Here is a 288,358-nt window from a genome sequence, read left to right as displayed (position 1 = left end):
AATCTAAACTTACTCACACACTTGTTGCTAGCAGCTAACCTCATGATCCCTATCCATTGGAAAAAGGCTGAGGCCCCATCAATCAGAGAATGGATCCACAAAGTGGAATGCATTAGGCAGATGGAGGAAATTTCGGCTGCTTATCGCAGAAACATGATGACACACATGCAGATATGGGAAAAATGGGTCACATTCTTAGCTGAAGGACCTACTTCTCAGTTGGTACTACCCTAAGGAAATCCCGAGAACCTAAACTCATATCCAAAATCTGTTAAATAACTAATACAGGATGTCTTTTACACTCTTGAAAACACTTTCTACTCTAGGGCTTGGTTAGATTGAGTTAGATTAAATTAACTTAATTGATATATTTATATATTAATCTATAACCTTGTAATCTATAGTCTCACAATCTAACACTAAACCACTCGCAAGCTATTGACCAATACGACAGTAAATCTAATTTTTCAGAAGTCTGCACAACTTAACTATGTTTGAGGCAAATTGGTGGATATATTTTATTATTTTATTATGTTAAACTTTTATACTTTTATAATTTTATATTTTTATATTCTTTAATACGGTCATTTATATATCTGGTCTTTTACTCCTTGTTATGCAATGTATATTTAACAACACAATGTAATTGTAAAAAATTTTGTGACACGTCTTCACATCTTTGACTAGACTTGCCAAATGTATCTTTTCATATGTGATCTTGTAATTGGTAATGTACAACATTTATTTACTTAATAAAGATAATTTTGAAACTTAAAAAAAAAAATAAAAAAATATATGTATATTGACACTCCAGTGAAAATAGAAATAACTATGAATCTAAAATTCTTGCTCCAAAGATATTTCTGAAAACTCCTCTCCAATTTTTGTCGGCTCTATCTATCCCGATAGCCATACAATTCTCCCATGAAAAAGACGGACAAGTATTACAGTGTTTAGGAACACTGTGTTCCGTTTTGTTGGTGCGGATATTATAAAAATGTTCCGCCAATCTAGTATGTAGTTTACGTGTTGTTCGTCCCACGTATTGTGCACCACAACCACATTGTAAAAGATAAATAGCAAACGTAGTGGAACATTGAATAAACTTTTTTATCTCATATTTTTTATTGGTGTAGGTGCCAGTAAAATTATGTGTGGTTCTTTTTTGGAATTTGCAGGTGGAACATTTCCCTCAACTGTAGAAGCCTTTTAAATCGAATAGATGGGTGTCAACTTTTTTTGTACGTAGTAAACTAGGTGCTAACTGATTTTTTAGATTTTCCGCCTTTTTATATATCACCATTGGCTTTTCTGGGATCACTTTTCCTAATATATCATCTTTCCTCAGTATGTGCCAATGCCTTTTCAGATTTTTTTCCATTTTTTTGGCCTGGGAATTAAACCTGGTAATGAAAGCATATTCGAATCTATTATTAATTTTGTTTTTATTTTTTTGAAAAATACCTTGATTTCTCTATAGAGATTGTCTTTCTATACTTTTTATTTGTTCCTCATCCTGATTCATTTTTTTCAAAGCATAACCTTTTTCCTGGTATCTCTTTTTAATAATCTGGTTTTGTTCCTCAAATGTTGATAAATCTGTACAGTTGCGTCTTAGACGCATCATCTGGCCCTTAGGGACATTCGTAAGCCACGGACCGTAATGTAAACTAGACTTATTGATTGCTGTATTGCAGTCTGTGCTTTTAAAGAAGGTTTTGCTCTTTAATTGTTCTCCTTCAACATAAAGGGTAAGATCCAGAAAATCAATAAGTGTAGGATGTATGACTGATGTGAAATGTAAATTGTAATCATTATTATTGATGTTATTTATAAAGGATACCAGTCCATCTGTCTGACCTTCCCATATAATCAGGACATCGTCTATGTAGCGTCACCATAGGACAAGACTGCCCCCGGCCGCCTCATCCATCGTGATAGCCCTGGACTCCCAATGGGACACGTAAAGATTGGCAAAGCTTGGGGCGAATCTTGTCCCCATGGTGACGCCACATAGCTGCAAAAAGAAAGTAGAATTGAACCAAAAATAGTTCTTGGTTAATACAAAATGAATACAGTCAATCAGAAAGTCTATCTGGTGTATATTCAATAACTGTTTGGAAACTAGAATCTCTTTTATGGCTCCTAGCCCCCTACAATGAGGGATACTGGTATATAAAGAGGATACGTCTACTGTAGCCATAATGTAAGTAGATTTCCACTTTATTTTTTGAAGATCATGTAATATGTGTCTAGTATCCTTAATGTATAATGGAATCATTAATACATATGGCTGGAGAAAAAAAATCAACATATCCGGATAACCTAGAAGATAAAGAATCAATCCCACTGATAATTGGACAGCCCGGGGGATTAATCTGATCCTTATGAATTTTAGGAAGGAAATAAAATATTGCCGTTTTGCACTCTGTATTAAACAAATAATCAAATTCTTCCTTTGTGATTATTTATTTTTCCATCCCGGCTACTAAAAGATTTTTAAGATCTTGTGAAAATGCTTGTGTAGGATCTTTGGATAAGATTTTATATGTGATGGAATCTCCTAGGATCCTATTTGCCTCTGTCATATAGAATTGTCTGCTCATTACGACTATCCCCCCCTTTGTCAGCTTCTTTTATAATCAAATCAAAGTTATCAGTTAGTTGTTTTATTGCTTCCTTCTCTTTTTTGGACAAATTTGGGGTATATTTGTTATGAGAATTTTTTTCCAAATCATCCTGAACAAGTTCATTGAACAGTTCCAGATATTTGTTTTTTTCCATATGGGGATAGAAATTGGACTTATTTTTTAGTTTGGAATGTACTATCGGTATTAGAGATAATTCACAATTTTCAGAAGCATCATTCCTATTAGGTAATGGTTCTTCTATTTTTTCTTTTTGTCTTTTCTCAAAAAAATCTTTTTCTGGTTAGTTTTTTTTTTAAAAATATTTGATTATCCTGAAAGAGAGAAAAAGGTTGTGGGTTAGTGGCTGGAGCAAATGTTAAACTTTTTTGTAAAAGGGATAATTGATGTGGAGTAAGGTCAATATTGGAAATATTAAAAATACCTTCAACTTTATTCACAGGAATTATTTCCTGGATTGAGATGGAAGTGGGTAATCTTCTGTTTCTATGTAAGGTCCTTTTTTGTTTGGGGATCTTACATTGTGCAGTCGGTTGAGAGTGGGTAAGAAATTTGTGTTTCAGTTTTGCGCCTTGTCTAAAAAAACTTCTTGATTTATAGCCTGTTCTGCTGGCTGAGACATGATAGTCTTTTTAGCTGGAAAGGAACGGAGAGATCCTGTTTTTGGAGTATAAGGTCTCTGATGAGATATAGAATCTCTTATTGCTCTATTTGGATTAGATCTATATATTAGGAAAAGAACCATTACCCCGTGATCTAGTTGATCTTGATTGATTATATGTATTAAACCTGGGCAAAATCCTATGGTTCCCCACCTTGAAATCTTCCTGGTCCCTTTTAAATTTTGAAGCTTTGTTTTTAGAAATGTTGTCATCTATTGTTTTGATAGTTTCTTTTAATTTCTGATATTTTTGTTCTGTAGTATTAGTCTTATAGTTAGTGATAATTTCAGTTTCTAAGGAATTAATTTCCATTTCTAAAAGACTTAAAGATCTTTTTTGGAATTCTACAAGGCTTTTCATATATTTTCTAGAACACTCATCACTGGCTAGGTTCCATTCTTCCATGAGTTGTGAGTCATCTGTGCCAAAAGCTGGCATCTTAGTGACCCTTAAACCTTGTGGCAGATGTTATAAGAAAGGTATTGTTCCAAAGAGGTGATTTCCCAGAGGTGATTTTTGTTTCTTTAACCAATAGCCGTTCTAATTGAATACATTTGTTATTAAGATTAAGATTAAGATTATCATAATTACTGGTGGTATTGTTATGAAATAAGATACCTATTCTGGTATTTCTTTCTTTTCTAAGTTCTTGATAAAACAAATTAGAAGCCATATAGAGTGTAAATTAGTGGAGGGACAGAGGGACTAAAACAAAGATAAGGTAATAAAAGTACCCAAGCCACTAAAGCACAAAGGGCAGCAAACCTACTAAATAGTGTTCCCCCTTACAACACCAAAATAATAATATAATAAAATAGATAAGTAGGGATGCAGAGCAAGAAATAAACACTTCTAAGGTGCAGATATAAAAATATATACAACCTTATAATGATGAAGTGGGCGATATCTATATCAAAATAAATAAATCGCACATAGTGTAATACAGAACAAAAAATATCAAGACACGCAGGATGACTATGTGGAACTCACAAGATAACAGTGAATGTCAAGCCGTGGGACGAACAACACGTAAACTACATACTAGATTGGCGGAACATTTTTATAATATCCGCACCAACAAAACGGAACACAGTGTTCCTAAACACTGTAATACTTGTCCGTCTTTTTCATGGGAGAATTGTATGGCTATCGGGATAGATAGAGCCGACAAAAATGTTAGAGGAGGTAATAGATCTATACTATTGAATAAAAAAGAAGCACAATGGTTTTACAACTTAGGCACCCTCAAACAGGGCCTAAATATGGATATAGATCTCACAGGACTAATTTGACTCTTCCTGATAGACAGATCTGTAGTCTTTTTTTCCCCTTTTTTCCTTCTCCTCCTCTTTTTTGCAGGTTTTTCTTATCTATAATATATTTTGGCTTATTATTTATCTATTTTTATTTATTTTTTTATTATATTATGTACATTCTGGATTTCTAATTTCTGTTTTTTTGAGTTTTCAGAAATATCTTTGGAGCAAGAATTTTAGATTCATAGTTATTTCTATTTTCACTGGAGTGTCAATATACATATATTTTTATACATTGGTTTTATATCTGTATCTGATTGTTTGTTTTCAAACAGCATTATGATTTGTAGTTACACATTATAGATGTAAAAGGTGTCCCATGATTACTGGATATATACATATTTTTTTTCCCTATTTTTTTCATATATTTTTTCGGTCTTACAGTCATTTTTACATGTTTTCGGTTTCACAGTCTTTTTTACGTCTTTTTTACGTTTGTTATTTATCAGAAGTAGTCATATGTCTTTTCATTATGGGACATCTTATTGTAACTATGTAGTGTTCTTTTTTATGTTTTCTTTTTTATGTTCTGGGTTTTCGCTTATGCGTTCCAGTATGGAACGCATAGAAGGGTTTCATCGTTAAACCGGAACCGGAAGTGACACCGGACGTATGTAGTGCGTTCCAAGCTGAAACGCACACAATGGAGGAATTACACAGGTGAAGCACATTCCAGTTTTCTGGCGGTACATTTAAATGGCGACCCATGGAACAGAAAATCATAATCCCTGAGGAAGTCACTTAGACGAAATGCGTCGGATTACACCACTTGGGGGACTTACTTTGTATGCTGTCGATACCACCTTGGAGTGGATTACATGTTTTTTTATTTGGACCCTGTTGTAAGTGCATCGAATAATACATTTTGTCAAGTTTTATTTCCATCTGCACTATTATTTGGTCTCCTTTACTTTACAAGGATATATAGAAGATTGTGTTTCATACATTCTGAAGATCGCTGGTGACTGAGGATGATGGGCTTGACATTCACTGTTATCTTGTGAGTTCCACATAGTCATCCTGCGTGTCTTGATATTTTTTGTTCTGTATTACACTATGTGCGATTTATTTATTTTGATATAGATATTGCCCACTTCATCATTATAAGGTTGTATATATTTTTATATCTGCACCTTAGAAGTGTTTATTTCTTGCTCTGCATCCCTACTTATCTATTTTATTATATTATTATTTTGGTGTTGTAAGGGGGAACACTATTTAGTAGGTTTGCTGCCTTTTGTGCTTTAGTGGCTTGGGTACTTGTATTGCCTTATCCCTGGTTACCGTAATGTCAAAGCTGATGCTATCTCCCGACAGTACGCACCTTTGGAGTCTATTGCCCCCACTCCCGAACCCATTGTACCTGCGTCTCAGATAATAGCTGCTACTCGTTTGGTTATTTATTATATAAAATTACTGTCTGTCCATCAGAGGAAAAAAGATCCACAATAAAATCCATGGATAAGTGGGTCCAGGGTTTCTTGGGTACAGATAGGTGCATCAGGAGTCCCCGGGGTTTAACATTCACCATTCAACATTCACCATTCATTTAATAATCCACCACATCTTGTTTAAGTGAAGGCCACCAAAACTGTTGAAGGAGACCCTTGATAGTATCAAGACATACCAAACCCAAGCACCCTCTGAGACACCTGTTGGTAGACTATACGTGAAAGTAAAAGACAGAAAAAAGATGTTAGCTTTATTTCACAACGCCAAAACTGCTGGTCATCCGGGGATTACCAAGACGTACAAGGGTCTCCTTCAACAGTTTTGATGGCCTTCACTTAAACAAGACGTGGTGGATTATTAAATGAATGTTGAATGTTGAATGTTAAACCCCGGGGACTCCTGATGCCCCTATCTGTACCCAAGAAACCCTGGACCCACTTATCCATGGATTTTATTGTGGATCTTCCTTCCTCTGATGGACAGACAGTAATTTTGACTGTGACAGATAGGTTCTCTAAAATGGCGCACTTTATTCTGCTTAAGAAACTTCTGCGGTTCAGTTGGCTCAGGTGTTCGCCAAAGAGGTGTTCCGGTTGCGTGGTATACCACTGGATATCGTATCCGACAGGGGTTCTCAATTTGTCTCTCGGTTTTGGAAGGGCTTTTGTGCTGAGATGGGGATTTCCTTGTCGTTTACATCCTCCTATCATCCACAATCTAATGGAGCTGTTGAACGGGCTAATCAGTCTGTGGAGTTGTATTTACGCTGCTTCACGAATGCACACCAAGACAACTGGTCTCATCTTCTTCCCTGGGCTGAATTCGCCAGGAATACTGTGACACATTCGTCTACTGGCTTAAGTCCTTTTATGGTTGCTTATTGGTTCCAACCCTCTGTCCTTCCCGTTGTATTCTCCGACAAGGGAATGCCCGCTTTGGACGAGCACCTCGCCTCCTTACGGAAGATGTGGGATCAGGTCCATTTTGCTCTCTCTCGTGCAGCGGTTACTCAGAAGAGATTCGCTGATCGCCGTAGGTGTGCGGCTCCTTCTTATGCTCCGGGTGATAAGGTTTGGTTGTCCTCTAGGAATCTCCGCCTCAGGGTTCCCTCGATGAAATTTGCGCCCAGGTTCCTTGGCCCCTATAGGGTATTGCGGAGGGTGAATCCCGTGTCTTACTCCCTGGCCTTGCCTCCTTGCACGCACCCTCTTTGGTCCGCTTCTTTCATGCGCGATTTCCTTTGAAGCCTTTGGCTTCCCGCCCTCCGGGCGTTCCTCGAGGGGGGGTAATGTCAGGGTCCCGCGGGCGGCTGTGAGGAGAGGCTGCAATCCTCTCGCAGCACTCACCCTCGGTCCGTCGCCGCCCGCGGTCCCCTCTCCCCTCACCTGTCAGCCAGCGGTGTCCTCTCGTCTTGACACGCCGCTCGCGCCGTCCTCCCCCCTCCCAGCAGCAGCATGTATAACGCTGCACGCTGGGAGCTGGCACAATTATCTGAACGCCGGGGTCACTCACGTGACCCGGCGTTAAAGCTACAGCACAGTAATCACAGTGGGAGATATAGATATCCCCACGTGTGATTGTGATTGTTAATTCTGATTGGAAGTTATCCAATCAGAATTAAGCACAGGATTTAAATACTTACATTTCCTGTCTCTCAGTGCCCTGTTGTGGTCTTTGATACCTGTATTGCAATTTGCTTGTGTGTCTCTCTGGTTACCGTATATTTGGCTTGTTATTCCGATTCTCCTGCTTTCTCAATTCCTTTGACCTCGGCTTGTTTCTCGTTCTCCTGTTTTCTGGCTCCCATTCCTTGGCTTGTCTCCTGACTATTCTTAGTGTGCTTAGCCCGGCCATTCTAAGGACCGGTACTGCAACCTTTACTATCTGTGACCTGTTAGCGTGTTAGGTTCCCCGAATTGTGACAATATGTAAATATGTAAACAAAATTAAATAAAAAAATAATTAAAAAGAAATAATATATATATATATATATATATATATATATGTGTGTGTGTGTGTGTGTGTAATTTTGTTCTAACTGTTCTAACTGTATTTTAAAATTAATATATATATATTGATATCAAAATACACGTAGAACAATATATATATATATATATATACATATATATATATATATATATATATATATATATATATATATATATATACATAAGTCTATACGTATATATCACTATATCTATACCTATATATAAATAAAAATAATTTTTTAAAATGAAATACATATATACATATATATATATATATATATATGTATTTCATTTTTTAAATTATTTTTATTTATATATAGGTATAGATATAGTGATGTATACGTATATACTCACTCGGATAAACAGTTACCTTCCATTTTCAACAAGAAACCTACCATCAGTTACAGAAGAAACAAGAATTTAAGAGACATCCTTATCCGTAATGATCCCATTCAAAGTTACCAGAAAAAAGCAACACATAGGAAACTTGGATGCTTTAGATGCAGTGGCTGCGTTACGTGCAGCCACATGATCCCTGGGAACTCGTTCTCCCATTCCCACAGTGGGAAAAGAATTACAATTTCACATCACATTACATGCACCACGGCTCACGTCATCTATCTTATTACTTGCCCATGTGGGTTATCTTATGTAGGGAAAACGGACCTCACCCTTCGTGATCGCATCCGAGGACATAGATTGGGCATCATAACAGCCTTCAGAGATTTAAAAACAGACAAACCAGTAGCCAAACACTATCTTGCGGCCTCACACAGACTTCCTACATTTAAATTTATGGCCATAGATCATGTCCCCCCGTTATCCCGCGGGGGTGACAGATCTAGAACATTGCTTCAAAGGGAAGCATATTGGATTTTCACTCTGGACACAGTTACTCCCAGAGGTTTGAATGAATACAATACTTACTCGATGTTTTTGTGAAATGTCCATGCATAAGGTTTTAATGCAGTTAATTTACTATTGATCTGGAGTGGATGTAGGAGTGCATCCAAACATGGCCCAACTACATGATTCCATAGATCAGTAGCTATTTTTTCATGTATTTTTTCATATGTCTTAATATGGTGACCATCACTCATAGATTATAGCTTCAATTCTGGTCATAGATTTGGTTTAATTGTATGCTTAGTCAGGCAGCATTATAAACTTGATGTCAGTTCCCAGCCCCCAGATACAATATTTCGTTGTTTAGCGAAGTACATTTATACCGTCACTGTACAATCACTTAGCAGTGAATTAGATAATGTTCTGCAATCAGTTAAATAATATCACAAGTCTTGAGGTACTTTGTGTATAATATTCTAAGTTTACTTGGAGTCTGTTTAATATTCACAGTAACTTGTATTTATTTATTCATTTTTATACAGACTAGTTAGTATGTGAGTAGATTGAATATTTGTCTGACAGTCAAAGGCATTGCTGGAGTTATTTGGTCATTGGGGTTGTTTCACTATAACTATGTGCATATTAGTGGCACTTGATTCACGGTTTTGGTTTATTTTCCAGCTGTCCTAGGCTGACAGATGATATCTAGATCTTCATAATTCACATAATCCTCCTTATGATAATATTCATAAAAAATTATGGGTTTCCTACTATTGTAGGATTGATTTTAATTACACTATGCACTTAATTCACATTTTTTTGATCCCCCTAGAGCTGTCTTTGAGCTTGCGGTAAAATAAATATCCACGGAGGATTTGTTTACAACGTTGCTTAGCAACGTCACACAGTATATGCGTCATCACGCCCAATCACGTCGTTGCACTGGCGCACTTCTGGGTTTCGGATGGTCGGGCGGGAGTTTGTTTCCACACACCTGTTGGGTAAGTGATTATTCCATTTACCTACCTATATATGTATGTTTATTTCACTGTTAGATTGATCTTGAAAAAGACCCTTTAGGGGTCGAAACGTTGATTGAGGATTTGACTACACATGTAATGCAAAGAATAAAATATCTTATGGATGAAGTCCTGTGAGTGCACCTTTTGCCTATTGTATATATATATATATATATATATATATATATATATATATATACACACACACACATGTATATATATATATAATAATAATTCTGCGTATATATTTATGTAATAATCTTACATAATTAGGTCATTTTATTAATTACAATTTGCGGGACCTGCCTGACAACCCAGGCCGAAAGTCCAGGGAATTTAATTTGCTAGCACTATATTGAACCCTGTAACTTTCCAAGACACCATAAAACCTGTGCATGGGGCGGGGGGGGGGGGGGTACTGTTTTACTCAGAAGACTTCTCTGAACACAAATATTAGTGTTTCAAAACAGTAAAATGTATTACAACAATGATATCGTCAGCGATAGTGAAATTTTTTGCATTTTTCACACACAAATGGAACTTACACGGACAATATAAGTGATGTGATATGTTTTACTGTTTTGAAACACTCATATTTGTTTTCAGCGAAGTCTCCTGAGTATAACAGTACCCATCATGTACAGGTTTTATGGTGTTTTAAAAGTTACAGAGTCAAATATAAGGCTTGCGTTTCAGTATTTTCACATTGAAATTCGCCAGATTGGTTACCTTGCCTTTGAGAATTACCCACATGATGGCATACCATTTGCAAAAGTAGACAACCCAAGGTATTGCAAATGGGGTATGTCCAGTATTTTTTTAGTAGCCACTTGGTCACAAACACTGGCCAAAACTGGCATTCAAATTAGTTTTTTGCATTTTTCACACACAAACAAATATAAACACTAAATTTGGCCAGTGTTTGTGACCAAGTGGCTACTAAAAAAAAGACTGGACTTACCCCATTTGCAATACCTTGGGTTGTCTACTTTTGCAAATGGTATGCCATCAAGGGGGTAATTCTGATTCCTGGGCTACCATACAGTCTCAAAAGCAATGTAACCAATCTGGCGAATTTCAATGTGAAAAAACTGAAAAATGTAACGTGCTATATTTGACCATGTAACTTCCCACAACACCATAAAACCTGTACATAGGGAGTACTGTTTTACACGTGAGACATTGCTGAATACAAATATGTGTATTTTATTGCAGTAAAAGCAAACAGGGTTATGACATTCACAGTTAGAATGTCACGTAGAACTAAATATTTTTTTTACAATTCTTATTTTCTCCCATTTTTTATATTTTATTCATATTAAATTATGTTTCATACCTAAATATTTGATGTTGAATGAAAGCCCTGTTTCCCCTGAATAAAATGATATATAATAAGTGTGGGTGCGCATAATATGAAAGAGGCGAATTATGCCTGAACAAACATATAGCACAAATTCAAGTTTTTGTTAACGTTTTGTTTTGATCACAACATGTACATTTGGCTCAGTCCTTAAGGCGTTAAAGGCTTTAATGGGCTTGTGAAATTTCTGTATGGGAATTCTTTAAGTTGTGCAACTTACCTACTTTCAGAGGTTACAATTTTAAATATCCTGTTTTGTCATATGTTTATTACCCTTGTTAGATAGATGTGTGCTGTGTGTTTGTATGTGTGTGTGTGTGTGTGTGTAAATAACCTATAAAAAACAATATGAGGTTGATCTTTGTTTATTTGTCGTTTTACCCTGATTGTTAAATATATGAATCAGTTTATGAATCAGTTTTGAATCTCCTATGTACTGTTGCCATAGTAACAAGGGCATATCATTACTACTGTCTCTTCTGTGTCCTTCATTTCTGTGCTAACATACACATAACAGTTAATTGCTGCATTCTGCTTCTGTTGTAAGAAATCACAGTGCTTCATGCTTACTAATCCACACATGATTACATTTAGTCATTATATTTTTTCCAGGGATGCAGGTTCAACAACTTTTGCCCTGCTAACTGATATTTCATTGTGCTATTTGTTTTGTTTGTGTGAATGTTGTGATTACACCCTATGTATGTGTAAATGAATACCAATCTTTGCATAATGTAATAGTTGTATTTCTTCTTCTTTCTTCATATTATTATTCATACAGGGAAATAAAAGGAAATGTTCAATTCTATCTTTATTCCATAAGTTACTTGGTAAATATATTTAATTAAATATTTAACCTGGTTTATCAACATTTTGTGTTCGCCACATCATTATCATTACACAAAGAAAGAACATGATAACGGCAAAGACATAAATGATGTGTTATAAATAACAGTTCTAGAAGTCACCAGGATTACATTTTACTAATGAAAGCTTTTGCACATTCAAGATGTGTTTTTCACTTATAATATTCCAAATGCCATTTGAAAACAATGAAGCACTATTCAAAATTTGTAGATTGCCATGTGATCAACATCTTTCATTGATACAAAGGTCATGTCAAATTGATGTCCAAATAGGCATCACTATCAGGGCCTTGTTGTACAAAATTGTGATGATATATTATAACTACTTTATATATTCTCAGTTATCAAAGCTAGTTGATAATTCTTTCGTTTTCAAATAACATTAGTTAAGTCTCTAAATTTGAGTGAATTGAGTTAAGTTTATATTTTTTTCCTTTGCAAGATGGTTTTAATAATGCCTCAACTGACTACTTATGATTAGACCTCCATTGCTGGTACATAAAAGGTTAACTCTTAGTTTAACATCAAACTCCAGATGTAACTGGTTATTATTTTTTAAACGTACTATACATAATATATGTATTTATATAAATATTACATTATGTAATATACTTTCAATATGTATCTTGACTCTACTCCAAAACTAAGCAGATACTGTATAATTAATAAGTTCAAGTCAGTACTAAAGCAGTTGTAAAGGACTGAGGAGAAAAAACTATGCAATTGGTAAAAAATATAAAAATGTGTGTATGTATATATATATATATATATATATATATATATATATATATATATATATATATACATATATATATAAACACACTCTCCCTGCCCAATTATGATTCTAACAAACAATTTACCACATTACAATTACATTGAGTGTTTTTCTTTAAAAGAAAGCTCCCACTCCATGACAATTTAACCTTTTTAAGTTGTTGCAAAAATGGGGCAAATGTGTCAGGGCACCTTTTTACCTTCAAATGTTAAACCCCAAAGTTGTGGCAATGCTGCCTGTCACTTTTCCCTTCCTCTCTGCAGTGCAGCATGAGGAAAGGTTAGTTAGGTTGTCAATGATAGACTGAGAGTATCATCTCATTGTGAGAAATATAGCATACAACTTAAATAAACTCAATTAGTTATGGGGTGGGAGATTTCCTTTAAACAACGTAAGTGTCACAGCTCTCACCGTGACATCCAGACAGCCAGACATGGTCGCCCCAGAAATGCCCAACAGGGGATTTGACCTGTGGTTCTTCTGTGCTGTAGTCCAGCTGTTTTGCTTCAGAGCCACTCTCCAGTTTTTGCTTAAGTCTATGTTTATTCCTGCCTTATCTCCAGCACCGGGGGCTGGTCATTATTACCTGTGGCTGCTCCTATTATCTCAGCCCACCTGAAGCTGATGATCCAGTTAGCCAGGTATAAGACACTGCCTCTCCCTGAGGGCAGTGTCAGTTCATTGACTCATGTTCCTGTGTTTGCGATCCAGTTGGCTCCTGACCTTGGCTTTCTCATCGTGACGATTATCCTGCTTTTGTTCTTACCTGTACTGCGACTTGGAGCAATATCCTGCACAACCCCCGTGCACAGACTCACAGGCCAGGTGAATTCTTACCTAAATGATCACCTTGGCCTGTGCTTAATTGCAAGGTGGAACATAAATTTCTTTACAAACATAAAATTACAGGAAAAACTCTACTTAAAAATGGGTAATAAGTGTGTGGTTTATAAGGTACAAGGTGCTCTTAAAGGAAGATAATATTTTCCCATTAGTGATGTCGCGAACATAACATTTTCGTTTCGCGCACGCGAATTTCCGCAAATGTTCGCTAACCGGGCGAACCGCCATAGACTTCAATAGGCAGGCGAATTTTAAAACCCACAGGGACTCTTTCTGGCCACAATAGTGATTGAAGGGGGGGGTGCGGAGACCTACTCTCCTTCCCCCCCCGGCCCCCACCCCTGGGCGGTGGGTGGGGGCCATAAAGATAATGAGGGGGGGGACATACTGTCCTCCCCCCAGGCCCCCACCCCTGTGCGGCGGGTGGGGGCCATAAAGATAATGAGGGGGGGACCTACTGTCCTTCCCCCCAGGCCCCCACCCCTGTGCGGCAGGTGGGGGCCATAATGATAATGAGGGGGGAACCTACTGTCCTCCCCCCCGGCCACCACCCCTAGGCGGTGGGTGGGGGCCACAAAGATAATGAGGGGGGGACCTACTGTCCTCCCCCTCTCCAGCCCCCACCCCTGGGCGGTGGGTGGGGGCCATAACGATAATGAGGGGGGACCTACTGTCCTCCCCCTCTCCGGCCCCCACCCCTGGGCGGCAGGTGGGGGCCATAATGATAATGAGGTGGGGACCTACTGTCCTCCCCCCGGCACTCACCCCTGGGCGGCGGGTGGGGGCCATAAAGATAATGAGGGGGGGACCTACTGTCCTACCCCTCTCCGGCCCCCAGTCCTGTGCGGCGGGTGGGGGCCCTAAAAAAAACAATAAGGGGGGACCTACTGTCCCCCCCCCCGGTCCCCACCCCTGAGCGGTGGGTGGGGGCCCTAAATACTAATAAGGGGGGACCTAATGTCCTCCCCCTGGCCCCCACCCCTGTGCGGCTGGTGGGGGCCCTAAATACAAATGGGGGGGACCCTAGTTGTTATATAGGGGAATATTCACTAAATGCAAAACATTGTCATATGGGGGAATATTCACTAAATGCCAAACATTGTTATATAGGGGAATATTCGCTAAATGCAAAACATTGTTATATAGGAGAATATTCACTAAATGCCAAACATTGTTATACAGGGGAATATTCACTAAATACCAAACATTGTAATATATGGGAATATTCCCTTAAATGCAAAACATTGTTATATAGGGGAATATTCACTAAATGCCAAACATTGTTATACAGGGGAATATTCACTAAATGCAAAACATTGTTATATAGGGGAATATTCACTAAATGCCAAACATTGTTATATTCCCCTATATAACAACATCTGGCATTTAGTGAATATTCCCCTATATAACAATGTTTGGCATTTAGTGAACATTCACCTATATAACAATGTTTGGCATTTAGTGAATATTCCCCTATGTAACAATGTTTTGCATTTAGAATAAAAAAAAGAAAAAATAAAATTAATAATAATAAAGAAAAAAAAATGATTGCAGCTTTCGAATGAATCTAAATTGTATGCTGTCCAATAGGTGGGAGGATCTGCTAGGGAGGGTCTGCTGCTGATTGGCTGTAATGTGTCTGCTGACTGTGAGGTACAGAGTAAAAGTTTACTCAATGATGACGAATAAGGGGCGGACCGAACATCGCATGTGTTCGCCCTCGGAACTAGTTCGGGACATCACTAGTTCCCATACCAGATATATACATGTAATAAATAAATATGAAATTACCCCAAGGCACACCACGGTTTTGCAAATAAAAAGAATATTTATTCATGCATAGAAAATACAACAAGGCATCATTATAGCAGAGAGAAAGTGCATAGTATAGTGCTAAGCCATAAAGATAATGAGGGGGGACATACTGTCCTCCCCCCAGGCCCCCACCCCTGTGCGGCGGGTGGGGGCCATAAAGCTAATGAGGGGGGGACCTACTGTCCTTAACCCCAGGCCCCCACCATTGTGCGACAGGTGGGGGCCATTATGATAATGAGGGGGGAACCTACTGTCCTCCCCCTCCCCCCCGGCCCCAACCCCTAGGCGGCAGGTGGGGGCCATAAAGATAATGAGGGGGGGACCTACTGTCCTCCCCCTCTCCGGCCCCCACCCTGGGCGGGGGCCATAAAGATAATGAGGGGGGACCTACTGTCCTCCCCCTCTCCGGCCCCCACCCCTGGGCGGCAGGTGGGGGCCATAATGCTAATGAGGGGGGACCTACTGTCCTCCCCCCCTGCCCCTACCCCTGGGCGGTGTGTGGGGGCCATAAAGATAATGAGGGGGGGACCTACTGTCCTACCCCTCTCCGGCCCCCACTCCTGTGCGGCGGGTGGGGGCCCTAAAAAAAACAATAAGGGGGGACCTACTGTCCCCCCCTGGCCCCAACCCCTGAGCGGTGGGTGGGGGCCCTAAATACTAATAAGGGGGGGACCTAATGTCCTCCCCCTGGCCCCCACCCCTGAGCGGCGGGTGTGGGCCCTAAATACAAATGGGGGGGACCCTAGTTGTTATATAGGGGAATATTCACTAAATGCAAAACATTGTCATATAGGGGAATATTCACTAAATGCCAAACATTGTTATATAGGGGAATATTCACTAAATGCAAAACATTGTTATATAGGAGAATATTCACTAAATGCCAAACATTGTTATGCAGGGGAATATTCACTAAATACCAAACATTGTTATATAGGGAATATTCACTAAATGCAAAACATTGTCATATAGGGGAATATTCACTAAATGCCAAACATTGTTATACAGGGGAATATTCACTAAATGCAAAACATTGTTATATAGGGGAATATTCACTAAATGCCAAACATTGTTATATTCCCCTATATAACAATATTTGGCATTTAGTGAATATTCCCCTATATAACAATGTTTGACATTTAGTGAATATTTCCCTATGTAACAATGTTTGGCATTTAGTGAATATTCCCCTATATAACAATGTTTTGCATTTAGAATAAAAATAAATAAAAAATAAAATAATAATAATAAAGAAAAAAATGATTGCAGCTTTTGAATGAATCTAAATTGTATGCTGTCCAATAGGTGGGAGGGTCTGCTAGGGAGGGTCTGCTGCTGATTGGCTGTAATGTGTCTGCTGACTGTGAGGTTCAGGGTCAAAGTTTACTCAATGATGACGAATAAGGGGCGGACCGAACATCGCATGTGTTCGCCCTCTGAACTATTCGCCAGCGAATAGTTCGGGACATCACTAGTTCCCATACCAGATATATACATGTAATAAATAAATAAGAAATTTTCCCAAAGCACACCACGGTTTTGCAAATAAAAAGAGTATTTATTCATGCATAGAAAATACAACAAGGCATCATTATAGCAGAGAGAAAGTGCATAGTATAGTGCTAAACCAGTATTTAGTACCAAAACCACAATGTAAGTAAAGTGCTAAATGCAACAACCCATTAAAAAAGGTATACTGACCAAGAGCAGGAGAAATGAAACCCCAACGTTTCGGCTGTGAAGCCTTCATTTCTCCCTGCTGTTGGTCAGTATACCTTTTTTTTTATGGGTTTTATCTATAATGATGCCTTGTTGTATTTTCTATGCATGAATTAATACTCTTTTTATGTGCAAAACCGTGGTGTGCCTTGGGATCATTTCTTATTTTTTTTTATTATGAGCATAAATCTCTACCTACAGGACTCCCAACTAAGATAAGCCGTGACAGTAAGGTCTGTAATGCAAGGCTGAAGTTGTCATGAATTTATTTGCACCGACATGGATATTTATTTAAAAACAATAAAAAATGTGACGGCAAAAAACTAAACATTGTAATAAATCAATTTATATGCAATTAAGATGCACCGTAGACAGAATATAACATGTAAAAGTTAAATCTATAAATGATTCAAACTGCAATATTTGCTAGGTAGGACAATACATATAGGCAAAATGTCAGAAAAGAAACAGTGTATAATACACAACATTGAGTAATGACATAAAATATACATGTAAACGTCCAAAATGAAACTGACTAGCCCAACAAAATCCATTCATATGATAATCCTCAATAGTTAATCTAAATAACTACCAGGTCCAGTCGAGACACTTAAAAGGTGTTGATACCTGCAATGACAGAGCTCAAAGACTAAGTGTAAAGAGAAGTGTTGGTGATCAGTGTGCCCTATAAAACTCTTAGATGTACAGATATAGTTGTGGTATGATACCCAAGAATGGTTGAAGTGTCCATTAGTGTTATGAAAATGTACTTAAAGTTTGTGTATTGGAGGATTAACATATGACTGCACTTTGTTGGGCTTGTCAATTTCTTTTCAATGTCATTATTCCTTATTTTGTGCAGAGAGTGGTTTGATTTAGTTATTGTATTTTTATCTTGTGCATATTTATGCACTGTCACTAGTGCTTCTTAACCCCTTAAGGACTGAGTAATTGTGAATTGCATTCTGATCAAAACAAAATGTAAATAAACTCTAAAATTTGCACTATATGTCTGTTCAACCATAATTTACCTCTTTCATATTAAGTGCACCAACACTTATTATCCCCTTGGTGACCAGACCGCTTTTCAATCTTCTTACTGTTTGGGACCTGGGGCTGCTTTTACATTTCTGTGGTGTTTGTGTTTAGCTATAATTTTCCTCTTACTCATTTACTGTACTGGCACATATTATATACCGTTTTTCTCGCCATTAAATGGTCTTTCTTAAAATACCATTATTTTCATCATATCATATAATTTACTACAAAAAAATATAAAATATGATGAAAAAAAACACTTTGACCCCCAAAATCTGTTGCGCATCTACAATTGCCAAAAAACACCCATGCTAAATTGTTTCTAAATTTTGTCCTGAGTTTAGAAATACCCAATGTTAACATGTTCTTAACTATTTTTTGCAAGTTATAGGGCAATAAGTACAAGTAGCACCTTGCTATTTCCAAACCATTTTTTTTTTAATTTTACAAATTACAAGTTACATTGTAACACTGATATCTGTCTGGAATCCCTGAACAACCCTTCACATGTATGTATATATATGTATATATATGTATGTGAAGAGGACAACCTAAGGTATTAAACATGGGGTATTTTGCCTCTTTTCAAGCAACCATTTTACAACCAATCTATGTCAAATTTAAAAAATAATAAATTGGTGATATTTTTGACACACACAGCAATTTAAGAATACATGTACGGAGAACTTTAAGGGTTACTGCCAAAGAACACCCCAATATGTGTTCAGCAACATCTCCCGAGTACAGTCATACCCCTCATGTATAGGTGTGTAGGGTTCTCTGGGGGCTAAAAGACCTTATTTGGAGGGTGCGCATTCCAGTTTTCCAAACTAGGAAAAAAATTCCTTCTTGACCCCAGAATGGCAGTCAGATTTATCCTTGGATCAAGCAGCTATTACCCTACATTGAAAAATTATATTCTTGAATATTCTGTTTTTGCAAGTATGCATCTAGTTGCTGTTTGAACATCTGGATGGACTGTGATAAAACCACTTCTTCAGGCAGAGAATTCCACATCTTTATTGTTCTTACAGTAAAAAAAAAAACTAACTGTTAACTGGTTAGATACAGTATGTTTAAAAATAGGCTGCCTATGAATTTGGGTTTCTGGTATTCAACATACATTCCATTCACTTTCATATCAATTCAAGACCTCACTCTGTTTTCCTTTACGTCTTGTAAATACATTCAAACTCTGACTTTTACAAGGGGCTGTCTCCTTATGCTGACCTTTGCAGGGTCCTCCATATGCATTCGAGCATACGTTACATATCTCAGTATTCAGTGCATGTTTTTTTTTACGTTCGGAATATTGACGATCTGTCTCCATCATAAGTAAATAAGGATTCAGATTACATGCATTCTACACAGATAGATGGGATATATCTTATTAGGATAATATTTAGGTTGAACCATTTTCCTCCTCATACATAGAAGCAGCTATGTTCATTCAGGGCAATTTTCACTACTAGTATAATTCAGCTTCTCATCTAGACATAGCATCACAGTATGCCCCCTTTAGCTTATGGTATTAAGCCTCTTACTAAGACATATCGGTTTCTATACTGTCATTAACCTTAGCTCCTCTCAATGGCAGGTGTCGCTACTGACCTGTTCAGTTTTATGCCTGACTCACAAACTATAGATAACCACCATATACATCATACATATCTTAATAGGTGTCCTGAAGAAAGTTCACAACGGTGGACTGAAACGTCGACCCTGTTTTTTGACACACTGGAATAAAAGGTTTTTACTTTTTACCTACTGAAGTCCTTGAGTGCTAGCTTTTTTCATATATTGTATACTTGTGCAGCTGAGCACCGGGCAAAACATTGAGGGAAAGCTGGAGTACAACTCCCATCATTTTTGTATGTATCTTAATAGGTAGATATATACTTAGGTATATAGTGGGTGGGGTGTGTGTGCGCAAATATAAGTATATACATGTACTTGCATGTATTCACTCACGCTCTGCTTCATTATTTAAAACTATTGTACTCACTGTTATGTTGGTAATATGCGATTAAGTTATCCTCGATTCCTATGTCATAACTCTAGGGTGGTATAATTATTTTGACTCACCAATGGCACGTCTCACAGATCTACATGTGCCTTGAGCACATTTTGTCATATGCGCTTTGTGAGTATACTGACTTGGTCAGCTGCTAATTACTACTTTATCTATATGTCACCATATCCCAGGAATTGACAACTTTGTTACTGATCACTTATCTTTTTCTGCAATACAGGCTTTCCGCTGAAGGTCTACTGTTTAACTGATTATGGCTAGATTTTTATGTTGTAATCAAGCTTCATGAGCACACTTGTCTATTTTACTTCTTTTGTCACTTTTTACTTAAATAATTACACACTACTAATGATATTTTAGAATTCTGTCAGTAATAATTCTGGATAATGACCCAAACTCTGTTCAAGGAACCCCTGATCTGCGCCTGCCAGCTTGACAATACTCTAACGGCAAGTAAATTAAGACTTTATCTCAGGGTTTTACTGCATGGTCAGATGAGGTCTTAATTCCCATAATTAAGCAGGTCACTCCTTCCACATCAGTGCTGACAACTATACCTCCAGGAATATTCGGTACATTTTAATGGGAGTTTGAGACAATGGAGGCCTCCGCTTACTCCAAATATATACATCAACCTAGTTTTAAATACCCCACAAATTCCGTAACATGTATATGTAATGTATTGTAATATGCTTGATTTGTAGGCTGTATAATTCTGTATGGTATACTCTTTTTGCCTTCTTTTTATTACAGGCCCACTGCATCATCGGTTCTGGCACGCCACAATCTACTTTTTCATATTACTATAGGTCTTATACAGGGACCTTACATACCTACTTCTAATATGCTCATTACGGCTTTTGATGTATATATACATATATATATAAACCATAAATATTGGCTGCACTCATGGTCTTCAATAGAAAGAGTTCCTTTATTCAAACATGTAAATCCATAAATCGATGCTTCAGTCCTCTCAGGGACTTTCCTCAGGATCAAGTTATACAATACAAATAAAACATTGCCCAAATATATAGCAATAATAATTAGAAAAAGACACTTACCCCAGGTGAATAGTGTTGCTCCCGACATCCCTATGTGCAAACTGCGCACGCTCACATTTGGCCATGCCCCCACCATGAGGTTGCGGCAATCACGTGATGACGTCACATGCCACCATAGACATGGCAACACAGCAATCATTTCCATGGTGCAAACGCATACGTGGACACCGTTCAAGCATCAGAACTGCTTACAGAAATGGAACTACTGATAAACCAGTAGCCAAGCATTTCCTAGAAAAAGGACATCCTTTGGCAACATTAAAGTTACATATTTACATAGTTACATAGCTGAAAAGAGACTTGTGTCCATCAAGTTCAGTCTTCCACACAAACCTAGTCTCAAGCGCTTCCAATTTAGCAACAAACTAGGAAAAAAATCCTTCTTGACCCTCAAATAGAAGTCAGATGTCTCCTTCGATTAAGCAGCTATTACCCCACTAATTAGAAATTATATCCCTGTATGTTATGTTTTTGCAAATTTTTATCCAATTGAAATTTAAACATCTGTATGGGCTCTGATAAAACCAACTCTTCAAGCAGAGAATTCCATATCCATATTGCTCTTACTGTAAAAAAACCTTTTATTAGCCTTAGATGAAATCTCCTTTCTTCCAGCCTAAATGTGTGACCTCGGTCCTGTGTATAGCCCTGTTTATGAATAGATTTCCAGATAATGGTTTGTACTGGCCCCGAATACATTTGTATAATGTTATCATATCCCTTCTCAGGCACCGTTTTACCAAACTAAAGAGAGATTTTCTTTATCTTTCTTCATAACTAAAATGCTCCATTCCTTTTATCAATTTTGTACCTCTTCTCTGCACTGTTTTTAGTGCTGGGATATCTTTCTTTAGAACAGGTGCCCAAAATTGCACAGCATATTAAAGGTGAGGTCTTACCAGCAATTTATAAAGAGGCAAAATTATATTTTCATCCCGAGAATTTATGCCCCTATTTATACATGACAAAACCTTACTGGCCTTAGCCACTGCAGATTGACATTGCATACATCTGCCTAATTTGTTGTCTATAACAATTTCCAAATCCTTCTCGTGTATGGTTATCCCTAATTCACTACCATTTAGGGTGTAAGTTGCTTGTGCATTCTTGACACTGAAGTGCATAACTTTGTTTTTCCCTACATTAAATTTCATGTCATTTTAGTGTCTAGTCCCCCAATCTATCCAAATCCCTCTACAGTAAAGCAATATCCTGGTCACATTTTATTACTTTACAAAGTTTTGTGTCATCTACAAACACTGATGCATGGTGTTCAATGCCTATTTCAAGACCATTTAGAAATATGTTAAATAGACGTGGTCCTAAAACAGAACCCTAAAGGACACCACTTACCACTGTTATTCAGCATGAAAATTTACCATTAATGACAATCCGTTGTACTCAATCCATAAGCCAATGTTCTACCCAAGAACAAGAATATTCATCTAAAAAATCCAAGTAGATCACATCCACTGCAACACCGTGATCCAGGGCTGCCACCAGAAATTTTGGGGCCCCTGACACAGCCCACGGTCTGGGCCCCCTGGGGCCCGCCGCCAAGTCAGTCCACATGACCTGCCCAAAGTCCGCCCACATGACCCGCCCGCAAATCCACCCACAGGGCCCATCTTAAGTCCACCCACAAGGATGAAGTGTGTGTGTACTGAATTTGTTTGTGTGTGTATAGTGGCTATAGAATGTGTGTAGTGGATACAAAGTGCGTGAGTAAAGTGGACATGCTGTTTATAGTGGATTCAGATTGTATGTTTGTGTAGTGGACAGAGTGTGTGGATAGTGGATGTATTGTGTGTATAGTGAATGCAGAGTGTGTGTTTGTGTACTGGATGTAGTATGTGAATAGTGAATGCAGAGTGTGTTTGTGTAGTGGATGCTGTGTGTGTAGTGGATTATGTGTGTAGTGAATGCAGTGTGTGTTTGTGTAGTGGATGCTGTGTGTGTGTGTGTGTGTGTGTAGTGGATTATGTGTGTATTGAATGCAGTGTTTTTGAGTAGTGGATGATGTGTGTGGTTGTGTAGTGGATGCAGTTAGTGTGGTTGTGTAGTGGATGATGTGATGTGTGTGGTTGTGTAGTGTGTGTGTTTATGTGGTGGATGATGTGTATGGTTGTGCAGTGGATGATGTGTATGGTTGTGTAGTGGATGCAGTTTGTGTGTTTATGTGGTGGATGATGTGTGTGGTTGTGTAGTGGATGCAGTGTGTGTATTTGTGTAGTGGATGATGTGTATGGTTGTGTAGTGGATGATGTGTATGGTTGTGTAGTGGATGATGTGTATGGTTGTGTAGTTGATGCAATTTGTGTGTTTATGTGGTGGATGATGTGTATGGTTGTGTAGTGGATGATGTGTATGGTTGTGTAGTGGATGCAGTGTGTGTGTTTATGTAATGGATGATGTGTATGGTTGTGTAGTGGATGATGTGTGTGGTTGTGTAGTGGATGATGTGTATGGTTGTGTAGTGGATGATGTGTGTGGTTGTGTAGTGGATGATGTGTGTGGTTGTGTAGTGGATGCAGTTTGTCTGTTTGATGTGTGTGTGTGTGTGTGTGTGGTGGATGTGTGACAAATGCTGCTGGGAGGTATTTTTTTGTTTATGTAGAATTTGTATAATAAAAAAAAAAAAAGATGTATTCCCCCCTCTCTGCCCCTTACCTGTAGCCAGGGAGGGGGGACACTGGATTCCCTGGTGGTCCGGCGGCTCCGCTTGTTGGGGCAGCAAAGAGGAGACCAGCAGACTCCCTCCACGTTCTCCCTCCTACCAGCCACTGCTCTATGCGAGCCCAGCATGCATTGCGTGCCGCGGAGCGTTGTCATGACAACCCGCGGCAACGCTTTACTGCTGTGACTCGCGAGAGTGCTGGAGGGGAGGTAAGTATATCCTGGGCCCGCAGAGGCATATATACATAGCAGTACTCGCTATATATATATGCAGATTGAAGGGCTGGGGGCCCGGGCATGCAGAGGATTACCTGTGCAGTCCGGGCCCCCCAGGACCGCCGGGCCCGTGACAACCGTCACGGTTGTCACCCCCTGATGGCGGCCCTGCCGTGATCCATACTTTTACTTACTTCTTCGTAGAATGCAAAAGTTCTTCCCAAAAAGTTATTTCCCAAACAAAGTTCTTCCCAATGAATTCCTGGATATTATCCCTTAATAGCCCTTCGAATATTTCCCCAGTCACAGAAGTTAAGCTCACAGGTCTATAATTTCCAGGCAAGGATTTTCCAATTGCAATTGATCATATACCGGACAAAAAGAAGGGGTGGTGATTGTGAGACAATGCTCCTTAACAGAGAAATGTATTGGCTTTTCTTATTGGATACTCTTTTCCCTAAAGGTTTAAATGAAACACTATCTTATCATTCTTTTCTTTAAATACCTGCTTGTCATTTTTGTTTTAATAATGTGATATATGTAGATTATGGAGCATTCATAACACCTGCCAATATTATAAAATTGGGCTATACATACGATTAAGGTAATAATATGAGGCCAAATAAAGCCTTGCAACCTTTGGAAATAATAGTATGGTTGCACAAGATGTATAATAACTTGCAAAGCATATGATGTTTCAGATGTTATGCATTAGCTTATCATTTTCACAATAATTTGTATATGTATATAGTATAGAATCTTAGTATTTTATAACACAAATGTTAAGCATGTGTTACTTATTGTGTACACTTCTTACATTTATTTGCCTAATAATATAGGTACTCTATGCATGTATATATTAGCATATAACTAGATACACTTTAAATATAGGATTAATGCACTTTACTAAGTTTTGTGCACTTTGGAATACTTTAGACACTTTAAAAATATGTACACTTTACAATTTATGCACTTTAAAAAAAGAGTGCACTTTAATAATAGTATGCACTTTCTGTTTTTGTTTTTAAAATATTCGGTGGATTTTAACATTTTTGGCACTTTAAAATAATATGCACTTTACTATTAAGTACACTGAATGCTCTTTTATATTATATCTAGTTATTGGCCATCAAATCCCTATGTTTACACAATATATCGCTTTCTTCACTTGTTTATATAATATATAAGCTCAATTAGAAACTAATTCACTATAGTTAATGTACTTAGTCACTTTCTAGCTTTCGGCTTTAGAATTGCACCTGGGTCAGTATGTGAAAGATTATAGAGGCGGTAAGCACCGAGATGATTGCCGCATTGCCATGACTACAGCGGCATGTGGCGTCAACACGTGATTGCCTTGACATTACGGTGGAGGCGTGGCCCACGTGAGCATACACGGTTTGCACATAGGGACGCCGGGAGCAACACCGTTCACCTGGGGTAAGTCACTTTTTTCTAATTATTAATGCGATATATTCTGACAATGTTTTATTTGTATTGTATAATTTGATCCTGAGTAAAATCCCTGAGAGGACGGAAACGTTGATTTATGGATTTACATGTTTGAATAAAGGATTTTTTTCTATTGAAGACCGTGAGTGCAGCCTATATTTATGTTTTTTTCTTGGATACAAAAGCCCCAAGGTTAGGCACCCAGCACTTTAAGTAATATTTCAGCCTGAGTGCAAGGACATTCTGTTTTTTGTTTGTTTGTGTGTGTGTGTGTGTGTATATATATAAAAAAAAAAAACGAACAAGCAATATAGGCGCTAAAGTGTAAAATATTAGTGCAAAATTTACAAATAAAGGTAGAGCAGCACCTAAAAGTGTGCAAGCTCAAAAAACACCGTACAAAGAATATAAATAGTATAAATAGAAAGGTGCGCTGTACCTTTAAAAATTTAAAGTGCAAATAAGTGCATCAAAGTAGTGCAAATAGGGAGTGTCTGTCCAATGTAATCACACTCTATATAACAATTGTGCAAAATTGCAAGTGAAAAGTGAACACAAAATAAAAATAATAACTTACAATAAATAATATTCGGTTATTCCAATTTGGCGATATGGTACATAAAAGGAAAAAATATAAAATCACATAGCATAATACTGTATAAGACTGGTATAAAACAGCAAAAAAGAGAATAAAAACTCACAAGGGAGGAGCAGTAAAAGTCTGCTCCAACTTCTTCAGCATATAGTCCACACCATGGGACTTTAATAATAGTGAAACAGCAGGACGCCAGCTAGATAAAACAAACTTTATTTCTTCCAAATAAAAGGCTCCCTCTCCCACATAGAAGGCCAGTGTCCAGTAGAATATAATGCAGAGATGAACACTCCAAATATTTTTCGGCACTTCGCAAGGCACTTCCGAGTTCGGAGCTCCGTACAGTCACGTGATAGCGTGATGACGTCGTGAACGTGATCGCCGGCGAACAGTTCGGTACATCACTATTGATCATGTGCCACGGAAGGGCTGGGCTCAATACAGGGAAACTGCCAGGGATTACCTGTGTAAATAAGTGTGATTGGCTGGAAGGCCTGGAAACCATTAGGTTTTTAAAGGGTTATTAATGAATTGTTACATTTTAATATCTTTCACTCCCATTCTTTATTGTTGTTCACCCATTTATATATATTTTTTTATATATATACCAAACCTATTTATATTTTGGGTATTTTTATACATATAGTTATTTTTAAGGTCTAAATCTATAAATGTCAGACTTTAGGATGAACAGATTTTAGTATGCACAGATAAATTTATAGTGCAAGCTCGTACATTTAGGATTTAGGCAATCAAATCCTGCAAATAATTGTATTGCTGTTTATTTTATATATGAAATGGAACATACATTTCATAACGTGTTCTAAAAACATTCAGAACACTTATTGTTTATTAAAATGTCAGTAATGCATTAATGCATAATGTCATTACATAACATAGCATATTTGAATGATCTCATACATATATGTATTGTCATTTCTGCTGCAAGAACCATTGCACTTTAGAGAAAACAAGCATGAAGGATACTGGGAGATATAAGAGAAAAATATAACCTAAAAATATAAGTTTTCTAGTCTACATTTATATTTTAGATATCATTAACCATCAATCTAAATTCAGAACGGTAATTTTAATCTGTTTTTTATACTAATAGTGAATCATGTCTATGATTGTCTCAGACTAGCCTGTAAGATTGCTAAAAATATATTTTCTACCAACTATCATCTCATTATATGTCGATTTTAAAGTCTGAATTTGATATTTATATCTCACAAATACACTGTGCCAGGAGTACTGGTTATTTCTTTTAGTGACCTCTAGAACAATCTCATATGCCTTTTCTTATTCATATGACCTAGATCATCCATTTATCATTGAACTAAAAAACAAACCAGAATGTCAGACAAAATTGAAGACACTATGTGTAAGCAGAAAGATGCCACCAACACACAGGTTTGAGCTTATTTCATGTACAAATATTCCAAAGCATAAGAATTACTCAGATGCTTTGAATAGAGAATATGCTGCTTTTCATTGTGTTCTGCAGTATTGACTTTACCATGAGTGCCCTCTTATTATATATACACCCACGTTCGAATCTCAGTCAGACCACGTGACTACATAACATGTACATGGGAACTGTGGATGAACATCAAGTAGCACAATGTTTGAATATTGTCAAGAGGAAGCTAGTGTCACAACTGGAATTAGATTGACTACACAAAACATAATACATATACTTACAGATGCACAAAAGCAGATATAAGAAAGATGATCATACCAGACACTAGGCACTGTCCACAATCCCAACCAAAACCAGTACAGAGACCAATAAGCTCACATAAGAAACAGTATTAGTGGTCCTCTAAATGCTTGGCTACAAGATCAGGCTGCAGGAGAAACAATGCCTACCATGGAGAGTAAGACTGAAAGTCAAGATAGAAAAACACATTAGTAAGTTAGTAAGCTGTATCAACTTCATAGAGGTGGAAAGAGCAAGGATAGATCCTGCCTACTGAGTAAATAAAAGGATATACCAGGGGCACTGAATACAGCTAATCAAAGGCTGACAGTACTGGCAGCCAGACTCAGAAGATACACCAGAGAAGCAGAGACTAAAAGAATAAATGCTTTGTTTACCAAAGAACCATCCAAGGTGTGCACAGCTACAGAGTAACAACATACCAGAGACAAAAACAACAAATTGATCAGCGCTGAGTGATCAACCAGAAAATGATTTTAATAAGTAAAGGCAGCATACCTAAAATATATGGGGCTCCCTCACAAACCCCCCCTAAAAGAATGTGTAAACCGAAACAAGGATAGTTTTCCCCTTAAATTAATAATTTGTGAATTGATAAATAGTAATGCCAAGCAATAAAAAGTAATAAAAAGACCTGATAAAAACAATAAAAAGGCAATAGAAGTCCAATAACTGAAATCATTTTTTTTAAAAAAGGTAAAATTGCAAACTTTCAGGTGCAGCTCTTGCAATAATCAAGACCGTTTTGTGATTGTTTTCTTGTGGGAATCAGGTAGTTACAGCTTCTTCAGTCCATAAGGAGAAGCATAACAGAATTCAATTAACCCATTGGACAAAGTGGTAGTTGGAATTTGTAATGAGGAATTATTGTGATGTTAAAATGCCATCAATATCTATAAGACAATCAGTCTTATTGGTCACTTTAAATTATTGACATATAGAAATTCAATATAAGGAATGCTTTAAAAGAAAAAAAGGAAAATAAAGATCCAGTGGGTTGGATGCAAGATTCAGGAGAGACCAGACAAAGAAACACACTCTAGACACAACTAACACACTACTACTTTCCAACTGAATCCTGGGACTTTGAAAAACTTTCTCCATTCCTTTCCAACTGGATTTTATTGATAGCCAATTCTGAGTTAGAAATTTTGCAGAACTATCTCTATATTTATACTCAATCTATTTCTCTAAACATACTCGCAATTACCATTCACGGAATTATATCTTCAAGCCTAAAGAATTTTCTACCAAGAAAGCTGATAAATATGCTGGTTTAATTGAATTTAAATGAATACATTTTTACTGAAAGCAGAAATATACCAGGATAATGCTGATCAGATTTCAATCTAATTGCCAGTATGTTTAGAGAGAGAGATTGAGCATTAGAGATGTCGCGAACATAAAATTTTCCGTTCGCAAATGGCGAACGCGAATTTCCTCAAATGTTTGCGAACGGGCGAACCGGGCGAACCGCCATAGACTTCAATTGGCAGGCGAATTTTAAAACCCACAGGGACTCTTTCTGGCCACAATAGTGATGGAAAATTTGTTTCAAGGGGACTAACACCTGGACTGTGGCATGCTGGAGGGGGATCCATGGCAAAACTCCCATGGAAAATTACATAGTTGATGCAGAGTCTGGTTTTAATCCATAAAGGGCATAAATCACCTGACATTCCTAAATTGTTTGGAATAACGTGCTTTAAAACATCAGGTATGATGTTGTATCGATCAGGTAGTGTAAGGGTTACGCCCGCTTCACAGTGACAGACCGAACACCCCGTTTAACGCACCACAAACAGTCCATTTGCACAACCGCAAACTCCCCATTTGCACAAGGTTGGATACCAAGCTAGCCATGTCCCGTTCCTTGTCCTCACTGATGTCATTGAAGGTCTGAAAAGTGCGCCATGGACGTATAGGAACGCCTGAAATGGCCACAAACCTTCCTGGCCTGCTTCAGGACGTCCTGTAAGCCTGGATACTTATGCACAAAGCGTAGTACGATCAGATTACACACATGTGCCATGCACGGCACATGTGTCAACTTGCCCAAATTCAATGCCGCCAACAAATTTCTTCCGTTGTCACAAACCACTTTGCCGATCTCCAGTTGGTGCGGAGTCAGCCACTGATCCACCTGTGCGTTCAGGGAGGACAGGAGTGCTGGTCCGGTGTGACTCTCTGCTATCAGTCAAGTCAACCCTAAGACGGCGTGACACTGCCGTATCCGGGATGTGGAATAGTACCTGGGGAGCTGGGGGGGTGCCATTGATGTGGAGCAAGACGCAGCAGCAGAAGAGGACTCAGCCGAGGAGGTTGTGGAAGAGGATGGAGTAGGAGGAGTAGAGGAGGTGGCAGCAGGCCTGCCTGCAAGTCGTGGCGGTGTCACCAACTCCTCTGCAGAGCCACGCATTCCATGTTTGGCAGCCGTCAGCAGGTTTACCCAATGCGCAGTGTAGGTGATATACCTGCCCTGACCATGCTTTGCAGACCAGGTATCAGTGGTCAGATGGACCCTTGCCCCAACACTGTGTGCCAGACATGCCATTACTTCCTTTTGCACAATCGAGTACAGGTTGGGGATTGCCTTTTGTGCAACGAAATTTCGGCCAGATACCTTCCACTGCGGTGTCCCAATAGCTACAAATTTTTGGAACGCCTCAGACTCCACCAGCTTGTATGGTAAAAGCTGGCGGGCTAAGAGTTCAGACAAGCCAGCTGTCAGATGCCGGGCAAGGGGGTGACTTTGTGACATTGGTTTCTTACGCTCAAACATGTCCTTGACAGACACCTGACTGTGGGCAGATGAGCAGGAACTGTTCAAGGCGAGAGACGGAGTGGCGAATGGTTGAGAGGGGGCAAAGAGGACAGCAGTGGTTGACGTGGCTGGAGATGCTGGACCAGGAGGAGGATGGCGGCTTTGAGTTTGTGATCTGCTTGTACTCATGTGTTGATCCCACAGGTGTTTGTGATGTGCAATCATGTGCCTTCGCAAAGCAGTTGTACCTAGGTGGGTGTTGGACTTCCCATGACTCAGTTTCTTTTGGCACAGGTTGCAAATGGCATCGCTGTTGTCAGAGGCAGACACTCAAAAAATTGCCACACTGCTGATCTCTGCAATGACGGCATTCTGGTGGTGGCAACAGCATGCGTTGATTGGCGTGCTTTCTGGCTGACCCCGGGTGCCGATGCATGGTGTCTGACTGTGCCACTAGCTCCTTGCGACGACCTTCCCCTGCTTCCAACTCGTCTCCTCCTCCTCTCTGTCTCCCCATCTGAACTTTCCCCCTGTTCTTCTTCTCTTCTAGCGGGCACCCACGTGACATCCACGGACGCATCCTCATCATCAACCGCTTAACTTGTATCTGACAACTCAGCAAAGGAAGCAGCAGCGCGTACAACATCATCATCATATATATATATGGAGACTTATATTTGTGCATCTCAATATGTTGTGAAATATTGTAACATTTTATGTTTGTGATGTAGTATGTTATCTTTTCAAAATAAAAGAAAAATTGAATATGAAAAAATATATGTTGCCCTCCCTCCCCATAACAGAAGTGTCAAACAGAAGCGTCAAATACTGTGGTTACAGCGCAATTGTAAACATTCTTATTTTCTGGGTGCTAATCTGCTAAATAGTACATTTGGGGCATGCTCTTCATATCTGAGAGTCAAATAGAAGCGTCAAATACTGCACTTACAGCACAGTTTGAAACATTCTTATTTTCTGGGTGCTAATCTGCTAAATAGTAAATTTGGGGCCTGCTCTTCATATATGAGAGTCAAATAGAAGTGCCAAATACTGCTGTTACATCAGAGTTTTAAGAAGTCAATGTTTTTGGTGCTAAATAGTACATTAGTGGGGTGCACTTCATATCTGAGAGTCAAATAGAAGCGTCAACTAGTGCGGTTACAGCGCAATTGTAAACATTCTTATTTTCAGGGTGCTAATCTGCTAAATAGTAAATTTGGGCCCTGCACTTCATATCTGAGAGTCAAATAGAAGCGTAAAATACTGCTATCACATTGCAGTTTTAAAACTTTGGGTGCTAAAATGTACATTAGTGGGGTGCACTTCATATCTGAGAGTCAAATAGAAGCGTCAAATACTGCGGTTTACAGCGCAGTTGTGAAAATTCTAATTGTTTTGGTGCTAAACAGCTAAATAGTAAATTTGAGGCGTGCTCTTCATATCTGAGAGTCAAATAGAACCGTCAAATACTGTGGTTACATCGCACTTTGAAAAATTCTAATTTTTTTGGTGCTAAATAGTTCATTTGCGGCCTGCGATGCATTTCTCGCAGTCCAATAAACAAAAAAATAAAAATAAAATTGTTGACTATTGGCGGTTACATTGTTGCCTGACATAAAACAGCTGTTTGTTTGGTGGGTGAATGCAAAGAATGAGGAGAGCGTCAAATAAGGGATGTGGCCCTGATCGTGGTGCTGCTGGTGTTGGTGGAATCCCTGTTGCAAGGAGAGGACGTGGTTGATCTGTGCCAGCTACACGCACAAGTGAAACACCTTCCTCATGTTCGAGTACGAGACAGAACCTTCAGTGTTATTTGGTAGGCCCGAATGCTGCTCTACGAATGGTGAGGCCAGAACAATTACAGGCGATAGTAGATTGGATGGCTGACAGTGCCTCCAGTTCCTGCACATTGTCTCCCACCTGGTCCCCTGCTGAAAGCTCAGAGTTGGCACCTGCAGCCCATGGCCATCTGTCTTTCACCTCACCCCCTTGCAAATCAGCCAAGCAGTCTAAGCCACAAGTCATGATGCAGTCTCTTATGCTTTTTGATGATCCTGCTTGCGGGGTTTCCATGCTCAGATGAGAGATGTACAGATCAGAATCCACCTAGCCCTGCCCCAGAAGTGGAAGAGATTAAGTGCACTGATGCACAACCACTTATGTGTCAGGATGTGGACATGCAAGGACAACCGCAGCACGTCTCTGATGATAACGAAACACAGGTGCCAACTGCTGTGGCTTTTGGCAGTGTGCAGACCAGCAAGGAGGGCATGGTTGAGGAGTGGGCGGAAGATGATGTGGAGGATGATGAGGTCCTAGACCCCACATGGAATGAAGGTCATGCGAGTGACGTGTCCAGTTTGGAGGAAAAGGCAGTGGTCGCACAGAGGCACCAGAACAGCATAAGAGGGAGCAGGGTGCAAAAGCGGAGCAGTCGTCCCTTAGACGGTACGCCTGCTACTGCCCACCCCACCCAGGGACCGAGCACACCAAAGCCAGCTTCAAGGAGTTCCCAGGTGTGGCAGTTCTTCAGACAATGTGCTGACGACAAGACACGAGTGGTTTGCACGCTGTGCAATTAGAGCCTGAAGCAAAGCATAAACGTGCTAAACCTGAGCACAACCTGCATGACCAGGCATCTACATGCAAAGCATGAGCTGCAGTGGAGTAAGCACCTCAAAAACCAAGAAAGGTCTCAGGCTCCTCCTGCTTCCTCTTCTGCTACTGTCTCGGCCTCTTCCTCCACCTCTGGAATCACAGTGGCACCAGCCACCCTGCAAACAGAGGATGTAGCAGCAACGCCACCACGTCCGCCACCGTCCCCAAGCATCTCAACACTGTTCCATGGAAGCGTTCAGCTGTCCATCTCCAAAACACTGGAGAGAAAGAGGAAGTACCCCCCTAGCCACCCGTGATCTCTGGCCCTGAATGTCAGCATTTCAAAATTCATGGCCTTCGAAATGCTGTCATTCCGTCTGGTGGAGACGGACAGTTTTAAAACTTGATGGCGGTGGCTGTCCCACAGTACATGGTTCCCAGCCACCACTACTTTTCCAGGCGAGCCATCCCTTCCCTGCATAACCAATTGGTGGACAAAATCAGGTGTGCACTGTGCAACTCCATCTGTGGCAAAGCTACGTGGACCAGTAAGCATGGGCAGGGATGCTATTTCTCCCTAACTGCACACTGGGCAAATGTAGTGGTGGCTGGGCCTGAGGCAGATAGCAGTTTGGCGCATGTCCTTCCGCCACCGAGGATTTCAGGGCATTTCTCTTTGACTCCTGTTGCCTCCTCCTCCTATTCTGCTTCCTCCTCCTCTACCACCACCTCATCCAGGCAGCGTAACACCTTCACCACCAACTTCAGCACAGCCAGGGGGAAATGACAGCAGGCTGTTTTGAAACTCATTTGTTTGGGGGAAAAAACCCACACCGCGCAGGAGCAGTGGACGGGCATGGAACTACAGACTGATGAGTGGTTGTTGCCACTGAGCCTCAAGCCCGGCCTGGTGGTGTTCGATAACGGGCGAAATCTCGTAGCAGCTCTGGGCCTAGCCGGCCCAGAGCTGGGCCACAGCTACGTGGACCAGTAAGCATGGGCAGGGATGCTATTTCTCCCTAACTGCACACTGGGCAAATGTAGTGGTGGCTGGGCCTGAGGCAGATAGCAGTTTGGCGCATGTCCTTCCGCCACCGAGGATTTCAGGGCATTTCTCTTTGACTCCTGTTGCCTCCTCCTCCTATTCTGCTTCCTCCTCCTCTACCACCACCTCATCCAGGCAGCGTAACACCTTCACCACCAACTTCAGCACAGCCAGGGGGAAATGACAGCAGGCTGTTTTGAAACTCATTTGTTTGGGGGAAAAAACCCACACCGCGCAGGAGCAGTGGACGGGCATGGAACTACAGACTGATGAGTGGTTGTTGCCACTGAGCCTCAAGCCCGGCCTGGTGGTGTTCGATAACGGGCGAAATCTCGTAGCAGCTCTGGGCCTAGCCGGTTTGACCCACATCCCTTGCCTGGCGCATGTGCTGAATTTGGTGGTGCAGAAATTCCTGAAAAACTACCCAGATATCAAAACTGCTGCAGAAAGTGCGGGCCGTCTGTGCGTGCTTTCGGCGTTCTCACCCTGCTGCTGCTTGCCTGTCTGTGCTGCAGCGTTACTTCGGCCATCCCGCTCACCGCCTCATATTCGACGTGCCCACAAGCTGGAACTCCACCTTGCACATGCGAGCAGCAGCAGGCGATAGTGGAGTTTCAGATGCAGCACGCACGGGTCAGTCGCTCTGCGGAACAGCACCACTTCACCACCAATGAGTGGGCCTCCATGCGAGACCTGTGTGCCATTTTGCACTGTTTCGAGTACTCCACCAACATGGCCAGTGCAGATGACGCCGTTCTCAGAATTACTATCCCGCTTCTATGTCTCCTTGAAAAAATGCTTCAGGCGATGATGGAAGAGGATGTGGCACAGGAGGAAGAGGATGAGGCAGAGGGGCAATTTCCATGGTTGTCAGGCCAGTGAATTACTTGGAGGGTTGGTTCCTGCACCAATATAGGCCAGGTACACAATTGTCCAGCCAGGGCACAGTTCTGGAGGATGAGAAGGAAGATGATGAGGATAAGGAGGAGGAGGAGGAACCGTGTTCACAGCAAGGTGGCACCCAATGCAGCTTGTGTGCATCACTGGAGTGTGGCTAAGGGGATACGGAGAACACAGACGATATACCTCCCACAGAGTACAGCTTGTCCTTGCCTCTGGGCAGCCTGGCACACATGAGCAACTACATGCTGCAGTGCCTGCGCAACGAATGCCGAGTTACCCACATTCTTTTTTTTTTATTTATTTTATTTTTATTTTGTTTTTGCGCAATGAGCATATTGAATTACAAACTTTGGTTAGACAATAGTCTATAAAGAAAAAATAACATTACACATAATACATAATACATAATGCTTACATACAAATCGTTAGCAATACAATTGTGGTTACATTTGTTACAATACAGATGCATATGGTATTTCTTTGTTGTCGAAGGAATAATATCGTCCTCCAGCCTATATTTCTTAAGTTTAAGTTGTAAAGTTGTGTAGGTGTTTTAGTTTTACCTGTTCGTTATATGGTGGGTGTACCAGTGTGTTGTCCTGGCCTAGTATTGGTCCTGTTGTGTTTCTAGGTTATTTTAAGCCCAACATAAAGGAGTTCCATGTGTACCAGATTGATTTATGTATATTAGACTTGCCTAAGGAGGACATCCTCAGTTCCTCCATTCTGCGGATTGTTTCAATTTTCTGAAACCATTCTCTCCTTGATGGTCTTGTGTTAGTTTTCCAGAGTCCTGCAACAACTAGTTTAGCTGCAGTCAGCAGGTAAAAAATCAGAGAGTTTTTGAATTTAGAAATAGATATGGGAGTGTGGTAGAATAGGAGTGTCTCAGGGGTATAAGGTAAACGGATACCACTAGTCAGTTCTGTGACTCTCTGCACTTCTCTCCAGAATCCCTCCACCTTACTGCATTCCCACCAGATGTGTTTGTAGGTGCCCTGTGCTTTTGTGCATCTCCAGCAGCTAGGGGACGCGTTTGGGTCGAATTTGTTGATATCTACAGGAGTGGTGTGCCATTGGGACAAGAATTTGTAATTTATTTCTTGTAGTGTTATGCTAGAGTGGGACTTCATCATTTTATTGAAGATCAGTGTCCATTGAGACTCTTCCAATGGGGAAGGGAACCATTTGTTATTTCGTATTGTGTACCATGGGAGATTACCATTGGTGTTTCTCTGTACTATGTGGTAGCATGTGGAGATTGTTTTCGTTTTTGGTGGAGAGGAGCAGAGATTTTCAAATCGTGTAAGCTCTCTAGGTTGCCATGTGAGGAGCCCTTCTTTGGATAGGAAGTGTTTTATCTGACTGTATTGGAGGGTTTGCGTCAACGTGGGGTGTTTCAATTCTTGGAAAGTTTTTAGTGGTAAGATGCCATTTGAAGACACTAGGTCTTGTAGCGTCAGGCCTCTATCCCTGGAGCTGGGTTTTATATTGGCCAGGCATGTAATTTCTTTTCCCAGGGGGAATCTGGGATTTTGTGATATTGGGTAAAACGGGGAAGGTGTTGGTGAAAAGTCTGGATATGTATATATCTTTTTCCAAGTTTGTAGGGTAGTAGATACGGTGGGCAAATCTCTTGCCAGCCCTTCCTCGCCCACAGATACAATCCAGGGAAGGGATTTCAGAGGAGTTTGTATTTGAGATTGTTCTAAGTTTACCCATGCTTTTGTATTATGCTCTTTAGACCATTCCAGGATCCTTCCTAGGTGTATAGCTTTATGGTAATTTTGTATGTTGGGGCAGCCCAGGCCTCCTCCCGTCTTAGGTTTGGTCAATAGACTAAAGGCAATTCTTGGTCGTTTATGAGCCCAAATAAATGAGGTGAGCATAGATTGGACGGTTCTGAAGAAAATATTGGGGATGTGTATTGGAATAGTGTTTAAAAGATATAAAATTCGCGGGAGGATGTTCATGGAAATGATGTTTATTCTCCCCATCCACCTAAAGTGGGGTCTGTCCCACCTATCCAGATCTTTCCGGATTGTTGTTATTAGATCTGGGAAGTTTTCTTTGTAGAGTGTTTTGTGTGTTTTGGTGATTTTGATCCCTAGATATCTGATATAATGAGGGGCCCACTGAAACGGATAATTTTGTTTTAGTTTCTTAATTTGATTTAGGGGAGTGTTAATGTTAAGAATTTCGCACTTGTCCGTATTAATTTTGAAGTTGGAGAGTATGCTGTATTCCTCCATTGTTTTTGTTAGGTGAGGTAGGCTAAGTATGGGACGCTCAATCGTGAAAAGTAAGTCGTCAGCAAAGGCCGAGACTTTATATTCGTGCTGTTGCACTTTAATACCTCTAATATCTGGTAGGCGTCTGACTGCTTGAAGTAGGGGTTCTAGTGTCAATATAAATAGCAGTGGGGAGAGAGGACACCCTTGCCGGGTCCCATTGCTTATGGTGAAGGGTTTGGAAAGTTGCCCATTCACTTTAAGTCTGGCTGTGGGTTTTGAGTAAATCGCTCTTATCCATTGAATCCATCTCTTGCCGAATCCTAGTGCCTCTAGAGTGTTGAAAATGTCCAGTCTACCCTGTCAAATGCCTTTTCGGCGTCGATTGACAGGAGTAGCGTTGGATTAGGAGTGTTTCTTGTGGCGTAAATTAAATTTATGATTTTAGATGTGTTGTCTTTTGCCTCTCTAGCTGGAACAAAGCCTGCTTGGTCTGGGTGTATTAGGTCCTGGAGAAATGGCTTAAGTCTGGTCGCTAACATTTTAGTGAATATTTTTATATCCACATTTATTAGGGATATTGGCCTGTAACTTGCACATTTTTCTGTATCCTTTCCTGGCTTGGGCAGTAGTGTAATGGTTGCCTCTAGAGCTTGGCTCGGGATGTGGTCATGGTGAGGGATAGAATTTAATGCTTCAAGTAGGTGGGGGGTGAGTTCCTGTCTGAACATTTTGTAGTAAGAAGCCGAGAAACCATCAGGTCCTGGGCTTTTGTTTTGCGGTGTTTGTTTGATTGCCATATTAAGTTCTTCAGTAGTGAAGGGCTCTTCTAAAGATCTTGTTGCTGCTAGAGGGAGGATTTTGTCAAATTTGTTTTCTAGGTATTGTTTGATATCGTTGGTGTTGTTCTTTTGTTCCTTTAAATTATATAGTGAGGTGTAGTATTCATGGAAGGTGTCAGCTATGTCTTCTGTAGTGTGGGCGTATGAGTCGTCTGATCGCTTGATTTTAGGGATGTACGTGAGTGTTTGTTTTTGTTTCAAGGCATGTGCCAGTAATTTTCCACATCTATCTCCCTGAGCATAGTGTAATTGTTTAGTCCAGAGGATCGATCTTTTCGCATTATCTTGTAGAAGAGATTTAAGATCAGATCTCAGGGCTAGTAGTGTGCAGTAAACAGCGTCTGTCATATCTGTTTTATGGGAGCTTTCTAGTTGTGAGATTTTGTCTTGTAAGTCATCAATTTGTTTGTGTTTTTCCCGTTTGATTTGGGATCCCCATTTGATCAGTTCCCCCCTGACTACCGCTTTATGTGCTTCCCATTGTGTGTATGCGGTAGTATCTGCAGTTTTGTTTTCTTTGAAATATAACTTTAGCACTTCGTTGATTGAGTCTTTAACCTTTTTCGTTTGTAGTAGAGTGGGGTTAAGCTTCCAGGTCCCTTTGGGGCGGGGGAGAGATGGTATGGTCAATGTGAGGTATATTGGTGAGTGATCAGACCACGTCATCGGTCCGATGGACGTGTCAGAGACTAAGCTCAGATCTCTGTGCCCTACAAGAAAGAAATCGATTCTAGAATACGCTTTGTTAGGAATGGAATAGTGTGTATAATCCTTAGTTGTTGGGTGGAAGACCCTCCAACAGTCAGATAGTTGGTGGTTTCTAATAATATGCTGCATTTGAATTCTGGAGGCATTGAGATGTGTACTATGGGCAGAGGTACTGTCTTTTTTGGCGTCTAGGGAGACATTGAAGTCTCCCCCTATTATTAGTATACCATTGGTATGTTGTTTGATTTTGGCCATGATTTTTCTGAGCGCCCCGCATTGATGTTTATTTGGGAGGTAAATGGCTACTAGTGTGACATGCTCTGTCCCTATTGTACCTTGTACTATAATGAATCTTCCTGATTCGTCTGTTACGTGAGAGGAGTAAGCGAAGGGGACGTGTTTGCCTATTAATATTGCCACCCCTCGTGATTTACTTAGATTATAGTTATTATAGTATATATGGGGGAAGTTTGGATGTTTAAGTTTAGGAGCGTCAGGACCTCTTAGATGTGTTTCTTCAAGAAATGCTATGTCTGTTTTATTTTTCGTTAAGTCACTTAATACCATTTTTCTTTTCTCAGGGGTATTGAGCCCTCTGACATTTATGGAGCATATGCGGAGGGTGCCCATGATTGGGTGGATTCCTCAACTCAACTTTAGATGGCGGATTTGTTTGTGTTGGGGAACCAGGTGTGTTTGTGCTACGTGTATTGAACCCACGTATCTGGGAGGTTCTCGTATGCGTGTGTAAGTAAGCAAAAAGAAGCCAAGATATGGCTGAACAAAACAGAGTATTATAAACAAGACAAACAAATATCATTAACTATATACAAATCAATTTCCTAAGAGTGTAGAGTCTAATGTACTACGAGAAGATGTTCAACAAAAAGATTGAACCCTCTCGTGTGGTTATAGAGGTTTACCTTTTTCTTGCTACCGAAGCAGACGGGGGGTCAGTCTTGTGGTAGGCCTCTATAAAGGAGACGGTACAAAGCCTGGGTATTACCAGCGATTATAGCTGGTACAGGAAATGATTAATTTTATGATGTGATTATTGTTAATTCAGTGTGTACCGCTCACTGCCCTAGTGGGCACTTAGCTGTGTCCTGTGGGGACGCGGACACTTTCTAGTATTTATTGGTGCGTTTTCTAGTGAGTTTGCGTTTCTTATGATGCCTCAACTGCTAAGTAGCATCCCTGGAGGCGATCTGATGACGCATTACATTCACAACTGGTCTAAATAAATTTTTAGGGCTAAATTATCATTTAGATGGGTAGTTTTGTGAAGGATGGGCAGCCGGTTTTATGCCGGTAGCAATATAGAATACGCAGCCTGGTGGGGTTTCGTGTGGTTTCTAATACATCGATTAAAAACACAATATTTAAGCAGTCATTACATCAATACAATTAAACAATATTTGCTGTTCGTAATCCCCCCTTCCTATAGCGGAGTTTAGAGCTTGTGAATTAATAAAGTTTTACTAACTCTAGCTTCCATAGTATAGAGTCTATCATCTTTATCCTTATACGCTCTCGTTCTTTCTAAATGGGTAGTATTGTAAAGGATGAGCTATAAATGTTGTGCCGCTAGCCGTATGAAGTGTACAGCCTAGTGGGATTATGTGTGGATTCCAATATATTAGCTACCATCACATTATTTATATTTTTGTAGGTTAGTACAGTCATGTAATAGTCGCTTTTCATAGTTACCCTTTCCCAAGACTGAGGGTAAGGCTTGTGGGTTAATAAAGTTCTACCGTATCTCTCTTTTATAGTGTAAAGTCTTTTGTCCCTTTCCTTGTGCAGTTTTATCAGTTTATTTTCCTCGGGGTCATCTGGTATTTCCTTGATCGTAGAAAAGGCGAATCTGGTGGTGTCTTCCATGAGGTTCTCTTCCGTGTGTCTGTAGCTAAGTTAGTTTGTTTTGGGTTTTGTGGCCTCGTCTTTTCTGGTTCGGACAATTCATACCAGTCTGGTATATCTATATTAGGCAATCCTAGTCGGTGTGTGAAGGCTTCCACATCTGCAGCCGACGTTAATGTAGCTTGGACGCCCTGGTGAGATGCTGTTAGGGAGAAGGGGAATCCCCAACGGTATTTGATATTTGCCTGTTGCATGGCCATGGTGAGTGGCCTCAGGGTTCTCCTACCCCTTAGAGTCAGCCATGCCAGGTCTGGTAAAATCAATATTTTCGATTTATTGAAAGTTATGTCAGCAGTGTCTCTGGCATTTCTCATTATAGCTTCTTTTTCTGTGTAGTAGTGTACTCTGCAGATTATGTCTCTGGGGGAGTCCTGTGGCAGGCCTTTGGGCCTTAGCGCCCTGTGGGCTCTGTCCAGTAGAATTGGTGTGTCTTCAGGTCTTTGTAAGATTTTATTAAACAGGGATTGGAGTATTTGAGACAGGGTTTCAGGGTTGCCCTGTGATTCTGGGAGCCCTCTGATTCTAATGTTATTCCTCCTCCCCCTGTTATCTAAATCTTCTGTGTTTTTCATGGCAAACATAATTTTTGAGTCACCTTTTGTTTGGCTTTGTTCTAGCTGAAGGAGTCTGATTAGCATCTGGTCTCTATCTTCCTCCAGGTCCCCTACCCTCGTGTTCACTTGCCTGATATCTGCCGTCAGCGTGGAGACTTGGTCCTGAACGGAGGATTCCAGCTTAGATATCATTCCAGCAAGTTCTTCTCTTGATGGTAAGTGTTTGAGGGTTTCTCTGATGCTTGCTAGTCCATCTGATATTTCGTTAGCTGGAGAGGGAGCCCCCGCGGCTGTGCATTGTCGAGATGCCTCGTGTGTGGAAGCGGGCGCCGCCATCTTGTCAGCTAGGCCTTCTCCGAGAATTTTTACCGTGTCTCGGAAGTATTTATCGAGGCCGCCGGAATTTTTTGGATTATCGGAGTTGTGGGTACTCGTGGACGGGTCGGTCTTCTTTTTGTTGCCCATTTAGTGCCTGGATGTGTGTTTATTAGCCAGTTCTGTAATCGCCGGTCGGGAGCTCCGAGCAAGTGCGGCCGCTCACATCGGGTATCAGGCCACGCCCCCCGAGTTACCCACATTCTAACTTGTGCTGATTACTGGGTGGCCACCCTGCTGGATCCCCGTTACAAGGACAATGTGCCATCCTTAATTCCCTCACTGGAGCGTGATCGGAAGATGCGTGACTACAAGCGCACGCTGGTAGACGCGCTGCTGAGGGCATTCCCAACTGACACCGGGGGCTCAGTGGAAGCACAAGGCTAAGACAGAGGAGGAGTAAGAGGTTGCCAATGCAGCTGGGGCACCGCCAGCACCTCAGAAGGCAGGGTTAGCATGGCCGAAATGTGGAAAAGCTTTGTCAGCACGCCACAACAACCAGTTCCACCATCTGATATGGAACGTCTTAGAAGGAGGCAACATTTCAGCAACATGGTGGAACAGTATGTGTGCACACGCCTACATGTACTGACTAATGGGTCTGCCCCATTCAAATTCTGGGTCTCCAAATTGGGCACATGGCCTGAACTTGCCCTTTATGCATTGGAGGTGCTGGCCTACCCTGCAGCCAGTGTTTGGTCTGAATGTGTGTTTAGCATGGCAGGGGGCATTATCACAGACAAGCGCAGCCGCCTGTCCACAGCCAATGTGGACAAGCTCACGTTTATTAAAATGAACCCGGCATGGATCCCACCAGACTTGTCTGTACCTTGTGCAGAATAGACATTTATACCAGCCTCGCCCAGCCATTGTTATACTCAAGTGCACTTATTCTTTGTTTTCTTGTTTTATATGTCCCAATATTTTGGGGGCTACCCCAATTTAAAAAAAAAAACAAATAAAAAACAGTGTTGGCTACCTCCCCCTCCATCGCCACTTCCACCTACACCGCCACGGTCACCGCCTCCTCAACATACGGGTCACGTAGTATAAACTATGTACACAATAGCAGAGGCTTGTGAAGGCCTTTTCTCCATGCATCAGGACTGCAAGAAATGCACCACAGGCCGCAAATGTTTTTTTTTTATATGTCCCAATATTTTGGGGGCTACCCCAATTGCTTCCACCTACAACGCCACGGTCACCGTCTCCTCAACCTATGGGTCACTTAGTATAAACTATGTACACAAAAGCAGAGGCTTGTGAAGGCCTTTTCTCCAGGCATCAGGAATTGAGCGTTTCTCCATGCATCAGGACTGCAAGAAATGCACCGCAGGACACAAATGTTTCTTTTTTTATATATCCCAATATTTTGGGGGCTACCCCAATTAAAATAAAAAAATATATATAAAAAACAGTGTTGGCTACCTCATTCTCCTCCACCGCTGCTTCTAACTACACCGCCACGGTCACCGCCTCCTCATCCTATGGGTCACTTAGTATCAACTATGTACACAATACCAGAGAGGCCTTGTCTCCATGCATCAGAAGTTGAGCTCAGTTTAAACAATGAAAGAGAATACCCTGCATTCCAACCCTCTCTCAAATGGATAATTTTAGTGATCCTCCTGACAGCCATGCTTTAGATTTAGATTTATGTTCTTCCAAAGCTAAAATCAAAGATTCCATCTAGTGATATTTTATGGCTCAGCTGTATTTTAATTTTTATGTATTTTATGTTATTTTAAGTAATTTCCCTATCCACATTTGTTTGCAGGGCACTTGTCCTACTCTTACCCCCATTTGACTTCCTTTTGCAGCCCTCTAGCCCTTTCCAGGACTTTTTAGAGGCATTTTGGGGCCCAAAATGTTACCTCATTTGGATTACAATGCCATCTGTACACTGATGACATTCAGATATACCTCTCCTCCCTAGACCTCTCCCCTGCCGTTCTGCAACGAGTCACTGCTTGCTTTTCTTCCATCTCTGATTGGATATTCTCCTGCTTTTTGAAACTCAATCTCTCTAAAACTGAACTTCTTGTCTTTCCTCCTATCAATAATGATACTCCACTCTCTCTCTCCCTTCAAGCTGGTGGTACCCATATCAACCCATCCTTAAAAAAGCATGCTGTCTTGGAGAAATATTTGAATCGGGCCTCACATTTAACCCCTTAAGGACCAAAGTTCTGGAATAAAAGGGAATCATGACATGTCACACATGTCATGTGTCCTTAAGGGGTTAAGCCTCACATCCAGTCTGTTACCACATCTTGTAGATTCCACCTTAAAAACATAGCCCGCATCCGCCCCTTTCTTACGCAAGATGCTACTAAGGAGCTTGTCCATGCTCTAGTAATCCCTCTCATTGATTATTGTAACTCTCTCCTAATAAGTCTTCCAACAAGTCATATTGTCCCGCTACAGTCTGTAATGAATGCTGCAGCTAGACTGGTTTTCCTCTCCTGTCACTCCTCTCACACCTCTCCCCTCTGTCAGTCCTTACATTGGCTTCCTGTATCTTATATATCCAATCAAAGGTACTTATTCACACCTATAAAGCACTGACCAATTCTAGCCTCTCCTATATCTCTTCACTGATCCACAGGTATGCCCCTACTCGGTCTCTCCGCTCTGCCTATGACCTTCTCCTATCCGCTGCTCGCACCCTTATGGCCAACTCACCCTTGCAGACTTCTCGTGGGTAGCACCTTTCTTTTGGAATAGCCTGCCTATCACCATCAAGCTCTACCATAGTATTCAATCATTTCTTTAGGAAAGCTTATGGCCTCCACGAGTAACCTCTACCTCACATTCCTGTCCCTTGCTCTCTCCTAAAGGGCAGCACTCTATTCTATCCTCTGCCTCTGCTCCACTCCACCTTGCTTGAATGCTACCTCATGTCTTATTGTGTTTTACACCCCACCTCCTGTAGACTGTAAGCTCATTTGAGCAGGGTCCCCTTCAACCTATTGTTTCTGTAAATGTTTGTAATTGTCTCATTTATTGTTAAATATCCCCCTTTGATAATATTGTAAAGCACTACGGAATATGCTGGAGCTATATAAATACCAGTAATAATAATAATAATAATAATATATTATGCTCCGAATAAGCCATGCTATAATACATGGTCCAAGTACTGGTCATCTTTTGGATTCTTATTAAAATAGCTCTCTGCCCTGCAGAGGAGAAGCAACTTGCCGGGCCTCTCTTTTTTATTTCTGAGAGACCCAATTAGCTCTCAGTTTAGTCAGTGGAGCTCCAATAAAATTATCGGTTGTTGTATCGGTCTGTTATTATTGTATTGTCTTTTTCCCAATTGTACAGCACTGCAGAATATGTTGGTGCTTTATAAATACCTGTAATAAATAAAATAAAATACATCTCTGCTCATGGGTTAAGAACAATTGGTCTAGACCATATACTAGTAAGACCAGATAATCAATTTATACTAAATATGTTTCACTGTCCTTCAGACTCTGTAAATACTGTATTAAATAATTATACAAACACAAGTATCAAAAAGTATGCGTTATTTCATATGACTATCTGTTGCAACAAGCAATATAGCTTTCTTAATTAAGCTGACTTGTACACATCTACAAAACTATACTCTGAGCTTTCTCATATCACATTGAGAAATACTCAAAGAAAAATAAATCTTCCCATACCACATGTTTTATATCAGTGAAATTAGTGACTTGTGCATTTAGACCCAGACATGAAACCAGCAGATCGCAGTACCTCTGTTACTATAATGTGCATTGTGGACCTAGTAAGTGACATTAAGGTGAATATTTCATTGGTTAACGAAGAGCTTCAAACTTTGACGAAGAGCATAAGAGTTGTGGAAGAAGATACTTCAGCACTGTGGAGTACGATACAGTCCCATGAAATGAGTGGGTGCTGTTTTTTAACTAAATTTAAAAATTCAGTTGCCTAAAGGTTAATTTAAACAATCCTACCTCCGCAGAGGGAACCTTTGAATCTCCAAGTCTCCACATGCCCCTCAAGATTCTCTGTCTTCAGGCACAATGTAATTTGCTTTTGAGGATGACCTTACTTTCTATCAAGACTTATGTCATGCTACTCTTCAAAGGAGATCATCTCTGGGACATGTCACTAAGCGGCTATGTGATCTGGGCATAGCCTACAGGTGCACCAGGTGCATTGTTGATTTTAATCATTATAACTTGACATCTACTTCTGCATTTCCTTTGCCCCTGGACCTCTCTCATTTGCCTACTACAGAATCTGACCTTCCACAACTTCGACATTTGCTGTGCCCCATAAGTAGGAAATAACTGGGGTCTCTCCATTTATTTTACATCCTCTGGGTGGCATTTTGATGGACCTCTGCATGTTTTCTCACTTTTGCAGTGGGTTCTGGTGTTCTGCCTTTAGATTTTATTTTGTTTTTTGTTTATTATTGTTATATTTTGCTTGGTTAATGCACAGAACAATGGGATCGTCTATCTAATATTCTTAAAATGTTTATCTTATCTCTGCTTTCCCTGTCTTAAGGTCACAGGTTAGTGGCTGTCATTTTAGAGGCATCTATAGAGGTAGGCCCATTTATCCCTTCAGTTTGATTTGAAGAGAGGTGACCTTATTTCAAATCATAGTTTCTAAACCTTGATACATGTCCTCAGTGGGCTTTCGCTGCTTTTTGGACTTCTGTTATTACTCTCCATCTCTTTTAGTATATACCAGTTAGCTCAATTATGTGTACAGTTATGTATGGAAATATTTGATCACTGACAGAAGTTTTATAATTTTGGCTCTGTATGCCACCACAATTGATTTGAAATGAAATAATCGAGATGCATTTTAAGTGCACACTGCATGTTCATACACAGTCTTATTTCAGGGGCTCAAAAGTAATTGAACAAATTAACACAATCAAAAATAAAATGTTATTTTTTAATAATTTGTTAAGAAACCTTTGCAGACAATGATTTCTGGAAGTCTGGAACAGATGGATATCGCCAAACGCTGGTTTCCTGCTTTGTGATGCCTTGCCAGGCCATTACTGCAGCTGCCTTTGGTTGTTGTTTGTGGGTCTTTTGCCTTAAGTTTTGTCATCAGCAAGTAAAAGGCATACTCGATCAGGTTAAGATCAGGTGATTGACTCAGCCATTGAAGAATATTCTGCTTATTTGTCTTAAATACTCCTGGGTTGCTTCCACAGTATGTAAAGCGAAGTGCCCAACAAATCAACTTCAAGTAATTTGACTGAATCTGAGCAGACAATATATCCCTTTACACTTTACAATGCATATAATTCTGACTTCTGTTACATCATCAATAAAATAGTGTTTATTTCAGGGCACTTTGCTTTGATTCAGCTAAATTAATGGGCATACATGACTTCCAGTGCCATTGGAAGTCATGCATGCCCATGCTATCACACTGCATCCACCGTGTTTTACAGATGATGTAATATGCTTTGGATCATGAGCTGTTCCAAACCTTCTCCATACTTTGGCTTTCCATCATTCTGGTAAGGTTGATATTAGTTTAGTCTGTCCAAAGAATGCTGCTCCTGTACTGAGTTGGCTTTTTTAAATGTTTTTTGGCAAATTCTAATTTGTCTTTTCTGTTCTTGAGGCTTATAAATGGTTTGCACCTTGTGATGAACCCTCTGTATTTGCTCCTGTAAAATCTTCTCTTGAAATCCTTCCTCATGGAGAGTGTCCTTAACCCCTTAAGGACACATGACGTGTGTGACATGTCATGATTCCCTTTTATTCCAGAAGTTTGGTCCTTAAGGGGTTAAAGGGATATTCCAGGCACCCAGACCACTTCTGCCGATTGGAGTGGTCTGGGTGCAAACTTCCACTACCCTTAACCCTGCAAGTGTAATTATTCCAGTTTTTTATAAACTGCAATAATTACCTTGCAGGATTAACTCCTCCTCTAGTGGCTGTCTACTAGACAGCCACTAGAGGGCACTTCCTGGTCCATAGCACAGAAAACCTGTGCTATAGCATCGCTGGACGTCCTCACGCTGTGTGAGGACCTCCAGCGTCGCTAAAATCCCCATAGGAAAGCATCCTATTGAAAGCTCTAATGCTCGTGCACGGCATTGCCGCGCATGTGCATTAGGTCTTCTCAGCCAGCGGGCGGAATCAGTCTCGCCCACCGGCTGACATAAGGAAGAGGAGGAGCGGAGGCGACCTGAAACCACCACCGAGGGACATCCGCAGTGGTCTCAGGTAAGTGACTGAAGGGGTTTTCACCCCTTCAGCAACCGGGAATGGGGGGTGGGAGGGAGAGGGGACCGGCAGTGCCAGGAAAACGGATTGTTTTCCTGGCACTGGAGTGTCCTTTAACTTGGCTGAATGTTGTGAAGGGATTTTTCTTTACCATGGAAAGGATCCTACATATAATCCACCACTGTTGTTTTCTGTGGATGTGCAGAGCTGAGTACTTGATGATCTGAATTGTTCTTGATGATCTGTATTATTTTTGAGAAAATACCTTGTATTTTGCAAATAATACCAAAAACAATATTGTATACAAAGAAAACATCTGGGTGTGCATGTAGGTTTGTTATAAGTTCTATATATATTTAAATTCAATATAAATTCCAAAAATCAACTAAAAATAAATGTGCAGTGTTTTCAAAATTAGACTGGCTAATAGTTTTCAATACATTTTAGTGTCACATCATAAATTTCTTAAATTAGGGATTTTATTCACATTAGGTATCATTAGGATGAGCTCATCCTGAAATGCACATGAAATAAAATACGGTTTTCAGACTACCTAAATTCATCTGTATGAAAAATGTAAACTGTACTGACTTTCCAACCACAAAATGTAATTGAGGTAGAAGAACTGAGATTCTATAATAATATGTAATGTGAAATGTAATTTTACTGGAAGTGAAACTATGGGTAATATGCGTTGATAGGCTTGACCTTTTTTCCTCATCCTTATATTTCATGCATTTTATGTATTGCCATCTTTACGCACATTTTCAAACCTGTCAACAAATCTTGATGGATGGCTTTATTTTCTTCAACAAATATCTATTAGAAATGAAGGTGAACTGAATGTATAGTATCTGAGTTTTTATAAGAAAAGGTGAGCTTAGGTTCTTGAATAGTCGCAAAACTGGAAGATAAAGTTGTGATTGTGTCATTTGTGATGGATTTAGCACTATTTTAGACTGATGGAAATAGAGATGGTTAGATTGGCAGTGCATTACCCATATTATATTTTGACATTCACTGGAAAGTATTAAAATAAAGTAGAAATGTTTTAATAACTTAGATTTTTTATTCTGGTTCTGAAGATGATTTAAGTATATTGAAGAATTGCACTAATATAACCATACTAATCTTAGCCAAGTACAGTAATAAGTGGGCTCCATTGGTAACATGAAGAGATATACAAGGAAGAACTAGAGTCAGATATGAAAAGAGAAACAGGGTGTACATGAAAGAAAAAGTCTAATTCCATAATTGTGAAAATTATTAGTATCCTTACAGGTAACTAGGTGGGAGAGGAATGCACATAATTCCATTAATTTTGTGTGAGAAAGAGAAAAACATGGATATTAATGTTGTCAGGGCAAATCAGACAATTTAGTGTGGCTGCAGGAATATTTACACATACAGTATACTGGAGTTAAAACTCATCAGCACTCATGAAAAATAATTAAGGCAGTATTACAAAGCATTTGCTTTCATTATTTTGACATAAGAAACATATATAGTCACCTGATCTCCTTGGATTTGTTATATTTCTAATCATTCCTCTCAAGACCCTAGGCCAGGCTTCCCCAAACTCCGGCCCTACAGATGTTGCTAATCTACAAATCCCATGATTCTCAGCCTATTTCATTCATAGAATTATGGGAGTTGTAGTTCAGCAACATCTGGAGGGCTGGAGTTTAGGGGAGCCTGTTGGAAATGTGTATTAATGATATGTTCAACCCTTGTTTTTTTTTTTTTTATCTTTCCCATCTCCCCCCTCCCTTGTGGTGTATTACCAAACTCTATAAATTATTATGTATGCATACACATATAAACTCTGGTCCGTCTACTTTAACAAATATTTATTCAGAGACGAAACAACAACAACATACAAATAATGACACACAATCTAACTAACTATACCAACAACAACAACAACAGCAACAACAACCTAACTAACAATAACAACTACATCTTATAAAATCACCAGATCCCACTCACAGTTCACCATGATAAAAATTAGCCCATGTCTGCTTAAGGGTCTGCTCAGTAGCACAGCCAACAAGGAACAGGGAGGAATGGAGATAGGGGGAAGTGGTTATCTCTTTCCTGACTTGTAAAGGTATTGAATTACCCAATTGCCATATCAAAGGCTAAGCAAATAGTTGTTTTAGCCCCTTCTCCCCAGTAGTCAATCAGGCAACCCCAAGAAGTGGTCCTTGCTTGTTGAGAGCCACCTAGAAACCCTTCAAAGAAAATGTCCCTATGCAAATAAGTACCAGTATTAGAAAAAGGGTCCAGGCACTCCAATATCTTCAGGCACCTTTATTAGAATATGTGGAACACTGCAACGTTTCAAATCCCAACGGAGTGTTTCTCAAGCCAACGCAAATAAGTGACCAAAAAACCCCAGGAAAGTGGCCCATGCTTGATAATAAATGCCCTAGGTTCTCCAGGAAAGTGATTCTTGCTAGCTAAAGGTGCTTGTCAACAGATGCCCAGGCTCTACAGGAAATCAGGTACATCAGTAAAGTGATCACCGTTTGACAATACTTTATTATTATTATTACCAACAGATTCAGTAGCACTTTACAATATTATGAGAGGGGGGATTTAACTATAAATAGGACAATTACAAGAAAATTGAGGCTTTACTGCAGAGGCCACTTCTGGTTTTGCCTTAGTGGCTACTAGTGAGAAGTGACCATGTTCCTAGATTGCCTGATTTTCCTGAATACTTGTTAGGCTTTTGTTAATGCTTTAATTCATTGTCATGTTTTGTTAGCTTGACTGTTCCAAGTTTTCTTTATGCATTTTATCAAACCTAGAGTGTTCAGGAAAAAAAAAAAAGTGATTTAGACACAGGGAGAGACAAAAACAAAGTAGATAACATACATATTTGGTGACAGGGCTGCTTTGAACATGTTTGGCTTTTAGAACATTAGAAACATCAGGAACATTAGGAAACAAATCTTCAAACATCTTGTGTGAGCAATAATTAATTGAATGCAATTGTACAAACTGTAATTTTATAGGTGTACTTATTAAAACAAAAGTTCGGTTTTGCTAGCCTAGATTTAAAAATATGATACTGCATACATTATCTTTTAGATAGTGACGTTTTTTTTTTTTTACAAGTTGTTGTGTACTAATTGTAATGTCTAAGCTATTGTATAATTTAGTGCATATTTAAAAGAATGGCAGTTTTGTAACATCTTTGTGTATAGCCTACAGAAGCATAACCATGAACCATCAAGGTTTTTTTTTTTTTATATATATATAACAGTGCAATTTGAAACTTGAATAATTTTACCCTTCAGATCAAATAATATAACGCAACATTCTGCTTGCAATGAAATAATGGCATGTAAAAGTTATGTTATACCATTTTGGACACATAACTTAGTTCAACATTTGATACAATACATTAGTCAGACAGACTCTTGGTTCATACTTGGTGAACTATGCTTTTCAGATACATATAATCACAGCTAATATAAAAAAAAGTAATCTAAAAAAATTGCTATTTTTTCCAGGTCATGTGCATTGTCTTCAAATCTGCATTTATTAGTTCCTGTTTGTTTATCTAGATAATGAAAACATGGATCAATTGACGGGGGAAGTTCTGCATAATTTGGAACCTTACTTTTGTAAATACTTGTTTTTCTGTTCTGTTCCATGTTGCTCCATGTGTGAGACGGAAGTCCCATATATCATAATTCATAGAAAAAAAGCTCTGTTCTATGAGTGGTAGACTCACAATTCCTGTCAAGACATTTACTGTAGAGCCTGTTTTATGGATGGAAAAAAGGTAGATCTCCATCTGTTGCACAACTCCCACAATGCTTTGCAAACTGGGGCTCTACTATTTCCCCACCCTTGCAGGGTTGTATTTAACATTGAGCAGTGTTTGAATGTAAATGGAGAAACAAAAGTATAGCGCTAAGTTGAGGGTAGGGATGGCAGCACACCTAAATGGGTAAGTCTCTCCTAAAAACCACCCCCAAAAAAAAACAATACTAAAGAGCAATAGGGTGCGCCTGGGGGTTAGGGATCAAGGTGTTACTCAATAAGACAAATGAAAAACAGATAATACACTGTCAATAAGATGATATAAAATCGGATATACGTAAAAAGGACATGCAAAAAGTCCAGGGTGAGATATAAAAGTGTGAGTAAGTCTATAAAAGTTATCCTTTATCTTTAGGTTAATATACCTTCCAGCTAATCGAAGTCCAGGAACATAAAAAGAGTACCAATAGTGCAATATGTATAAAATATAATAAAAACTCCAATAAAAGGAAATCCAAAATGGCCTACTCACATGCAGTAGAGCTAAAACCAGCTCTATTGTGAAGCGCTTGCCGTGGATTTATTCCCCCACTTCAGGGATATGGTGGAAGGTATTGACCGGTACGTTTCTTGTTGGCAGGTAATATGTGGAAATAAAAGCAAGGAGTGCAGAACTAGTGCTCTCTGTATAAAATGTATATAACCAGGGGTAAGAATAAATGAATAATACTCACATTTATCTGAGCAGATAACGCGCTCAGTATAATCAGCGTGGTTGTTATAATCCCTACCAGGGATTCTTTGTGAGGTCCTCACTGGAAAGGTAAAAACTGGATGCCAGGTAAATAAGATAAAAAAAAGGTATATGGTACTAATAGTGGTAGTAAAAGTTACCAAAAATCTTTATTTGAACAATAAAAATGATACAATTAGTCCACAATGAGTTTCACCCACAATGGGCTTTTTAAAGTAGTAATCAAATATACATCAAAAGGGGGACGTGCGAACGTGATGGCGTTGCGTATGTCATGAGGTGGGGTGCGAGTCAGCGGTTTCGAGATGAGAGACAGGATGTGAAACCTCTCCCTGTCCGACTATTAAGTTTCCTCTGCGCTGATCTGAGACACTGACTACTAGACCCACAAACACCTATACAGCGTCATTTCCATGTGTAGCGTTACTTACCTTATCCGGGGGCCGGCCGCGGTCCTCTCTTCAAGCCGCGCGCGGTCCTGCGGCTGCACGAGCCGCGCGCGGCTCATCCGACTCTCCTAACAGGAAGACGGGCAGTGACCGCGAGATGCGGTCACGTGTCCCGCCTGCAGCTAAGAGCGCGCTGCGAGTCTCGGGCGCGCTCTTAAAGAGACAGTGGGAGCCTAAATTGCAAAAAGGCTCCTGTCATGCCAATCACCCCATACACTTACCTGTTGGGGGTGTGGAAGTGACAGGAGCCAATCACATTAGTTTCAAGGCTACTTATACTCACCCTTTTCCCTTAGTTCCTTGCCCTATCGTGGTTTCTGCTACAGTTCCCTTTAGTGCTTGTTGTGTTCAGTTGTGTTTCTCCGTATTTGACCTTGGCTTTGTATTCTGACTTCGTTTTCGCTTTATCCTTGTCTGTACTGTTTGCCGGCTTGCTGATTCCTGTGTACCAGACACCGGCTAGTTCTCGTTTACGCTGTCTCTTTGTGCCCTTGACCTCGGATCGTTCCTGACTCTGTACTTCTCCTATTACGTCGAGTCCGGCCACTCTAAGGTCTAAGGTCTCTGCTCTGTGCTGTCTTCTGTTTGGCTGGATCCTGCGTGTAGGGGTATATACTCGTTACACCATGCTGCCGCAAGCATATTTTGCATTACTCAATCTGGAAAAGTACAGAGGATTTGTGGATGCAAACTATTCCTCCATGATATACAGAACACAGCTGAAGAACTCAAGTTTTAACCACGACGTCTGTTGGGGTGAATAAGAAAAAAAAAGGATAAGAAAAAAAAAAGAAATGCAAGTCTCAACTCTAACTGAATCACAGAAGACAGATAAGATCCTTTTCCTTTTGCTTTTTTTTTATATTTGCTGTTGTAAATACATATTAAGCTGGTGCAGTGTTTAAATTAAATGGCACAATGGACTCACAGGTGTAAACCATCCTCTTGCTACACAGAGTTACATAACTGAAACCTCTAAACTTTAATTACGATTCCTATATCTGCTGGGGTGAATGTCCGATGGATCCAGCGGCTCAGTAATAAAAAAAGTAAAAAAAATAAAAAAAGGCAAATAAGGAAGAAGAAATGGAGGTGAAGAGAATAAATGGAGGTGAAGAGAAGAATGTGAAAGAAAGTAGGAAAGAAAAATAGGTGAAAAAAAGGCGAAAAAATATAATACGAATTAAACGCAAGTCTTCAATTTGCATTACAGAAGATAGAAAATACTTTTTTCTCTTTCTGCTTTTGATATACTAGTGGCTGTATATATTTATTAAGTACCCTTTGTAGCTAAATATTATCACATAGGAGTTTATTATTTTAATTAATTAGCAAAAATAAAAACTGCACTCAAATTGATATTAACTACACATTTAAAATTGACAACTAACAATGGCAACTAAAAAAGCATCTCGAGAACTAAAACTAACATCAAAAAATACAAGAGAGACAGCAAACAAGATTAAAATCTCTCCACTTATTTTTCTCCTCACTCCAAAGAAGTAATAAATCATACATCTAGAGACTCACTTTCCAACTCAGGTCTTTCCATAATGGAAACGTGCAAAGGAAATGAAGAAGTAACGATCAAAGTCTTGAACACAAGCTTACAAGCTATGCTGGAATAAACTAAAAGATAAATTTTATTAAATTCAACAGAAATGAAACAAGAAATCAAAAGTGATAATGCTAAATTGGCCAACAAATTCCAAATTTTAGAAGACTAAATTGGAAATATGGACTTCCAGATAAAAACATTAAACAAAGATGTAGCACAAATGACTATGAAAATCAATTATCTTGAAAACAAAATTGAAGATCTTAAAGACCGCTCCCGCAGATTTTTTTTTTTTTCGGAATTTTAAAGATACAGACAATCAAGAAGACCTGCGCCAAATATTGCACGACTATTTCAAAGCACTGGGTCTTACCTTTAATGAATATGATGAAAAAAATCGACAGGAGCCATAGGCTGAATAAACCTTCCAATGTAGCCTTTGAGGCACCTAGAGATATAATAGTGTATTTTCATTCTTATGAATTTAAAGAAAAAGTTCTAAAAGCTACTCAAGGGAAAGTCATAAAAGAAGGCTTATACTCCAATGTAATGGCCCTCCCTGACCTATCCTATAACACGAGAATTAAAAGGAAAAGGTTTGCATCAGAAATCAACATTTTTAACACGCATAACATAAGATACAGATTGAGTTTTCCAGCTAAAATGATGATTGCAATTGACGGCATAGTCGAGATGTTTGACCAGCCAGATAAAATCAAGAACTGATTAAAAAATAAAGCACTAAATTGAGAAGCGTGATATTAAGCAGAAAAAGAAGGGAAAGGGGAGATGAGAAAGAAAGCAAGAGAGAAGGAAGAAAGAAATGAATCAAAGGGCGAGGGAAGGGATAAAATAGGAAAAAGATAAGAGGGATGAAAGATCTGAAGAGAGGGAGGAGAAACAAGTTTAATCAAAAGGAAATTCAAGGGTAGATTCACAAGATAAAAGAAAAAATAAAGATGGGAGAAAATAAGAATATCAGAAGGAACAAGAAGTTGAATATACAGAAGGGAAAGGAAAGAAAAAAAATGGAAGCCAACACAAAGTAAAAGGGATAGAAGATTGCGTGTAAAAGCACATTATCATAAACAAATATATTAAATTTAAATTTCCACATTCACGAACTGGCACACTATTAATTCCAGGAAATAACTATAAATTTCACATTAATGTTATAATTTTATTTTAAAACTCATCTATAATATCACTGTAAATTGTCAAACAGCAAGGTTTTGAATTGAATACGGCATTAGTTAACTCATATAATGAGCCAAATCACTTGATTGTTAGAATTTAAGAAAAAAAAAACATGAATGGGTAGTAGAGTAGAAGTAGTGAGAGTGGGTGAGATGAAAATAGGGAAACAGGTTGTAAAAGATAAATATCATTATCTATAGCAATATTATAATGTAAGATAATCACTAGTATTTAAGAATAAAATATTCACTAAGAAAGAATTATAGAAAAGCACATGAGCCACCAATTGGATATGTTATGCTGGAAAATTATAGGCTGCAGGATATACTGAATCTCCCAGATGTACATGTTTTTTTTTCATTCCCTCTTCTCTCTCCCCCCTGCTTAACAAACTGCGGGTGATATCGATCTCCTGACTCCTGACTCAACCCCCTCCTTCTGTGAAAATTTCACAGGTATTCCTAAATCTTCTAATTTGTGTAATGATTTGGGAAGCCACTGTTTTAGGACCTTGGACAGTTTTTATGTTTAATGTAGGGGAAATGTATATATTATGTGTTATGTCCAAGTTTGTTAATTATGGAATATGTATTGGCATGGGCATCCGCAGGGGTGGGGCAAGGGGGGGGGGCACTTACCGCCCCCCCCCTGGATTTTTCAGCTTGTGCTGCTATTTTTTGTTTGTGTGATAATAAACTGCAATACCGGCGCTGGCCAGTAGGTGGTGCTGTGAATGGAGAAAGGCAGGGATAGGAAGCTACACATTATCCCTGCTTCTTTCTCCTGACTGCATCCACAGGGGAACAGCACAGAGCGTAGCCAACAAGCATGGGGGGGGAGCAACCTACAGATCAGGTAAGTGAGGGATGATGGGGCAGCCTACAGATCAGGTAAGTGAGGGATGGGGGGGAGCCTACAGGAAGGTAAAGTAGAAGGAGCAGAAATGAGCAGAAAGGTTCTGCAAGGGGCAGCGGGGATCAGCAAGGAATAGGAAGAGCGGAAGGGGCAGCAAGAAGCAGGAAGGGGTAGGGAAGGTTTGTAAGGAGCAGGATGGTGAAGTAGAAGGAGCAGAAATGAGCAGGAAGGGTCAGCAAGGAGCAGGAAGGGTCAGCAAGGAGTAGCAAGGAGCAGAAAGGGTCTGCAAGGAGTAGGAAGGGGCAGCAAGGAGCAGGAGGGGTCAGCAAGGAGTAAGAAGGGTCTGCAAGGAGCAGAAAGGGGCAGCAAGGAGCAGAAAGAATTAGAAGGAGCATAAAGGTAAAGTAGGAGAAGGAACAGAAAGGGACTACATGGAACAGAAAGGGACTACATGGAACAGAAATGGTCAGCAAGGAGCTGGAAGGGGCTGGAAGGGGCAGAAAGAAGCAGGAAGGGGCAGAAAGAAGCAGGAAGGGGAAGCAATGAGCAGAAATGAGCAGAGAGGGAAATCAAGGAGCAGAAATGGTCAACAATTATCTGGAAGGGGCAGAAGGAGCACAAAGGTAAAGTAGGAAAAGGAACATAAATTAACAGGAAGGAGCAGCAAGGAGCAGGAAGGGTCTGCAAGGAGCAGGGAGGGCCTGCAAAGAGCAGGAAGGGGGCAGCAAGAAGCAGGAAGGGCCTGCAAAGAGAAGGAAGGGTCTGAAAGGATCAGAAAGAGAAAGGAGCAGAAGGGCGCAAAATAAGCAGAAAGTAGCAGAAAGGTAAAGGAGCAGAAGGAGCCAAGGAGGAGAGAAGACAGTGTCAGAAGAAAAAGAAGACTGTGTCAAATGGAGAAGAAATGAGATTGGAGCAAGAAGTACAAGTTAAGTGATCCCTCCACTTCATTTTGGACACCACATCATAAGGCTTTGTTACCTGGGCCTGGCAGGAAACTTTGGACCTTCTTATCTCCCCAGATAAAAAACATATCAGTGTTAAAAATTCCTGCGGACGCCCATGTGTATTGGTATGATCAGCTCAAGTTCATCTACTATAAACGGTTTAATGGAGAGATATAAGAATTGAATCAGCCCTTACCAATTTATAAGGGAATGCTGAGATATATGTCTGTTAATGTACAAGGTTTGAACTTATGTTGGAAAAAAAATATTCTATGATATTTTAGTAAACAATGGGATCCAAATAGGTTTTATCCAGTTCAAGTTTATCTACTATAAATGGTTTAGAGGGGAGTATAAAATTGGAATCAGTCCATATTAATTTATAAGGGTATGCTGCGATTTATGTCTGTAAATGTACAAGATTTGAATTCACGCTGGAAAAAACAGATATTTTACAATACTTTAATAAATAATAGGATCCAAATAGGTTTACTTCAGAAATTCAAAAATGGGGGGTAACAAATATAAGCATATCTTTCAGTCATCATTTAGTAAAAAAAATAAAATGTGGGGTTGCGATTATCTTTGATTCTAACTTAAAACATAATATATTATTTCAAGATAGTGACTCATTGGGCAGATATTTAATAATAGTCTGCAATATGGAAGATATGTTATACACCCTTGTTAATGTTTATATACCAAACATTAATCCGACGCATTACTCAAATCGCAAAAGGCACTTTATTAATTGCTGGTGACTTTTGATTATAAATTGGATAAAAGAGCACAGGTTCAGTTGAAGTCTGAAAAATGAATAAATAAACAATCTAGAATTTTAACCCCTTAAAGACTGAGCCAAATGTACATGTTGTGAACAGAACAAAACGTAAACAAAACCTGGCATTTGCGCTAAATGTCTGTCCAACCGTAATTCACCTCTTTCATATTAAATGCACCCCCCCTTATTATATATCATTTTATTCAGGGGAAACAGGGCTTTCATTTAATATCAAATATTTAGCTATGAATCATAATTTAATATGAAAAAGAAATGGGAGAAAATAAGAAATTTTGTTATTTTTTTTAGTTCTACATGACATTTTAACTGTCAATGTCATAATACTGTTTGCTTTTACTGCAATAAAATACACATTTGTATTCAGAAAAGTCTCACGTGTAAAACAGTACCCCCTATGTACAGGTTTTTTGGTGTTTTGGGAAGTTACAGGGTCAAATATAGCGTGTTACATTTGAAATTGAAATTCGCCAGATTGGTTACGTTGCCTTTGAGACTGTATAGTAGCCCAGGAAATAAATGTACACCCATAATGGCATACCATTTGCAATAGTAGACAACCCATGGTATTGCAAATGGGGTATATTAGGTCTTTTTTAGTAGCCATTTGGTCACAAACACTGGCCAAATTTAGCGTTAGTATTTATTTGTGTGCGCAAAATGCAAAAAACGCCAATTTTGGCCAGTGTTTGTGACTAAGTGGCTACTAAAAAAAAGACTGGACATACCCCATTTGCAATACCTTGGGTTGTCTACTATTGCAAATGGTATGCCATCATAGGGGTAATTTTCATTCTTGGGCTACCATAGAGTCACAAAGGCAACGTAACCAATCTGGCGAATTTTAATGTGAAAAAAAATAAACACAAGCCTTATAGTTGACGCTGTAGCTTTTGAAAACACCATAAAACCTGTACATGAGGGGTACTGTTGTACTCGGGAGACTTCGCTGAACACAAATATTTGTGTTTCAAAACAGTAAAAAGTATCACAGCAATAATATCGTCCGTGTAAGTGCTGTTTGTGCGTGAAAAATGCAAAAAAATTCACTTTTACTGGCGATATCATCGTTGTAATACATTTTACTGTTTTGAAACAATATTTGTGTTCAGCGAAGTCTCCCGAGTAAAACAGTACCCATGTACAGGTTTTGTGGTGTCTTGGAAAAGTTATAGGGTTAAATATAGTGCTAGCAAATTCAATTCCCTATACTTTCGGCATGGGTTGTCATGCAGGTCCCGCTAATTGTAATTAATTAAGATACCTAATTATGTAAAAATATTACATAAATATATGTTTAGAATTAATATATGTATATATATATATATATATATGTATGTGTATATATATATATATATATATATATATATATATATATATATATACATTTTTAAAACTATTTTTATTTACATATAGGTAAATATAGTGATATATACGTATATATTTATGTATATATATATATATATATATAACAATAAGAAAGCACGGCACTCCTCCTCTATTTATCTATAGATCAAAACAATGCCTAGGTGCAATCCCGCGTCCAGATATAGAATACAAAAATAAAGGGAGCACTCTGGGTCTTCTCTTCAGTGAAAAAAAGTATTTACTGTATCAAATAGAATACATTACATGTGCAGAACAAATCGATGTTTCGACCCTGCTGGGGTCTTGATAAAGACCCCAGCAGGGTCGAAACGTCGATTTGTTCTGCACATGTAATGTATTCTATTTGATACAGTAAATACTTTTTTTCACTGAAGAGAAGACCCAGAGTGCTCCCTTTATTTTTGTATTCTATATATATATATATATATATATATATATATATATATATATATATATATATATATATATGTATATATATAGATATATATATATATATATATATATATATATTATTTCGTTCTATGTGTATCTTGATATAAATATATATATATAGTAATATCACAATACAGTTAGAAGGAAATAACACACATCTATATATTTTTAATTATTTATTTTTAATTATTTTTTTAATTTTATTTTTTAACGTATTAACATATTTTTTTATATTATATATAAATATATATATATAAATAATTATATAATAAACAATACACAAGATCCAGCAGCACCCCATTTAAGCATGTTTAGGTGAGTGCAACCATCCCCCCATGTTTCCTATATATATTTGGGAGTCTAGCCAACTCCTTGGTTTTGCACCCCTCCCTGTTACAGGTGCCTCATCTCAGGTCCCTATTTAGCCTTGTACTGCAGAGAGCCTCAGATGGAATTTTTCCCCAAGTAAGTGGTTAATCTCATAAGAGCAGACATTAGACTGTGAGAGTAGGACCTGCCAAAGATGGGGTACATTGACGTTGTGGCAGGCTTATGCAATGTATGATCATATAATGTAACTAAATCCCCATTTTTTTGCCTAGATTAGGTGTTTTTAAAAAAAACTTTTTTACAAACTAATAAAATCTATCTTGAAGTTGCTGTTTAGTGGATAGGAGAGGATCTTGTGTATTGTTTATTGTATAAAATGGCCCCCAGCAGCACCCCATTTAAGCATGTTTAGGTGAGTGCAACCATCCCCCCATGTTTCCTATAAATAAGTATATATCTATTTAATCAGTATCAGTCTACATGTAATTTGATATGAATATATATATATATATATATATATATATATAATTATATATAATTATATATATATTAATAGTAAAATACACCTAGACAGTGTATGTTTGTGTATGTATATGTGTATATATATACACTTAGATCATATATATATAATATATATATATATATATATATATATATATATATATATGATCTAAGTATATAATAATTTTTTTTTTACACTGATTTAATTAGTTTTATTTTATTTCCAGCCAGCAGGGGGACTAACTGTTAGTGTTGTCGCGAACCGGAAATTTTCGGTTTGCGAACGGCGAACGCGAACTTCCGCAAATGTTCGCGAACCGGCATTGACTTCAATGGGCAGGCGAATTTTAAAACCAACAGGGACTCTTTCTGGCCACAAAAGTGATGGAAAAGTTGTTTCAAGGGGACTAACACCTGGACTGTGGCATGCCGGAGGGGGATCCATGGCAAAACTCCCATGGAAAATTGCACAGTTGATGCAGAGTCTGCTTTTAATCCATAAAGGGCAGAAATCACCTAACATTGACACCTGTCCTCAAATCCCTGCCCTGATACACACTGACACAGAGCAGAATAGAGACTGTTCACCGTCCACAGAGACCATGATACACACTGACACAGAGCAGAATAGGGACTGTTCCCCCTACATAGCGTCACTTGGCAGATATGGATTGACACCTGTCCTCAAAACCCCTGATACACACTGACACAGAGCAGAATAGGGACTGTTCCCCCTACATAGGGTCACTTGGCAGATATGGATTGACACCTGTCCTCAAAACCCCTGATACACACTGACACAGAGCAGAATAGGGACTGTTCCCCCTACATAGGGTCACTTGGCAGATATGGATTGACACCTGTCCTCAAAACCCCTGATACACACTGACACAGAGCAGAATAGAGACTGTTCCCTGTCCACAGAGTCCATGATACACACTGACACAGAGTAGAATAGAGACTGTTCCCCGTCCACAGAGACCATGATACACACTGACACAGAGCAGAATAGGGACTGTTCCCCCTACATAGGGTCACTTGGCAGATATGGATTGACACCTGTCCTCAAAACCCCTGATACACACTGACACAGAGCAGAATAGGGACTGTTCCCTGTCCACAGAGTCCATGATACACACTGACACAGAGCAGAATAGAGACTGTTCCCCGTCCACAGAGACCATGATACACACTGACACAGAGCAGAATAGGGACTGTTACCCCTACATAGGGTCACTTGGCAGGTATGGATTGACACCTGTCCTCAAAGCCCATGATACACACTGGGGGGAGCTAATGTCCTCCCCAACCCCTGCGCGTGGGTGGGGGCCATAAATCACAATGGGGGGGCCTACTTTCCTCCCCCCCGGCCCCCATCCCTGCGCGGTGGGTGGGGGGCATAAATCACAATGGGACGGACCTACTGATAGGAGTGGAGTATTGTTCATATCAGTTTAATACCTTCCGCGTCTCCTATCAGTGGACGTGTAAATGGCAGAGATTTTTAATTGTTGAATCACCTCCCCTTTTTAGGCCAAGGTGGGAAGATGCTTAGACCACTGGTATATTGGTGCCATCTTGGAGGATTTTTTTATGGTTTGGTTTTTGAAGCCACAGTGCTGCACCAGTGGGCCTAAAAATTAGGCATGTACACATGCCTGAAAAATTTGGTATTGTTGCAGCCGCTGCTGTAGCAGCGGCCAGAAAAATTTATGTTTGTTTCACAGGCAGAAAGTGCCCTAAAACATGGCGGCTTGAACCCTAGTTGGTGGCGGATAAGTCACGCAAGTCAAATGTCATTCAGAGCTAAAATACAGCAGCATGTGGACCATTTTTAGCCCAAGGCAGCTCATCTCATCAGGCCTTTTTTAAGCGAATGTATCGCCCAGTGTCAGTCCCTTCGGGATCCATCCCTCATTCATCTTAATAAAGGTGAGGTAATCTAGACTTTTTTGTCCTAGGCGACTTCTCTTCTCAGTGACAATACCTCCTGCTGCACTGAAGGTCCTTTCTGACAGGACACTTGAAGCGGGGCAGGCCAGAAGTTCTATCGCAAATTGGGATAGCTCGGGCCACAGGTCAAGCCTGCACACCCAGTAGTCAAGGGGTTCATCGCTCCTCAGAGTGTCGATATCTGCAGTTAAGGCGAGGTAGTCTGCTACCTGTCGGTCGAGTCGCTCTCTGAGGGTGGATCCCGAAGGGCTGTGGCGATGCATAGGACTTAAAAAGGTCCGCATGTCCTCCATCAACAACACGTCTTTAAAGCGTCCTGTCCTTGCCGGCGTGGTCGTGGGAGGAGGAGGAGGAGGATGACTTCCACCTCTCCCCCTGTTATATTCCCGTTGTGCTGTGACATCACCCTTATACGCTGTTTAAAGCATACTTTTTAATTTATTTTGGAACTGCTGCATCCTTTCCGACTTGTTGTAATTCGGTAAAATTTCCGCCACTTTCTGCTTATACCGGGGGTCTAGTAGCGTGGACACCCAGTACAGGTCATTCTCCTTCAGCCTTTTTATACGAGGGTCCCTCAACAGGCAGGACAGCATGAAAGACCCCATTTGCACAAGGTTGGATGCCGAGCTACTCATTTCCCGTTCCTCCTCCTCACTGATGTCATTGAAGGTATGTTCTTCCCCCCAGCCACGTACAACACCACGGGTACCAGATAGGTGACAACGAGCACCCTGGGATGCATGTTGTGTTTGGTCTTGCTCCTCCTCCTCCTCCTCAAAGCTACAATCCTCTTCCTCACAATCCTCTTCCAGCGTTGCCGCAGGTCCAGCAAGCGATGCTGATAAGGCTGTTTCTGGTGGTGATGGTGACCACAACTCTTCCTCTTCCTCTTCACGCTCATCTACAGCCTGATCCAGCACTCTTCGCAGGGCACGCTCCAGGAAGAAAACAAATGGTATGATGTCGCTGATGGTGCCTTCGTTGCGACTGACTAGGTTTGTCACCTCCTCAAAAGGACGCATGAGCCTACAGGCATTGTGCATGAGCGTCCAGTAACGTGGCAAAAAAAATCCCAGCTCCCCAGAGGCTGTCCTAGCACCCCGGTCATACAAATATTCATTAACAGCTTTTTCTTGTTGGAGCAGGCGGTCGAACATTAGGAGTGTTGAATTCCAACGTGTAGGGCTGTCGCAAATCAAGCGCCTCACTGGCATGTTGTTTCACTGCTGGATATCGGCAAAGTGAGCCATGGCCGTGTAGGAACGCCTGAAATGGCCACACACCTTCCTGGCCTGGACGTCCTGTAAGCCTGTGTACTTATGCACAAAGCGTTGTACGATCAGATTACACACATGTGCCATGCACGGCACATGTGTCAACTTGCCCAACTTCAATGCCGCTATCAAATTTTTTCCGTTGTCACACACCACTTTGCCGATATCCAGTTGCTGCGGAGTCAGCCACTTTTCCACCTGTGCGTTCAGGGCGGACAGGAGTGCTTGTCCGGTGTGACTCTCTGCTTTCAAGCAAGTCAAACCCAAGACGGCGTGACACTGCCGTATCCGGGATGTGGAATAGTACCTGGGGAGCTGGGGGGGTGCCGTTGATGTGGAGCAAGAAGCAGCGGCACAAGAGGACTCAGCCGAGGAGGTTATGGAAGAGGATGGAGAAGGAGGAGTAGAGGAGGTGGCAGCAGGACTGCCTGCAATTCGTGGCGGTGTCACCAACTCCTCTGCAATGCCACGCATTCCTTGCTTGTCAGCCGTCAGCAGGTTTACCCAATGCGCAGTGTAGGTGATATACCTGCCCTGACCATGCTTTGCAGACCAGGTATCAGTGGTCAGATGGACCCTTGCCCCAACACTGTGTGCCAGACATGCCATGACTTCCTTTTGCACAATCGAGTACAAGTTGGGGATTGCCTTTTGTGAAAAGAAATTCCGGCCGGGTACCTTCCACTGCGGTGTCCCAATAGCTACAACTTTTTTGAACGCCTCAGACTCAACCAGATTGTATGGTAAAAGCTGGCGGGCTAATAGTTCGGACAAGCCAGCTGTCAGACGCTGGGCAAGGGGGTGACTTGGTGACATTGGCTTCTTACGCTCAAACATGTCCTTGACAGACACATGACTGTGGGCAGATGAGCGGGAACTGCTCAAGGCGGGAGACGGAGTGGCGGATAGTTGAGAGGGGGCAAGAAGGACAGCAGTGGTTGACGTGGCTGAAGATGCTGGACCAGGAGGAGGATGGCGGCTTAGAGTAGGCGTGCTGCTTGTACTCATGTGTTGATCCCATAGGCGTTTGTGATGTGAGATCATGTGCCTACGCAAAGCAGTTGTACCTAGGTGGGTGTTGGACCTCCCACGACTCAGTTTCCTTTGGCACAGGTTGCAAATGGCATCGCTGTTGTCAGAGGCGACACACAAAAAAAATGCCACACTGCTGAGCTCTGCAATGACGGCATTCTGGTGGTGGACACAGCATGCGTTGATTGGCGTGCTGTCGGGCTGACCCCGGGTGCCGATGCATGCTGTCTGACTGTGCCACTAGCTCCTTGCGACGACCACCCCCTGCTTCCAACTCGTCTCCTCCTCCTCTCTGTCTCCCCATTGAACTTTCGCCCTGTTCTTCTTCTTGCCGAGCGGGCACCCACGTGACATCCATGGACGCATCGTCATCATCAACCGCTTCGCTTGTATCTGACAACTCAGAAAAGGAAGCAGCAGCGGGTACAACATCATCATCATCACACCGTACCTCCATGTGTTTAATGCTGCCTGCCTGAGACATATCCCTGTTATCTACATCCTCTAGCAATAATGGTTGCGCATCACTCATTTCTTCAAACGGGTGTGTGAATAACTCCTCTGACATACCAAGTAAAGTGGCTGTGGTGCTAGTTTGGTGGTGGCGGCAGGCGGGTGAGTGGTATCTTGAGAGGTGCCTGAAGCTAAGCTGGAGGAGGATGGTGCGTCAAGGTTCCGAGCGGAGGCTGTACAAGATTTGGTGTCCTGTGTTAGCCAGTCAACTATGTCCTCAGAACTTTTCAAGTTCAGGGTACGTGGCTTCTGAAAACTGGGCATTATTCTAGGGCAAAAGGGAATCACAGCACCATGACCACGACGGCCCCTGCGGGGTGGCCTGCCTCTGCCTGTCATTTTTTTGGGGATTAGTGGTACTATGCGTGCAAGCTACTGTGAGACCAGATATGATTGGCAATGTGAACTGTAACAGTTCTGCAGAGCACACACTGTAGGCCTGACACACCCGCTTGAAGACAAGTAACTGCTATTCAATCTATAACAGTGAAAAATAAATTTTGGTTTTAAAAGCACGCTATAGAGACACCAGATATGATTGGCAATGTGCACTGGAACAGTTCTGCAGAGCACACGCTGAAGGAAGGACTGACAGAGCCGCTTGAAGGACACTGACTGGCTGCTATTAGCTTACATTAGAAACCTTTTTTCTTTGTAAAAGCACGCTAAAGAGACACCAAATATGATTGGCAACTGTCAAAGCACGCTGGAACAGGTCTACAGAGCACACGCTGAAGTAGGCCTTACACCCAGACGCTTGCAGACAACTAACTGCTCTTCTATTACAGTGAAAAAAAAATTATTTCTTTTAAATCTAAAGCTTAAGCTATTGTAAAAACAGATATGAGTGGTGGCACTGGGCAAGAGGGCACAGTATCCACTGTGAACCTCACACAGAAGCTGGCAGGCAGTCAACTGCTCTTCTATTACAGTGGAAACAAAATTTTGGTTGTAAAAGCACGCTATAGAGACACCAGATATGAGTGGCAACTGTCAAAGTACGCTGGCAGGGTTGTGCAGGGCACACGCTGAAGGAAGGCCTGACAGAGCCGCTTGAAGGACACTGACTGGCTGCTATTAGCTTACACTGGAAACCTTTTTTCTTTGTAAAAGCACGCTAAAGAGACACCAGATATGATTGGAAACTGTCAAAGCACGCTGGCACAGGTCTGCAGAGCACACGCTGAAGTAGGCCTGACACCCAGACGCTTGCAGACAACTAACTGATCTTCTATTACAGTGAAAAAAAATGATTTTTTTAAAATCTAAAGCTTAAGCTATTGTTAAAACAGATATGAGTGGTGGCACTGACTGTGCAAATGGGCAAGGCATCCAACCTGACACAGAAGCTGGCAGGCAGGCAACTGCTCTTCTATTACAGTGAAAAAAAATGATTTCTTTAAAATCTAAAGCTTAAGCTATTGTTAAAACAGATATGAGTGGTGGCACTGGGCAAGTAGGCACAGTATCCAATGTGAACCTCACACAGAAGCTGGCAGGCAGGCAACTGCTCTTCTATTACAGTGAAAACAAATTATTTATTTTAAATCTAAAGCTTAACCAATTGTTAAAACAGATATGAGTGGTGGCACTGACTGTGCAAATGGGCAAGGCATCCAACCTGACACAGAAGCTGGCAGGCAGGCAACTGCTCTTCTATTACAGTGAAAACAAATTATTTATTTTAAATCTAAAGCTTAACCAATTGTTAAAACAGATATGAGTGGTGGCACTGGGCAAGTAGGCACAGTATCCAATGTGAACATCACACAGAAGCTGGCAGGCAGGCAACTGCTCTTCTATTACAGTGGAAACAAAATTTTGGTTGTAAAAGCACGCTATAGAGACACCAGATATGAGTGGCAACTGTCAAAGTACGCTGGCAGGGTTGTGCAGGGCACACGCTGAAGGAAGGCCTGACAGAGCCGCTTGAAGGACACTGACTGGCTGCTATTAGCTTACACTGGAAACCTTTTTTCTTTGTAAAAGCACGCTAAAGAGACACCAGATATGATTGGCAACTGTCAAAGCACGCTGGCACAGGTCTGCAGAGCACACGCTGAAGTAGGCCTGACACCCAGACGCTTGCAGACAACTAACTGATCTTCTATTACAGTGAAAAAAAAATGATTTCTTTAAAATCTAAAGCTTAAGCTATTGTTAAAACAGATATGAGTGGTGGCACTGACTGTGCAAATGGGCAAGGCATCCAACCTGACACAGAAGCTGGCAGGCAGGCAACTGCTCTTCTATTACAGTGAAAAAAAATGATTTCTTTAAAATCTAATGCTTAAGCTATTGTTAAAACAGATATGAGTGATGGCACTGACTGTGCAAATGGGCAAGGCATCCAACCTGACACAGAAGCTGGCAGGCAGGCAACTGCTCTTCTATTACAGTGAAAAAAAATGATTTCTTTAAAATCTAATGCTTAAGCTATTGTTAAAACAGATATGAGTGGTGGCACTGACTGTGCAAATGGGCAAGGCATCCAACCTGACACAGAACCTGGCAGGCAGGCAACTGCTCTTCTATTACAGTGAAAACAAATTATTTATTTTAAATCTAAAGCTTAACCAATTGTTAAAACAGATATGAGTGGTGGCACTGGGCAAGTAGGCACAGTATCCAATGTGAACCTCACACAGAAGCTGGCAGGCAGGCACCTGCAATTACATTACACAGGAAAAAAAAAAAAAAAAGCAGCCTGATGTTATAGCCCTAAAAAGGGCTTTTTGGGGTGCTGTCCTTACAGCAGAGATCAGATGAGTCCTTCAGGATTGTAGTGGACACTGAATACCCTAGCCTAGCTTTCAATTTCCCTATCTAATCAGCAGCAGCTAAACTTTCCCTCCTCTCACTAAGCATGTAGCTTTAGAATGAATCGAAAATGGATGCTGGGAGGGAGGTTGGAGGGTGTGGAATGGAGGGAGTGCTGCTGATTGGCTGGAATGTGTCTGCTGACCGAGAGGCACAGGGTCAAAGTTTGCCCAATGATGACGAATAGGGGGCGGTCGAACTGCGCATGTGTCCGCCCGCCACGGCGAACGCGAACACGCTAAGTTCGCCGGGAACTGTTCGCCGGCGGACATTTCCGTACATTACTACTAACTGTCATTACAGTTAATCCCCCTGTTGGCAATGCCTAAGCCAGCTAACCCGGCCATGTGATTGTGAGGTCCTCACAAGGACCTCACTCTCACATGGCTGGGGGGGGGGTCGGAAGAGGACGGATGTAGTCCCCCCAACTGCGATCGCCGGCGTGGGATCGCCGGCGTGGGATCGCCGGCGACCGGGTAAGTAAGAAAAGACCGGAGGGTATACAATTATGCCCGGCGGCGTTTAGAGCCGCTTAAAATAGGGCGTAATAGTACGCCCTCTGGTCTTAAAGGGTTAACTAATATTTGTAATGCACTCGGTTTATATGACGCTTGGCGGATTATGAATTCTGAGACTTGCGATTTTACCCATTTATATAAAGTCCATAACTCTTACCCAAGAATTGACTGATGTTTAGTTAAAGCCAATACATTAGATATCATTAGTAAAATTCAAATCAAAAATAATACCTGGTCCGACCATAGTTCTTTAATAATAGATCTAGGGAAACCTCTGCTAAAGGGTAAAAGTACTTGGAGACTGGATGACTCTACCTTTAAAATTAAGGAAAACCAAGAGAAACTATTAGAGCTATCAAGGTTTTTTTTTTGTCAGAAAATTCAACTCCCGATATTAACAATTCAACACTATTGGCCACTTATAAAGTAGTAATGAGGGGTTATCTTATTAAAATTGAAAAGCAATAAAAATAAAAGCGAGAGATATAGATCTTGTTGATCTAAACATCGAATACCTTAATATGGATAAAATGAATAAAAATCAACCATCTTGACAACTTATGATAAAATTATCAGACCTACAACTTAAAATCAACTTAAAAACGGAGGAAAAAGATTAAAAGAACTATTAATACATTAAGATTAAATACCTACTCTCAGGGTAATAGGGCTAATAAAAAGCTAACTAAAAAATTAGAGAAACATAACACGAAAAATAGGGTAAACAAATTATTGGATGGTCAAACGATTTATTCTTCTCCAGATAAAATTGGTCAGATATTTAATACATTTGACAGCAATTTATATAATTTAGTAATAATGTTGGATACTACAAAAATCAATAACTATCTATCCAAAACTATTATTCCAAAAATTTCAACTACCGATCTTAATATTTTAAATGTTGAGTTTACACCCAACGAAGTAGAAAGAGGGATTGACAGACTAGAATTATATAAGACTCCTGGCCCAGATGGTTATTTCTATAATATTATGAAAAAAAGAAATAACGTGTCCTCTAACTGATCTTTATAATGAAATGTCTTTTTTGATTAAAACTCTGAAAGATCTATTACAAGCTAACATCCTACCAATACTAAAACCTAATAAAAACAAAAGTGATGTTAGTAACTACAGACCAATTTCGTTAATAAATATAGAAAACAAAATATATGCCTCAATTTTAGCTTCTAGACTAAAGTTAGTTATTGAAAAAGTTATTCATCCGGACCAGGTTGGTAGTTGTACAAGAGGAATTCTGGATATAATGGATAGAGCTGAACGAATGACTGATAAAATGCTTCCAAACATTCAGTATCTCCTCCCTCTGCATGCAGACACTGAACTTTCCTCATAGAGATTCATTGATTCAATTTATCTCTATGAGGAGATGCTGATTGGCCAGGGCTGTGTTTGAATCATGCTGGCTCTGCCCCTGATCTGCCTCCTTGTCAGTCTCAACCAATACTATGGGGAAGCACTGTGATTGGATCAGGCTACCACATGTCAGCAGACTGCTTGTTTTTCTGAGTCTAACAGCATGCAGAGTTACAGCTTCTGGCTTGAATACAGTACAATTTTTACTATATTTATGGAGGCATTAGGGTCCCAGGGGGGCTAGATGGTGGTGTTAATGCTATAGGGTCAGGAATACATGTTTGTGTTCCTGACCCTATAGTGATCCTTTGAAAATAAATACAACTTGATATGGTCAAAGAATGATTTCAGCTATCTGGGAGTTATAATTCCAAATCAGATCCAAAACACTATGGAAATAAACATCTTAAATCTCTTAAAATATACCAACATAAAGCTAAAAGAATGGCGATCAATAGAATCGTCTTGGTCTGGAAGAATCAATACAATTAATGCTTACATTATACAAAAATGGTCTTATTTGTTTAGAATGCTACACCTTCATATACCTGACATTTGGTTAACTATGATTCAATCTAGTTTCCAATCATTTATATGAAAAAGTTAAAAAACGAGAATAAGTACCAAAGTTCTTGCGATGAAATACCATCAAAGGGGTTTAATTATCCTGATATAACAAACTGTTATTTTTCTAATATTATAGGTCATGTTTATAAGTTACAAGTTGATATTTATAAAGAAGAGATGTGGTATATAATAGAATCCGACGCAGTTAGAAACGATAGACTTGAACAATATCTCTGGCTTAACATTGGTAAGACATTTACAGATTACTTAATTACTAAATCCTTAATATTAGCACAAACTATTCGAGCTTGGGATACATTGAAAAAAAGATTAAAACTTTATCATAAAGTATTAAAATCATGTCATTTGGTTGTTTTGCAAAGATAATATGCAAGATATATCCTTGATTAATTGGCCCAAAGACGTATTGAGTATTAATGGCATTTTACAATCAGACCTACTGCTTCCCTTTGTTGAAATCAAGGCTAAATTACATTTATCAAATAACAAAATCTTTTCGTATTTGAGAATTTTTTTTTTTAAATAAGGCCTGTGGCGAAACTAACCTCGCCCCTGGGTTATGGAGAAGCCTGATTGCCAGCCTCCTGCCTCATGACTATGGACCCTCTCATCAGCCCGTGCTAGACTTAAACCCTGTGGCGATTTGACTGTGTTTGTGGGATCTGAGCGCTGTTTAGATATATTGAGCGCTCAGATCCAAGCCATCTGGGCGGGTTCTTTTCAGTATGATAGGAATTATGTATTTTTCTGTATTTTTGCTGTTGTTGTGAATAGAGACATTTTCTGTACCTGGAGATAGTTGGCTTACCACACCCAGTTAAGCCAATTATCTCCAGGATAGAGGACTCTGTGGAACTGGTTTTGGCTGGAAAGCCATGCTTCAGTGGTCACAAAGGACTTCAACCTAACATTTAAACCAATGGAAGGAATTGTCTGATTTTTGAGTATGTTTGTATTTGGAGTATGCTGATTCTGAAAAGTGTTATGTCAATGTGATGTATACATTTAAAGTTATGACATTTTGTAAAACTGTGTATTTTCCTGCCTGTGATAATTACGTTAGTCCATTGTGTTCAGTAATTGTATCACAGGCAGAGGGGAGGATTTCTGCTTGTATGAATGGGAGTGTTTAGCTGTGTTGTAATGTATTGATTGGTTTGTTCTTCAAAACCCTGTGGGCGGTACTATGTTTGTAAAATGGGCATAAAAGCAGAGTGTTTGATTAAAAGCCTCATTTCTACTTCACCCTCAATTTGGAGTGCTGTCTCTTATTGGGGGAATCTGCTACAAGGGATTGCTATGCTCTCCATATTCCCTTGCTATAATCACTCCTAAGCTCTTTTAAGAGCTTGTTCCTGTCGTGCTCTCTGAAGGAGTCTACGGTGGTTATGGTGTCGGCTGCAGTGCTTGGAGACCTCAGGAAGCGCTAGGAGCATCCTTCAATGGAGGTACCTAGTCTGGGTGCCAGGTGATCCGTTACAAGGCCTTACTAAGAAATCCTTCTATAGTGGCAAATCTAACTCAATCAATTTTCAACCACACTAAAGTAAAAAAAGAACTTTTAAAGCAATTCACTTAATATTGATAGCTGATTAAAAGCCTTTAAACATTATTGATAATTGGGGAAAAGATTTAGAAGTGGAAATAAATTAAATTGAATGGTGCTGCACTTTTTATTTGCATTTTATTACATCAACAAACATATGCATACAGGGTGTCACAAGGAATGTTGCACGTGGCGACAAAGTTCACTTTAGTTGCATAATACAGAATGCATGTCATTGTTCTTAATATTTAGTTGATGTGTTTAACAATGTAACTTTGAAGGGGGGGGGAGTGGGGGGGGAGGTAAAGGATGGGAGGGTAAAGGGGTACAAGAGAGGCAAAGTCATTCCACTGAGCAATAACAGGTGTGTTATTTAAGTTTTATGATGTGGGTAGGTATAGAGAGTGATTTCCCCGCACAGATACTCATCTAATGTACAATTTTTCAGCCCTGTTCGTGGTTGTGCTCCATGCCCTGTTAGGATTACATACAGTGTTTGTCATTTTGATGGTCTCAGCTGTCGGAGTGGATCTCTCGCCTTGTTTGTTTTTGAGGCTTTACCACAGTATGGAGGTCTGGGGGATCTGCTTATGTGGTTGCCATATACTTCTCCCAGAGTACCCAGGCTGCCTTTATAAATGATTTTAGTGGTGCGCTTCTTCGCGCCATTGTTTCATAACTTTTAGTCGTCTGGATTGCTGTGATGCATTTTTGGTGGCTTCGGGTCGCGCCAATGCCTGCTTATTGTTTGGAGGGCCGCTACTATTATGTGGTAAATAAGGTATGTTTGGGTTTTAAGCAGATCGTTTGGCAGTAATTGTAGTAGGTAGATTTCGGGGGATTGTTGGAGATTAACTCCCGTGCTCTTCCGTATGAGAGTTGCTATACTTGACCAGTATTCCTGTAGTACTGAGCATGACCACCAGATGTGTAGCATAGATCCTTTGGCGCTTGAGCATCGCCAGCATGTGTCTGATACTTTCGGGTTACCTTTCCTAAGCCGTACCGGTACCATGTACCATCTGTATAATATCTTTCGCGTGGTCTCCATATGGGAGGCGCACAATGAGAGGTTTTTATGTGCCCTAAACACTGTAGCCCATTGACTTTCGGTGAGTGAGTAGCCTACGTCCCGGTCCCAAGCTTTTGTAAATGTGTGGGTTGGGGCTCCTGCAGTAGCGTCATAGCTGGCATAGGCCAGAGATATCAATTTCCTGCGAGGCTTTAGGTTCAGGCTTATTTTTTCCACCTCCGTCAGCTGTAGACCATTTACAGAGTTATAAGAGCAAATCTTTTGCGTTTTAAACCATGACATAATTTGCATATACGAGAAGAATGCCTTGCTAGGTACCCCAAACTGTATTTGGAGGTCAGCAAATGATTTCAGTGCTGGGCCTTGGCATAAGTGTAAGAGGTGTGTGGCGCCGTGGGTGCCCCATGACTGGAAGTTGAATCCTGGGATGATTAGTGCTAGTGTTTCCAGGGGCATTGCTAGTGAGGTACCCCCTTTGGTAATATATGCATCCGCGAATTGGTCCCAGATATGTAGTGTGAGTTTTGTTGTGGGGAGGACATCCTTGAATTTTGGGCGTAATTTCCTAGACATCCAGGCCAGGGTCGCTATAGTAAAGTCATTTGTGTAGAACGCTTCTAGGCGCACCCATTGTGGGGGATTGGGGTTGCCACCTACCGCCAGCATTTGTCCTAGGATGGGCTCTTTATAATAGTTGGCAATATTCGGTAGACCCATGCCTCCCAGTGGGAATGATTTATAGAGGGTAGCTTTTGCAATCCTAGGTCTAGCATTGTTCCATGTGAACGTATTGATTACTTTCTGTAGGTCGCGGAGAAAGCTTTTGGGGACTCCTAGGGGGATGGTCCTAAACAGGTATTGTATTCTCGGGAGGAGTAACATTTTCGCTGCTGCGATCCTGCCCACCCACGAGATGATTTTCCCCTTCCAGCTGTGTATGAGAGTTTTGAGTTCTGTTAGAAGTGGCGTGTAATTTGCTTTGTGGATACTTGCTAGAGTCTTTGTCAGGGCTATTCCTAGGAATTTGAGATGGTCTGTGCGCCATTCATATGCAAACAATGCTTTAAGGTGAACCATCTCTGATTGTGGGATGTGAATTCCCATAGCCTGAGTCTTAGATATGTTTAATTTGTAATATGAACAATTTCCATATTGGAGGATCAGCTGGTGTAATCTGGTTAAGGAGCTCTGGGGGTGTTGTAGCGTAAGGAGAATGTCATCTGCGAATAGTGTGAGTTTGTATTCTTTGTTTTTTACTTTGATGCCCTGTATCCTAGAATCATTCCTAATTAATTGTGTGAGGGGTTCTAGAGCGAGTATGTACAATATCGGGGATAGGGGGCAGCCCTGACGGGAACCATTGGTTATACGGAAGCCGTCTGAGGAAAAACCCCCATTCACCACCTGTGCCGAGGGGCAGGAGTACAGCGCGTGTATGAGCGCAGTAAATTGTGAGGGGAATCCAAATCTCCCGAGGACTGCGTGGAGGAAGGGCCAGTGGAGGCGATCAAAAGCTTTTTCAGCGTCTAGTGATACTAATACGCTTGGCTCACTTCCCCCCCGCAGCCCATCCAGCAAATCCAGCACCTTCCGCACCCCATCCGCCCCCTGGCGCATGCTCACAAACCCCACCTGGTCTGCGTGGACGAGTGATTGGAGCCAACCTGTTGGCGAATATTTTAGCTATTATTTTAGTGTCCGTATTGAGGAGTGAGATCGGGCGCAGGTTTTGGCTTTTGTTGGGTGGTTTCCCTGGTTTGGGAAGTGTCACTACTGCCATAAGCATTTCTTTTGGCATTGTCCCGGTTGAGATGATGTGGTTGTATACTGGGGGTCATGTGGGGTGCTAGAATCTTAGAGAATGTTTTGTAGTAGTGGTTCGTTAGGCCATCTGGACCCGGGGATTTCCCGGCAGGCAAGGATGCTATTGTTTGTATTATTTCTTTGGTAGTTATGGGTGTTTGTATTATGTCTTTTTGTTGCTGTGTCAGTGATGGCAGGTTCGCAAGATTTAGGAACTTATCAATGTCCGAATCTTTGGGCTGGTGGGTTTTACTGTCTTGTTGTAAATTATATAGATTGTGATAGAACTTGGCCATTTCGTCTTGTATGTCTTGGGGGTTGTAAATTTTATCTCCCTTGGTGGAAAAGAGGAAGGGAATCTTAGATTGGGCTTGTTTCTTCCTTAGCAATGCAGCTAGAACCTTCCCCACTTTGTTAACTTGGGAGTATTGTCTCAGTTTTAGGCGTTGCATTGTATAGGACGTTTTGGCTAAATGGATGTCGTTCAGGCGTTGTGTGGCAGTCGTGATCGTCGTGATGTGGGATGCATCCGGGCTGATCGCGTGTGCTGCTGTAGCATCTCTAACTGTACGCAGCAGAGTCAGATATTCTTTGTTCGTTGTACGTTTAATATATGAGGCCCTGCTTATTATGAGTCCCCTTATGGTCGGTTTGTGTGCTTGCCATAATGTGGTGGGTGGGAGGCCTGGGGTATTGTTAGTCTGGAAGTATTGTTCTAGGTGTTGTGTGACTTGTGTGAGGAAGGCAGGGTCATGCAGGAGGGAGTCATTAAGGCGCCAAGGCGCCCGCCCCCTGTGTGAGAAGGTGCCTTTTATTGTGATTGTAAGTGGCGCGTGGTCAGACCACACTATATCGCCTATTTCGCAGTGAGTGATTTTCGGTGTCAGTGGTCCTGATACTAGTATGTGATCTATTCTAGAGAATGACTTGTGGACTTGTGAATAATATGTAAACTCTTTTCCAACTGGATGAAGTATGCGCCATGCGTCGTGCATGTTGTGTTCCGTCATTAACTTGAGTATGGCCTTGCTCTGTGAACCGGTCGTGGTGTGTCGTGGGGAGAGGTCGGGGAGTGTTGTGTCCATGCGGGAGTCCAGCACATGGTTTAGGTCTCCACAGACTATTGTCATTCCGGTTGTCTGGTCAGGGAGTTTGTTCAGGATTTTTTGTAGGAATTGTCTTTGATTCGTGTTGGGACTTTATATACCAGCCAACACGTATTCAGTGTTGTTTATCATACAGGGCAGTATTAAGAATCTCCCTTGTGTGTCTTTTTTTATGTGCAATAGTTCAAACGTCACAGATTTGTGTATTAGGAGCGACACTCCCTTTGATTTGGAGGAGTGTGTGGCGTGGAATTGAGTCGGGTAGTCCTGATGTCCAAATTTGGGGACTCTGTTGGTCACAAAATGTGTTTCCTGGATGCATAGGATATCTATTTTATCTTGTTTTGCCTCTTCTAAGAGGATGCAGCGTTTATGTGGATGGTTCAGCCCACGTGTGTTGTGGGTCCTTAGTGTTATAGACATTTGTTGGGGTTGTGATGCTGGGCCAAGGTGTATTGTACCTCTTGTGTGGGGTTCCTTTCTAGTAGTTGCCGGGGGGCAAGTGGAGAGCGGACATAAGAGTAATTCGATTCTGACTTCTCCTGAGGAGGGTTAAGGAGGGGGGGGGGGTGTAACCAGGGTAAGAGAACTTGGTTGGGGTGAACATAGATCTCTCCAGAGAGATTTTGGTGTGGGTTGCCCACACCTCGGGGATGGGAGTTGGTTGGTTCTCCCATGTGTGGCTGTTGAGCTCTATGGTAAGTGTAATGTAGTGTAAAGGCATTGCAGGTGGAATTCTCTGTTTGCGCCTATGAGGAGCTACCGTCACCTGGGTCACTTAGGTCTCTTGTTTCCCATTTCATAATGTTTTGCCCAGTGATACGGCAAGTGACCTCTGCCCAGCCCATGGCCGATATGCACGATTCAGTCCCATCGTGCATAGGGGCGATGCTAGCCTGCTTCGTCAGTCGCGCATCGGTTTGACCCCAGCGGCAGAGAGCATTCTCAGGCCCGCGCCCTGTGCATCTCCTACCATTGCGGGTTTCTCCTATTTCAGTGTACCCTTCCCGCTCATTCAGTATTCATGACTATTATTAGTGATGGCCTAACTGGCCCGTCTATCTACGTCCTGCCCTGGGTGCACACCCAGCGTGTAGTTACCGCAGGATAGCGGTTTTGTGTACCATGACCCGCAGGTTCGCATACCATCTATCCGCTGTGCAGGGGGAGTTTATCTGTGATACCTCTATGTGTGTTTCTCGTGTGGCATGTTTACAGACATTTACCGTATGTGACGAAACCAATCTCGCCACATTGGATTGGAGGAGCCTGGTTGCCCGCCTGCTGCCTTTGGACTACGGCCCCTGGACATATTGCTCTATAAAAACTATATTTGGGCATGTAATAATGTATATGGCTGCTACTGGCCCTTTAAAATCATCTATGAACAGATTGGGACTTTTGGGACTACTGTCCCTTTAAGAATGTGAAGCATATTCTAGTGTACTGCCTGTAATATTGTATATGTATTCATGTGTTAAGTTTAACCTGGGTGATATGTATGCAGCATTCATCTGATTGTTCGGTATAATCACTCCATTCATTATATTGAGTGAAACTACCGAACAACCAGACCACCCAGGAATAAGTGTGCCTCCAATTACAGTTTGCAACAATGTTGCAAACGGGTAATTGGCAATCTATGCAATGTATTCTTTGTCCTCTGGGTGGCCGCCATTCAGGAAACAAACACGTGGCGGCGGCCATCTTAAACTACCGAACAGCGGTGTTTTGCCGTCGAGTGTCTGGAACTAAAATCGGACACTTGACTAGGCAAACACCGCTGAGACCTCCATACTTCCAGAAATTCGTATGGAAACTACCGAATGACCCGCCGTTCGGTAGAAAGAACCCCACAAACAAGGGAATTCATTCAAACCCTCTCCAGGCTCTATAACACAGGCAATTCGTCTGTTTTCATTCCCTTGTTTGTGACCGACCGCAGGGCCAAAATGCATGGAACTGTTTTCGGATACTTTACCCATGCGGTCGGTCAAATCTTTGGAAACCCATATCTACCGAACTGTTCATCCGAATGACTTGAATTTTGGATATGTTTCCCCCCTGAATAAGGGCTATCCAGCGATGCTGGATTTAAAGGTGTACCCCCTGTTTTTGGGGTACATCCAGAACTTGGCTGGAAAAGTGTACCGGATAATTGGGTTTAATGTTATCTGAGGGGAGGGGATGTGTGGGCTGAACCATGTATGTGATTGGTTATTTTATGCCTCCCCCTGGGTGTGGCCTGTATGTGTACTCATGTAATAAAAACCAGGCTGGGTGCCCAGCACCTCAGACCACTGCTTGACCCTCAACACGGAGCCTTGTCTCGTTCTTGGGGGGATTCACTGTATGCTGTTGGAGATTGATTGCTAAGGAGTGTAAGCTGATGTCTGCTTTTCCTATTCATCTGCTAGCAGCTATTTGTGAGGTTCCAGCTGGAGTGCTACCTTATTCACCTACATCCAGTTCGTGAGTTTTGATGTTCTGCAGGAGCTGTGCCTTTCTGGGAAAAGGGGATTATCGCCAAAACGGATTTTTCCCCTTCTATGCTGAAACGGTCCGTTACACCGTATTGTACAGCTCGTGTTTTGCTCTCGTGAGCAGAGCATCAGATACATTGCTGTTCCGGCATGATAGTACTAGTCCCTGTCCCTACATGGGACCTAATTAGCTAGGTACAACTTTTAACATTTTCATCTTAATATGGTGTGACACAGATATAACCCAAAGTGTATGTCATTTCTTGTAAGTTCAATGCACGGTAACCAGTCCCTTTAGTCACCGTCTCTGAGGCAGCCTCTGCAGTTGAGCGATGTGGATTTGCCCGTACTGCTCGGCCCAGGTGTTATAGCCTTTGTTGCGTTTCTGTGCGTGTTTAATGTCTGTGGGAATGTGTACGTATGAAGGTGTGTGTGAAGGTAACAATCAAGTGCACAATGAGTTGTAAGGGTATGATAGTGTGGTGTCGTGTGTGTGTGATACTTGCGGCTTGTGTCTCCGGGTGCTAGGTGAGTTTCTTTCGGGCCTCGCTCCACTCCCGGGCTGTTTTCTTAATCGGGGTTGCAGTGGTTTCAGTTGGTTTGATAGGGATGTCCCATTCCTTTAGGAGCTTGATGCCCTCCTCCGGAGTAGAGATGGGTTTAAATGCTCCTCCATGCTGGACCAGCATTTTTGTCGGGTAGCCCCACCGGTACCTGGTTCCGTGTGATCGTAAAGCCTCTGCCACTTGTTGGAAACTGCGTTGTCTTTTCAGCGTTGCCGCCGACAAATCACTGAAGAGTTTTACCGTGGGGTAATCGTCGTGCGGTTGCTCTCGGATGCAGCTTGCTTTTAGGACCAGCTCCTTAATGTGAAAGTAGTGGGCTCGGAGCAGCACATCTCACGGTGTGGAGTCTGGTAGGTAAGTGGGTTTGGGGATGCGATGTATCCGGTCAATCAGCATCATGTCTGCTGGGATATCTTGCGCATAGGCCTTCAGTAGGCCTCGTGCGTAGGTTTGGAGGTCCGCTTGTTGGACCGACTCCGGTACCCCTCTGAGCCGAATGTTGTTCCTTCGTGACCTGTCTTCAGCATCAGCCATCTGTACTTCCAGTCGTTCTATTTTTTCCTCCAGGTGCTGGACATGATCTGCCATATCATTGTGGGCAGAAGCAAAGTCCTCCATTTGCGATGTACGGGATCCTATGTCCTGCATCTCCTTTCCCAAGGTGTCAGCCGTTAGTTGCCATGAGGCTATTAGTTTACTGGATTGTGCTTCCAGCTCTTGTTCCAGAAAGCTTTTAGTTATGTGGTCAGCCTGTGGTTGTTCCGCCATAGAGAGGCTCGTGTCGGAGTCTCTGTCACCATCTTGGGCGTCTTGTAGTGAGGCGGACTGTGGAGTCTGGCCTTTGTGGCCGAAAAAGTTTAATTTGTCGGCTTTTAGAGCCGTTTTCTTGGTTCTTTGATGAGACATCACCTCGGCAGCCGTAGATCTGTTTGTGTTTATGCTTTTTTATGCCTTTGAATGCTATATTGCTTGAGCTCGATGCCGGAGCAAGTCCTTATGCGGCCATCTTGCTTGGCGGTCAGCCACGCCCCTGGTGCTGCACTTTTAAAGTATACATAAACATATTCACTGTCTGAATCTAATAGAATGCCAATACAAGATTTATTTATTTATTTATTTATTATTGCCATTTATATAGCACCAACAGATTCCGTAGCGCTTTACAATATTATGAGAGGGGGATTTAACTATAAATAGGACAATTACAAATAAACTTACAGGAACAATAGGTTGAAGAGGACCCTGCTCAAACGAGCTTACATTCTATAGGAGGTGGGGTGTAAAACACATTAGGACAGGAATTTACAATCAAATAAGGTGGGCTGCCCTTTAGGAGAGGGCAGATAATGATAATGTACAAATGGCATGTGACACCATATAAGATCTCTAAGATGTACCCAAATCAAAATCCTCATTGTTGGCGGTGCGGATGTTTAGATGGATCTTTTTGGCACATATGGTGGTACTTTAAACTGGTAACAACATTATGGATATGGGCTTTTGAACTATTTAATTTTTTATCTGATTCAAATCTAAAAAGAGAACCTGTTGTGGCCCTATTACATCTAAATTGGTCTCTTCCTTCCACATCATTAAAAATGTCTTGATATGCATTGTTTTTAGCTACTAAAATCATCATAGCTATACACTGGAAATCAAACCTCCCATTCCAAAAGAAACATTTGACAGATCAATTTATGTATCAAATCCACATGGAAAGAGATCTACATAGCTCTTCCTTGTAATCTCTAAATAAACAAGAACTGTATGATAAGTGGCTGAATAAATTGATATTAACCAACTAAATATCAATAAGTATCCAAACTTTGACTCATGTCCATAGTTTTTATAAAACCATACTGATATGTACTGTATATGTCCTTTGTCATTGGGGATAATAAATAACAAGAATATTTTTTTTTCAATTTAACAATTTTTATTGGTCAGTACATGTGCGTTTCACTTCAAATTACATTTCCTTACAACAAACTTTTATCATGACACAGTATATGCATACATTCTCAATTATATTTGCAGTTATGCAGGTAATTGGATGCGTAAGATTTATCATGGAACATCATATGGTACCTATCAGGTTATACAGAGAACGTTAGCAGAGCCTAAGGATTTTCTGATAGTTGTCTGCACTGTGCCTTTGTAAGCTGAGATTCAGGGTGAGAGGGGAGGATAGAGTCAGGGGGATGGAGGAAGGGGGGGTAAAACTTGGTGAGAGAGGTCTGTTTGGTTCGTAGGGTTACTTGTGTTCACTTTGTTTGTATTAGGCATGCGGACTACATAGGCATTCCACATTTCGTGTGCTGATCTCATGTGTTTCTTCGTACCATATTGGTTTGCATAGGCCATTTCGTAGGCCCAGTTAAGTTTTATTTGATTGAGTAGGGCTTCCCTCGTGGGGGCTGTTGTCTTTTTCCAACATATGGCTATATTTATGGCCGCTGAGATTAGTATGTGGTAGATTCCTGCCCACATGTCTTTGCGGAGAGGTTCTGGTGGGATAAATAGAATGCATAGCTCTAAGGTTAGTGTTATCTGCGTTCGTGTGACTTTGGTTATTACATCGTGTACTACCTTCCAGTACTGTGTTAGAACAGGGCAAGTCCACCAGATGTGCAGCATGTTGCCTGGGGTGTGCCCACATCTACAGCACCTGTCTGGGGATTGTGGCCAAATCTGGTGAATCCTGGATGGGACTAGATACCAGCGGTATATTAATTTGCATTGCATTTCAATATGTGTGGCGCATGAAGTTACCCCGCTGTATGAAGAGTATGCCTGGGACCATTTGTTTGGTGGTATGGCTCTCCCCAATTCCCTGTGCCATGATTTGACATGTGTGTCTTTCTCTTGGTCCTGAGCTAACCCCAGGATCAGCGTCTTGTAGGTTATAGATAATAGTTTTTTTGGGTGGTTTCCTGTGTGAGCATATCAGCTCAAACTTGGACATTCGTGGGGTTGTGACGTTAACTCTCGTGCTGGGTAAATTTTTCATTAGGTAGGACTTGATTTTTAGGTATGCAAATGTCAGTCTATGCGGCAGGTTGAATTCTTGTTGTATATTTGCAAAGGTTTTTAAGCCCTCATCGAAGTACAATTGTTCTATCTCTTGGATCCCTCCCTGCAGCCATGGTTGTCAATTCAGGGTCGGTATTATAGATGCTAGCGCTGCTATGCTAGCCGCTCTCGGAAGTGGGAGATAGTGTACCATTGGGCGTTTTGTGAAGACCCAATGTTGTAATATGTGTTGTGTGGTGGGTAGAAGTTGTGTTGTGTCTTTTCTGTATGATTTGGGGTTCCAGAAGAGTGTGTGCAGCGTCATAGGTTGTGCCCAGCTGTTTTCCATTTCCAGCCACTGGGGTGATGAGGGGTGCATCTTCAGTTGTGGAACTACTGTTAATGCCGAAGCTCTGTAGTATGCAGTCAAGTCTGGGAGACCCAGTCCCCCTCCTGCAATGGTTTTTGTAGTAATCTAGTTGCTACTCTGGGTTTTTTGTTTTGCCATATAAAATTGGTTAGTATTTTAGTTAGGGTTTTAAGGAATGTCTCCGGTAGGGGGATGTGCAGTGTTTTGTACAGGTATTGTAATTTTGGTAGTAGGGACATTTTTATGGCTGCTATGCGTCCCACCCATGACATGTATGTCCCTTCCCACGACTCTAGTGTTGCTTTAAAAGCTGTCAGTATGGGCAGGTAGTTCGTTTTGAAGAGGGAGGCCGGGTTTTTTGTCATTTTGATGCTTAAATAGGTTAGATAGTCCTCTCTCCAGTCTCGGGGAAATGAGCCTTTAAGGTTATCCAGTTGGGTTTTGTTTATATTTATGCTTAACGCTTGCGTTTTAGTGATGTTCAATTTGTAATATGAGACATGGACATATGATGTAATTTGGTGCATGAGGTTGGGCAGGGAGATGTGTGGTTGCATTAGGGTTAGGAATATATCATCCGCAAAAATACTTAGCTTGTATTCTTTTTGGTTTAGCTGTATCCCGTGGATTGCAGGTTCTGCCCTGATTCTTGCTGCCAGAGGCTCCAAGGCCAGGACATACAGCAGTGGGGACAGGGGGCATCCCTGACAGGAGCCATTGGATAATGTGAATCTATCCGAGCAGAATCCTGCATTAATGACTTGAGCTGTCGGATGACTGTACAGGGCCGCTACTGTGTCAATAAATTGGGAGGGGAAGCCAAATTTCTTTAGGACAGCCTGTAGGAAGTGCCAATTAAGTCTGTCAAAGGCCTTCTCCGCATCTAGAGACCTGAGAAGGCCACTTGATCCCTTTCTCCGTATGCTGTGTATTAAGTCCAGGACCTTCCTGGTATTGTCTGCTCCCTGCCGTCCCGCTACAAATCCCACTTGATCGTCATGTATTAGTGTTGGTAGTATGGAGCTGAGTCTGCTGGCATGGATTTTTGCGTATAATTTAGTGTCTGTGTTTAGGAGTGAGATAGGTCTAAAGTTGGGGCAGTGAGTTGGTGGTTTACCCGGCTTAGGGAGTGTGATGATGTGTGCTAGTAACAGTTCTTTTGGTAGTGTTTTTTCTTTGGTGGCTGTGTTGAATAAGGACGCTAGAGGGGGGGCAAGGTAACTGGCGTATTTTTTATAGTATAGATTTGTAAAGCCATCAGGGCCTGGTGATTTATTTTTTGGCAGAGTGTTTATGGCATCCACTACTTCCTTGGGCGTGACTGGTAGTTGTAATAGAGTGGTTTGGTCTTGGGTGAGCGTGGGGAGGGAGGTCTCGTTTAGGCAAGTTGTTATGTCATGGTCCGTTGGTGTGTGTATTTGTTTGGAATGTGCTAAATTGTATAAGTTGTCATAGTAGTTTGCAAACGCGTTGCTAATTTCTACATGCAATATTACTTTCGTGTTGGTGTTGGAGTATCTATATGGAATTTTGTTTTTTGTTGCAACTTGTTTCAATCTTGCTGCTAATATTTTGCTGGCTCTGTTCCCCTGTGTGTAGTATGTTGCTTTGAGTTTGTGGAGATTGAATCCCACTCTCTGTAATGTGTGTAGTTTTATTTTGTTCACTATATCATTGATGCTGTTCTGCGTCGTTGTTGTGGAGTTTGCTTTATTCTCCTGTGTTAGGTCTGCTAATTGTTTATTCCAGGCTAGCCATTGTGCTCGGTTATTTTGTTTTATGTGTGCTGCTTGTTTGATTAGGAGTCCTCTAATAACTGCCTTATGTGCCTACCATAAGGTACTCGTTGGCATGTCATCAGATTCGTTTAGCATAAAAAATTCCTTAATGGCCTCCTCTACTTGTGTTGCAAAGGTTATGTTCGATAATATGTGTTTTTATGTTTGTAATCGTGTCTCTCAGGGTTAACATTAGCGGAGCGTTATCTGACCAGGTCAGCTGTCCTATCGTACAGTCTATCACCTGGTCTAAGTGTTGGTTTTGAACATGGAATCTGTCTATTCATGTATGTGTGGAGGAATAGTATGTATAGTCCCTTTCCTGTGGGTGAAGGACCCTCCACGCGTCGTACAGGTTGTGAGTGTTGAGCAGGTTAAGATAGGTAGTGCATGCTTTTTGTTGTTTGTTGTTTGTTTTTTTGTTTGGTCTGGTGGTGGTGTTTTCTCTGGGGTCCAGAATTTGGTTGAAGTCTCCACTTGGAATTAGCATCCCTTCCTGGAGTGGGAGTAGCAGCGTTAAAATCTTGTGTAAGAAATTTCTCTGGTTAGAGTTGGGGGCGTATACGTTGGCTAGTGTGTATATGGTGTTGTTTATTGCGCATATTACTATGGTGCATCTGCCTTCTGGATCTGTCTGAATTGAATGTTGCTGGAATGAAACTGAATTACTGATCAGTATCGATGTTCCCCTTGTTTTTTTCCCTGAAGCGGCATGATATTGGTGCGGGTATAGGGCTGGTTTTAACACGGGGGTTGATTTGAAGTGTGTTTCTTGGAGGAATATTACGTCTGGTCAGTCCCTCTTGAGGTCTCTGAAGAGGCAGTGCCTCTTATATGGGGCGTTCAACCTTCTGACATTATAGCTTTGTATTTTCATATTTTGGTGTTGTAAGTCGGGGAGCTAATTTAATTCCATATATTATTTGGGTATGGTGCAGTAACAAAAGATGGGAATAGTGGCAGATATAGAGGGGATACAATGTATTTTTGAGTAATGACTAGTTGAGAGAAATAAGCTGCTTGAAAGTGTTTTATTAGACACATAAAGTCTACCCTTTCTCCATGGCAGCTGCAGCATGTACATTCATGGAACCATCGGAAAGTTCTTGCTAAGAGTTTTCATTTACTTCCTAGTATTGAAAAGAAAAGATTCAAATCCTGGACATCTGCACAATATTTTGTAATCTCAAAGATGAATTTATGGCTATGCTATACATTATTGCATATTTAATGCATTTTCTAGGTCAACACCTGACTGCAATGCCCCTTCTAGAACAGACACAGATTAAGTGCTGGTAAATTGTTAAACCATGGGAAAGAGAGATAATGAAGTATTAGATAGACAAACAATACTGAAATTACAGCTCAAATTACCTAAGAATGTCAAGATATTTAAAAATGTAACTTAAAATATAAAATTCGTGAAGATTCTCTTATCGAAAAAATGACATGAGAGTGAAAAACAATTATCTCAAGTTAGATGTGTTTGACACCACTGCTAGTGTTTATTTATCTTAATATAACATGCTTATGAAATTCAATTAAATTACAATACAGTCTTTATGAGTTTTTCATTAAGGTGTTATCTAAATGAAAATTCAAAAGTGACAGCACAACTTTTACCGTCTTCAAGAGCAGTTAGCAAAAATGAATACGATTTCATCACTCATTTCTTTTATTGAAACTCTAAGACGTACAAGTGCAACATAAAGTGTTCTGAAGCCAGGCTATGGACTGATTTTTTAGCTTCCTCTGTATACTTAAAGGAAATATCTGTCAATAGATGTCACATATATAAAATAACACATTTCACCAAAGTCAAAAGGTTTCTGAAATCTCTTTGCCTGAAATATGAAAGAACCTAGGTCATTTTGAATTATAATCCTTTGTGTATTGTTTCTCTTCCAAGAGAATATAAAATACAATGCTATATTTGTTCTTTTTCAGCAAAAAAAAAAGCTACTATGAATTGCTTTGACATATCCAACTGTCTTTCACACGTTAGGAAGAAAATCTAGCATTCCATTGAGCTTGAAAATGTGGTTTGGTTGAACAGTTTTTTTTTTCCGGTAAAATACAAAATAAAATTGTGATGCACAAATTTTGACCAGACAGTGTTTTAGCTCTACAGAAATGGGCAAATCATTCTACTGCAAAATATATACATAAGATAATGTAATTTATTTTACAGTACACTGATAGGAGCATTTTCCTGTCATTTAGTTCACATATCAAGTGAGAAAAAGTAACAAATGGAGGGAATAAGAGGAGAAACCGAAAACAAATTCTATATTAATATATTTGACTGCCATATTTTGATGATTTTGTGTTTTTTCAGGCACAGAGCCTTCCTACATCCCAACAGGACATCTAGGAGCCATAGCACACATAGGGCATGAGAGCAGGCAGGGTATCATGCTATGACTGTGTATGTCAGACTCACTCATAGCATGGTAATGTTGCAAACACTGCCTATGTTATTTTAGTACATGCAGAACATTGTATGATCCCCATGCAGTCTATGGAAATTGGAACATGTGTCATGAAGCTGGTAGGGATGCTCTACCCTGTCTCTCCCTAGCACAGTGAGGTGGTGTGTGCACTCTTTCTCTCCCTGGCACAGTGAAGTGTTGTGCATGCCCTAACTCTCCCTGGCACATTGAGCTCTAATGCTCTAATTGCCCGGTTTTGGGCAATTTGTCAAGTGTTTGTGGCTAAGTGGCTATTACAAAAGACTGGGCATACTCCATTTTGAATACCGTGGGTTGTCTACTTTTACAAATGATATGCCATGATGGGGTTAATTTTCATTCTTGGACTGCTATACAGTCTCAAATGCAACATAGGCCCAGAAAACCAATCTGGCAAATTTCAATGTGCAAAAAGGAAATAGTGGAAAGCCCTACATTTGACCCCTGCAAGTTTGCAAAAACCAATAAAACCTGTACATTGGGGGCACTGTTGTAGTCAAGAGATGTTGCTGAACACATATTGGGATGTTCTTTTTCAGCAACACATAACAGGAACTGAGAATCCATGCCTAAAGTTCAATGTGAGAGAAAAATAAAACAAAAAAATGACTACCCAAAAGTTTGACAAAGACTGGTGGTAAAATTAGTGCATGGAAAGTTTGACGAGGGTAAATTACATTGGCTGGCTTCAAAAATTCCCAAGTAGGACATGGGTGCATGATGACTGTCAGGGTGGCGATCCGGTGCCCGGGACCAAGACACTGTCCGGGCGGCGGTGCAGGACCCAGTATGCCTGATGTTCAGAGTAGGAGTCACAGTGTGGAGGTGGATCAGCAGGGTCTGGTGCAGGGTAACTGCACGCCCCCTGGTGTTGAGCACCAGCGTTTGTGCAGCCACATACCAAGACCCTGAATCAGCTTCAGCGGATACCAGGAACTAGGAGCTTGGAAATTAAGCAGACCTCCCAGGAGCTGAAAAGGGAGGCTCTGCAGCAAGATTGTATCCAGTACTAGAAACAAGGCAAGACTAGAGATAGGCACCAAACATGAAAACAAGACAGAACTAATAGAACCCAGAACCAGAGAAAGATAGTAAGCTAAGCCCAGAACAAGACATGAGGAAAACATGAACATAACATGGGCATGGCTGGACAGGACTGTACATGGACTGGGTATACAAACTAAAACAAGACAAGATAACATAGGCAAAACAAGAGGAGAAATAACTAAGTACTACATATGGAAATCATGGGGATTTAGTCACACTATATGATCATACATTGCATAAGCCTGCCAACAACGCCAATGTAACCCAAATCTGGCAGGTCCTACACTGCCTAATGTATGCTAAAACAACCAAAGAATACATATATAGCACTTACCTGCAAGAAAGGGCAGAAGCCTTGAGGAGCTGCCTGCAGGAACTCTGAAACAAAGGGAATGATGGAAAACAAACGGGTGTGGCAACATAAAACAAATATTTAAATGAATCCAAGAGACAGGGAAATCCAGGGATGGACTATAGGAATGAACCCAGAAATCTCAGCATAAAGAAAACCAGACATAGAATAGAAAACCAAAAAAACAAGAAAAACTAAACAAGAATTGTAACAAGAGCACTGGACACCAGAAGCCATTGCCAGGCATCTCCACAGAACAGAGCAGGACGTGACAATGACCAGCTGAGAAAATTCCAAGTTGGAAAACTGGAATGCGCACCCTCCAAATAAGGTATTTTAGCCCCCAGAGAACCCAACACACCTATACATGGATGGCATCACTGTACTCAAGAGATGTTGCTGAACACAGATGTGGCAGTATCCCTTAACGTTCTCTGTACATGTATTCTTAAAGTGCTATGTGTGTAAAAAAATAAATCACCAAGGGGCATGGCTAACTGCCAAGCTTAATGGTCGCCTGATCCTGAGCTCCAGCACCTAAGGCCTACAATCCACTACAATCCGAGCATATAGGACCCACAAAACATCCCTAAATCGAGATGGCACAACAAAAATCGAAAAAAGGATCTGCTAAAATGGAGAAATTAAACTTCTTCAGCCACAAACAGCAACCGTAGACAACAGACACAAAACGGGCCTTGCAATGGCGATGTCAGCCCTGAATGCCAGGACTCATCTCAAGACGCAGAAAAAGCTCTGAACTCGGAGCAACTTACCAAGAATTACTTGCAAGAATCGCTCGATCAACTTTCACAAAAACGTATTATGTCCTGGCAGCACTCCATGGATGCGCTGAGAGGAGATATGCAAGAAATCAGTGAAAGGACGTCTCAGGTGGAGGCAAAATGGACGACTTTGCGTCAGCTCACAATGATCTTGCTACACATGTGGAGCAACTTGAACAAAAACTAAACACGAATGAAACAAAACTAGCTGATCTCGAGGATCGTTCTAGGAATAATAGCCTAAGGCTAAGGGAGATACCTGAAACAATCCCACCCGAAGAACTACAAACGTATGTCAGAGGTAGTGATGTACCGTACTGTTCGCCGGCGAATAGTTCCCGGTGAACATAGCGTGTTCACGTTCGCCACGGCGGGCGAACACATGCGCGGTTCGAGCCGCCCCCTATTCGTCATCATTGAGTAAACTTTGACCCTGTGCCTCACGGTCAGCAGACACATTCCAGCAAATTAGCAGCAGACCCTCCCTTCCAGACCCTCCCACCTCCTGTACAGCATCCATTTTAGATTCATTCTGAAGCTGCATTCTTAGATAGAGGAGGGAAAGTGTAGCTGCTGCTCATTTGATAGGGAAATTTATAGCTGGGCTAGGGTATTCAGTGTTCACTACAGTCCTGAAGGACTCATCTGATCTCTGCTGTAAGGACAGCACCCCAAAAAGCCCTTTTTAGGGATAGAACATCAGTCTGCTTTTTTTTTTTTTTTTTCTGTGTAATGTAATTGCAGTTGCCTGCCTGCCAGCTTCTGTGTCAGGCTCACAGTGGATACTGTGCCCACTTGCCCAGTGCCACCACTCATATCTGGTGTCACAATAGCTTAAGCTTGCATTTAAAAACATTTTTTTTCTCACTGTAACAGATTGAATAGCAGTTAGTTGTCTGCCAGCTTCTGTGTCAGGTTTACAGTGGATACTGTGCCCACTTGCCCAGTGCCACCACTCATATCTGGTGTCACAATAGCTTAAGCTTGCATTTAAAAACAAAAAAAATGTTTTCACTGTAATAGATTGAATAGCAGTTAGTTGTCTGCCAGCTTCTGTGTCGGGCTCACAGTGGATACTGTGCCCACTTGCCCAGTGCCACCACTCATATCTGGTGTCACAATAGCTTAAGCTTGCATTTAAAAACATTTTTGTTCACTGTAATAGATTGAATAGCGGTTAGTTGTCTGCAAGCATCTGGGTGTCAGGCCTTCAGCGTGTACTCTGCCAACCTCTGCCAGTCCACTTTGCCACTCATTTCTGGTGTGACAATAGCGTGCCTTTAAAAAGAAAAAAAGTTTTTCACTGTAAGCTAATAGCAGTCAGTGTCCTTAAAGTGGGTGTCAGGCCTTCAGCGTGTGCTCTGCCAACCTCTGCAAGTGCACTTTGCCACTCATATCTGGTGTCACTATAGCGTGCCTTTAAAAAGAAAAAAAAGTTTTTCACTGTAAGCTAATAGCAGTCAGTGTCCTTAAAGCGGGTGTCAGGCCTTCAGCGTGTACTCTGCCAACCTCTGCAATTGCACTTTGCCACTTATATCTGGTGTCACTATAGCGCGCCTTTAAACATAAAAAAAGTATTTCACTGTAAGCTAATAGCAGTCAGTGTCCTTAAAGCGGGTGTCAGGCCTTCAGCGTGTGCTCTGCCAACCTCTGCAAGTGCACTTTGCCACTCATATCTGGTGTCACTATAGCATGCCTTTAAAAAGAAAAAAAGTTTTTCACTGTAAGCTAATAGCAGTCAGTGTCCTTAAAGCGGGTGTCAGGCCTTCATAGTGTACTCTGCCAACTTCTGCAAGTGCACATTGCCACTCATATCTGGTGTCACAATAGCGTGCATTTAAAACCCAAAAACTTTTTTCACTGTTATAGATTGAATAGCAGTTACTTGTCTGCAAGCGGGTGTCAGGCCTACAGCGTGTACTCTGCCAACCTCTGCCAGTGCACATTGCCACACATATCTGGTGTCACAATATCGTGCATTTAAAAACCCAAAAACTTTTTTCACTGTTATAGATTGAATAGCAGCTACTTGTCTGCAAGCGGGTGTCAGGCCTACAGCGTGTACCACTAATCCAAAAAAAATATGACAGGCAGAGGCAGGCCACCTCGCAGGGGTGATGATGATGATGTTGTACCCGCTGCTGCTTTCTTTGCTGAGTTGTCAGATACAAGTGAAGCGGTTGATGATGACGATGCGTCCATGGATGTCCCGTGGGTGCCCGCTCGGCAAGAAGAAGAACAGGACGAAAGTTGAGATGGGGAGACAGAGAGGAGGCGGAGATGAGTTGGAAGCAGGGGGAGGTCGTCGCAAGGAGCTAGTGGCACAGTCAGACAGCATGCATCGGCACCCGGGGTCAGCCCGACAGCACGCCAATCAACGCATGCTGTGTCCACCACCAGAATGCCGTCATTGCAGAGCTCAGCAGTGTGGCATTTTTTTGTGTGTCTGCCTCTGACAACAGCGATTCCATTTGCAACCTGTGCCAAAAGAAACTGAGTCGTGGGAAGTCCAACACCCACCTAGGTACAACTGCTTTGCGTAGCCACATGATCGCACATCACAAACGCCTATGGGATCAACACATGAGTACAAGCAGCACACAAACTCAAAGCCGCCATCCTCCTCCTGGCAGGGCCAGATTAAGAGCCCAGTGGGCCTGGAGCTGACAATTATGATGGGCCTAATTACAGAATCTTATTGACCAAAAACACTGAAACAACCATACCTCCCAAGCGTCATGTATCTGATGGAGATGGTGTTGGAGGGAAAGGATGCAGCTATACGAAAACACATACTCTATGCTGTAGATGCGTAACAGATTTTTGGGGTCAAATTTTGAAAAAAGTGTGTTTTTTTGTTTTTTTCATATTTTAGAATTTTTGTTTTAGTAAAGTATATGATATAATGAAAATAATGGTATCTTTAGAAAGACCATTTAATGGTGAGAACAATGGCATATAAAATGTGTGGGTACAGTAAATGAGTAAGAGGAAAATTACAGCTAAACACAAACACCACAGAAATGTAACCCCTTAAGGACACATGACATGTCTGACATGTCACGATTCCCTTTTATTCCAGAAGTTTGGTCCTTAAGGGGTTAAAAAGAGCCCTGGTCCTTAAAGTGACACTCCAGGCACCCAGACCACTTCTGCTCATTGGAGTGGTCTGGGTGCCAACTCCCACTACCCTTAACCCTGCAAGTGTAATTATTGCAGTTTTTCATGAACTGCAATATTTACATTGCAGGGTTAACTCCACCTCTAGTGGCTGTCTATTAGACAGCCACTAGAGGTCACTTCCTGGGTTCTAGCACAGGTTTCCTGTGCTAGAGCGTCGCTGGACGTCCTCACGCTGTGTGAGGACCTCCAGCGTCACTCAAAACCCCATAGGAAAGCATTGAAATGATTTTTCAATGCTTTCCTATGGGGAGACGTAATGCGCATGCGCGGAATTTCCGCGCATGCGCATTAGGTCTCCTCGGCCGGTGAGCGAGATTAGTCTCGGCCACCGGCCGACGTAATCACTAGGAGGAGCGTCGCGGAGGCGGAGACAGCGGCGAGGGACATCGCCGCTGTCCCAGGTAAGTGACTGAAGGGGTTTTCACCCCTTCAGTAACCGGGGATTGGTGGGTGGGAGGGAGAGGGACCCTCCAGTGCTAGAAAAACGGATTGTTTTTCTGGCACTGGAGTTTCCCTTTAACTTTGAAAAACGGTCTGGTCACTAAGTGGTTAGTAGGCATCAGACATTTTCTACACTGACTCCTTTGTATATCTATCAAGAATGTCTCAGAGTACTTGAAAGGGTGTGACTCTGTCTGGATTGAACTGTAAGACAATGGCAGATAATTCATCATGCTCCTGCAGTCTCATTGCTCAATTCTCTGCCATCTAGAAGTTAAATCGTTTTGTTTATGTAGCCCACTTTAATGTTTATGGTGACAGATTTGCTCTGGCATCCTTTGTGGGTAGGTAGTCAAATCATTTGAAAAAGGAGTGACAACTGGTAGCGGAGCTTCATGCTCGAATTTTCAACTCCGGAGAACTCCGGAGAAGGTGATGTTGTCAAATCATTCATAAATAGTTTGACTGCTTCCTCTAGGATGATATCAGGGCACTCCTATTACTATAACCACTACAGAATGTTATGATGCTTGCATTTTCATAAATATATCAAACACCTCTAACATTGAATGCACTATTCCACCTTCTTACTTAGCTTCTCATTTACATATCATGCATACCTTTACCAATTTACCAGTTGATTGAGAAAAGCAAAAAATCCAGGCTTACCATACGAGTTAAAATCTACAGACAGGTGTTATAAGTTTTTAAGATGCAGGCAACAAAATTGATAGGCACTATGTATTTATTACAACAAAAAAGACAGAATCCCAACTGCTCAACCGCCGAAATCAGAGTGTGGGTACGCACTAGCCTTATGCAGTGCCGAGGTACATAGGGACAGATACTAGCCCATGTATTTGATGCTCCCTTTCTGTTTTATTTTTTGATTTTTGGGCCTTAGTGGATATGGGAAATAGACATGTCATCCATGTGCCCCCCTTTTTCTGCTGTATTTAGGCTTTTGATTTAGCTTATGCTTGCATGGGGGGGAGCAAGGACCACTTGACTCCCATTCTTTTTACTTATATTAAGGTCGTTTATATAGGGATTCGGCCTTCCTTGATACGTTAGTTCTGGCTTTGTACCAATCTGATTGGTGGATACAATCTACCTGTTTTTTTTGTTTGTTTATTTTCAGTATTTTGTGATCTAGATACTAATTATGTATAAAGTTTATACATCTTCTCTCTTAGATTTTAGAGTCTGAGCTCTCTTTCCCACTACCTACCCTCTGATTTCAGCGGGTGAGCAGTTGGGATTTAGTAATTTTTGTTGTTGTATTATTCTAGGGTTAGCCCCTAGTTGAGTGCACAGCTTAGGTGACCTTCCCAGATCCAGGAGGTGTGGATTCTCTCACAGCCTGTGACTTGTGTCCGGGATCTGGGACCATCTTGTTTCCTCTCCTGTGGTCTTATATAACTTTTTATGTATCAATTACTTCTAACGATAAAAATGGAGTTAGTGGAACAACTATAGCTACATACAATTCTCACCTAGCTAGTAGCTCTATTGCATATCAAAAAGCATCTTAAAGTGCTCTGATATTATTGAAAAAAAAATATAATTAACTAATATATGTTACATATAAGCACTTGTATAGTAATGCAGCATATATGTGAATTTATATATATATATATATATATATATATATATATATATATATATATATATATATATATATATACCAACTACTGTTGGTTTATTTTTCCATGTGTGTGTGTTATGATGCTTATCCAGACAACTACATTCAATCTTTTTTTTTTTTTTTTTAGTTAATACAATAAATAACCTTGGTTACAGTCCTTCCATTGTCTTTCCCCATTTGTTTTATATAGCATTTTTTTTTAAATAGTTTTGCCTAGCAATGGTTTCTGAATAGTTAGTTAGCTTAATTGAAGATTATACTTTGATTCCTTGATAATTCAAGCTTTAAAGAGCTATTCATTTTCCCATACTCATAGTTAGCATATATCTCCTTAATTTGGTACCTTTACGATAAAATAATATTCACTAAAATCATTCCTGACCATTTAGAAGTGGAGTGGGCTAACTATATATTCTAACTATATATTTTGTTTCAGTTTATATGTGGATAAGATAATTAACACAGTGTTGTGTATCTAGATGACTCAATAGGTTGCATTAACATAAATCAGAACAAAACAAAAGCATTTCGGAACATTTAAGTGTAAAATAAAAAACACATTGATCTCATGTCTAGGAAATAATTGAAGATTATGCTAGCTTTAGTGTACGAATAATCTTAATTTTCGTAATGACGGGAGGCGAGTATTTTGCATCTTTATTTACTGAGCTCCATAGCAGCAAAGAAACACATAAAAAAAAAACACAGAGAACTAATCAGAAACAAGTAATGTGCATATGAGATACAAAGAAGCCAAACACCTCCTCTTTCATCAAGTGACATATCAAACAAAAAGAAAACAATAGAAAAACTGAAGAAAGATACTTGCCTCATGTCATTATTAAGATTACTGGTACACTAAAGCTAGCATCATTTTCAATTTTACAACATGATAGGAGGCTTCATATTTTGCAATTTTAATGCTGAGAGAGAAGAGCAAATGTGGCATTGGAAGACAGGCAGAAATAGAAAGTGCAAAACGTATCCTCATGAGAAAAATCCTCCATATGTAAATATACGTAAGCAAGGCTCCTGCCAAAAAAATTGGAGGATGCCTCCGCTCCCCTAATGGAGAGCTCATCAAACAAAAAGTCAATAATTGCCAGGGACAAAAGCCATCAAATCCACCGAGCGAGAGTAGTGGCCGTGAGGACAAACATATTAGATAAGAAGCTGTCTCAAGGAAGAGGATTGCAGAGGCCTGGTAACCTCTACATAGCTACGCAAAGCCAACACCACTCACAGCTAAGGATCCAAAACAAAAAAGAGACAGCAGACCAGTGATGAATCTGACTATGTACAGTGAGTGATCTGAAAGGTAACCCCATCCGGAGAAAAGAGAAAGCGTCTATATCCGAGATCCAATGAGAAGAAACCAAACAGAGGAGGAACATAAACTTGGCCATCAATTTATACAGAGAGAGTCTGTCATAGGTTGTACAATCCTGTAAAAACCGCAGAACAATATCGACACACCACAAATGAGAATACTTGGGAACTGGGGGATGTTGAAATTGAATGCCCCGAAGCAGTCAGCGAACAAGGGGATCCTTGCCCATAGGTATCCCTTGCACCGCAATATAAGCTTCAGAGATATACAAACAGAACACATTAGAAGACCGATAAGGCCAGCCTGAGGAAAAAAGAAAAAAGAGAAAGCTCAGGACTGGGGAAATAGGGGCTGTATGTGGGTTGAGACACCGTAGAATCAAACAAGACCTTCATGGTAGCTAGGTAGTCTGAGAGTAAATGGTGAATTGATCTTGAACCCCAAGAACTTAACTGTCTGCGAGGGGACCGGTGTGCATTTAGACCGATTCACTACGAGAGATTCTATCAACTCTATAGTATATTGGGTGTGGCACTATAGCCTCGTCCTGTCCAAACAGAAGATCTGAATGCTGTCCTCATAAATTATGCACTGGATCTTGTGAGCCCAAAGAGGGGTGACCACCAGTATAAGAATTTTTGTAAAGCACCAAGGGATCGAGCTGAGTCCGAATGGGAGCCAAGTAAGCAGCCATGGCCTTACCTGCTAGAGAAACCGCAATATAAGTATGGACGACTGCCTGGAACAAAGAGGTAGGCAACCTTTGAGTCCAGGTGCTTAAACCAGTCGCCATCCTGGTGGTGTATACCCTCCTTCTTGTAGTGGTGATGTAAACTACGTGAGCATTGAGGTCCCCTGGAGTAGAGGAAACCCTGTCTGCCCCCTACTTCCAGTTGGAAGAGCTGTGGTTGGGAAGTCCAGGGACTTTACCGCTAGAAATGGCTGGCAGCACAGCCCCGGTGTTGGCCATCCCTTCCAAAAAAAAATCTGGTGGATTGCACCTTAAGACTTTCTTCATGGAAGATTGCGCCTTATGCAGGTAAGTGAAAACATTAATGAAGGCTTCTTTCATAAAGGCTTCTGCGTAGAGTTTGCTCTGTCCCTGTGGACCAAGTTCTTTAGCTCCTATATCTGCAAACTTTCTGTTGGTGCGGAAGTGCGGTTTTGCTTCTCTCAAAAGAGAGAACAAATTTTTTTTTTCCATGAAAAGATGGCCGCCGCGAACGAGAAACACAGAGTAATGAGGAACACAGAGCAGAGATTTGGTCGGTGCCGGAAAGAACAAAAGTGGAAAGCTGGAAGCACTCGTAAAGGGGTTAATCCTAAGGAAACTACAAAAGTAGTGAAAAGAAAGAGGAGAAAAAATGAGTGCCCTAGAATGATTAATATATAACCTTTAATAGTATAGTTAAAAAAATGAATGGATATTCACAACAAAGTGGTATAAAATAAATTATATATATACATGACTTATAAAATAAGTGCTATGTACATAAAGAAACAGAAAAAACCTAATAAGTGAATTACCCTAATAGGTAAACGTGCTATATCACAGCAGATACCTATAAAACTGGCAATGATGTCAAGCTGTTAGAAACTAGTATCAAAATAGGGAGATTGAAACAAGTATCAATATAGGGAGACTGTTGCAGCTTCCAAACGATCTATAACTGGAAGTATGTTTGCTAGATGATCAAGCCTCAAGGTTACTAAAGTAAATCATATATTATATTGTATATAATAAGGGTAGTTGTCATTAGCTTGGCTAATAGAGCTTGGTTGCTTCATCTAAGTGTTGCTTCTAAGTGTGTGTGTGGTTGGAGATATTCTGGAGAGTTTTACAGAAGCTTCAACTGTCTAAGAGCTGTGCTAAGAGTTCTTTTTTACTGTTACAGGTAAGATTCATCTGTAGGAAAAGGTTACTGACTGCACAAGGTTTGATTTCCTGTTGGTAATTATAAGGCATTTGATTGGATTAGGTAGCTACTTGCTATTGATTGCTATTTAAATTAGCTATTGTTTGCTAATAAGCAGAGGCCTACCCAGGTGTTAAACATTCCTAGTGGGAGGTGATTTTAGGAGTATATAAGGGTAGTTGTCATTAGCTTGGCTAATAGAGCTTGGTTGCTTCATCTAAGTGTTGCTTCTAAGTGTGTGTGTGGTTGGAGATATTCTGGAGAGTTTTACAGAAGCTTCAACTGTCTAAGAGCTGTGCTAAGAGTTCTTTTTTACTGTTACAGGTAAGATTCATCTGTAGGAAAAGGTTACTGACTGCACAAGGTTTGATTTCCTGTTGGTAATTATAAGGCATTTGATTGGATTAGGTAGCTACTTGCTATTGATTGCTATTTAAATTAGCTATTGTTTGCTAATAAGCAGAGGCCTACCCAGGTGTTAAACATTCCTAGTGGGAGGTGATTTTAGGAGTATATAAGGGTAGTTGTCATTAGCTTGGCTAATAGAGCTTGGTTGCTTCATCTAAGTGTTGCTTCTAAGTGTGTGTGTGGTTGGAGATATTCTGGAGAGTTTTACAGAAGCTTCAACTGTCTAAGAGCTGTGCTAAGAGTTCTTTTTTACTGTTACAGGTAAGATTCGTCTGTAGGAAAAGGTTACTGACTGCACAAGGTTTGATTTCCTGTTGGTAATTATAAGGCATTTGATTGGATTAGGTAGCTACTTGCTATTGATTGCTATTTAAATTAGCTATTGTTTGCTAATAAGCAGAGGCCTACCCAGGTGTTAAACATTCCTAGTGGGAGGTGATTTTAGGAGTATATAAGGGTAGTTGTCATTAGCTTGGCTAATAGAGCTTGGTTGCTTCATCTAAGTGTTGCTTTTAAGTGTGTGTGTGGTTGGAGATATTCTGGAGAGTGTTGCTTCTAAGTGTGTGTGTGGTTGGAGATATTCTGGAGATAAGCTGGAGGTAATCCGAGGTATTCAGGAGGATAAATAAAAAGTTAAGGGTTGTTTGATTTCAATTATTCACCTGGCAGGAATGGCAGACTTAGTTCAGTGTAATAGTTGCTTTGCATTTGTTTCACGTTCCACTTTTTGGAGATTTGGTTGTTGTCTAATCTGTAGACAGTTCTCTATTTTGCGGCAGGAGATTGTATTTTTGAAGTCTGAGATTTGTAAATTATCTGGTAAACAAACTCAGGCTGGAACTGCTGCAAAGCCACTGCCGCAGAGTAATACTAGGAATGGCAGATGGATTACTGTAGGATCTGGTAGACTTGGAGTTGTGGATAAAAGGCATATTGCACAGTCTGTTGCTCTACATAATTCATTTTCTGCACTTTCAGAGTGTAGTGGTGTTGTGCAGAGAGGCACTGAGGCTAGTGGTGTTGTGCAGAGAGGCACTGAGGCTAGTGGTGTTGTGCAGAGAGGCACTGAGGCTAGTGGTGTTGTGCAGAGAGGCACTGAGGCTAGTGGTGTTGTGCAGAGAGGCACTGAGGCTAGTGGTGTTGTGCAGAGAGGCACTGAGGCTAGTGGTGTTGCGCAGAGAGGCACTGAGGCTAGTGGTGTTGTGCAGAGAGGCACTGAGGCTAGTGGTGTTGTGCAGAGAGGCACTGAGGCTAGTGGTGTTGTGCAGAGAGGCACTGAGGCTAGTGGTGTTGTGCAGAGAGGCACTGAGGCTAGTGGTGTTGCGCAGAGAGGCACTGAGGCTAGTGGTGTTGTGCAGAGAGGCACTGAGGCTAGTGGTGTTGTGCAGAGAGGCACTGAGGCTAGTGGTGTTGTGCAGAGAGGCACTGAGGCTAGTGGTGTTGTGCAGAGAGGCACTGAGGCTAGTGGTGTTGTGCAGAGAGGCACTGAGGCTAGTGGTGTTGTGCAGAGAGGCACTGAGGCTAGTGGTGTTGTGCAGAGAGGCACTGAGGCTAGTGGTGTTGTGAAGAGAGGCACTGAGGCTAGTGGTGTTGTGAAGAGAGGCACTGAGGCTAGTGGTGTTGTGAAGAGAGGCATTGAGGCTAGTGGTGTTGTGCAGAGAGGCACTGAGGCTAGTGGTGTTGTGCAGAGAGGCTTGGTGAGGCCTAATAGAAAGCAGTTGTTGGTGGGGGATTCCATCATAAGAGGTGTGGAGATGGACAATGGTGGTCTTGTGAGGTGTCTTCCCGGAGCTACTGCTCACAGAGACAGGAGACGTATCGGTAATATTGTTAAGCAAGCAAAGCAGGAAGGGGAATTGGATGTACTTGTCCATTTAGGGACAAATGACTTGGCTTGCAATGAGGTTTCAGAGGTTAAGGAAGTTTTTAGTGTTTTTGCCAATGATATACGGCAGGTTGCTTCCACATTGTCATTCTCTGAAGTTCTGCCTGTGCATAACACTCAGAATGACAGGCGGATGCGTATTAGGGACTTTAACTTGTGGCTTGGTGAATGGTGTCGGGAGCAAGGATTTGGCTTTATTGCTCATGGTAGCTCTGTTTGGAATGGAAATAAACTGTACAAAAAAGATGGTTTGCATCTTTCTCAAAAGGGAACAAATGTTCTCAGTGAGCAGTTCAGAGGTTTTGCTAGGATGTATTTAAACTAGGAGGGGGGGGCAAAAGGGTGATAAAACATCAATCCAATTGTCCCCCAAAACAAGGACAGAAGGTGCCTGTAGCAAGTGTGTTAAAAAATGATAAGCTTAGAGTCATGTCTACAAATGCTCGCAGTTTAGGGAATAAGATCCATGAACTTGTGGCAATAATGGCAACTGATAGTGTAGATTTAGTCGCTGTTACTGAGACATGGTATAATGAGAAAAATGACTGGGACATAGCAATACCAGGGTACTCTTTATATAGAAAAGACAGGGAAGGCAAGAAAGGGGGAGGGGTGGCCCTGTATGTAAAGAATAGCATAAAATCTAGTCTAATAAAGGTTAGTGAGGCGAACATAGAGTCAGTTTGGGTTACGTTAGAATTTGGTAATCACACAGTAACTCGTGTAGGTGTGATTTATAGGCCCCCAGGACAAATTGAAGAGTTAGATAATCTACTAGTTGAAGAAATAGCTAAAATGACAATGAAGGGGGAAGTTATCATCATGGGTGACTTTAATCTTCCTGATATAAATTGGAAAACAAAAATAGCTACTTGTGCCAGGAGCACACATATTCTAAACTCCCTACTGGGATTGTCTCTAAAACAAGTCGTTGAGGAGCCAACTCGTAAAGAGGCCATACTAGATTTAGTGTTAACAAATGGAGATTTGGTATCAGATATTACTGTAGGTGAAAGTTTAGGATCCAGTGATCATCAGTCAGTGTGGTTTAATATAAGAACAGTGACTGAGTCACACCACACAAAAACAAAAGTTTTAGACTTTAGAAAAACAGACTTTTCCAAAATTAGAATATGTGTAAAGGAGTCATTATCAGACTGGAGCAATTTAAATGGAGTCCAAAAGAAATGGGATTATTTAAAAGTTGCACTACTGAAGGCAACAGAAAATTGCATTAGGCTTGTCAGTAAAAGCAAAAAATTCAAGAAACCACTGTGGTACTCCACAGATGTAGCCAAGATAGTAAAAAACAAAAAGTTAGCATTTAGTAATTATAAAAAAACCCAGAGTGAGGAAGACAGAATGACCTATAAGATTAGGCAGAAAGAGGCTAAGCAAGTTATAAGAGCTTCCAAATCACACACAGAAGAGAAAATAGCACAGTCAGTAAAAAAGGGGGACAAAACCTTTTTTAGATACATAAATGAGAAAAGAAAAGTAAAACAAGGATTAGTTAGATTAAAAACAAAAGAAGGAAGGTATGTAGATGAGGATAAAGGTCTAGCTGACTGCCTCAATGAATATTTTTGTTCGGTATTTACAGATGAAAATGAAGGAAAGGGACCTCAGTTAAGAAAAAGGATAAATGAGTCATTTATTACACGTGAGTTTACAGAGGAAGAGGTTCTATTTCAACTGTCAAAAGTAAAGACAAATAAGTCAATGGGACCTGATGGAATACACCCAAAGCTATTAAAAGAGCTTAGTGGTGTACTAGCAAAACCATTAACAGATTTATTTAACCAATCATTGATAACAGGAGTAGTCCCAGAAGATTGGAAGTTAGCGAATGTTGTGCCCATTCACAAGAAAGGTAATAGGGAGGAGTCGGGCAACTATAGGCCAGTAAGCCTAACTTCAGTAGTGGGGAAAGTGATGGAAACCATGTTAAAGGATAGGATTGTTGAACATCTAAAAACACACGGATTTCAAGATCAGAGACAACATGGGTTTACTTCAGGGAGATCATGCCAAACTAATCTTATTGATTTTTTTGATTGGGTAACTAAAATTATAGATCAGGGTGGTGCAGTAGACATTGCTTACCTCGATTTCAGTAAGGCTTTTGACACTGTTGCACATAGAAGGCTTATCAACAAACTACAATCTTTGAGTTTGGATTCCAATATTGTTGAATGGGTAAGGCAGTGGCTGAGTGACAGGAAACAGAGGGTTGTAGTCAATGGAGTATATTCAAAGCTTGGGCTTGTCACCAGTGGGGTACCTCAGGGATCTGTACTTGGACCCATTCTCTTTAATATTTTTATTAGTGATATTGCAGAAGGTCTTGATGGTAAGGTGTGTCTTTTTGCGGATGATACTAAGATATGTAACAGGGTTGATGTTCCAGGAGGGATAAGCCAAATGGAAAATGATTTAGGTAGACTAGAAAAATGGTCAGAGTTGTGGCAACTGACATTTAATGTGGATAAGTGCAAGATAATGCATCTTGGACGTAAAAACCCAAGGGCAGAGTACAGAATATTTGATAGAGTCCTAACCTCAACATCTGAGGAAAGGGATTTAGGGGTGATTATTTCTGATGACTTAAAGGTAGGCAGACAATGTAATAGAGCAGCAGGAAATGCTAGCAGAATGCTTGGTTGTATAGGGAGAGGTATTAGCAGTAGAAAGAGGGAAGTGCTCATGCCATTGTACAGAACACTGGTGAGACCTCACTTGGAGTACTGTACACAGTACTGGAGACCCTATCTTCAGAAGGATATTGATACCTTAGAGAGAGTTCAAAGAAGGGCTACTAAACTGGTTCATGGATTGCAGGATAAAACTTACCAAGAAAGGTTAAAGGATCTTAACATGTATAGCATGGAGGAAAGACGAGACAGGGGGGATATGATAGAAACATTTAAATACATAAAGGGAATCAACACAGTAAAGGAGGAGACTATATTTAAAAGAAGAAAAACTACCACAACAAGAGGACATAGTCTTAAATTAGAGGGACAAAGGTTTAAAAATAATATCAGGAAGTATTACTTTACTGAGAGGGTAGTGGATGCATGGAATAGCCTTCCAGCTGAAGTGGTAGAGGTTAACACAGTAAAGGAGTTTAAGCATGCGTGGGATAGGCATAAGGCTATCCTAACTATAAGATAAGGCCAGGGACTAATGAAAGTATTTAGAAAACTGGGCAGACTAGATGGGCCGAATGGTTCTTATCTGCCGTCACATTCTATGTTTCTATGTTTCTATGTAAATCACAGCCTAATATTGTAAACGAGGAGGACCTGTTCATTTTTTTTTAGTATCCTCCATGGGGAGTTCTATGCAAAATGTAATTTTGCACCAACACTATACAAACAAATAAATGTGCAAATGTATAGTGTAGACAGAGTCCCCAATAATGGTTGCGCATAAACAGCAATTCTCCAATTGTCAGTATAACATTCCTTGTGCAAAGTTATAATAAACTAAGCACCACATGATGTATATGGATTGTGCAGAGGAAGGTATGACTGCACAGTCAATTGTGTGCATATACAGTGCCTCCTGATGAGAAAAGAGGCACTGGAATGTACACAGGTAGTGCAGATAAAATTAATGTTGCAGCACAGAAAAAAAGAAGTCTCAATGTGTATATATAACGGCATAAAATGGTGGTGCCAATATTTGAAGTAAAAAAAGTATGATACTTGCCTGCAGAACTAGCAAAACATAGCATTACATGAGAATAATATTGTTTTTCAGGCAGAATTCAGAATGCGAATGCACGTATATAGAGAAACGGCTAGACTGACATAATCATACGATATTAAAGTTGTAGATGTAAAAGCATGGTATATGCTAATTGCTATTGGTTAAAATATATCTGAGTAGGTCATTGCAGAACACGTCAAATAAGTGTAAAACCACTGGATTTGTGTCTATCAGCAATAGAGTATATAAGAGAAAAACATAAAAGAAAATGGTAAGCTCAGGCAAGGATCTGAAGTCCTCTAATCCTACTCTTGATAGTTGTAAGGCATGTCTTGGGAAGTCTATATAGATTATAGTAGAGCAGTATCAGGATGAGGCATCCCTCCAGCCCCAGGCCTGTACAAGGGCCTGCATCTTCATACCACAGACTCTTATTTTCAGATGTCTCTCCCTCTCAGGGGGTGTCTGCTGGATTGTGATGGTAATTTTCACTTTCTTTTGGGTGATCTTCCATCTGAGTGGAGGCCATAACTTAAACAGCCCTCAGCCCAAGTTGTTTGGTAGCAGGGTGAGTGTGATGAACTAAGCCTCATTGCATGTTCTTGGAGGGGCTTGCTGGCCATCCTCTTACCAAAAGACTATGGGCCCTTTAAAACTATGTTAACAGGCTTGGTTTGTGGGAATTTATATGTGGTTCGGAAACCGAACAGCCACACGAACCAGAGACCACCCTGGAGCTTGTTAAGCCTAATTGCTACTTTGTAGCAATTTCCACCGCTGTGTTCTAAGTGTTTGTCTGGGTGGCCGCAATTCCTATGGACAACCACGAGGTGGCGGCCAGCTTGTTCCTGTGAACGCAAGCAGTGGTGTTTGGGCATGAATCTTATGGGATTGAAAACGGACACAGAAACTCCCGAACACCACTGGACTTCAAGCATCAGCTGTGTTTGGTTGTCGAACACTTAGAAAGGCGCTGTTCTGTGAAAACATTACCACGAACCAGGGGATCAAGTTCCAGGATAAGACTATTGACTCTGTAGATTGTTCGTTTTTTAAACTACCGAACTAGACCGACCGCAAGCCCTGATTCTCTGGAACTTTTTTGGGGCATGGGACCATTCGAGCAGTCGGTCAAATTATGACTTCAAGGAAATTCCTGAGCCCCTGAACTGATCTGGGTGATTTTTGGATATGTTGGTCACACAAATCAGGGCTATCAGGGGATGTAATGTTTGTGGGGATTTAGTGTGTTTTAAGGTATTTTGGGGGTTTTGTAAAAATTTATTTTCTGTGCCTGGAGATAATTGAGTTTAATATAGTGCTGACCTAATTATCTCCCAGGCATAAGGGAGGGATTTACCTAATTTGTATGGGAGTGTCCTGGATATGAGAGCCAATGTAATTGTGTATATGTTTTTACTGTAGTCTACTCTCAGGTGATGATCACGTGAGCCGGCGAAAGAGGCATCTGCCATCTTGTATATTTGGAGCTCTACAAGAGAGCAGCTTGTGTTGCAAGTGTTATGTGCTGCTGAGACAGCTTGATTATGTCCAGTAGGGACTGAGATATCCCCCAACAGTCTGGGTCAGGGTAGGAGTAGAGCAGGTCTGTTCTGTAAATGAAAGAGCGAAGAGATTGGCCACCTCTTCTCTATTATATCCCCAGCAAGCTGCAATATAGTTACAAGAGATCCCGGTGGCATAGAGCTTTGTGTAAAGTGGCAGGATACTTGCTAGACAACCCCTGACTCAGGCTGTGCATAGATTGTGGCTGTATGACCCAATAGCTGGGCTTAGTGCCACAAATCGGTCAAATCAGCAAATCTTTTGTCTATCTTTTTCTAAAATTTGTATCTGCACCTCAAGGATAGTGATGTACCAAACTGTTAGCAGGCGAATAGTTCCCGGCGAACATAGCATGTTCGCGTTCGCCACGGCGGGCGAACACATGCGCGGTTCGATCCGCCCCCTATTTGTCATCATTGAGTAAACGTTGACCCTGTGCCTCACAGTCAGCAGACAAATTCCAGCCAATCAGCAGCAGACTCTCCCTTCCAGACCCTCCCACTGAGGAGGGAAAGTGTAGCTGCTGCTCATTTGATAGGGAAATGGATAGCTAGGCTAGTGTATTCAGTGTCCACTACAGTCCTGAAGGACTTATCTGATCTCTGCTGTAAGGACAGCACCCCAAACTTTTTAGGGCTAGAACATGTCTGCTTTTTTTTTCTGTAATCTAATTGCAGTTGCCTGCCTGCCTGCCAGCTTCTGTGTCAGGCTCACAGTGGATACTGTGCCCACTTTCCCAGTGCCACCACTCATATCTCATAAAAAAAAATTCACTGTAATAGATTGAATAGCAGTTAGTTGTCTGCAAGCGTCTGTGTGTCAGGCCTACAGCGTGTACTCTGCCAACCTCTGCCAGTGCACAGTGCCACTCATATCTGGTGTCACAATAGCGTGCATTTAAAAACAAATATTTTTTTTCACTGTTATAAATTGAATAGCAGTTGGTTGTCTGCAAGCGTCTGTGTGTCAGGCCAACAGCGTGTACTCTGCCAGTGCACAGTGCCACTCATATCTGGTGGCACAATAGCGTGCATTTAAAACCAAAAAACTTTTTTCACTGTTATAGATTGAATAGAAGTTACTTGTCTGCAAGCGGGTGTGTCAGGCCTACAGCATGTACTCTGCCAACCTATGCAAGTGCACATTGCCACTAATATCTGGTGTCACAATAGCGTGCATTTAAAATCAAAAATTTTTTTTCACTGTTATAGATTGAATAGCAGTTAGTTGTCTTCAAGCGGATGTGTCAGGCCTACAGCATGTACTCTGACAACCTCTGCATTGCACATTGCCACTAATATCTGGTGTCACAATAGCATGCATTTAAAACCCAAAAACTTTTTGCACTGTTATAGATTGAAGAGCAGTTATTTGTCTTCAAGTGGGTGTGTCAGGCCTACAGCGTGTACACTGCCAACCTCTGCAAGTGCACATTGCCACTCATATCTGGTGTCACAATAGCGTGCATTTAAAACCAAAAAACTTTTTTCACTGTTAAAGATTGAATAGCAGTTACTTGTCTTCAAGCTGGTGTGTCAGGCCTACGGCGTGTACTCTGCCAACCTCTGCAAGTGCACATTGCCACTCATATCTGGTGTCACAATAGCGTGCATTTAAAACCAAAAAACTTTTTTCACTGTTATAGATTGAAGAGCAGTTATTTGTCTTCAAGTGGGTGTGTCAGGCCTACAGCGTGTACTCTGCCAACCTCTGCAAGTAAACATTGCCACTCATATCTGGTGTCACAATAGCGTGCATTTAAAACCCAAAAACTTTTTTCACTGTTATAGATTGAATAGCAGTTATTTGTCTTCAAGTGGGTGTGTCAGGCCTACAGTGTGTACTTCACCAACCTCTGCAAGCGCACATTGCCACTCATATCTGGTGTCACAATAGCGTGCATTTAAAACCAAAAAACTTTTTTCACTGTTATAGATTGAATAGCAGTTACTTGTCTTCAAGCGGGTGTGTCAGGCCTACGGCGTGTACTCTGCCAACCTCTGCAAGTGCACATTGCCACTCATATCTGGTGTCACAATAGCGTGCATTTAAAACCAAAAAACTTTTTTCACTGTTATAGATTGAATAGCAGTTACTTGTCTTCAAGCGGGTGTGTCAGGCCTACAGCGTGCACTCTGCCAACCTCTGCCAGTGCACATTGCCACTCATATCTGGTGTCACAATAGCGTGCATTTAAAACTCAAAAACTTTTTCCACTGTTATAGATTGAATAGCAGTTACTTGTCTTCAAGCGGGTGTGTCAGGCCTACAGCATGTACTCTGCCAACCTCTGCAAGTGCACATTGCCACTCCTATCTGGTGTCACAATAGCGTGCATTTAAAACCAAAAAACTTTTTTCACTGTTATAGATTGAATAGCAGTTACTTGTCTTCAAGTGGGTGTGTCATGCCTACAGCGTGTACTCTGCCAACCTTTGCCATTGCACATTTCCACTCATATCTGGTCTCACAGTAGCTTGCACGCATAGTACCACTAATCCAAAAAAAATGACAGGCAGACGTAGGCCACCTCGCAGAGGTGATGATGATGATGTTGTACCCACTGCTGCTTCCTTTGCTGAGTTGTCAGATACAAGTGAAGCGGTTGATGATGACGATGCGTCCATGGATGTCACGTGGGTGCCCCCTCGGCAAGAAGAAGAACAGGGCGAAAGTTCAGATGGGGAGACAGAGAGGAGGAGGAGACGAGTTGGAAGCAGGGGGAGGTCATCGCAAGGAGCTAGTGGCACAGTCAGACAGCATGCATCGGCACCCGGGGTCAACACGACAGCACGCCAATCAACGCATGCTGTGTCCATCACCAGAATGTCGTCATTGCAGAGCTCAGCAGTGTGCCATTTTTTTTGTGTGTCTGCCTCTGACAACAGCGATGCCATTTGCAACCTGTGCCAAAAGAAACTGAGTCGTGGGAAGTCCAACACCCACCTAGGTACAACTGCTTTGCGTAGGCACATGATCGCACATCACAAATGCCTATGGGATCAACACATGAGTACAAGCAGCACACAAACTCAAAGCCGCCATCCTCCTCCTGGTCCAGCATCTTCAGCCACATCAACCACTGCTGTCCTCCTTGCCCCCTCTCAACCATCCGCCACTCCGTCTCTCGTCTTGATCAGTTCCCACTCATCTGCCCACAGTCAGGTGTCTGTCAAGGACATGTTTGAGCGTAAGAAGCCAATGTCACCAAGTCACCCCCTTGCCCAGCGTCTGACAGCTGTCTTGTCTGAACTATTAGCCCGCCAGCTTTTACCATACAAGCTGGTGGAGTCTGAGGCGTTCAATTTTTTTTTAGCTATTTGGACACCGCAGTGGAAGGTACCCGGACGAAATTTCTTTTCACAAAAGGCAATCCCCAACCTGTACTCGATTGTACAAAAGGAAGTAATGGCATGTCTGGCACACAGTGTTGGGGCAAGGGTCCATCTGACCACTGATAACTGGTCTGCAAAGCATAGTCAGGGCAGGTATATCACCTACACTGCGCATTGGGTAAACATGCTGACGGCTGCCAAGCATGGAATGCATGGCTCTGCAGAGGAGTTGGTGACACCGCCACAACTTGCAGGCAGGCCTGCTGCCACCTCCTCCTACTCCATCCTCTTCCATAACCACCTTGGCTGAGTCCTCTTCTGCTGCTGCGTCTTGCTCCACATTAACAGCACCCCCCCAGCTCCCTATTCCACATCCCGGATACGGCAGTGTCATGCTGTCTTGGGTTTGACTTGCTTGAAAGCAGAGAGTCACACCGGACAAGCACTCCTGTCCACCCTGAACGCACAGGTGGAAAAGTGGCTGACTCCGCAGCAACTGGATATCAGCAAAGTGGTTTGTGACAACGGAACAAATTTGTTGGCGGCATTGAAGTTGTGCAAGTTGACACATGTCCCGTGTATGGCACATGTGTGTAATCTGATCGTACAACGCTTTGTGCATAAGTACACAGGCTTACAGGATGTCCTGAAGCAGGCCAGTAAGGTGTGTGGCCATTTCAGGCATTCCTACACAGCCATGGCGCACTTTGCAGATATCCAACAGCAAAACAACATGCCAGTGAGGCGCTTGATTTGCGACAGCCCAACATGTTGGAATTCAACACTCCTAATGTTCAACCGCCTGCTCCAACAAGAAAAAGCCGTTAATGAATATTTGTATGACCGGGATGCTAGGACAGCCTCTGGGGAGCTGGGAATTTTTTTGCCATGTTACTGGATGCTCATGCGCAATGCCTGTAAGCTCATGCGTCCTTTTGAGGAGGTGACAAACCTAGTCAGTCGCACCGAAGGCACCATCAGCGACATCATGCCATTTGTTTTCTTCCTGGAGCATGCCCTGCAAAGAGTGCTGGATCAGGCCGTAGATGAGCGTGAAGAGGAAGAGGAAGAGTTGTGGTCACCATCACCACCAGAAACAACCTTATCAGCATCGCTTGCTGGACCTGCGGCAATGCTGGAAGAGGATTGTGAGGAAGAGGAGTCATAGGAGGAATGTGGCTTTGAGGAGGAGGAAGACCAACCACAACAGGCATCCCAGGGTGCTCGTTGTCACCTATCTGGTACCCGTGGTGTTGTACGTGGCTGGGGGGAAGAACATACCTTCATTGAGATCACTGAAGAGGAGGAACGGGAAATGAGTAGCTCGGCATCCAACCTTGTGCAAATGGGGTCTTTCATGCTGTCGTGCCTGTTGAGGGACCCTCGTATAAAAAGGCTGAAGGAGAACGACCTGTACTGGGTGTCCACGCTACTAGACCCCCGGTATATAAGAAAGTGGCTGAAATGTTACCAAATTACAACAAGTCGGAAAGGATGCAGCATTTGCAAAATAAATTAAAAAGTATGCTTTACACAGCGTATAAGGGTGATGTCACAGCACAACGAGAATCTAACAGGGGAAGAGGTGAAAGTAATCCTACTCCTCCCACGACCACGCCGGCAAGGACAGGATGCTTTAAAGACATGTTGTTGATGGAGGACATGCGGAGCTTTTTAAGTCCTACGCATCGCCACAGCCCTTCGGGATCCACCCTCAGAGAATGACTCAACCGACAGGTAGCAGACTACCTCGCCTTAACTGCAGATATCGACACTCTGAGGAGCGATGAACCCCTTCACTACTGGGTGTGCAGGGTCTCTGAGGACAGGTGTCAATCCATATCTGCCAAGTGACCCTATGTAGGAGGAACAGTCCCTATTCTGCTCTGTGTCAGTGTGTATCAGGGTCCCTGAGGACAGGTGTCAATCCATATCTGCCAAGTGACCATATGTAGGGGAACAGTCCCTATTCTGCTCTGTCAGTGTGTATCAGGGTCTCTGAGGACAGGTGTCAATATATATCTGCCAAGTGACCCTATGTAGGGGGAACAGTCCCTATTCTGCTCTGTGTCAGTGTGTATCAGGGTCCCTGAGGACAGGTGTCAATCCATATCTGCCAAGTGACCCTATGTAGGGGGAACAGTCCCTATTCTGCTCTGTGTCAGTGTGTATCAGGGATCATTAGGATAGGTGTCAATCCATATCTGCCAAGTGACCCTATGTAGGGGGAACAGTCCCTATTCTGCTCTGTTTCAGTGTGTGTCAGGGTCTCTGAGGACAGGTGTCAATCCATATGTCAAGGTGTCAATATGTCATATGTTAGGTGTCAATCCATATCCATTGTGATTTAGGAATGTTAGGTGATTTATGCCCTTTATGGATTAAAACCAGACTCTGCATCAACTGTGTAATTTTCCATGGGAGTTTTGCCATGGATCCCCCTCCGGCATGCCACAGTCCAGGTGTTAGTCCCCTTAAACAACTTTTCCATCACTATTGTGGCCAGAAAGAGTCCCTGTGGGTTTTAAAATTTGGCTGCCCATTGAAGTCTATAGCGGTTCGCCCGGTTCGCCGGTTCGCGAACATTTGCGGAAGTTCGCGTTCACCGTTCGCGAACCGGAAATTTTATGTTCGCGACATCACTACTCAAGGATTTTGCCTAACCATAAACCTCCAAACTTTTATTAGAAAACCTTGTTTCTAATATATGTATGCTATCCCCTGCATGGGGAATTTCTTTTGACAGTGTCATAATATACTTTTTGTTTATTTTAAAAATAAACTTGTTAAATATAGATTGCAAAAAAAGGTACACTGCTCAAAAATAAATAAATAAAGGGAACACTTAAACAACACAATGTAACTCCAAGTCAATCACACTTCTGTGAAATTAAACTGTCAACTTAGGAAGCAACACTGAGTGACAATCAATTTCACATTCTGTTGTGCAAATGGGATAGACAACAGGTGGGAATTATAGGCAATTAGCAAGACACCCCCAATAAAGGAGTGGTTCTGCAGGTGGTGATCACAGACCACTTCTCAGTTCCTATGCTTCCTGGATGATGTTTTGGTCACTTTTGAATGCTGGTGGTGCTTTCACTCTAGTGGTAGCATGAGACGGAATCTACAACCCACACAAGTGGTTCTGGTAGTGCAGCTCATCCAGGATGGCACATCAATGCGATCTGTGGCAAGAAGGTTTGCTGTGTCTGTCAGCATAGTGTCCAGAGCAAGGAGGAGCTACCAGGAGACAGGCCAGTACATCAGGAGATGTGGAGGAGGTCGTAGGAGGGCAACAACCCAGCAGCAGGACTGCTACCTCTGCCTTTGTGCAAGGAGGAACAGGAGGAGCACTGCCAGAGCCCTGCAAAATGACCTCCAGCAGGCCACAAATGTGCATGTGTCTGCTCAAATGGTCAGAAACAGACTCCATGAGGGTGGTATGAGGGCCCGACGTCCACAGGTGAGGGTTGTGCTTACAGCCCAACATCGTGCAGGACGTTTGGCATTTGCCAGAGAATACCAAGATTGTCAAATTCGCCACTGGTGCCCTGTGCTCTTTACAGATGAAAGCAGGTTCACACTGATCACATGTGACAGACGTGACAGAGTCTGGAGACGCCGTGGAGAACGTTCTGCTGCCTGCAAAATCCTCCAGCATGACCGGTTTGGCAGTGGGTCAGTAATGGTGTGGGGTGGCATTTGTTTGGGGGGCCGCAGAGCCCTCCATGTGCTAGCCAGAGGTAGCCTGACTGCCATTAGGTATTGAGATGAGATTCTCAGACCCATTGTGAAACCATATGCTGGTGCGGTTGGCCCTGTGTTCCTCCGAATGCAAGACAGTGCTAGACCTCATGTGGCTGGAGTGTGTCAGCAGTTCCTGCAAGACGAAGGCATTGATGTTATGGACTGGACCGCCCGTTCCCCAGACCTGAATCCAATTGAGCACATCTGGGACATCATGTATCGCTCCATCCACCAACGTAACGTTGCACCACAGACTGTCCTGCAGTTGGCAGATGCTTTAGTCCAGGTCTGGAAGGAGATCCCTCAGGAGACCATCCGCCACCTCATCAGGAGCATGAACAGGTATTGTAGGGAGGTCATACAGGCACGTGGAGACCACACACACTACTGACCCTCAAAGTTGGATCAGCCTGTAGTGTGTTTTTCCACTGTAATTTTGAGTGTGACTCCAAATCCAGACCTCCATGAGTTGAAAAATTTGATTTCCATTTTTTTTTGTGTGTGTGATTTTGTTGTCAGCACATTAAACTATGTAAAGAACAAAGTATTTCAGAAGAATATTTAATTCATTCAGATCTAGGATGTGTTATTTTTGTGTTCCCTTTATTTTTTGAGCAGTGTATATAATCTGTAGGTACTTCTGCTTCATATAAGTTATATAAAGATTTTTATTTGGTTTGGGAAATTGGGAACCTATTACCATTTACAATAACTTTCCAAGTTAAGCTTAGGGGAATATTAATTAAAATTCATCAGATATTCTGCAGGATCAAAATGCATACATAACTATTTTTTTTTTTTTTTTTTACAAATTATTTTAGATCTAATACTTTTAAATAATCTAATAATTTGATTAAGGTTACTTGAGATTGTTTCATGCATATGCATCTGCATATTATCTCTTAGTCTATGTGCATTAATTATTTTAGCATATTAGACAGTCTGTACCTCTAGCATGTTGTACAGAATCTTTATATAAACAGTGCTGTTAGAGAATATGCTTGAATGTTATTCAGGGGACTTTTTCTGTATAAAACTGAATTTTTCACTAAAGATAGAAAAGGAATTTCAGATGGAAAGTGCTGTAACTAGTAATTACAGTAGCTCAGGGATAATCATTGAACAGAGGCTAATAATTAAATGACTGATTCAACAGGAACATTTTAACCTGCAATTTAACTCACTTAAGACATATAGGAAGATTTAACTTGTGTATGTGTGTCTGTATATGGTTTTGTTTGTGTCTCTGTGTGTATATATTAACAAAATACTGTAATTGTTCTCTACAAAATAACTCCACAAAATCAAACAAATTGATGCAATTCATAAGCTTAGGTTAGATGAAATTCTCAAAAATTTAGATGGAATCTGGAGAAACTTAAACTAAACACTGAATTTACATAAAATTGCACTAATATGAATTAATTAATGGACTTAAATTACAGATATGGGAATGGCTAGCTAGGACTGAAACGTTGATCGTTTTTTAAAGATGTTCTAATACATTTTGGACTTTTAACAAGTGAGAGCTCCTGCCTATTTTGGATATATATATATATATATATATATATATATATATATATATATATATATATATATATATATGGCACAAGCTGTAACTAGTAATTACAGTAGCACCGGGAGAATCTTTGAACAGATGCTAATATTTAAATGACTGATTAAACAGGAACATTGTCTGTATGTATATATTAACAAAATACTGTGATTGTTCTCTACAATACTTCCACACACAAAAAAAATATATATATTTTTATACACATTGAAGTAATATGGCCCCCAGCAGCACCCCATTTAAGCATGTTTAGGTGAGTGCAACCATCCCCCCATGTTTCCTATATATATTTGGGAGTCTAGCCAACTCCTTGGTTCTGCACCCCTCCCTGTTACAGGTGCCTCATCTCAGGTCCCTATTTAGCCTTGTACTGCAGAGAGCCTCAGATGGAATTTTTTCCCAAGTAAGTGGTTAATCTCATAAGAGCAGACCTTAGACTGTGAGAGTAGGACCTGCCAAAGATGGGGTACATTGACGTTGTGGCAGGCTTATGCAATGTATGATCATATAATGTAACTAAATCCCCATTTTTTTCCTAGATTAGGTGTTTTAAAAAAAACAAAAAAAAAAAACTTTTACAAACTAATAAAATCTGTCAACATTGAAGTTGCTGTTTAGTAGATAGGAGAGTGCGCTGGATCTTGTGTATTTATTGTGTGTGTGTGTGTGTGTATATATATATATATATATATATATATATATATATATATATATAATTAGTGTTTGCAAACCTATTAACTAAATAAGTTAAGTGCAATAGTTTTGGGCTCACAACTCAGATGTGGCAGGAGTTATAGTTAGTATAAAGGAGAAAAGGGGCATTTGGTTTTCCCTTATTTTGTTTAACCCCTTAAGGACACATGACATGTGTGACATGTCATGATTCCCTTTTATTCCAGAAGTTTGGTCCTTAAGGGGTTAAACTAAAGAGTGTGCCAACTCCAATCAAGGCAATGCTCATGCTGGTAAAATGAAATAGCTTGCATAGTCATCCAATTTATTGGAGGTTTTTATTTCTAGTAGACAGCCCATTTTGTAGGTTGGACTGCTTGAATTCTGTTGGACATTAAATCTAATTTGGCATAAAAAGTAGCTATTGACTGTTATCAGCCGATATAATTAAATCAAGGTAAAAGGTTAAAATTTTGCACTACATTTTCTTTTGAGTTCAGAAATTTCTGAATGTAATAAACTCATTTTACTTTGTCCCATCAAGGTTATATTTCTTATATACGTCATGTGTAAACACCTACTGTTACTTTCAATGTATTTTGTATTTAAAAAAAAAAAAATATAACATCATCACACTTTATGTATTTCATACATTCCGTTCTAGGGCTTCATAAACAACTTTATATTGGAACTACTTGGCATTCCAACTATTCAAGCAACATTGACCCCATTTCAGAATTACATTTCCAACACATATCTAGCAGTGAATATTGCCTTCAACTTTACTGGTATATCACACCACCAATAAACAAGTTTAAAATGTAATATGTAACAAGCTATTTTGTGGTCCTGACCCCTAAAACGGATTTATCCCCATTCTGGTGTTCTGGATTCTTTTTTTAATCTTTTTCATTTTTTTTTTTTATTTTTTTTTTATTTAGACTATTTAATCACATTTTCCTCTTTTTGCAAAGCCATAATACACATGCCACTGCCTCTCAATTTTTATTTTTGCACAGAGAAATATACTTTTTATTCCTCTTCTTGGTTTTCCTTGTTAGTGTTTATTTTATGAAATTATTACATCTGTTATATGTCTATAGTATTAATTTTGTAATTTATTATATTCAATTACCATCTTGTTGTTTATCCCTTTAGATTTCAATATCCCTAGGTATACATCACAGTCCAATATGATGATGACTTGCCAATTAACTTCAGGCCAAATAAGTTGCCAGCTTGAGATGGAAGTGAGGGGCGGCTCAAAGGTGGGTGTAACGGCGTCTTCAATAAGTATTGTACTGGAGAGATTGTGGATAGGGCCATGGTGCTCTATGGTAAAGAGGGGCAGAACGTTGCTTCTCAACATGCCTCTAGAGATGCTTTTAAGGTTTCCCTGGCTTGTGCCGCTTGGGCAAACTCAAAGTAGGTGCCTTCATGTGTGCATCACCACCTTGTATGGGAGGCGTGTAGGGCTAAGTGGTCAGAGACACGGTAGGTGCCAATGGAACCTCAGCAGAAGTACCCAAACAACCTGTGAGTGCAGTCTAGAACAATTCTGTGAACAATTTATCTAGTATATCCAGAATATAGGGTGTGAGGCTACACGTGGCATTCACCATTGTGTAAGAGAGTTTTGTTGCAACTGTAGAAGTACGGCTGATGGCTCTTGTATAGTCACTGCATCACAGTCTGTAGGGAGGAGGGAGAGCATGGAGAAGACCTCAAGAGTGTTGGTATGCAGAAGATGGAGGGATCGTCCATCTACCTCCAGCTGTCTGTGTGTAGGCCTCTTACAGGCTGCAGGTCAATGCCTGCACAAGCCCATTCTGGTTTGCAGCTATTTCAGCCTGCATGGAATCCTCCCTGTTGTTGGATAGCATTGGCTGCTGGAAATCTGACCACAAGGCAGGTAATCAGCTAATTACCTAGAGTTTCTCCAGAGCTCTGAGGAGATATATCTGCTCAGCACAGCTGTCAGGCTCCACCCCTACATAAATTTTTCTTACAAACAAAAACATTAATCTTGATATTATAGGACATGTCCAAAGCACACACTAGAAACAAACAATCCAATTCAGCAGACACCAGTAGCAAATATTATATGGAGAAATGTCACCCGTAGATTTTTCAAATGGAGCTCTTTGCCCAGTAAATGGTGACATACATTAATGTTTCACACAGACACACATACTCACTGATAGAAAAACTCACTGACAGACACACTGACACACACTCTCAATGACAAGACACAACCTCACTGATATGATACACGCACTGACATACACACTCATTGACAGACATACTTACTGACAAAGACACTCACTGACAGATACACTCAGGCGCATCCAGCTTCCCTACATTTAGGAGAGCTGGTGTGGGTTCTCTCCTTGGGGTCCAATGGGGATCTTCTCCATGGGGTCCTGTGGGAATCTTCTCCATTAGGTCCAGTGGGGATCTTCCCCCTGGGATCCAGTGGATATTTTCTCCTTGGAGTCCAGAGGATATTTCCTGAGGTCGACCGGGAAATTGATTTTCTCCCTGGGATCTTCTCAGGTAACACTTCAGTAGTGATGTCGCGAACATGACATTTTCCGTTCGCGAACGTGAACGCGAACTTCCGCAAATGTTCGCGAACGGGCGAGAACCCGGCGAACCGCCATAGACTTCAATAGGCAGGCGAATTGTAAAACCCACAGGGACTCTTTCTGGCCACAATAGTGATGGGCCCCCACCCACCTGAGCGGTGGGTGGCGGCCCTAAACAAGAATAAGGGGGGACAACTAATGTCCTCCCCCTGGCCTCCACCCCTGAGCAGTGGGTGGGGGCCCTAAACACAAATTGGGGGGGGGGACCTAATGTCCTCCCCCTGGCCCCCACCCCTGAGTGGCGGGTGGGGGCCCTAAATACCAATGGGGGACCTTTTGTCCTCCCCCGGCCCCCACCCCTGAGCAGCGGTGGGGGCCCTAAATACCAATAGGGGGGACCTATTGTCCTCCCCCCAGCCCCCACCCTTGAGCGGCGTGTGGGGGCCCTAAATACCAATAGGGGGGACCTAATTTCCTTCCCCCGGTCCACACCCCTGAGCGGTGGGTGGGGCCCCTAAATACCAATAGGGGGGGACCTATTGTCCTAGCCCCCGGCCCCCACCCCTGAGCGGCGGGTGGGGGCCCTAAATACCAATAGGGGGGACCTATTGTCCTCCCCCCCCGGCCCCCACCCCTGAGCAGTGGGTGGGGGCCCTAAAAAAAATGTGTCCCCCACAGGTGACTAGGGGTCCCCAAACCCCTAGTCACCACCTCCCCCCCAAAAAAAATGATCCCCCTACCTACCCCCCTCACCCTAAAAATAATGAGGGGGGAGTCAATAAAGCTAAAAACCTGTAAATAAATAAAAATAAACTTACCATTAGATGTCTTCTTTTTTCTAAAATCTTCTTTCTTCAGCCCCCAAAAAGACCAAATAAAAAGCCAATATAACTGTCGCACTTTGAAAAAAAAAAAAAAACGAGCGCAAAAAAAATAATCCTTGTTCACCCTTCGAGGGCACGCCGCTTACTGAGCTCCGCAGGGCGGGTCAAGGCTTATAAAGCCTTGCCACACCCTGCAATTAGGCTTAGAACACTCTGATTGGTTGGTGTCAGGCCCTACCTGCCGGCATCCGCTACCCTGAGACTTCCGGGTAGACGGAGCTCGGCCACACACCCTTCTCTGACACGGTCTCCCCCACGCTACATAGGGAGACCGCGCCAACGTCAAAACGCTGGATTATTGAAAGCCTCCCCGCGAAAGTTTGAATCTACAAAACAATTTCTAATTACCTTCTCTGTGTACCAGAACCGGACTGGAAAACGCTGACCTACCTTCTCCTCTCCTCGACCACGGAATTGACTAAGGACTTCTCTCTTACCTGCAAAAGCTTCATTCTCTCTGGGAACAAAACATCACAGACCCTGGACTGCCACCCCTACAAAGCTAAGTAGTACTCATCATCCTAAATTGGATTCTGACTGCTCTGAGGGTAAAAATAGAACTCTCTGGCTGCTAGCTTGCAGCCCTTTTTATTAGGTGCTCCCATGAAGGGGAGGGACACACAGTAACATACATTAACCAATCACACAATAGTTACATCCCACACATAGCCCTCCCCTCTACCTGTAAACTAATTATCTGTACACACAGGAAATACAATTATCCTAGGTAGGGAAAATACAGTTTTTACACAACATTCATAACTCCCAAAATATACATCACATTCTCATAAAAATACATATACACAATCAATCCATTCGGGGGAACAACATACTCAAAAATCATACGAATTGGACCAGGGGTTCAAAAGTTAGTACAAATGTGCATTTGACCTTCTGGCATGGTTTTTAGAAGCTCAAACTAGTTCCCCAGAATCCTCTATCCTGGAGACAATGGAGAAGCTGATTTAATTATATCCAGGGACAAACACAGCCTCCATTAAGCACATGTTACCAGCAACCACCAAAAGACATAAAAATACATAACTCCTGTTATACTAAACAGAACCCCCACATTCAACCCATCCCCAGATGGCTTGGATCTGAGCGCTCAACATATCCAAACAGCGTTTAGATGCCACAAACACAGTTCAAACGCCATGGGGTTTAAGTTACGTATGGGCTGATGAGAGGGCCCATAATCCTGGGGCAGCCCAATAACCCACAGTATGCCCAAATACCGTGCATAAAGGGCCAAATCGCCTAGGGACCGTAGTCACAGGGTAAGAGGCGGGCAAGCAGCCCCCTCCAAACCACAGTGGCGAAGTGGCTTTCGCTACAATATTCATTCCGAATTTCTTGTATTTGATGTTATCACATCTCCTCTTTATCCAATTATACTAGGAATCGACTGGTTAAGGACTCACAACCCCCAAATTACATGGTCTCCCTTCTCTCTCACCTTTGGCTCTGCATATTGTAAGGGAACATGTTTACAACACATCCCCATTTTTCAAGTTACTGAAGAACCAATTATACCTTCCGTCTATTCTGAGTTCACTGATGTATTTAGTAAAAAGGAAGCTGAGACACTTCCACCTCATCGACCCTATGATTGTCCAATTGACCTCGTTCCTGGTGCTCCTGTCCCTTTTGGGCACATTTATCCTCTCTCCGAATCAGAGTTAAAAACCCTCAAGGAATACCTGGATGAAAACCTCCGTAAGGGGTTCATTAGACCTTCCAGCTCACCGGCTGCTTCCAGCATGTTTTTTGTAAGAAACAAGGACCAGACTATACGTCCCATCATAGATTACAGATCTTTAAACAAAATAACCGTCAAAAATCGTTATCATCTTCCCCTGATAAACGAGTTGATCGAAAGGTTAAGAACAGCTACCATCTACACTAAACTTGACCTTCGTGGGGCATATAACCTTGTTAGAATCAAAGCCAATGATGAATGGAAAACTGCGTTCAGGACCCGATATGGGCTTTACGAGTATCTTGTTATGCCCTTCGGGCTCTGTAACGCCCCCGCAACCTTTCAGCATTGCATAAACGACATCTTCAGGGATCTTCTAGATGTATGTGTTATCATTTACTTAGATGATATACTTATATACTCTAACAGTCTCGAGGAACACAGGAAACACGTGAGATGGGTGTTATCCAGACTAAGAACTCACAAGTTATACGCTAAACTAGAAAAATGTATTTTCGATGTTAATGAAATTACCTTCTTAGGGTACGTTATCTCACCTCATACAATAAGAATGGATACTTCCAAAATAGATTGTATTCTCAATTGGTCTACTCCTACTAATGTAAAGGACTTGCAACGTTTTCTTGGGTTTGCCAACTTCTATAGGAAATTCATTAAAAATTACTCCGATGTTGCTCATCCACTTAATCTGCTTAACAGCAATAAACATCCCTTTGCTTGGAACGAAAAGGCTCAAGCAGCCTTCGATGAACTAAAGAGAAGATTTACAACTGCTCCTATTCTTCAACTTCCGAATCCTGCATTTCTCTACGTCCTGGAAACGGATGCTTCAGAAACAGCTATCGGAGCGGTCCTCTCTCAACACCAAACACCTCAAGATCCTCTCCATCCAGTTGCCTTTTTCTCACGATCCATGTCTCCTGCTGAAAAAAATTACCCTATAGGAGAAAAAGAATTATTAAGTATTAAAGCAGCCTTCGGAAACCTGGCGGCATATTCTTGAAGGGACACAAACTCCTGTAATAGTATATACTGACCACAGAAACCTTGAATATCTTCATTCTAACAAAACTCTTTCGGCCAGACAAGTCAGATGGAATCTTTTCTTTGCTCGGTTTAATTTTCAAATTATTTATAGACCCGGATCCAGAAACAAAAAGGCGGATGCCCTGTCCAGAATCCACCAAGGTCCTCCTTTAATTGGAACTCCTCCATCTAAAGTTATTGGTATCATATCATCATTAATAGATGACATTACAAATCTCAAAGAAGAAGCTCTTGAACTTCCCAAAACAAACAAACTAACAAAGAAAGACGGTATCTACTATTTCAAGAACAGAATTTATATTCCTCCCATATTTAGGAATAAAATACTCGACTTAATTCACGATTCTCCTTTGGCGGGTCATCCTGGTATAAAAAAGACACTAGAGTTATCTACAAGATATTATTGGTGGCCTCGCCAGGACAAAACCATCGAATCCTATGTCAAAACCTGTTCAACCTGTCAGAGATCCAAGTCTGAACATCATCAACCATTTGGTCAATTATTGAACCTACCTATCCCTGAAACACATTGGCAGTCCATTTCGATGGACTTCTTGGTAGAACTCCCTCCTTCTCAACATCATACCACCATTTTAGTAGTGGTAGACCGCTTCACAAAAATGTCCCATTTTATTCCCTTGAAGAAGTTGCCCTCTTCATCTGAACTTGCTAAAGTATTCATCGACAATATAGTGAAACTTCATGGACTTCCTGATGAAATCATATCAGACAGAGGAACACAGTTCACCTCCAAATTCTGGAACGAGATGTGTTCCTCCCTCCATATTCAACGCAAATTATCTTCAGCCTATCATCCCCAAACCAATGGGCAAACAGAAAGAGTCAACCAATGCGTTGAACAATACTTACGATGTTATTGCTCTTACTTACAAGATGATTGGATCACATGGTTGCCGATGGCAGAATTTTCGTACAACAACTCTATTCACGCCAGTAGTAAAATGACTCCTTTCTTCTCAAACTTTGGGTTCCATCCCTCTTCATTTCCTAACCTAAAACTTCCTTCTTCTAACCCCACTGTCTCAAATCAGAACGCTTTCATGTCTTCCCTTTTCCTCAGATTACGTGAAAATCTTAAACTCGCGTCGTTAACTCAAAAGAAGTTTTTCGATGCTAAAAGACAACCTCCTCCTGCTTATCAAATAGGTGATCTTGTATGGCTCTCCTCAAAAAACATTGTCACCAACCGTCCCTCGAAGAAACGGAGTTCCCTCTTCCTTGGTCCTTTCCAAATATTGTCAATCATCAACAAAAACGTGGTTAAATTGAAGCTTCCACCTAATTCAAAACTTCATCCTGTCTTCCATGTTTCCTTGCTTAAACCTCACCTCTCCGACCCTTTCCTAAGGGATCCTATTACTACTCCCGATCCTATTTTGGTACAAGGTGAAAAGGAATACGAGATCCAAAGGATCCTAGATTTGCGGATCCATCGTGGCTCCCTACAATATCTCGTTAGGTGGAAGGGTTACGGAATTGATGAGGATACTTGGGTTAACTCCACCGTAGTCCATGCAAACAGGCTAATTACCGCGTTTCATAAACGCTACCCATCTAAACCTTGTTGATAGCACCCTGTGGGGTACTGTCAGGCCCTACCTGCCGGCATCCGCTACCCTGAGACTTCCGGGTAGACGGAGCTCGGCCACACCCCCTTCTCTGACGCGGTCTCCCCCACGCTACATAGGGAGACCGCGCCAACGTCAAAACGCTGGATTATTGAAAGCCTCCCCGCGAAAGTTTGAATCTACAAAACAATTTCTAATTACCTTCTCTGTGTACCGGAACCGGACTGGAAAACGCTGACCTACCTTCTCCTCTCCTCGACCACGGAATTGACTAAGGACTTCTCTCTTACCTGCAAAAACTTCATTCTCTCTGGGAACAAAACATCACAGACCCTGGACTGCCACCCCTACAAAGCTAAGTAGTACTCATCATCCTAAATTGGATTCTGACTGCTCTGCAATTCTGCCTACTCTCTATTGCTTCAATCTAACTAATTATCCTGAAGCCTATTGACTAATTCTGCCTTGGAAGTCCCTCTCTGCTATGGACTAACTATTGCCTTCACCTAATTTAACTGCAAGTTCTGCTGCTGCTTATCTTCTGCCAAATATTTAAAGATACGGAACACGTACTAAGTAATTCTTTATTTCATTTTTCTCCATTAAATCAAATAATCAGTTATCTGCAGTTGTGTTCCATATTGTTACGAAGCAAGCATTACAGTTGGTTTAAGCCAATCAGAGTGCTCTGTGTCATTTTACACAGCGTGGGAAAATTCCAAAGAACTTTCCCACACTGTGTAAAATGACACAGAGCACTCTGGGTGGATTTCAAGCCACCCAATCAGAGTGCTCTGTGTCATTTTACACAGCGTGGGAAAGTTCTGTGGAATTTTCCCACGCTGTGTAATTTGACTCATAACTCTCTGATTGGTTACTTAATCCACCAATCAGAGCTGCTCACTGTTTAATAGACATGCCCCTACTCGTGGTATTGCGAGTAGGGGCACAATTTACTAATACTAAGTAATTTTTACTTAGTATTAGTAAATTTGGCTGAAAGACCACAAAAAAAATAGGGGGCGGACCGAACATCGCATATGTTTGCCGTCCATGGCGAATGCGAACACGCTATGTTCACCGGGAACTATTCGCCAGCGAACCGTTCGGGACATCACTACACTTCAGCACTCTCTCACTGGCACTGCCACCTGCTTCCTCTCTTACTCTTACTTAGGGGGTGCCACCTCCTGAATCCTCGATCTAAATTGACCTACTCCTTGGCGCTGCAAGGAGCTGTGTGCAGATCCATACCTTCTGTGTACTCACATGCACACCTTAGAGGGAACAGAGCCAGGAAGCCTGGTAGCCTGTATAATGCCACTGGACCACCAGGGAGTGTAATGTCTCTCCCTGGCCATAGGTAAGAGGCAGGGTGGAAGAAATAAAAAAAATAAAATATAGAATTCAGCCCCTACCCTACCCTACCCTACCCTACAATTATACACACACAAATGCATCTACTACACAAATACAAACACTGCATCCACTACACACACACTGCATCAAATACACAAACACTTGCTGCACACACACTGTAGCCATCACCTGAGGTGAATTGATAACTTACTGCTTACTGAGCAGAGGTAAGTGGGGGGAGATGAGTCAGCTATGGAACAGGCAAGTAGTTGGGTCACAGGTGGCAGGGAGGGATTAAAGAGGAAGGTTGTGCCAGTCCTGATTTTTTACACCCCACCAGATTTGCCACTTGAGTGAAGATGTTTTTGAGAGGCTGTGCTTTAGGATGCTAATTTTGTGCTTGGATATAATCTTTATAGCCATGATGGATTGCACTTAAATGGAAGAGGGTCTTTTGTGCTAGGGGAAGTAATGGCTAGTAGGTCGAAGGTGGCTTTAACCAAGAAATAGTTTGAGAGCACTTGGAACATAGTGAATATGATATCTTATCATTTAAGATTAACTAAACAAAAAACAAATTTTTATGGGTTGTTCAAAAATGTTTAAAAAGGCTAAATTCAATTGGTTAAGAACATGTTTACAACTAACTGACTGGTAGGGATGATTCACTGGCTTACACAGCCTTCATAAACACTTCCTGTAACGATTCATCTAATGTTTGCATTTCTTTTATTGCAAATTTAGTTAAATTTAGAATTCCTTATAGACTGCTCTGTTAATAGCCTACTAGATCTGCAGGAACCTCCTGTATGTAATGTAAATTAAATTTACAGAGCTGGAGATAAAAACTTTTAAAGTAAGTTGCATCTGATTAAAAGTGAAACATTTTTTTCATGCAGACTGTGTCAGTCACAACCACAGCCAGGGGAAGACATAGAAGACATAAACAGAAACAAACATTTAAGATTGAACTCCTATTCGGCAGTGAATTGAGCAGTGAAAATTCAGAGGCATGGTCTATACTAAAAACTGCTTAATTAAGCTAAAGTTGTTTTGCTTACTATAGTGTTCCTTTAATGTAAATACAAGATGGTATTCACCCACACATGCTTAGGGAACTTAGTGTTCCATACCACTGTTTTTTACACTTTCAGGATTCTCTTCTTTCAGAAATTGTACCAGAGGATTGAAGAAAAGCAGATGTAGAGCCTATATCTAAAAACGGTTCAAAAGTCCAACCATGATAATACATACCCGTGAGCTTAACATCTGTGGTTGGAAAATTATTTGAAGGGCTGCTAAGGTATACTATTTTAAGGATTCATTTTGAACAATAAGATCATTTGCAGTAATCAACATGGTTTTATGAAATTTAGGTAATTCCAAACTAACTTAAAGGACCACTATAGTGCCAGGAAAACATACTTGTTTTCCTGGCACTATATTGCCCTGAGGGTGCCCCCACCCTCAGGGACCCCCTCCCGCCGGGCTGGATGGAGAGTAAAGGGTTAAAACTTACCTTTATTCCAGCGCCGGGTGGGGAGCTCTCCTCCTCCGATCCTCCTCCTCTCCTCCCATTCGGCTGAATGCGCACGCGCGGCAAGAGCAGCGCGCGCATTCAGCCGGTCGCATAGGAAAGCATTTACAATGCTTTCCTATGGACGCTTGCGCGCTCTCACTGTGATTTTCACAGTGAGAATCACGCAAGCGCCTCTAGCGGCTGTCAGTGAGACAGCCACTAGAGGATTTGGAGGCTGGATTAACCCATTTATAAACATAGCAGTTTCTGTGAAACTGCTATGTTTAAAAAAAAAATAATCCTAATCCTAGAGGGACCTGGCACCCAGACCACTTCATTAAGCTGAAGTGGTCTGGGTGCCTATAGTGGTCCTTTAATTGCATTCTATGAATAAATTAGTGGAACTATAGATGAGGGTGATCTACTAGATGTGATCTTCTTGCTTTTTGCTAAGGCATTTGATACAGCTCCACTCAAAAGGTTACTAGTAAAACTGAAATCAGTTGGTTTAGGTAAAAATTCCTATTTTCCTATTCCTATCTTTAACACTGGCTTAAAGATAGAGTGCAGAGAGTAGTTCAAGGAAAATGTTCAAATTGGACAAACATTGTTAAGTGGAGTGCCTGAGGGTTCCGTCCTGGGTCCACTTCTCTTTACATTGTTTATAAATTATCTTTACGTGGGCATTGAAAGTAATTTGTTGGATTTGCAGATTACACAAAACTAGGTAAGAAAATACAATATGAACATAATACATCTTCACTACAGAGGGATTTGGATACATTGGTGGACAGGGCAGGTGAGATTTTATACAGATAAATGTAAAGTCATGTATTGTGGAATAAGGAACCCACAAGCCACTTATACATTAAATGGGGCTGATTTAGGGATAACATTAAAGGAAAGTACTTTTATAGAAAAATGATTAATCACAAACTAGGCAACAAAATGCAATGTCAGTCTGCCATTGCAAAAGCTAGTAAGGTGCTACTGTGAATAATAAACAAGGAAAAGGTATATATACACACTACTGAAAAAATTAGAGAATACACACTGAAGGGAAAAAAGTGTGATATAAAGAACTGGATGTTACCCAGGTGTACCTCACAAACACCAGAGCATATATAGAAACAAACAAAAAGACGGGAAAAACACCCAGTATATATAATACATTTGATACAATCTGGAAGGATAAACCAGGATAAATCTAGTGATTAGCGAAATCTGCAATAATAAATATCACATAACGTAATACAGTACAATCAAAAGAGTTATGTCGTATAGGAGATGCACTCCTTAAAGGAGATGGCTCTCCTTTTCCTTCATACATTTAAGGAATTACTGTTTGCTACTGTGAATAAAAATTAGTATTATTTTGAGTGAACAAAATTAAAATTTATTCTTTATAAATCAATGATAACACTCCACCTTAAATATTCTATGCAATTTCGAGCACCAGTTTTAAAGAAGTTAAAGAACTAGAAAAAGTGCACAGTTGAGCTACAAAATTAGTAAACTAGATGGAAAACATTAGTTATAAAAACAGGCTAGGAACATTGGATTTGTTTTGTTTAGGAAAAAAGGCACCTCAGAGGGGATATGATATAGACATATAACAATATATGCAGACTCAGTAAAAACTGCTATGTGCTAGCCTGTTCATTTTCAGGAATATACAACAGAAAAGAGGTCACCCACTGAGACTGGAAGAAAGACATTTTCACTTCCAGCAGAGGAAAGGTTTCTTTATGGTAAGAACAATAAACATGTGGAATTCTCTACATAAAGTGGCTGTCTTATCCAATGCTATAGTTAATTTTAAAAATGACTTGAATGCTTTATTGCATAAACAGAATATTCAAGGATACAATTTATGTGTATATAAACAGGTTTTTGATCTAAGGAGAGAACTAATTGCCATTACAGAGTCAAGTAGGAATCATTTCCCTTTTTGTGACAATTGGAAATGGCTACAATTCTTTTGTTTCTGTTTTTTTTTTGCATTCTTTTGGATTAAGAGCATAAAAGAATGGGCGCAGGGTTGAACTTGATAGACTTTACTCCTTTTTAAACCTAGAAAATTATGTAACCAAATGTGTTTTAACAAATGTATCAATTGAAAACTATCTTTATTGAATGCAAATATCCATTACATTACAATTGATGTGTATAAATAATCTGCTCACTCCAGTGCTCTGCTTAAAACCCTTCTGTATTGTCTGTTCCCTTTTTTGCCTTGTCTTTATCATATTGTTTATTGTATATCACCACTCATTTCTATCATAGGCTGACATGTAATTGCTAGCTCTGCACCACACAGGTTGCAGTTACAGTCTCAGATACCACAGATTTACTATCTACCTGCAGCTTGTGAATTCCTCCACCAACAGGGCAAGGATAGAAGACACACTGCACTTGAATGACCTGTGTGGCACTGTATATGGTGAAATCATGTGGGCTGTTCAACATTGATCTGTCCACTCCTCATTCTCCCAGTATGATAATTGACAAGTAAACAGAGGGGCCTTAGTGTCATTCCATGGTCAGTGGCTGGGGACATAAAATAAAGTGTGACCCTAACAAAGAAATATCTCCCCAGGACCACCCATAGGTGGCAGATGGGGGCTATACATATTATTACCAGAAAGGGAGCTAATGTCTCCCCATCCCCCAGGTGGGGACTATAATTAAATATACAAGGGGGAGAACATGCACCAATATTGTCATGACGTGCCTCCCTCAATCTGGGTGGCTAGGGTTCGTCAAGCCCCTAGCCAACCCCCCAATATATTTTATTTACTCCTTTTTTATTACAAATATTATTTGTCAGTAAAAAAGGCCAATACATATCCTTTTGAAGCACTGATTTTATGGAGCAGAAGGCCTGTTTACTGGATTAAGCTGCTACAATTTCAGCTGTCATTATGAAATTTTGGTCAAAACTAGTCGATATCGATAACTGTTTTCTGCCAATAGAATGGAAATGAGGCCTATAAATTGGACTAGTGTCTTTAAAGGAAGAAACGTTCAATAATCTATACCTTTAATCCTGTTAATAGTTTATATTATTTTTTATTTTTTTAAACAATTACCTAATGGGGTGTTGTCACAAGTGTCCCTACAGATGATTCTTTAGGTAGGTTTATACTACAAGTGTGAAATCTAGTGGTCGTCAGATGTTTTGTTATATGTAAAGGTGTTTTGTGGGTAGTATAGAATGTAAAATTGCAGATCATTTAATTGCTGTTTTTCTCTGCATTCCTGCATTAAATCTCTCATCAGGTATCCCGTTTCTGTTGCTTAAATCTTGCTTCAATCCAGTGAGAACAAATATATTAAATGGCAGTTTTTTAAAAAAATTACTCTATTTTCTTCAAAAATACTCCAACTCTCCTGAACTGTATTTGTTGTAATAATGGTTATTTTCCATTTTGACTGTTGTAATGCAAAGTTAGCTCTCTGCTTACCAACACTCTCTGTGTAGTGAATAAAATAGATCAATATTCAGCTGCAATGCATCCCAAACAACTGTGAAGGCACTGAGATTATTAGTCATTGTATAGGGAAAAGAAGCAAAATTCAATATTAAAAAATCCAGAGACGGCTCATAGTACCCAACTGTAATTCCTGTACTTGCTGAACTGAATTATGCCTTATTGATTTTTATAAACATCAGTGTTATGGTTCAGGGAAAATAGCTATCCATTGGCTCTTAATGTGCTCCACAATAAATAAATATTGCATAACCTATATTTGTTAATCTTGAATTTTATCTAATGTTATTTTGGAAGAATGACATTTATATTGTTATGATTGATGGGTATAAAATCAATAGAATTTTCAGTGGCTTATAAGAATTATGAGTAATACAATAAAATATACAACATGTTGGTGCAGGGTAAGTAAGTAAGTACCTTGGGACTAATAATAGTTATAATTCACATCAGTTGGCCCTGCATGGGGACATCGGTTTATACCAGTGGTTCCCAAACTTTTAGATTCAAGGTACCCTTAATATTTCAATATTTTTCCAAGGCATGCCAAGTCAAAATGTTTAGGTTGTATACAGCGCTGCAGCATTTACTGGCGCTATAGTGTAATGTACAGTGTTGGTGTTTGAAGAGGTGCTTGTATATAGTTTTAGTGTTTTAATATAGGGGTGTGTTTGTATGTAATGTTCGCTTTTGATTGCAGGGGTGTATTTGAATGTTATGTGTGTTTGTACATCCTTTTGGAGTTTGTATGCAGGGGTGTGTTTGTATGTAATATTTGTGTTAGATTACAGGAGTGTGTTTCTATGTTGTGCTCGTGTATGACTGCTTGGATGTATGCACATACACTACCACAGATATACATACTTACACAGATATACATACACACAAATTCATATAGACACCGACACATACACACACATAGATACACACCGACACATACACACAAACGCATACACCCAGGGGAGTATTTACCGCGAAGCTGACAAGACATTTGCCATGGGCGGCACTTTCTAGGGGGCGGCAAAAATAGCCGCCCAATCGCCCTGGCAAATGCCTTGCCATCCTCTTGTCCTGGGGAGCCTAGGAGCTGGCCGGCTGGCCACATCAGGACCCCCCAACGCTGGCAGTGGTGGCACTTTCCGGACGGGCGGCGAGGGAGCACCGATCCTACTATTCAGCTCCGCAGTGATGCCGGAGCTGGAATATGTGGTCACTCAGGCCCCGGCATCACTACACGGCCCGCGAGGGAGCTGAACAGGAGGATCAGTGCTCCCTTGCCAACTGCAGTGACCGACCGAATGGCCAGCAGCCCCACTGGACCCCAGGGAAAGCAAGAATCCACCCCAGCACCAAAAGTAGGGAGGCTGGGGGGATTGAATTTAAAAAATGTGTGTGTGTGTGTGTCTGTTAGGGAGTGTGTTACTATGTGTGCATGTCTGTTAGTGAGTGTGTTATGTGTGTGTGTGTGTGTGTGCCTGTTAGTGTGTGTGTGTGTTTGTCTGTTACTGAATGTGTTAGTATGTGTGTGTCTGTTAGAGAGTGTGTTAGTGTGTGTGTGTGTGTCTGTTAGTGTGTATGCATGTCTGTTAGTGAGAGTGTATGTGTGTCTGTTAGTGAGAGTGTGTCAGTCTGTTGGTGAATGTGTTACTATGTGTGTGTCTGTTAGTGGGTGTGTCTGTTAGTGAGCATGTGAGCATGTGAGTGTGTTAGCATGTGTGTCTGTTAGTGAGTGTGTTATTCTGCATGTCTGTTAGTGAGTGTGTATGCATGTCTGTTAGTGAGTGTGTATGCATGTCTGTTAGTGAGAGTGTATGCATGTCTGTTAGTGAGAGTGTATGCATGTCTGTTAGTGAGTGTGTGTCTGTTAGTAAGTGTATATCTGTGTCTGTTAGTGAGAGTGTATGCATGTCTGTTAGTGAGAGTGTATGCATGTCTGTTAGTGAGTGTGTGTCTGTTAGTGAGTGTATATCTGTGTCTGTCAGTGAGTGTGTATGTTGGTTAGCTAGTGTATGTGTGTGTCTGATTGAGTGTATATGTGTGTCAGTGAATGTGTATTTAGAAGGTGGGGTGGGGTGGGGAGGGGGGTGTCTGAGTTTTGTCATGACTAAAGCAGTACAAAACCAGGATACACCACTGCATAAACCAACATATACACATGCACTCTGACACACACAGACATTGATACATGCACACACTATGATACACATACACACACTGACACAAAAACAAACACAATGACAGATGTACATACACATACGCATATCCTGAAACACGGATGTGGGTGCACACACAGACACACACTGGCATATACACACACACACACACACACACACACAGATGCACAACCTGACACACACACAAAGATGCATAACCTGACACACACACACACACACACACATGCACAACCTGACACACAGATGCACACCTGGACAAACACACACAGATGCACAGCCTGGCACACACACACACACACACACACACACAGATGCACACCCGGACACCTGAACACACACGACTCATACACACACACACACTCATACAGACATACATACACACACACACACATACACACACACACTCATACATACACACTCATACATACACACACAAGTGATATTTTTAATATCTCCAACCACCCTCTTGTTAGCTTACCTTGTGTGTCCAGGAGGGTGGCTTGGAGTCCTGCTGTTGCTGGTGGGAGTGATGGGTCTGGAGCTCCTTGTGCTCCTCTTCCTTCATGCTGCGGCTGCCTCCTCTCCCTCCCACACTGTTTCCCTGCATGACGCTGTGAGAAAGTGAAGGCTGTCCCTTTTTCCCAGCTGGCCGACATTGCAGGTGCCTGGTCCTTTAAGACCGTGGCACACGATTGGCACCCTGTGCATCAGTAATGTTTCCCCAGTGCTATAATCATAGGAAAACATTCCACGGCACCCCTGTGTGCCTGTTGTGGTGCCCCAGGGCGCTGCGGCACACAGTTTGGGAACTGCTGGTTTATACTATTTTACAGGAGAAGGAATTGCCCAAAATTGACATGGGAATTAAAGATTTTAGAAAGAAACTGCCAAATTTGAACATTCTCAACTTGTATCCATGGTGATTATGAATTATGTTAGCAAGCTCATGATGATTTGTGTGATGTACTATGTGATACTTCTACATTTGACTGAACTATGTGATTTTTAATATGCTTAAAATGTCCTTTCAGCGCTTAGATATCACTTCTTCATGTTTCTGCATTTGTTAGGATTCTCCTGATTTTGGACCTTTAGTACTCTTTTTACCATGGCGTAATTCCTATATGATGACATTTCTATTAACTTTACTGTTTGCGATAACTCAGAATATTCCTGATCTACAACTGTTTAAACTATTTTTTCCATTCTAGCATTTTACTATTGGAATGGAAAGAAATAATCTGACAATGGGGACTAGTGTCCGCCGGCGGACAGTTCGCGGCGAAATTAGCTTGTTCGCGTTCGCCGCGGCGGGCGGACACATGCGCAGTTCGATCCACCCCCTATTCGTCATCATTGGGCAAACTTTGACCCTGTGCCTCTCGGTCAGCAGACACATTACAGCCAATCAGCAGCACTCCCTCCCTTCCACACCCTCCAACCTCCCTCCCAGCATCCATTTTCAATTCATTCGGAAGATGCATGCTTAGTGAGAGGAGGGAAAGTTTAGCTGCTGCTGATTACATAGGGAAATTGATAGCTAGGCTAGGGTATTCAGTGTCCACTACAATCCTGAAGGACTCATCTGATCTCTGCTGTAAGGACAGCACCCCAAAAAGCCCTTTTTAGGGCTAGAACATCAGGCTGCTTTTTTTTTTCCTCTGTAATGTAATTGCAGGTGCCTGCCTGCCAGCCTGTGTGTCAGGCTCACAGCATATACTGTGTCCACTTGCCCAGTGCCACCACTCATATCTGTTTTAACAATCGGTTAAGCTTTACATTTAAATATTTTTTTTTCACTGTAATAGAAGAGCAGTTAGTTGTCTGCAAGCATCTGGGTGTCAGGCCTACTTCAGCGTGTGCTCTGCAGACCTGTGCCAGCGTGCTTTGACAGTTGCCAATCATATCTGGTGTCTCTTTAGCGTGCTTTTACAAAGAAAAAAGGTTTCCAGTGTAAGCTAATAGCAGCCAGTCAGTGTCCTTCAAGCGGCTCTTTCAGGCCTTCCTTCAGAGTGTGCCCTGCACAACCCTGCCAGCGTACTTTGACAGTTGCCAATCATATCTGGTGTCTCTATAGCGTGCTTTTTACAAAGAAAAAAGGTTTCCAGTGTAAGCTAATAGCAGCCAGTCAGTGTCCTTCAAGCGGCTCTGTCAGGTCTTCCTTCAGCGTGTGCCCTGCACAACCCTGCCAGCATGCTTTGACAGTTGCCAATCATATCTGGTGTCTCTTTAGCGTGCTTTTACAAAGAAAAAAGGTTTCCAGTGTAAGCTAATAGCAGCCAGTCAGTGTCCTTCAAGCGGCTCTGTCAGGCCTTCCTTCAGCGTGTGCCCTGCACAACCCTGCCAGCGTGCTTTGACAGTTGCCAATCATATCTGGTGTCTCTTTAGCGTGCTTTTACAAAGAAAAAAGGTTTCCAGTGTAAGCTAATAGCAGCCAGTCAGTGTCCTTCAAGCGGCTCTGTCAGGCCTTCCTTCAGCGTGTGCCCTGCACAACCCTGCCAGCGTGCTTTGACAGTTGCCAATCATATCTGGTGTCTCTTTAGGGTGCTTTTACAAAGAAAAAAGGTTTCCAGTGTAAGCTAATAGCAGCCAGTCAGTGTCCTTCAAGCGGCTCTGTCAGGCCTTCCTTCAGCGTGTGCCCTGCACAACCCTGCCAGCGTACTTTGACAGTTGCCAATCATATCTGGTGTCTCTATAGCGTGCTTTTACAAAGAAAAAAGGTTTCCAGTGTAAGCTAATAGCAGCCAGTCAGTGTCCTTCAAGCGGCTCTGTCAGGCCTTCCTTCAGCGTGTGCCCTGCACAACACTGCCAGCGTGCTTTGACAGTTGCCAATCATATCTGGTGTCTCTTTAGCGTGCTTTTTCAAAGAAAAAAGGTTTCCAGTGTAAGCTAATAGCAGCCAGTCAGTGTCCTTCAAGCGGCTCTGTCAGGCCTTCCTTCAGCGTGTGCCCTGCACAACACTGCCAGCGTGCTTTGACAGTTGCCAATCATATCTGGTGTCTCTTTAGCGTGCTTTTACAAAGAAAAAAGGTTTCCAGTGTAAGCTAATAGCAGCCAGTCAGTGTCCTTCAAGCGGCTCTTTCAGGCCTTCCTTCAGTGTGTGCCCTGCACAACCCTGCCAGCGTGCTTTGACAGTTGCCAATCATATCTGCTGTCTCTTTAGGGTGCTTTTACAAAGAAAAAAGGTTTCCAGTGTAAGCTAATAGCAGCCAGTCAGTGTCCTTTAAGCGGCTCTGTCAGGCCTTCCTTCAGCGTGTGCCCTGCACAACCCTGCCAGCGTACTTTGACAGTTGCCAATCATATCTGGTGTCTCTATAGCGTGCTTTTACAAAGAAAAAAGGTTTCCAGTGTAAGCTAATAGCAGCCAGTCAGTGTCCTTCAAGTGGCTCTGTCAGGCCTTCCTTCAGCGTGTGCCCTGCACAACACTGCCAGCGTGCTTTGACAGTTGCCAATCATATCTGGTGTCTCTTTAGCGTGCTTTTACAAAGAAAAAAGGTTTCCAGTGTAAGCTAATAAACCAAAACTTTGTAAGCTTTTAAAACCAAAACTTTGTTTCCACTGTAATAGAAGAGCAGTTGCCTGCCTGCCAGCTTCTGTGTGAGTTTCCCAGTGGATACTGTGCCCTCTTGCCCAGTGCCACCACTCATATCTGTTTTTACAATAGCTTAAGCTTTAGATTTAAAATAAATATTTTTTTTCACTGTAATAGAAGAGCAGTTAGTTGTCTGCAAGCGTATGGGTGTCAGGCCTACTTCAGCGTGTGCTCTGCAGACCTGTGCCAGTGTGCTTTGACAGTTGCCACTCATATCTTGTGTCTCTATAGCGTGCTTTTACAACCAAAATTAGTTTTTCACTGTTATAGATTGAATAGCAGTTACTTGTCTTCAAGCGGGTGTCTCAGGCCTACTTCAGCGTGTGCTCTGCAGCACTGTTCCAGTGCACATTGCCAATCATATCTGGTGTCTCTATAGCGTGCTTTTAAAAACAAAATTTGTTTTTCACTGTTATAGATTGAATAGCAGTTACTTGTCTTCAAGCGGGTGTCTCAGGCCTACTTCAGCGTGTGCTCTGCAGACCTGTGCCAGTGTGCTTTGACAGTTGCCACTCATATCTTGTGTCTCTATAGCGTGCTTTTACAACCAAAATTTGTTTTTCACTGTTATAGATTGAATAGCAGTTACTTGTCTTCAAGCGGGTGTCTCAGGCCTACAGTGTTTGCTCTGCAGAACTGTTACAGTTCACATTGCCAATCATATCTGGTCTCACAGTAGCTTGCACGCATAGTACCACTAATCCCCAAAAAAATGACAGGCAGAGGCAGGCCACCCCGCAGGGGCCGTCGTGGTCGTGGTGCTGTGATTCCCTTTTGCCCTAGAATAATGCCCAGTTTTCAGAAGCCACGTACCCTGAACTTGAAAAGTTCTGAGGACATAGTTGACTGGCTAACACAGGACACCCAATCTTGTACAGCCTCCGCTCGGAACCTTGAAGCACCATCCTCCTCCAGCTTAGCTTCAGGCACCTCTCAAGATAGCACTCACCCGCCTGCCGCCGCCACCAAAACTAGCACCACAGCCGCTTTACTTGGTATGTCAGAGGAGTTATTCACACACCCGTTTGAAGAAATGAGTGATGCGCAACCATTATTGCTAGAGGATGTAGATAACAGGGATATGTCTCAGGCAGGCAGCATTAAACACATGGAGGGACGGTGTGATGATGATGATGTTGTACCCGCTGCTGCTTCCTTTTCTGAATTGTCAGATACAAGCGAAGCGGTTGATGATGACGATGCGTCCATGGATGTCACGTGGGTGCCCGCTAGAAGAGAAGAAGAACAGGGCGAAAGTTCAGATGGGGAGACAGAGAGGAGGAGGAGGAGACCAGTTGGAAGCAGGGGGGGGTCGTCACAAGGAGCTAGTGGCACAGTCAGACAGCATGCATCGGCACCCGGGGTCAGCCCGACAGCACGCCAATCAACGCATGCTGTGTCCACCACCAGAATGCTGTCATTGCAGAGCTCAGCAGTGTGGCATTTTTTGTGTGTGTCTGCCTCTGACAACAGCGATGCCATTTGCAACCTGTGCCAAAGGAAACTGAGTCGTGGGAGGTCCAACACCCACCTAGGTACAACTGCTTTGCGTAGGCACATGATCTCACATCACAAACGCCTATGGGATCAACACATGAGTACAAGCAGCACGCCTACTCTAAGCCGCCATCCTCCTCCTGGTCCAGCATCTTCAGCCACGTCAACCACTGCTGTCCTTCTTGCCCCCTCTCAACCATCCGCCACTCCGTCTCCCGCCTTGAGCAGTTCCCGCTCATCTGCCCACAGTCATGTGTCTGTCAAGGACATGTTTGAGCGTAAGAAGCCAATGTCACCAAGTCACCCCCTTGCCCAGCGTCTGACAGCTGGCTTGTCCAAACTATTAGCCCGCCAGCTTTTACCATACAAGCTGGTTTAGTCTGAGGCGTTCAAAAAAATTGTAGCTATTGGGACACCGCAGTGGAAGGTACCCGGCCGGAATTTCTTTTCACAAAAGGCAATCCCCAACTTGTACTCGATTGTGCAAAAGGAAGTCATGGCATGTCTGGCACACAGTGTTGGGGCAAGGGTCCATCTGACCACTGATACCTGGTCTGCAAAGCATGGTCAGGGCAGGTATATCACCTACACTGCGCATTGGGTAAACCTGCTGACGGCTGACAAGCAAGGAATGCGTGGCATTGCAGAGGAGTTGGTGACACCGCCACGAATTGCAGGCAGTCCTGCTGCCACCTCCTCTACTCCTCCTACTCCATCCTCTTCCATAACCTCCTCGGCTGAGTCCTCTTGTGCCGCTGCTTCTTGCTCCACATCAACGGCACCCCCCCAGCTCCCCAGGTACTATTCCACATCCCGGATACGGCAGTGTCACGCCGTCTTGGGTTTGACTTGCTTGAAAGCAGAGAGTCACACCGGACAAGCACTCCTGTCCGCCCTGAATGCACAGGTGGAAAAGTGTCTGACTCCGCAGCAACTGGATATCGGCAAAGTGGTGTGTGACAACGGAAAAAATTTGATGGCGGCATTGAAGTTGGACAAGTTGACACATGTGCCGTGTATGGCACATGTGTGTAATCTGATCGTACAACGCTTTGTGCATAAGTACACAGTCTTACAGGATGTCCTGAAGCAGGCCAGGAAGGTGTGTGGCCATTTTAGGCGTTCCTACATGGCCATGGCTCACTTTGCCGATATCCAGCGGCGAAACAACATGCCAGTGAGGCGCTTGATTTGCGACAGCCCTACACGTTGGAATTCAACACTCCTAATGTTCGACCGCCTGCTCCAACAAGAAAAAGCTGTTAATGAATATTTGTATGACTGGGGTGCTAGGACAGCCTCTGGGGAGCTGGGAATTTTTTTGCCACGTTACTGGACGCTCATGCGCAATGCCTGTAGGCTCATGCGTCCTTTTGAGGAGGTGACAAACCTAGTCAGTCGCACCGAAGGCACCATCAGCGACATCATACCATTTGTTTTCTTCCTGGAGCGTGCCCTGCGAAGAGTGCTGGATCAGGCTGTAGATGAGCGTGAAGAGGAAGAGGAAGAGTTGTGGTCACCATCACCACCAGAAACAGCCTTATCAGCATCGCTTGCTGGACCTGCGGCAACGCTGGAAGAGGATTGTGAGGAAGAGGAGTCAGAGGAGGATTGTAGCTTTGAGGAGGAGGAGGAGCAGCAAGACCAAACACAACAGGCATCTCAGGGTGCTCGTTGTCACCTATCTGGTACCCGTGGTGTTGTACGTGGCTGGGGGGAAGAACATACCTTCAATGACATCAGTGAGGAGGAGGAACGGGAAATGAGTAGCTCGGCATCCAACCTTGTGCAAATGGGGTCTTTCATGCTGTCCTGCCTGTTGAGGGACCCTCGTATAAAAAGGCTGAAGGAGAACGACCTGTACTGGGTGTCCACGCTACTAGACCCCCGGTATAAGCAGAAAGTGGCGGAAATGTTACCGAATTACAACAAGTCGGAAAGGATGCAGCATTTGCAAAATAAATTAAAAAGTATGCTTTACACAGCGTATAAGGGTGATGTCACAGCACAACGGGAATCTAACAGGGGGAGAGGTGGAAGTCATCCTCCTCCTCCTCCCACGACCACGCCGGCAAGGACAGGACGCTTTAAAGACGTGTTGTTGATGGAGGACATGCGGACCTTTTTAAGTCCTATGCATCGCCACAGCCCTTCGGGATCCACCCTCAGAGAGCGACTCGAACGACAGGTAGCAGACTACCTCGCCTTAACTGCAGATATCGACACTCTGAGGAGCGATGAACCACTTGACTCCTGGGTGTGCAGGCTTGACCTGTGGCCTGAGCTATCCCAATTTGCGATAGAACTTCTGGCCTGCCCCGCTTCAAGTGTCCTGTCAGAAAGGACCTTCAGTGCAGCAGGAGGTATTGTCACTGAGAAGAGAAGTCGCCTAGGTCAAAAAAGTCTAGATTATCTCACCTTTATTAAAATATTTCTTGTTCTACGTTCTCTGCAACTCCACGCACCGACTCATCCAATACGTGAAGATCTGGGGTTTCTCTGACTCTCCTCAGTAGTGTATCAAACAGAGTCTGCACTGTGGTAACACGGACATCTTCAGGACATAACTCAACTATTTGCAGATAGGTAGTCTGCAGCTTCTCTTTTTCACTTGTTCTCTTCTTTCTCTTATGCGTATTCTTGTCTATATGCAGGTGGTCTCTTGCCTTTCTTTTAACCAATTCGTTCCTTCCATATGGTTTCAAAAGATCTCTGGCATCATTACTTTCAACGCAAATAACGTCATCATAGTTAGTCTCCTCATTATTCACCGGGAAGAGAGTGTTTGCACTGACTACCCACAGCATGCTCTTGCCATTGCCTACTCCACCTTCAACGACAGGGTGCAAGTCCCAAGGAGAAGGATCATTCACTTTATTATCTGTCTTTATTTCACAAGTAGTGCCTGGAACATCCTCATGGGTCACAAGATGTAAATCTGGACTAATGTCAACCCCAGGGTCTGGAAAATCTAAAGAGTCCTGTATTGTTATTTGTCGTCACTACCTTCCCGCGTCGGGAAGATTTCTTGCACAGGGCACCCAAAGGCCTAAGGCTGGCCCTGTGCATGGGTCAGTGGCTCTGCACCAGACTTCCCTCCAATTGATCAAAGTTAAAGGATTTCAAGTGGACTGATTACAATCACAGGGCCTCTAAAGAGTCCTGTATTGTTATTTGTCGTCACTACCTTCCCGCGTCGGGAGTGGGTCATTTGCGCCCCTGCTGCCTTCCTTGCATGTGGTAGCTGTTTGTCAGGGATTTGTCAATCCATATCTGCCAAGTGACCCTATGTAGGGGGAACAGTCCCTATTCTGCTCTGTGTCAGTGTGTATCATGGTATCTGTGGACAAGGAACAGTCTCTATTCTGCTCTGTGTCAGTGTGTATCAGGGGTTTTGAGGACAGGTGTCAATCCATATCTGCCAAGTGACCCTATGTAGGGGGAACAGTCTCTATTCTGCTCTGTGTCAGTGTGTATCAGGGATCATTAGGACAGGTGTCAATCCATATCTGCCAAGTGACCCTATGTAGGAGGAACAGTCTCTATTCTGCTCTGTGTCAGTGTGTATCAGGGATCATTAGGACAGGTGTCAATCCATATCTGCCAAGTGACCCTATGTAGGAGGAACAGTCTCTATTCTGCTCTGTGTCAGTGTGTATCAGGGATCATTAGGATAGGTGTCAATCCATATCTGCCAAGTGACCCTATGTAGGAGGAACAGTCTCTATTCTGCTCTGTGTCAGTGTGTATCAGGGATCATTAGGACAGGTGTCAATCCATATCTGCCAAGTGACCCTATGTAGGAGGAACAGTCCCTATTCTGCTCTGTGTCAGTGTGTATCAGGGATCATTAGGATAGGTGTCAATCCATATCTGCCAAGTGACCCTATGTAGGGGGAACAGTCTCTATTCTGCTCTGTGTCAGTGTGTATCAGGGATCATTAGGACAGGTGTCAATCCATATCTGCCAAGTGACCCTATGTAGGAGGAACAGTCTCTATTCTGCTCTGTGTCAGTGTGTATCAGGGATCATTAGGATAGGTGTCAATCCATATCTGCCAAGTGACCCTATGTAGGAGGAACAGTCCCTATTCTGCTCTGTGTCAGTGTGTATCAGGGATCATTAGGACAGGTGTCAATCCATATCTGCCAAGTGACCCTATGTAGGAGGAACAGTCCCTATTCTGCTCTGTGTCAGTGTGTATCAGGGATCATTAGGATAGGTGTCAATCCATATCTGCCAAGTGACCCTATGTAGGGGGAACAGTCTCTATTCTGCTCTGTGTCAGTGTGTATCAGGGATCATTAGGATAGGTGTCAATCCATATCTGCCAAGTGACCCTATGTAGGAGGAACAGTCCCTATTCTGCTCTGTGTCAGTGTGTATCAGGGATCATTAGGATAGGTGTCAATCCATATCTGCCAAGTGACCCTATGTAGGGGGAACAGTCTCTATTCTGCTCTGTGTCAGTGTGTATCAGGGATCATTAGGATTGGTGTCAATCCATATCTGCCAAGTGACCCTATGTAGGGGGAACAGTCCCTATTCTGCTCTGTGTCAGTGTGTATCATGGTCTCTGTGGACAAGGAACAGTCTCTATTCTGCTCTGTGTCAGTGTGTATCAGGGGTTTTGAGGACAGGTGTCAATCCATATCTGCCAAGTGACCCTATGTAGGGGGAACAGTCTCTATTCTGCTCTGTGTCAGTGTGTATCAGGGCTGGGCTTTGAGGACAGGTGTCAATGTTGGGTGATGTCTGCCCTTTATGGATTAAAAGCAGACTCTGCATCAACTGTGCAATTTTCCATGGGAGTTTTGCCATGGATCCCCCTCTGGCATGCCACAGTCCAGGTGTTAGTCCCCTTGAAACAACTTTTCCATCACTATTGTGGCCAGAAAGAGTCCCTGTTGTTTTTAAAATTCACCTGCCCATTGAAGTCAATGGCGGTTCGCGCGGTTCGCGAACATTTGCGGAAGTTCGCGTTCGCCGTTCGCGAACCGAAAATTCCGGGTTTGCGACAACACTAATGGGGACTAATGTACTGTCTTGGAGAAGCTGTGAAGACATAATTATGAACAGGTTTGATGTTGACTTTTCTGACTGGAGAAACAGAGTATTATAGAATAACACATTGGTACATTATAGCAGTTTGTGACAACTCAGACTCCATTTATTGTTATGGTTGTATTATTAAATTAAACTCTTAATGTTCTTATTTTATTATTTTGTTAAGCGTAGTTTTAAAGCGAGAGAGGGACTTGTGTTCTTTGGTAAGTGTGCTGGGTGCTTGTGTGAGCAGGACATGCACATGTGTAAGGCTTCTAACTGTTCCAGCTGTTCTCTCTCTGAAATTGCTGTGCAGTTTCTCTCTGGTTGCGAGCTTACTGATAATATCCAAATTAACCAGAAAGTTATAGTAAAAAAGGGGTTTAGGCTCTGTTATTGGAAAGATAACATTTAATATCCAATAACCGTGACACCGTTATATTGCATAATATATTTAATTGCACTTGAGAAGAACATTACCACAGGGGGAGATGGATAAAAAAAATGGGACAAACAATAAAAGGAGCATAAGAAAAAAGTAGACAGTGATACATGTATGAATATTTAAGAAACCAAACACATATTAAACCACTTTCTCATATAAGAAAATGAAGAAAGCTAAAAAGCAGTCTTAAAACATCAAATTAGTAAGATCAATGAAAATACTATTCCCAGGTGAGTAGTATAGGAGGCATATTTCAGCTAATGCCCTATTTTTTTTTAACTTGATTTAATTGCTGTGAGAACCATGGTGGATATGGATTCTTCTAGCATATGGATATTAATTCTGTTGTTGCATTAAGATAAAGAGTCGGTGATGTTTTATATTTAGCCAGGGGAAACCGCATAAGCAGAACAGAATAGTGGCTTGGTAGTTGGATCGAGATTTCTTGGTAATAGATAATAGATTATCAATAACTATGGTCCAGTTTATGGAGAACATTGGGCACAACCATCATAACTGTGCAGACTTAAAGGAGCATTATGGTGTTAGGAATATAAACCTGTATAGTGTCATATTTCTAAATTAGTTGTAGGAATTCCCTCCTCCCCAGTTGCTCTAAAAATATGGTCCAATGTTCCTAATAGAGGAGCATTGAGGACCGATGCACAAGCGTGGGGAGCATTGCTTGCATCCAAATGCTTCTCATTGCAAAGCATGGATTTAATGTTTTCTGATGAGCTGCATTTGGTTACATGACTGAGTTCAACTCTGTTATTGTAGAGGTGTCTCTAGTGTGTGTCAGGTGTGCTTACGTTGTCTACTTTTTACATTTTAATAATGTTTAGAAAGCAGCCTGTGTAAATAAGATACATTGTTCTGGTTCTAAATTATATTTTGCTTACATAAATTGTTATTAGTAAGTTATCTAAAATATTCTAGAATATCCATGGCGTTGGCCACAACCCCAACTACACCATTAAAGTAAAAATGGAGAGAAAAAGGGATGAAGGATAAGACCACCCTGTAAAAAACAGGCTAATCACCTTCAAGCCACCCCAAAAAAGGCGTCTCACAAAAAATAATAAATAACTTTAATGGAAAAAGGAGTAAAAACTCAAACGGCAAACAAATGCCTAAACCAGGGAGAGGTGCCTGTTAAATAACTGCAGAATGTATCCTAATTGCACTCCCAAGAGTATGAAGCAAAATGTAACACTGGTGTGGAGTATGGATACAATTTGAGCAATATAGTTTCCTTACAACGGTCACCTGGTCCCACATAGTTAGTAATTAAAATACAGAAATCGAAAGGATAGAGGAGGGCTTAGTTTAAGAGTGAAAATAAAGTATGATCAAATCGGTAACCTGATATAGGTAATAGATACAAACAATATCAATATCACTGTAAAACCAAAAACAAATGTAGCCCAACCTCCCTTTGAAACAGGTATCAGAGTTTCAAAGCAACTCCAAAGTTGAGGAGTATAATATCCTGTTAGAAAAATACTGTCAGTGCAAAGTACCAATCACCATGGTAGCCCATGGGTAGCCCAACGCGCGTTTCGGCGGTCCAAACCGCCTTTCTCAAGGGCACAGAGTAAATGTGAATAGAGTGAAAATTAACCGCACTCGGGTTCCCCCCCCCGGGACTCAATTTAAATGTCCCCTCGTACCTCCCATCCATCGTGATTGGTCACTAACGGCCAATCGAGTGGTACCTTTCAATAGGAGGGGTAGGGAGGACTGCGCATGTCACCAGACACCCAGTGTCGTGTGTGCGCATGTAAAAAAAGGGACTCAAATGCGCATGTCAAAATCTCCGTGTTCGCGCATGCGCAAGAACTTTAACATTGCCGGTGCATATATATCGGCAAACCGTAAACACGCATGCGCTGGAATTTTAAAAATGCGTGCGCATATCTATTGTCAAAACCTTAAGGGACTAAACCGTAGGAAATGAGTCGTTAATTTCTCACTGCAATATTAGTGAGCGGTTTAAGACGGCCCAGCGGTTAAGACCCTAAGGTCCTATACGAGTCAGGGGAGAGAAAAAAGTAACAAAGATAAATGATGTTTAATAATTCAAGTGTAAATACATGGTATAATGAGACTGAAGAAAGGATTTCATGGTAAATTTGCTCAAAATAACTCACACAGGGCTGGAATAAATTAATCAAGTAGATAAATACATACACACATAAATAAGTAAATAAACAAATTAATAGATGAATAACCAAATAACCAAATAAACAAGAGGGCATGTTTGTGCAGCCACCACATATATATATATATATATATATATATATATATATATATATATATATATGTGTGTGTGTGTATACATATATATAATATATAGTGTAAATAAAAATGTAGAAAATGGTACTGTAAAAAATAATAAATGATAATAATAATACGTGCAACCACACTAGACATGTGTATATACAGATATCTATTAATGAGTAATAGGTGTGTGCAGAATGTGGATGTATATACATATATATATATATATATATATATATATATATTAACAAATAGCTGTTGGAAAAAATTCTGTTAAAGAATCTTCACGATCCGTATACCAAGGGAATGAGTATATGTACCCATTTATATGTCGGTAGGGTGCAATTCAAGTGTATATACGTGTGCCGGCGTATACATATACACACGTGTACATTCTTGCGCCCACACCCGGTCTTCATCTAGAGGTGGTTAAATAAACGGGGCAAAGGAGAACCCCTCATTCAAGCCTGCAGGTTGAAGGGTCTTTAATTCGTAAATCCATCTGGACTCTCTCTGTCTCAGGGTCTTATCAGAATCTCCCCGTCTAGGGGTCCTTTTGACTAGCTCTAGATCACAGAACCTCAGGTTATTGGGGTCCCCTTGGTGGTATTCCTTCAGGTGTCTCGAGATGGGAGTCTCGAGGCGATTTCTTGGAGACCTAACATGCTCCATTATTCTATCTTTAAATGCCCTGAAGGTTTTCCCTACATATTTCTGGCCACACGTACAGGACAGTAAATATACAAGGCCCTTTGTATTGCAGTTAAAGAAGTTTCTGATTTTAAAGGAGCCATGTCCCTTGCTATCGCTGACGGTTTTGGAGCCTCTCTGGATGAACTTACAGGCTACACACCTACCGCAGGCGTAGGACCCTATTGGAGGGGTGCCCAACCAAGTAGCACGTGGTGGTGACTTAATTGCAAAGTGGCTAGGGACCAGAAGGTCACGAATATTCCGTCCGCGTCTAGCCGTGATATTGGCATGTGGACTTAGGGAGTCTTTAAGATGTGCATCATTCAAGAGGATGGGCCAGAATCTCTCTAGAGATTTTCGTACTTCTGGCCATCCCGAATCAAATGTTGCAACCATGTGGATAGTACCGGCATCCTGACTCTTTGGTTTGTCACACAACAGATCACTCCTGTCTGTTTGGAGCGCTCGTTTATAGGCTCTTTTTAAACAGCGATTCGGATACCCCTTCTCTTTGAAGTATTGCCGAAGTTGTTTAGCCTGTGCTGTAAAATCCTGGATGTCACTACAGTTTCTCCGAAGACGGAGATACTGGCCTATCGGTATACCCTCTTTAAGTGGCCTGGGGTGGTAGCTAGTCCAGTGTAGGAGAGAATTTGTTGCTGTAGGTTTCCTGAACAGCGTAGAATGAAAGGTACCGTTTTCACTGATAGTGATAGTGACATCGAGGAAGTTTATAGAGCGTCCTCCAAATTCAGACGTGAAGAGAAGGTTTTCCTCGTTTTGGTTCAAAAGTGTAACCATATCTGAGAATTCCTTGGGGGTGCCTTGCCAGATAATCAAAATATCGTCGATATATCGACCCCACCAAAGGACCTTAGATAGGTGTTCACTTAGTACGTCTGAATGACGGACCTGTTGTTCCCACCAGCCCAGGTGAAGGTTTGCGTATGAGGGGGCTCAAGCCGTCCCCATCGCAGTTCCCCTCACCTGGTGGTAGATATGGTTGTTAAAAAGAAAAAAAAAAAGAAAATAATTATGTGACAAAATAAACTTCAAGAGACGTAAAAGAAATGCCGTATGTAGATCATCCCTAGGGTCCAAGAAAAAGCCCACATGATCAATTCCTCTATCGTGAGGTATAGAGGAATATAGGGACTCAACGTCCAGACTACAGAGTTGGACAGTGGGAGGGAATTTCAAGTTAGCTAGTTTATTCAGTGCCTGCTTTGTATCCCTGATGTATGAGGGCAAAGTCTCCACAAAAGGTCTTAGGATTTTATCGATATACAGGCTACCATTTTGTGTAAGGTTATCCATCCCAGACACAATGGGGCGTCCAGGCGGTGTCTCCAAATTTTTATGAACTTTTGGTAAGCAGTAGAAGGTTGCTATCTTCGGGTGGCGAGTGAAAATAAAATTAAACTCGTCACCTGATAGCAACCCCCCACTGCGACCCTCGTCCAGGATCTCCTTGTATACAGAAAGATAAACGTCAGTAGGATCCTGTTTGAGGATATTATAGGTCTCAGTGTCTCTAAGAACATGTTCAGCCATTTCGAGATATTTACCCACATCCATCACTACGATGTTGCCCCCCTTATCAGCGGGTTTGATGATGATATCACTATCATCCTGTAGGGTTTTCAAAGCCCGTTGTTCCCGTTTGAGGAGGTTATCGCGTGAATGGATGCGGAGAGATTTTAGGTTAATTTTATCAATCTCAGTTCTGGCTGCTTCTAGGAAGAGCTCAATATTCCTATAGCCTGAGAAGTTGGGCGTAAAGCGACTCTTGGATTTCAGACCTGTACGATTTGGTATAATATTAGAGTCATTTTCATCCAACAAAGCCAGTAGGTTAGTGAGACACTGAGAATCCTTCAAAGTAAGTCCTAGATCTTTAGCTCTACGTTCGTTCTGAATAGAGTGAAATTTATGTAGAGCCAGTTTTCTGACAAAGAGATGGAGATCCCTAGTCCAACCAAACTTGTCAAAGGGTGGTGTGGGTACAAATGATAAACCTTTCCCCAAAACAGCTTCTTGATCCAATGTTAGTGAATGGGAAGACAAATTAATAATCTGAGACTTATGTTTAAATACCCGGGTATTAGCTAGAACCTCTTCCTCCTCCCCCCTCCCCTTGGATTGCGAGTCTGGTATCTTGTTCGTAGACTTGGGAACTCCTCCTGGTAACCTGAAATTAACCCCTTTCTTGAGGATCCCTCTAGGGTTAGGGCTAGTCGTGGATGAGGTAGGCTGTGGTTGGGATTCTACTGTATTACCTGAGGTCTGACTCCCAGAGTCTGTGTCCGAAGAGTCATACTCCGAGGTCAGACCATTGTCGGAAGTCCGTCGTACCCTACGGTTAAAGAACTTATAGACATTTCCAGACTGGTAATCATGAGAGTCTCTGAGAAATTTATCATGTTTCTGAAATTTCACTGACTCCTGGTATTTATCCAGATTTTGTTTCAATCTAGATTCGAGAAAAGTGAAATTCGGATCGTTTTGGAATTGTTTGATTCCCTTGATCTCTTCATCTAAGTCTATATTGACCGTCTGGAGTTGTTCTGTTTCAAACTTACAAATAATCTGCATAAACGTTTTGGAGCAAAAGCCAGCTGCTAGCTCCCATTCCCTCATCAGCTCAGCATTATCAGAATATGACGACGGAAAATTCCGTACTCTAAGTCCCCTTGGTATCATTTCCTTACTCATGTACTTCTCAAGGGATGAAATTTCCCAACAGGTTCGGATCTGTTTTTTATATAGATTATGAAGTTTATTAAATGATTTGTTAATATCAGGGGTGGTTGCATTAAAGTCCAATTTAGTATCAGAAAATACACTTTCTGCATCTTTGCACCAAATGCTACTTTCTACTTTTTCTGATAAAAAACCAGCCATAGTGAAAAGAAAAGAGAAAATATTTACATAAACCAAACTATAAACCCATTAAAGTGTTTCTCTTTGCCGATGTAAAATGCTGGGAGTTATGTATATACATTTGTATGTTTTGGCTATTTGGGTTTGCATGTTTATGTGTGTATATGTTGTTTGGCTTTGCTCCATTAATGCTCCAGAAATGTTCCAGAACTGCTAAACGCTGTTGGAGAAAGTCTCACTCTGCACCTGACTTCATCCACTGTAAATTTATGCTGCACTATAACACTCTGGGTCTTTCCTCTGCAAAAGTAAATTACTTCAACACCCTCATAAGCACACTGTCCCGCCAACCCAAATGACTATTTAACACTTTTAATGCTCTCCTTCGCCCTGTTGCTCCCCCTCCTCCTACCACCCTCTCTGCTTCAAACTTTACTACTGACTTCACTGACAAGATTTCTACAATCAGGGAAGAGATCTCTAATCTCTCTTCTTCCCCTTCCAATACATCTTCCAATACATCACCCAACTACACTCCCTCCACTGTTCTATGCTCATTCACACCTTCTACAACAGAAGAGATTTCTGCTCTGCTCCTGTCCTCTCGCCCTACCACCCTCAATCCTATTCCCTCATATCTCACCCTCACTCTGTCTCCCTCTCCTGCTCTTCCTCTCACTAAAGTTTTCAATCTTCCCCTTTCCTCCGGCACATTTCCTTCACCCTTCAAGCATGCAACCATAATCTTGGTCTATGAGATACTGCTCTCTTCTTGTGCTCCTCCTACCTCTCCCAGCGCTTTTTCAGTGTTTCTTTCTCTGGCTCTTCCTCTTCTCCCCAACCTGTCTCTGTTGGTGTCCCTCAAGGTTCAGTCCTTGGTACCCTACTGTTCTCCATCTATACTGGCTCCCTTGGAAAACCCATCAGCTCCTTGGCTTCCATTATCATTTATATGCAGATGACATGCAAATCTACCTGTCCTCTCCTGATCTCTCTCCGCCCATCTTGACTAGTGTCTCTGACTGCCTCTCCGTGAAAATTGGATGGCTGCTCACTTCCTTAAACTCAACCTGTCCAAAATAGAACTTCTGGTCTTTCCTCCCTCAATTGGTGCTATTTCTGTGTTTGTCTCCCTCCAAGTCAACAGCACCACCATCACCTCTTCCTCACAGGCTCGCTGCCTAGGTGTTCTCTTTGACTCTGACCTCTCCTTCACCCCTCATGTCCAGTCGATCGCCAAATCCTGCCGCTTCCATCTCAAAAACATAGCTCGCATCCGCCATTATTTAACACCAGACATGGCTAAGGTGCTGGTTAATGTCCTTGTTATTTCTTGTCTTGACTACTGCAATCCCCTTTCCCAGTGGTCTTATGTGTTCCCAGATTGCACCGCTGCAATCTATTATGAACACTCATTTTCCTGTCTGCCCGCACCTCCCATGGCTCCCCCCTCTGTTAGTCCCTACATATGCATCCAGTTAGATATAGAGCTCAATTTAATATTCTGGTGCTTGGCTACAAGCCCTTACAGAATGCTGCTCAATCCTACCTATCCTCCCTAATACACAAGTATATCCCGTCTAGGCCCCTGCTCTCTGCCGAAGACCTATATCTATCCTCTGTCCGTACTCCCACATCTTATGCTCGCCTCCAAGACTTCTCCAGGGCTGCACCTTTTCTGTGGAACTCCCTTCCCTTCTCCATTAGACTTTCACCCAGTCTCCACTCTTTCCTGCAACTGTCAAAAATAACCTACTAAGTTCCCAGTGAATACTTTTCTAGCAACCTATTTTATTACCACTACTTATACCCTTTGTGTTACTATAACCCCCTCCCTCTAGCATGTAAGCTAATTGAGCAGGGCCCTCAACCCCTCTGTTCCTGTGTGTCCATTTGTATGGTTACAATTACATGTCTGTTAGTACACTGATGGAATTTTGCTGGCACTATATAAATAATAAAATAATAATTAACGGTGAAGTGATGCCCAGAGGAGAGTCTTGGGGGAGTTGTATGTCTTTTTCTTTGGTCTCTGTTCCCAGGTGTATTTGGGACTTAGCATTGCCCCTACTGACAGCTTTACTTTAATTTATTCTACCAAATTCAATTCATATTTCAGTTTTAGTAATGCATTTTAATATATGCAAAATGATGCAAATGGCATGACTGTAAAATTATGAGAGTCCCTTATTATTTTGGTAATGCATTTTTGCATACTTTATTTTATTTTGTATGTAATATGCGCACATTCATGCCTATAATTTGATTATTTATTATAGAGCAACTTAATTACTGGTTAGTTTTGCTTTCTCTACACTGCAGTTAAAGCAACACTATAGAGTGAGGAATACAAGTGTGTATTGCTAATACTAGAGTGTCCTAATGATATGTAGCTATTTAAGACTATACCCATGCTTGAAACCTTTAATTGGTGGATAGTTATGTCCCGAACTGTTCACTGGCGAATAGTTCCTGGCGAACATCGCTTGTTCGCGTTTGCCACGGACGGCGAACACATGCGCTGTTCGGTCCGCCCCCTATTCGTCATCATTGAGTAAACTTTGACCCTGGCCTGTACCTCACAGTCAGCAGACACATTCCAGCCATTCAGCAGCAGACCCTCCCTCCCAGACCCTCCCACCTCCTGGACAGCATCCATTTTACATTCATTGTGAAGCTGCATTCTTAGAGAGAGTAGGGACAGTGTAGCTGCTGCTGATTTGATAGGGAAATTGATAGCTAGGCTAGTGTATTCAGTGTCTACTACAGTCCTGAAGGACTCATCTGATCTCTGCTGTAAGGACAGCACCTCAAAAAGCCCTTTTTAGGGCTAGAACATCAGGCTGCTTTTTTTTTTCTTTTTTTTCTCTGTGTAATGTAATTGCAGTTGCCTGCCTGCAGACTGTAATAGATTGAATAGCAGTTAGTTGTCTGCCAGCGTGTGTCAGGCTCACAGCGTATACTGTGCCCACTTGCCCAGTGCCACCACTCACTCACTGGTGTCCCAATAGCTTGCATTTAACAAAACTAAACTTTTTTGTCTGTAATATAATAGCAGTCCGTTTCCTTCACTAGTGTGCATTTCAGGGCCTGCCCAGTGCCACCACTCACTCACTGGTGTCACAATAGCTTGCATTTAAAAAAAAAAAAAAACACCTTTTTGGACGGTAATATAATAGCAGTCCGTTTCCTTCACGAGTGTGCGTTTCAGGGCCTGCTAGGGCACAGTGTCACACCAGTGCCACTCATATCTGTTGTCACAGTAGCTTGCACGCATAGTACCACTAATCTAAAAAAAAATGACAGACAGAGGCAGGCCACCCCACAGGGGCCGTCGTGGTCGTGGTTCTGTGATTCCCTTTGGCCCTAGAATAATGCCCAGAGTTCAGAGGCCACGTACCCTGAACTTGAAAAGTTCTGAGGACATAGTTGACTGGCTAACACAGGACACCCAATCTTCTACAGCTTCCGCTCGGAACCTCGACGCACCATCCTCCTCCAGCTTAGTTTCGGGCACCTCTCAAGTTGCCACTCGCCCGCCTGCCGCCACCACCCACACCAGCACCACAGCTGCTTCACTTGGTATGTCAGAGGAGTTATTTACACATCAGTTGGAAGAAATGAGTGATGCGCAACCATTATTGCCAGAGGATGTAGATAACAGGGATATGTCTCAGTCAGGCAGCATTACACACGTACGGTGTGATGATGATGATGTTGTACCCACTGCTGCTTCCTTTGCTGAGTTGTCAGATACAAGTGAAGTGGTTGATGATGACGATGTGTCCGTGGATGTCACGTGGGTGCCCGCTAGAAGAGAAGAAGAACAGGGGGAAAGTTCAGATTGGGAGACAGAGAGGAGGAGAAGGATACGAGTTGGAAGCAGGGGGAGGTCGTCGCAAGGAGCTAGTGGCACAGTCAGACAGCATGCATCGGCACCCGGGGTCAGCCCGACAGCACGCCAATCAACGCATGCTGTTGCCACCACCAGAATGGCGTCATTGCAGAGCTCAGCAGTGTGGCATTTTTTTTGTGTGTCTGCCTCTGACAACAGCGATGCCATTTAAAACCTGTGCCAAAAGAAACATAGTCATGGGAAGTCCAACACGCACCTAGGTACAACTGCTTTGCGAAGGCACATGATCGCACATCACAAACGCCTATGGGATCAACACATGAGTGCAAGCATCCGCCCCTCCGTCTCTCGCCTTGAGCAGTTCCTGCTCATCTGCCAACAGTCAGGTGTCTGTCAAGGACATGTTTGAGCATAAGCAGCCAATGTCAGAAAGTCACCCCCTTGCCCGACAGCTGGCTTGACTGAACTCTTAGCCCGCCAGCTTTTACTATACAAGCTGGTGGAGTCTGAGGCGTTCAAAACATTTGTAGCTATTGGGACATCGCAGTGGAAGGTATCCGGCTGAAATTTCTTTGCCCAAAAGGCAATCCCCAACCTGTACTCGATTGTGAAAAAGGAAGTAATGGCATGTCGGGCACACAGTGTTGGGGCAAGGGTCCATTTGACCACTGATACCTGGTCTGCAAAGCATGGTCAGGGCAGGTATATCACCTACACTGCACATTGGGTAAACCTGCTGATGGCTGCCAAGCATGGAATGTGTGGCTCTGCAGAGGAGTTGGTGACACCGCCACGACTTGCAGGCAGGCCTGCTGCCACCTCCTCTACTCCTCCTACTCCATCCTCTTCCATAACCTCCTCGGCTGAGTCCTTTCTGCTGCTGCGTCTTGCTCCACATCAACGGCACCCCCCAGCTCCCCAGGTACTGTTCCACATCCCGGATACGGCAGTGTCACTCCGTCTTGGGATTGACTTGCCTGGAAGCAGAGAGTCACACCGGACCAGCACTCCTGTCCGCCCTGAATGCACAGGTGGATCAGTGGCTGACTCCGCACCAACTGGAGATCGGCAAAGTGGTTTGTGATAACGGAAGAAATTTGTTGGCGGCATTGCGTTTGGGCACGTTGACACATGTGCCGTGCATGGCACATGTGTGTAATCTGATCGTACAACGCTTTGTGCATAAGTACCCAGGCTTACAGGACGTCCTTAAGCAGGCCAGGAAGGTGTGTGGCCATTTCAGGCGTTCCTACACGGCCATGGCGCCCTTTTCCGATATCCAGTGGTGAAACAACATGCCAGTGAGGCGCTTGATTTGCGACAGCCCGACACGTTGGAATTCAACACTCCTAATGTTCCACCGCCTTCTCCAACAAGAAAAAGCCGTTAATGAGTATTTGTATGACCGGGGTGCTAGGACAGCCTCTGCGGAGCTGGGAATTTTTTTGCCATGTTACCTGATGCTCATGCGCAATGCCTGTAGGCTCATGCGTCCTTTTGAGGAGGTGACAAACCTAGTCAGTCACACCAAAGGCACCATCACCGACATCATACCATTTGTTTTCTTCCTGGAGTGTGCCCTGTGAAGAGTGCTGGATCAGGCCGTAGATGAGCGTGAGAGGAAGAGTTGTGGTCACCATCACCACCAGAAACAGCCTTATCAGCATCGCTTGCTGGACCTGCGGCAACGCTGGAAGAGGATTGTGAGGAAGAGGAGTCAGAGGAGCAATGTGGCTTTGAGGAGGAGGAGGAAGACCAACCACAACGGGCATCCCAGGGTGCTCGTTGTCACCTATCTGGTACCCGTGGTGTTGTATGTGGCTGGTGGCTGAGATCACTGAGGATGAGGAACGGGACATGAGTAGCTCGGCATCCAACCTTGTGCAAATGGGGTCTTTCATGCTGTCGTGCCTGTTGAGGGACCCTCGTATAAAAAGACTGAAGGAGAATGATCTGTACTGGGTGTCCACGCTACTAGACCCCCGGTATAAGCAGAAAGTGCCTGAAATGTTACCGAATTACCGCAAGTTGGAAAGGATGCAGCAGTTCAAAAATAAATTAAAACGTATGCTTTACACAGCGTATAAGGGTGATGTCACAGCACAACGGGAATCTAAGAGGGGAAGAGGTGAAAGTCATCCTCATCCTCCCATGACCACGCCGGCAAGGACAGGACGCTTTACAGACGTGTTGTTGATGGAGGATATGCAGAGCTTTTTAAGTCCTACGTATCACCACAGCCCTTCGGGGTCCACCCTCATCGACCGACAGGTAGCAGACTATCTCGCCTTAACTGCAGATATCGACACTCTGAGGAGCGATGAACCCCTTGACTTCTGGGTGTGCAGGCCTGACCTGTGGCCTGAGCTATCCCAATTTGCGATAGAGCTTCAAGTGTCCTGTCAGAAAGGACCTTCAGTGCAGCAGGAGGTATTGTCACTGAGAAGAGAAGTCGCCTAGGTCAAAAAAGTCTAGATTACCTCACCTTTATTAAGATGAATGAGTGGGCGATACATTTGACTAAAAAAGGCCTGATGAGGGGGACTACTTAACACACCACTCCTATCTGGTGGCACATTAGATTGCACGCGCAGTGCCCAAAATTTGAAGTAGGAGGACCGACCAGGCATGTTTTTCCATCTCCCGCTTCCTAAAATCGATGCCTTATATACACGTCCCCTGATAGGGGACGTAACAGGGATTAAACTGATAGGAATAGTACTACTTAACACACCACTCCTACCTGGTGGCACATTAGATTGCACGCGCAGTGCCCCAAATTTGAAGTAGGAGGGCTGACCAACCATGTTTTTCCATCTCCCGCTTCCTAGAAATCGATGCCTTATATACACGTCCCCTGATAGGGGACGTAACAGGGATTAAACTGGTAAGAATAGTACTACTTAACACACCACTCCTATCTGGTGGCACATTATATGTGACATGGCTCGCTTGGTATCCAACCTTGTGCAAATGGGAAGTTTGCGGTTGTGCAAATGGACTGTTTGTGGTTGTTTGCGGTGCGTTAAACGGGGAGTTTGGTCTGTCACTGTGAAGCGGGCGTAACCCTTACACTACCTGATCGATACAACATCATACCTGATGTTTTACAGCAGGTTATTCCAAACAATTTAGGAATGTTAGGTGATTTATGCCCTTTATGGATTAAAACCAGACTCTGCATCAACTATGTAATTTTCCATGGGAGTTTTGCCATGGATCCCCCTCTGGCATGCCACAGTCCAGGTGTTAGTCCCCTTGAAACAACTTTTCCATCACTATTGTGGCCAGAAAGAGTCCCTGTGGGTTTTAAAATTTGCCTAAAATTTTCATTCGCGAACTGAATTTTTTTTTTTTTTTTTTTGCGTGCAAAAGTTTTACAGACATGCAGGTAATGCCACAATAGCAGGTACCGACAACTTGTATTTGACATATAAATGGCATAGGTTGGATCAGCACAATTTTTTAAATTAACACATTCAGGCTTAAAGAAATGAAAAACTATTGGCTTGTCATCAGGTAGGTAATATCAAGTTAGAAGACAGCAATATAAGTCAACAATAGGATTAAATCTGCGGCGTGTATACTAGCATAGTAATAAGGCAGCGGCATGTAAATTTGCACTTTACCATGCACAAACAGGCTTAGACTTTTCGGCATGGCACATAGTATAGAAAGCCTGTTGCAAGAGTATTGAGGCATGCGTGTGTGCAAGTATAAATGATAATAGCTAGTGTTGGTGTGTGACTCGTTTGCTATAGCTTACACATCTTTCATAATACTACTGGGTACTTGTTATTGGTTACAGTGCTGAAAATAACGTGTTAAGACAGTGATAAACCAGTATTTTTGCGTTTGCATGTGAGAGCACAAGATTAGAGTTGAGAGTAAAGTAGAAGATAACTTTAGATTAATAAGCATGTTAAACAGGAGTCTTATATATGCAAATATATTGTGAGTAAGACCATCAGGTCCAGGCAGGTCATTGGTGACAGAGCATGTGTCCTTGTGGACCTCGGCATGGGCGTTGGGAAGTGTCTTTATCCCACTCCGCAGGGCAAGACAGCGCGATGGTCTCGGGGTGCCTGGTTGTCAGGCTGCGATGGGAGAACCTGGGTATCCCACTCACGATTAAGAGTCAGCAGTGCTGCACCCGGTAATCCTTCCTTGGCAGGGATTCTTACGGCTGACTTGGTTGCAGGTTGCTTCCAGCGGTTCCTGGACTTGCGGAGTCTGCTTGCCACTTGTCTTCGGCCTGAGGCCTTAAAAGGAACTCGTGCCATCTTGCCATGGATCCCGTTTTGAGGATCGTGGGCCCAGGGTATCTCTGAGTCTCCCCGGGTGTTTAGCTGGCATAGGAGAGGTGCCTCCAGGTGAGTACCCAGCCCAGAAGAAGGGTAAGCGGCTGAGACTGCAGCTTCGTCCATGCGGGTGGCTGGGCTTTCTGGTTTGGTGGGACCAGTCGCCAAGAGCTGCTGTCTGGATCTGTGAGGCATGGGTAATAGGCAGGAGCGTATGCTCTGCTCGGGCTGTGATCCGGCACCAGAACGCTTCGCAGATCTTGGTTCTCATCTGTCTTTGTGTCCCCAGCAGAGACCAGGATGACCCCCACGGGCTGCTTGCTTGAGCTCGGTGGCCCCAGGGCGGAGGATCAGCCGTTTCCTCCCCCCATGAGTGCCTCCACGAGAGTAGGCCTCAGAAGCGGCGCTCGGCCGTAAGTCGGCTGGCGAGTCTCCGGAGTCGTCTGGGAATGTTTCCCATCGGTCAGGCACAGTATGCACACTCGTTGGTTGCTTTTTGGGGGTTAACATCCCATTTTGTGGCTGGATTAGTGTAGTTTGTGTGAGGAGCTCACCACACACACGTCTGTCGGCCATGTTGGTCAGGCCCCGCCCCCTTGAACTGAAAATTTTATGTTCACAACATCACTATTTTAGGATTTGTTAATAAATCACTACATTATATTATTATATATATTTTTTTTCTTTCCCCATTTACACCACCCCAGTGGTACAACATGTTTTTTTTGCGGTATTCATTGCACTTTATATAATATTTTACACAACACTTTTTTATATATATACCGTATATACTCGAGTATAAGCCGACCCGAATATAAGCCGAGGCCCCTAATTTTACCCAAAAAAACTGGGAAAACTTATTGACTCGAGTATAAAACTAGGGTGAGAAATGCAGCAGCTACTGGTAAATTTCTAAATAAAATTAGATCCTAAAAAAAATATATTAATTGAATATTTATTTACAGTGTGTGTATAATGAATGCAGTGTGTGTGTGTATGAATGCAGTGTGTGTGTGTGAGTGCAGTGTGTGTGTATGAGTGCAGTGTGTGTGTATGAGTGCAGTGTGCTTATGAGTGCAGTGTGTGTGTGTGTGTGTTGCAGAGCCTTGGTGGGGGGTGGGCAATGCTTTTTTTATTTTTTTTATTATTTTAATTTTTTTTTATTATTATTTTTTTATTTAATTTAATTATTATTATTTTAGTATTATTATTTATTATTTTTTTTTTAATTTAATTATTATTTTAGTATTATTATTTATTTAATTATTATTATTTTTTTTTTATTATTATTAATTATTATTTTTTTCGTCCCCCCTCCCTGCTTGATACATAGCAGGGAGGGGGGCTCCTTCCCTGGTGGTCTAGTGGCATTGGCAGTTCAGTGGGGGGGAGAGGGGGGCTGGCAGAGCTGTACTTACCTCTCCTGCAGCTCCTGTCAGCTCTCTCCTCCTCCGCGCCGTCCGTGCAGCTCCCTCTGTCAGCAACCAGTGTAAGTCTCGCGAGAGCCGCGGCTCTCGCGAGACTTACACTGGGAGCTGACCGAGGTGCTGAACGGACGGCGCGGAGGAGGAGAGAGCTGACAGGAGCTGCAGGAGAGGTAAGTACAGCTCTGCCAGCCCCCCTCTCTCCCAGTCTGTATTATGGCAATGCAAATTGCCATAATACAGACAATTGACTCAAGTATAAGCCGAGTTGGGGTTTTTTAGCACAAAAAAAGTGCTAAAAAACTCGGCTTATACTCGAGTATATACGGTATGTTTAAATACATTACTACACTAAATTATGATATATTTTTTTCTTTTCCCATTTACACTACCCCAGTGTTAGAACATGTTCTGTGTATTATATTCTAGTACCTACATATAAGCAATATGGGAAACCGGCAAATTTCATTTTCTTTGGTCAGAAGCATAGCTTATCTGAGCAAAAAACTATTTTGGAAACTAGAGGCATTGCGGAAGAGGGGTGGGGATTTTTTTTAGCCCTGGATAATTACAGGTGATGATAGGGCTGCAGGATACGGGTGTTTTTTTGTTTTTTTTTAAACTTAATGCTGCCTTCTGATTAACAAAATATGCAATTTTTTCTGGCTTCATTTTTTATTGTAGAGAGGCAAGCATATGACTCCTAGAGTGGAGCCTTAGAATTAGTATCATCAAGTTATCTCCAAGCTCAATCTAGCAACATCTCTGATGATATTTAAGATCTAGAGTGTGTTTTAACCCCTTAGTGACCATACCGCTTTTCCATTTTCTTACTTTTAAGGAACAGGGCTGTTTTTACATTTCTGCTGTGTTTGGGTTTAGCTGTAATGTTCCTCTTACTCATTTACTGTACCCACACATATTATATACCATTTTTCTCGCCCTTATATGGTCTTTCTAAAGATACAATTATTTTCATCATATCGTATAATATACTATAAAAAAATATAAAATATGATGAAAAATGTAAAAAACACACTTTTTCTAACTTTGACCCCCAAAATCTGTCACGTGTCTACAACCGCCAAAAAAAAACCCATTCTAACTAGTTTTAAAATGTTGTCCTGAGTTTAGAAATACCCAATGTTAACATGTCCTTAGCTTCTTTTTGCAAGTAATAGGGCTATAAGTACAAGTAGGACATTGCTGTTTCAAAATATATATATTATCAGTAGTGATATTGTAACACTGTTATCTGTCATAAATCTCTGAATCACACCTTACATGTACATCTTTTTTAAAGTAGACAACCCAGTATTTAATATGGGGTATGCCTGGTCATTTTTAGTAGCCACTTAGTCACAAACACTGGCCAAAGTTAGCGTTCATGTTTGTTTGAGTGTGAAAAATGCACAAAACGAATTTGAATGCTAATTTTAGACAGTGTTTGTGACTAAGTGGCTACTGAAAAATACTGGACATACCCCATTTGCAATACCTTGGGTTATCTACTTTTGCAAATGGTATGCCATTATGGTTGTAATTCTCCTTCCTGGGCTACCATACAGTCTCAAAGGCAACATTACCAATCTAGCAAATTTCATTTGAAAAAAAGAAAATGCAAGCCTTATATTTGACTCTCTAACTTTGGAAAACACCATCCGACTTGTACATGGGGGGTTCAGTTTTTCTCGGGGGACTCCTGTGGAAAAATGGCTCTTTCACTGACCATATCATTGTTGTGATATGTTTTACTGTTTTAAAACACTAATATTTGTGTCCAGTGAAGGCTCCCAAGATAAATAGTAATCCCCATGTACAGGTTTTATGGTATCCTGGAAAGTTGCAGGGTTAAATATTGGGTTGTCAGGCAGGTCCCTCAAATTGGAATTAATAAAATGACTTAATTATGTAAAAATATTATATATATATATATATATATATATATATATATTTGTAGAATTTAAATATATATTGTGTATGTGCATATAAAAGTTCTTATATAATATATATATATATTATATAAGAACTTTTATTATATATATATATATATATATATATATATATATGTGTGTGTGATCTAAGCACTTTTATTTACTTTATTAAACTTTTTAACAACTTTTATGAACTTTTAAAACGTTTTTGCAGGCATGAAGAGGACAGCCTGAGAGCTCAGGCCCTCCCCCTGTAGACACTACACAAGCCGGCTATTCCAGCCATGTGATCACGAGGACCCCGTGATCACATGGACCAGGGGGGCTGGATCAGCCGCATGGGGACTGCCTGGGATGCTAGGCAAGCCTCCACATCGCGATCGCCGGCGGGGGATTGCCAGCGATCAGTTAAGTGCATATTTGCGATTGGACGTACCAGGTACGTCCGCGGTCGTTAGCGACTGTTTTTTGTCAGACATACCTAGTTCGTCCGAGGTCAGGAAGGTGTTAACGTCCTGGAATTTTGAGAAACCACAGAGCATCTCAAAAGTGTGCTCTAGAATACTTTCATTTTCAGTATTAATCAAAATTATGACTTTTTGAATTCAGTCTCTCTCATTAAATGGATATTCTGGGAAAGAAACGAGGGAAAAAATAAACAGAACAGTTTTCTTCAATCTTGCTCCCCTCCTGGCATATCACTAAAAGGACGGATGTTGCAAATAGTAGTGCTACTAATTTTACTTCAACCATTCTAGAGCAGACAAGAACAACGCTGCCCTATAGATTAAGGTTAAGGTAATCATTTTTGATTGCATGTTAAAATTAGATGAGTATGATTGCTATAAAGTGTTGGATGGATTTGAGTGAATAGGGTGCAGGTCTTCAAAAATAGATTGACAATATCAGGCAGACTGAATCCAAAAAATAACGTAACATAACTGCTTCAATAAGCTGTAGTTTTTATGGTTCTTTATCTTTTGGCAAGGGCATAAAGTATTCAATTGTCAAATACACATTGGATATAATGATAATAATGCTAAATCACCAAAAAAAGGATATATATCGTATAAGATTATTCAGGTGAATTCAAAGTGAATTTCGAATTTAAGAGTAGTTGAACAGGAAACATAGCTGACTTAGAGAATGTTTAACTATGTTGACCTTAAATTAGCAATTCACTTTGAATTCACCTCAAATTCTTACTTTAGTGAATAATCCTGTACATATTTAATTAAGAAGGACATTGTTTTATTAAATTTAAAGAACAGCACATTTTGCAAAAGGTAAGGATTAATTACAAAATAATATTTTTTATATTCCCAGATTAAATATCGATAACCACTTCCATTTTAAATATTTGTATCTATTAGTTGATTTTTCACAATGCTATTTCCATTAATAGTTTCATTAAGTGAAGACACAAAATCAAAGGAAATTATAAAAATATCCTGGCATTCTCTACTAGTAATATCCTGCAATATGTCCTAAAACCCACATGCACAACTTGCATTGTGTCATTAAAAACAATATTATGATATTTAGAGCAGCTTGAAAATATTGTCTGAGCTCAGTTAAAGATTTTGAAAGCTCTTTTGTTGTTATGTGGCATATCTGTCAGTTTGCCATCACAAATAGCAATCAAAGAGATAATTTCAATAATTTCCTTATTCCTGCATGCTTGAAGGAATACAAACATGTATGCCAGACACTATTGACTTGGAATCCAGGATTTGCTCCCTGAACACCCTCAAATCGCTTTAAAAAGCAGAGTTTACTCACCTTTTCCCCCACGTGGGCCAGTCTCACCACGGCTGGCTCCACCTGGCTTCACCTACATGACCGAGATTATTAATCTTGATAATCTCAGCAAGTCTAAACTTTCCCATAGGAAAGTATTGGGAGGCTATTGCTTATGTACAGCAAAACACTGCTCTGCACCAATGAATGTGCCTTTATGACGAACTTCTGTGTCTCCATGCAGGACGTGAAGACACTGAAAGCCAGTGCTGCACATTGAGCAGCACTGACACAAGAAGCACCCCTAGTAGCCATCTGAGTGAATGTCACTAAAGGTGTTGTTAGCCAGCGATGTAAGCACTGCCTTTTCTCTTTTCTCTGCAGGGGCAAGCTATAGACACCAGAACCACTACATTAAAGGAACACTATAGGGTCAGGAATACAAACATGTATTCCTGACCCTATAGTGTTAACACCACCATCTAGCCCCCCTGGGCCCCTCATGCCTCCATAAATATAGTAAAAATCACCGCGCCCTTATTATGATACGGACATACGTACTCAAGTCCTTTTGGCCTTACAATTTCAACGGTATACCTCCAAAAAAAAGAGAAATATACAAAATAATAGTGTAACCCTGTGGGTAATCTGAGAGTGAAAAAGAAATATATGGTTATACACTCACATTTGGCAGAGCTAAATACAGAGCTCTGCTGTTTTAGCGCGTAGACGGAATAATCCCCGTCCTAGGATATATGTGAAGTAGTCAGCGTCTTGATGGTCTCAAATAGAAAAAACAGACAGGAATATCCACATAGTGTAGTAAGTACCAATATTAGTATGGGTGATAAGTGAATAAAAGGTATCGTACTCACATTTACCAGAGCGTACCTCGCTCTAGTTAGTAGCGCATAGGTGGTATGATCCCCACCAAGGAATATAGACGAAAACCAGGAACAAAATATAATATGGAGATCTCAGAGTAATAAAAAGTAATAAAAAGTATATTAAAACTATTTATTAACATATATATAGATAAAAAGCAAGATGCATAAAATACTCTATGAGAAAGTCCATATAAAATCCACTTTACGCGTTTCACCTATGGAGGCTTCTTCAGAAGTGTGGATAGAGTCCTGGTAATGTCCAAATATATAGCAGATGTAATAAAAACAATTGGTGACATGTGGTAGGAAAATTAGTTTACTTACTGTGTCCTAATTTCGCGCGCGCTGTCAAACCAGAAGTGACGCGGCGCCATAATTCCCAGTGGTTTCAAGAAAGTGAGTTTACTCTAACCACCGGTGGAACGCACGCGTCATACCTGAAATGATGCGGCGTGGCCGGCCGGTGGTATTCTGTGCGTTCCAGCGTGGAACGCATATCGGAGACGGGCCAATCAGGGGCTGTAGCTGGCCACTGTAGATAATGACAGGTTAATGTCCATGGGCAAATAGAGTATAAATGTTCGAATCTGGCAGGCATTATACCAATATACAGACACAATACAAAGTGAAAGAACAATAACATAGACCTTATCGATAAAAGGTATATGTGCATTAACAACTACAATAATGTGAGTTTATATACATATAAAGGGTACATAAAATTGCACATAAAATATGGGTAAAATCAAAGTAAGTGACTCCACTCCATAAATGGGGTGTCTGCATGTATACACAAACATAGATATCCATATTAGTAAGTAATATATATTGGATTTATGAGCCACATAAATAATAAGAGGCTTTGATCAAAATGCAATGTGATAGGTATAAGAAAACAAAATAGTTAAAATTAATTACTGGTAAAATATATTTCTTTTTCACTCTCAGATTACCCACAGGGTTACACTATTATTTTGTATATTTCTCTTTTTTTTGAGGTATACCGTTAAATTGTAAGGCCAAAAGGACTTGAGTACGTATGTCCGTATCATAATAAGGGCGCGGTTTTCTTTTATTGTTGTTCACTATTGTTCTCTCATAAGGTGGGGAATCCTTGTGCTGATCACTGCTGCCCATCTAATATCACCTGTTACACTATAGTGAGCGCCTATATTCTGTTTGTTTTGCATTTACCATATTCCCCTTTATAGGCAGCCCTATAGACACTACAATATGACATTGTTTGAATATCGTGATAACTACAATATAGACATAGATGATATCTTCAACAATTTGGAGGATCTAACAAATCCTAATGATGATGAACTGTTAATCATATTTGATGATCCACAAGAATTACTAAAAGAATTGGAATTTTCTTTGATTAAAGAAATGAAATTGAGATGGGAAATAGCCACTCTAACTAAGTATATAAACGAAAAAATCACCCCCAGGGGTTTAAGGTTATTTAAAATGCCCACGTCAGACACTGACAATAAACCATTTATGGAAGAATGGTACAATCATTTGGAGTTTTGTACTTTTGGACTAATGAAAAGTCTGATTAAGGTAAAAAATGAAAAACTTTTATCCCATTTGCCGACACTGAAATATACTATAATCAAACACTAAAAATCAAAAAAACAGTTGAAAAAATTGAAATAGACACTAAAAAAATTAAAATCACAAAATACAATAGAGATAAACACAACTATGCTCATAATCAAATACGCACATATAATGCAAAGAAAACCCACTACCAAAACAATAGAAATACGAATTATCACCAATACACCGACACCGAATTTAAACAAAAGAGACCACACAGAATAACAAGGGAAAACTACCAACCCTACACTTATCACCAACAGAGATCTCCAAAGAGACACACTAAGAAATTTCACAATATGCACCACTGGGAAAAATCTCCAAATGAACATTTTCAAAAAAGCACCTTCCAAAAAAATACTTTTCAAAATGGTACAAAAAATCCAGCCGTAACAGTCAAACAAATCTCAGCCCGCACTAGATTTCCAGAATTCAATAGAAAAGATTTACACTACAACGATGGAACCCATTCACAGCACACAGATACACCACTAATTGTAAGACCAAAAACTCATAAACACACATATGCACCATTTTCACCACAACAAAGACACACCAAAAAACGACACTACTCCTGGGAAAAAGTCACTACAAAAAATCGCAAAAAACACGATGAATGCGAACCCAACACTCCAAATGAATTGATCACAAAAAACAGATACAATGTGTTCTCATTTTGTGAACCATTCGATGAAACTTCTTTTTTAGAAATTCCTTACAACAGGGAACGCCATACGAACCTCATAAACATTACCCCAATAAAGAGTCGAAAGAGAGACCTAGAGGACAAAGATCAGGGAGAAGACAGCAAAAAAGGTTGAATGGAAAGATCTTAGCATCTAACCAGTCACCTACAGGCATATTCAACCTATCCAATAAAAATCTAAATAAAATGGAAATAGATGTTTTAAAAAAAGGGCCTGAAATTTGCACCAACAAGACCATATAACTCCTTTATGACCTTTATAGATATCAACAAGTTCGTTAGAAACGCCACATTGAAAAGATTTTTTGTTGCCAACCCTAAGAATGAACAAGTCAGATCTATAAACATCCCTGCCGATATCTCAGGCAAAAAATACATAAAAAGTAACTTAAAAAACAAGTCTAGTTTTTATCCTGCACACTATAAATCTAGCGCTCTCGACATCTTTGAGAAAAAGGTTGGGAGAGACATAAGAAACTTGGAAAACAACAATAGATATAAGGATAAAGCCAATCTAAACAAAAATGAGAGACAAATCCTAAAAGATCTGTATAATGACAAGTCCATTGTAATCAAACCCGCAGACAAGGGTGGAGGTTTGGTGGTACTATCAAAAGAACAATATGAGGAAGAGGCCAATAAACAATTAAACGACCCCACCACTTATATTAAATTAAAAGCGAACCCCACCGTAATTATAAAAGAAAAATTAACATATTTTCTAAAAAGAGGACTAAATGAGGGCATTTTAGACCCTAAGGAATTTCATTACCTCAATGTCGCACATCCAAGAATCCCAGTCATCTATTTTCTCCCCAAGATTCACAAGGACCTAACTAAGCCCCCAGGACGTCCTATCGTCTCTAGGATAGGGTCTGCACTTTCGAATCTTTCGGAATACATAGACATCCTACTCCAGCCGTACGTTATTCAATCTAAATCATACCTTAGGGACACCATAGATCTCTTAAAAAAACTCGAAAAGATTACTTGGCAAGAGGACTTTTTATTCATTACTTGCGATGTTCAGTCACTGTACACCATCATACAGCATGAAAAAGGATGTAATGCAGTTAAGACTATCTTAGAGAAAGCAAATTTTATGGAACAAGAACAAATCGACTTTTTAATCGAAGGTATTAATCTGATTCTTAACAATAATTACTTTTGGTTTAAAGATTCTTTTTATTTACAGAACAGAGCAACAGCTATGGGTACTAGATTCGCGCCCAGCTATGCCAACCTCTTCATGGCCGAGTGGGAAGACAGATTTATTTGGAGTGGGCATGGCTGGACGTCGAATCTAGTATCCTACTCTAGATACATAGATGATCTTATTTTTATTTGGAAGGGTACTCTAAAGGAAGCACATGATTTTATCCATTTTTTAAATTCGAATCAAGAGGGTATCATTTTAACTTCAGAAATTAATGGTAAGGAGATCACATATTTGGATCTTAACATTTATATTAAAGATGGCGCTATTCACACTAAAACTCATTTTAAAGATGTGCACGTTAACAATTATATTAATACAAAAAGCTGCTATAATAAAGTTTGGCTCAATAGCATCCCAAAGAGCCAAATTACTAGACTCAGGAGAAATTGTTCGGATAGTAAAGTGTTTTTAGAACAGGCGAATAAGATTAAAAATTGCTTAACAAATAAAGGCTATAATAAAGAACAAATAGAGTCCACCATACAGCAAACATTGGAGATTAATCAAAAAGAGCTTATACATAAAATAAAACCTAACCAAAAAAATCAAGTTAATCTACCGATAGTATTAGACTATAATGATAAAAACAAACATTTAAAAAGGATAATGAACAAACATTGGCACCTTTTAAAAGAAGACCCCATTCTAAAAGACATAATTCCAAATAAACCACGTATTGTTTTTAAAGGTGCCCCAAATTTAAAAATGCATTTGACGAACAATTACACCAAAGATCAAGTAGTAAGCAAACACACAAAGGACTCTTTACCCCTCGCCAATGGTTTCTTTAAATGCAATAGCTGCATAGCTTGCAAAAAAACTAAACCAACAGAGAAAAGAAGGTTGACTTTTAAATCAAACAACAACAATAAGATCTATAATATCAAAGAAACTATTACTTGTGAAAGCAAGAATGTTATTTACTTGCTAGAGTGCCCGTGCGGCCTCCAATATATTGGTCGTACCATTAGACCTTTAAAAATACGTATAGCAGAACACTGTAGAAACATTGAAAAGAAATATGAGAAACATTCAGTGTCTGCCCACTTCTGTAAACATAATAGTGACCCCAAATTTCTCACATTCACAGGAATTGCCACAATAAAAAACCATTGGAGAGGAGGTGATTTTATTAAAAAAATAGGTCAAAAGGAGATGGAATGGGTGTTCAAAATTGATACGTTGCATCCGAACGGCTTAAATATAGATTTTGATCTCTTTAATTTTTTATAAATTTTTTATAATTTTCTATAATATTGACCTATGTTTGCTCTATATATTTTTCTTTTTCTTTTTGAATATTCATTGCCGTTCTTCCTGTATTTATTCTATTTTAATTTAAAAATTTAAAAATAATCTTTTTAGTCCCATTCCCCCCCCTTTTTCTCCTCCTTTTTTAATATTTCCCCTTTTTTATATATTTTTATATATATATATTTTGATACTGTATACACATGTATATATAAACATAGAGTCTGTATACACCCACTCATATTAATTACACCAATTATACTCCCTTCTTTTCTTTTTTTACCCTTGATGTATATCTTATTAAATACTAAATATTTATCAATTTTTTTTACCAGTAATTAATTTTAACTATTTTGTTTTCTTATACCTATCACATTGCATTTTGATCAAAGCCTCTTATTATTTATGTGGCTCATAAATCCAATATATATTACTTACTAGAGTGGAGTCACTTACTTTGATTTTACCCATATTTTATGTGCAATGTTATGTACCCTTTATATGTATATAAACTCACATTATTGTAGTTGTTAATGCACATATACCTTTTATCGATAAGGTCTATGTTATTGTTCTTTCACTTTGTATTGTGTCTGTATATTGGTATAATGCCTGCCAGATTCGAACATTTATACTCTATTTGCCCATGGACATTAACCTGGCATTATCTACAGTGGCCAGCTACAGCCCCTGATTGGCCCGTCTCCGATATGCGTTCCACGCTGGAACACACAGAATACCACCGGCCGGCCACGCCGCGTCATTTCCGGTATGATGCGTGCGTTCCACCGGTGGTTAGAGTAAACTCACTTCCTTGAAACCACTGGGAATTTTGGCGCCGCGTCACTTCCGGTTTGACAGCGCGCGCGAAATTAGGACACAGTAAGTAAACTAATTTTCCTACCACATGTCACCAATTGTTTTTATTACATCTGCTATATATTTGGACATTACCAGGACTCTATCCACACTTCTGAAGAAGCCTCCATAGGTGAAACGCGTAAAGTGGATTTTATATGGACTTTCTCATAGAGTATTTTATGCATCTTGCTTTTTATCTATATATATGTTAATAAATAGTTTTAATATACTTTTTATTACTTTTTATTACTCTGAGATCTCCATATTATATTTTGTTCCTGGTTTTCATCTATATTCCTTGGTGGGGATCATACCACCTATGCGCTACTAACTAGAGCGAGGTACGCTCTGGTAAATGTGAGTACGATACCTTTTATTCACTTATCACCCATACTAATATTGGTACTTACTACACTATGTGGATATTCCTGTCTGTTTTTTCTATTTGAGACCATCAAGACGCTGACTACTTCACATATATCCTAGGACGGGGATTATTCCGTCTACGCGCTAAAACAGCAGAGCTCTGTATTTAGCTCTGCCAAATGTGAGTGTATAACCATATATCATATATTTCTTTTTCACTCTCAGATTACCCACAGGGTTACACTATTATTTTGTATATTTCTCTTTTTTTTGAGGTATACCGTTGAAATTGTAAGGCCAAAAGGACTTGAGTACGTATGTCCGTATCATAATAAGGGCGCGGTTTTCTTTTATTGTTGTTCACTATTGTTCTCTCATAAGGTGGGGAATCCTTGTGCTGATCACTGCTGCCCATCTAATATCACCTGTTACACTATAGTGAGCGCCTATATTCTGTTTGTTTTTCAGGGAGCTATAGTTCTCACCTGAACAACCTCATTAACCCTGTAAGACCAGAGGGCATACTATTATGCCCTATTTTAAGCAGCTCTAAATGCCGCTGGGCGTAATAGTACGCCCTCCGTTTTTTTTTAACTTACCCGGTCGCCAGCGATCCCACACCGGCGATCGCGGTTGGGGGGACTCCCAGGGAGCCCCCCGTAGCACGTCCGTCCTCCTGCAGCCCTCCCGGCCATGTGAGAGTGAGGTCCTTGCGAGGACCTCACAATCACATGGCCAGGTTAGCTAGCTGAGGCATTGCCAGCAGGGGGACTAACTGTAATGACAGTTAGTCCCCTTGCTGGCTGGAAATAAAATAAAATAAAAGTTAAAACAGTGTAAAAAAAAAAGAATATACTTAGATCATATATATATATATATATATGATCTAAGTATATGACGTTGTGGCAGGCTTATGCAATGTATGATCATATAATGTAACTAAATCCCCATTTTTTTGCCTAGATTAGGTGTTTTTAAAAAAAACTTTTACAAACTGATAAAATCTGTCAACATTGAAGTTGCTGTTTAGTAGATAGGAGAGTGCGCTGGATCTTGTGTATTGTTTATTGTATAATATGGCCCCCTGCAGCACCCCATTTAAGCATGTTTAGGTGAGTGCAACCATCCCCCCATGTTTCCTATATATATATATATATATATATATATATATATATATATATATATATATATAAAATACTAAATAAAGGGAGCACTCTAGGTCTTCTCTTCAGTGAAAAAAAGGTATTTACTGTATCAAAATAGAATACATTACATGTGCAAACAAATCGACGTTTCGACCCTGCTGGGGTCTTTATCAAGATCACAGTGAGGCATTACAAATACAAACAATTTATACATATGTGTGTAATAACGCTTACCAATTAGACGATCAGACTAGCAACAGGCTGAAAAACCCGGAAGTGAAGGAGCCACGTGGGAGGTGCAATCAACTGCATGCATGTGACTAGGTTGCCTCGGCAACCTTCCAAACAGTGTCAATCTTTCAATCTAAAAATCCGGTGTCTAGCAAACAGAGGTACCCGGAAGTGAGAAACCCACGTGAAGGCTTCCATGTGACATGCAAGAGCGTGCATGTGACCGGGTTGCCAGGTAACCGGATACACAGTGCTGAGTCTCCTGATCTCAGCGAAACCCAAACAAAGCACCACTTATGGAGGAAAGAATCAATCTAAGCACCAGATACAACTCGATCAAGCTCTCATTACAAACCATAGTGCCTAAGTGAAATACAATCTATGCATAGTGTAAATAGTGAACAAGCGCTACATTTGCTCACCCCCATAGTGGGAAACGTATCCCAATTGATCATTATATTACCTGTATGACCACACATGTGGTATATATGATTACATGTCCATGCGGACTATCGTACGTTGGGAAGACCGACATGACGCTAAGGGATCGGATTAGGGGACACCGCTCGGGAATTACAACAGCTTTTAGAGATCAAAGAACAGATAAACCAGTGGCCAAGCACTTTCTAGCAGTACAACATCATTTGCCCACTCTCCGGTTTATAGCGATTGATCATGTCCCGGCTCCACCTAGAGGAGGAGATAGATCTAAGCTACTACTCCAACGGGAAGCTTATTGGATTCATCATTTAAATACCGTGACCCTGAAAGGACTGAATGAACATCTGGTCCTCTCGATGTTCCTTTAAAATAACTCACACAAGTATAATTCTTGACGAACTTTTTGATACTTATTTGACTTTTTTGATATTTTTGTGTTTGATTTTTTTATTTTTTATTCTGTTTGATTTTTTTTTTATATATATTCTTTTTGTGCCTTTGTCTGCCTTTTTGCAGGTTGGATAAAGGAGTAACTTTACTTATGTCCATTTTCAACTGTAGTAACACTAGTAGAGAATCAGCAACATGATTTTGTTTCTCTGAGTATATATAGTTCAGTATGATTAATGTAGTCATTGAGAAAAATATGCCTAATGCTTCTCCTGGTATTGGAATTATACTATTATACATGCATTAAGAATGGATATCGTGACCCTGAAAACTGTTTGGAATAGTAATATAATTAGAGTAAATATGGGATATAAAATCAGATGATAGAAAATGCAGGTGGGCGATCTATTCTATTTATGTAGTGTATTTTTACTTTATTTTGTATTGTAGTCTATTGCCCCCCAGATATACTCGTTTTTGGCACTGGCTCTCATTTTTTTTAGTTTGTTCACTATTTACACTATGCATAGATTGTATTTCACTTAGGCACTATGGTTTGTAATGAGAGCTTGATCGAGTTGTATCTGGTGCTTAGATTGATTCTTTCCTCCCTAAGTGGGGCTTTGTTTGGGTTTCGCTGAGATCAGGAGACTCAGCACTGTGTATCCGGTTACCTGGCAACCCGGTCACATGCACGCTCTTGCATGTCACATGGAAGCCTTCACGTGGGTTTCTCACTTCCGGGTACCTCTGTTTGCTAGACACCGGATTTTTAGATTGAAAGATTGACACTGTTTGGAAGGTTGCCGAGGCAACCTAGTCACATGCATGCAGTTGATTGCACCTCCCACGTGGCTCCTTCACTTCCGGGTTTTTCAGCCTGTTGCTAGTCTGATCGTCTAATTGGTAAGCGTTATTACACACATATGTATAAATTGTTTGTATTTGTAATGCCTCACTGTGATCTTGATAAAGACCCCAGCAGGGTCGAAACGTCGATTTGTTTGCACATGTAATGTATTCTATTTTGATACAGTAAATACCTTTTTTTCACTGAAGAGAAGACCTAGAGTGCTCCCTTTATTTAGTATTTTATATTTGGACGCGGGATTGCACCTAGGCATTTTTTTGAGCTATAGTAAAATAGAGGAGGAGTGCCGTGCTTTCTTATTGTTGTGTGTGTATATATATATATATATATATATATATATATATACACATATACATACACACATACACTGTCTTGGTGTATTTTACTATTAATATATATAATTACATATATATATTAATATCAAATTACACGTAGACTGATACTGATTAAATATATATATATATAATTATTGTTATATATATATAATGTAAAAAAATATGTAAATACGTTAAAAAATAAAATAAAAAAATCATTAAAAATAAATAATGAAAAAATATATAGATGTGTGTTATTTCGTTCTAACTGTATTGTGATATATTTATATCAAAATACACGTAGAACAAAATATATATATATATATATATATATATATATATATATATACATAAATATATACGTATATATCACTATATATATACCTATATATTAATAAAAATATTTTTAAAAAATTATATATATATATATATATATATATATATATATATATATATACACATATGTAGCCCAAGAATGAAAATTACCCATATGATGGCATACCATTTGCAATAGTAGACAACCCAAGGTATTGTAAACAGGGTATGTCCAGTCTTTTTTAGTAGCCACTTAGTCACAAACACTGGCCAAAATTGGCGTTTTTTGCTCACTCCATGCTTTCTAAGGACTTTCCCCTAGCACTCGCTGGTCCACTTGTCTCCTTACCTTTTTACTAGCAGGCAGAAGTTCCTGGTGTATAGTCTGAGACAGAGAAAAGGTGTATGTAGTGAGTGTAGAAGAAAGGGGACATGCCACAGTGTTAGAAAGACCAACGTCTGCATTACCCAAACTAATTTTAATGTCAGCTAGTCCACACAAGTTTTGTTCCCATACATCCCTCTTAAGCTTCCAAACTTAAAGGGACACTATAGCCACCAGAACAACTATAGCTTATTGTATTTGTTCTGGTAAGTAGAATCATTCCATTCAGGCTTTTGCAGTAAACACTGTATTTTCAGAGAAAATAACTCCACTGGCCTCTCCTTAGATGGTTGCTAGAGGTGCTTCCTTTGGCTGTACTGCCTAGTGTGCAGCACTGCCATTCAGTGTCTCCACCCTCTGCATGCAGACACTGAACTTTCCTCATAGAGATGCATTGATTCAATTTATCTTTATGAGGAGATGCTGATTGGCCAGGGCTATGTTGGACTTGTGCTGGCTCTGCCCCTTATTTGCCTAGTTGACAGTCTCAGCCAATCATATGGGGAAGTATTGTAATTTGCTCAGACCACCACTTCTGAGCCAGCAGCTGCAGATTTGAATACAAGTAATATTTTACTATATTTAGGGAGGCAAGAAGGGGCCAGTGTGGTGGTTTTAACATAAAAGGGTCAGAAATACATGATTGTGTTCCTGACCCTGTAGTGCTCCTTTAAGGAAGAGTATGTGAAGAGTAGTTAAGGTTGCCACCTTTCTTGGAAAAAAAATACCAGCCTTAATCATTTGTATAATTAATTAGTTATGCGTGACATCACATGATGTAAATCACAAGGAGTGACAGAGAAAATTCTGTAAAATCACCAACAAACTACTCACAGTTTGATTCTGCTGTATAGATGGATTGCTCCCAATGTCTCCCTGTCTCCCAGTGTCTCAGTTTTGCAAGTCACCCAGTGTCTCAGTGTCCCTAAGTATCACAGTGTCAGTGTCCCCATGTCGCCCATTCCCCTAGTTTCCTAGTGTCTGTGTCCCCATATCTCCCAGTGTCCCAATCTCAGTGTGTCCCCATGTCACTAGGATACTGGGGACACTGAGAGACATGGGGACACTGAGAGACCCGGGGACACTGAGAGACCCGGGGACACTGAGATATGGGGACACTGAGATATGGGGACACTGGGAGACATGGGGACACTGAGACATTTAGGGAAACTGGGAGAAATGGGGACACTGAGACACTAGGGACACAGACACTGGGAGACATGGGGACACTGAAACATTTGGGGACACTAAGACACTAGGGACACATAGACATGGGAACACAGACACTGGGAGACTAGGGGACACTGGGAGACATGGGGACAGTTGTGGACATAGACATGGGGACACTGGGACATATAGGGACACTGGGAGACATGGGGACACCAGGCACACTGAGACACTAGGAACACAGACACTGGGAGACATGGGGACACTGAAATATTTGGGGACACTAAGACACTAGGGACACAGACACTGGGAGAATAGGGGACACTGGGAGACTAGGGGACACTGGCTGGGAGACAGACACTTTGGGAGACACGTGGACAGTTGTAGACATAGACATGGGGACACTGGGACATATAGGGACACTGGGACACATGGAGACACTAGGCACACTGAGACATGGGACACAGACACTGGGAGACTTGGGGACACTGAGACACTAGGGAACTGGCTGGGGGACATGGGAACATAGTGTCTCTGTGTCACAATGTTTCAGTGTCTCTGTCTCCCAGTGTCCCCATGTGTATCAGCATCCCCATGTGCCCCAGTGTCTCCTAGTGTCTCAGTGTCCCCATGTTTTCCAGTGTCCCCAAGTGTCTCAGTGTCCCCAGGTCTCCGTGTCTGTGTCCCCATGTGTCCTAGTGTCTCAGTGTCCCCTAGTGTCTGTGTCCTCTAGTGTCTCAGTGTCCCCATGTGTCCCCTAGTGCTCAGTGTCCCCTAGTGTCTCAGTGTCCCCATGTTTTCCAGTGTCCCCAAGTCTCAGTGTTCCCAGGTCTCCCAGTGTCTGTGTCCGAGTGTCTTAGTGTCCCCTAGTGTGTGTCCCCATGTGTCCTAGTGCCTCAGTGTCCCCTAGTGTCTGTGTCCCCTAGTGTCTGTGTCCCCTAGTGTCTCAGTGTCCCCTAGTGTCTCAGTGTCCCCATGTTTTCCAGTGTCCCCAAGTGTCTCAGTGTTCCCACGTCTCCCAGTGTCTGTGTCCGAGTGTCTTAGTGTCCCCTAGTGTCTGTGTCCCCATCTGTGCCCTAGTGTCTGTGTCCCCTATTGTCTCAGTGTCCCCATGTGTCCCTAGTGTCTCAGTGTCCCCATGTGTCCCTGCTGCCTTTCCCCCCATCTCTGACTTACCTGAGCTGTAGAGCTGCTGTCTGGACTCTGTGCTGTGTTGCTACTCCTCCACGGATCAGTGAGTAGTAGAGAGAGGCAGGGATATGCTGTAACTTCCTATCCCTGCCTCTCTCCACACACAGTGACCACTACTGGCCGGTGCTGGTATTGCAGCGTAATCTCCATTTATTCTGACAAAATTACCTGCATTTGTATTGCTGGTATTACTGCAATACCGGCACAGCGAGGCAGCCTCAAATACTGGCTGTGCCAGTAAAAAAAACAGTCAGGGGGCAAACCTAAGAGTAGTGTGTAAAAACAAAAAAAACAAAAACATTTTTTTTTTTTAAATGGGCCTATTCCATAGGCCTGGGCCTGGAGCTGCAGCTCCATCAGCCCCTATGTTAATCCGGCCCTGAGTGCTTCTAGTGACTATACAGTAGTGTCTCTTTAAATATGCACAGAAACACAAATATGTAATAAATTTTTGGATTAAACCATAGAGAAATCGTAAATTAGCAACACCCAAATCATATTAGCATACCCATTTAATTACTAAAATACTGCATTAATAAGGATTGGTGTGCAATTCGAAAATGGACAAATGTAGAGATAATACAACATAAAATGAAGTAACACAAATATCAATGCACTGTCGTTAAAATTTTTATATTATTATAATGCAGACACATATGGGAAAAACTGATTTTATTTCATATCGATATATATATTTTTTATATATTGCAATCTTTATATGAATCCAATTTTAAAGTGGTTTTGACAAAAACATTATGCTCACCTCTCTGCAGCACTAATGATAATGAATACAAATATTATCTATCTATCTATCTATCCATCTATCTAACTATCTATCTATCTATCTAACTATCTATCTAACTATCTATCTATCTATCTATCTATCTAACTATCTATCTATTTATCTATCTATCGACTGAGAGATCTGGACTAACAAACCTCTCTCACTTTATGTTCATAAAATATGTATATTTATATGTATGCCCAATATTATTTTCCCTAGCCTATCAAACATATTAGATAATCTTTTAAAAAGTCAGTTGCAGTTCTTTATAGCTATATTTGGCAATATCTGCACAAGGTATCTGTTTATATAGCACATTTTTATCCTCTCCACTGAAGGAGAAAATAGGTAATACACTTCCCTATGGATCTATCAGATATACTATTCTTTTTTTTTATATATATATACCTTTCCTCATTTTGCTGATATTGTGGTAAGACATGATCTGAGCATTTCCTTTCTCTAAAGTGTTGATTAAGATTTTCTTTCACTGAAGATGCTACTTTTCACTCAGAACATAATCCGTCATCCCTAAGAAATTCACTTTTCAGAATAGTATTCTTTAAATATGTAGGTTGACTTGTATTGTAATGTAACAATGTGTTAGCATTAAAGAAAATACTAAAAATATACAACAAAACAACAACTATTGTGTCCAGGTGGCTCAAGGTTGGTAGACTGCTTAGGAGCTTTATACTAACCCACTTAGGGCAAATGCACTTTTGCATTGATGTTTCTGTGTGCATTTCTGTTTGTAAAAACTAGATTTACACTTCTCCACCACATTGGAATTGGCCTCCCAGCCTTTGTCGGAAGAGGCCTTTGACGGCACTGGAGCTAATTCCTCAACCTTCTTGCCTGAGGAACGCTCCCCAACCTCGGAAGACAGGGACTGGGGACGGTTATTACAAGCTCTACCACCCATGCTGATCTGGCGGCACCTTACAGGCCTCGATCCGGGCTGACATCCAGGCACTGAGGAATGACATTCAGGGCCTCAATGACTGCGTGGGATGTGTTGAGGCATCCTGCGACCAACTCAGGTAAACCCACGTTCAGGTTGGTGAAAACTTGACACAGCATGCGGATTACCTCTGAGGCCTTGCACTACAAGTGGAAGACTTGGACAACCATGGTAGGCGAAACAACTTGTGGCTGCGAGGCCTTCCCAAGGTTGAAACCGACCTGGTACACGTACAATCCAACAACTTGCTTCCAAGGGACCCTCAGAGGCACTGTCACCGGATGTGGTGTGTTGCATGGAAGCATTTCAAGAGAAGGAATCTATTCTACAGGCCACAAGGGAGGCCGATACTCTCCAGTACAGGCAAGCTGAGCTGCAATTATATCCGGACCTGTTCCCAGCCATGCTGCATTACAGGAGGATTCTACATCCTCTAAATCGCACCTACAGTCCAAAGATATCAGGTATCGATGGCTGTTCCTGACCAGCCTGTAGGTGAACACACCTGGTGATCCGGTGGTAGTTCGCACCCACACGGACTTAATGCACTTGGAGTCTGTAATCTCCCTGCCTCCGCTAAACCTTAGGTGGCCAGACCAAATCGAGTTTTACCTACCTGATCCAATAAAGTGTCAGTGGCCTTACCCCAGAGAGACGGGAGGCCCTGCATTGCTATGACCCGAGCTGCTGGACCTGCACCTTGAACTAGGCCCGAGGGAATTCTCCAATTGGCAATCCTAGTCAGCGGTTTCGTGTCTGTGGACCTGCTCCTGCAAGCCACTGGGTTGTGCTGGACTCTTCCGACCCTACTTCTGTTCTCACCCCCTCTCTTAGATTCTATTGCTCTCCCTCCCTCCCACTCCATTCCTATATCTAAGTTTCTCTTGCTCACCCTCCTGCTCCCTTCCTTTATCTTCCTCTCTCCCCCCCTCTCTCCCTCTCCTCTGGCCCCACTCTCTATCTCCCCTTTCTCTCTCTCCCTCTCTCTTTTTCATCCCTTCTCTCTCTCCCCCCTCTTTCTCTCTTCCCCCTCTCTCTCTCCCCCTCTCATTTTCACCACCCTCTCTCTCCCTATCCACCTGTGCTGATCTGGTGGCTGCCAAAAGCACCTTATAGGCCTCGATCCGGGCTGACATCCAGGCGCTGCGGGATGACATTCAGGGCCTCAATGACTGTGTGGTACATGTTGAGGCATCCTGCGACCAACTCAGGTCAGCCCACATTTAAGTTAGTGACAACTTGGCACAGCATGCGGATTACCTCTGAGTCCTTGCACTACAAGTGGAAGACTTGGACAACCGTGGTAGGCGAAACAACTTGCGGCTGCGAGGCCTCCCCAAGGTTAAAACTTACCCGGCACACCTACAATCCAACAACTTGCTTTCAAGGGACACAGCCTTGCCTATGGCATTCTTCTGAGCCCACCGTGACCTGCCCCTGAGAGGACTCTCAGATGCACCCTCTCTCACTCATCCCCTTTCACTCCCTCTCTCTCTTTATACCCCCTCCTCTCTCTTCCCTCCTCTCTTCCTTCCACCCTCCCACTATCTCTCCCCCTCTCTCTATCCTTCCCTCTCTTTCCCCCTCTCTCTCATCCTCTCTCCCTCACTTCCCCTCTCTCCCTCTTTTCCCCTCTTTTTTCCTTCGTATTCTCTCTCTTTTTGCCTCCACTTTCCTTCTCCCTTCTCCCTTCATCCCTCCCTCCCTACCATCCTATCCAGATCAAGTACCAGAGGACACTGCATGACACAGAGACTCTGTGAAGCCTGCCAGTGCCTATGCACATCTTCGATCAACGACATAAAGACCTACTAGGGTGAGCTATTTATTTTGCTAACAGTTAAATTGCTTTCCCCTCTCTAACTCATTTACGTTACAGGTCATGGGACTTTTACGTTTATTTGCTTTAGAGTTTATGTTGTAATGAACAAATAAACACTACCTGACACCCCCCATTTTGGTGAATGGCCAGAAAGATTTCAATACCTTATTTGGCTCTAGCAACAAACTGTGCTGAGCAGGACCCTATAGCCCATGAGGAGACAAGCCACTGGAAAAAATGATTGTGTTTTTTTTACTTTTGTTCTCTTCCCCTAACCATTCAAACTTCATTACATGGGATTTTTATATAGGTTTGCTTGATATTCTATACCGAGGTTGGACAATGTGGAGAATTAATAATACAAATCGACTTCTCCTCAGCTTCCCACCTACAGGGATTCCATGTAGGATTCCCACCTACAGATTGTGTTGGAGTGGGTCAAGCAAGGAGTAGCCAAAATGTCGAAATGTGGAAAGAGATTGAGCAATCTCAGATGGGAGGTTCTCTGAAGGCACTAACGTTGATGCTTTCGGCAGTGAGAAGGAAGCTTTCACACTATCAACCTTTCGTTAAGACTACCCTAGACATTTGGCATATAATTACAACGAGAATGGAGCTCTTATCCTTCCCCTCCCCATTTAACCTCTGACACATAACCCAGAGTTTGCCCCTGGAACGGAGGAGAAAGCGTTCACATGCTTACTCCCACAGCCACAAGTACAAGCTCGGCACCTGCTGGTGGGGGGCAAACTTAAACCTCTTAGTGAGCTTGTAGATAGTGCTCACCACACTTTTCTTCAGAGATTGAGGTATGAACAACTGAAACAGTTCATAAGCCTCATCCAAAAAAAACCCAACTTGGTTAGGGCGCTGACCCCATTTGAAACTCTTGGTGATGACCTAGGCCCACTACCGCATATGGTATCCTATTTATACTCACTACTCACTACTTACAAAATAGAAACCTCCAGTCTCCCCCGTACATGGGCAAATGGGAAACATGGTTAGGGGAAACTTTCACAGACCAGCAATGGAGCAAGATCTGTGACCTAGTACATCGCACTAGCCAGTAAGACTCAGGAGATGGCCTATAAGGTTTTGTCTTTATGGTATAGGACCACACAGGCTCTAAGGTATTTGAATCCAGCTCTGGAAGACGATTGTTGACTCTGTGGGGCCAGCACTTGAACGTTTCTGCACATGAGGTAGGAATAGCCTAGGGTAACACTTTTTTGGCAGGCAATAGGTGAAATCTTAAACAAATTCTCTGACAACCCGCCCCCTTTCTGACAACCCATACCCCCTACATCCCACTACCACGCCAACAACTGCATACATTAAATCCCTGATGCTTAGAATATTGAATACCGCAAAACAAGTGGTGCCTCTGTTCTGGAAAAAATATATACCCCCTCCTTTGACAGTGTGGTTTGATAAGATGGAGGACCTCCGACGACTGTAGGAACTGACGTTTGTGGCCCAAGGTCGCTCTCAGACTTACAAGGACATATGGAAGCACTAGCTGACTGTTGTTTACCAAGCTGACTTCCAGAGACTTCTAAAGTATGGACATCAGACGGGACTCCAGGGGGGAGTGAAGGGAGGTACACTGCAGGGGAGTGCGGGTGGGGAGGGAGGTCCCGAATCACTGTCCAGGCAGTATAGGGGCCAAAGCTTTATCCCGATATGCTGCTTGCTGCCTTTTAATGTATAGTCCATGTAGGGAGGTGTCCAATACTGGAACAGGTTCACATCATGCCCTGTGGGATGGGCCTTGGGGAGTACTAACACCAGCTAATGGCTTAATGATTATCACTGTGTGTAATGGTGTACAGGTCCAAGCGGTCTATCTAACATTATCTTGTCCCATGTGGATCATACAATCATACTTCAACCCACGGTTCAGTAGCTGAGTCTTGCTGTTATGACCTTAGATTTTTATTTGTAATTCTTTGAATTTTCTATGGTATGTATGCAATGTTCTTTGATGCACTGTCTCAGATTGCCACCTTAAAATATACACTATAGCGTTAGGAATACAAATATTTATTCCTTACGCTGTAGAGCCCTAGTCACCATTTAGGTGACTAGGGCCCTGTTAATTAACCATAATTTGCTTACCTTAATCCAGCCCCGGGCTTTCTCAGCACTGGGGACCTCTCCTCCTCCTCCATCGACGTCAGCTTCCGAGTGGAGCCAAATGCGCATGTGCGGCCAGAGGCGCACGCACATTCAAACCTGCCCATAGGAAAGCATTACTCAATGCTTTCCTATGGGGATCTTTTTTGACACTGGACTCCATGAGGACGTCCAGGTTCAAATAAGTGTAATTTACTCTGTGTAATTCGCGGAAGCAGCCTTTAGTAACTGTCAGGGAGACAGCCACTAAAGGCTGGATTAACACTGCAGTGTAAACATAGCAGTTTCTCTGAAACTGCTATGTTTTCAGCTGCATGGTTAAAACTAGAGGGACCTGGCACCCAGACTATTTCGTTGAGCTGAAGTTCTCTCGGTGCCTATAGTGTTACTTTAAGCTTACATTGGTTAACTCCAAAACAGCCCTGCATGGCTACATTGAAAACAAAACGAATAATAAAGGGAAACAAAAAAAGAGAAAAAAAACTAAAGAAAAGAAAAGAAAAAAAGGGGAAAGAAAAGAGGAAAGGAAATACAACTTTACTAATTGGGTACTTGCACGTCCTTCTTTCTTGGCTTATTCCTGCTGTTGTTGAATGTCAATAAAACTTTTATTTACAAAAAAAAAATAGTTTTACTTATTATGATTTTTTATGTCAAATTTAGTGTTATAAATTACTGTGCTATATTATCTTATAATCGTTATTCCTAATATGGCATTCACTTGTGGCTTTAAAGAAGTCTGTTTATAAGAAAGTGTAGATATTTATTGTTGTGAGGGGATGTTTACATTTCCCACTGTAATTGTATCTATATTTATCCAGGTGTTGAGTGTTTTTCTTTCTGCACTACTTTTTGTTTTAAAGAAAATATTAAAGGCAGAGAAGCAATTTCAAGATCACATTTTATCACAAACATTGTAAAATAAACAGTTGCTTAAATATAAGAAAAATATAAAAATATGTGATATATGCATAGTGAGAATTATAATATCATGAGTTCCTTTTGTGGGAACTGTGCTATATAAACATTGCCACCCTCTACACCCTCTAACTAATCAACTTAATAAATGATTTTGACATGGTATAAAGTAGCACCGAATGGCCACCTATGGCCTTCTAGTTTTGAAATACTTGGAACTTTTACAACAAAGTAACCATTTGGACATGGAATTACACAAAAGTTAAATAGGTTAATTAGGTTTAATGGGGAGGCAGAGCAATTGGGGTGTTGAGGAGACTATAATGTATACCCTAAGTCTCCTTGATCACTCATGATCACTGCAGGGTAAGCAGGGAGGATAGAGAGCAGACACACAAAGACACACAAATTACCAATGCTATATGTGTCTCTCAGTTGTGAGATGCATGACTTTGAGAGTAGGATCATATTGCTGAAAAAAACACAATAAATGCACATGGTCAGTGGACGCAGCCATTAAATTCTATCTATAAATTATGCTAGCAGAATTGCTAGCAAATACACAAATTGGGATAAAATCCCACCTGTCAATAAATATTCCCTATCCAACACTAATAGCACTGTTAAGGCAATATAGCAACAGAGTGATTGATGTAATTACGTTCAGACAATGAAGCCAGCATGTCGGTATCACATAGGACATTTGCCCTTGCTTGGGAAAGCATCCCAATGCAGAGAAAATCACAGATGACTGTGAGATGAGTGAAGGTCAACTGAAGGTGGATGTTACAGAAGTGTAATCCACATTTCTGTGAGGACATGACAGAGCAGAGGTTGAGGTGATTTGTGAAAGGGTCCATTTAAGTTTTAAACTACTTGGTCCCTTTTCTAATTTGTAACCATGCTAAACCTTTGGGTTGAATTCTCTTAGCAAACAAAAGGTTTCCACAGCTTACTAATAGCAAATTTCACATATACTACAATGAGGGTAAGGATCAGAGCCCCCCCTCACTGCAAAAAGGTAAGCAGGATGGGGGCTCAACTTAAAAAACAAACAAAAAAACATACAATTGACTAGCCCACACACTCAACCTGTCACATCACCTCACAACACATTTAGTCACCCAGTCAAATCACCACCCCTACCCCCACATACAGTCGCCATGTTATATCACCCCATCCCCCACACACATACACTCATCCTGTCATATCTTCACACACATCCACATTGAGTCACCATGTCACAATGACTCCCACACTGCCCCCTCACACACAGTCAGTCCAGTCACATTGTCATACTCACTCTACTGCAGTCACACTGTCAAATTTACTTTGTTACAACCACCCTGCCAGAGACTCCCTAATAAACACACAGGCAACACCCCACAGACAATAACTATCCCACTCACACATTCAACCCTCACACACACAAAAAATCCCCTATGTAAACACAGCAAGACCACAAACAGCCTCTCCATACACACAACACACACTCATAGGTATGCATTGAAGCCACTTTCATGGCTACACATATACACACATATACAAGGATACTCACTGCCAGACACACAATATCATGCACATACACACTACACAATGTCCTTCAACCCAATATACCCTCCAAGAAAGAAGAGAAAGAAAAATGGGCCACCAATATGTTGTATGATATAAAATGGATAAAATAATACTACCTATTATTTTATCCATTTTATATCATACAACATATTGGTGGCCCATTGAGCTCACCTTGTTTAGAGCCTAAGTCCCGGCTCTTGGGTATGAAGGTTTAATGCCTCTATAAAGGGGATGGCACTTTCCCCATTGAAGGTTCCTGAGACTGCAGAGGACTCTCAATGTATAACTTTATTGACAATAAAGTAATAAAAAACTGTATAAGGGGGCGTGGCCTGACTGCTCGAGGAGATGGTCGTGTGAGTGATCAGCTCCGCACGAAAATCCCATTAAACAGCGAATAGCATATCATTTGAAACCGTTTGCCGCTCCAATCCTACCTCTACACAAGCTGTGAACACGGTAGATAAGATGGCTCACCGATCGGCGAAGAAAGCAAAACTAAAAGCGCCTTCCATGCAGATTTCGGCTATGTGCTTGCTGCCACGCCGAATCCAAGATGGCGCTGGAGGGAACCTGTCGCCGGCCTCGAGCTCGGATAGGAGTGATATTACCTCCATCTCCACTAAACATATCCCGGCAACGGATTCCTCCATTGCCAAAATGCTGAAAGAGCTTCAAACAACTATCCAAGCGGATTTTGCCAAATTGGCAAAAGAAATCAGGGATGACGTCAAAGCCCTAGGTGACCGTACTGATTACATTGAAAGCAAAACGGAGGAGATTATCTCCGCACATAATCACGTTGCAGCGGCCTATGACAACATGGAGGCGAAACTCCAATCAATCCTCACAAAACTGGCTGACCACGAAGACAGGGACAGAAGAAATAATATTCGCATTCGCGGAATCCCTGAGGAGGTCACAGCTAAAGATTTAAACACTCATGTTAAATCGCTGTTCCACTTCCTGACTCCAGATCTTCCTGAAGAAGCTCTGCTCCTTGATAGAACACACAGGCTGCCTAAACCCAAGAACCTCCCTGCAACTACCCCGAGAGACACTATCACCAGGGTTCATTATTACACCACTAAAGAGGCCATTATGCAAGCATCACGGAAACAACCAATTTTGCCTGAGGCCTTTGGCAAGATCCAGCTCTTCACAGATCTCTCGGCATCTACGCTGGCAACAAGGAAGACATTCATGCCAATTACCAGAGCCCTACGTGCCGCAGATATACCCTATAAATGGGGGTTTCCAGCTCGACTAATCGTCAAACGCAATGGCGCTGAAAGGCACATCTTAAATCTAGAGGATGGAAGGAGCACCCTGTCGGAGTGGGATATCCCCATAGAGGCCGACGCACAGGACACCCCAGCTGGAAACGGATCAGCTAAGCCGCAAATGAAACTTGTTCCAGACTGGCACTCCGCAGCGGCAGATAAGTGACTATAATAATTCGCATATGTTTAAATAACCTGTCTTTACACCAGTTTGGTGTATAACGGAGCGCATAACCGCCTCCACAAAATGGACGAACATTTTATGGCACATGTTAGTGCTTCTTCTTTTCAAACAAAAAAAAAAAAAAAGGGGGAAAAAAGAACAAAAAACGAAAAACACAATCAATGTATATATATGTCTATATTCACTACGTATGATGTAACACTTAACAAAATATTTAGCAATGCATAAAAACAAATAGGTTAAAAAAAAAAAAAATCGTATGGGAATAATAGAAAACAGTTTATGCACTCATGTTTAGTTTACCACAAATCTCGCTGATAACGACCCGGCCAATACTATAATACAATGCTAAGAAATAAGCCTACTGTTATGACTTAGATACACATAGTTTATTGAGAGCTAAACATTATGCTAGACATTTTCGACCCTCCCATTAAGCTGTCTAATAAAACATGGCCTGCTATCAATTAGATCGGCCTAGTAGCAATATTAGTAATACCAGCCAAATATTCATATCTGGCAGCCTCAAGTATTGGACGTACATGCGACACAGAGGGTTAGACACGCTATCCCACGCGGGAGTCTTATGAATCTGGTCATGTACTACAATAGACCATACAGCGCAAAATGTCTATATATTTACTATATACTTACTAGTACATTAATACCAAATGACTGACGCAATGAGACTAATAGGATGTCTGAGAATGAACCTTCCTTAACTCATACAAACAATGTATACCTAGATAACCATATACTGCCTGAATAATATGTAAATTACGTATGTGTAAACTAAGTATGAGGTTAAATGTACCTAGCATTGTGTAATTCAATACCCTAGATAGCCTGCCCGTGAAGTTAACAAGTGACACACAACCCCTTGATATATGTACATTCACTGATGTGCTGCTGTTTATAATAACTCAACACCTAACAAGTTTTCTTACGCCTAACCCCTTAAGGACCAAGCTTCTGGAATAAAAGGGAATCATGACATGTCACACATGTCATGTGTCCTTAAGGGGTTAAAGGGCCGAAACAGTCATGAGGTAGTATATCAAGCTTACTAACAATAGCGTACACCTTATTTTAAATTGGGATTCTCTACCCCACCCATGGGCTTAAGTGCCTGATTGAAAGTGACATATCCAGGTCTCACCATAGAGACCTTTGTTCTGTACATAGTTAATTCTGTGTTTTCTGTCCAACTCTCCCTCCAAGTTTCCCTATATTCCCCAATAACCCATTATCGGTATACTCTAAACACCACCTTGAGATATGTCTATGATTTACTATTGATTCATTGCAGCTATGGTGTATCTGACTACATCACACACCACTGTCTCTATACTCAAGATGAACCCCTAAAGAGATCAGCAATCTACATGGACACTGGATACCCCCTCCTATGTCACTCAACATATTATCGTTAAACGTTAAAGGGCTCAATTCACCTTATAAAAGACGAATGGCCCTATTAGAAGCAAAAACTCATAAAGCACATATTGCTTTCTTTCAAGAAACGCATTTCCAAACGGCGCAACACCCCAAACTTACATCCACTCACTTCCCGATCAGCTATCATAGTACCTACAAAAAGAAAAAAAGAGGAGTCACGATTCTAATTAGCAAGGAAGTCTCATTCCATTTTATTAAAAAGCTAAGTGACAAAAAGGGACGTTATTTAATCCTTCAATGTCTCATCAACAATACCCAATATACTCTAGTTAATATATATGGTCCACATAATGACCAACATATCTTTCTAGACCATATCTGTAACCTTGCAAAAGCCCATAAGTTAGGCGAGATTATTATAGGGGGAGATACGAACTTTATTGTAGATACCGTCATGGATACCACCTCAGCAGCCAACATTAAACCCACAACAGCACGACGCCGTGCACGTGCTACCTCCCTCATACAGAACGTACTGACATCTCACGACTACACTGACATTTGGAGGAATTTACATCCGCTGGATAAAGATTAAACACATCACTCTTTAGTTCATGATACTTATTCAAGGATTGACCGTTTCTTAATCCCTACCTTACAAACTCCACAAATATCCAAAGCAGAGATAGGCGTTATCAAATGGTCCGACCACGCTCCAATAACATTGTCCATAACCACACAATACCCTACTACCGGGAACCGAACATGGCGTCTCAATGACTCTTTACTCACAGACCACACACTGGTATCTCAGATCACTGAAGAACTAGAAAGGTATTTTTCTATAAATAACACCACTGAAACGACAATAGACACACTGTGGCAAGCCCACAAGGCGGTTATCCGAGGTCAACTTATCAAACACGCTAGCTTTAATAAAAAACAACGCACAAAAGCTTATCTAGACATACACTCGGAGCTCACAAAGCTCTCACATGTGAACAAACAATCACCTTCACATGACATCACAAAACAAATACTTCATCTACAAGCTCAACTGAAAGACATTGATCAAGCTAAAACCACATACCTATTGACGAAGTTGAAACATAATTTTTTTAAAGAAGGGAACAAAGCAGGAAAGATATTAGCAGCTCAACTTAAGTCGAAGGCCATATCCTCAAGGATAGCATTCATCCATAACACAAACGGGGACAAACTTACTAACCCGATAGATGTGGTAGAAGAGTTCGGCAGATATTATGGCAGCCTCTATAATTTAGTGACCGATACAAACAACCACACTCCTACACAGGCAGATGTGGACTCCTTTCTAAAGGAGATACACCTACCATCCATTAATACAGAAGATTGCCAGAAATTGACCAGACCATTTACCGCGCAAGAAATCTTAGACACCATAAACAAACTACCGAAACACAAATCACCCGGACCGGACGGGTTCACAAACCTATATTACTATACCTTCAAAGAGATACTAGTGCCCCATTTGACTACTCTTTTTAACACTTGTCTACAAACGGGATATTTGCCCGCAGATATGCTCCAAGCCCATATTACAACTTTACCAAAACCAGGAAAGCCCCCGACCCAATGCTCCAATTTCAGGCCGATTTCCCTCTTAAATTGTGATACCAAATTATATGCCAAATTACTAGCCAACAGGATAAACCCCATTTTGCCACACATAGTACATAACGACCAATCAGGCTTTATTAAAGGGAGACAAGGCTCTGATAATACCAGAAAAATTATTAATATACTTTCCCACATCGAAACGACAGGGATCGAAAGCCTCCTGTTAGCCTTAGATGCTGAAAAAGCCTTTGATAGGCTCAATTGGGCATACATGACGTCAGTACTAATTAAATTTGGCTTCCCACAACAACTCATACAAGGTATCATGGCGCTATACAGACACCCCACTGCTCGAGTATATCAATCAGGATTCATATCAACCCCGTTTACACTAACGAATGGTACCAGGCAAGGGTGCCCTCTGTCCCCTTTACTTTTTATACTAGCATTAGAGCCCTTAGCGTACAAAATCCGACAAGACCCACTCGTCACAGGCATACATATTAACACGAATGAATACAAGCTATCTATGTTTGCCGACAATATCTTACTCTCCCTTAGTTCACCAGAGATATCTTTACCCCGAATTATGGAAACCTTACAAGAATATGGTCGTATATCATACTATAAACTCAATAGTACTAAAACACAAGCCCTACCACTACACATATCTTCATCACAAACAACCGTGCTACGCCAAAACTTCAACTTTGATTGGAGACAAAAATACATTACGTACTTAGGCGTGAAATTAACGTTACATGTCCCACAAATGGTGGCCCTCAACTATGGTGCGCTGCACCTCATATGTAACTCACACTTTCAATTATGGAAACACGTCCACTTATCGTGGCTAGGCAGATTAAACTCTATTAAAATGGTTTTATTGCCAAAAATATTATACATATTTAGAATGCTGCCACTGTACATACCACCATTTATACTGAAACACCTCCAATCGATCCTAACCAAGTATATCTGGAACAAAGCAAAAGCTAGATTGCCTGTATCCCTAATGCAACTTACACAACAAGATGGAGGACTAGGTTTTCCAAAATTAATTGCATATTATGAAGCTGCCCTCCTAGAAGCCTCCATATGCCTTCACACTCCTAAGCATACCCTACAATGGGTTGATATGGAACACGACAAATCACTTCCGCACAAACTCTTACACACTATGTGGTCTCCATCACCATATAGAAAACAGAAAGGAGGGCTATACCCTACCACCAAACTGTCTATGAAAGTTTGGGACAAGGTCCTAACCATAATGTCTGACAAAGGGAAATTCTGTACATATGCCCCGTTAGGGGCGCTAGAAGGGGTTACCCAAGGCCTATCATTAAAACCGTGGAATGCTCATGGTATCACCCATATCAGAGATCTCTACTCCCACGGGAAAATCCTACCCTTCCCTGACCTACAGGAGAAATACAACCTACCAGCATCATATATATTTAAATACCTACAACTGAAGAGCATGATGAACAGTAAAGTATCGGTGAAAACTTCATTACCAACATCCCGAGAAGCTCAAGCGATAATTATTTTCAATAGGTGCCTTTCTTCACCGACTAAACCCAAAGCCTTATCCATCTGTTACAAAACTCTGTTAGGTGACAGGCCACCGCACTCTTTCACATATGTATCCCAATGGGAAAAAGAGGGAATACCACATATCTCGAATGACCAATGGCTCCAATCATTAAACGCCCTCAAAGGGATCACATCTTGTTTCTCTCATGTTGAAGCTCACAAAAAGGTAATCTATAGATGTACCTGACACCACAGAGGCTACACCAAATTTACCCCGAAACAAACCCGCTTTGCTGGAGTAGACAAGGGTAGTATGACCCACATATGGTGGGAATGTAGCTTGATCAAACCACTTTGGTTACAGGTTCAATCCATTTTACGAAGCACACTAGGCTATCCTACACTCCTTACACCGCTGATAGCTCTTTTGCTACTCTTCCCACCACTGTGGAATAAAGCGGCTAAGACACTAGCCTCTCACGTCATATTAGCAGCCAGAACACTTATAGCCCAACATTGGAAAACCACGTATTGTCCATCACGTAAAGAACTGTTGGACAAACTACACCAATACTATAAATATGAATTGCTCTCCGCTGAATCCCACACGAAGGCGAACCATATAGAACAGTCAAGGTGTCCTTGGTTAGCAATCCTGTATCCACCAAAAGCGTAACCAAATAGGAATAGAGATCATTACCATATGTCGCTTTCTTATAGCAATACGAGCCCTTACCTATAACACTACATACTTAGGCAGACCCAAGTCAAGTAAGTGAGTAACACATAGAGACACGATACGAGAAATATTGAGCCAAACACGTAACGCACTCAATAATGACGCAATAATGCTATTTGGTGACAACTTACCTAGATAAAGACAAAACTATTGAATGTATTTTGTGATACTCCATACTGTAAATTGCTATGTATTATTTTGTACATTGCTATGTCTTATACCGAAATGACTTGATGTAATCATTGTGCAATACCCCATCTCCCCCTCTCTTCTTTCTGTACCCCCTTTTTTTTTGTTTGTTATCATTACAAAATAAAAAAAATAAAAATTAAAAAAAAACGGTATAAAACAAAATCAAAGTAGTAGAAATTGCTGTCCACACTTGTGTAAAAAGTCCTTGCCAGCCAAAACGCATTTTACTTCTTCTGAGCTTCTTCAGTCAGCTGTAAACCAAGTCTCAGGAATCTATCATTTTAAGTAGTCTTATGGTCACTCCTGTTCACTCCCATGTGGTTGGTAATTAGCCAATAGTGTTAATTTTGTTCATATTTATACCACAAGTAAGTGATTGTTTGTTGTGTTGTGTGGGTAAGTGTTTATCCCACACTATTGTGTAGAACTGCTATTTTATTTTCAAATAAAGCACTCTTTAATAAGAGGGTGTTTTGTTTTTTTTGGTTTTCAAATCTGTAAATGATGTGATGACGCTAATTGTTCATCAGTTAAGTTTATGTAAGCTATATACGTGTCAGGATTACTGTATGTTCCAGCACATAGAATTGTGTAACACAGGAGACAGATAGGTAACGTATGCCAGGCTATACCAAAGAATAGTCAGGAATAGCCGAGGTCAGGGGACACAGAAAAGGACACAACGATAAGGAAAGCAAGAGGTCAGGGATACCAGAAAACAGGGAAGTCAAAATCAATGCCAAAGTTAAATAACCAGAAAAAACAGAATAAGGAACGCGTTCTCGGACAATCACTAGGGAAACCACGACAGGGCAATGAGTGTCAGGTATAATAAGGTTTAAATACCTGTTCAAATCTTCTGATTGGCCAAAATCAGTCTTTGACCTTAAAACGTGCGCGCACGGCGCGTGCGTGATGTCATGCACTCGCCGACATCGTAAATCACGCGAGCGGACGTGGGGGTATATTTTGCCCTGGATCCGCAGTGGCCACCGTCCATTAACATGCCGCAAGTGTCAGACATGCAGATGCACGGCCGCTGACCGCAAGGTGAGGAAGAGTATGTTACAATAAATTTGCTGAATTGTTTTTACCTGCAGATTATAAACTGAATATTATATTCTATCAAATAGTTATTGCCATGATTGTCTGCTGTTAAATAAGTATAACCTGTATTAAGCCAACATCCAGCAACTCTATTCTCCTTAACTTTTCTACAGAGATGATAAAAGGTAAATATTATGAGCACATTTAATGAGTGTACATTAACCCCTTAAGGACACATTCTTCTTATTCTAGAAGTTTGGTCCTTAAGGGATTAAAGGACACTGTATTTACCTGAACAACTTAAGCTTATTGTATTTGTTCTGGTGAGAAAAATCATTCCCTTTTTTATACTTTTTTCAGTAAACACTGTCTTTTCAGAGAAAATGCAGTGTTTACATTAGAGCCTGGGATACCTCCACTGGCCACTCCTCAGGTGGCTACTAGACGTGCTTCCTGGGGCACTGCTGCACACCTTAAGTATCTCCACCCTCTGCATGGAGAAACTGAACTTTCATCCTTGAGATGAATTGATTCATTGTATCTCTATGTGGAAATGCTGATTGGCCAGAGCTGTGTTCGACTTGTGCTAGCTCTACCCCTGATCTGCCTCCTTGACAAGTTCAGCCATTCCAATGTGAAATCATTATGATTGGTTCAGAACACAAATTCTGATGATGTCAACCAAGCATGCAGGTCAGGGGCAGAGCCAGCAGCAGCAGACTGCAATAAAGGTACGATTTTGCTATATTTGGGGGAGGGGGAAGGGTTACAGGGGGGCAAGATGGTGGTTTTAACACTATAGGTATACATGTTTATTTATATCCCAGCAGTGTAGAGCATGCTTATGTACAAACCATGTACTCCTCTCATGAACTTAACTATTGGAGACTTCCATAACTCCCCTGCCAGGTAAAAATTCCAAAGTAATTAGGTGTAAAAGCTGAGCTGGCCATTCTGTATTACTTGTTTTAATGATAGGAATAAATGCTGAGTTTTATAATGGTGATTTCTAGATGAGTCTGCCCATATATTTTACTTTCATTGCTAATAATAGAATAGTTTGCAAATGCATTAAAAACATTCAAGACATACCATATTCCTTATTTGCATTAGCTCAAAAGAGTTTTAATTTATTTATCAATGGTCACATAATTATACATTATAGTCACAGTTTTGTTTATATAAATACCATATGTGAACACATATGTATGTACCTCACTTTCAAATTACAACAGTTTTAGAAAAGAAATTGTGTATGCTTTTTTCATATGCATCAGTGCAATATAAATACATGAATAGCCATGGCCATTTTTAAATTAGTTCATGCTCAGCTAACTAAGCATAAGCAATTTCAGCTGTAGAAAACATATTCTGTGAAATTAATCACATTGTGTTCCACAAACTTGCTCATTTATAGACCCTCATCAGGGAATCTATTTCACAGTACATTAAATATTATTTGAAGCCTTTAAATAAAAACTGAAATCACAAAACTCATTTTCCTGTATATAAAAACAAAAAAACATAACCAAAAACAAAAACAGAGTTCTAGCTAAAACATAAAATATTAAATTATTTCATAAGTAATATTAATTTAAATACATTTCTAACACATTTTGAACATCTTTTGATGTATGACATTAATTTTGCATTTATTTTTGGCAACAAAACATTTAAATTACTTTACTTTTCATCTTGTCTTACGTGGCCTTGTTATCTTTTTCAATTAATTTTGTTTGTAATTAGTTTAGCTTATGATACAAAAGCAAGACCAAAGTTAATTATTGGTAATTATATTTTGGCAATAGAATATTTTAAAAATTAACTGTCATATGTAACTACAAATGTCCAGTAAACAGTTTCCATATTTATTTTAAGATAAGTTAGACGTTATTTGGAAAATGATGGTCAACCTATATAACATATAGGTTATATATAAGGAAAAAAATATATATGCATATTGTTCCACATATTTTTAGGTTTAAGTCACTAAGTGGGATTATACCAATTTTTAATAGTGTGATGTATTAAAAGTTATGTTTTAGACAAATACCAGTATCTTTTGTTAGTCTAATGTACAATCTCTTTATCTCATCTCGACTGTACCATAGGTATTTTTACAATCCTACCGAAATATCTCTACTTATTAAGGAATCCTCCTGTTTTTCTCTTTTCATTTGTAGTTTCAGCAGATGTTAACCCCTATCTCGGAGGATTTTCTGTGTTTGCTCACCTTCTTCTATTACTTTTTTTCTATCCCTCTTATTTCCCTGTCTTTTTTTTTTATTGATAAAAATGTGTTTTATTATGATCACAGAACAAGAATACAGTAGCCTTGTGATTTCAGTTTTGGCCGAATTGCAGTTTGTCCAAATGTAGACCAATGCGATGGATTCCATAATTTGGAAGCACATATGGCTGTGTCACTGAACAAACAACTTGTGCAATGGACAAGTATGCTCATTTATTTTATGATTCAGAGTTACATTTCTTGAAGGCTTCTTCTAAATGGACGAAAGTAGTCAGACTGCATTTACACAGCTATTTTCTCTGTTTTTGCTACTGGGCACAGCAAATATTCAGAAAAGCTTATCCGCAGGTAGCTATAAATCTCCCTGTGGTTTTGTATTAGGATTCGGACCTACTTACTTACATGGAAGACAGGCTTTATTTCACAGTTGCTGGAACTATACTATATACTGCCTATATAGTGCTGTTCTTGTACATAAGCGCTTTATTTTTTTGTAAGTGTGATGTGCATACAATTATATTTGGTTTGTGAGATTTTATACTACTATATATTTTTAAGCCTATTAAAGTGAGATTTGAGCCATTCAATATTGGATTCTTTATCTACTAAATATTTTGAGGGTATGTTATATTTATATTCTCCTCATCACACTTGATTCACTGGATATTTTGTTTGTTTTATAGACATCCCACCACAGTTTTTAACATTATATTCTACAGTTGCTATGCCTGTGTGGGGTACAGCCTGTGAAATTGATCCTAGTGAGAGACTGGTTAGGTTTAAGTTATCACTGGGCCTGTTCACTGCCAGTGACTCTTCACTTACATCAACTTGGAGTGAGAGATAGATAGCTCTGACCATTGTTCCTCGTGTGAGACTGTTACTTACTGCTATGACTAGCCATTGTCTCTTACACCAACTGTGAGAGAAAGAGATATATAGCAGCCTGTGGCTGCTCACTGTTGAAAAAAAAGCCCCAACCCCCACTCCAATAAAGTAGACATGCTTTATTGGAGTGGCATAGCAATACTTGACACAGGCAAGTGCCGAAAGGTTGTCTGTTTTATGTGCATCTGTAATGAAGACTGTCTTACACTATTCAGTATTTATCTTGTATGTAAGTCAAACACAGCCCTGGCCAATCAGCATCTCCTCATAGAGATTAATTGAATCAATACAAGTTCAGTGTCTTCACACAGAGGATGGATAAACTGAAGCACCTCTAGCAGCCATCTGAGGAGTGGCCAGCAGAACGATCACTAGGCTGTAAGGTAAACACTGCATTTTCTCTGAAAAGACAGTGTGTACAGCAAAAAGCCTGAAGGGAATGATTATACTGTCCAGAACAAATGCAATAAGCTGTAGTTGTTATGGTGACTATATAGAGTCCCTTTATCCCCTTAAGGGCACATGACATGTGTGACATGTCATGATTCCCTTTTATTCCAGTAGTTTGGTCCTTAGGGGGTTAAGGGTTACTCCAACCCCCATGACCTCTTCTGCTTTTTTAAGTAGTCATGGTGTTAGGAGTTTATATGTGCAGTGTTTCAGCTTGAAACACTACACATCCAGAGTAACTTGCACTTGTGTGCTGGGGCTACTTTCACTCTTGGCACACATGACCTTTAAAGTCCAGAACTCTGTTCTGGGCTGCTAATTTCAATCAGACGGGGGCATGGCAAAGCGGCACCAGGAACATTACCCGGTTCTGGATTCCAGGTGAGTAAAACTGTTTAAAATAATTTTTAGAGTGATCAGGGGTGGGGACATAAAGAAGAAAGCTCAATATGGCTTTATTCATTGTTTAAGACTTTTTACATTTTGTTATTCTTTATTTTGAAAGAAAGCAAGAGGGGTGTCATTTACAGATTAGGAAAACAGATGTTAGACATGGTTTCAATTAATTAACTTTCCATAGTATAGCACAGCGTGTAACACATTTTCAAAGTGAGATCAGCGGTTATTGATCCACTGCTCTCTTCTATTTTCTAATGTTGATTAGAAATTAAAACAAAACAAACATAACAAAATAAAAATAATAATAAAATTAGAAAAGAAAGATGGGGTAGGGAATATGGGGTAGTGGATACGGATGGGAATGGGAGGGGAGGGGGGTTAGCCTTGTTCATCACCACCATTTTATTGCAGCCTCTTCTGCTATGAGGAACCGTGTAGGCTATCGTAGTAGCCATCCAGTATTGCCACATCTTTTCCACTTGGCTTCAGTGTTGCAAACTTTATCAGACAATGTCTCCATTAAGTAGTTATCATGGACCTTTATGTATTTAAATGTTTCTATCATATCCCCCTGCCTCGTCTTTCCTCCAAGACGGGGGGATATGATAGAAACATTTGGTTTTAATGTTAAGACCCTTTAACCTTTCCTGGTAACTTTTTTCCTGCAACCCATTAACCAGTTTAGTAGCCCTTCGCTGAACTCTCTCTAAAGTATTAATATCCTTCTGAAGATATGGTATCCAGTACTGCGTACAATACTCCAAGTGAGGTCTCACCAGTGTTCTGTACAATGGCATGAGCACACTCTTTCTACTGCTAATACCTCTCCCTATACAACCAAGCATTCTCCTAGCATTTCCTGCTGCTCTATTACATTGTCTGTCTACCTTTAATTCATCAGAAATAATCACCCCTAAATCCCTTTCCTCAGATGTTGAGGACTCTATTAACCCCTTAAGGACACATTCTTCTTATTCTAGAAGTTTGGTCCTTAAGGGATTAAAAGACACTGTATTTACCTCAGATGTTAGGACTCTATCAAATATTATGTACTCTGCCCTTGGGTTTTACATTCAAGATGCATTATCTTGCACTTATCCACATTAAATGTCAGTTGCCACAACTCTGACCCTTTTCCTTGTTTACCTAAATCACTTGTCATTGTGTTTATCCCTCGTGGAACATCAACCCTGTTACGTATCATCAGCAAAAATACTTAAATTACCATCAAGTCCTTCTGCAATATCACTAATAAAAATATTAAAGAGAATGGGTCCAAGTACAGATCCCTGAGGTAACCCACTGGTGACAAGCCCAAGCTTCAAATATACTCCATTGACTACAACTCTCTGTTGCTTGTCACTCAGCCACTGCCTTACCCATTCAATACTATTGGAATCCAAACTTGAAGATTGCAGTTTATTGATAAGCCTTCTACATGCAACAGTGTCAAAAGAAAAATCTAGGTACTGAAATCTAGGTAATCAATGTCTACTGCACCACCATGATCTATTATTTTAGTTACAAATCAAATAAAAAAAAAAACAATCAAAAAAATCAATAAGATTAGTTTGGCATGATCTCCCTGAAGAAAACCCATGTTGTCTCTGATCTTGAAATCCATGTGTTTTTAGATGTTCAACAATCCTATCGTTTAACATGGTTTCCATTACTTTCCCCACTACTGAAGTAAGGCTTACTGGCCTATAGTTGCCCGACTCCTCCCTACTACCTTTCTTCTGAATGGGCACAACATTTGCTAACTTTTATTCTGGGACTACTCCTGTTAACAATGATTGGTTAAATAAATCTGTTAATGGTTTTGCTAGTACACCACTAAGCTCTTTTAATAACTTTGGGTGTATTCCATCCGGTCCCATTTACTTATTTGTCTTTACTTTTGACAGTTAAAATAAAACCTCTTCCTCTGTAAATTTACGTGTAATAAATGACTCATTTGTCCTTTTTCCTAACTGAGGTCCCTTTCCTTCATTTTCATCTGTAAATACTGAACAAAAATATTCATTGAGGCAGTCAGCTAGACCTTTATCCTCTTCTACATACCTTCCTTCTTTTGTTTTTAATCTAACTAATCCTTGTTTTATTTTCCTTTTCTCATTTATGCATCTAAAAAATGTTTCGTCCCCTTTTTTACTGACGGTGCTATTTTCTCTTCTGTGTGTGATTTGGAAGAACTTGTTTAGCCTCTTTCTGCCTAATCTTACAGAGCATTCTGTCTTCCTCACTCTGATTTTTTTTATAATTACTAAATGCTAACTTTTAGTTTTTTACTATTTTGCCCACATCTGCGGAGTACCATAGTAGTTTCTTGATTTTTTTTGCTTTTACTGACAAGCCTAATGCAATTTTCTGTTGCCTTCAGCAGTGCAACTTTTAAATAATCCCATTTCTCTTGGACTCCATTTAAATTGCTCCAACTTGATGACTCCTTTACACATATTCTAATTTTAGAAAAGTCTGTATTTTTAAAGTCTAAAACTTTTGTTTTTGTGTGGTGTGACTCAGTCACTGTTCTTATATTAAACCACACTGCATGATGATCACTGGATCCTAAACTTTCATCTACAGTAATATCTTATACCAAATCTCCATTTGTTAACACTAAATCTAGTATGGCTTCTTTACGAGTTGGCTCCTCAACGACTTCTTTTAGAGACAATCCCAGTAGGGAGTTTAGAATATGGGTGCTCCTGGCACAAGTAGCTAATTTTGTTTTCCAATTCACATCAGGAAGATTAACCCCTTAACCCCTTAAGGACACATGACATGTGTGACATGTCATGATTCCCTTTTATTCCAGAAGTTTGGTCCTTAAGGGGTTAAGGACCAAACTTTTGGAATAAAAGGGAATCATGACAGGTCAAACATGTTATGTGTCCTTAAGGGGTTAAAGTCACCCATGATGATAACTTCCCCCTTCATTGTCATTTTAGCTATTTCCTCAACTAGTTCATTATCTAACTCTTCTATTTGTCCTGGGGGCCTATAAATCACACCTACACAAGTTAATGTGTGATTACCAAATTCTAACCTAACCCAAACAGACTCTATGTTCGCTTCACTAACTTTTATTAGGCTAGATCTTATGCTATCTTTCACATACAGGGCCACCCTCCCCCTTTCTTGCCTTCCCTGTCTTTTCTATATAAAGAGTACCCTGGTATTGCTATGTACCAGTAATTTTTCTCATTATACCATGTCTCAGTAACAGCAACTAAATCTACATTATCAGTTGCCATTATTGCCACAAGTTCATGGATCTTATTCCCTAAACTGTGAACATTTGTAGACATTACTCTAAGCTTATCCTTTTTAAACACACTTGCTAAAGGCACCTTCTGTTATTGGGGGCAATTGGATTGATGTTTTATCACCCTTTTGCCCTCCCCCCCCCCAGTTTAAATACATCCTAGCAAAACTTCTGAACTGCTCACTGAGAACATTTGTTCCCCTTTGAGAAAGATGCAAACCATCTTTTTTTGTACAGTTTATTTCCATTCCAAACAGAGCTACCATGAGAAATAACGCCAAATCCTTGCTCCCAATGCCATTCACCAAGCCACAAGTTAAAGTCCCTAATACACATCCACCTGTCGTTCTGAGTGTTATGTACAGGCATAACTTCAGAGAATGACAGTGTGGAAGCAACCTGCTGTATATCATTGGCAAAAACACTTAAAACATCCTTAACCTTTGAAACCTCATTGCAAGCCAAGTCATTTGTCCCTAGATGGACAAGTACATCCAATTCCCCTTCCTGCTTTGCTCACTTAACAATATTACAAATATGTCTCCTGTCTCTGTGAGCAGTAGCTCCGGGAAGACATCTCACAAGACCACCATTGTCCATCTCCTCCCCTCTTATGATGGAATCCCCCAACAACAACAACTGCTTTCTATTAGGCCTCACCACAGTCTCCAAGCCTGTCTCCACAACACCACTACCCTCAGTGCCTGGGCCTGTCTCCACAACACCACTACCCTCAGTGCCTGGGCCTGTCTCCACAACACCACTACCCTCAGTGCCTGGGCCTGTCTCCACAACACCACTACCCTCAGTGCCTGGGCCTGTCTCCACAACACCACTACCCTCAGTGCCTGAGCCTGTCTCCTCAACAACACTACCCTCAGTGCCTGAGCAACATTTCTTGATTTACAGACTTATCTCTAATGTTGTAAGAGAAATAGTTAATGCACACACTGTTGGGGCATACTCCTACTAGGGTGTCTCTAAACAGGAAGGCCAATTCTCGTTGTAAGAGAAATAGGTAATGCACACACTGTTGGGGCATACTCCTACTAGGGTGTCTCCAAACAGGAAGTCTAATTCTCAAGTTAATTTAAGTCTTCAAAATCCAGAATATCTGGGCACACCTGTGGTTTCCTCATACGGCAGTCTATTACAGGGGCACAGAAAATAGACGTTACGACACTTTTACATGCCTTTGTCAAGTCTCACATGTGGCAAGTAGGGGCATCTCTACTTTATTATAGTCGGGAGGGGGGGGTGGGGGGTTTCCAACAGTGAGCAGCCACAGGCTGCTTAATGTTCAGTAGATATGCCCTTACTCGCGGCATAATGAGTGGGGAAACAGGGAGACATTAAACTCCCTTATTTACTAATACTAAGTAATCTTTATTTAATATTAGTAAAGTAGGTCTTTCAGCCACTTACTAGATAGCTCCCTAATTCCCACGGTATGAGGGAGCTATCTACAAAGTGGCTGCAAGATGCCGCAGCGGCATGGATCGGATCAAAATTTCATTCATTCTAATGAAATTTTGAACCAAACAAAATGCACAAATTTCATCCTAACATGAATATTAATGTTGTCAAGTCTTGCTATGCTGCAAGTAGGGGCATGTCTACTTTATTGGAGTGGAAGGGCACTTTTTTTTCAGTGTAAGTTGCCATCACTAGGCATAGCAGTAAACTAGCATTCTCACACTAGAATCTATCTTCCACTCAAACAAAGCTGGTGTAAGAGACAGTTTATAGGCAAGAGGAATGTATTTATTTATGTTTATTTAACAACACAACGGATTGTCTTTCACAATCTGTTACAAAACTATCACATTCTAGATTAGTGAATCAGTGTTGGCACTTACAGTGGCTTGGCATAGCAGTAACCTCACACTCGGATCAATTAAACAGTTAAACAGGTAATATATATCTTTCACTCAAAGTTGAGGTAAGAGACACTCTTATGTGCCTTTGTCAAGTATCGCTAAGCCACTCCAATTAAGCATGTCTACTTTATTGGAGTGGGTGGGGGATCTGGGGGGGTTCGCAACAGTGAGCAGCCACAGGCTGCTTACTGTTTAGTAGACATGTCCCTACGCGCGGCATAGCAAGTAGTGGCAGAAGAGAGACGTTAAACTAGTATTAGTAAACTAGGCCAAAAGACCGATTTTGGTCTTTCAGCCTCTTAGTAAATAGCTCCCTCATACCGTGGGAGTTAGGATGCTATCTACTAGGCAGCTGCAAAATGCAGCCACAGCAAGAATCGGATCGGAATTTCACTCATTCAAATGAAATTTTGAACTGAACAAAATGCATGAATTTCATCCTAACACGAATGGACAAACTATACTTTGCTTGCTCTTAATTGACATATCTGTTATCTATGTTAATTATTATTGTTAATATTGGCAGCAATTTTAATAAGTCCATTACAGATTCAATCCTGCAAAAAAGAATGGATGTCCCAAGTTACTATAGTAACAGTAAACAGTAACAGCAGCAAAAGACATGGCAAATTGAATGAAGCTGAGTTTTAAGTGCTAGCTGATGGAGTCTGCCATCATTTTTACAGACTGCTTGGAATGTATGTTTGATGGCTGTGAGTAATATTTTTAGATGTATGGCTGATTATATTGCGGGGATTAATTGGATGGATGGTTAAGGCTAATGGGTGTGGATTGATAGATGGATGTACTTATAGGTGTAGGGGTATGCCTGGTGTCCTTGGGTGTGGATGTATAGCTGGGGGTAATGGGTGTGAATAGATGGTTCGGGATCATGTTGAGGAATGGCACTCTGTTCATGTATACTCACTCTTTCTTCCCTACCCTTTGTTAAACATTATGCTATATAATAGCACAGTGACATAATTATTGACCAACATATGTGCTATTGCTGGAAGTTTTCACTTTTGAGGTCTATGCTCGATTGTCTGTCCTCCCTTGTCTTCTACCACAGTTCTGAGCTGTAGTAAATTGCATGGAGATTTACTCATCTTTTGCTCAAATTGTTGGAATACACTTGATTTTTAGAATATACTTTTGCTTATTAGGTACTCTAAAAAAGAAAAGCATGGTAATATCTGTCTATTAAAAAGCACAGCACAGAAATACCTACCGATATAAAATATATATCTTTTTGATATCTTTTTTCGGCAAAAATCTCTTAGATGGTAAACTCAATCAATCTCTATTAATACAACTAATCACTTCCAGTAAAATTCACACGCAAGTGAGAGAAAAGAAAAAAAAAATTAAGTCGTATGTGTTCAAATACTCTGCTTATTGTAGGTTTAAATGAAACACAAAGCTTCAATTATCAATGTCCACAACAAACAACAGGTCAGAAATATCCTCAACTCCAGTATATTTAGCAACTCATTTTCCTGGGTCTGGGTAGATATAGATATTCACAGCAATGGTCTCTTCATAAACTGCCACTAATTAGGAATTATTCTAGCCTCATTGAGGGAATAATCTAAATTTTAATAAGACAAGAGACGAATATTTGCTTAACCTTCTTTACTGAAAACCTCCAGCAGCAATGAAATAGTTAATGTGGCGAAAGTAACCTCACCACGTGTTCTTGGAGGAGCCTGTTTGCCAGCCTCTTTCCTCAGGACTATGAGCCATGCACAAAGGCTCATAAAAGACCTTAAAGTACAAACACAAACAAACAAGTGAATATATGGCGCTGTAATAAAAGAATTAGAAAAAATTAGAACAACAAAGTAAAAGCAGCACCTAAAAAAGTGTATTAGCCCAAAAACACTCCTAAAACCATAAAAAACAACAAATAGGTGCGCTATATTTTAAAGTGCAATACTATTAAAGCAGCACACAATATATATATATATATATATATATATATATATATATATATATATAAAACAAATCACAGTGCAATGGCATAAAGTGCTTAGTATTGTGAAAGAACCACACTTCTTTTTTTTTTTTTCTTTTTTTTATTAATATCACAAAGTACATAAAAAGAATCATTAACATACATTGCACTCATCATAGGTATTGGTATGGAGCAGGTTACACAAAAAAGATAAAAACAGCATATACAGCAGTCAAACTGTCCATACATATTATCTTATTATAATAATAAGCCCAAATTACAAATAATAACCTGCACCCTTCCCCCATCTGCCCAGCTTCCTCACCAAGCCCCCAGTAATCCTGAATTTAGAGGATAATCCAATTCCACATATTAAACATCATCCCCAACCATATTATAGAGGAAAAGCCCTAGAACATAAAAAAAACAAAATAAGAGTGAAGAAATATTCTAAAGGCTATAAAAATGAAAAACCCGGGAAGATGGGGTATATCCAGGTCACAAACCCTCAATATCCATGAACCACAAGCACACACATCACACATACATAGTTCCGAAATTCCCTGGGGAGGTATGCTGATGAATAGCCTAGATTAGAAAGAATTTTGTCCAAGGGTTAAACAATAGTCATCCCAGATGGCCCACCTATAATTTGGGGCTATATAAACCCCTAATTGCCCATCCTCTCTTTCTAATGCTCTATATCTCTGCATCATCCTTTCCACATCTAACCACTTTGGCAACCTTCCTGCTTTCCAATTTACAGCAATCAACCATTTCGCTATTGAAAGAGTACCAAGCAGGAGGGATTTTAGTTCTTTTGTACGGTAACTGTGTATGAAATGAAACAGAGCCAATTCTGGAGTTAAAACAATCTTTTCACTAGAGATACAAGACACCCCATCTTGTACCTCCTTCCAATATTTTTGTATATAAGTGCAAAGCCACCACATATGTAACGCTGAACCTACTTGGTTACAACCTCTCCAACAGAGTTTAGAGATGTCGTCTTTCTTCATTTGCCATAGTTTAAGCGGCGTTATATACCATCTATTCACAATTTTAAAATATAATTCCCTATATGAGACGTGTTTAATTAATTTATCTGTTGAGACAAAAGCAGCCATCCATATCTCCATGGGCCAGGATTGATTTCATTCTTCCTCCCAAATTCTTACATTCAGAGCTTTAATGTTTAAATCCCCATCTCTCAAAAAGCTGAAGCATTTCGATAACATATGCTTCCTATTTGTTGAATCTATTATTTTTTCACAAGAAGTCAACTGTCTAGACCGTTTTACGCAATAAATCGATGAACAAATGCTCAATTTCAACCTATTATATTCTAACCGCATATTAGCTGGAATATTAAAATTAGACGGAATATAATCAAATTGGAGGAATTTATTATCAACATACAGATCTCTTAAGTATCTACATCCCGCCTTTAGTAGTATCTCTAGCAAAGGAGATTTAATCTTCTCCTGAATCCATAAAATAGGCGTGATTGGGCTTGGAAATGGGATCAAAGAATATTTATGATTCAAATTCCGCCAGCCTTTGAGAATATGCCATAATGGTGAGTTTTTACTATATACTAAACCACTAGTTAAGTCATCACGATAAAGAATTGAGTTCAGATATATTTCTTTGAAAAAATAAGCTTCTGTCGATACCCAATTATTATTTTGTGCCTCTTCTTCCCATCTCAGTGCATGTGCCAGAAGGGAGGCTTCCTGATATTTCTTAATATCTGGGTGTGCGATCCCACCGCCAGAAAACATTTTAACCAATATTGGTAGCTTAATTCGCATTCTTTTATTCTGATGAATAAATACATCTATCGCCCTTTGTAGATTGTTCAACAAATAAACGGGGCAGTGCCAGGGTATGCATCGCATGATATAGGTGATCTTAGGTAATAAAGTCATTTTAGTCGCTGCTATTCTACCTGACCAGGAGATCTTGAGATTTTTCAATGTAGATAGTACTTGCATTATATTAGAATAAACTAGTTGATAGTTAACTGTTATGATTTTTTTCATAACCCCACTTCTATACACTTCTCAATCTGTGTAAAAAGTGCTTCAAACCAGTGTAAATCACTGATATATATAAGCAGCAAATAGTATAAAATACACAACTTATTGGTGCAAATGCTTGTGAACTCAAAGGACCACTGCGAGTGATATTGTGCAAAAAATAATGTAAAAAAAAAGTTACAATAGTAGCAAATTTTCAGGTAAAACCTAGTATAAGAAACAGAAAACAGAAAAAATATATATATAGTGTAACAATGTAAAATACACACAATATAAAAATGTAAGTGAGATAGGTAATGGACTCACAAACACAGAGCAAATGAGTCTGCTCTAACTGTAACAGCCTTAAACAGTAGACCTTCACTCCAGCCAGTAAAAGAATGAACAGCCTTTATTGTGACATAGGTAAAATCAAAAACTTCCAAAGTCACCCTGATCCCTGGTAGCCACGAGCCGTCTTATTGCTGAATGGATGCAGTTGCCGGCCGGCACAAGAGTTTCTGCAGATTCCTGTAGCAGCTCAGTTCTTGATCAGCTACTTCCGGGAGGCGGGGTTAAGCGTGACAACGTCCAATCGGCTTCCTCAGATCTGACGTTCCAATCACACACAGTTCTTTATAAGTCCGCCCAAATGGGCGTGAATTAACAAATAAAGATCCTTATTTGCTATCTTGACCATCTGTTAATCCTAATTAGAAGAGAATTTTCAGCAGTCCCAATGTTTAAAATGCAAATGCCTAACAAGTCCATAAATGCTATGTTCATTGCAACAGAAAATGTAACGACCGTACTAAAAAACATTGATTATAACATTAATTCCTCTACAATAAAATGTTTTAATTAGGTACCCCTTGCTTAAAGGTATACCACATATATGAAATTAAAACATTTTCACTTGTAAAAAAAATTGGGCATTCAGTAATTTAAAATCACATGCCTCAATTAAGCAACATTTTCTAGACAGTACAAACACTACATACTTAGAAAGAACAACCATATTTTAAAAAATAATCATAAGAAACATTCTCCCTTGGTGCAAAATCAGCATACATTTTTTAAAAATATACTTCAATTTCGTGCCTATTTTCTAGATAGTGTAAAACAGCATATTTAAACAGAACAACTAAATTCCATAGGATTGAAATAAAAATAAAATTAAATAAAAAATAAAAATAAAGAAACCTGCTTACAGAAGGGAATAGAAAAGCAAAGAAAAAAATTTAAAAAATTAATTGAAACTTAAAAACCACAAACATTTTCCTTATAAAACAAACATAAAAACTATTTATAAAAAAAAGTTATAAGAAGTTAAAAAGATCAAATTCTATATTTAAACGTTTAGGCTCCAAAGTATCTAATTTATATACCCATTAATTTCCTCTTTTCCTATGTTATTAATATGATTGCCACCTCACCATGATTTATTAACTATTTTAATCCAGGGTCCTGGATATGATATTTTTTTAAATGCGCTGAAACGCTATGTTTCTCGTAGCCTTTTCAGATATTGTTAATATGCTCATAAATTCTCTTGTGCAAAGGTCGAATAGTACGACCTACATATTGCAACCCGCAAGGACAAATTAAAAGATAAATAACATTTTTGCTAAGACATGTAATAAAATATTTTATATAAAAGTCCTTCTCTGCATATTTTGTTCTAAATTTAAACAAAGTTCATGTTCCTTCTTTAAAATATGCCAATGTCTATTAATAATAGATTTAACTTTCCTACAATCCTTGTTGTAGTCAAATACCATAGGGGGCGGGGCCATGTCATCTTTATCTTTAGAATCTGTAACAGTACTATTATTTGAAATCAAATCATTTGGCTTTAATTTAAGAACTTCCTCATATGCCTCCTCAACAAGTTTGCTAGGGTACTGTTTCTTTTTGAATCTTTCTTTTAAAACAGTGGCTTGCTCTATAAATATATTTGTTTCTGTGCAATTTCTCCGGATCCTCCTAAATTGCCCTTTGGAGATATTACCGAGCCAGGCTGAATAGTGGCCACTATTGTACAGCACATAGCTGTTGGCATCCAGTTTTTAAAATTATTTTTTTGTTTTTAAAACACCATTATTAACATTAATATTTAAGTCAAAAAATTGATATTAGAAACACTAAAATCGCTGGTTATTCTTATTCCCCAGTCATTAATATTCAATTGAATTAGGGGGCGTGGTTTGGCCGCAAGGGAAGATGGCTGCTTAGGAGAGGAGCTCTGACCCACACAGCCTCTATAGCCAGCTAACACCGCAGCACGGCGCGATAATAGGGCGCGCAAAACGCCCGGAGGGCGCACAGACACCCAGGAACCACCCGAGCGACTCCCAGACGGGACCCATGGACGGGTATCTTGCCCCGTCGACGGCCGAACACCGCGAGGCGGTGGGCGCAAGCATGGCCGACTCCCCAACCCGCTCTCTCACCTCGGAACAGGACAGGCCCTCATTAGCAGACATTAGTGCGGACATCCGAGCCCTGGCAGCGGCGATGGTGACAAAAAATGATCTGCAGATCCTGTCTGACACCCTGCACGCAGCGATCCGCACAGAGGTGACTGCACTCAGGGCTGACCTCACCACACAAGCAAGCAGGCTGCAGGTAGCTGAATTTAATGTGCAGGCCATGGGGGACAGAGTGGAGGCCACAAACCTTGCCATAAACAGGCAAGGCAATCTTCTTTTAACCTTAAGGAGACAAACAGAAGATCTAGACAACAGGGGTCGCAGATCAAATATAAGGGTCCGCGGCCTACCTGAACCTGAAGGGGACGAGGACATAGAGGCTACACTGCAGGCACTATTCCGCGACATCCTGGGACAGGAGGCACCAGAGTCCATGATATTTGATCGGGCGCACAGAGCTAACAGAGCACGTGCAGCAGATAACACGCCACGTGACATTATATGCTGTCTGCATGCCTACAAGCTAAAGGAAAAAATAATGCACAAAGCCCGCTCGAGACATGCCTGGCGATTCCGCGACGCAGAAGAGGCCCTATACCAAGACCTGTCACCCCTTACACTCGAAGCCCGCAGGGCCCTGAGGCCCGTCACGACGCTCCTTAGGGACAGAGGGATCCCTTATAAATGGGGTTTCCCCTTTATGCTCTTAGCAAGACATCAAAGTGAATGGATTCCGTTAAGATGGCCAGAAGAAGTGCCCAGATTCTTACAGCGCCTCAACCTACCACCGACGGAAGTCACCTACTGGATTCTGGGTCCACCGGAGCAGAGGCAGGGCCCTCAGACCCCAGGCCACCAGCGCAGAAGACGAGACACCACGCCAAGACGCCCACAGGACCGCAGACAACTAGCACCCTCGGATCTGGAGGAGTAGGGTCGGGAACTCCCGCTACACCCACCAGACAAGAACGCTCAACCATGGCACACACGCTCTACCCGAGATGGCAGACCCTGATGGACGTCTCGGTTGTCCTGTGTACTGCAGAAAACAGATAAGTACTGCTTGCACACATACATGAGTGGGGACATATACACGGACACCCACAGCTGGGCCAAGTGGCAACATGATAGCACACACCTTGGGAGGGACTGCATCTCCAAGTTGAATGGGGAGGGGGGCCTACTGGGGATGGGGCACACTGGACACGCTAGAAGCGGCCCAAGGAAGGGGACAAAGTTTAGGTTTGCCCGCCATACGCATGCCGCACCGTTGCATTGGATTGCTGGACATCTCAGGGACACTCCAACGCACGACACAACAAGCCATTGTGGCGATATGGGAGCACACCTGCCGTGCCACATCAACACTCTACAAGCTATCTGGACTTTTGTCTAGGGGTGGTGGGAGGGACAATGAAGGTGCCTGAGGGAACATGCAACTGGGAACTGTTATACCAGATGGTACTAAGGGTGATGTATGTGCTGTGGGGTGCCGGGTTATTCTAGCCGAATAACCAAGGGATCGGGGTGGGGTGGGATGGGGGGGGGGGCTGGGATTGGGGATCTAACTGTGCTGCCTAAGGTATCCTCGTGTTTCTGTAGATGGCACGTGGGAGGTGGGTTGAGACAGATGGGGGCGGGGATGGGAGATGACATACACAGAGAAGAGGCACTTTATACTTAAAACGTTGCTCATTTTAAAGGAAACACGTCACCCTGAAACAGTGTTTCTACCGCCTGCATATGCACGCACCCCATCTACGAAGCGGTAAACCTACACACGCAACTTCTAACCCCCTAGACGTCAGGTCACGCAACGCCAACCTCTTTACCCTAGAGACATCCCCCCAGGGACCCCCCCAAGTGACACAGGACCCTATAATGACAGCACATCCTCCCCCCCTCCCTGGCCACGCCCGACATGAACCACTGCACGCCACATGTCACCTTTACGTTACACTGGTCATACAACGAGAGAAGTGACTTATAGGGGGCTACCGGATTGGCGCCCCGAGACACACCAATATCCTTCCACAAAGGGGAGGACTCCTGGACGTCCGCCCGCGCCCCATTGTCACGTGACGTACAGAACGTTCATATAAGAGTATTAGCTGATGACGTTAGATTGGAACAAGTGGGACACGGATATCTCACTAGGTACACCTCATACTTTACCGTAGATTCTAGATAGTTCACTCCTGCTACTCAGCAGGCAACACGCTGGACTAGCTAATCCCACCAACCCGACCAGACCTGTGTAGACTTGATTGCTGGGGGATCCAACTCCGTGGCTGCCCTAGCACAACTAGCAGACGGTACGGTCTTGAACTCCGCCCAGCTACACAGGTTCCCCTCACACTGAGGGATTTAACCCCACAGAGACCACATCATTGTGGCCTCCTACCAGAGACCTCCCGGGTCGGACCAAATCGAGCGCGGGCCGAGCTGCTGGCCTGCAGGGCATAGGACCTCCAACGACTGGGTGTCATAACCTACTCTTTCCCGGCTGCAACCCTCACCCATCCCCTGCCTTTGCCCACCCACTGCACACTCTTCCCCCCCCCCCTATAGCAGTTGTAGTGCGCACAGGCACCTAGACCTCGACACGGGAAACCAAACTCCACAGGATCTGCGCGCACGATCACTTTCTCTCTATGGCTTACACGGCCGCACCCCTCAGCATCTTAACACAGAACTGTCGGGGCCTTAACGCGCCTGAGAAGCGTTCACATCTCCTGTGGGAACTTCACCGTAAGCAGATCTCAGTAGCTCTGCTGCAGGAAACGCACCTCAAATCGGTGGACACCCACAGACTGAAGGACAGACGATATCCAACCATCTGCCACAGCACCCACCCTACAGACCGAAAGGCAGGAGTAGCGATACTGATAGCCGCTGATACCCAATTCATCCAGACAGACTAACTCGCAGACCCAAATGGCAGATACCTCTTTCTCAAAGGCACTATATCAGGAAGAGTTTACACCTTCAATCACCATCAATCTATGCACCAAATGCAAAGCAGGCGACATTCCTGAACAAAACGATACGCCAACTAGCAACGTTCACTGAAGGCTCACTTGTCATAGGGGGGGACTTTAACACGCCACTTGATCCAATGTCCGACTCATCGACCGGACAAAGCAGCATACCACAAATCGCAATCAGGGCGATAAGGATGACACTGTTAGACCTGAGACTGGTGGATGCATGGCGAACCATACACCCGACGACTCGGGATTATACGCACTACTCCGCCATACACAGGAGACACTCGCGTATCGACTACATCCTCATACAGCAGGAAGGGCTACAATGCTTGCGGTCAGCCGAAATTGAACCAACACCGTGGTCGGACCACAGCGCAGTACAGGTGCACCTGGACTCCCCTCTCTTCAGACCCACCAAGTCGACATGGAGATTGAATGAGTCACTCTTGCTGGACCCAGGAGTGAAGACACTCCTGACAGAACACCTGTCCAAATACTTCACTGAGAATGATACGGAAGACGTTTCTAAAGTGACACTCTGGGAAGCGCACAAAAGTGTGCTCCGGGGCCATCTCATAAGGATTGCGTCGCGGAAAAAGAAAGAAATGCAACACCATATGCTGGAACTCACCGACCTGATTTCAAACTTGGAAACTCAGCACAAGTGGTCACAACTGGAGGAACATTACCGCTCTCTTTTAGACGCACAAAGACAGCTGGCGGAACTGATAGCCCACAAACACCATAGAGCAAAGCAGAGATCCAAAGCCTTCTTCTACATCCACGCTAATAAAAGTGGGAGACTCCTGGCCAACATGATCCGACCCCAACAAGCCAACTCACCTATATGACAATAATGTATTTGGTTTCCCAACCTGACATGTACAGGTTAACATAACTGGGGGGCAAACCTGGTCCCCATAGCTGTACCTTGACGTTGCAGGTAAAACTTTGAACTAAGAGAAAAATAGTTATTATTTAAAATCCATGTGATGCTGTCTATTAAAAATTTTATATGCTCCTCTAATTTTTTTTTAGATTTAATTAAAGAATTGCGTGTTGCCTCACATCCAAGGGAGTGAGGCATAGATGTATATAGAGATGAGACATCGCTGGTAACTAAAATACAAGAGTCTTCCCATTTAAAATTCCTAACTATCTTTATGACATCAGTTGTATCTTTGACATACGAGGGCATAGCTTTAACCAAGTCCTGTAGCCAGATGTCCACATATTTTGAAATAGTTGTAGATACTGAACCTATCCCCAAAACTATAGGTCTACCAGGGGGGTGCTGGGGTATCAATCTACTCAAACTGAGATAAAAGTTTTAAATAGAGGTTTAACATTTGCCCCAGATAGAAAATGTAATTATTTTTCGGCTTACATTGATGTTTGAAAATATTCAAGGAATCTTACGCTTAAAAGGTTTTTTGAGATTCATAAGTGCCAGGATAAGGTTATAGACAGTACACATTCTACCCTGAGGGGTAAGTCAAATTTTTACCCTAGAACGTATAAATCCAGTGCAATAGATATCTTTGAAAAATCAGTAATTGAGGATCTCAAAATGTTGGAACTAAACAATAAAAAAAAGCTCTATTAACTTAAGTAAAATTGAATGGGAAGCTTTACAAAACCTAAGGATAAATAAGGAAATTGTGACAAAGCCGGCGGACAAAGGGGGCAGTATAGTTATGCAAGACACCAATAACTATTTAAAAGAATGTTTTAAACAGTTAAAATATGAGAAAGTATATATTTAATTAAAACAGACCCTACCAAAGACATAATTAAGTCCTTAAACAAACTCTTGGATAGAGGTAGAGAGAAAGGCATTCTTAATGAAAATGAATATAAAATTTTATCACAACAATTCCCTAGAGTGCCGACCTTCTATACTCTGCCTAAGATTCATAAGGATGCACAGCATCCCACTGGTAGACCTATAGTTTCAGGCATAGGTTCAGTATCTGCAAATCTTTCAAAATATGTGGACATCTGGCTACAGGACTTGGTTAAAGCTATGCCCTTGTATGTCAAAGATACAACTGATGTCATAAAGATAGTTAGGAATTTTAAATGGGAAGACTCTTGTATTTCAGTTACCAGAGATGTCTGCTCTCTGTATACATCTATTCCTCACTCCCTTGGATGCGAGGCAACACGTGATGCTTTAATTAAATCAAAAAAAAAATTCAGAGGAGCATATAGAATTTTTAATAGACAGCATCACGTGGATTTTAAATAATAACTATTTTTCTTTTAGTTCAAAGTTTTACCTGCAACATCAAGGTACAGCTATGGGGACCAGGTTTGCCCCCAGCAATGCGAACCTGTACATGTCAGGTTGGGAAACCAAATACATATATGATAGTGGATCCTGGGGGACAAACCTGGTCTCCTACTGTAGATACATTGATGATTTATTTTTTATATGGAAGGGTTCTGGAAGAAAGTCTAAAATAATTTTTAATTCAATTGAATATTAATGACTGGGAAATAAGATTAACCAGCGATTTTAGTGTTTCTAATATCAATTTTTTAGACTTAAATATTTATGTTGATAATGGTGTTTTAAAAACAAAAAAATATTTTAAAAAAGTGGATGCCAACAGCTATGGGCTGTACAATAGTGGCCACTATTCAGCCTGGCTCAATAATATCCCCAAACAGCAATTTAGGAGGATCCGGAGAAATTGTACAAAAATGAATATATTTAAAGAGCAAGCCACTGTTTTAAAATAAAGATTAAAGAAGAAACAGTATCCTAGCAAACTTGTTGAGGAGGCATATGAGGAAGTTCTTAAATTAGAGCAAAATTATTTGATTTTAAATAATAGTACTGTTACGGATTCTAAATATAAAGATGACATGGCACCTATGGTAATTTACTACAACAAGGATTGTAGAAAGTTAAATCTATTATTAATAGACATTGGCATATTTTAAAGAAGGATAATGAACTTTGTATCATACTCCCGAATAAACCTTGCATTACCTTTAGAGGGGCATCTAGTTTTAATCAGATTTTAAGTTTTAATCACCCAAGAAAAGAAATGCATAAAACTTTTTTAAATGATAAAAAAGGTTTTTATTCATGCGGATTGTGCACAGGTTGCAAATGCAGTAAGAATAAATAAGTCTACGAGAAACATAGCGGTTCAGCGCATTTTAAAAAATATCATAACCAGGACCCTAACATTTTAAACATTGGGACTGCCAAAAATTCTCTTCTAATTAGGATTAACAGATGGTCAAGATAGCAAATAAGGATCTTTATTTTTTAATTCACACCCATTTGGGCGGACTTATAAAGAACTGTGTGTGATTGGAACGTGAAATCTGAGGAAGCCGATTGAATTCGCCGAAACGCGTCATCTGACGTCGTCATGCTTAATCCCGCCTCTCCGAAGTAGCTGATCGAGAACTGAGCTGCTACAGGAATCTGCAGAAACTCTTGTGCCAGCCAGCAACTGCATCCATTCAGCAATAAGATGACTCGTGGCTACCAGTGATCATAGTGACTTTGGAAGCTTTTGATTTTATCTATGTCACAAAAAAGGCTGTTCATTCATTTATTGGCTGGAGAGAAGGTCTACTGATTAAGGCTGTTACAGTTAGAGCAGACTCATTTGCTCTGCGTTTGTGAGTCCATTACCTACCTCACTTAAATTTTTATATTATGTGTATTTTACAGTGTTACATTATATATATTTTTTCTGTTTTATGTTTCTTATACTGGGTTTTACCTGAAAATTTGCTACTATTGTAAGTTTTTTTACATTATTTTTGCACAATATCACTGAAAATGGTCCTTTAAGTTCAGAAGCATTTGCACCAATAAATTGTATTTTATACTATTTTCTGCTTATATATATATCAGTGATTTGCACCGGTTTGAAGCACTTTTTACACAGATTGATGAGTGTATAGAAGTGTTTTTCTTTCACAATACTACGCACTTTATGCCATTGCACTGTGATTTTTTAATTATAGATTGTGTGCTGCTTTAATAGTATTGCATTTTAAAATATAGCGCACCTATTTGTTGTTTTTTATCATAAAATACCTTGTTCGTGCCTTCTTGGCTCCACATACTTTGCAGAGGTCATCTTTACACCTTCAGGGACCCTAAAGGAGCTGACCAGCTCACTTTCCATGATTCTGGCCCAAAACATGACTCCACCACTGCCTTGCTGACATCGCAGCCTTGTTGGAACAGGGTGGCCGTAATATTTATTAAACAAACATGAGACCACACATTACAAAATATAACAATACCCCCAATAAACATAAGAAAATAAAACCAATTACAGGGAGGGAAACATAAAGGGGGAGTGGGGGAATTATTCCCTCACCCAGGCTAGAATAATCCCTAATTTTATGGCAAGACAGGAGTCTTCATATTTGCCATTTTAACGCCCAGACATAAAAACAGAAAAAACATGAGATTGTGGACGGAGATAAAAAGTGCGGAAAGTCGATACCCTAGACCAATCAGTGGAGCCAAGAATATCTGTAAGGGACTCACCGGCTTCTAGAGCTGCTAAAGCTGCAGCGCCCCGAACTGAATGTGACCCAAGAGGAACGCACCAAGCCAGCCAATGAGAGACAGCCACCATACTCAACAAGCGATCTTAGGTGCAGAAACAGCACTAAATGGTCGTACGTAGGAAATCAACAGCTGCCCATGAGCAGAAGGGCGAAAGGACATGGTCCTGTATGGGCAACATGCCACACATTGACGCGGCCTATCTCGAAAGTAGGTATACGACACAGAAGATTAATTATATTTCGTCCTGCATGAAAGAGAAACAGACACAACGTCCAGCAAAAAGGAGAACGATTCTACATCAAAAGCACGAACGTCGGAAATGTGACGAAAAGATACAAGACATAAAAGGAGAGCCAGCTTAGCGGAAAGCTGGCACAGAGACAAATTCCTGTTATCAGGCCACTCCTCAACGAATCGCAAAACAAGCGATACATCCCAAAATGAGGAATAGAGAGGTAGGGGGTCTCTAAAGGCGTACACCTCAGAGCAGTCTGCATACTTAGGGGTCCTTAAAGATTCCAGAACCTTGAGAAGGCACAGGAGCCACCAATATAGGTGACTGAAAGACATTGATCATCCCATACAATTTACCCTGAGTAAATAATCTAGCCAGGAAGTTCAGGACTGTCATAGGGGCCGTATAGGGATCCGAACATCTCTCCACACACCAGCCATGCCAGAATTGCCAGGCGTGCAGGTATGATCTTCTGGTGCCAGGCGCCTAAGAGTCCCAGAGCAACTCTATAGCCATTGTCAATAGGCCTGACACATCCTCGGAACCCCGGAAAGGGTCCATGCCACCATTGGTAGGTGATCCTCTTAATATCAATGGATGTGGATCCCCCTGTGGATCCAGTAGGAGAAACCTGGAGACAAGGAATAGTAGTGGGTCTTCACACAGCATCTCCAGCAAGAGAGGGAACCACTGTTGACTCCTCCAAAGTGGTGTGACCAGGAGTTTGGTCCAATGCAACGTCAAAAGTATCATGGAGAAAGAGGGAAAGGGCCAGTCCTGAAGAAATGTGTCCACCGCCTCACTGAGGGAATCCAGAAGCCAGCTGTAGAACAACTCCGTCTGATGGTTCGCCCTGGATGTAAACTGCTTCAAGTAAACAGGGGCCTCGAAGTGAGTCTAGTAGTTGAAATACCGGTGGATGAAGTTGCCAATCACTGGCGTCTCTCCAATGTCAGGAGAACCAATCCGCTACTTGATTGTCCTGTCCTGGGATATATTCCACCACAAGAGACAAATTCCTGTCCAGACAGTATTGATAGAGGTCCTTTGTGAGATCCGACAGCAGTTTGGAGCGGGAATTTCCCAACCGGCTTATGAAGCGGGCAGCCGAGACATTGTCCATGTGGAGAAGCAGCGAGCAGTGACTCTTCCCCTTGGTGAAGCTGTGAGTGGCAAATGATCCTGCAATTAGTTCCAGACAGTTTATGTGCCCTCTCCTCCGGAGTCCAGTCCTACCGTCGTCACTTCATCGCAGGTAGGGCCAAAGCCCATACAGCTAGCATCTGATTCCAGGATGAAGTCTGGTTGAGATCCGAAAATTGCCTTGCCGTTCCAGGCTTCCATATGTCGAAGCCACCAATGGAGTCCAGACAGGCTTCGTCCAAAGACACACGGTCGTACGAGACAGATGACCTGAGATAGTGAGCCTTCAGGCGTTGGAGTGCTGATAGTGCAGGGGTCCTGGACAGATGGCTTGAATGGATGAAGACAATGGGCCTACTGTCTGTGCCAGATCCCTTAGTGTGACTCTCAGGTTGTGGAGCAGGCGTCTGATATCCTTCCTGATGGCGGTCACCTTGGACATCATAAGGTAGAGCACTGCCTGAAGCGTATCCACCTCAAAACCCAGAAATTGGACCGACCAAGAGGGGTTCAGTTCCAATTTTTCCATGTTGAACGATGTCTGCCAATGCAGGACAGTGGGATCCTGTGCCATCAACAGAATATTGTCTAGATAGACCGTTGATCTAATTCCCCTGGCTCTCAGGGTCACCATGACTGGTTTCAGCATCTTGGTGAAGCACCAAAGGGCCATGCTTAGGCCAAATGTAAGCCACGTGAATTGCCTGATGTGTTCCAGCCTCGTAGTGGATGGGGACCTTGAGGTAGTGGTCCTTCAAATCCAGTCGGGCGAACCACAAAGTTTCGCCCTGACTTCCTTGTCCAAGGGGTGGTGGTTCCAGTAGAGCAGGAATTCTGCAATGTGGCTTGGAGGGGACCCATTCCGAGGATCGAGGGTGTTTGATAAGCCATGGATCGAAGAAGATATGGCCGGAAGGATCCAGGATCTCCCTGGGGTCATCAGTGGTGATCAGCTGAGCCCTTTGGCGATCAGTCTGGAGGGACTGACATAGCAGGAATGGTCGCCGAGATATCCCTAACTCATCTAGTATGTCATAACCCTCCTCGGGCGGGTGGCCGCCTAAGCCAAAGTTCATCCTGGTCAATTTGGCAGAAATCTTTGAGGGGGAGGGAGGTCACCCAACAAGCACAAGCATGCCTTGCAATATATAGGCCAGCAGGGGAAGGGGTCACCCTCAGTATGATTTCAACAGGACTGTAAGGTTACCAATGCAGTCAGGGGGAGGGGGTTGCCCAACCCAGTAGTGTGACACAGACACCACAGCAGGCCCCAGTAGAGGGCATTAAAGTTGTGTGGGCTGTGTCCTATAATCTATCAATTGTAAGGGGGATCACCCCACACTTAGCAGGTCAGGGGCCTACCTCCACCTTGGGCCTAAGTGTCCTAAAAACCTGAAATAAAAACCTTGATTTGGAGAAGGAGGGAGTCAGCAGCACAGCCTACACATAGGGAGAGCAGGGGGTGAGGAACTGGAGGTCCAGGCCACCTGGAAAGTGTGGGAGTGCACACGGCACCAACAGAAATGGCTGCCGCGGCTCCAGCAAATTAACTGCCGCGGCCGCGAGATGCAAGCGTGGGCCACCAACTGTAGCCGCAGGGGATAAACTGAAGCAGCTTGCAGTCTGTGTGAGCTCGTGGGTTGCGTCATAGCGGTGGGGAGTGCGGTGAAGCCTAGGAGGGCACTGCAATTGCAGGCAGCACGAGGGTTGGCAGGGGGGATCCCATGGAAACCCAAAGGTCAGCCAGCACCCCAGGGGCCCAGATCCCTACATAAAACCAAAAGGGCACACACATACACCACAGCCCCAATAAATAATAACAACAAATAAGCAATAATAATGCAATTAATAACACAAATTACCCAGAGCAGACAACTATCTGAGTTGGACAGTGCTCACCTGGAGGCAGCAGCAAAGAAAGAGGAAGTGGGAGGATCTGACTGAGGGATTTTATACTGCTTTTGTTTTGTTCTGATTTTGCTGATTTTGAACGTTACCCACCCTGCAAAGAAATTATTAGTCTATAATTTTAATGGTATGTATGTTTTAACAGTGAGAGACAAATTAACTAAAAAAAATCCATGAAAATGCATGTCAAAAAAGTCATAAATTGATTTGCATGTCAATGAGTGAAATTAGTATTTGACCCCTTCGACTTAGTACTTGGTGGCAAAACCCTTGTTGGCAAATCACAGAGGTCAAACGTTTCTTGTAGTTGGCAACCAGGTTTGTACACATCTCAGAAGGGATTTTGTCCCACTCTTCTTTGCAGAGACACTCCAAGTCAATAAGCTTTCGAGGCTGATGTTTGGCAGCTTGAATCTTCAGCTCCCTCCACAGATTGTCTATGGGATTAAGGTACTGGATACTGGATAGGCCACTCCAGGACCTTAATGTGCTTCTTCTTGAGCCACTCCTTTGTTGCCTTGTCTGAGTGTTTTGGTTCATTGTTATGCTGGAATACCCAATTATGACCCATTTTATTGCGATGGCTTATGGAAGGAGATTCTCACCCAAGATTTGACGGTACACGGCCCCGTCCATCATCACTTTGAGATGGGGTTGTCCTGTCCCCTTAGCATAAAAACACCCCCAAAGCATAATGTTTCCACCTCCATGTTTGACGGTGGGGATGGCAGCATTCCTCCTCCTCCAAATACGGTGAGGTGAGTTGATGTCAAAGAGCTCGATTTTGGTCTCATCTGACCACAACACTTTCATCCAGTTCTCCTCTGAATCATTCATTGGCAAACTTCACACAGGCCTGTACATGTGCTTTCTTGAGCAGAGGGATCTTGCGGGTGCTGCAGGATTTCAGTCCTTCACAGCATAATGTGTTACCAATTGTTTTTTTGGTGACTATGGCCCCAGCTGCCTTGAGATCACTTGTATAGTTCTAGACTGATTCCTTACCATTCTCATGATCATTGAAACTCCAAGAGGTGAGATCTTGCATGGAGTACCAGACCGAGGGAGACTGACAGTTATTTTGTTGTTCTTCCATTTGCAAATAATCCCACCAACTTTTGTCTTACCAAGCTGCTTGGCGATGGTCTTGTAACCCATTCCAGCCTTGTGTAGGTCTACAATCTTGTCCCTGACATCCTTGGACAGCTATTTTGTCTTGGCCTTGGTGGAGAGTTTGGAATCTGATTGATTGCTTCGGTGGACAGGTGTCATTTATATAGGTAACAAAATGAGATTAGGAGCACTGCCTTTAAGAGAGTGCTCCTAATCTCAGTTTGTTACCTGTCTAAAAGACACCTTGGAGCCATAAATCTTGCTGATTGATAGGGGATCAAATACTTATTTCACTCACTGAAATGCAAATCAATTTATAACTTTTTTGACATGCATTTTTCTGGATTTTTTTTTTTGTTATTCTGTCTCTCACTATTAAAATACACCTACCATTAAAATGATATAAATTATAATTTCTTTGTCAGTGGCAAATGTTCAAAATCAGCAGGGGCTCATATACTTTTTTATCTCACTTTATATAAGATTAGCATTTTCACACAAGACTTTGGACTTTTTCAAACATTTTTAGGTACTGTGGCTATCAAAAAAAAATTGTATTATTTGCATTATACCAATACATATCTAAATATAGATTATAATAACTGGCTTATAACCCATTTAGGTTGTGGTTATCTACAATTTTATGTCTATTGGTACAAACGTACTATTTATTTTTGCACCCTTAAGGTCATTTTATGTACATGTTTTCCTTTGAAACTAGTAGCACTCTGCAAATTAAAGAAAATTTTATAGTCTGCTGTATATTTATCAATTAACTTCAGACAGCAGCCCACATTAGCCAGACCGGTACTCTAGTTTGCACCCCAATGACACTGCACGTGGTGGAGTTATACCTCTAGCAGCAGAGGGGTTAAACTCTGTATGGGGAGTGTTTGTGGAGTGAAATGTTGCACATACAGACTCCAGGCACCATGACCACTTCAAATCACTGAAGTTGTCATGGTGTTTGAAGTAACCTTTTAATCAATATGGTAAAGTATACGATTGTGCGTGAACAATCAGATCAGTCATGGGTAAAATTTGAACCTGATATTGAGAGTGGATGCAAGTAGACAAGATAAATTAAAATAAAGAGAAAAAAAAAGACATGTGAGAGAGAAATCCAGACTTGGAGAGGTAAGGCAGTAGAGTTCTAGAGGAAGCCATAGACAATAAAAAAGTACATCCCATATGTGCAGCTGTGTAGACCCTTTGGACATATAACCTAGAAAAGTTATTCATAGTAGATTGAACACTGCTTTTAAATATATCACATGTAAGGACTAAAGTCATGCACTTAGTATAGTATGTTATGCTGGTTCATAATAAGAATCAACTTCAACAATTATGTAAATTACCCTTCTCTGACATTATTTTAAAGGTTTGAGCTTTAGTTTGATTTTTGTCACTTGTTTTTCCAATCAATGTATACTCCCACTTAGACTAGCAGACTGGAGACCATTAAGCACCACTTTATGCATATCAGGACGCTGAACACAATACACAATGGGGTGGAGCATAAACAATGTGGTCAATAAAAAATACGTAATACATACGTCTCCTTATTTTCTGAAATAAATAATTGAAGAACAGAATAGTGCAGATAAATAATTACAATGAATATGATATTAGAAATAATTATTCACACAAGTGTAGAGCCAAACGAACACTTGACTCTGGTGTGCAGCACCTTATGATTTTAAAGGGAGATCCAATACTCTCTTCTTTTCATTTCAGTAGGAATCAATGAATGGTCCCAGCTTCCATGAAGAGTTTGATGCAGATTATAAAAAACACTTACCCCAACTGAGGAAGCCAACATACAGTCGAAACACATGTTGGGACTACTTTTTAAAGGACTTTGCACCCAATTGGGTATTTTGATTTCTTTTTGTCTCTAATATAATTCAATAATAAATGTTTTTTTTATTACCTTCATGGAACTCTTCATTGTTGTTATATATATTTTTCAGTGTGGGTATGTTTCTTTCAGGGTTAAGTCCTAGAAGGTAACACTAGACATGTGCAATTCGTTTTGTTCCAAATGTTACTTCGGACGAAATTCGGGCAATTGGGACAATTGGATACTTCCGAATGTCCGAATAGCTTAATAGCCGAATTGCCGAAGTGCCGAATTTTGCCAAAGTTGCCGAAGTTCCGAAGTGCCGAAGCACTAAACTGGTCTTTCAGCCAAATTTACTAATACTAAGTAGAGATTACATAGTATTAGTAAATTATGCCCCTACTCGCTATACCGCCTCCCGAGCCCCCACCGAGTGGGGGCTTTTAAATTAAAGGGGAGACCTACTGCCCCTCCGGCCCCCATCCCTGAGTGGTGGGTGGGGACCCTAAAATAATTCAAAGAGGGGGACCTATTGTCCTTCCTTCTAGCCACCACCCCTGAGCGGTGGGTGGGGGCCCTAAATTACTTGAAATGGGGGGACCTGTTTGAAAGGGGGGGACCCTAAATAAAAATGCCCCCAGGTGACTAGGGGTCCCCAATCCCCAAGTCACCCCCTCCTAAAAAAATATTCAATTCCCTACCTAGCCCCCCCTCACCCTAAAAATAGTGAGGGGGAACAATACTTAGGTACCTGTAAAAAAACAAAAAAAATACTGTGATGGTAGTAGTTTGTATCACCGTCCAATATTCACTTTTTCCCCATAAAAGAATATTCCCAATAATCCACAGGAATAAATATCGCTGGTATTGCCAAATAATCCACGCATGAGCCAAAGCTTAATGCTGGAACAAGACTGATATACTGGAAGCAACAGGCATTCAATTTAAACAGTAACAGACTCCTCCTCTGGGCCAGGCTAGATAATTGAGTTTCAGCAACATACTAAACTCAACATACTAAACTATGGAATAACTTGCCTACTGCCATCAGACTCTCCCCTAGTCTTCAATCATTTAAGAAGGGCCTTAAATCCCATCTCTTCAGGAAAGCGTATGGCCTCCCAGAGTAATCTCTCCCTTACATACCTGTCTCTTGCTCTCCTATGGGATAGTGCTTTGCTCTCTCCTCCAGCTCTGCTCACTCCTACTTGATATTTCCTATCCTAATGTTTCTAATACCCCACCTCCTATAGACTGTAAGCTCATTTGAGCAGGGTCCTCTTCAACCTATTATTCCTGTAAGTTTTCTTGTAATTGTCTTATTTATTGTTACATTCCCCCCTCTCAAAATATTGTAAAGCGCTACGGAATCTGTTGGCGCTATATAAATGGCAATAATAATAATAATAATAATAATTATCTGCTGGCCAGAAACATTACAATTTTCAACATTTTTAGAAAAGTACTTTCTATAACACATACAATTATAACATTTACATCCCTGGTTAGCTGAGGATACTGGGAGTAACATATCCAAATCTCATGAAATTCCGTTCGGTAGTTTCCGTGTCGCATTGTGTGGAATTTTGACCGGCTCACCATGTGGTGGTATCCGCTTTACAGTTCCATGAAATCAGCAGCAAGAGACGGTCTCTGTTTGCGCCTAATTACACAAAAACTACCATACGAACTTTGCAGTTGGTTATATAGAAATGCTCCCCTTGTTCGGTAGATTCCACCTCCCGAATGCCGGTTTGATTAGTGGAGTGAAAAGCAGTCAACCGCATTCATGCGATTTAAGATGGCCGCCATCCTTTGTTCTCGCCACATGTTCGTATGCCGAATGGCGGCCACTAGAGATGTCGCAAACATAAAATTTTCCGTTCGCGAATGGCGAACGCGAACTTCCGCAAATGGGCGAACCGGGCGAACCGCCATAGACTTCAATAGGCAGGCAAATTTTAAAAATCACAGGGACTCTTTCTGGCCACAATAGTGATGGAAAAGGTGTTTCAAGGGGACTAACACCTGGACTATGGAAAATTACATAGTTGATGCGACTCTCCCAATATGGCGGCAGCCGCGTGTCCTCCTGGTACCAGCAAAGCATGGCAGGATATTGAGACTAAGCTGGACAGACTCTTTAATCAATTTTGGAAGCAAATAACAAGCAGGAAGCCCCAACAAGCGCACCCACAGCACCAACAAGCTCCACCACAGCTAAGCGAAACAGTCCCCATTAAAATCCACCAACGCAAAAGGCGTCGAAGACGGGACCGGAGGCACAAACAGAAATGCAGAGCACAAGCAGTAAACAGCAGCCTGCCAAGCATGTCCCACTATAGCCAATTCTCCACACCATGCCTTTGATCACATGAACTGCTCTCTGCACATTAACTAATCGTAAAGTAGCAAGCGTTTAAACATGTCATTATTTCACCTCCTAGAGAGTTTATTGTCGTAGTTCCTTACATGCCTTTACCTTAACCGTTCATGTATTATGTTATTCACTAGTCTCATCTCATGGGGCGACTCACACTTGATATATAACTAGTGGTGGAGCTGCTGATATAAATACACAGTTGATAATGTGCAAGCTACACCCTAAACATGACAGCCATCTTTCACAACAATGTACTGCTATATACTCATACCCTCAGTGCAACTAGTCATGATATACGCACGTTCAGCCTAGCATGCTCAAATATAACACACTTCTGTCTAAAAAAAGAAAGAATGCAGCTTCATAAGTAATCTAAATTGTATGCTGTCTAGGAGGTGGGAGGGTCTGGGAGGGAGGGCCTGCTGCTGATTGGCTGGAATGTGTCTGCTGACTGTGAGGTACAGGGTCAAAGTTTACTCAATGATGACGAATAGGGGCGGACCGAACATCGCATATGTTCGCCATCCGTGACGAACGCGAACAAGCTATGTTCGCCAGGAACTATTCACCAGCGAAATGTTCGGGACATCACTAGCAGCCACCTAGGAGCAATTAAGTTGCAGTTTTCTCAACGTTCTAAGTTCTGATTGCTACCCAGGGTGGTCTCTGTTCGGTAGACAAATACATTGCTCAACTACATAAAAGAAACAAACTTATTACACGAATTTACACTGCAGGGAGAAGGCATAACCGAAGGCACACAGGTAAATACATAAAAATCCTTTACAATTACCAGTTGATGTCTTCTTTTTTCTAAAAGTTTATTTTTTCAGCCCCAGAAAAGACCAATTTAGGTCTTTCAGCCTTTTGGTAGATAGCTCCCTAATACCGTGGGAATTAGAGAGTTATCTACTAAGTGGTTTTAAAAGAACATCCGAAGTCCCGAAATTCCAATGTTCCGAAGATCCGAAGTTCCAAAACTCCGAAGTGCCAAAGTTCCAAAGTTCCAAAGTTGCTGAAGTTCTGAAGTGTCGAAGTGCTGAAGTGCTGAAGTACTGAAGTTCTGAAGTGTCGATGTGCCGAAGTCCCGAAGTGCCAAAGTTCCGAAGTCCCGAATTTTTGAATGCTGAACCGAAACAAATTTTTTCAGGTAACATATCTAATGGAATTTGTTAATATTCTAATAATATACACACTCACATTTAACCCCTCTTCTCCACAAAACCAACAACAGTTATATATTTATGTAAACTGTAGCCCAGTATTCCCAATATGCCTCTTTCTTTCCTTTTCTGCTGGTTTACTTCACAATATTTTAAACCCATCTACCTGTAATCAACAAATTGAAAGCATTACACAGTATTAGAGGGTTTAAAATGGCAATATTAGCCAGACTGGAAAAACAAATCCACTTATCTACACGGGCCTAATTTTTTTAATTTGTGAATTTTTTAATGGCAATTCATGTGGTGGAGGGGTGGAAATTAAAATAATTGTGAGTTAATCTTTTTCAGTTATAGTAACACAATGATAACGACTGGAGTAGTCTCATCCAATTGTTTCTATATTAGTTCTGTTATAGATCTATATCACGAGGATTACACTGCATGGAAACATATTTTGAATTTATCAACTGATGCTTAATAGCAGTTATTGCCTTTGTGATTAGTATGGATTCCTTTAAGTGATATCAGTTTCTAAGTTAAGTGATTTAACAAGACACTATAGTTCACCATTTGTGATTAGTTTTGCATTTGTTCCATTTGAAAATGTTCACACCCTTTATCATTTGTATTCAACATTTACACCCAAGTATGCAGCTTGCATTTCTAATGAAGACATAAAAATGAAATAGCACATTACATAATGTTTCTGTTTTCAGCATAATTAGTGTTCCTTAATTTTACTTGTCTCTATTTTGTTGTCTTAGAGTTTTAAACATGCCTGTATCCTTGAGCTTTTTTTTGTCATATGCTTCATGTCTTCACAAAGGCATCTGTCACTCACGTTTAAAGAGTTCTAAGGGATGGGACATCTTCATTATGTGAAGACACTTTATGTACTAACTTTCCTATTTAACCCTTTTAGTTTTAGTAACTATCAATAGAGAACATACAGTCCATTGCCTGTAAAATTGGTTATGGAGGAATGTCTTCAGGGTTAAACATCTTTTAACTCATAATGGACCTATACTATATAAAAACACCTGAACATAAACATGTGTTCACTATTGTAATATCAACTTGTGCACTGGTCCTTTTAGATCATAACTCTTGCATTAGATGTATTTAAAATAGCATCTATTGCCAAGTGTAAATGCAGAATTGCAGGGTGAAGTCTGAAATATGATGGCTGTCTATACTTATTTGCATGTTGAGCTAAGAATTCTGTGATAGTTGTGGAAACATAATTTCTCATTGTTTCTGTACCCAAAAAGGACTTCCCAGTTCAGCTTGAGATATGCAGTTGATGTACAACAGTTATTTGTCCATCTGTCTATTTTAAAAGAAAGCAATTTCACAGTAACAAAAAAAAAAATATTAAACAGAAATTATCTAAACATTTATTTATGCAAATTAATAAAAATAGAAGAAATTGGGAATAGGCACATTTTCACAGAATTATACACTAGGGGAATATTGGGGTTTTGACCAATGTTAAAAGATGCTACATAGAAATAGACAAGCAATGAAATAATTTATAAAATAATAGTTTACTGTGATACGTGTAAGTTATGGGCAGCATTAGTGCTGTCAACAGATGTAGGACAGTAAGTAAGGGATTCCTTGCATTTGCTGAATGTCTCTAAAGGCAAAATGACAGAGTAACTTTATGTTGCCAGTTGAGAAACCTATATTGCAATGTGTACTAAATCCAAAATCTGAAAATAAAACAGGACTCAGACAATACAGCAACTGCTGCCTTTCATGCAGAATACTGAGCATCAACAAGATTATTCACTAAAGTGAGAATTCAAAGTAAATTTAAAATTTTAAGTAAAAGTACCCAAACTTGAAGCAGAGCTGACTTAGAGAATTCAGCTTTTTTGGCCTTAACATGGAAATTCACTTTGAATTTTCACTTTAGTAAATAACTCTATTAGTCAAAGAATAGAAAATGATGGGTAACAAACGCTATAAAAACAAAGCTCAATAACTTAATGCAGACTGCCTGTGTACAAAGTGGGACTGGGGCAACAACATGTCTTTAAATTAGAACCATGAACTGACATTTGCGTATATTCCATTGTAAACTAGATTGCAGATTGCTGAGTACATGCACAGATACAGTGTGTGAAACTAGAAAAAAAAATAGAGAGCGCTTTTATTATTATAATTACATGTTATTATTGTAAACACTATATACATATCAAATGTAGTGTATAATTTGGTGCGTGTATACAGTAAAAAAAAGTGTGTATGTAAATATATATTAGACAAAAGATTCTCTGCACTCAGGTTCCAACAATCCACAAACTCAAAAAAGCTAAATGACGGGTGCCAGACTGATAGTTCTCAATAGAAATATAGAGTATGATAATCTGCACTCACGATCTTGGTTAAAATGTAGCATTTATTTCCTCATAGTTTAAATGTGCACATGATAAAGTGCATACAAAAAGTGCATACAGTGATGCAAAAAAAAAGGTCGACGTTTCACTCCCAGTGTGGGACTTTCCTCACATGTGCACATTTTACTTATGAAGAAATAAATGCAACATTTTAACCAAGACCGTGAGTGCAGACTGCCATACATACAATATATATATATATATAGTTGGGAATATACCAGCCGAAAGAGTATAAATATGAATTTCTACTATTTAACTTAATATAAAAGAAAAGTTGGTTGAAGTGTGGCGGAACCGGCTAGAGGTTAGGCCTGTAATAAAAGAGGGCCCACTTAGATTGTAGTTATTTTTATAAGAGGGAGCGGTGGGAGGGTAACTTCACAATGTTGCTACAGGTAAAGGGGGGTGGAGTTTAGTGGGATTTTTATACTGACTAAATCCCTTCCACAATTCCAGGTTTCCCACCTTTTATTTGTGGTCATGAATATACTAGCCGATAGAGTATAAATCTGAATTTATACTATGAAGCTTAATACAGTGAGGAAAAAAGTATTTGATCCTCTGATGATTTTGAACACATGCCCACTGGCAAAGAAATGATCAGTCTATAATTTTAATGGTATGCATATTTTAACAGTGACCAACAGAATAACAAAAAAATAAATAAAAAAAAAATCCAGAAAAACACGTCAAAAAAGTTATAAATTTGCATGTCAATGAGTGAAATATGTATTTGACCCCTTTGACTTAGTACTTGGTGGCAAAACCCTTGTTGGTAATCACAGAGGTTAGACGTTTCTGGTCACCAGGTTTGCATGCATCTGAGGAGGGATTTTGTCCCGCTCCTCTTTGCAGATCCTCTCCAAGTCATTAAGGTTTCGAGGCTGACGTTTGGCAACTCAAATCTTCATCTCCCTCCACAGATTTTCTATGGTATTACGGTCTAGAGACTGGCTAGGTCACTCCAGGACCTTAAAGTGCTTCTTCTTGAGCCACTCCTTTGTTGCCTTGGCTGTGTGTTTTGGATCATTGTTATGCTGTAATACCCGACCATGACCCATTTTCAACGCACTGGCTGAGGGAAGGAGGTTCTCACTCAGGATTTGATGGTACATGGCCCAGTCCATCGTCCCTTTGATGCAGTGCAGTTGTCCTGTCCCCTTAGCATAAAAACACCCCCATAGCATAATGTTTCCACCTCCATGTTTGACGGTGGGGATGGTGTTCTTGGGGTCACAGGCAGCATTCCTCCTCCTCGAAATACGGAGAGTTGAGTTGATGTCAAAGAGCTCGATTTTGGTCTCATCCGACCATAACACTTTCACCCAGTTCTCCTGTGGATCATTCAGATGTTCACTGGCAAACTTCAGACGGCCTGTACATGTGCTTTCTTGAGCAGTGGAACCTTGTGGGTGCTGCAGGATTTCAGTTCTTCACAGTGTAGTGCGTTACTAATTGTTTTCTTGGTGACTATGGTCCCAGCTGCCTTGAGATCATTAACAAGATCCTCCTGTGTAGTTCTGAGCTGATTCCTCACTGTTCTCATGACCATTGAAACTCCATGAGCTGAGATCTTGCATGGAGCCCCAGACCGAGGGAGACTGACAGTTATTTTGTGTTTCTTCCATTTGAAAATAATCACACCAACTGTTGTCACCTTCTCACCAAGCTGCTTGGCGATGTTCATGTAGCCCATTCCAGCCTTGTGTCAATCTTGTCCCTGACATCCTTTGACAGCTCTTTGGTTTTGGCCATGGTGGTAACTCCCTTTAAGAGAGTGCTCCAAATCTCAGCTCATTACCTGTATAAAAGACACCTGGGAGCCAGAAATCTTGCTGATTGATATGGCATCAAATACTTATTTCACTCATTGACATGCAAATCAATTTATAACTTTTTTGACATGCATTTTTCTGGATTGTTTTTTTTTATTCTGTCTCTCACTGTTAAAATCTTTCTCTGGTTGTAAAACATAATTGCAGTATACAGAAGATTTCCATCGTTCTATGTTTTTAATGATGTGTGCTAGTGTTTTGTGGCTGGATGCTGCTTTAGCGGTTCCTATACGAAATTAGTGACCCGTAAAAGAGGCTGGATTGAGATCCAGTTTCACCAATAACATTCTAGTGTACAACATGAACTTTTGAGTTGTAAGGGGTTTGCTGTGTAATGTAAGTAAAGGGGAACTGGGTTTAAGTTTATGAAGAGAATGCTTTAACATATCAAATACCTCAACTGGGCACCATTTATTCACTGTAAGGCAGTACGGAATCTGGACTGGGTGACCTATTTGACTAGTCTTTGTATGTTGCAATGGTAAAATAGAATGATCTTTATCCTTATTTAAGTCTGATATCTTGAGGCATAATTCCAGGTCAGATATTTGTTACAGTAAACTCTCTGGGTCTTAAGAAACCATAAAAAGCCAGGTAAATATCTGCTTTGAGAACCAGGTTGATATTTGGCTCAAAAGGGACTGAGTCTGTTATATCTGAGGCGTCTGTTTTTATTTTATTATGCTTTCAAGACACTTTATCGAGTATGAGGATAAGAAAGGCTTGTTGTTAGGAAAAGTGGTTAACCTGATGTTGGATTCACGTTAAATATAATTTGATTATATAAGCTAACTGTAAAGAAAAGTGGCAAAATGTTGTAAACGCTACCAGGGTTTCAATAGCAAACACATTTATTATATGAAAATCAGAAACAAATTTCTTAAACATAGGAGAAGCTCTAAAATACGCTTTTCCTCATGTTAGGGGACAAACTAGATGGAGACAGAATTTTACTTTGGGGCAATAGTAATATTTCATATCTCTGAAATATGGTGGATCCATGGAGCGAGGTTCAGCAGATGGGTGGATTAGAAAGAACTCCTAAAATTTAGATCGTTATAGAGCCTTATTGCAGATACCTGCCACGTGTATACATTCTAAGTAAAACTGATCAGAGGCAGCTAACCAAGCCAGTTTCCCAACAGTTTCCCAACAAGTCTTGTGATGGTGAGAGACAGAGAACTGCCTTTGTTCACGATATGAGCTGCAGACTGACTGTCTGTGAGGCATTTACCACTTGTCCCTTCAATTTAAGACCCCAGATAAGAGCCGCCATAACTAAAGGTAATATCTCGAACAGAGCTGAGGATTTGAGAAAATTCTCCAATTGCGACACCTCGATAGGCCAGCATGACTGAACCCATTCATTACGGAATATTGCTGCGTAACCTACCAAAGCAGCTGAATCAGTCCAAATCAACGGTGAACTGTCCGAAATAGGCGGAATCAATAATGACTTCCCATTCCATAAAGAGAGAAATGTTTCCCACATGTCTAAGTCTGCCCTGGCATGTATGTTAAGGAAACGTTTTGTACCGTCATCAGGGAGACCATGCAAAAGGTACAGAAGCTGTGATATGAAGGACTGTCCTCTGGGAATAACCCTCATCGCAAAATTAAATTAACCTATTAATGACTGGATTTCCTTCCTGGTACAGGAACTTGTGTATGACATGTATTGACATACTCCACAATTCTGCGTATCTTTTCAATAGGTAAACTAACAACCAACATCTCAGAATTAAGCTGTATCCCCAAAAAGACGATGACATGACTAGGGACTTCTTTTATTTCTAATGCTACAGGGATACCCAAGCTATCAAATACCTGAAGTGACTGTTGTAAACCCGTGGTAAGCTTAGTAGCAAAATAGTACCTATCATTCCACTTAACTTGATGCAGATGCCAAAGTGATTCAGGTATGGGAAGAAGCTTAAAAGCATTAGAAATATCAGTTTTACTCATCCAAACATTGTGACCTAGGTAGAGGATGGATTTTTTGGTATTGTCTATTTTAGCGAGAAGTCAGCAGATGGTATCAGAGAATTGAGACTACGTCTTGTGGAGGAATGACGAGCCAAGAAGTCGATAATCAGCGTTTATTTTTATTATTAAATTTATCAGTTGCAATACCCGAAAGACTGGTTCTCCAGCTGGAAAAAAGGGGGATTCAAGAATGGACCAATCCCAATCCCAAAGCCATGTTGTATTTCTTTGTTCAATAGCAAAGATACTGTAAGAGGATCTTGCAAGGCAGATTGTAAAATGGGACATTCCAATATACTGGTGGGGAAAGAAACTAAACCCGTGTGGAAACTTTCAGAAAACCCAGTGCTCAGGAACTCAACCAAATGTCTGGGGGGGGGGGGGGTGGGGGGGGGGTGGGGGGGGGTGATTTGACAGATCTTTTAACATGTCATCTTTTAACATGTCAATTTTCACTGCTAGTCACTGCTTGGGAAAGATCAAATTTGGGGACATTGTTTTAGCATGTGTTCTAAAACATCTTGAGCATAGGTGTAGCAATCTACAAGCGCTATACCCGCAACCCCCAGCATTAAAGTTAATACAAACTTGCACCTTGTCAAGAAAAGCAGTTGGTCATCCCAGTTTAACCATCAACTCCGTATGTGGTGGATTATATGTGTAGTGTGCTGCTTGACTAGTGGATGGTAAGCTAGCATTGTCAGGACAACCTGGGACCTTGAGACCGGCAAAATATCTGCAAAACAACTCTGTATCAAGTTGGCTCCAGTCCGTATGGACATTAAACTGTGCCAAAGTGGCTGCAGCCTTTGTGGAAAATTACTTATGATAATTGAAATACGCACACATGCCATACTTATGCATAAGGTTCACCAGTTTGTGCAAATACAAATCCAACTCTTGCCTACCGTGTGGGTGAATAGTGCAAACTACATCTCTGAACAGACCAAAGCTCAAAATTAAGTCAGGGAGACTTATTTTTCATCACTACAGAGAGGTCACCAAACGTATAGGACATATTGTCGACAATGTCTTATTAATCTATAAGTTAAGACAACAAATTAACGTCCTTACCTTCCAAAATATCTTTCCGTATGATAGGCGGGACAAAGTGAGCTTGATTAACAATGTGGGAAGGAGGATTAGTAACATTTATGTTCATAGGTTGTCTCTGCTCAGCTGGAGAGATGGGAATACTGTTAGTGTTTTCGATACGGCTGGCTGAGTTATAATTCTCCAAAGACTTTAATGATTATGAATAGAGATGTCGCGAACATAACATTTTCCATTCGCGAATGGCGAACGCAAACTTCTGCAAATAGTCGCCAATGGGCGAACCGGGCGAACCGTCATAGAGTTCAATAGGCAGGCGAATTTTAAAACTCACAGGGATTCGTTATAGCCACAATAGTGATGGAAACGTTGTTTCAAGGGGACTAACACCTGGACTGTGGCATGCTGGAGGGGGATCCATGGCAAAACTCCCATGGAAAATTACATAGTTGATGCAGAGTCTGGTTTTAATCCATAAAGGGCATAAATCACCTAACATTCCTAAATTGTTTGGAATAACGTGCTTTAAAACATCAGGTATGATGTTGTATCGATCAGGTAGTGTAAGGGTTATGCCCGCTTCACAGTGACAGACCAAACTCCCCGTTTAACGCACCGCAAACAACCGCAAACAGTCCATTTGCACAACCGCAAACTCCCCATTTGCACAAGGTTGGATACCAAGCTAGCCATGTCCCGTTCCTTGTCCTCACTGATGTCATTGAAGGTCTCTTCCTCCACCCAGCCACGTACAACACCAAGGGTCCCCAAAAGACGCCTGCTGTGTTTGGTCTTCCACCTCCTCAAAGCCACCTTCCTCCTCTGACTCCTCTTCTTCAGACTCCTCTCTCTGCGTTGCCTCTCTCTGCGTTATTATAAGGTGTGTTAAGTAGTTCTATTCCTATCAGTTTAATCCCTGTTACGTCCCCTATCAGGGGAAGTGTATATGGCATTGATTTTAGGAACCGGGAGATGGAAAAAGATGCTTGGTCGGTCCTCCTACTTCAAATTTGGGGCACTGCGCGTGCAATCTAATATGCCACCAGATAGGAGTGGTGTGTTAAGTAGTACTATTCTTATCAGTTTAATCCCTGTTATGTCCCCCCTCATCAGGCCTTTTTTAGTCGAATGCATCGCCCACTGTCAGTCCCTTTGGGATCCATCTTAATTCATCTTAATAAAGGTGAGGTAATCTAGACTTTTTTGACCTAGGCAACTCAGCAAAGGAAGCAGCAGCGGGTACAACATCATCATCATCATCGCACCGTACGTCCATGTGTGTAATGCTGCCAGACTGAGACATATCTCTGTTATCCTCTGGCAATAATGGTTGCGCATCACTCATTTCTTCCAACTGATGTGTAAATAACTCCTCTGACAGATCAAGTGAAGTGGCTGTGGTGCTAGTGTTGGTGGTGGCGGCAGGCGGGCGAGTGGTAACTTGAGAGGTGCTCGAAGCTAAGCTGGAGGAGGATGGTGCGTCAAGGTTCCGAACGGAAGCTGTAGAAGATTGGTGTCCTGTGTTAGCCAGTCAACTATGTCCTCAGAACTTTTCGAGTTCAGGGTACGTGGCCTCTGAACACTGGGCATTATTCTAGGGTCAAAGGGGGATCACAGCACCATGAACACGACGGCCCCTGTGGGGTGGCCTGCCTCTGTCTGTCATTTTTTTTCGATTAGTGGTACTATGCGTGCAAGCTACTGTGACAACAGATATGAGTGGCACTGTGCACTGGCAGAAGTTGGCAGAGTAGATGCTGTAGGCCTGACACACACGCTTGCAGACAACTAACTGCTATTCAATCTATTACAGTCAAAATTGTATTTTTTTTAAATGTACACTACCAGATATGAGTTGCACTGGTGTGACACAGTGCCCTGGCAGACCCTGAAACGCACACGTGTGAAGGAAACTGACTGCTATTATTTCACAGTCAAATTTCTATTTTTTTTTTAATGTACACTACTGTTACACCAGATATGAGTTGCACTGGTGTGACACTGTGCCCTGGCAGGCCATGAAACGCACACGTGTGAAGGAAACTGACTGTTATTATATTACAGTCAAAAAGTTTTTGTTTTTTTAAATGCAAGCTATTGTGACACCAGATATGAGTGGTGGCACTGGGCAAGTGGGCACAGTATACGCTGTGAGCCTGAAACACACACTGGCAGGCAGGCAACTGCAATTAGATTACACAGAAAAAAATAAAATAAAAAGCAGACTGATGTTCTTTTTGGGGTGCTGTCCTTACACAGAGATCAGACGAGTCCTTCAGGACTGTAGTGGACACTGAATACACTAGCCTAGCTATCGATTTCCCTATTAAATCAGCAGCAGCTACACTGTCCCTCCTCTCACTAAGAATGCAGCTTCCGGGGGGCGGGGCCTAGCTGTCATGTCATCAAAGTATATACAAGTGGGTGGACAAAACGGGGAGGGGGAAAGGGAAACAGTTAAAAAAGTTCTCTGGAAGGCACTATCTTTACAAGGTAGATGTGAAGTAAAAAACGAAGAAAATATATATTTACATTACAATCTGAGTTTATAAATCTCTTAGTATGTAACCCATTTTCACAAATGAAGAATGCAAATCTATATAAAGACATATGTTTTTCCTTGTTTTACATCTATGTACAATTTATATAACTCATACCAAAAAATATATATTTTTTGTATACCTAAGACTATATAAAGTTTCCCTTTCCCCCTCCCCGTTTTGTCCACCCACTTGTATATACTTTGAGTCAGTGTAATAGAACGAGTGACCAACGATCACGACCCACTTCCGGGTCTGTGAAACGCAAAGTGGAACGCACGCAACGCACGCGATGACGTCATCCGGTCCCGTGAAACGCAAGTGGAACGCACGCAACGTACGCAATGACGTCATCCGGCCCCATGCCGCGAAAATGAAAATCGAACACCAGCTGAAAGAACTTCAACACTGAATGGGGATGTATAAAAGGACTGTGGGAGGGATATATTTATTGCTGCTATTGTATTTTACTGCACTTTATTGACACCAAGTCCCTGAGGAAGTCCAAGCTAAGGACGAAACTCGTAGGACGCTTTATGGTGACATGCTGTTTGTTTTAAACTTGAATGTAAGTTATTAAATACCTTTTTTATTCATACTCTGGAAGTGCACTACATTTTTTGTATATATTTTCCCTTTCTTGAGATATATACATTTATGGATTGATGAAATTGGGAGGAGGGACAACACTCTGGACACTGAAGGAAAAACATATCACTCAAGGCTGTTTTATCTCCACAAATTTGTGAGTGACCAATTATGAATACATAACAGTGCCAGTCTCCACACAGTTATACGCTATGTTGTTTTGTTTTATTTGTATTTAGCAGATTGTCCCCTATCCTATTTGCACAAATCATGCAATACCTATAATACCTATATTTATTTTGTTCAGATAGTATGAGCAGTGTGTTTGTGTGTGCGTGTGCGTGTATATGTGATGTGACGTTATATGTGAAGTGGCCACTCTGGATGATTTCCATCATTGTGTCAGGTTTTCAGTTCAAAGATCCAATAAATATATGTTTGATGGATCACTTTTAACCTGCCTTCAATCCTTGGGAATCATCCATCGTGGTCAAAGTAGAATGACAAATATATTGATTAAATTAGAACTGAAAAAAGGATTGTCTGACAGAGCAAGATACTTCTAAATATTTTGAATTAACTGCATTAAAGAAAAATAAGTAAATACCGAATAAAAATGAAGCTTCATTGAAATATAAAATACATGAATCAGTTATATATGTAGACTTCTAAATTTAAAGGAAGAAATGTGACTGCAAGTTTTGAAAGTTGATAATAAAAAACAAGTTTGACCTGGAAAGTACAAAGGGCTTAAAAAGAGATTTAAGGGACACTGCATTTACTGTAACTGCCTTATTTAATTGAGTGGTTACATTACCAAACTTTGAAATGGTGTTGAACCATTTTTTATGGTTTATCCTTATAACAAGAGTCTCCAGAAGACGGTGGGAGTGCACTACAGAGAAAGCATTAACTGAGAAGCAGTATGTGGCAGTGATTGGCTGAGTGTGTCAGCTAACCGCTTTCACAACCATCCATTGCTGGTATAATTTTGTATGGATAAAGAAGAGTGTAATTTCTGCTTGAGCCATACAACTAGTTGGAGCTAAGCTGTGGTGAATCACAAAACTAACTTCAGTGTCAAACTGGTTGATGGTTTAAAGGGACACTGTAGTTACCGGAATAACTACAGCTTAATATAGTGGTTCTCTTGTCTACAACCTGTCCTTGCATGCTTTTTAATGGAAACACCGCCTTTTCAGAGAAAAGACAGTGTTTACAATACTGCCTCTAGTCAAAGTCAGATCAATAGAGATGCTTCCTGGGTCAGTGCTACACAGTGTGCAGCACTGACATTCCGCGTCTCCACAGTTTGCATCGAGTTGCTGAACGTTTCTCATAGAGATGCATTGATTTAATGGTCACTAGCCTCCCAATGCTTTCCTATGGGGAAGCATTGGATTGGCTGAGATCATCAATTCAGAACAGGGGGTGGTGTTAGCAACGAAATACAGGGAGTGCAGAATTATTAGGCAAGTTGTATTTTTGAGGATTAATTTTATTATTGTACAACAACCATGTTCTCAATGAACCCAAAAAACTCATTAATATCAAAGCTGAATATTTTTGGAAGTAGTTTTTAGTTTGTTTTTAGTTATAGCTATTTTAGGGGGATATCTGTGTGTGCAGGTGACTATTACTGTGCATAATTATTAGGCAACTTAACAAAAAACAAATATATACCCATTTCAATTATTTATTTTTACCAGTGAAACCAATATAACATTTCAACATTCACAAATATACATTTCTGACATTCAAAAACATAACAAAAACAAATCAGTGACCAATATAGCCACCTTTCTTTGCAAGGACACTCAAAAGCCTGCCATCCATGGATTCTGTCAGTGTTTTGATCTGTTCACCATCAACATTGCGTGCAGAAGCAACCACAGCCTCCCAGACACTGTTCAGAGAGGTGTACTGTTTTCCCTCCTTGTAAATCTCACATTTGAAGATGGACCACAGGTTCTCAATGGGGTTCAGATCAAGTGAACAAGGAGGCCATGTCATTAGATTTTCTTCTTTTATACCCTTTCTTGCCAGCCACGCTGTGGAGTACTTGGACGCGTGTGATGGAGCATTGTCCTGCATGAAAATCATGTTTTTCTTGAAGGATGCAGACTTCTTCCTGTACCACTGCTTGAAGAAGGTGTCTTCCAGAAACTGGCAGTAGGACTGGGAGTTGAGCTTGACTCCATCCTCAACCCGAAAAGGCCCCACAAGCTCATCTTTGATGATACCAGCACAAACCAGTACTCCACCTCCACCTTGCTGGCGTCTGAGTCGGACTGGAGCTCTCTGCCCTTTACCAATCCAGCCACGGGCCCATCCATCTGGCCCATCAAGACTCACTCTCATTTCATCAGTCCATAAAACCTTAGAAAAATCAGTCTTGAGATATTTCTTGGCCCAGTCTTGACGTTTCAGCTTGTGTGTCTTGTTCAGTGGTGGTCGTCTTTCAGCCTTTCTTACCTTGGCCATGTCTCTGAGTATTGCACACCTTGTGCTTTTGGGCACTCCAGTGATGTTGCAGCTCTGAAATATGGCCAAACTGGTGGCAAGTGGCATCTTGGCAGCTGCACGCTTGACTTTTCTCAGTTGATGGGCAGTTATTTTGCGCCTTGGTTTCTCCACACGCTTCTTGCGACCCTGTTGACTATTTTGAATGAAACGCTTGATTGTTCGATGATCACGCTTCAGAAGCTTTGCAATTTTAAGAGTGCTGCATCCCTCTGCAAAATATCTCACTATTTTTTACTTTTCTGAGCCTGTCAAGTCCTTCTTTTGACCCATTTTGCCAAAGGAAAGGAAGTTGCCTAATAATTATGCACACCTGATATAGGGTGTTGATGTCATTAGACCACACCCCTTCTCATTACAGAGATGCACATCACCTAATATGCTTAATTGGTAGTAGGCTTTCGAGCCTATACAGCTTGGAGTAAGACAACATGCATAAAGAGGATGATGTGGTCAAAATACTCATTTGCCTAATAATTCTGCACTCCCTGTACATGCATGGCTCAGGAATAAAGCTTAGTAAACTCACCTTTTACATGCTGTTCTTGGGGGGGGGGGGGGGGGGGGGGGAGAAGCTGGACATCCAAATAGTGTTATTACAGCTGTAGTGACAGAAATACATGTTTGTATTCCTGTCACTGTAATGTTCCTTTAATTCTGTATTCACAGGCTGGTGGGTAACCAGAGAACCCAACCTTTTTTAAACGTAAATATACCTAAAGACTCAATTGAGTTCTCTCAATAAAGGGGCCTGAGTGCAGTGATCCTGTCATTTTGACCCTTCAATGTAAATTATTGCTATTTTTTTTGACAAATGAATGATATTAGCTGTATACGTGGAAACTACAAGTAACAAGACTATTTGCTTGGTGAACAAGGAACCTTAATTACACATAGCAGCAGAGGAAGCTCTCTAATTAGGTGGTTTAGGCGACGCCTAAAGCCTCAAGCTGTCTGGGGCCTTGTGGTTGCCTAAACCGCATTGGGCAGACTGTGTCGGGTCCTCGGTCAGTGACCGTGGACCTGACACAAGGAGGTGGCCCGGCTGCTTGCTCAGTATGCCGCCGGGTGTGAGGCCCTTCTGTCTGCCAGGTCAGCCATCACAGACACCGATATGCAGCTCTGCAGTGTGCAGAGCTGCAGACCACGTGTCTCGCGAGAACTGGCCAATCAGAGCATTGCTGCGGGTTACCACTGCAACTGGCCAATCAGAACAAGATACATGAACCACCAGGCTGCCTAAACTGGACCACCAGGGAATAAAACAAGGCACTTAGTCCAGCCCTCTCCTCATCACCCCCCTCCCTCACACCATCACCACCCTCCCTCTTACATCACCCCCCTTACACCATCACCCCCTCCCTCTCTCATCACCACCCTTTCTCTCACCATCACCCTCCTCCCTCACACAATCACCCCTCCCTCTTACCATCACAATCACACAACTTACTACTTTTGTAATTTATTATTGAATACACTTAATTTATAAATATGTGTTGTTACTAAGAAACACATTCAGACAGGAGCTTAGTTGTTTATGTCTTGGCAGACGACATCACCCCCCTAGCCTCTCACCAGAACCAACTCCTTCTCACATAACCCCTCCCTCTCACCATCACCCCCTCCCTCTCACATCACCCTCTCCCTCTCTCATTACCATCCTTCTTCTCACCATTACCCCCTCCCTCTCACCATCACCCCCTCTCCCTCTCACCATCACCCCTTCCCTCTCACAATCACCCCCCACCCTCTCACCATCACCCCCTCCCTCCATCTCACCATCACCCTCTCCCTCCATCTCACCATCACCCCCTCCCTCCATCTCAAAATCCCCCCTCCCTCTCTCACACCATCACCCTCTCACACACAGGATCACCCTCCAACATACACAGTCTCAGCCCTGTCACACACACAGCCTCCCCAGACACACTGTTAGCATCCCCTCACACTGTCCAACTCCCCACACATTGTCACCCCTCCCTACACTGTCGTCACCCCCACACTGTCAGCCTCATCATGCCTCCACACTCACATTAACCACTCCTAATCCTGTTATCCTCACCCCCTCCAAACAATCCCCCCCCCCACCCTGTCCATTTACCGCTTTCACCCTGTCACACTCTCCCTGCCACTGGTACCACTTTACTCACCTTTGTCACAGTCACCAGTTGAAGACATTCAACATACACACACAGTCAGGAAACATAGCTTTGCCATAAATACAATGCACAAAGGCTACAGGAATACCCCCATACACACAACACACTTAAAGCAGCTACCCCATACACATACAGTCCCAGACAAAAAGGCTCACAGAGACATACATTCACACACTCTCTGTCAGACACACTCTCAGGCACATACACAGGTAAACTGTGCATCAATGTGTATATGTGACAGTGTGTATGTATTGCAACTCTATTTATTTCATTGTTATGTTAGTGGGGCCTCATGTTTGGGTTTCGCCTCAGACCTCTTAAAGTCTAGAGCCGCCTCTGCATAGCACAGTATCCGTGACAAATATATTAAGAACCATATATATGGCAAATACACAAACAAAAAAATATATACAAGGAAAATATGTAAGCATAACTATGTATATAAAGCAGGGTTTCCCAAACTATTTTGGTCCGAGACCCACTTTTGAATACAGTTATTTTTTGGGACCCAATTGCTTGTATTTGAATATTGTAAAGCGCTACAGAATTTGTTGGCGCTATATAAATGCATATTTTAAAGGGAGGGGATGTTAAATTAAAAAATATCAATTTACTATGTTTTTAATTTATTATTGAATACACTTAATATATAAATATGTTTTGTTACTTTAAGAAACAAATTAAGACAGGAGCTTACTTGTTTATGTCTTGGCAGACGACTTGACTCAGCAGGAATACTTATGGCCAATCACTAAACAGTTTGGGAACTGTTTAAAGAACAGGTGAACATAACCATATACAAAACAAACAGCTGGTTATAATTGTATAATTTGGCATATGGTATAATTGTGTACATAATCTTATATGTAACAAAGTGAGTACATAAATGACATAATGACGTAAATAGCATTACCTTATATGTACAATTATATGAATGTCCATAATGAAGCATATGAATAAAGAAAATGTACACATACAGGGAGTGCAGAATTATTAGGCAAATTAGTATTTTGACCACATCATCCTCTTTATGCATGTTGTCTTACTCCAAGCTGTATAGGCTCGAAAGCCTACTACCAATTAAGCATATTAGGTGATGTGCATCTCTGTAATGAGAAGGGGTGTGGTCTAATGACATCAACACCCTATATCAGGTGTGCATAATTATTAGGCAACTTCCTTTCCTTTGGCAAAATGTGTCAAAAGAAGGACTTGACAGGCTCATAAAAGTAAAAAAATAGTGAGATATCTTGCAGAGGGATGCAGCACTCTTAAAATTGCAAAGCTTCTGAAGCGTGATCATCGAACAATCAAGCGTTTCATTCAAAATAGTCAACAGGGTCGCAAGAAGCGTGTGGAAAAACCAAGGCACAAAATAACTGCCCATGAACTGAGAAAAGTCAAGCGTGCAGCTGTCAAGATGCCACTTGCCACCAATTTGGCCATATTTCAGAGCTGCAACATCACTGGAGTGCCCAAAAGCACAAGGTGTGCAATACTCAGAGACATGGCCAAGGTAAGAAAGGCTGAAAGACAACCACCACTGAACAAGACACACAAGCTGAAACGTCAAGACTGGGCCAAGAAATATCTCAAGACTGATTTTTCTAAGGTTTTATGGACTGATGAAATGAGAGTGAGTCTTGATGGGCCAGATGGATGGGCCTGTGGCTGGATTGGTAAAGGGCAGAGAGCTCCAGTCCGACTCAAACGCCAGCAAGGTGGAGGTGGAGTACTGGTTTGGGCTGGTATCATCAAAGATGAGCTTGTGGGGCCTTTTCGGGTTGAGGATGGAGTCAAGCTCAACTCCCAGTCCTACTGCCAGTTTCTGGAAGACACCTTCTTCAAGCAGTGGTACAGGAAGAAGTCTGCATCCTTCAAGAAAAACATGATTTCCATGCAGGACAATGCTCCATCACATGCGTCCAAGTACTCCACAGCGTGGCTGGCAAGAAAGGGTATAAAAGAAGAAAATCTAATGACATGGCCTCCTTGTTCACCTGATCTGAACCCCATTGAGAACCTGTGGTCCATCATCAAATGTGAGATTTACAAGGAGGGAAAACAGTACACCTCTCTGAGCAGTGTCTGGGAGGCTGTGGTTGCTTCTGCACGCAATGTTGATGGTGAACAGATCAAAACACTGACAGAATCCATGGATGGCAAGCTTTTGAGTGTCCTTGTCCACTGATTTGTTTTTGTTTTGTTTTTGAATGTCAGAAATGTATATTTGTGAATGTTGAGATGTTATATTGGTTTCACTGGTAAAAATAAATAATTGAAATGGGTATATATTTGTTTTTTGTTAAGTTGCCTAATAATTATGCACAGTAATAGTCACCTGCACACACAGATATCCCCCTAAAATAGCTATAACTAAAAACAAACTAAAAACTACTTCCAAAAATATTCAGCTTTGATATTAATGAGTTTTTTGGGTTCATTGAGAACATGGTTGCTGTTCAATAATAAAATTAATCCTCAAAAATACAACTTGCCTAATAATTCTGCACTCCCTGTACATACCGTAATTGTCTTTTCAAGATAGATAGATAGCAATATCACTATTGGGTTAGCCAGGGCCAGATTAAGAGCCTGGTGCTGACAATTATTATGGGCCTATTTACAGAATCTTATCAACCAAAAACACTAAACAATCATAAAACAATCATACCTCCCAAGCATCATGTATCTGACGGAGATGGTGTTGGAGGGAAACTCAAAGGATGCAGCTACACGAAAACACATACCCTATGCTAATCTCTCTCTAATTCATGCTTTCATCTTTCAAGTAAATCCATATCCCCTAATAGCACTGTCCAGTGAAGCAGAAGTCAATGGGCAGGGTAAATGAGTGTGCCACTGGCGTGAATCACGTGACCAGACCCGCCAAAAGGGGTGAACATGCCCCAAAACTGGGCATGTTTGTCCAAAGAATTGAAAAGGCCAGCCTCACTTGAATGCTAGAGATGTCGCGAAAATAAAATTTTCCGCTCGCGAACGGCGAACACGAATTTCCGCAAATGTTCAAAAACGGGCGAACCGGGCGAACCTCCATAGACTTCAATAGGCAGGCAAATTTTAAAACCCACAGGGACTCTTTATGGCCACAATAGTGATGGAAAAGTTGTTTCAAGGGGACTAACACCTGGACTGTGGCATGCCGGAGGGGGATCCATGGCAAAACTCCCATGGAAAATTACATAGTTGATGCAGAGTCTGGTTTTAATCCATAAAGGGCATAAATCCCCTAACATTTCTAAATTGTTTGGAATAACATGCGTTAAAACATCAGGTATGATGTTGTATCGATCAGGTAGTGTAAGGATTACGCCCGCTTCACAGTGACAGACCAAACTCCCGGTTAAATGCACCGCAAACAACTGCAAACAGTCCATTTGCACAACCGCAAACTGCCCATTTGCACAAGGTTGGATACCAAGCTAGCCATGTCCCATTCCTTGTCCTCACTGATGTCATTGAAGGTCTCTTCCTCCACCCAGCCACGTACAACACCAAGGGTCCCCGAAAAGTAACAACAAGCCCCCTGGGACGCCTGCTATGTTTGGTCTTCCACCTCCTCAAAGCCACCTTCCTCCTCTGATTCCTCTTCTTCAGACTCCTCTCTCTGTGTTGCCTCTCTCTACGTTATTATAAGGTGTGTTAAGTAGTACTATTCCTAGCAGTTTAATCCCTGTTACATCCCCTATCAGGGGACGTTTATATGGCATTGATTTTAGGAACCGGGAGATGGAAAAAGATGCTTGGTTGGTCCTCCTACTTCAAATTTGGGGCACTGCACGTGCAATCTAATGTGCCACCAGATAGGAGTGGTGTGTTAAGTAGTACTATTCTTATCAGTTCAATCCCTGTTACGTCCCCCTCATCAGGCCTTTTTTAGTCGAATGTATCGCCCACTGTCAGTCCCTTCGGGATCCATCCCTCATTCATCTTAATAAAGGTGAGGTAATCTAGACTTTTTTGACCTAGGCAACTCAGCAAAGGAAGCAGCAACGGGTACAACATCATCATCATAACAACGTACGTTCATGTGTGTAATGCTGGCTGAGACATATCCCTGTTATCTACATCCTCTGGCAATAATGGTTGCGCATCACTCATTTCTTCCAACTGATTTGTTAATAACTCCTCTGACAGATCAAGTGAAGCGGCTGTGGTGCTAGTGTTGGTGGTGGCGGCAGGCGGGCGAGTGGTAACTTGAGAGGTGCCCGAAGCTAAGCTGGAGGAGGATAGTGCGTCAAGGTTCCGAGCGGAAGCTGTAGAAGATTGGGTGTCCTGTGTTAGCCAGTCAACTATGTCCTCAGAACTTTTCGAGTTCAGGGTACGTGGCCTCTGAACACTGGGCATTATTCTAGGGCCAAAGGGAATCACAGCACCACAACCACGACGGCCCCTGCGGGGTGGCCTGCCTCTGCCTGTCATTTTTTTTTCGATTAGTGGTACTATGCGTGCAAGCTACTGTGACAACAGATATGAATGGCACTGTGCACTGGCAGAAGTTGGTAGAGTAGACGTTGTAGGCCTGACACACACGCTTGCAGACAACTAACTGCTATTCAATCTATTACAGTCCAAATTTTTATTTTTTTTTAAATATCCACTACTGTTACACCAGATATGAGTTGCACTGGTGTGACACTGTGCCCTGGCAGGCCCTGAAATGCACACTTCTGGAAGGGGGACTACCAGCCACAGATACATCATAACTAGATACATCACTAGCAGCAGACACTGTATCTAGCGTATCTGAGCACCTGGCAGTGTCAAAACCAGGGTCTGAGTAAGACATAGACACATCAGACTCTAACGCAAGGATAGCATACTCTCCTCAGCGATATACGACCTCTGTGATCTGTCACAAAAAAAACCTTTGGGTCTCACAATTTTACAAATCCCTCCCTAAAACTACCTAAATCTTTCTACCTAAAACACAGATCCCTCTCCCTCTCTCACTAAAACACAAGTGAAGAGAGGGAGGGAGATCCACATTAATCAGAGTCAATATTTACTAATATTGATCAGACAAATGATCATAGTTAGAATAAATATTATTCTAGGGGCAAGCTCTGATTGGATATCCCTAGCCTGCATCTATGATGAGGTAGGCTAGGGACACCCCCAGAAGCCCTATGATGCAGTGCCATTAAGGGAGCCACATGGCTGGGGGTTGGGGGGGGGGATTAATATATATATATTAGTTTGTTTTTATTTTTTAAATTCTGTTTTTAAAATGTGTTACTTTCTTCACTGAGTGCCTCGACCCCTCAAGGCACTCAGCCCAGGCAGAGCATCGGAAGCCTGCCTGATGGCTTCCGATGCTCTGCATTACTGCCGGACGCCATGTGGAGCAACCTAGAAGGGATCGCTCCAAGGGGGGCGATCACCTGGCTCCCGGCAGTAAGGAGAGGTATTGCACGATGCCTCGACATCAAAGCATCGCAATTTTCTGCATCCCTGGCTAATCCATGGCAGCTTCACATTTGCTAAAACATTTGGGAGGAAAAGAAAAGGACATAACAAAAAAAAAAAAAAACTGCAGTGTGAAAAAGTTTAATAAGTCAACAGGTTATTGAGAAACTGCATGCACAACATTATGCCCAAATGCTCAGCATTTAGATCTAATGTTAACGTTGAGTAATGAAGGAGTAATGTTGAATGAACATATTGGAAGATGTTCAAGTACCTGCCTTACAGGTGTGTGCTGCATCTACCCTTGAGGAGAAAGTGTTCTGGTAGAATGTGGTATAATCAACTGGATCCCATAGACTTTGCAAAAGGCAAACATAATCCATATGCTGAGAGTGGAAACCGAAGCCAAGGAATTAGGAACAATGGGGTAGACTTTCTCTAAGAATGAGTACATTCCACATAGTGCTTTAAAGCGTGGGCCACATCCAAGGCATATCATCTCTCTTGCTTAGGATAAGAAGGAGGCTGGTAAAAGTAAGGTAAAATATCTTTACGATGCAGCCTGTGGGTTAAGTTCAATGTACAGGGATATCAATTATACCAGCAAGCTTGAAAAACCAACTAGGACAGGCTGACAAAAGGCAAACTGATATATCTCCATGTTATTCAGAATTTAGAAACTGGAACATAGCTTCCCTAAAGGAGTATGTCTGCTTGAATAAAAGCCTTCTCTCTAGGTCTGAGACACTGACTGGCAGCTATAGGAAACTGTATTATACAGTAATTCAACTGGTAGAAGATGGAATAAATTGTGACATGTTATAACAATAAGATCATCAAAACAATGGTAAAATGTTATGGTTTGAGACATAAGCAATCTCAATATTACAAACCTTAACCTCAAAATAACTAGGCATTGCAAATATCAGAATACTCTTTTATACTAGACTGTATCAAAACACAATGCACAGTGGAGAAGATAATATTGCTGCACAAAGGGCAAACTGGTAAAACACAAAGAAGTTGCGCAAAATGAGTTAAAATTTAGTGAGCACAGCCCTGTAGTAAAGCGACAGTTGAATAACAAGTGCATAGACCATAAAATACAGTCTAATCATATATTGTGCATATGAAGAACATAGTTAAAATGTCTCCAGAAATTATACCAGAGATATTGAGATGTTGGATCACCTCCACCTTAAATTAGTATGACATCTGCCATGATATAGGATCTGTCAGAACTCACTTTTTCCTTATTCCCTTGATCGACTAGTCTTTCACACTGACTACTGCATTGAACATAGCCACACCCCCACCTTATGTGAGAACTGCCTATCACTGGTAAAATGAATCTCAATGTTGAAACCAGTATCAACTTTAAAGAGTAAATGTAATCATAGCGTAATACATTGACTCCAGCAGAAAATAAATGTCACATGTCCTCCCATCTTGAAACAAGATTAAAACGCCATACCTGCCAACCTTCAATAGTCAAATAGATCTCAAATAATTCATACTTACTAGAAAGTAAGCACAATTAAAATACAGTATCCCTTTATGCAGAGGACTAAAATGCCTCAAAGTATTGCATGTGCTTAGAAATGACAATATGTAAGACATGCTCATTTTATTCTTCTAAGTACTAGGTCCAAAATATAAATATACAGTATGGACAGAGCTTGTATGGTGTATGGAGCATGGTGTAAACGTTTAGCTACAAATGTGTAGAAAAATAGTCAGTGTCAGACTTTATGGCAGATAATGTATAGCTTTATGATAGCCTGTGATACATAGTTACATAGTAATCTAGGCTGAAAAATACTATAGTTTATCACATTCAAACTTGAAACCAGCACCTAGTGTTGCCTAGTTTGTTATCTATACGTGTACCTAAGTCCTTTTCATTTCATGTTATGTTTTACTCAACTCCATTTCATGTATAAGTGGCTTGTGGGTTCCTTATTCCAAAATGTATCTGTATCTCATCTGCCACTTGCCTGCTCAATCTCTCTGTTTATCCAAATCATTCTGTAGATAAGATTTGCAACACATGATGTTCAATACCCACTTGAGATCATTTATTAAATTAAAGTGAAGTGGATTTCTTTTTACCACTTTTATCCAATTTTACATTTTGAACTATTCTCTGCATACTATCGTTAAGCCAGTATTTTATCCAAGAACACAAATTCATCTAAACAAACTGATTTCAGTTTTAATAGTAACCTTTTGTGTTAAACTGCATCAAATGTCTTAGTAACATCCAAGTAGATCACAGCCACAGGAACATCCTGAAAGAATCACTATAGGGTTAGGAACACAAACATGTATTTCTGACCCTTTTGTGTTAAAACCACCATCCAGCCCCCCTAGGCCCCTCATGCCTCCATAAATACAGTAAAAATCTTACTGTATTCAACCCATACACATACGGTCCCAGACAAAAACACAAACATGATCACAGAGACAAACATTCACACACACAAGGATATTCTCTGTCAGACACACTCTCAGGCACATACACAGGTGAACTGTGCATCAATATGTATATGTGAGATTGTGCATGCATTGCAATTTTTTTCACCTTTTTGTTAGTGGGGCCTCATGTTTGAGTTTTGCCTAAGGCCTCATAAAGTCTAGAGTCACCTCTGCATGTATAGTGGATGCAGTGTATGTAATAGACATAGAGTGTGTGTTTATAGGGTGAATGCAGATTGTATGTTTGTGTAATGTATGCAATGTGTACAGTGTCTGTGTTATTTATGCAGTATGTGTAGTGTTGTGTGATTTAGTGTGAAGTGGATGCAGTGTACGTATAGTGAAAGCAAAGTGTATGTTTGTGTAGTGGATGCAGTGTGTAAAGTGGAAGTGTGTAAAGTAGCAGTATGTATAGTGTAAAGTGGGTGTGTGTACAGTGGAAGGTGGCAGTGTGTACAGTGGAAGATGGTGGTGTGTATAGTGTAAAGTGGAAGTGTACATAGTGCAAGGTGTCAGTGAATATAGTGCAAGGTGGCAGAGTGAAGTGAGAAGTGGCAGTGTTTATATTACAAAGAGGTGCCTGGTTATGAGTCAGGATGAAATGGATGAGATGAGAGGAAGCGGTGCAACATAGCATGTGGTGAGAAGGGGCCCAGTCAGTACCATCTAGTCTTTCCAGTTGCTTTTCACTGCAACTTTTGCGAGAATGGCCTGCGTGCCGTGCAGAGCATTGCCATGTTAACCTGTGATAGTGTGAGTGTGGCAGGGTGAAAGGGGGTGAGTGTGACAGAGTGATGGAAGATGAGTATGACAGTGTTGGGGATGAGTGTAAGAGTGCAAGAAAGGGTAATAAGATTAGTGGAGGTTAATGTGGTAGGGTGAGTGTAGAAGAGCCACGGAAGATGAGTGTGACAGAATTGGGGAAGTTAATGTGAGTTTTGTAGGGAATGACAGTGTGTGAGAGGTGACATTGTGCATAGAGTGACAAGGATATATTTGTGTGCAGTTTTATTGGAATGCTGATATATATGCACTGCCACATGCACACATATGCACACAGTCAGAAACACACAGATACACAGGAGCAAAGACACACAGGCACACATACACACTAACACAAGTACACATACACACATAGACTCTGACACACAGGTACACACACACTCAGACACACAGGAGCATAGACATACAGGTACACATACACGCTGAAAAGCAGGTACACTGGTACACATACACTCACATATACATACACAGACACACAGGTACACATACACTCAGATATACACACACAGACACACAGTACACATACACTCAGATTTACATACATAGACACACATGTACACATACACTCAAATATACATACACAGAAACACAGGTAAACATACACACTGGTACAAACACAGACACACAGGTACACATACACTCTGACACACAGATGCACATAAACAGAAAAACAGGTACACACACTGACACACAGGTATGCACAAACTACACACAGACACAGGTACATATACACATAACAATTTACATGTTTGCTTAATTTTGTTGCATAATGGTGGAGCTTGCTGGCCCAAGTTGATGGGAGTTGGAGCCGGAGCCACAAGGCTTCTTCAGCACCCCTGCTCACTGTGTGCTGATGCTGCCTCCTACCCATGCGGCTCCCTGTTAGATGGCCGCGGGGGAACACAGAGACAGGGGCCATGTCTAATGCGGGCAGCTGGGGAACACAGAGACGGGAGCCTGGCTGTGACCCACTAGTGAGACAGAGTGACAGGGGCCCGGCTGCAACCACAAGATTTAATATGCAGCCGCCCGACACACAAACTGGGCGCTGCAATTAGATTTATGACGCTCACATAAATGTTCTTTTCAGAGCACTCCCCTCTTCTTAGTGCCGTGTGCTGCTTGCCATTGCCGCGGCACATGTACTAACACCACGTGCACAGGCGCAGTTGGACGGCCGTGGAGCTCCTTCCGAATGTGTTCCCTCGGCCTACTTCCCCTTTAGCTGGCGCTGGCCCATAGAATATGCATTATACATACATGCGTTTTCATAAATATGACAAAATGATATGTGTCCCTGTAAGGATGGCGGAACTGGTCACCCTGCACTTGATAGGTGGTAAGGCCGGGCATTGTTTATTATTTTTTGTTTTTTACATAGAAACATAGAATGTGACAGCAGATAAGAACCATTCGGCCCATCAAGTCTGCCCAACATCTACACACACATATAATACTTTAATTTTTTCCTGCCTTTTTACTAGATTTTTTTCTCTCTTTTCCTCTCTCTCACTCCTTCTTCCTATCCGATTTCCCCCACTATACATGTAAGCCAGGATGACTGTACCAAATAGGAGGAAGTATAAACCCACCTCCTTAGTGTTCTTCTTCCATAACATTAGAAGTCTGAACACTGTAGATTGTAGCTTCCATGTACCGAGGAAGCTGAGATGTTGGGATGTTTTGATGGTGATTCTGCAGGAAAACAATTTCCGAGTTCATGTAGCCCTAAGTTAGTCAACACACAAAATAGGCATTTACTTTTGCTTGCATTTATTCCCCCAACTTGGACCAGGACATGTTCTTGGGACCAGTTCTCTCTAAGCTTAAGGGAGGAAAGATTAAGGGAGGGTCTGCTGGTAGTTGGAGAAAACCTTAATATACCCCTGGACCCATTTTGTATACTTCTAGAGGACGCATGAGCTATCCCTCACACCCTCACTTTACCAAACTACTAGCTCAAGTTTCCTCTCTAGTAATAATCCATAAGACCTCCTTGTCTGTTGAAGATTATAGATCCCATTTGAATGCACACAGACTCCTGGACGATTGTCTGGCTCAGAAACATATGCTAGTCATCTGGAAACTTAACCATTTCATTTATGAACATTCAAACAAATATTGACGCCTACTTGCAGAAATGCTTCAGAAGAAATGGTGGTTGAGTCACATACATAGACTGTTGAAGAAAATGGAAGGTGATGCACAGAGACCTGAAGAAATATAATCAGAATTTCATGAGTTTTGCTCTTCCGTATACAACCTAGACAGAGATTCAAAAGATGCTTCCTCTCACTCTAGGAGGGAGAAAATACAGACATTTTTGGCTAAATATGTCTAGAGGAAATTGACTCAGGAACTATCGCCTGGCCTTGAAGGTGAAATCACTTAAGATGATTTGAATATAGCTGTGGAACAGTCCCACACATAAGTATCCAAGTCTAGATGGACTGCTTTTGAGGTACTACATGTTACTTTGGGATATAGTCTTTGGGTTGGGATGTGTCAAATCTAACACTCAATCTCATTTATTAACACTGACCTCAGACTTTTTTCACTAAGGTTTTGACACACTTGTGCGGGAACTACCTGCCACACTCAAGTGACAAAACTTTAATCAAAAGGTCAGTGTTAAGAAATAAGATTGAGTGGTAGATTTGACAATCATGAAAAAGGGCATTCATTCTCGGGATGAGAATATCATTTTGACTCTTTACAAATCACTGGTAAGACCACATATTGAATATGCTGTGCAATTTTGGGCATCTGTTCTAAAGGAGGATATTATGGCACTAGAAAAAGTGCAGAGGCGGGCTACAAAATTAATACAACGAATGGAACATATCAGCTATGAAGAAAGGTTAAAAAATGTATTTAAACTTATTTAGTTTAGAAAAACGTCGCCTGAGAGGGGATATGATAACATTATACAAATATATTCGGGGCCAATACAAACCATTGTGTAGAAATCTATTCACAAACCGGACTTTACATAGGACACGAGGCCATGCGTTTAGACTGGAAGAAAGAAGATTTTGTCTAAGGCAAAGGAAAGGTTTTTTTTACTGTAAGAACAATAAGGATGTGGAATTCTCTGCCTGAAGAAGTGGATTTATCAGAGTCCATACAGATGTTCAAACAGCTACTAGATGCATACTTGCAAAAACAGAATATTCAAGGATATAATCTTTCAATGTAGGGTAATAACTGCTTGATCCAAGGATAAATCTGACTGCCATTCTGGGGTCAAGAAGGAATTTTTTTCCTAGCTTGCTGCAAAATTGGCTGTGCTTCAAACGTTTTTTTTTGCCTTCTTTTGGATCAACAGCAAAAAACAAATGTGAGGAAGGCTGAACTTGATGGACGCAAGTCTCTTTTCAGCTATGTAACTATGTAACTATGATCAACAGGCTTTGAACAGGGTAGGGAGGAGAGGGACACAACCAGTATTTGACATCCTTTATGCATCCTTTATGACATCCTTTATGCTTCTCCTCTCTACTGATGCCGAAAAGGCATTTGATCGAGTCAAGCTGAATTGACTAAAGTTACAGGAGACTCTACCCCATTTACACAGGAATGTATGCTGCTCCACTATACCAAATTCTCCCTGTCCATATAAAAAAAACCTCTTTAACCAAAGGAATACTCTTCCCTCACCACCACCCTCTCTTTTTTAACATCTCTAGTGTCTGCCCTCTGACCTTTCAAGCTCAGTATTTTGGATTTTGCTATTATTTACGAATTCAGGTCTTGTTGTACATACTGCTACCGTGAGACTTTTTAATATAATGTATTAGAATAAATGATGCAACAGATGCTTGGAATCGGACAGTGTCAAATGTTTATTCTATCTATTTCTTTGTCTCTTATTATATTTCTTATTGTATATGTGAAATTAGAATCTGATGTTCACTGTACCAATATATTTGTGACATGTTCATACAAAATATGATGTTATTTAACACAACCAATATCTTTCTTTTGTTTGATTCTCTCTATATAATTGTTTTGGAAACATAATCTAAAATGTTTATTTAATTTTCCTATCTGTAATTAAAAAAGATTTTGCCAAAAATAAATATTGTAAAAAAAAAATAAAATAAAAAAAAATTCCACCTGTTTACTAAAACTCTCATGGTTTCTTACAGTGTATAGACCAGGACCACTTTACACACGGTATTTCTGGACTGTGTACCATCTGTAGGTTTCAGTTGGTTTGTTGATGGTTCTGCAGCTTTGCACGTGCATGAAATGTCTATGGCTATGGTGACTCTTTCATGTGACATCTTGGCTACTGGCAGTTTACGGTTTGACGTGCTCCTACTTGCCTTTAAATAGTGTGCTTTATTATTATATATAACTAGCAGTTGTTAGGTGTGTGGCAAATTTTTGCCTTTGCTGATCATGTAGATTTGAATATTGAGCAAGTGTTTATTGCATATGAAATGGTGTATTTCATATGCTGAACCAGTTTTCTAAATGACAACCAAGGGGTGTAACAATGTTAATGTATAAAAATGCCAACTTCTTTTGAAATCTACACTTTTTGGAAAATGAAAGCTAAAGTGGTTGAGGTGTCTGAAGTGTTCCTTTAAAAGACATGTATGGTAATGGGTGCTTTTGGAAAGGGCCACACTGTCCTTTTTTCAAGTCAGATTAAGTCTGTGATATTTTTCCAATATATGAAGAAACTATCTTAAACCACACACAGTATACTGTTGACATTTCTTCAAACATTTGTGGAAACATCAGTCTGCTATTAATATATAAGTTAGGAATTCCATTTTGAAACATAATGCTAAAAGAACTCTTAATGCTACATAAACACTACAGTAAGTTGTATTGGTTATGGTGCCAGAAGTGCAATGTAAGTAATCAAATTTAGAACAATTTGACTCATAACCTGGAGTCCACCAGGAGGCTCTCCCTTTATCCACTCCATACAACATAAAGTCCATACGTAGGGTTAGGAGTGTCTGCAATATTCTGGCACCATAACACATACAGCATGCTATAGAGGGCTCCTATCAAAACCAAAGAATGACAATGTTAGGTAGTTGGGGCCCAAACCTATTCAAGACCCTTTTGCATGTACATGCTCTTGTTCCCTACACTTTTGCATTAATTAATGACTTTTTACCAGGACCATCCATGGAAAAATATGGTATATCACGTACAAACCGGGCTTGAGTCCTGCAGGAAAGCGTGGGAACGGCGTTCCTGCACTTTTTCCACAGCAGGAACGCTGTTCCGGTTACTAGTCCTGCAGGACCCAGGGCTGGCACAAGCGGCCGCCAGAGCAGGGGGGAGCACAAATCCGAATCCCCTGTCCCTCTCCTCAGTCCCTGTCCCTTTTCTCAGTCCCTGCCCCTTTCCTCAGCCCCTGCCCCCCTCCTCAGCCCATGTCCCCTTCCTCAGCCCATGTCCCCTTCCTCAGCCCCTGTCCCCCTTCCTCAGCCCCTGTCCTAAGCTCCTGTACCTCTTCCTCAGCCCTGTCCCCCTCAGCCCATGTCTCTTTCCTCAACCCATGTCCCTTTGATCAGCCCTGTCGGCCTTCTTCAACCCCTGCCCACCCTCCTAAGCTCCTGTCCCTCTTTCTTGGATCTTGGGTGAGTTCCCACACATTTTTTTACCCAGGACTTGACCCCTGCATACAAATAAAAAACAAACACCATTATCAAGCAATAGGATTTCAATAGATATTATGGATCCCATGATGCAGATAATAGACAAAATGATTTATCAGACAATATTTGGTTTCTGCCTGTGGTGATAAAATTGGGAAACAGGTGACTTTGTACTGCCTTGATTGCTTTATTTTCACATAGCATCTAATAGAAGGAGATTATGAATGGTTTAAAACTAATCATTTAGTTATTTATAATTGTATGGTCCCTAAGACCTCCCAAAATCGATCATGTTACTAAAAGAGATATAAAATGCATTTAAATCAGTAGTATGTTCAAGAAATGTTTGTTACTGTGTGAGTTGACAACTAATTTCTTCAAATGACAGTTTATAGTACAGAGTATAAAAACTGTGAAGAAGTGACACTATACAATTTAAAAAGGATAACACATAGAAATTGAACTCAAGTAAGATTGCATAAGCTTACTTATAAATTGCTATACTATTTTTTATCTTAGACTAAGACTTTTCTGACAAATGTTAACTGTCTGGTATACTCTGTTGACCTTTATTTTTTTTTGAACTTGTGATCACTTATATTGTCTGATCATGTATTATCAGCTTTGCTACATAACTAGCATAAACACATCTTTGTGTTGATGGTTCCTCTAAGTATTAGACAGTATTTTAATGAATATTTTCTCTGTCATCTCACTCTTCTCATAGGATGTGTTTCAAAAATGATATTAAATAGCATTCATGTACATAAGTCAAATGGATACAGAGGTTACAATTTATCATTAAAGATTTAATTTTCATTTCACATACTGTGATAGACCTTCTGTTCCTGAAATGTAAAGTTTATGTATTTGTTTCGCCTATCCGTTCGACTAAGTAGTTCTACCTTATTTTTCTATTGTCCGTTTGACTGACGAAAGAACTACCAAATGACCAACCACCCAAATGCAGAGTATGGCGCTTATTAACCTCATTGACCTTCTTAACACCTCTAAAACCCGCAAACACCTCAACGTTCTAAGCGGTCGACTGGGTGATTGGCATTCTAATGCACAAACACGAGGCTCCTGCCCAGAATTGTTCCATAGAATCAGATTGTGCGGCTGGTCTCCTTCCAGGATAGTAAACTAATGTTTATAAGGTAACTAACTCCTCGTGTGTCTGTTCTCCTAGTCTTAATGGCTCTGGAGGTATTACTACGGAACATAGTCCATTTCGTACATATAATGCCGAACATCCGTGATCATGGAAGTCTTAGCGGTGGTACATATAATGCCGAACAGAATGGTGAATGAGCATAGTCAATGTGTGTCCCTTGTTCATGGGCTTCGACCCACCGAACTCCATTCAACTCCAATTTGAATAGTCAATTCCCCTGGAAGGTAACTGTTCAGCGGTGTTCGGGCCGTCGCGTGTCCAATTTGAGTTACATGAAGTCAACGATAAAACACCGCTGAACACTTTCGACCAAATAAGATGGCCGCCGCCAAGTGTTTGAATGTCGAATGGTGGCCACTTTGAAAGTTCGGATCTGTCCCCAGTTCACCACAGGGCCAGAGTCACAGGATAGGAGGCTGGCAAACAGGCCCCTCCAAAAAACAGTGGCAATGTCACTTTCGCCACACAGAGGTTCACTTACTTCCCTACTTAGCTCCTTAAGTACTCACGGGTGAGCCCTGGAGCTTTATATACATTAATTTTCTTTAACTGCTGTAGTACCATGTCTCGAGTCATCCAATCACAAGTTATCTGCAAGGTTTTTGCAGCAATCATTTGCATATCTCTTGTCATTGGATCCTCATTAATATATATATAGGTAGACTCCAGGTTCCAAATGGAAACCTGAAGTACAAATAGGAAGTCACCGGGTTGTACTGATGAACAGGGGGTAACCCTTAATTAGTAAACACATAAAAAAGAAAAAAATATACTAGTTCACTGACATATATGCCCAGACGGGTACTGTGCCAGGAAAAAGTTGTACAACCCTATAAGAATATGCTGTACAATTAAAAGAAAAATATTAATTAATGAAACTAAAATCACTTAGTCTCCTACCAGGATAGATACAAAAGTAGGGTAGGTATCTGCCAATAGCAGAGCTGTAGGTAACTGTCACAGGTAATCCAAAGGAGAGGGGACTAGACAGAGGGTATAGAACTAATATATGTATACTGCAAGCAAACCATTACTCAATCTATATACACTATATAGTCTAAGGATAACCCAAAAATCTCTCTGTCTGTTACTCCATACTGACAACTAAAAAGCTGCCTAAGAAGGATCCCTGTTACCTCAGCATAGCATAATGCTACTGCCTACTATTACTACTAGATCTAATGAGTTGTAGCTAGTTTTTTGTATTTGCCCCTGACAACGGCGTCTTGATACGCTGAAACGCGCGTCGGGCTTTTTTTTTATTTTATTTTATTTATTTTGATTCTTTTCACTATGCACTGGGGTTGTGGGTAGTAGCACTTTGATACTTATCTTAGTCCCTCATTAGATCTAGTAGTAATAGTAGGCAGTAGCATTATGCTATGCTGAGGTAACAGGGATCCTTCTTAGGCAGCTTTTTAGTTGTCAGTATGGAGTAACAGACAGAGAGATTTTTGGGTTATCCTTAGACTATATAGTGTATATAGATTGAGTAATGGTTTGCTTGCAGTATACATATATTAGTTCTATACCCTCTGTCTAGTCCTCTCTCCTTTGGATTACCTGTGACAGTTACCTACAGCTCTGCTATTGGCAGATACCTACCCTACTTTTGTATCTATCCTGGTAGGAGACTAAGTGATTTTAGTTTCCTTAATTAATATTTTTCTTTTAATTGTACAGCATATTCTTATAGGGTTGTACAACTTTTTTCCTGGCACAGTACCCGTCTGGGCATATATGTCAGTGAACTAGTATATTTTTTTCTTTTTTCTGTGTTTACTAATTAAGGGTTACCCCCTGTTCATCAGTACCCATTTTTTTACTCAGAATGTAAGTGTGTTTCTTGATAAGGTGTTATCCCCGATGGTACAAGAACTAGTATATTTTTTTCTTTTTTTCTGTGTTTACTAATTAAGGGTTACCCCCTGTTCATCAGTACCCATTTTTTTGTTATTTTGATTTATAATCAGGCGTTCTTTTCACTGGCTTTCTAACCATGGCAGGATTTCTTGCTAATAGACCTGATGCTAATAGTTGGTGTGCAGATGTAGAATCAGTTTTCAGCAATGATCTCGCAATGCAGAATTTATCACCTCCTAATATCCACTCTCATTTCAATAAACTGAACAAATTGTTTAGACAACAAATTAGAATGAGCTGGGAGATATCCACACTCCAGAAATACCTCGCTAAAAACATCATACCTAGAGGGTTACGGGTACAGGTACCCCCTGCTAGACAGATGGCTTTAGAGGAATTCTATAAAGAGTGGGAGGAGGCGGCTACTACCTGTTCAAACACCTTCATGAATATAATTTGCAAGTACGAATCTATGAGATTAGAAACCGTACAAGAACTAGATAAGCAAATAGAGGAGGTCCAACAGGTAAAAGCTGACCCCCAATTCGAACCACTAGAGGTGAAGTTAAAAACTAATTTGGATACATTTTCACATCAGGTTAAGGTTAGAAAGCATCAGAAGTATCTTCGAGATGTATCAGATTTTGAGAGGGGAAGGGTCTATCACCCCTTTAAAAGGAGGAATAAAGTGGATTCTGACTATGCGAGTACATCAGAATATGAATCCACTGATACAGAGACTGATAGACCATCCACCTCACATACGCCTACATCGACCAATCCACCAAAGAGTATCTTAAAGAAAGGGGTGGATTTTTTAGGTCTACGTCAGGCGGAACTATCTCAGGGCCCCCGTGCAAGGAACAGAGGCCGAGGTCAGAGACACCGAAGATAGTGTCTAAACCATCCTTGCAGGTTATTAACCTGTCCAAATCCACTCTCTCTGATGCCCAAATGAGCGTATTATCTAAGGGGTTATCCTATGTTCCCACACCTACCTTCAACAAGTTTACATGGACGAAGGATGTCCATTTATTTGTACGGAAGTTAGCCCTACATAAATATAATGAGCTACGTAAAGAGACTAGAGCTCAGAGTTTGGGGTTAACACCTAAGGACTTAGACTGTCTACAAATGCTTGTTGAACTCTTGGAAACTAATGATGGTTCTATTAGGACCATGGTTCCCCAAACTAATTTGAGATCTAGGAGTAGATTTACCCCACCGTTCAAAGATTATAAGAACTTGGAAGTATTCCTAGTAGTGTTGTCGCGAACCCGAAATTTTCAATTCGCGAACGGCGAACGCGAACTTCCGCAAATGTTCGCGAACGGGCGAACCGGGCGAACCGCCATAGACTTCAATGGACAGGCGAATTTTAAAACACACAGGGACTCTTTCTGGCCACAATAGTGATGGAAAAGTTGTTTCAAGGGGACTAACACCTGGACTGTGGCATGCCGGAGGGGGATCCATGGCAAAACTCCCATGGAAAATTACATAGTTGATGCAGAGTCTGGTTTTAATCCATAAAGGGCATAAACCACCTAACATTCCTAAATTGTTTGGAATAACGTGCTTTAAAACATCAGGTATGATGTTGTATCGATCAGGTAGTGTAAGGGTTACGCCCGCTTCACAGTGACAGACCAAACTCCCCGTTTAACGCACCGCAAACAATCCTCTATATACAGAGTAAACATGGCTCCCTCTATATACAGAGTAACATGGCTCCCTCTGTATACTGTGTAAACATGGCCCCCCTCTATATACAGTGTAAACATGGCTCCCTCTATATACAGAGTAACATGGCTCCCTCTATATACAGTGTAACATGGCTCCCCTCTATATACAGAGTAACATGGCTCCCCTCTATATACAGAGTAACATGGCTCCCCTCTATATACAGTGTAAACATGGCTCCTCTCTATATACAGAGTAACATGGCTCCCCTCTATATACAGTGTAAACATGGTTCCCTCTATATACAGTGTAAACATGGCTCCTCTCTATATACAGAGTAACATGGCTTCCCTCTATATACCGTGTAAACATGGCTCCCTCTATATACAGAATAACATGGCTTCCCTCTATATACCGTGTAAACATGGCTCCCCTCTGTATATAGAGGGAGCCATGTTACTCTGTATATAGAGGGAGCCATGTTTCCACTGTATATAGTGTAACATGGCTCCCCTCTATATACAGAGTTACATGGCTCCCCTCTATATACAGTGTAAACATGGCTCCTCTCTATATACAGAGTAACATGGCTCCCCTCTATACAGGGGCGTACCTGGAGCATTTGGCACCCGGGGCGGATCCTTTATTTGGCACCCCCCTCCCCAACTTTGAAATGTAAAAAACAGCTGCAATTTTTTTTAAATGTATGTTTATGCAGTGTGTGTATAGTGTGTAAAGTGTGTGTATATTGTGTGTATAGTGAGTGTGTATAGTGTGTACAGTGTGTGTATATTGTGTGTATAATGAGTGTGTATAGTGTGTGTGTATAGTGTGTATAGTGTGTGCAGTGTGTGTATAGAGTGTGTATAGTGTGTGTATGCAGTGTGTGTAGTGTGTGTGTATAGTGTGTGCATAGTGTATGCAGTGTGTGCAGTGTGTGCATAGTGCGTACAGTGTGTGTGTATATTGTGTGTATAGTGTGTGTAGTGTGTGTATAATGTGTGCAGTGTGTGCAGTGTGTATGTAGTGTGTGTGTATAGTGTGTGCATAGTGTATGCAGTGTGTGCATAGTGTGTACAGTGTGTGTGTGTAGTGTGTGTAGTGTGTGTATAGTGTGTATAGTGTGTGCAGTGTGTGTATAGTGTGTATGCAGTGTGTGTAAAGTGTGTATGCAGTGTGTGTATAGTGTGTGCAGTGTGTGTATAGTTAGTGCAGTGTGTGTATAGTGTATGCGGTGTGTGCAGTGTGTATGCAGTGTGTGTAGAGTGTGTATAGTGTATGCAGTGTGTGTATAGTGTGTGTATAGAGTGTGCAGTGTGTGTATAGTGTGTGCAGTGTGTATAGTGTGTGCAGTGTGTATGCAGTGTGTGTAGTGTGTGTATGCAGTGTGTGTAGTGTGTGTGTGCATAGTGTGTACAGTGTGTGTATAGTGTGTACAGTGTGTGTGTATATTGTGTGTATATTGTGTGTATAGTGTGTGTATATTGTGTGTAGTGTGTGTATAGTGTGTGCAGTGTGTGTATAGTGTGTATGCAGTGTGTGTCCCCAAGCCCCTAGTCACACAACCAAATAAAAAAGCCCCTACCTACCCCCCTCACCCTAAAAAATAGTGAAGGGGGAATAAAATTACTACCCTGTAAAGTAAAATTCAACTTACTATTCAACGTCTTCTTCTTCTAAAATCTTCATTTTTTTAGCCCCAAAAAAGGCCAATTAAAAAGCCATCATACCCGTCGAACTTAAAAATAAAATAAAAAACCTGAGCACAAAAAAAAATTAATCCATCTTCACCCATGGAGGGCTCCGTGTCAGTGTTTCTCAGGGATCCTTAGGATAGGTGTCAATCCATATCTGCCAAGTGACCCTATGTAGGGGGAACAGTCCCTATTCTGCTCTGTGTCAGTGTCTGGAGGGAGTATCTGCAGTAACACAGAGTGTCTGGGGGGAGTATCTGCAGTAACACAGGGTGTCTGGAGGGAGTATCTGCAGTAACACAGAGTGTCTGGGGGTAGTATCTACTTGTAACATTCATATGCACTAAAAAAAAAAATAATAAATTGAAAAAAAAATAAAAAATGGTTGCAGCTTCCGAATTAATCTAAAATGGATGCTGTCCAGTAGGTGGGAGGGTCTGCTAGGGAGGGTGTGCTGCTGATTGGCTGTAATGTGTCTGCTGACTGTGAGGTACAGGGTCAAAGTTTACTCAATGATGACGAATAGGGGGCGGACCGAACACCGCATGTGTTCGCCCGCGGTGGCGGACGCGAACATGCTATGTTCGCCGGGAACTATTCGCCACGAACAGTTCGGTACATCACTAATTCCTAGATATGGTCTGCAGGGAAATTGTTTCTTTGCCGATCGAGGACTTCCAATTACGGTCTGGGGATATCCTTCCAAAACAAGAGAGGATGGCTATTAGTCAGCTCCAGGTGAACAAAAACCTGATCATTAAGCCATCCGACAAGGGAGGGAATGTCGTCGTTATGGACAGGGACCATTATGTGAGGATGGCTGAACGCCTACTATTGGATGAAAATACATACCGTGTGATTAAGAAGGACCCTACCCCCCTTTTTCTGGTTGAATTACGCAACCTTTTGACTAATGCTATTGATATGGAATTCATCACTAAAGATGAATTTGAGTTTATGAACCCTAAAGAACCCACCTTGTCAACCTTTTACTGCTTACCCAAGATTCATAAGTCTATGTCTGACTTAACGGGTAGACCGATTGTATCTGGGTGTGGTAACCTTACTCAGAATGTAAGTGTGTTTCTTGATAAGGTGTTATCCCCGATGGTACAAGAGTTACCCTCATACCTGAGGGATACCAAACAGCTACTTGGATTTTTAAGCCAGACTGAGATTCCCAATCACGCCAAATTGTGTAGCCTAGATGTGGAGGCATTGTATAGCTCAATCCCTCATGAGTTAGGAATTGAACACTGCAGATTGTTCCTCTCACTTAACCCCAAATTACCTGAGACATATATTGCATTTATATCAGATTTATTGAAATTTGTTTTGAGTCATAATATATTTCTCTTTAATGGGAAACTCCAGCAGATAAGAGGAACGGCTATGGGGACACCATGTGCACCATCATATGCAAATTTACACCTGGGCTGGTGGGAGAGAACAATCAGGGAAGACCCCAACCTTAAACAGTATATGGACCAAGTCCTATACTGGAAGAGGTACATTGACGACATTCTTGTCGTTTGCCTGGGTACCTCAGAGCATTTTGGGGACTTCGTTATAGCCCTTTACGACAATACTCACAATCTGCGGTTTACAAGTGAGATGGGGGGCTCTAAGTTATGCTTCCTGGATGTGTCCCTCGAAATAGGGATAACAAATAAAGTACACACTACTCTGTTCAGGAAAAAGACAGCTACGAACAGTCTTTTAGATTGGTCTAGCCACCACCCCACTCCATTAAAGGCTCGAATCCCTATAGGTCAGTACCTCAGGTTACGGCGTAATTGCTCGTCCCTGGATGACTTTAAGTCCAAAGCAAGAACACTGAGACTGTCATTTAGGGAGAAGGGATACCCCAATAGGGTGCTGAAGAGGGCATACATGAGGGCCCTCTCAACCGAACGTCAAGCTCTTATTGATGACAATACTGCGAAACAGGAGGGTCATACGATCAGGTGTATAGGAACCTTTGATGCAGGCTGGGGTAAGATGATGGGAATCCTCAAGAAATATTGGCCCATTATATGCTCGGATAAACACCTTAAAGAGGTAGTGACCGCATATCCCTCCATAACAGCTCGTAGAGGGAGGAATCTGAGAGATTTACTTGTTCCTAGTCACTTCCCCTCGGCGTCCATATCTGGACCTTTTAAGAACTACTTACCTATTGGCACATATCAATGTGGCCATTGCAGCGCTTGTCCGTATATCAATAAGAACTCTAAAGTTTGTACTAACAGTACCAACTCAGAGACATTCAACTGTCGTTCATTTATCAATTGCCGTACCACTGGGGTTGTGTACCTACTCACATGCTCATGTGGCCTTATGTATGTGGGCAAGACCTTTCGACCGTTCAAACTTAGAATTAGGGAACATGTAAACTCAGTGAGGAGACGTTTAGAAACCCCCATATCAAGACATTTACATATTTTTCATAACCATTCCTCAGAGGGAATACGCTTCATGGGGATAGAACACATCCCTCAACCTCCACGGAAAGGCGGTTGGGACATTAAACTTCGCCAGAGGGAGGCATATAGGATTTTCAAACTCCAAACCTTATCACCATACGGCCTCAATGAGGGGTTCTCATATACCCCCTTCATCTAATCAATGATTTACATTAATAATGTGGGTTTTTAAATGCTAATTATGATTAATTATTTAACTAATTATTTTTTGAAACTTTAATTTATTATAATTATTATTATTTGTAAGTGTTTTTTATTTTAGGGATCATTAATTATATAGCACATCACCATTGATAACCCTTGCTTTACAACATGTGCCACTGCTATGCATTTGACCATTGCTAATATGGGTCTCTCCACTGGTCTCCATATACTATCCCTTCTATACTGTAGGGGTTAATAATAGAGCGGTTCTTTAATTCCCCTTTTGACTTGAGGGGGACCTTTATTTCCATTTTGCCAATAAGCAGTGCATAAATGTATGTAACTTTCCACCTCCTCGTCACTAAATTACCGAGCATGGACACTCCCCCCATTCAGTGACGTCCTAGTGGTTCACTAGGTACCGTCAGCACTGGAGGAGGAGTTTCCGCCCACTTGGTGACGTCCGCCGGACTCATTGAGTATCGGTGGTATTGCAGGAGGAGGTTCAGCTGATACTTGCCGCCCCCTTCCCTCCCCGCCCACGTGACTTGGCGATGACGTAGCCACCACGTGGGACGTATGGAGTGGATTGGCTGGCACAAGTCCCTGTCGTAAGATAGACGGGCCGTTGTTTCATCTAGACCAATGAAAGGCAAGTACCCGTTACGGGCAATCAGCTGTTGCCGGTATGTTTGATCACATACCGGCTATTTAAGGAGCGGGAGTTGTAGCTAGTTTTTTGTATTTGCCCCTGACAACGGCGTCTTGATACGCTGAAACGCGCGTCGGGCTTTTTCTTTATTTTATTTTATTTATTTTGATTCTTTTCACTATGCACTGGGGTTGTGGGTAGTAGCACTTTGATACTTATCTTAGTCCCTCATTAGATCTAGTAGTAATAGTAGGCAGTAGCATTATGCTATGCTGAGGTAACAGGGATCCTTCTTAGGCAGCTTTTTAGTTGTCAGTATGGAGTAACAGACAGAGAGATTTTTGGGTTATCCTTAGACTATATAGTGAATATAGATTGAGTAATGGTTTGCTTGCAGTATACATATATTAGTTCTATACCCTCTGTCTAGTCCTCTCTCCTTTGGATTACCTGTGACAGTTACCTACAGCTCTGCTATTGGCAGATACCTACACTACTTTTGTATCTATCCTGGTAGGAGACTAAGTGATTTTAGTTTCATTAATTAATATTTTTCTTTTAATTGTACAGCATATTCTTATAGGGTTGTACAACTTTTTCCTGGCACAGTACCCGTCTGGGCATATATGTCAGTGAACTAGTATATTTTTTTTATTTTTTTCTGTGTTTCCACATTAATATATACTGAAGAAAAATAGTTATTTAAAATGTCTGTCTTTTTCTGGTCTTCATTAACTAACAGACCCGTCTCTGTTTCCAGTGTACCTACACTTTCATTTATAGTTTTTTTTAGAATTTATGTACTTGGGGAAAAAAAGGGGGTTGGTTTTGCATTCTTTGGCAATCTATTTCTCACTTTATAGTTTAGCCATTTCAATTGCCTTTTTGCAAGCATTATTAGCTTCCTTATATCTTATATAGGATGCCTCTGATTTGTCAGATTTAAATGTTCTAAATACCCTTTTCTTATTTTGAATCTCTTGTTTTACTTCTCTACTAAGCCACATTGGTTTCAATTTGTTTGTTTTATATTTATTACCCAACGGTACATACTGAGAAATGTACCTTTCTAATATTTGTTTGAAGAGTTTCCATTTATCTTCAGTGTTTTATTCACTAAGAAGTTTATGCCAGTCGATATGTTGTAGAGCTGCCGTAATCTTTTTGAAATTGGCTTTTTTTAAGTTATATGTTTTAGTATACCCCACATGCTTTTGCTTTTTTGAGTTTATTCCAATATTGACCATATTGTGATCACTATTTCTCAATGCCCCACTACTTGAATGTTGGTCAAAAGGTCAACATTGTTTGTTATAACGAGATCCAGACAAGCATCCATTCTAGTTGGTGCTTGTACCAGTTGTGACATGAAGGTGTAATTTAACACATTAGAAAACCTGATTCCCTTTGTCTGGGTAATTAAAATCTCCAATAATTAACGTGTTACCCAGATTTGCAGCTTTCTCAATTTGCTCTAACAGCTGTTCTTCCACAATAATATTTACTTTAGGTGGTTTACAACATATCCCAACCATTAATTGATTTCCCTTTGATTGCCCCAAGCAGATAAGCTACCCTTAAAGCTTCCACATTTTCCTCGTCACACTCCACATGCCTAAGATTTTACTTTAACTCATAGTTATTATGTTATTGTTTATATAGAGCCAACAAATTCCGCAGCGCTTTACAGTGGGTGGACGAACAAACATGTAGTTGTAACCAGGCAAGTTGGACACACAGGAACAGAGAGGTTGAGGTCCCTGCTCAATGAGCATATATGCTTGAGGGAGTGTGGTAAAGTGACACAAAAGGTAAGGATAGCATTAGACTAATGACAGTTGCAAGAGAGGAATCAGTTGGGAGCTATTAACAGTTTAATTGATACGCTTTTATGAAGAAGTGAATACCCCACCACCCTTCTACCACCCTTCTAATTTTTCATATCCTTCCTAAATAAATAATACCCATTTAAGTTAACTGACCAGTCATGTGTCTCCTCCCACCATGTTTCTGTTATGCCTATTATATCATATTGTTTAGTGTATGATATTGCCTCTAGTTCCCCCATTTTCTTATATAGGCTCCGTGCATTAGTAAGCATACATTTAATATTATCATGAGTCATTTGTATTTTTTGTGAATTTGTATCAATATATCATACCTCCTCTGTTCTGAGGTTGCCCCTCCCCCCCATCTCCACCCCCCTCACACTGAGCTAAAGCCCATCTCCTTTCCATCCTATCTCCATTTTCTAGATTGCTATGACCCTCCCCCATACTACTAGTTTAAAATCTTCTCCAACCTGCTAACCATCCTATCCCCTAGCACAGCAGACCCTCTTCCGTTTAGGTGCAATCCATCAAAGCTATACAGGTTGTACCCAAGCGCAAAATCAGCCCAGTGCTCTTTCCTGCACCAAGACATCAGCTTCGCATTGACCTCTCTAATCTAATGTTGCCTTTCTGATGTAGTGCAGCACAGGTAATATTTAATTAAACTATTATCTTTGAGGTCCTTTTCTTTAGCTTCTTTCCTAGTTCCCCGAACTCATTCATTGGGACCTTCCATTTTCCTCTGACTTTGTCATTGGTACCAATATGGACCATGACAGCTGGGTCACCCCCAGCCCCTTCCAATAATCCCTCCACTCTGTCAGCAACATGCCGGACCCGAGCAAACGGGAGACAGCAAACTGTCCAGTTGAGATGATCAGAGTGGCAGATTGACCTATCTACTCTTTTAATAATAGAGTCACCAACCGCCACAATCTGTCTAGACTTCCTTACACTCTCAACCCCACCCCTACTTGAGGCGCTGTTCCCACAGCTTATAGAAGGAACAGTTTCCTGCAGTACAGCTACTCTTGAGCTGATGCTACTATCATCTTCACTCAAACGGGCAAATCTGTTGGGCTGCACAAGATCAGGACTAGCTAAACCTTTCCTCTTCCCTCCCCTTCTGCTTCCTCGCCCCACTGTTTCTCAGCTATGTGCCTGTTCACCAACTTTCTCATCTCCTCCATCTCCACTACCTTCCCCCCACTGAACTCTTCTCAGTGAGCAGCAGACTCCTCTCAATATTGTCAATCTCCCTCAGTGTTGCAATTTGCCTCTCCAGATCTCCAATCTGAGCTTCTAGAAAAGCCACTCGTTCACACCTGCCACAGAGGAATGGACCCTGGACAGATTTATCCAGGCATGCATACATGCAGCAGGATGTGCCCTAAGTAAAACTTGCAATCTTGCTAGCACTCATCCCCAGTTACCAAAAAACACAAGTGAGCAAAACAATATGTACCCTCTTGGTTTAAACTCCCTTGTAGTTTCAACTCCTGTTGTTTCAACTCCTACTACTTTTAGACTACTTTTAATACCCTACTTTCAGGCAAACTCCAGTGAGCAAACTCTGTGAGTCAGTAGTGGGTTTATAATGGCAATACAAATCCCACACAGGTGGAAATTAAGGGGCACTCCCCCTAATTAGCTCAGCAGCAGCACACACAAGGAGGGGAATATAAACAGCATGAGAAAAAAGAGGGAAAAGGTTTTAAATAAAAACAGCAAAGGAAAAAATATAAATTAAATAAGGGACAAAGTTTTAAATAAAATCAGCAAAGATTACTAAATATTTATAAAAAGATGGAAAAAGTTTTAAATTCACTTATTATTGACTATAGTGCTTAAGGTGTCTATAGTGTTCCTTTAAAATACATGTAACATAATGGGTTGTGTTCAGAAAGGGTTACACTCTCTTTTTTTCAAGTGAGATTAATTCTGTGATATTTCTCCAATACTTAGTTAATAATAAAAGGGCTAAGAATAGTCCATTTAAATAAACTATCTTAAACCACACACAGTATACAGTTGACATTACTTCAAACAATTGTGGAAACATCAGACTACTGTTAATATATAAGTAAGGAATTCCATTTTGAAACATATTACTAAAGGAACTCTTAATGCAACATAACCACTAGAGCACGTTGTGTTGGTTATGGTGCCAGAAGTGCAATGTTAGTAATCAAATTTAGAACAATTTAAAGTATTAGCTGAGGTCCACCAGGAGGCTCTCCCTTTATTCACTTCATCTAACATACAGTCCAGAATTAGGGTTGGGAGTACCTGCAACATTCTGGCACCATAACACCTACAGCAAGCATGTCAAACTCGAAGGCTAACACCGGCCAAATAAACAAGGTTTAAATTAATGTGGGCTGCAAAAAATAACAAAAACTTCAATTTTCGTAAGGAACATAGGTTTATTTAGAAAATTACAGTATAAAAAAATTCACCTGACACTGTACATCCTGTCAGGATATTTATATCGGCAGACATTTTGTGCTATGATAGAAATTAAAATGTATATTGTCAGAATCACTCTGAACAGAGCAGACTCCATTTTGTTATTTTCAAGCTAACAAAAGACAAAGATTTCTATCCTTTCTGTAACGCTAACTACTGAGCTGGGAGCTTAGGAATGTTTGTATATACAAACCAAGTGATAAGAAACGAGACAGGGGGATGGATGCTATACCTAGATGTTAATGGAATAGAAATAATTCTAAACCCAGACATTAGTGACAGAGAAGACATAGTAATTAATTTTACTTTCTAAATTTTACAAGATTCCCATTGTAAGTGAAAAGGTGAAACTTAGTTTACGAACTGTCATTTTAGAAATTACAGCAGGAATTGGAGACACACTGTCTGGGCAAAATCCAAAGCAAATGCTTTGAACTGACAAGTAAATTTTAAATTATGGCAGCCATATAGATAAGCCAAATTACGTCAAAATCGTCATCAGGAAAAGTTAACTGTTTCCTGGATAGGAATGTTTAGTGGGACGAGACTGCCCTCTATAGACCAAATACTTAAATTGCTAACTGGAAGGTAACCAAACATCAAGTTTTCTATTGGTCTATCACCTAGTGACGAACAGAGAATTTTTCCCTTTAAAAAGTTAAGACAAAGGGAAGAGAGGGGCTAAATCAAAGAGTCGGGGGAAGTGAGCAGTGGAGGCGATCGTAAGAAGTCAGGAGCGCAGGCTAAGAAAGAAAAACAGAGTCAGAGCGAGAAATCCAAACAAGTTCCTGAGACTACCTACTCATATGATGAGAATATCTACCTAACTGGTAATTATACTGGTTTCATTTAATTAATCTAAATTAATAAAAATTTTCTAATAGCATGATATATGACTGGATAAATCACGATCAGTTACTAAAGAATATATAGTTATAGCATCCCATTCTGCAGGTGAGAAAAATAATTATATATATTAATGTGGTTACAATCACATGTTAGCATATCGTGTTATTTATCCAGGTGTATTGATTTGCTCTAAATTAAGACAATATATGTTTTTAGACAAGTTAAAAATCAGCTTATAGAATTTGGTAGATTTCTCTTATTGGATGGTTCCAGGAAATGACTAATGAGCTGGTTTAGGCGTTATTTTATTTAAAATTACATGAGAATAGGTCTTAATTACCTAAAAGGTCTAGCCAGCATTTAAAGGGTTATTCTAACTGCTAGCTAAAGTTTTATGCTGTGTGAAAGAAAGCTTTTCTGTGTGTGTAAGTTTCACTTTTGTTCTCGGTGAAGTACCGTCATAAATCTTGTCTTGAGAGCTAATGTTGCAGATTCAATTGCTATGTTAACCATTGAAATGTGTATTGCCATTGTATTGCATACCATGTTATACTAAATATTCATTGATTATTATCACGCATGTTACATATTATTATTATTTAATTTGTCACAATAAATTGTATCTATTTTTATAACAAATTGTGATTTTATTTATATGGAATACATTTCACTTACATGATAACGATCTCTAGATCTAAGAGAATTGAAATAGTGGGCAATTCTCAACTGTTTACTATTATCATCCCATAAATATCCCCACAGTCCTCACGCTCGTAGGGCTTCAAAGTAAACAAAATAGCAAATTTATTTTAAGGAGATGTGTGTAGTAGAACTCTAGTACTAGCAGGGACTCTCCTCCGCTGGCTTCTCCAACATACACCCAGGAACAAGAAGAACACTTCAAGGGACAGCCAAATAATCCAACTGGACTAAGCTCTGGGGGTATAACTGGTTTTAATGGAGCAAAACACGTCCTCTTATGTGAATCCCCATGCAAGGGGTTTACAAATACACATTCCAGGGGCATTCCCCTGGACCTGAGAGTAGACTGAGACAAAATACAAAACATAATCACATTAACTCTCAGGTCCAGGACATGTACCATAATAATCACCCCAAAACATACAGTTACCCACAAGTCCTATATCTCCGGCTAGCCTGGATCTGAGCACCCAACATATCTGAAAAGCTCTGAGATCCCACGAACGCAGCTGAAACACCGACGGGGTATAGTTTAGTTCACGAGGTGCCTTCCCAAAAAGGTTCCATGAAATCAGGCTGTGCAGTAGGTCTCTTTCAAGAGTATCAAATATACTAAAACAAATGCATAAACTTTTTGTGCGTACATTCTTTCTTTGTATCTTGTTCGGGAGTCTGCTCCCCCGAACACCACTCTATTCATCTGAATCCCCACAAACATAACTGAAGGTGGAATTCCCAGCTGTGTTTGCGCTGTCGAGTGTCCGATTTTATTTCCATACACTCCTAGACCAAACACTGCTGTCTCTGTTCATGGCTAAACATGACCGCCACCACGTGTTCACACATACGAACGGCGGCCACCCAGCCGACCGCTTAGAATGTTTGTGTTATTGTGGTTTTTGGAGGTGTGAACAGGGGTTACTAGGGTTAACGAGCAGCACAGTTCACATATGGGTGGTCTGGCATTCGGTAATTTGTTCAGTTGTCGAACAAGAAAGTGTTAGTATGTGAGGTGAATGATATTTACCAAACAGCCAGGCGAACAGGGGAAAAAGCAAGATAATCTAAGGACACGGGGATCTGTCGCACACATGCACACTGTAAGCACAAAACATAGGGGATAACTGGGGGGGGAGGGAGGAAGAGTGACATCCCAAGGTTCATTCCGCTACAATGTGCACTTGCATATAATCAATGTTTCAGTCAAACTACCTTGACATATTAAGAAAAGTTTGGTAATGGAACTGAAATGGTGAATGTCTGTTACAGCTGTAAAAAGCAAATTATGTTATCTTGTTGATTTTGAAGTCCAACGAGTGTGTTCCTCACTTTGGCTGAGATCATCAAACCTGATGATCTCAGCCAATCCAATGCTTTCCCATAATAAAGTATTGGGAGGCTATTGTGCATGTGTGGCAAAAAGCTGTGTGGCCAATCAGCATCTCCATGGGGAGCGCTCAAAGCCTTCATGCAGACCCAATCTAATACACTGCCCCCTCCCCCCATTCTAATACATTGCCCACAAATCCAATACAATGCCCCCCTTCCCTCCACTCTAAATGCACTGCCCTCTCCACCAAATCTAAATGTCCCTTAATTGAATACACTGCCCCCACTCTAATTTATTAAACTGCCCTCTCTTCCTCAATTTAACACATTGCCCCCCTCCCTCACCAAATTAATACATGGCCCTCCCCACAATTTAACACACTATTCCCTCTCCTACCACTCTAATAAACTGCACACTCCCGCCTCCAATTTAATACACTGGCCCCCTCCATCCCCACGTTAATACACTAGGCCCCTCTCCCTTCTCACATTAATACACTGTCCACCCATTCCCAATTTAACACACTGGCCCCCTCCCCTCCCAAAATGAATACACTCCTCTCCCCCCAATTTAACACACTGCCCTCCTCCCCCACTCCAATACACTGCCCCACTCCCTGCCCCCCAAATTAGTACACTGGCCCCCTCCCTCCCCAAAATTAGTATTCTGGCCCCCTTTCCTCCCCAAATTAATACATTGCCCTCCACCCAATTTAACATAATGTTCCCCCTCCCACCACTCTTATACACTGCCCTACTCCCTCCTCCAATTTAAAAAACTGCCCCCTCCTTCCCCAAGTTAATACACTGGCCCCCTCCCTCCCTCACATTAATACACTTCCCCCCTCCCAAATGTAATACACTGCCCTCCTCCCCCAAATTAATACAGTGCACACCTCCCCACATTAATATACTCCCCTCCCCCCAATTTAACACACTGCCCCCTCCCCCCACTCTAATACACTGCCCCACTCCCCCCCAAATGAGTACACTGACCCCCATCTCCCCCAAATTAATACACTGTCCCCCCCCCCCAATTTAACACACTTCACAGGAAGGTCTCCCAAGCCTCTCTTCCCCTACCTTAAGATGATTCGCCCATCCTCCAGTTCCAGCCCTGCTCTTCTCTGCTCAACAGGCCAGAGGCTTCTCTGACACTGCAAACAGGAGGGAAGGGGAAATGGCTGGCCTGCTCTGCAAACAAAATGTGTATTGCATTACAAGTGATACTCAAGAAATTAGAATATTGTGCAAAAGTTCATTTATTTCAGTAATTCAACGTAAAAGGGGAAACTCATATATGAGATAGACGCATTACATGCAAAGCAAGTTGTGCAAACCGTGATTTGTCATCCACTGAGATTGTGGATATGGGGTTTGCATGAGCTGTAAGCCATAATCATCGCACTTATGACAAATCGCGGCTTGAACTATCTTGCTTTGCATGTAATGCGTCTATCTCATATATTAGTTTTCCCTTTTACGTTGCATTACTGAAATAAATGAACTTTTGCACGATATTCTAATTTTTCGAGTATCACCTGTAGATATCTAATTTGTTAAAAATGCAGCTGATAAAAAAAGAGTTTGAAATCAGAAAAGAAGCAAAAGCAATTCAATTAAAGAAATTACTACATTAATATTTATCTCAAATGAGTTCAAATGAGGTAACTATATTTGTATGCCTCTTGGATTATTTTATGTATAATAGTCTCTTCTTACATTGACACAATTACTTCCCACTGCTTTTTTTTGTTTGTGCTATGTATATCTCTTTGGATCATTATTATTGACCTCTGACCATTATTAGATCATGTCTTGCTGCTTCTTGTTGTAGAAGCACTCTTGTTTTTACTAGCTTAAGATTAATAAAAACAATCTCTTCCAGTGGAACAGAATAACTAAGCATGTTTTTTATGATCGTACTCAATTTGTAGGAGTTAGAATATTCTGTGCAGACATATCCATATTTTTTTTAATAAAGGCAATAACCAATATATTACAAAGAAAGAATAAAAGAAAAAAAAATCCACTCCAGTATAAATGAAATTAGATGGATTCCATTAATATGCTTGCCAATTATCGAGTTACGTAAATGTTGCTCATTTTTTATTATGCAGAAATAAAATCAATTAACCTTGTTATATTACCACATGGCATTATGAGATAGGATGCTCTATTATTTATGCTGAATGGATTAATATTATTATTATTATTATTTATGCTGAATGCTGATAGTACTCTGTGATATCCTCTACATCAATTGAAATAACTTAAACTATGTCATGGTGTAACACTCTGGTTAACACGGATAAAAAGAAAAAAACAATTCAAATGCATATTCTGAAAAGAAAAGAGACAAATATTTCATATCTTATATTAGGCTTGCAGTCTCTTAATTACCACTGAATAAAGTCTCACTTGCAGAAGTAATTATTGAAATAGGTGCATATTAAAATATTAATTGAAAATGAAAAACATGTTTTAAATCCCACATAAGAACTTTGTGAGGCTTGGAGAATTCACCACGGAATGATCAAACCTGGTAAAATATAAGAGAAAAAAATAAAAGACAATACAAAAAAACATATGTTTTACTCTCAATGTATGTAATGTTTATATGTATATATTTTATTTTCTGTAAAATGCACTTTTTGTGAATTTAATTATTATAATTATTCCATTCATTTTAACTTTTAAATAATTCACTTTAGGAACTCCTCAACTGACATGTTACCCCACCAGTTAACCCTAGCCAGTTGCCTAGATTCAGGGACAGTGTAAGAGTGCCTAGCCACAAACAGCTGTATTGATTCATGTAAGAGCAGCATTACTCTTAAGGTGACCATAGGCAGCCACCTAGACTCCTTGGATCTGACAGGAACTTTGGAACCATGAATTTGCTTTGTAAGTTAAAGAATGTAGCTGCTGGTGTAAATCCATGTCCTCCACATCATTAACCAACCCAGAATGAAGGATTAGGAGTGGATAATGTGAGTGTGAATGTGAGTGTGGATGCATGAAGAGGCTGACAGTTGTGGGGAGGTGACAGTGTGGGGGGATGCAAACAGTGTGTCTGGGAAGGCTGACAGTGTGTGGAAGTATGTTCACACAACATTGTTGTGGGTTACAGTGTGGGGGGGCATTACAGTGTGTGAGGGGGTGATGCTGTTTGTGGGGTGGATTCTGTTTGTTGGGTGGATACTGTGTGTGTGAGGGTGATGGTGTGAGGGAGGGAGGGAGGGAGAATTGATAGTGTGAGGGAAGGGGGTGATGGTGTTAGGGAATGGGGTGATGGTGAGAGAGGGGTGATGGTGAGAGGGAGAGGGGGGTGATGGTGTGAGGGAGAGGGGTGATGGTGAGAGAGAGAGGGGGTGATGGTGAGAGAGAGAGAGGGTGATAGTGAGAGGGTGGTGATGTGTGAAGGAGGGTGGGGTAATGGTGAGGTGATGGTGAGAGGGAGAGGGGGTGATGGTGAGAGGGAATATGGTGATGGTGAGAGGGGGAGGGGGTGATGGTGTGAGGGAGAGGGGGTAATGGTGAGAGAGGTGGGGGTGATGGTGAGAGGAAATAGGGTGATGGTGAGAGGGAAAGCGGGTGATGGTGTGAGGGAGAGGGGGTGATGGTGAGAGAGAGAGAGAGAGAGAGGGGGGGTGATGGTGAGAGAGTGGTGATGTGTGAAGGAGGGTTGGGGTATTGGTGAGAGGGAGGTGGTGATGGTGAGAGGGAGAGGGGGTGATGGTGAGAGGGAGAGTGGGTGATGATGAGAGGGAGAGGGGGTGATGGTGAGAGGGGGTGATGGTGAGAGGGAGAGGAGATGATGGTGATGGTGAGAGGGAGAGGGGAGTGATGGTGAGAGGGAGAGGGGGACTAAATACCTTTTTTTTTCTGGGGGTCCAGTGTAAGCCCCCTGGTGGCCCAGAAGTGATATCCGGTCTGCAACTCTGCACACCATGTATCTTGCGAGACCTGTCAGAGCGTTGCCATGGTAACTCGCAACAATGCTCTGATTGGCCAGATCTTGCTAGTCCAGGCCGTCCAGGCGCTCTCCAGTCCTGGATTGGCCTCGCACCCAGGGGCATACTGAACAAGCCGCTGGGCCCTCTCCTGGTGTCAGGTCCTCGGTCACTGACCGGATACCCAACAGTTTGCCTTGAGGCCCCAGCCGAACCCAAACCTCATTGAAGTCAATGGGGACCAAACTTTTGCCATTAAAATGGCTCTAAAAAAGTCCTGGAGACGGCTAGAGGGCTGCAAAAGGAAGTAAAATGGGGGTAAGAGTAGGACAAGTGCCCTGCAAACAAATGTGGATAGGGAAATAACTTAAAATAACATAAAATACATTAATATTAAAAAGAATAATCTTGAACCAGGAGGAGGAGGTGGATGTAGAGTAGGAAGTTGAGGAGGTGGTGACCATGGCGGTGTAGGTGGAAGCGGGGGTGGAGGAGGAGGTAGCCAACACTTTTTTTTAATTGGGGTAGCCCCCAAAATATTGGGACATATAAAAAAAGAAAACAAAGAATAAGTGTACTTGAGTATAACAATGGCTGGGTGAGGCCGGTATAAATGTCTATTCTGAACAAGGTACAGACAAGTCTGGTGGGATCCATGCCTGGTTCATTTTAATAAACATGAGCTTGTCCACATTGGCTGTGGACAGGCGGCTGTGCTTGTCTGTGATAACGCCCCCTGCCATGCTAAACACATGTTCAGATAATACACTGGCTGCAGGGCAGGCCAGCACCTCCAAGGCATAAAGAGCAAGCTCAGGCCATGTGCACAATTTAGAGACCCAGAAGTTGAATGGGGCAGACCCATCAGTCAGTACGTGTGGGCGTGTGCACACATACTGTTCCACCATGTTGCTGAAATGCTGCCTCCTGCTCAGACGTTCCATATCAGTTGGTGGTGCTGGTTGTTGTGGCGTGCTGACAAAGCTTTTTCACATTTTGGCCATGCTAACCCTGCCTTCTCAGGTGATGGGGGTGCCCCAGCTACGTTGGGGACCTCTTCCTCCTCCTCTGCCTTTGCCTTGTGCTTCCACTGAGCCTCCGGTGTCAGTTGGGAATGGCCTCAGCAGCGCGTCTACCAACGTGCGCTTGTAGTCGCGCATCTTCCGATCACGCTCCAGTGAGGGAATTAAGGACGGCGCATTGTCCTTGTAAAGGGTCTCCAGCAGGGTGGCCACCAAGTAATCAGCACAAGTTAGAATGTGGGCAACTCGGCAGTCGTTGCGCAGGCACTGCAGCATGTAGTCGCTCATGTGTGCCAGGCTGCCCAGAGGCAAGGACAAGCTGTCCTCTGTGGGAGGTGTATCGTCTGTGTCCTCCGTATCCCCCCAGCTACGCTCCATTGATGCCCATGAGCTGCGTTGGGTGCCACCCTGCTGTGAACATGGTTCCTCCTCCTCCTCCTCCTTATCCTCCTCCTCCTCATTCTCCAGAACTGTGCCCTGGCTGGACAATTGTGTACCTGGCCTATGCTGGTGCAGGAACCCACCCTCCGAGCCACTTGTGAATGACTGGCCTGATAACCTTGGAAATGACCCCTCTTTCTCCTCCTCCTGTGCCACATCCTCTTCCATCATCGCCCAAAGCATTTTTTCTAGGAGACATAGAAGCGGGATAGTAAGGCTGAGAATGGCGTCAGCGGCACTGTCCATGTTGGTGGAGTACTCAAAACAGTGCAACATGGCACACAGGTCTTGCATGGAGGCCCACTCATTGGTGGTGAAGTGGTGCTGTTCCGCAGAGCGACTGACCCGTGTGTGCTGCAGCTGAAACTCCACTATCGCCTGCTGCTGCTCGCACAGTCTCTCCAGCATGTGCTGGAGGGAGTTCTACCTTGCGGGCATGTCGCATATGAGGTGGTGAGAGGGAAGGCCGAAGTTACGCTGCAGCGCAGACAGGCGAGCAGCAGCAGGGTGGCCTGCACTTTCTGCCTCAGCTCTGATATATCTGGGTAGTTTTTCAGGAATTTCTGCACCACCAAATTCAGCACATGCGCCAGGCAAGGGATGTGCGCCAAACCAGCTAGGCCCAGAGCTGCTACAAGATTTCGCCCATTATCGCACACCACCAGGCCGGGCTTGAGGCTCAGTGGCAACAACCACTCAGTGGTCTGTTGTTCCATGCCCGTCCACAGCTCCTGTGCGGTGTGGGGTTTTCCCCCCAAACATATGAGTTTTAAAACAGCCTGCTGTCGTTTCCCCTGGCTGTGCTGAAGTTGGTGGGGAAGGTGTTACGCTGACCGGTTGAGGTTGTGGTAGAGGAGGAGGAAGCGGAGTAGGAGGAGGAGGCAACAGGAGGCAAAGAGAAATGCCCTGCAATCCTCGGTGGCGGAAGGACATGTGCCAAACTGCTATCCGCCTCAGGCCCAGCCACCACTACATTTGCCCAGTGTGCAGTTAGAGAGATATAGCGTCTCTGCCCGTGCTTACTGGTCCACGTATCAGAGGTTATGTGGACCTTGCCACAGATGGAGTTGTGCAGTGCACACCTGATTTTGTCCACCAATTGGTTGTGCAGGGAAGGGATGGCTTGCCTGGAAAAGTAGTGGCGGCTGGAAACCACGTACTGACAGCCACCGCCATCAGGTTTTTAAAACTGTCCGTCTCCACCAGACGAAATGACAGCATTTCAAAGGCCAGGAATTTTGAAATGCTGGCATTCAGGGCCAGGGATCGCGGGTGGGTAGGGGGTACTTCCTCTTTCTCTCCGGTGTTTGGGAGATGGACAGCTGAACGCTTCCATTGGACAGTGTGGAGATGCTTGGGGACGGTGGCGGATGTGGTGGCGTTGCTGCCACTTCCTCTGTTTGCAGAGGTGGAGGAAAAGGCAGAGACAGCAGCAGAAGAGGAAGAAGGAGGAGCCTGAGACATTTCTTGTTTTTTGAGGTGCTTACTCCACTGCAGCTCGTGCTTTGCATGTAGATGCCTAGTCATGCAGGTTGTGCTCAGGTTTAGAGCGTTTATGCCTCACTTCAGGCTCTGATTGCACAGCGTTTCTTGTCATCAGCACATTGTCTAAAGAAATGCCACGTCAGGGAACTCCTTAGAGCTGGCTTTGGTGTGCTCGGTCCCTGGGTGCGGTGGGCAGTAGCAGGCATACTGTCTAGGGGATGGCCGCTCCACTTTTGCACCCTGCTCCCTCTTATGCTGTGCTGGTGCCTCTGTGTGACCACCGCCTCTTCTTGCAAACTGCACACGTCACTCGCATGACCTTGATTCCATGTGGGGTCTAGGACCTCATCCTCCTCCACATCATCTTCCACCCACTCCTCAACCCTGCCCTCCTTGCCGGTCTGCACAGTGCAGAAAGCCACAGCAGTTGGCACCTGTGTTTTGTCATCATCAGAGACGTGCAAAAAATGAGTCAGGCTTTGAAGCACAGAACTGATGGGAATATATATTAGTTTGGGCGACAATGTTCCCAAATACATCATTGCCCAGAAACACCTCCATAAACTGTTGGGTGCTAAATCCTGTGACATCCACATTGATGCCAGGATTTGTGGTGAAGGGTGGGATACCTGACCTCTGGTGATGAGGTGCTAACCACTGCTCAGCAGCACTGCCAGCTGGAGCAGCATGTCTCCTTCTGGCAGGGGGCCTAGCACACACTGTATCTAGTGATGTATCTGAGCACCTGGCAGGTCAAAATCAGGGTCGCAGTCATACATAGACACGTCAGACTCTAGTGCAAGGATAGCATACGCCTCCTCAGCACTATACAACCGCTGTGATCTCTGTGACATGATCACAATTTATTTAGTCATCTGTCACACAAAAAATCGCTAAAAATAATTAACCCCTATAAAAATGCACAGACAGCAAAGAAATGCTGCTGTGCAACAGACAGTGAATTATAGTGATCACTGGCAAGATAGGGGTTAATCGCTCTGAAAAGAGCCTTTGGGTTCACAATTTTACAAATCCCTACCTAACACTACCTAAATCTCCCTATCTAAACACAGACCTCTCTCTCACTAAAACACAAGTGAAGAGAGGAAGGGAGATGCACACTGATCAGAGTCAATATTTACTAAGGCTAGGGACACCCCCAGAAGTCCCATTATGCTCTGCCTTTAGAAAGGCAGCGCCATATTGGAAGCCACATAGCTGGGGGGTTGGGGATATTAATACATTTATTTTATTTTTATTTTTTTTAAATTAATTTTATTCATTTTATTTACGTCTTCACTGAGTTCTTTGACCCCTTGAGGCACTCAGCACGCAAGCAGAGTTTTGGAAGCCTGCCCGATGGTTTCCGGTGCTATGCTACATTGCCGGGATCCATGTGGTGCAACCCGGATGTGATCGCTCCTGGGGAAATCTGGCGATCTGCGGCCCGGCAGTCAGGAGAGGTATTGCAGGATGCTGCGACATCGAGGAAACGCTGCAATACCCTTAGAGTGGGTATTTGACTGTTTATTTGTCGGACGTACCTAGTACGGCCGCGTTCCTTAAGGGGTTAAATTTCACAAGGTTACTTAAAATCACCAATCTTAGCAAACTCAGCTGATTAAGTGATAGTGCTTGTGTTGTATATAGTCACAATGCATATTGTATATCCGCTCTACGATAATTATAGACTGAGACTAGACTGAGATTACTATCCAGAACTAAATTTATACTTTCCTGTGGTCACCTCTAAAGGGGCCTCTGAAGCTGGGAGCTGGGCGTAGTGCTCAACCCAAAAGGAATCTGGTCTTGATTCCAAACTTAAATAATAAAGACAAAAAGGAAATTAGGGGCACACCTGGAACATGCATTTGCAGGAATGGTTCTGCTAAATTAAATTTAGGAGTTAGGTGGTTTTAAATAGTCTTAGAAATCGTTAAATTGTATTTTTATGTATGCACTATTCCTTAATCTGTATTATGTACACATGTTGGTCACTACAGCATCACCATTCCTATGAAATACTGTTCTGGGTGTGCCCCCAATTCTCTATTTTGTCTTTACTCAGCCGAGGATATAGCTGCTCCAGCCTTGCTGCACTTTCTGCTTGGAGCTGCATGGTTGGAGCCCTCATCAGATTTGGAGGCTTCTGCCACTATCTAGGGCCTGCCCCCATAAATTTCAATGATGTGTGAGATGAGGGCTGCTTCCCTGTCTGTTTCTCCCTGGACATGATGCAGTGCTGCAGGACAGATGTATGGGCTGGTCCCAAATATTGTGTTGTATCATGGTGCAGAGTCGGTCTCAGCAGAGCCTCTTTAACATGCTACTTGCTCCATCAAGCTTGGCCCCTGCCATATTTTTATTTTTTTTTAACAGTATATGTGTTTTATCCAAAGACTTAGCTAATGGTTGCTGCTAGATGCTCTGTATGCTGCATATGTTGGACCCTGCAACAGGTGGACCATTTGACTGCCATTTACATTGAATTGTGAATGTGCTAGGAATGAGTATGCAGGAGATGAGGCCCAGAATCTGCTTTATTTCTATTAATAATAGTCATGCTTAATACATCTTTGTGCCTTCATTATGTATTGGTCAAAAATCACATCCAAGAGGATGTTTTCATAAAGCAATGCACTGCTCACAGAAGTCAACTCCGGAGAAGGGCCAGATCATCCCTGAAGAGGATGAAATTTATTTTATTGATTAAGATCATTTCATTACATATATTGCCCACATATAAAACATTAATCTCTATTAAAATGGAATTTATAACGCATAGGAAAAACATTTATACATGTTCTATGGCAAGGGACTAAGGCTTAAAAACCATTACACTTTAACCCAATTAGAAATATTAAGTTACAATGATTTTTTAACATGTCTCACCTGATATGGCACGTGAGTATGTCTCATTATAGATCTGCAATATTATTATGAGACAATTTAGACTCACACTATTTCATTGTCCCTTCAGAACAGTGACACTTGAGAAAATAATGTAGTAAAGAAAGAAAGAAACAATCATTGTTGGGGTCATTTTAAACAATGCATCCACAGAGTGAAACATCTGCTTTAATCACTTAAGGCACATACAGCTGTGTTCATTCATAAGGGATTTAATCTTGTGATTTCCAGCTGTGTTTTGCTTTCATAAACAAATAAAACATCTTCTCTGCTTGCATAATCAAGGTGAGATAATGTGACATATGAAGCCATTGGTCAGAGCTGATGGGGATAGCGAACACAAATTCCACTCCTGCTGTCATCTTAGCTCCATGGGTAATAAGGGTTTCTGTTTAAATGTTAGTTTTCCATTTTTTGTTACCATTTCTCATACAAAAATATCTCAAAACCTATAAATCTTTAAATGCTTTGATAAAGTTATAATAAGTCCAACCACAAGTCATACCAAAGAATATTTAATATTAGAAATTTGCCTATTAACCACCTTCTCTGAAAAATGTTTGAAATTATCAACTTGCAGTGTTTTTCTGGTTATATTCTATTAATTTAACAGTCTAAGCACAAAACAACCTTAGCTTAATGGTGTATAGATAGTGCCCAAGCAGTCTATTCTTTGCCGTTTTGGTGCTAAATCAATTTGTTCATATGGCCCTAGCCACACCTCCCCTGCCTGTGAATTACACAGCTTCCCAACAAACCTCCTTTAGATAGATACCTAATTTCTAAACATCATTCATTGCACAGTGTGTTTATTTAATTTAGAATTCCGTATTTCATGCTCTGTTAGCAGTCTGCTGTCTATGATTAAAGTTCAGTTTACAAAGCAAGATATAATCACTAAAGTGTTCTAAGATCTGATTGAAAATTGAAGATTATGCTAGCGCTAGTGTACTTATAATCTTAATTTTAATAATGACAGGAGGCGAGTATTTCGCATTAACTCTCTTTACTAACTCCACATAGCAGTAAAGAAAAGGAGTGAAAACATTAACCAATCAAAAAATAGTAGGAGGTATGGTATTCACAGTGATGAGGCTCCTCCCCCTCTTTCAAAGCGACATCAAAGACACATAAAATATTTAAAGAAACGGAAAAAAGTCTTGAAACATGCACCAACGGGTGACTTTCCAAAGTGCGAAGTCCTAGAAGTTAGAGGATGGTCCAAACATGCACCAACGGGTGACTTTCCCAAATACGAAGTCCTGGCAGTTGAAGGAAGGCCCAACATGTCCATCCTGAGCGTAAGCTGTAACGTCTTGAAGTTATGCTGGAAAAGAGCGTGAAAAAGGTTAGGAACCGGTCTGGTAACTGGTTGCAGTGATGTAATAAACCCAACACAGATTCCACTAAAATTTTTAAACTAGTCTAAGTATGACGGTGATTAGTAAACAAGGCTGTATCTAAACAAGGTACAAATCCGATTAAAATTAGCTGAGTAAGGAGACAGAGAAAGAGGAAGGAATATACAGAGTATAGGTATACTTACATGAGATCTCATCCTTCAGAGTATAGGTATACTTACATAGGATCTCCTTCCTCGAGGGTGTGGAGGGTGGGAAAATACTCGCCTCCTGTCATTATTAAAATTAAGATTATAAGTACACTAGCGCTAGCATAATCTTCAATTTTACCACATGACAGGAGGCTTCATATTTTGCATTTTTAACGCTGAAACAGGAGAGACGTGGTTGCCCCCGGGTTCGGGCGGAAATAGAAGGTCCAAAAAGTTGATTCTCGTGACCAATCTGCGGCTCGTAGGATGTCTGCCAGGGACGCGCCTGCGGTGAAGGCTGATGAGGCCGCCGCACCCCGGACGGAGTGGGCTCCGAAGGTCTCCTCTACGCCCGCCAGAGATAGAATCCATCTTACCCACCTGGCCAAGGTGGTGGTAGAGACTGGTACATGTGGTCTAACGTAGGACACCAAGAGTTGGCCCGAAGGTGAGACCCGCAATCGGGATGTGACTTCCACGTACCGATGCAGGGTGGACACCACGCAGAGAAGCGGTTCTGTAGGGAAAAAAGGGTAGAAAACTGATGTGGAATCGGATTTCGTACGGCGTGAAATTTGGAAGGTAACTCCTTCTGGGGAGACCGAAAAGGCATCGATTTCGAATGCTCGTACGTCCGAGACTCTGCGGAATGAGACCAAACAAAGTAGAAGTGTCAGTTTAGCTGATAGCTGTCGGAGCGAGAGTCTGTTGTTGTCCGGCCAGTCCCTAATGAATTGTAGAACGATCTCGACGTCCCATAGTCGGGAATATTTAGGTCTTGGAGGCCTCTGTAGTCTGATGCCCCTGAGAAGACGGCATACCAGTGGGTCTTTTCCAACGGGGATCCCCTGGGTCGGAACGTGGGCTGCCGAAATTGCGGAGCGTATGACGTTGAGGGATCGATAAGATCGGCCCGTGGAGAAGAGGTGAGAGAGGAAATTCAAGATGGCTGTTATAGGTGCCGTAAAGGGATCGAAATTCCGTTCACTGCACCAAGTAGACCAGGAGTTCCATGCTGATAGGTAACATCGTCTGGTTCCTGGTGCCCATGAGTCCCAAAGGAGATCTCGAGACGTTTGCGATAAGTCTTCGGTTTGCCAGGCTCCCCTGAAAGTGTCCAAGCCATCAGCGTGAGACGGCCTTCCAGGATGAGCGGGTGTTGGTTCCCTTTTGGATCCGTAAGGAGTGTCGGGTAGGACGGTATGAGGAGAGGATCCTTGTAGGCTGCTGCCAGAAGATCCGGAAACCATGGTTGACCCGGCCATAGGGGCGAGATGAGGAGCAGGGATCCGCGTTGGGTCTTCAGGTATTGAATCGTCCTTGCCACCATGGCGAATGGGGGAAAGGCATACGCCCCCGCGGGTGGCCAAGGTTGTAGAAACGCATCTACTGCCTTGCTCCCTGGATCTGGGAGCCAGCTGAAGTACTCGTCTGTCTGCCTGTTGTTGCGTGAAGCAAAGAGGTCTAGGTGGAGGGGACCCCTCCTGGCCGAAAGACGTTGGAAGATCGCTGGGTCCAGTCTCCAGTCGCTGCTGTCCCGCCAGTGGCGTGAGAACCAGTCCGCTGTCAGGTTTGTGTCTCCCGGGAGGTATTCTGCCATCAGGGAGATTCTCCGGGGTAGACAAAATTCGAAGATGTCCTTCGTGATTTTCGACAGGAGCCTGGATCGTGCTCCTCCCAGGCGATTGATGTAGCGGACCGCTGAGACGTTGTCCATCCGGAGGAGGATGCAGCAGTCCGTGCGGTCTCTCGCCAAGCTGCGGATCGCAAACGACCCCACCAGGAGTTCTAAGCAGTTTATGTGGAGGTTGGTTTCTTGTGAAGTCCAAGTGCCTCCTGTCGATCCGTCCTCGCCTGTGGCGCCCCAGCCCCAAAGGCTGGCGTCTGATTCCAGAACGATGTCGGGAGAATTCCCGAAGATGGCTCGGCCGTTCCAAGCCTCCATGCTGTCCAACCACCATCCGAGTTCTTCCTTGATTTCTTCCGTTACCGGAATGTTCTGGTCGTAGGAAGGGTTCTGGCGGAGGAAGGAGGCCTTGAGATGTTGCATCGCCCTGTAGTGTAGTGGGCCTGGGAAGATTGCCTGAATCGATGCGGACAGTAGGCCCACGATCCGAGCTAGGTTGCGGAGGGGAATGGTGTGGCAGCGGATGACCCTGCGTAGTTCCTTCTTGATGGCTGTGATCTTCTAGATCGGGAGTCGTAAGGTGCTGGTCCTGGAAGTCTATCTCGAAGCCCAGGAACTGTATCGTCTGGGTTGGGGAAAGTTCAGATTTTTGTTAATTTACCACGAAGCCTAGGGACGTCAGGAGTTGAATGGTATATCGTGTGTGTTGCGTTAGACTGTACCTGTCTGAGGCGAACAGTAGCAGGTCGTCCAGGTATATAATGCACCGAATTCCTTGCGTTCGTAGTCGTGATACAACTGGTTTGAGAAGCTTGGTGAAGCACCACGGTGCTGAGCTGAGGCCGAAAGGGAGGCATGTGAACTGCCAGGGTTGGTTTTGCCATAGCAATCTGAGGAATTGACGGCAAGATGTGTGGACGGGGACCGACAGGTAAGCGTCCTTGAGGTCTAGCCTCGTAAACCAGTCCCTGTCTTGTAGAAGATCTCTCAGAAGATGGATGCCCTCCATCTTGAAGTGCCTGTACATTACAAAAGCGTTGAGTCCCTTCAAATTTATAACTGGACGGAACTCTCCAGATTTCTTCTTTACTAGGAAAATGTTACTGAAGAATCCCTGTCCGTCGTGAGCCAGTTCTATCGCCCCTTTTGTTTGGAGCTCTCGTAGTTCGTCGTCGATCAGGCGGCGGTCCTCCTGGGAGCATTGAATGGGGTGCAGAGGAATGAGCTGGTAAGGGGGTTCTACGAAGTCGATGACGTAGCCCCGAACTGTCTGGAGGATCCATGCGTCCGTGGAGATGGTTATCCATTTCTGAAAAGACAGAGCAATACGGCCTGCGGTATAAGGGGAAAGTGAAACAAGAGGCATGATGTTGCTTACCTGTGGGGAAGCGTGCTCTGCCACGGCTACGAGGTCCTCTGCCTCGGTCTGCTCCTCGGGTATAGGAGAAGGGTTGTCTGAAGCCCACTTCTGGGTAGAAGGGTTGTGGTCTGTGTGACCGGGGGCCAGAAGGCCAGAATCGGCTGGCTGCGCGGCCCTTGTAGCTGCCAGCCCGTCCAAAAACACCCCGACTGGGGTAACCTCTGAAGACTCGCTTCATGGATGTCTGAGCCTTATTCAGGGACGTAAACATATTGACATGCTTGTTCAGCTCTTTTAAGAAGGGTTCCCCAAATAGTTTGCCCTGTGCCAACGGTCCCAGTTCTTTGGTGCCCAATTCCACCAGTTTTCCGTCAATACGGAGTAAAGCTGCCTTGCGCCTCTCAGAGGAGAGTGCTACGTTGGTATTGCCAACGAAACAGAAGCACCTTTGTGCCCATTCTCTGATGTCATGTGCCCATTCCTTGACCATGCTAGAGTCAAATTGATCGGCTCTAGTGAAAGCCTCATCTGCCAGGTATAATATGCGGGAGAGCGGGCCGATGGCGTCCAGCAGTTTGTCTTGGACCCCGTGGAATCCCTTCTCCACGCCCCGTCGGGGGTCGCGGCCACCCCGGGACATAAAGGTGTTCATCACCTGGTTAAACTCCGGGGTTTGAGTTACATGGTCGGGAAGTGAGGGACGTGGGCATTCCGAGCGTAGACGGTTGCGCACCGTTTTATCCAGTGGTTTGCGAAGCCAGCGGTGCATAAATTGGGAGAGGTGGTCGGGGGGTGTCCAGTCCCCGGAGCGTGGGTGGCGGATATTGCGAGGGTCAAAAAGACGTTGCCCTGTGGGGTCTAGGATGGCATCGTCTTCCTGGGTAGGTGCGAGGTCGTCTGGCAACTGACTGTGATCCAGGAAGGTGCCTCGTAAGAGGCCCGTATGGGAGCCGGAGTCCGAGTCCCAATTGTCATCTTGCGGATCAGAGTCCGCGGCCTGCCACTCGTCCACTACGGCTATAGAATGTGTGTGTTCTTCCTCCTCATCCAAGGAGTAGTGGGCAGGTGTGGGTGGGGCTGGTCTATGGCGTTTGGGTGCTTTACCCTTGGCTGGTGTATCGCCCACTTTCTCACCTTTCCAGTGACGTTTGGCGGGGCGTGGGTCCGCCAGTACGTGTGACTCTGAGGCCTCAGAGTCCTCGTCTTGAGGTAGTGTGAGCGTGGCCTTTTTGGGTTTGTCGGTAGATGCCGACATAACTCTGGACAGCGCTTTCTCCATAGAGGCGGAGATGGCTTCTGCAATCATGGACTGGAAGTCCACAGGGGTTTGGGATGCTTCCATAGTGGTTATGGTGTTGGCACAGGGTAGATGGGCTAGGGGTCAGTTGATTATAATATGCACTCTATAGAATAATAAAATCGGTAATAACAGCAGGGTGTGATGTAGTGTAGGTACAAGTAAAAGTACCCGAAAACCCCAGCAGGGTAAATTGGGTTTGTCTAGCTGGGCCGCACCCAGAAATATATGTATGTATATCTGTGAGGATGGCACGAAATCCACCTTAATGTGACATCAATATGGGGTTGGGATGCCCCTTTAACATATACATATATGTAGGTGGCACGAAATCCACCTGATGGCAGCAGTGCATTAAGGGCTTCACCCTGTTGGAATAGAAGGTGGCACAAAATCCACCCAGTCAGTAAGTAGGAATAGGAATAATAACAGTGGACTCACCACTGAGGAAGGGCCAGCAGCCTCTTTATCCTACAGGAAAACGTCTGTGACCCCTGCCTGAGTAACAAATAGAGCAGCTGAAAAAGATATCGACGACTGGATGTGATCTGCAGGCCGGCAGATCACGGAGATCGTGGGACTCCCAAAATGGCGGCCGCGAATCTCGCGAGACGCGAGATCCAAGATGGCCGCCGGGAAACCGGGAAAAAAGTTTCCCGGCGTGTCGGCGAAACAGAATGCGGCTGGTGAGCCGCAAGGGAGTGCTAGGGACAGGGTGAGCGTTACCCTGAGGGGAAAGCAAGCTGGGAAGCCAGCGAAAAACGAAGGGGAGTGAAAACACATATACAATTAAACATAAAATAAACGTAAAATAAATGTAAAATGAAAGGGGTAACCCCCCAGGATAGGAGGGAGAAGATTCCCAGAAGAAAACAGAATAAGGAAATCGAAAATTAGCATATAACATAGAAAATACAATATAAATAAAGGGAAGAGCCTGAAACTCTGACCTGTCTGCTGATGGAGCAGTAAAGAAAGAGGGGGAGGAGCCTCATCACTGTGAATACTATACCTCCTACTATTTTTTGATTGGTTAATGTTTTCACTCCTTTTCTTTACTGCTATGTGGAGTTAGTAAAGAGAGTTAATGCGAAATATGAAGCCTCCTGTCATGTGGTAAAATTAAACCATTGAGTCTGTGAGTCTCAGGCAGGGGAGGAATGGCTAGGGCTGCATAAACAGAAACAAAATAGATTTAATTCCTAAATGGTAGAGAGCTATAAGTCTGTTGCGAGTCTGCAGGGGCATGACATATACACGAAGACTGATTCATATTTTTTGATACTATAACAGGACACATGCTTTCATCTAAGAAAAGATGTGAGTAACCTCAAAGGGAAACAGTAATATTTAGTCCACTGTCATATGTAGAATATATAATCAACTCATTAGCTACATAAACATTAGATATGAGTTGTGCTTTTTTTGTGAAAAGGTTTGTGAAAAAACAATATATAACTCAAGAATGTTACAGAGTGCACATGAATAAAATGAAATAAAACATTTGTGAAATACCACCAAATAAATGTCTGTGTAAACTGTCTAAAGAGTCGCACAGTCCAAAATATTCTTTAAATGATTAGTGGTGGAGTCCTGGGCTGTGCAGTAGCCATCTTTATGGGATCTGACATCAGGCCCTTGAAATAGCTAAATTCATGCTTATTGAGCCTACCTGGACTGATTCACCTACTTGCTCTATTTATGGGAATGCTCCAACCATCCATTGATCTAGTTCCAGACCTGATTGACGCAAGGCACTGAAACTACTGACACTTTGGGCCTGCAGCTGATCTGAACCCTGCTATCTTGCAGAATGGTAGCCATGGCAAGAAACTGACAGCTACTCATCTGGTGAGATTGGGAGCTGCTGCCCATCAGGCCATCGTGATGAGGGCCTAGGGGTGGATGGGGGCCTGGCTCCACCCTCCCCTCCTTCTGCCAGTGGGGGTTATCCTGGTCAGTTCCGAGGCCACAGCCAATGATGACCTCTACCTACTTCAGAAGCAGCTGATCATGCCCTGATTTGCAGGGTAACACTGTTGGAAAAGAATACTCATCTACAAAAAAGTGCTGAATTATGCTTCTCCTCTTTCCTTTGAGTGGCTGGCCTTCGGATGGAACCCCTGGAATTCAGGCCTGCTGGAAAAGTGGTAGCGCTGGCCTCTGGGTTTGAGTGGATACCAGAGAGATTTGTCCCTGCTGCTGCAAGCCCTGTGGGATGCTATTGTGCGGACCCCCCGGTGGACCGGTGGTTGAGAACGCTATATACCGTTTCCAAGAGTGTGGCCAGTTCAAGGAGAGTCGAACACGTCACATAAGTTTAAGTGGTTCTGGGGAGGTGCAGGAGATCAGCAGTCTGTGGACTCTTGGTTGGGAGGGCACACTGGATGTGCTGCCCCAAAGTAATCCTTATGTGGGGAAGGGGGCTTCTCTGCTGTATTTTTTTTTTTTGTCTTTCACATGTAACAGGACATTTTTTTGTCCTGTTGCATGTAGCTTATATTATATATCTCTCCTAGCTAAGTATCTGCCTATACTAGCTCCTGTATGCTAGCTAAGTTAACTGCACTTACATACTGCTATTCACTTCCCGGGTCTATTAACCTGATTTAGCAGAGCAGACCAATTGTTGTGATTTTTAGCAAACAGACCACTCTAACAACCATATATCACTACATCACAGGCCACACATGCAGCTAATGTACTGCATTTTTACAAGCTTAAATTGGGGTTTAATGCTCCAATTATTGTTTCAGGGCCACACCACCATTCAATTTTACTAATTACGTATACCGTATTGACAGACCGGGATACCG

Source organism: Pelobates fuscus, chromosome 1 (genome assembly GCF_036172605.1).
Source record: "Pelobates fuscus isolate aPelFus1 chromosome 1, aPelFus1.pri, whole genome shotgun sequence".
Taxonomy (NCBI): Eukaryota; Metazoa; Chordata; class Amphibia; order Anura; family Pelobatidae; genus Pelobates; species Pelobates fuscus.
The sequence above is the reverse complement of the archived record's forward strand: the minus strand, read 5'-3'. Positions refer to the sequence as shown.